General features: G+C 36.8%; 1 pseudogene; it reads right to left on the bottom strand.

The window, feature by feature from the left end:
* Positions 1–21332: 21332 nt before the first annotated feature.
* On the bottom strand, positions 21333–186972 carry LOC105943779 (annotated as a pseudogene).
* Between the last annotated feature and the right edge of the window lie 90519 nt (positions 186973–277491).

The following is a 277491-nucleotide window of genomic DNA, read 5'->3' on the forward strand; positions in this document are numbered from 1 at the left end:
TAGGCCCAAGCTGGAAGTGGGGGTTACAGGTCAGTGTCCACTAAGAAATTGAGGAAAAAGATAACTAATATACAAGAGTTAGAGAGAAGAGAGATAGAGGGGAGAGGGGAAGAGGGAGGGAGGGAAGATGTAGGAGATTTAGGTCAGTCTTGATCCTACCCTCTCCAGTGTCTTGTGGTTCAGGTGTTTCCTGTAAGGGACTAGTGAAGGTTCAGTCATTTGGTTTGTCTTTTAGGAAGTAGAATTTTATGGTACCATTGCCGTTTGGGTCCGGATTACTGTTTTCCACCCTTTGATTCCCTCCCCGCCCTCCCATCCATCTTATTGTCTAGTCCATGAGGTACTTGCTGGGTTCAGTAGAATTCCTTAAGCCTCTCTTCATTAACTGTTATATGGGCTTCAGCTGCTGCTTTAGCTGCTGTATATATAGCCTTTATTATGTTGCAATATAAACTCGCCAACATTTTGATCATGAAGTGATATCGTATTTTGTTGAAGGCCTTTTGTGCATCTATTGAAATGATCATGTTTTTTTTTGTTTTTAAACTTATTTATGTGGTGTATTACATTGACAGATTTCCATATGTTGAATCAATCCTGCATTACTGGGATAAAGCCTACTTGATCAACGTGGATAATGCTTTTGATGTATTGTCAAATTAGGTTTGTCAGGATTTTGTTCAGGATCATTGTATTTAAGTTCATCAGGGAAATAGGCCTAGAGTTTTCTTTTCTTGTGGCATTTCTGTTTGGTTTTGGTATTCGGATAATACCACGGTTCATAAAAAGAGTTGGGGAGCTTTTCCTGTTCTCTGATTATGTGTAACAGGCTTGACAAAAATTGGTTTCAGTTCTTCCATGAAGGTTCTATCAAATTTGGTTGAGTAGCCTTGTGGTCATGGGATCTTCTGTTTGTGGAGGGTTTGTTTAACTTTTCAATCTCAATGGGTGTGATAGGTTTGTTTAGGAGAGTAATCTGCCCTGAATTTAGCTTTGGTAGGTGGCATGTGTTCAGGAATTCATCCATTTCCTCCAGATTATCCAATTCTGTGAAATAGAGGTCTTGGAAATAAGTCCTTATTATTCTTCCAATTTCATTTAGATCTGTTGTGATCTCTCCTTTTTCATTTCAAATTTTGTTAATTTGAAGCATCTGTTTTATTCACTTGATCAAATTAGCCAGGGGTTTATCAATCTTGTTTATTTTTTCAAAGAACCAGCTCTTTGTTTCATCATTTTTCTTGTTTATTTTCATAGTTTCCAATTCATTAATTTCTTCTCTGATCTTGGTTATTCATTTCCACTGGAGCTTTTTGTGTAAGATTCTTTTTTTTTTTTTTTAACCAATGCCTTTAGGTATATGGTTAGGTTATTGATTTAAGATCTCTCTGTCTTTGTTATGAAGGCATTTAGTGCTATCAATTTTCCTGCAAGAACTGCCTTCATTGTGTCCTGTAAGTATTGGTATGATGTGTTCTCATTTTCATTCAATTCTAGAAGTTTTGCAATTTCACTTTTTATCTCATCTACTATCCATTTATTGTTTAAAAGTGTGTTGTTCAGTCTCCAGGAGCTGATGGGGTTCCTGGAGGATCTCTTGTTCTTAATTTCTAACTTTACAACATTGTGATCTGATATCATGCAGGAAATTGTGTTGATTTTCCTAAATATATGAAGGCAGGCTTTATTACACAGTATATGATCAATTTTAGAGAAGTTTCCATGGGCTGCTGAGAAAAATATGCATTCTGTAGATTTTGGGTAGAATGGTCTATATATGTCTGTTATATCTAGTTGATCTATGATGTTGTTGAGCTTTCTTACTTTCCTGTTGATTTTCTGTTTGGGTGATCAGCCTATTGCTGACAGTGGAGTTTGAAGTCCCCAGCTCTAATGGTGTTGGTGCTTATTTCTGTTTTGTTGTCAAGTAGGTTTTGTTTCTTTAATTTTGGTGAACCTTTGTTTGGTGCATAAAAATTGATGATTGTGCTATCCTCTTGTTGGATCATTCCCTTGATAAGTAAGAAGTGTCCTTCTTTGCCTTTTTTATTTTTGTTTCAAGTCCATTTTATCTGACATTAGTATAGCTATGCTGGCTTGTTTCTTATTTATGTTCTCTTAGAATATAATTTTCTACCTTTTCACCCTGAAGAAGTGTCTTTGTTTAGTGGAGACATGGGTTTTTTGAAGACTGTAGTTCGAGGGGTCTGCTTTTCTGATCCACCCTATTAGCTTATGCATCTTGATGGGTGAATTAAGGCCATTAATGTTTACAGTAATAACTGTGAGGTTTGATTTTTATCTCTGCCATATTGTGGTGGTTTATGTGGTTTGGTGTTTTCTTGGACTTTGTAGTTTTTTGCATGTTCTCCAAGTTTGCTTATTGTGATCTCCCTCTTGTAGGCCCTTGAGGTTGGTTGCTTGACTCTTCTGTGTGGAGAATTCCCTGAATAACTATCTGTATGTTTAGCTTTGTTTTCTTATAGTTGTAGAGCTGACTTTTATCATGAAGACTTTTCTTCCACTATCTATTATGAGGGATACTTTTGCTGGATACAGAAGTTTTGGTTGGAGGCCATAGGTTCTTTGACTTTGCAGTGTTCCATGCAAGGCCCTTCTGGCTTTCAGGGTTTCTATTGAGAAGTCTCAAGTAATTCTGATGAAGTTTTCTTTATATGTAATGTGTTGTTTCTCTCTGTGTGCTTTTAGAACTTTCTCTTTGTTATCAATGTTTACAGTCTTAATGATAATATGTCTTGGAGTATTTCTCCTTTGGTACAGTCTGTTTGGAGTTCTGTTAGCTTTTCATAACTAGATGGAACTCTCTGTGGAGAACATGGGAAAGTTTTCTTCAATAATTTTGTTGAATAAGTTCTCCATGCCTTTAGTCTGAACTTCTTCTCCTTCTGGTATACTCATGATCCCAATGTTGGGGTGCTTAAGTGTATCCCACAGTTCCCTTATGCTCTGTTCATTAAAAATTAAACTTATTCAAATTTTTGGACTCATGACCTGTTTCTTATATCTTATCTTCCAGTTCTGAGGTTCTGTCCTTCACATGACTGACTCTGTTTTTGAGAGCTTCTATAGAGGTTTAGACTTGTTCAATTTGGCTTGGCTTTCTATTGCCTTTTTCTATATAGTATCCATCACTCTGTCAAGTTCCCTTTTCACATATTTTTCTGATTTTTTAAATACTTCTTGGTATTCATCATTGCATTTATTTATGTCTTCATTGAGCTTAGCCTGCTGATTATTGATGTCCTCTTTTTTTTTTTTCTCTCTCTCTCTCTCCTTCAGATCATTTACCTGTCTTTGGAAGACTTCCTGGTTCTTTTATATTAGGTCTAGTCTAGCAAGGACAGCATTCACACAATTGTTGGACCTTTGCTGACTTTATGCAAGTTCTGCTAATTGTTTTGCCAGGGTCGCATAGCTTTTATCTTCATTTTGGGTTGCTGATCCTGTTGTCTCTTCTATGTTTTGATTAGAGACTTCCATTGTGGGACTGGGCAACTTTGTTGAATTTATTTCCATTTGATTTTTCATGTTATTTCTTTTGTATTGTGGTGTCCCCACCAGTGTGGGAATCTTAATTCAGGAGGAATCTGTAGTCTACCCTTAAAGTGTCTCCAGTGATTATTCCCTTTTATGTTTGACTATATCTGGCTTCTCATAGCAAGAGGTCCTGTCTCTCAGGCTTGAGGAGTCCTCAAGGCTCTGGTAGGAACTCAAAGACCTGGTGGAGGGGATCATTGGTTGGTGGGTTGGGGTATTGGACTGTATGGTCAGGAGGCCTGAAGGGGCAAGAAGAAGGGGAAATGGGACAACATGGTCTGTTGTTGTGGCATAGTGGGGAGGGGAGAGGCTAGGACTCTGTGGTTCTGTGACATGATAGGGCAAGGGGATGAGACTGCAGTGTCCAGTGATGCAACAAAGCAGGAGGGGGATGGGACTGTGTGGCCCTGTGATGCAGTGGGGTATATGGGACTACTGTGGTGTCCAGTGACATGGGGAAGCAGTAGAATGAAGGGACTGTGGGGTCTGATGTCTTGGCAAAGGTGCAGGGAGATGGGACTGCAGAGTTTGTTGACATACTGATGGAGGGGGTTGGATGGGATGGCATGGGCCAAGCAGAGGGATGGGTTGGCAGTCCCAGTTTCCGAAAGAGGGAGGAAAGCTACAGGAGCAAGGGAGGGAGGAATATGAGTTGGCTATCATGGATGCCTGGGGCCTGTGCATAGTACATGAGAGAACCTGGTCCTAGGCACTGTGGGGAGGGATGGGATGGTGGTCTAGGTTGTGGTGAGAGTAAGAAAAGCCATGGGAGGGAGAGAAAGACCAATGCCAGCCAGCTGGCCTTGATCTATGGGGACTGCATGTAGTGCAGGAGCAAACCTTGTCTGCAGTTCTATGGGGTGGTGGGATGGGGCAGTGGTCCTGGTGGCAGGAAAAGGGAGGAAAGCCACTATAGAGAGGGAGGGAGGAATGTGAACCTGCTTCCCTAGGGTCATGGAGCTTTCAGGTAGTGAAGGAGCAAACTTGGTCTGGTGTGGCATCTGTCACTGGCATGACTACTGGGATGGGTATTTGAGGGGTTTGGGGTACTGGTGGGCTACCAGAGAATGTGGGAATCAGTGGATTTCCTACTTTGCTCCTCTGCCCCTTCCCACTGGAGGTCTGCTAGGACTTTCAAACCCAAAAGGCCTCACCAATATTGCCTCTCCTTTCCCTCATGGTTAGGCAGATGCCATCTTGACCCTAGGTGGGTGTTTTGTTCAAGGCATATGAACATAACTGCTACACTTGCAAGCCCATGTAATATGACATATCCAGATAGAGTTATGTAGGCTCCTTCTTTTTCATCACATTATACACCATGATAGAATATTTGGCTTATACTTCAGTATTTATCAGTCCTTTATATAACTATCAGAAAATAAGTGCTTGTTAAACTATATCTTAATGATGGGAATTTCTAATTCTTGTCACACTGGAGAGTTGAGACACATGAGCAATTCTTTGTGTGAATGCTAGATACCGTCTCAGGGAATTATTGGTAGCTCCACAGCATGAGAACTGGAACAGACAGAAAAGAAATATAATTTTACTAAAACCTGCATATATGATACAAGCAGGAAAAGTAATAATTTGTCACTTGATGCTTGCAAAATATTCTTCCCACCAGGCGTGGTGGTGCATATTTTTAATTTCAGCACTCTGGAGGCAGAGGTAAGAGGATCACAGTGAGTTTGAGGCCAGCCTGAGACTACAGAGTGAATTTCAGATCAGCCTGGACTAGAGGGAGACCCTACCTCAAAAAAACAAATATGTTTTTTTTTTTTTCCAAGAAATCTAGTCCCCTTGTTAGATTTGTAAAATCCCTGTGAAACAATCCGAGTGAACAGTATATATATTTCCTAAAGTATATCACTGCCATGCCTAAGTGGGACATTCAGGAATATTTTTGGATCCCATTGCCAGAAACCAGTGACCATGACACCTAAGGTTCCTGACTTTCATATGCTGAGCATTTCTGTTTAAAGAGGCTCCAAAGAAATATCAACAGCATCTAGTCTGTCCTTTCTCTTAGCAGAAATAAACAAAAAAAAGTAGTGAGTTTAAAATGGAAGCTCAGGTTTCTCAGCTCTTCCAGATAATTTCATTGACTTTTTAAAATATCACATTGCATAAACTGCTTTCCATTATTACTTTAAAATGTTTAAGCATACATTTTAAAGCTAAAACCAAGCTCAAACAGGAAAGACAAAGATATCCATGTCAAAGCACATCACAATTAAAGTTCTGAAGATAAAGTATGATCATACATAACAAGTGAGATATTGCTACAATGTTGTGTCAATATGGGCTAGATGGGAATCTGGTGAACTGGAGAAGGCATGTTCCATGCAAATGGTAGCATCTAATCAGATAGATTAGACAGATGAGAAAGAGAGAGACAGAGAGAGATCAGATATGACTTACCTCTATGCAAATCTATTTTTTTTACTGTTTATTTTATTTATTTGAAAGTGACAGACAGAGAAAGAGGGAGAGAGAGAGAGAGAGAGAAAGAGAGAGAGAGGGGGAGAGACAGAGAGAGAATGGACATGCCTGCAGCCACTGCAAATGAACTCCAGTCGTATGTGACCCCTGTGCATCTGGCTAACGTGGGTCTTGGGGGAATCGAACCTTGAACCAGGGTCCTTAGGCTTCACAGGCAAGCGCTTAACCGCTAAGCCATCTCTCCAGCCCAAAATCTAATTTTTAAATGTAAACAAATATTTTGCATGTAAATTAAGGATGGCACATTATGAACTCTGGTTTTACTACAAGAAGCAGTGATATGCATGAAGATGGCTCAGCAGGTAAAAGTACTTTCTACCCAAGCATGAAAACCCAAGCATGAGAACCCAAGCATGAGAACCCAAGCGTGATCCACAGAATTGTGTTAAAAGTAGGTATGGCCATGCACACTTATAACCCAGTCTTGTACTTCTTCATCTTTTTTTGTTGTTGTTGTTGATTTTTTGAGGTAGGGTCTCACTCTGGTCCAGGCTGACCTGGAACTAACTCTGTCATCTCAGGGTGGCCTTGAACTCATGGCAATCCTCCTACCTCTGCCTCCTGAGTGCTGGGATTAAAGGCATGTGCCACCACACCCGGCTGTATAACCCAGTCTTGAGCACAGTGTAAACCAGAGAATTACTGGGACTCTTTGATATCCAAGACTGATCAAAATTTAGCATTTGAGGTTCAGTGAGAAACTCTGACTCAGGGAACTCAGAAGAGCTACAGAGCAGGACACCTGATATTTTACTCTAGCCTCCATAAATGTGTTCACTGTGTACACAACCGCATATACCTGTAAATATATTATTTCATACCCATGCCCCATATACACTATAGCATGCACAGGAGAAAAGAAATATATATGTAAAAACTTAATCACCCTTATCTAAAAGTCCTCATCTGTAAAATTTTGTTATACATACTGACTCTATTTAATGTTTTATTTCTAATTTCTTTTAGGCTGTACCTCTGACTCGTTGTGTAAGTCCCTGTCTGTGAGTAGCAGTGCATACACCAACCATACCCCCAACCATAGTTAAAAACCTCCTCTGGTTTACTTTTACCATTCTCTCTACGATTTTCACACTAGTTTGGCAAGTCAGCCTTGCTTTTCAGATAAATCTTTCTTATGCAAATAATATTCCCTTTTTGTATGCCCTGGGTGTGTATAGGTATGTGTGTTGGTGATTATTAATCTCTACATCTGAACAAATTTTGGATAAGGTCTACCATATTAATGTAGAATGACACAACAAACAGGAAGTATTTATTCTCATGAATAATGACCACAATTTTCTGGGCTACAGTGTGTACTTAAAAAGTAGCAAATATCATGGCAATTACATTACCCAATAGAACTTTTTCTCATGACTGCCTTTTCCTTTACAAGTATGTGGCTTTTGCTCTCTTACAAAGACAAATGCCTGTTTCAGTGAGTCCCTACACTGCTTCAGGAATGCTGCACAGAGAAGCAAAACCATCTAGTAGGGATTAGAACTGGCATGGCTTGCTTCCCATCCTTCTGATGTATTCTTAATCCATACCCCCAAAATGGGTCTGGTTTACTGACTCAGAATGCTTAAGAAAAACTTGAAACCAAACTGACCCACAGATGGTTTCTATTGGGCCCACACAATGTTTTAAAAATATTTTTATATCAGTTGCCAGTATTTTTAAATCAGCAGATCTCATATAAAATTCTGTTTCTCGTTCTCTTGAAATTTTAAAAGATTTAGCCTAACTGCTTATGTCCCTGCTTCACTGAAGAGTAACTATCACCTTTGATTGTGTGTGAGCTCATGATTTAATGGTATTTCCATCATTCACATTATAACATGTCATTAAACATTATACTGTCACTGTTGATTTTTATAATAATTAGGAAATATTTTTCTACACAAGCTTATACGAAAAATAGGCAATAGAAGACATACTACATTTGAATGCATTTTCTGTTGCTATAAAAATTATCTTAGGCTACATACCTACTTATTCAAGAGTATCTTACTTAAATCAAGTTTTGGAGGTTGAAAATTCAAGATTGATTACCCATTTGTTCAATATCTGGTACTTGGCATCACAATGATGGGAATGTGCTTGGAAGACATAACACAGTGAGACAGGAAGCCAGGGGAATTAAGGGGACAGTCTTATCCTTGATATAACAACTCCTTTAGGAACTAATCAGTGCATCACAAGGCCTACCTTAATCTAATCCAAAAATGACACAGCTAATAGGCTAACCAACTCTCACAAAGGCCCAGCTCTTAATAGTTCCTTAACATCAACACAGGAACATTGGGTAGTAACCAAGATTTCAGTACATGAACCTTTGTGTAACAAATTGAAATTATTATAAAACCATGACAGATTAGAGAATAAGAACTTTTTCAATGAAAATAGAAAGGTGGTTAAACCCAGTCTGTTGTACACTTTGCTGGGCCCTTCTATCCACCATGAAGATAGTTGTTTTTGTATTAATAGAAGAACCAGTAGGCAAACTTTTAACCAGGATTACTATGCCTGGAGTACCAGCACTTTACAGGAAAGAGATAAGATTTTCAAAAATGAGCAAAAACTGATGAAGTTTGTTACCACAGGACCTGTCTGAGATAAATACTAAAAATAGTTCTATAAGGTGAATGAAAATATACTGAATATCAATATAAAAGTATATTAAATTTTAAATCTCATTGGTAAAGATAAGTAAATAAGAAAGCAAAGAATTCTTGTTAATCTAATGATGACACATAAATCACTTTAAATCTAGCTATAAAAGTTAATAGTATAAAAATAAACTTATCCATAAATAATTATTTCATATATTTAAAAGCATGATTAAATTTTCACCAATATGATATACTATATGATACATACAATTAGTAATAATGTACATTATATAACTTAAAATTGTTGAGGAAGTAGATTATATGCTAAGTGTTCTTATGAATTAAAAATAAGTAACAATAAAGGTAATAGAAAAAAAATAAGGTAATGAGTATTATGGCCTTAATTGTGATCAGTTATCTCTTAATTTTAAAAAAATTGTTTATTATTTTTATTTATTTATTTGAGAGTGATAGACAGAGAGAGAAAGAGGCAGAGAGAGAGAGAGAATGGGTGCGCCAGGGCCTCCAGCCACTGCAGACGAACTCCAGATGTGTGCGCCCCCTTGTGCATCTGGCTAACGTGGGTCCTGGGGAATCGAGCCTCAAACCTGGGTCCTTAGGCTTCACAGGCAAGCACTTTACCACTAAACCATCTCTCCAGCCCCAGATATCTCTTAATTTTATCAATTTATATATATGTATATATAATGTATGTATATATTTATATATACATTATACATATATATGTATATATATATACATTATATATATATATATAAAATGTATGTATGTATGTATATATAATGTATAGGTTTTAGTGTATACATCTACAAGCAAATTAAAAAGATTTAAGAAGGTATTGAAGAAATGAGCCCCTTCTAAAACCTAGTGAATAAGTATAAAAATATACCCCTTAGAAGACATTTCAGACACTATAACTTAAATTCTCTTTGTTCTTATTTGGACACAATTGATCTATGACTTAATTTTGTTGTACCCCTGAAATGTCAATTCACTTCATTTTTCTGTTTTTCATTTGGTATGTAATCTTGGATTGAAATAAGTTTAATTTTATGTACAAACCACTAAATTCAAGATTACTAAGTTTCATGTCCAGGTTATATTGTGTGTGTGTTGGGGGGTGTGCGTGTGTGTATGTGTGTGCCATGTGTACCAGTTAGCTGCTCAGTACTGACCAGAAGTAACTTATGCAGAGAAAGGTTATATTTCTGGCTTACAGTTTTGATGTGAAGTTTCATCATGTTGGAGAAAATAGCTCAGAAGCAGTGTAGAAGTAGAGCAAGTCCAGTGTCTTGAACCTGAGCCCGAAGGTCTATCCCCAGAAACATACATCATACAGCAAGATTGTACCACCCAAAGGCTCCACCAACTGGGATTAAGTAAAAAGGTTAATTACAAATACATGAGTTTATGTGGGATGTCTTATAGTCAACCTACCACAGTATGTGTGGTATGGAGTGGTGAGTGGTATGTGCATGTAGTATGGTGTGAGGTATATGCACATGTTTTATGCACATGTGTGCAGAGGCCAGAGAAGAACATTGAGAGTCTTCCTCATTGCTCATCCATATGTTTCTGGAAGGTGGAACTAGACTGGCTGACCAGTAGGCCTAGGTGATTCTTCAGTTTTTGTTCCCCACAGGACTGGACTTATAGGCATACATAATTGTGCTCAGATGGTTATAATGGATCCAGGGTTATTTTAATCAGGGTTAATCAGTCCCTCATGGTTGTGTAGCCATCTTCTTAGATCAGGTGTTATCTATAAAACATAGATCTGCTAAGTTTGAGGTATAAAGTCTACTTTCCAAATCATACATCCTAAACTGGTAATAGAGCAACCAATGACATAGTACTTATTAGGTAGCCTGTCTTGATGTGAATCATGACCACAGCCAAAAAAAAAAAAAAAAAAAAGAAGGAAAAGAAAAAAGAAAAATATCTGAAATCAAAAATACCCATAGATATCATCTAAATCCAGACTCTTGACCATTATAAATTTTGGTCTTCATAATGTCACTGAGATGAGACCATCCAGATTCCAGATTCCTTTTGAGAGGCAAAAAAAAAAAAAAAAAAAAAAAAAAAAAAAAAAAAAAAATCTGCTGCTTTAAAAATTAGCCCATTCCATTGTCTTACAACTAATCTTTAGGTAGTGTAACTGTTTATTGAATAAAATACAATGTTATATTCCCTTCACTGATACTATTTAAACACTTTACAGCAAGAAACAAACCAACCTAATTTTAAAAATTAGTATTAGAATTTACTCCCTTTTCTGGTTTGAATTAGATGTCCCCCATAAATTCATGTACTTCGAGTGCTTGGTATCCAGCTGGTGGGTGGTGGATCCTTATTGGAGGAAGTATGTCTCTAGGTGTGGGCTAAAGGGTGTTATAACCAGCTTCCAGAAGTTGGTTCACTCTTCTGCTGCTGTTTTTACCTGCTATGGCAGAGGTGATGTCCAGCTTTTGAAATGCTATGATTTTCCCAGCCATCATGAATCTTTCCCTCGAGACTGTAAGCCAAAATTTAAAAAAAGAAAAGAAAAATATTTCTCTCCATCAGCTGCTTTTGTTTGGTTGTTTTGTCTCAGCAATGAAAAGTTACTACAGCATAGAATTGGTACCAGAGGATTGGGCTAATTACTGATATAAACCTGTATGTGTGGCTTTTAGCCTTTTGGAATTGATTTATGGGAAGAATGTGGAAGGATTTGGAACATTGGGCAAAGAGATACTATATGGTGCTCTAAGAAGAGCTAGGTGAACAATTCTGATCAGAAATTTAAAGATCTAAATGCAGAAAGAACTATGGACTGTGTAGGATTGGAGAGGAAGAAAGAGCTTTATCTGGATTGGGCTAGAGTCAATTTGTGTGAGAGGATAGCTACATTTTACTTCTATCATAAGAATCTGAGCAAGTTTGAGTTTAGAAGAAATGGAGTGGTGTAAACAGATGGATACAGCACAAGATAAATGAAAGTTTTGAGATAGAGACAATAGTTCAGTTCAGCTGTGACTGTTTGAAGATTACCACCAATGATACTGGGCCAAATGCTCTGCATTGAGACAGCATAAAGAATGCTGACTCCTAGAAATCGAGGAAATGAATGTGGAAGAAATGTCCTTCAGTTCAAAGTTGGCTTTATCCCCCAGTGGAAATGTGAGGCAGGGTTGTTAGAGTCCCTGTGTAGAGACCCAGTGGGCCATGAAAATGAACCATGGGTTGCAGTAGAGATCCCAGGATTATTGAGATGCCATAATGGTGGCATGGCTGCCAAGAAGACCTACTTTCCCAGGATAGATTGTTGGGCTATGGGAAGTCCAGCTAAAGGGACAGTATTAGAACTCCAGAGACTTTGCAACTGATTATAGATGTCAGACTTGGAGCAAAAAGAATTTGATGTTTGCCTTATTTGTTTTAGATCTTGTGTTGGGTATATCTTTCCCTTCTGTGCTCAATGCTATCATTTGCAGTATGAATGTTTACTCTATGCTATTATTTAGTTTTGATTTTTTAGGCTCACAGTTATTAGTCCTTGGGCTATGAAGATTTTTGAGCACAACTGGTATTATTACAAACTACACAGACTTTTAGAGTTAGATTGAATGCATTTTCCATCATGGATGGAAATCAGCTTATGTGGTCCAGGGGTGGAATGTGGTGATTTGAATCAGATAGCTACCAAAAACTCAGGTGTTTTAAATCCTTGGCCCCCAGCTGGTACCAGTTTGCAAGGTGGAGTCTTGCTAAAGAAGGTGTGTTGTTGGGCATGGGTTTAGAGCTGTTATAACCAGCTTCCCGTATTAGAACTAGGCTCACTCTTCTGTTGCTTTTTCCACTTACTATGACAGAGGTGATGCCCAGCCTTTGCTCATGCCATTTTTCCTTGCTATCATGAAGCTTCCCTTGAAACTTTAAGCCAAAATACAAAACTTTCTTCTCATCAGCTGCTTTTGGTTGGGTGTTTTTTGTCATCAATGGGAAGGTAACAACAACACTTTTGTTTCTACAGGCTTTTACCATTACATTAAAATGACTTTGAATCACAATTTTAACAGAGAAGAATGCTCTTCCAAAGTCTTAATTTTGTTTTCCTGTGATTAGACTTTAAATAAGAATACACCTTTTTCTCAATGAACTTCTGACAAAATAGAATGAGATTAAGTTCAGTATAATAGTCAGGCAATGAAAAAAGAGAAAACTTCAGTATTTTGAGATCCTGGGCTATTAGCAGTTTCTGAGTCTTGAATGAGTTACAAGTGGTGATAATTATTCCTTTATGAGCAAATATGAGGATTGAACAACACTGTTAAGATTCCAAAATGGGAATTGGCTTACAGTGATCATTATTTCATCATGATTAACCCAAAACTAATGGGTTTGGTTTTTAAGTAGCACTTGGGGTTTTTGTTGTAATTTACTACTTAATTATAAGAATTACTGTGAAAGCATACCTGTAAGTTATGGCTTCAGTCTACTGGAAATACTTACCCACACTCACATACTAAAAACTCTGAGCTTGCCATGAAGCATCGTGCCAACAGCTGCTAATAGAATTTTCCAATACTTTGCATAAATCCCATGTTCTCTGAACCTTCCAGACAATAAGAATAAAATGAAAAATGTCTTCCATAATTAAACCTATTGCCTACATATTGTATTAGGAATGCCGTATATTTTCTTTTATACTGTACAGGGTTAAAATATTAAAGGAAGTGGATTAGCATGTGAAATTGAATTTCCTCATTGAGTGATTTTTTAAATAAATCAACCTGTATATAATCCATTTTAACTTACTTCAGGATCACAAAAGTATTGACAAAAGGAGATAAGTAGAAATCACATACATACCTCAAGATAAATTCAATGATGAAGTTTTCAAAATTTATCAATCAGTAAAATGCATAATTCCTATTCCTACATATATAATAGTTGGAGAAGTCATTACTGTCAGATTTCTCTAGAAAAATTTATCAAGATTGATTTATTAACAACTAATAGTGTAGCAATTGTAATTCAACAAGAGGAAGAGATGATGCTAGTCAAACAAGATATTTACAACATTCTGTCACTTGTGAGAAAATTTCAGCATGGGTAAATTTACTCCACTTCATTTTTTTATTGACAACTTCCATAATTACAGACAATAAACCATAGTAATTCCTACCCCCTTGCTTTCCCCTGCACAACTCCACTCTCCACATCCCCCCTCTTATTCTGTGTCTTTTATGTTGATGTGTCCCCTACACCTCTCATTCAGTCTCTTTTATTTTAATGTCATGATCTTTTCCTCCTTGTATGATGGTCTTATGGAGGAAGTGTCAAGCATGGTGAAGTCATGGATAATGGATATCTAAGCCATTTTGTGTCTGGAAGAATGCACTGTAATGAGTCCCTACCTTTCCTTTGGCGTTCACTTTATTTTTTTATTTTTTTAGGTAGGGTCTCACTCTAGCCCAGGCTGACCTGAAATTCACTATGTAGTCTCAAGGTGGCCTCAAATTCATGGTGATCCACCTACCTCTGCCTCCCAAGTGCTGAGATTAAAGGTGTGCACCACCATGCCTGATGGCTTTTACATTCTTACTGCCACATCTTCCGCAATGGACCCTGAGCCTTAGAAGGTGTGATACAGATGTTTCAGTTCTGAGAACTCCTCTGTCACTTCTTAGCACTATGGTGCCTTCTAAGTGGTGTTAAGGTCACTACTATCTTAAAATTTTCCATTTCATGTTTTAATTTTGTGTATTTTCATTTATAAGTGTTTGTAGACTTTTAAAAGCTTAATTTTGCAAATGAAGCTTCCCTTTATAGCCTTTCCTTGGATGATTCCATATTCATTACATCTATATTTTAATGTTCAGTTCTGAAAAAAAGCTATGGGCTACCAATCCAGATAGCACAATACAATGACTTAGATTTAGCAAAGGTGAATGACACTGAGCAGGTCATTCAGTCCTTCTAGCGTGCAATTTTTAAAGTCCCTTCCATGTTGATATTTACTTAAAGTTTTTATCCCAGTTATCAAATATATATTGTTCACTCTCAAATGTCTACCTCCTATCTCATATAAAGTTGTAAATAGTCTTTGATTGTATTGCCTAACTTTGCATTTTAATCAGATTTCCATTACTTTAGACCGTAACACATGAAATAAGGAAATGCTGCTGTTCTGGTAGATCCAGTTCATGTACATTTGAACCTATGATAATTGGGGTCTTATCAATCCCTGAGATGTCCTTAAGGACAATTAGCATTTATTTCTGAGATAGTTTTGGAAAAAGCCCAGGCTCCCCTCAAATATGCTGTGTTGTCCAGGGTAGCTTAGAGTTCATGAGCTTCAACTTCAGCTTCACTGGTAATGAGGTTACAGAGTTACACCACCACACTTAGATTGCCCTTCACTTAAGTCACTTTTATTAATTGCTGCTAATCTCTTTAGCACCTGTATCTTCCTTGTGTATACCTTCAATTTCACTCCTGTTTTGATCAAACCAATCCATACACAAAATATATTCTTCTGTTCTCTCTTTGCTTCTCATTTGCATTAAATGTTGGCCCAAAGTAACCCATAAAACTCATACACCTACCTGAACATTATGTTGGCTTGAAATTTCCTCCCCCACATAAATTTGTGACCTCTAAGCTCAACCTTTTATAAGGTCTTAGAATCTGGATAAAGTGCTGACAAATTCTTTGTCATGTCATTAAACAAACTGCTTCTAGTTTAATTTTCAATGCAGTCCTCCATTCTCTCTAGACATTATTAACAAACATTTATTTTACCCATTCCTATCAGGATTCTAAGCCTCTGAGACTAAACTCACCATAAATGAGTTGTTGTAGTGAGGCAGACATTAGGATTGGAGGTAACTTAAGTTTGGATCCCCACCTCCTATTTCCCTGGTAATCTCAGAAAGGGAAACATATTAATCACCCTATGCATAGAGAAAAGCTACTTCCTCCTGACCAGAAGAACAAAGTTCTCCAGTCCTACAGAGAGCCTGTCAATCACTCACCTAGTCAAAAGGCCACCAATCACCTACAGTGATGCTAAGCAAGTAAGAGGAATATTTATTCCATTAATGAAATAATGTGTATACCCCCAGAAGCCCCTCCCTCAGTGCTGTTGCTTTCTGACCTTTGTGGAGCCTGCCCACTTTTCAGAGTTCTAACTCAAAGAAGGTTACTTTTCCCTTTTTTTCCCTTTCTTTTCCACCTTTGGATTCCAGCTGAAGTCTCAAGCATGTTTTCCCTGGTACTTTGGAGCTTTTCCAACATTTTTTTAAAATTTTTTTTAAATTTATTTATTTGAGAGAGACAGACACAGAGAGAAAGACAGATAGAGGGAGAGAGAGAGAATGGGCGTGCCAGGGCTTCCAGCCTCTGCAAGCGAACTCCAGATGTGTGCGCCCCCTTGTGCATCTGGCTAACGTGGGACCTGGGGAACCGAGCCTCGAACCGGGGTCCTTAGGCTTCACAGGCAAGCGCTTAACCGCTAAGCCATCTCTCCAGCCCTTTTCCAACATTTTTAAAAATAAATGTATTTGCCTTATTCATTCGTTATTGTACATGTGTCTAATTTTTCCTGGCATATTATATATATATGGTTTTTATTTATCTATTACAGACACAGAGAGGGATAGAAAAGGGGAGGATGGGCATGCCAGGGCCTCTGGCTGCTGCAAACGAACTCCAGATGCATGAACCACCCTATACATCTGCTCCATCTCTCCAGCATTTTTCATGGTTTTGAAACAAAGAGCTCAACAAAATTAAAATCTGTAACAATTTATCCTCATCATGTTATAGTAATAACCATCCTTATTCTCAGTACCAATTTTATGTGCCAGTTATGTTTCTATTACTGCAACGAATATCAAAGATAAATTATCTTACAAATAGAAAAGGTGTCTTTCAGCTAAATTTTTGAGGTACTCTTCATGATCAATCAACCCCATTGTTTTGATTCCTGGGATGAAGCAAACTATCATGGCATGGAAATATGAAGTTTACCTCATACCTAGGAAGCAAATAGAGAAAGAGAAGGCATTGTGATTCCATACCTTCCTTGATGGTGCAATTAATGAATGCGCTCACACTATGTTCTACCTCTTTACGATCCTATTGCTTTCCAACACTGCCAAGTCTGGGACTAAGTCTTTAACACAGAGACCATTGGGAACACTGTGAGTCCAAAGTATAGCATCTTTAAAATCCCTAAGTTAAGTACTACAGTTTGTTTTAGATAAGAAACTATCTTTTAAACAAAGCAATTTGTTTTGTCAACTTTAGTTTTTTAATTTCAATATTTAATATTATTATATAAATAATAAAAAATTTTATTCTATAGTTTTATCACCTTTATGGGCCTTGGAAAAGTAACATTTGGAGTTTCTTTTATAAGACAAAAGCAAACCCATGTGGATGAAAGCATGAAAAGAATGAAGACAAACTGTGAAGGTGTCGCAGTCACTAAGGCACTTGCCTCTGAAGCTAAAGACCTACGCTTGACTCCCTAGAACCCACATAAATGCTGAGAATGGTAGTGTGCACCTGCAATCTCAGTGCTAGACACAAGGGATCTTCAGGGCAATTGGTTAGCTAGACAAGCTGTATCAGTGAGCTCTGGATTCAAAAAGATACTCAGCCTCACTAAATAAAGTGGAACATGATAAAAGGGGATGCCAAAAGTTAACCTCTGGCCTCCAACACATGCACTTGCACACACACACACAAACACATGAGAGAGAGAGAGAGGGAGAATTAAGTCCTTTGAAGATGACCTGATTTTTAAAGGAAAATTAAAATTGCCTCCATGAATAATATAGTATATATATAGCACCCACAAATTCACTTAAGGTTAGGTTTCTAAATTTGCTATCCCTTTGACTAGTGGCTAGAACTGATTGATAGGTTTGGCAAATCCCACAGGGTTGTGGGGGGCTTTGAAAACATAGCTATTAACCTTGAACATATTTAATCGCTCACCAATTAAGCATAGGCACCCTTAAGCTCCCAGTGATTAACCTTTATTACCCCAACTTACTCCCACAGGCTCTCCTACTTACTTAAAGACAACATAGCAAAATGACAAACTGTAATACTGTTAACCTTCTCATACTATATTTTGGTTGTACTTATGTAAAAAATACATTATTTGCTTTGAATGTTGGATACCAGAGTGAAGAAAAATATTTAAGTTGTATAAAGTATTTGAGTCAAAGGTTCTGGGGAAAAAAGTAGCCTTAGGGAAATCAGTTTATTGGATGACATATTGGGAAAGTAATATACTGAGAATGAGAAAATCTAGATTCCATACCAACTCAGTATGAAGAGAACAACTAAAAAGTCACCCAAAATTCTCTGGTTCTGTTTTCTCAGGAATTGAAACCAATTGTTGTTTTGTCATGTTTTATTTGGATTCTTTTGTTTTCTTCCTTGCCTTTTTTTTCTTTATTTTATTTGAGATAAAATCCCAGTATATAGCTTGCCTGAAATTCACCTAGGTTAGCTTTGAACTCATAATCATCCATTCTTAGCCTCCTATTTTTAGCACTTGGGAGGCAGAGATAGAAAGATTTCTGTTTGTTCACAACCAACCTGGGACTATGGAATGAATTCCAGGCTAGCCTGAACTAGAGTGAGACCCTACCTCCAAAAAAGCATATTAAAGTATACTTAGCATCACTGATCAGATTAATGAAAGTAAAACCAACAATGAGATATAATCTCATCCATAATAGAGGAAAAGCAAGCTATCACATAGGAAAATAATTATAAACCATATATAAGTAGCTAACATTTGAATACATAAGGAATAATTACATGTTAATAGCAAAAGACATAATATTTCTATTAAAAATCTCAAAAGAGGGCTGGAGAGATGGCTTAGCGGTTAAGCACTTGCCTATCGAGCCTAAGGACCCCTGCTCATGGCTTGATTCCTCAGGACCCATGTAATCCATATATATACAAGGTGGCTCATGCATCTGGAGTTCATTTGCCCTGGCTGGAGGCTCTGGCCTGCCCATTTTCTCTCTCTCTGCCTCTTTCTCTGTCTGTCTCTTTCAAAAAAATAAATAAATAAATTACAAAAAGAAACTTTTTGTTTAATTTTTTTAAAAAATATTTTATTTAATGATTTGGGAGAGGAGAAAGAGGCAGATAGAGGGAGAGAGAGAGAGAGAGAATGAGCACACCATAGTCTCCAGCCACTGCAAACGAACTCGAGACACATGACTACCTTGTGTACCTGGCTTCCATGGACACTGGGGAATCAAACCTGGGTCTTAGGATTCACAGGCAAGTGCCTTAACAACTAAGCAATTTCCCCAGTCCGAGGTAATTTCTTTAATTTTTTTAAATTATTTATTTATTTATTTGAGAGCGACAGACACAGAGAGAAAGACAGATAGAGGGAGAGAGAGAGAGAATGGGCGCGCCAGGGCTTCCAGCCTCTGCAAATGAACTCCAGACGTGTGCGCCCCCTTGTGCATCTGGCTAACGTGGAACCTGGGGAACCGAGCCTCGAACCGGGGTCCTTAGGCTTCACAGGCAAGCGCTTAACCACTAAGCCATCTCTCCAGCCCTTCTTTAATTTTTGATTCAATATCTTGTTATACATCTATTAATATTTTATAATGTTCCTTATATTATGGTCAGTACTTTTCAGTTTTTGAACAATTTCCCACCATCAAGACGACCTAATTTGTTATCATACAATTGCTCACCATATTCACTTTTAATACTTTAATTATAAAGTCTATAATGATGCCCCTTTTTATGACTTTAGAAATTTAAGATTACTCTCCTTTCTTGAATTTTAAGAAATGACAATTTTGTTGACTGTTCAAAACCTCAACTTTCCATGCTGTTGATATTCTGTATTTTTTTTTTAAGTTTTCTGTTTCATTTATTTCTTCAGTATTGTATTACTTCCTTACTTTCACTTGTTTTACTTAAAGTTTGCTCTTTTTTATTTTGGTACATCTGTGGATGGTATATGTGTGTGTTTATGCAGTGTGTGTGTGTGTGTGTGTGTGTGTGTGTGTGTGTGTGTGTGTTGTGTGCAGGTGTGCATGCCCTATGTTGCAGTTACCTTCTCATTGCTGACACAAAGTACTCCCGATGGGAGGAAAGTTGTGTATTTTGGCTTACAGCCTCAAAGGGAAGCTTTATGATGGCAGGGAATGAGCAGAGGACATCGCCTTGACCATAATAGTTAGAAAAAGCAGGAGACGGAACTGAACAATACTAGTAAAGGGAAACTGGCAATAAAACCCATAAGCCCATCCTCAACAACACATCTCCTTCAGCAAGGCTCCAATTTCCAAACTGCCACCAGCTGATGACCTAGCATTCAGAACACATGAGTTTAGGGGGAGATGCCTAATTCAAACCACCACTCCCTGTGTTCACAGAAGATGTCAGATGTCCTCCTCTATTGTTCTTCGACATTATTTCCTTGGGAAAAAGGCTGTCATGGAACCTGAAGTTTGTGTTTTTGTATTTTTTTTTCTGTTAGATTGGCAGGTCAGAGAAGCCCAATAACTCTCCTGTCTTTGTATCTTTGTACCTTCAGCAATAGGGTTACACATGTGTGTGGCTTCTTAGGTGAGTGCTGAGGATCAAACAGGTCCTAATGCTGGCATACATCTTCTCACCAACTGAGCCATCCCCTACTCCTTTGTTCTTATTATTAGTACTTAAGTTACAAGTTTTGGTTATTGGTTTGATATATTACTTAATTTTTTAAGAAAATATTTATTTGAGAAAGAACAGGGGGAAGGCAGAGAAAGAGAGAGAGAGAGGGAGAGAGAGAGAGAATGAGTGCACCAGGGCTTTCAGTTGCTGCAAATGAACTCCAGATGCACGTGCCACCTTGTGCATCTTGCTTATGTGGGTCCTGGGGAATCAAATCTGGGTCCTTTGGCTTTGTAGGCAAGCACATAATCACTAAGTTATCTTTTCAGCCCCATCATTTATTTTTTAATATAAGCATTCACAGCTACAAATTTTCTTTAAACATCACTTTTACCATAATTCATAAGCTTCAGAATGTTATATATTTCTTTTAACTCATTTTGAAATTTTGACAAATTCTCAACATGATTTCTTCAACCATGTGGTTATTTAGATATACAACTTTCTTCAATTTACAGGCTTCTGAATTTGTTAAATATTTTTCTGTCATTGCTTTGCATTTTCATTCCATTAGAGAAAAATATACTTTATATTATTTCCATCTCTTAAAGTGTATTGAGACTTGCTTTATGGCCTAACATATAATTTATATTCAATAATGTCTCATATAATGAAAACATATGTAGTATTCTCATTGTGTAGTATATCAATGTTCTTTTAGTTGTAGTTGGTTTATTGTGTTTTTCAACTGCTCTTTTTTTGAGGTAGGGTCTTGCTGTAGTCCAGGATGACCAGGGGTTCACTCTGTAGTTTCAGGCTGGCTTCAATCTCACAGAGATTGTCCTTCCTCTACCTCATGAATGTGGTGTGCACCACCACACCAGGCTCAACTGCTCTTTTTAATTTTGAAAATTCTGTCTTTTTCTTTTTTTATAGTGAAAAAAGGTGTGTTTAGAATTAACCAGCTGTATCCACAGTTTAGATGATCCCAATTTTGTTGGCAACATCCAAAGTATCATAATCGAGAGCCAGCAGAATGTATGCCTTCTTTCCTCCATCAGGCCTGATCAGGGTATTGACTTTGGCCACATCAATGTCATAGAGTTTCTTCACAGCCAGCTTGATCTGGTGCTTGTTAGCCTTGATGTCCACAGTGAACCCCAGTGTATGGTCGTCTTCTGTCTTCTTCACGGCCAATTCGGTGGTGGGGGGAACTTGTTGAGGGTATAGTGGTTAAGCTTGCTTCTCCTGGGGGCGCTCTTCTGAGGGTATTCAGGCTGCCTCCAGAGGCACAGTGTCTTGGGTCGTCCAAAGGTAGGTGACGTGCAGATCTTTTTCTTTTTGTGGCTGTGGACACCTTTCAGCATGGCCTTCTTGGCTTTTAAAATCTTTGCCTTGGCTTCAGCTTTGGAAGGGGCAGGAGCTTCATTTTTCACTTTCCCTGTCTTGCTTTTCTATGCATTATTATTCAATAATAAAACAGCATGAGATAGTTCTTCAACTAAAACTCCCAACTTGCTTCTTTCTTATAGTAGTAGAAATAGTATCTTAAGAAGAAAATGTTTCAGGTATAAACATGGTTGAACAGATAGCTCTGCAATGAAAGGTGGAGTCTGTAAGGAAGATGCCCAGTAGAGGAATAAATGGATCAATTGGTAGGTCTATATTCATTTTTTTCAGGAGTCTCTATTTTGATATCCATAGCAGTTGTAAAAGTTTGCACTCCCACCAGCAGTCTTCTTTCCCTAAATCCTCACTAATGTTTACTGTTCTTTGATTCTTTTTTTGTTGTTGTTGTTGATGTTTGTTTGTTTTTTTGAGGTAGGGTCTCACTCTAGCTGAGGCTGACTTGGAATTCATTATGTAATCTCAGGATGGCCTCAAATTCTCACTCTAGCTGAGGCTGACTTGGAATTCACTATGTAGTCTCAGGGTGGCCTCAAACTCATGGCTATCCTCCTACATCTGCCTCCTGAGTGCTGGAATTGAAGGCATGTGCCATCACACCTGGCTGTTCTTTGATTTTTTTTAATGACTATCATCCTGACAAGAGTAAGGTAAAATCTCATAGTTGTTTTAATGTGCATTTCTCTCATGGTTAAGGATGTTGAACATTTTCTTAAGTATTAGTCATTTGTATTTCTACCTTTGAGAATTCCCTATTCAGTTCTCTTCCCAATTTTTGAGTGGATTGTTTTATTTTTTATATTTTAATTTTTGAGTTCTTTATAAATGCTAGATATTAAACATTTGTCAGTGGTGTAGCTGACATTTTCTCCTATTGTATGAGTAGTCTGTGGGCTCTGTTTATGGTATGTTTGTCTGTACAAAAGTGTGTAGCTTTATGATTTCCTACTAGTTGAGTGGTGTTTAATTTCTTGGGCTACTGGAGCATTGTTCAGGAAGTCTTTCCCCACTGCTATATTGTTTTCTTCAAGTTGTTTAAGAGTATCAGGCTGATATTGGTGTCTTCAATCCATTTGGAGTTGATTTTTGTGCATGGTGACAGGAGTGTGTCTAGTATCATATCATTGTATATGGTTATCCAATTTGTCCAGCACCATTTACTGAAGATTTTGTCTTTTCTCCAGTGTACATTGTTAGCTCCTTTGTCAAAGATCAAGTATCTGTGGTTACTTGAACTAAGGTCTTCAGTTCTGTTCCGTTGGTCTATATGTCTGTGTTTTTATGCAAGTGCCATGCTGTTTTTGTTACTATGGTTTTGTAATATAGCTTTAGATTTGGTATGATGATAATAAAGATGTGGTACACTTATGCAATGGAAATGTAAACAGCAGTAAGATAAATGATATAAAGAAAATTTATAGGAAAAGGTAGGGACTTGAAACAGATCATACTACCTGAACTCACACAAGCACAGAAAGATAAATGATACACATTCTCCCTGATCTGTGGTTCATAACCTTGGATAGCTTAAGTTGAAGGCATACCTAACAGACAGCTCAAGAGACAGATAATAGGGAAGGAAGTTTTGTGGGGAGGGGAATGGAAGGGTTAGCAGATACAAAACTAAATCCAAAATGAATTGGTAGCATAAAAATCTTACTTCTGGGTAGTAAAGTAAAAAAGTATAACCCTCAATAGGTATATTGGGGGATTATGTTGTAAAATGAGCTCTGCAGATGATGGGATGAAGTCTAATCCTAAAACATTTGGTTCTGGCTTTCAACTTCCAGTATCAGAAATCAGTTAACGACCCACATTGAGCTATTAATCAGAGAGAGCTATGAGGTCCACCAAAACATGACAGGCTTCTGTCAAAGCACTTGATTACCCAGCTGAGGTAAAAAGTAAGATATTATTGCTAAAGACAACAGCTGACACAGAACATTAAGAGATCTGGCTGGAATTTGGAAGGAAGCCAGTTCCCAGTGGGTTACCTGTATAGTGCTGGGAAGCACTACCTGAGTTGCTGGGAGTAAATGACCAACAACATTGTGAGCAAGCAAGGGACACTGCTATACAAAAGCAACCCTCCTCACAATATGTACACACCTGTGTAATGGTGGCACCCAGCTTAAGTGTTCAACCAATGGCTTTCTGATTGGCTAAGAGATTCACTTATTGGAAAGAAACCCATAGCTGGAATTGGGAACAGAGTCAGAATCCAATAGAGCCCCAGATTATTTTCTCTAATGTGAAGCTCCCACTAGATTTTGGCCAAGAGAGGCTACGTCCATCAAAATCTTTCCAAATTAACAATCCTTATATCCTTAAACATTTGATCATCTCATTCTCTGTTGGAGACCCTGTTTTTCTTTTTCAGAAGGCAACAAGAACTGAGGTAAACAAAAATCTTTCAACATAACAAGAGAAGATATCTCGTTACCTGGCAGGACTTGAACCAGCCCCCACCCCCAACACACACATCAGCCAGGGCCCAGGTTAAACCACAGAGGGATTGGCTAGATGAGCAAGAATGCTGCTGAGTCTGACAACCATGGTAATAGTGACAGATACTGAGGATACTCACAACATACCACAGCAGAAACCCCGAAGATGATGAAAGCTGAACACTAAAGTAGATTAAAACACACTCACAAAGCTCAGGGAATTTTGCAGAAGAGGGTGTGGAAAGATTGTAAGAATCACAGGGTGTGATTTCATGCTCAGGGGCACTACATCACCCCCAATAATTGACTGCTGCTTCCATAGCACATAACACATCCCCATGGGGAATACCAACAATCCCACTGAGGAAGACCTTCAGAGCAATGGAGGCAGGGAAGAGGGAAATGATGGTACCAATACATGATGTGTCCATATAACATTTCCCCTTAATAAAAATAGAATAGAAAATGTTTCAGTAATCACCTATTAAATATTTCAATATAGAGAAAGAAAAAAGTTGCCCATTCACCCCAGATGGCCTTGAGTAGTGAAGATAAATTTTCCAGTCACTTGTTTGTATAAAATAATCTTCAGTCTTCATTCATACCACTTGAAAGAATGAGTAAGCAATAATATTAAAAAATGAAAGACCTACAATTTATCAAAATGTTCTCAGTACATATCAGAGGGAATTTAACTTAATCAAAAGGAAAATATCTTCTCATTTAAAGTACAAATGGACTTTGGTTTTAATCATTTTCTCAATGAACTTTTCCTTGCTGGGAAATATTACATACTATTTAGTTTAATCATTAAACATAGTGTTTATCAATGGACTTATTTGGGGTGAAACAGGAAAAAGTGATAACAACTGAAGAAAATTGAATCAACTGTCCTAATTGACAACATGATCTCCCTGTAAGAAAACTATCAAGAATTGACTGTACTTGAAATGTCCTTATATTAAAAAAGCTACTGCTTTGAATAGGTCTATATTTTCTCTTTAAACAAGAAACAGTTCAAGAAAGGCCTTGAGACTGTAAGAAAAATGTGTGTTGACAGATGGGGGAGCCTTCCAGTGCTTGGCTGCCAGGTAAAATGAGTCCACTGGAGTTGCAATCTGTGTCTTCCACAGCTGCGAGGCGGCTGGAGGCACATTTCAGTACTTGTTAGTGCAGACCCAGTCCATTTGGAAACTGTCACGGGAAATAGCAATTTGACATTTAATAATTCATTTGTTGCTAAAGCTAATATTTTGGAATGGGATGGGAGGCATCCTACATTTAATAGCAAGAGTTTGAACTTAGCTGGCAATGTCAGAAGAACTTACTGGTTATAGAGGCTTGGAATTTAACAGTAAAGAAAAAGATGTCCCTTCATATACACATGTACCTCATGGAAATTTTTGTTCTTTTAGTTTTAAAAAGAGGTAAATCTTCATTGAAAAATTTAATAATGCATAAGTATCAACACAGATTTTATAGAGTACACCCTTCTAGTAAAGCTTATTATTATTTTTTAAAAGGTTTATAAGTAAGGAACATGGCTATTTGCAAAGAAGGTATGTCAAAGGCTTTATATATGTTATCTCAATTACCAAAACATATCTATGATATTTTTAATACCTCCCAATTTCATAAGAAAGTGACATTATAAAAATACTAATGTAGTAGCAAAATACTAGTAACTGAATCAATTATATTTAAAGGTAGACCTCTCCAATCCCAGACCTTGCATAACTTTTATTATATCTTGCTATTCCTCAAACATTGTAGGCTTATATAATTCAAGGCTAAAGTACAGTGGAAATTTTTCAATGGTTATAAAAAAATAGATCAAAAAAAAAGAAGAAAAAAGAAAATATCACTTTAAACCTTGGAGGAGTATTGAGAAACTTCCCTATGAATATATGTTTTTTCCTGCTTGATACCAGTTCAAAAGGAAAAAAAAAAGTCAAATATATCTGAAGGATATATTTTCTAGCCAGCATTCACCAAAGTTTGTTCCATAGAACATCAATTCTAAGTGATTTTTAAAGGTTGTCATATAATAAAAGGGTTAAATCAGCTTTGCAAGATGATTGGTTAAACAAAATTAAATAAACTTCACTGTTAAATTTTTCTAAGCTTTTGATGTGGTAAATATGAACAGAAAAGTTCCAAGAGACACTATGCAAACACAAGTTTCCTAAATGTATCTTTTTACAGTAGTCTGCTTTACCAAATTTGGTTCACATAACACCAGCTTATGAAATTTTTCAATGTGCTTGGTTAGTGACTAACATCTAGTAAGAAGAGAAGTGGATTTGCTGAGGCAGGAATGGTAAGGGATTCAGACTCTGAAAATCAGAAAGATGTCTCACCAACTGAAGACATGGTATCTCAAATGTACCACACCATCATCCTTTATTTATTTATTTATTTTTTTGTTATTGTTGCCTACTGTTGACTTGAAGAGATACCAGGAAAAGCAGCTATTTTAGGGCCTAAACATTCTACACACAATTTCTATGCAAACAACTCATGGCTACTTGGAAATTGAGATAATGAATTTGTTTCCATTGCTTTTCAAATATGGCCAGTAATATTTCAACAGAATTTTTTCCAATTCAGGATATAGCAACAGTATTCAATAACCAAATAAACTGAGCCAACACAAAGTGAGCCAATGGCATTGCATGAAGGTGGTCTAAATGAATGAAGCCAGCTGCAGTGCATTCACAGTGTTGGCTTTATGTGTTAGTGTAGCAGTGAATTGTTCCCTGTGCTTTCTGTCCCCTAAATATATCACCTCTCTCCTCTCTAATAAATCACATTACCTAGCTATCTTCCACTAAAGATATATTATTGGAGTTAAGTATTTCCATTTCTAGGCATCGATTTAGAAATCAAAATATTATTTACAAAAGAGTATCACAAAAATTGTTTATCAGAACTTTTCTTTTGTGGTAAAGAAATGTGAAGTCCAACATGTGGGAGTGGGATAATGGGTTTCTGTAGAACATATAATAGAAAAACCCCAATTCCTGGTTTGACTATGTGCAACAAGTCAATTAAACGGCTAAACAATTAGAAAAATGCCCCCCTGATCTCTTTTGCCCCTCATTCCCAAATAAACAGGAACCTCTATAGGTATGGATAGAAAATCATATTCAAAGCCTTAACATTCCAGTGTCACGACCAATGTAGAAAAGGGTATGAATTACAGTGCTGGAGAGAGTACTACCTTAGCTGTCATTCAGAAATGACTTTCAAACATAGGCTGAGGGAGAGATTTAAGATCCATGGGACAACTAGGAACTAAAATATGTGATAGTAGCCTTAAAGAAAATAAATAAGATATCTATGGAAGAACACATCAGTATGAACTGGAACAATAAGGAAATGTTTAAGAAAGTAGAAGAACTTCAGATCATTTTTGAGTCTTCAAACCCAGGAGAAACAGGGGTGGTAGTTGTTTCTATAGGATCATGCAGAGTGAGCAAATTAGTTTCATCTCTTGTGCCAGTTCCAAACAATATATTGCAGCTGCTGGCTGCCTAGGGCACCACGTTGAGAAGTATGCTAAAATGGCTTCTAGGTTCCACATAAAAGAATGCCATGATCATGGGCTAAAAACACCCTGAGTATGGCAGCAAGAACTAAGCCAAGGCAATATTAAGCTGATACTGATAAGATCAAACAACTGAATCCCACCTGGCCTGTGAGAAATCCATAAGATATATTCTCTCCACCACTGGGAAATTCTTTCCCCACATTCACAAAATTTGAAGCGGAGAATCTCCATAACCACATCTCAGATAAGCAAGAGCCACCTTATAACATGGAAATTTAAAATTTTGAGTTTAGTTGTGTTCAAGTCATGTCATATTTAATGGTTTAAAAAATAATTAACTTGGATACCAGCACAAAGGGGAAGGAGATCAATTCAGAGAAAAATCAACTCCTACCAAATCAGAGAGCCAGAGCCTCAGAGGCCCCCAACACCTCAGCACTGAAGCAGACCAAAAATGAACCCAACATGGCTCAGGGAAACCTTGCGGAAGAGGGGCGGAAAGAATGTCAGAGTTACATGTTGGGTCATGATTTTCAGAGACATTTATCATACTAATAACTGGGGGCTAACTCCACAATGCACGACCCATTTTCAATAATAAGGAGGGTCTAATGGGAGGGGGTAGATCACAGATGAGCCTAAATAATGGTACCAAACTGCCTGTATTTACTGAAAAGAAAACTAATAAATTAAATTAAAAAAAAATAATTAACTTGGGATCATTTCAATAAAGTATGTATACATGCGGGGGGGGGGGCGGGGAAAGGCAGCGTGAATGGTAAAACACAGCCTGCTTAAATGTCTGAGAAATAAAAGGATCTATCTCTATTTACTGCCAGTTTCTGGCTTTACACCAGATGGACCAACTAATGGCTATGCTCCTGTGTTTTAAGGGGACTTGGAGTTATGGAAAGAATCCATATCAGTGTGTCTTCTCAGTGTCCTCAGCATGACTCTTCTCATAATTTCTTCTACTCAAAAAATCTGAGGAATCTATATTCTTTTCAGTGTATGCTTGGTTTTTATGAATCTAAGACTATATTTAAATACATTATGTTTGATGAGCTTTGCTTTTATCTCCAACAAATTTTCATGTTTCCCTTTAAGAGAACACTTTGCATTCTGTTGTCATAGCAACAAAATGTGCTAGTAAGCTAAAAAAATGACATTTCCCCCTGATGTTTATTATTCATGATGCAGATAACACTTTTCCCATCAGCACTAAGGGGTCTCTCCATTTAAATGTAAATTGACCATAAAAAAGATAAAAGGTTCCACACTTAATAGCCATGATAGGCAGAATTCTGTCTTTGCAATGTTTTTTCTTTCTTCTGTGCTTCTGACTCAATATCTCCATAAAGGAGATAATCTTTAAAAGTTGAAGGGACACTTGGCATTCCATGAAAATCCTAGAATGCATATATATATATATATATATATATATATATATATATATATATGCAAAGAGATAGGAAAGTTCTATCAACAAAGATAACCCAGCTAACCTTCATACATGTGAGTTACACTTTCAAAGAATGTACAAACATCTCAACCAGCTGTCTCATTTGGACTGTAGTCTAACTCAAACTGTAATGCTTTCTCTATAGTCTTTGAAATCAAGACATATGCAATCATCCTTAGCCCATTACTTTTATATTCAAATTTTCTTAAGTTATCAGGACATGGGCAGAATGAAGATATTTTTTGTTGGGCCAGGATATCATAAGAACTGCCTGTAGCACAGTTACAAAGAGAGTAATTTTCCCTCTGGAACCTCATGAGTCAATCCTCTATGGTCTTCATTTCTCTCAGTCCTCTGATCTTCCAGACTCCCACCTGAATACCCCATTAATCTCTGCCTAAAGCATTGTAAAGCTTCTCTAGTGCAAAGTTGTTTTTTTTTTAAATTTTTTTTGTTCATTTTTTATTTATTTGAGAGCAACAGACATAGAGAGAAAGACAGATAGAGGGAGAGAGAGAGAGAATGGGCGCGCCAGGGCTTCCAGCCTCTGCAAACGAACTCCAGACGCGTGCGTCCCCTTGTGCATCTGGCTAACGTGGGACCTGGGGAACCGAGCCTCGAACCGGGGTCCTTAGGCTTCACAGGCAAGCGCTTAACCGCTAAGCCATCTCTCCAGCCCAAGTGCAAAGTTTTAAACCCACATGCCTCTCACAGACTAGCTCCAAAAATCTAAGAATCACATGGTTAGGTTACCACATCCATGTGCCCCACTTTTCAGTACCAATTTTCTGTATCACTTATTTTTTCATTGCTAAGACAAAATACCCAAGTAGAAGCAGCTTAACGAAGAAAAGGATTTATCTCTAGCTTATAGTTTCAAGGTTAAATGTCCACTATGGAAGAAAACGCATGGAAGGCCTGAGAAGAAAGCTTGTGCCACATCTTCATATCAGCATTGAGGAAGAGAGATGGAGACACTAAGCAGAGCTAGGTTATTACACCACAAGGCTCACCTCCATTGAAATTCTTTCTCCATCAAGGCTCTACCTTTTAAAAGCTCTACACTGTTCCAAAGCAGCCTCATTACCTAGGGATTACATATTCAAAGAAGAGTATATGGGGAATCCTTAATAGAGCAGGAATTTAACCACAGAATTGTAAACAACAAATCTAATAATGGTGCTGGAGAGTTGGCACTCTAAAGAAATCATTTTAAACATGCAAACATGTGCTATCCTGAGAATTTTCATGATAGTCAGAGGACTAGTGAATGGCAGATGGCCTGAAACCAAAGCCTCCTGCCTTACTATCTATTGCACCTGCAAGAAAATTATTCCATAAAATACAAGCTCTGTAGCATGCATTTCTAGTTGTCTTGGTTTCTATTCTTCTGATAGAAAACCCTGAGACAAAAATTTATGAGAAAACACCTCACATGAGAAGAAATCCTAAAAAGCTAGTGAATAAAGAGCAAATCAAGGAGAAAAGCAAATAGTGCATGCTACTGAATAAGCTACATTGTGACCAACTTCCACTCAGTACTGATAAGGAATATGAAAAGAAAACATATTTAGAAAGCACCTTAAGACTCATTAGGGCCTTTATACATTGATTACAGATTCCCCATGTGGATCATCAAGTATTTTAACACTATCATCTTCCTGGGGTGTATATTTTTATAGGTTGAATAGCAATCAATGTTTTGGAAATAATGTTGATATAACTCTGTGGAATGTGTGAGGTGACAACTGTCCATTACAGTTGTACTGAAATCAGGTAGATTGAGAGCTTATTCTACGAGACAGTATAAAAGAGTGTTAAACTAGTGTTCGCCAGTATGTAGTGTTTTTTTTTTTTTCTAATTATGAGTTTTTCTTAGCCACTATATTGTAGGGTGGGGCAAGGTGAATAAAACTGTGAGTAGTAATGTCTGTCACTTCGGATCTGAGGATAATTAAGAGCACAAAAGAAAATTTCTGATATCCCTCCTTTCCTGCAACAGCAACCATGGATGTGACCTTGGAATGGCAAGAACAAAGACAAAGTCACCATGGACCCTTGCTACCCTTTGGTATCATGATGGGACCCACAGTGAAATCTAGCTAAATAAAATATAAACTGTGGCTGGAGAGGTAGGTCAGTGGCTAAAGGTGTTTGCTTACAAAGCCTGACGGTCCTGATTCAGTTCCCCAGTACCCATGTAAAGTCATATGCACAATATGGTGTATGAGTCTGGAATACATTTGGAGTGGCAAGAGGCCCTAGGGTACCCATTCTCTCTTTCTCTCTTTCCCTCTCTCTCTCTCTCTCTCTCACTCTCTCTCTCTCTCTCTCTCTCTCTCTCTCTCTCTCTCAGAGCAAATAAATAAAATTGAAAAAATACCTTTTGTTCTGTTAATACACTGATATCTGGGTTTATAATTATTACAAAAGTATACATAACCTATTCCAACTACTAGACTTTCTGTCACATGTAATCCAGATATCTTAATATATTTCTGAATGAGGAAGGAAGTATCATAGTGAAATATCCCGTGTTATCTTAATTATTCTTTAAAATCTTCAGTAATTTATCCAGAGTGTGCTCAGGGTTCGGGCTGTAATCTCGGATTGTAGTAAAATGCAAGGTTAATTTTCTGAACTTCATCATTATCATACCCTAGCCATTGATAGCATGCCTCTTAAAGTGTAGATTAACTGATAAAGCTACTCTTTTGTGGCTTCAATGGGTGCATTTGTGCCAGCACTTCAATACAACAGTAAAGGAGATTATTCACACACTGGTTCATTACTGCATCCGTCACAAATCCCTGCTTCTTAGACACCATGATAGGCTATTCCATTTTGATGCCACTTCCCTGATAAAGACATTTAGCACATCTTTGTCAGTGAAGAGTCAAGCTGTTCAAAGATACTCCAAGTCAAGTCATAAAAATGCTTCAGCTATTATCACACTGATTTTCCCTTCATCTATTCTCTTTTATTCTTCTAGTGCTAGAAAATCCACGTTGATGCTTTCGAAACCATATTTTTAAGACTTTTCAGAGATATATCCACTCAGATAAGTCCAATACTAAAATTCTGCTCTCAGACTTATCATTTAGAATTTACCCATGAACTTTATGAAGTCATGTAATGGTTTGTTTTATCAGGGTTTAGAAGTGGCCAAACCCTAAAATTTACTTCTTCTTCAGTGACCAGGTTTTGTTTAATGGTGTCTACTCTCTGACCTACATTTTTTTTTTATTTTTCTACTTCTACTCAGCATTGACACCAGTGCAGAAAATATACTCTATTTGTAAAACAAACATTGGATATGAATTGACAATTTTTTTCTTTCAGGTTTTCATGTAGTTCCTTATTACAACTTCTCCCAGAGGTTTTAGTGAAAAACTCTAAGGTTCATTTTCAAATGTCATGCAAAATCACTTTACAGCCTCATACTGAAAAATGAATCGCTAGGAAGCATTTACTTTCTCCTACTCTCTCTTACTCTCAGAAGTAAATTGACTCACTTATTGCCATCTTTTAGATACTGAGAATGACGATTCTTACTCGGCAATGCATAGGAGTGATGCTCCGTTCACACACGTCCTTCAAAATGATTCAGTACACTTGAGCCTAATGGTGACAGTTAAGTCATGTTCTTTCTTGTGCTATAATTAAACTAACTTTAATTAGTTTCTCTCCCACTTCAACCCTGCCCCTAATGTTTCATATAACTTCTATGCATTGAATTTCTATTTTTCCTCTTAAAATCTGAGTCATGTCAGAAAAGAACTACTAAATTGGCTGTTAATGTTGAAAAAAATTTAAAAAAAAAACAACAAAATGCACTTATAAGAGGGCAGGGGTCATTAAAAGGGAGAAGAAAGCATCATGAAATCAGTTTTGCTTCATTATAATACTTTCATCCTATTCATGAAATATATATTATTTGTTACATGCAGTTCTGCTATGGACTCAGTGAAGCAGTTATGTTCTTAGCTCTCCAGGAGACTACAATCTGGTATAGGATAATATATGTAAGTAAATATAGATATAGATGTAACAAAATACATAAGGATAGGCAAATAGATGATAAATTGTTACTGAACCAACAAGAAAGAGATACTATAGCAATTTCCAAATTGCCACCTAAGCTGTGCCATTGAATCATAATTAGTATTTCACTAGGTCTTGGTGGGATGACAGCAAAGTATCTCAGTCAAAAGCAATAAATGGCACGCTAAAGTACTGATGTAGCAAAATAAAAGTGATGCTTCTGGTGGGTAGAAGTATATAGCACATGCATGTAAGCAGTGCTTGATAAAACTAGAGATAAAATTCAGCCAGGTCACAATGTGCATTGAATGACAGACTCGGGACATTTGACATAATTTAGTGGACAATGGGGCCCTGCTGCTGATTTTCATATTAGAAAAGCATGTTATTAGAATGTTCTTCAAGGTTAACCTGACATCAGTGTTGTATAAGGGATTAGAGGTGAGTAGGTATGTGAGGAGTCACCATAAATTAAGGTACCATGTACATGCACATATACACCTTCAACCTGCATGCATTTAATTATGTATATTCCTTTAAAAGGAAAATAATTTGCTAAAAATGTTTGTGATATATTTTTTTCCACTATTCCACTCAAAACCAAGAATTATACCAGAAGACAAGCCTGTGATGGAGCTTAAGAACATAGTTTCTTTGGCTGGTTTCTCATTTCCTGTTTGACTTTCCATAACACTGATGGTCTCAGTATCGTATCATGCTGAGTGTCATACAATTAAAAGAGATGCATTTATTTTGTTATACTAATTTTTGTAACTTCAAGCTAAGTACTGTATATAGTGCTTAAAAGGGTCACTTCCAAGCTTAGGGCAACTTGCTATGCCAGATCACATACAACTTGATTTCAGGGTCCAAACTTATACCTTCTGAATAGTTTTCACTGACCTTTAGAATTTAATCTCTATAAAAGTTGTGACTAACGTGTGTTGTGGCAACATGTCTGAGACATAATGGTGCCTTAAAAGAAATTGGAAGTAAAAAGGGAGAGACCAAAATGATTTGTATACCCTAACTTTAATAAATAGTAATTGTGTGGCTTATCAATGGCTTCTAACATTGAGAGGTTAGTGACAGAATGAAAATGACAAGAATACCAGAAACTCTATTGAGAAGGGCCCCCACTGGAATGGAGGCAGGAAAGAGGGAAAAGATGGTACAAACACATGATGTATCTATACTAAGTAGGTTCTTAATTAAAAATAAAGTAATGGTGTCAGGCTGGAGAGATGGCTCAGTGATTAAGACATTTTTCAACAAAGCCAAAGGACCCAGGTTCCACTGCCCAGTACCCATGCAAACCAAATGCACAAAGTGGTACATTCATCTGGAATTTGTTTGCAGTGGCTAGAGGCCCTAGTGTGCCCATTCTTTCTCGCCCCCCCCCCCTCTCTGTCTGTATTTCTCTGCTTGAAAATAAATAAATAAAATATTTTTTAAAGTGATGATGTTAGCTGGGCATGGTGGCGCACACCTTTAATCCCAGCACTCGGGAGGCAGTGGTAGGAGGATCATCATGAGTTCGAGGCCACCCTGAGACTACATAGTGAGTTCTAGGTCAGCCTGGGCCAGAGTGAGACCCTACCTTGAAAAACCAAAAAATAAAAAAAATAAAATAAAAAAGTGATGATGTCTAGTTCCTAATCCCAAACATTATTATTTAATTTTGTGTACTACCTTGGTATTAGTAGTTTTCTTAGTCCTTTAAATGATTCTAATGTCCAACAAATTCTAGGAAACCCTGATAAGTAGAGGTTAAAGATGAGAACTGATGACTGATACACAGAGAAATTATTACTAAAGCTGTGATAATGCTCACAATTGTCCAGTGGTTATAATATGGAAATTAAAGAGGACAGGCTTGAAGGACTATTTCCAGTTACTGTCTACAAGATAGTGATAGGTAACAGACAAGTGAGATAAATGATCTACTGTCTAGCCATAGACAGAATAAACTCATAAAAGTAATATCTAGCATCATATATCAATAATCACTACAAGTTCTAAGTGTAAAATACCGCACATTACCTAAACTCATTATCATTGTCACTGTCATAAACAACATCAATATCTTTATCCTCCTAAAGGTATTGACTAATTCTTTTGTATCAGTGTACAGGTACTATTATGGAAAACATATACATAATATTTTATGTAATTCTCATAATAAACATAAGGAGTTTATATTTTATAAATACTGAAAATGGTCCTTAGAGAAATTAAATAATTTGCCTATAGTCTCATACTAGCAGAATCATATTTAAATCCAGAAGTATCTGACTATGGATCCTTAAGTATACAAACTATTTTTCTGTGGGTCCAGGTAAGTACTTCAGAATTAACAGAAAAGTTAATACTAATTTTCAAAAAAAATTCATATCTTTCTTATTTGGTTCATGTAGAGACTTGGGGATTATTGACTTAGATTTTTAAAATGGCAAATTACATGAACAAAGAGGCTATATGATGATTTTAAAGTTACATCATTCTCTTTTGAAATTTTATGTATTTATTTGTTTATTTGAGAGAGTGAGAGAGGGAAAGAAACACAGAGAGAGAGACAGAACGGGCACTCCAGGACCTCCAGCCACAGCAAATGAACTCCAGATGCATGTGCTACCTTGTGCATCTGGCTTACATGGGCCTGGGGAATCAAACTGAAGTCCTTTGGCTTTGCAGGCCAAAGCCTTAACCACTAAGCAATATCTCCAGCCCAAGCTACATAGTTTTATTGGAGGAACCTGAATTAGATTGGTGAAGATGCATAGATTTTATAAACTTTAAAAACATGAATCATTTTCATGACATTTAATTTATCTGACAGGATGAGAAGCTTGTCTTTTTGTCTTTGCCCTTTCTGACACTTAACATATTACATTATGGTTGCTTTACTATTTTCTCTCTGGCTTGTAAATATAATTAAGGCAAGAATTTTTACCATTACTCTTTCTTTTGTCCTCCAAACCTTTCAACTTACCCTAACATCTAGCAGACACACAATAAAAATAAGAGTGGTGAACTGAATTTATTAAATGCCTGTGGGTAGACAGTAGGAAATACACAGTTGAAGCCAAGATTTCTTCTTCATTGAGACAACTTAAAATTGACTAGTAATTAAATATTCTATGTACTATAATAATCAATAAAGGGCTAGAGAGATGCTCAGTGCTTGCCCATAAAACTCAATGGTCTCAGTTTGATTCCCAAGTACCCACATAAGGCAGGATGCACAAAGTGGCATATGTATCTGGAAGTTGTTTTCAGTAGCTGGAGGCCCAAGCATGCCCATATATTCTCAATCTCTCTCTTTCTCTCTTTCCTTGCAAATTAATAAATAATCAATAACAATACAGCAGGAAGGATAGATATATTATGCATAACCATGGAATAGTCTAGATTTTTATCTTATGAAACTGAAAAGCTTCCTCTCTTTTAAGCTTTACTAGTGTAACTGGATGGCAAAAATGGATCAAATAAATACAAAATGTTGATGAAAGATAAAAATGAAGTAAAAAAAAAACTACTTCTGATGATCATGCATTAAAAGATATTATTATTAAATGTTCATAGTACTCAAATACAAAGACTTAATGAAATTCCTTTCAAATTCTATTGATACTCTCTATAAAATTTGGAAAAAAATCTAAAATGGATATGTAATGATAATAAACCGTGAATGCTCAAAACAATTTTGAGAAAGTAGAATGAAGCTAGATATTACATTTTCTAATTTCAAAATATATTAAAAGTATATATCATATATATTAAATTTATATTTAGTATATTAATAATTAACACTTAATTTTAATTTAATTCAATTATTTTAATTTAATAATAATATATAATTTATATATTTGCAAATATAATATATTGTTATTGGGAGACAGATCATTCAAACTACCACATCCACCATCATGTCTTCTCAAGGAGCTTTCAGAATGAAGTGATTCCAGGCCGAGAAGGAAAAAAAAAAAAAAAAAAAAAAACTATCTTAATGAGTTTGAATGAAAACTGGGTACAAAATCAGGTACAACTCCAAAAGAAGAAACTGGACCAGAACCAATCTGGGCCTGTAAGGATTTGGATAGTATTATAGAGTCAGACAGAAACATCCAACCCACAAGCCATGAGAAACATGTGGCCAGAATAGCTATGAATTATAGTCCAACACAAATCATAAACTTACTTAAAACATGAGAGTGAAGTGAATTTATTTTCTAACTCCTTTAGATGGTTCTTGATCATTCATTGTGGAGGACAATGTTGTGCTACAATGTCAAAAGGCTGAACAAGTCTGACTGAAACATGGTCTGAGATCAATCTTCCATACACATCTACACTTTGTAAATTGGGCATATTTGGAAATATTGTTTGGATTTTTATTTGAGCTAAACAAGTGAGTTTCTTTAGTAATAAATATATAAGATCTTTTGGAAAAAAATACTTCAGAAAAACTTCCAGTTCTATAACTTGTTTTGCTGGCTCAGAAATATTTCTGTGAATATCTAATGATATACTTTTTTGCCAAGACACCCACTAGTCTGCAGTGGGCTTAGTTTATGCAAAGTAAAAGAAGAAAATGAACTCCTGGAAGTTCTGCAAGAATCACTTTTAATACTAAAATTCTACAAGCTATGATAATTTTTTTTAAATAGGAATTATTACCTCCATTTCTCAGCTTTTCTAAAATAACCAATTCATGAAACAAAAGAGCAAGGAAATAGTAACAAAAGAACAGAAAGAGTTGGACCTCAAGTAAGAAGTGAGCAGAAGACACACCATTTTAAGGTTTGCATACAAAATAATAATTTCTTTAAAAAATTTTATTTTCAGTTATTTACTTGAGAGAAAGAGGGAGAGAAAGAGATATAGGTAGAGAGAGAGAGAATGGGCAAGCCAGGGCCTCCAGCCACTGCAAAGGAACTCAGGATGAATGCATCCCCTTGTGCACCTAGCTTATGTGGGTCCTGGGGAATCGAATCAAGGTCCTTTGCCTTTGCAGGCAAACATCTTAACCACTGAACCATATCTCCAGGCCTAGAAAATAATAACTTGATGCAGTCTTGTATATAAAAGTACCTAGACTAGACAACTAATCAAAGGCATTTGCTTCCATCACTTGAAGCAAATGTAAAATGAATAGCAATCAAAATGTATGAAGGGGCATATCCCTTGGTCACTTATTTACTAAAAGAACCAGAATAAAATGCCTTTCAAATTTATCTTAGCTTATAATAGCCAGTTATATGTCAGACATGCTTCATTTTCTTTCATAGTGAGTTACACACCCAGGGAAATTACTCCTTCACGTTCTTAAGGTTCACTTGCTCCCATACCTTTGTTGAAGCAGGTATTTTACTTTTCATCAAGATCTCTCCCTTTTCCTTGTTCGCCTCCCCCTTTTCTGGCTTCACTTTCTCCCTCAGATTATAGTTTCACCATCCTATCTACCCAAGTTAATATATTTGTTTTCTTTCCCTTCTTTTATATGCCAGTGAAAGAACTGTCATCCCATGATCTGCAAGTACAACTGAAAGGTTCATGTTTAATAGAGATAACTCCAGTGCCACTGAAAATTTTATAACAAATTATCTACTTGGTACTACACATTTCTGTCTTATTTTGCTTCTCAAGTAAGTTTGCTTTTTTTTTTTTGCAACAAGAATAAAACTAAGTTTTATATCTCCCTTTCTTCTAAAACACCAAGCTCACCTTTCTCCTTCTTATTATTCTGTTGTGACATATTTTGTCTCATCTCTCACACAGAAAATAACCCTCAGGTCTATAGCCACATCACCCTGAGCATGTCTAATCTTGTCTGATCTCAGAAAATAACCCTGAGACAGGCAGTATCCATCGTTAAATGAACTCCTTTCTTTGGAGAAACCTGTAAGGGCTTACTCCTCTAAGAAGAGGACCCTTCACAAAACAAAGGCCATTTATCCCCAAAGTTTATCTTGGTGTACCAATGAGTTTATTGAATTTTCTGGAAGAACAGGGACAAAGGGTTACTTACAGGAACATGGAGATCCTGAAGTAGAAGTATTGAAAGAACACATGCCAATACAGATACCAAGTTCATGACTGAATAGATAGTGCTATTCATCCCTTGATATTTCACCATCTATATACTCTTATATGTACCCTAAGCCACAGGACCTCATTCTTCATTTCATACAACTGGCACAAGGGTTAACCTACTCTCACATGTGGGGGTATGGCTCTTTTTTCTTACTCTTGTCTTTTTAGGGGAAACATGAAGAAGGCCTGTCTATAGAGTCTCTCATATGTGGTCACAGCCACTTCTAATAAAGATGGAAATAGTTGTGTTATTTTTCCTGACAGGATTGCATCATACAACACATATCTTAAATCAAATCTCAAAACCCACTTGCATCTATGTTCAACTTCTCCTTTTCCATTTATTTATAATAGGAAAATAACCTTCATGCTATCAAAGATCAAAGCTTTTACACATGATCTGCTTATCATGTCATCCGTGATCCCTACAAGATTTTTATATCCAATGCATGTAGATGCTATATTATCTCCAAAAATAAGGAAATTGTTTTATCCTACATTTGTGATGTTCATGATTTGTTTATATTCAATAAAATCAAATTTATCCAAATAATTATCTGCACACTAATTCCACATCTTCACTTCCCATAAAATTTTCCATGGCTTCAATCCTCATTGTGTTATCAAAATAACTCTTGTCTAAACAGGCTCGATTGACTTTCAGGTAGGTTAATCTGGTGGCCTTTCAGTTTGCACCTTACTTGTCCTTTTGACAGCAATAGGTGACCATGTTGACCATTCTAAATTTGAAACTCCCTAGATTTCCTATATATTTCCTTTCTTTTCCATTTCAAAGTTACCTTCTCTATTGTTGCCAGAACCTTGCTTCTTGGATTCATATGTGGACATAACATTCATGTATTATTTGGCATTTATATGTCTTCCAGGTGTCTCTAACTCAGTGTGCCCAGAACTGGATTCATTTCCCTACACCATCAAAAAGGAATATGTCATTTTCTCACTGAATCTCATCTGTCTGAATTATACCGCTATCCACTTGTTCCTCAAAAACATAAAATAAAACTCTATTAAACCTTGAACATCCATAACAAAGCTTGCTGGGGATGACAGTGACAAATGTGCAGGCCCACTACTCATCAACTCATCAAAGTGATGAGAAGAAATGAGTGCTCAGCACTGGATGAGACATCTCTATCATACCCACCATAGCTTGATGAGGAGAAAGTGGAAAGAATATTAGTGGTGTTTTCACCACTCACCAAAGAAGCCCATCTTTGTATACAGCCTTGGATACTGGGAAGACTCAAACCTCATGAAACTTCTGACAAGTTCTTGAAAGCTCAGTGCTACATGTAACATCTCTATGAAGCCCACCAAGGCTTAGGGAACATTGTAGGAGAGGGAAGAATTTAAGAGTCACAGGGTAGTAAAGGAGTACTTCAGGGTACTATTGTCTGGATATGAAGTGACCAGTAGATTCATTATCTCTTAGGCAATGTTGCTACCTCTGTAAGACCTGCACAATATTGAGCCCATAATTTTGATATAGATGATGATGGAGGTCCAAAAAGTAGAATAAGATATCAAAATAGAAAATGGACTACTTGGAAAGAGTTGGGGGTTCAGTGCAATTGGAGTTAGGGAGAGGGTCAAGAGAGGGCAATGATAAGGGGTTATAATCAAATTATAGTATGTTCATGTAATAAAATTCCCAACTAAAAACATTTAACAAGGCTATGAATTGGCAACCCCTGGCATACTAATCTCCAAGTAGCAACTTGCTATACTCTCTAAGATACAGCATCACTAGCATTCTTCCAGTTCTTGAAATATATCTCAGATCCTTGGTGCATACTATTCTTTCCATCTAGAATGCTCTCTGCCCCTAAATTTCTCCTATTTGTTAAGTTCTTAAAAATGCAACTGAAATATTTCTGCATCAGAGTCGATTTTCCTGTACTTTATTTAAACTAAATCTCCTCACAATTTTCATTATGAATTACTTTTCATCATTACTCATAGAAAATCTGTATTATAGTGAGTGTGTGCACTCTGTGAGGATGCAGACTACCTTTTTTCACCACTATATGACCATACACTACTAGTAAATGGCAGGTAAGTAAAAATAAATGATGAAGGAATAAAGTAATAAATGGTAATGAAACATTGGTAGATTTCTTGCTGTCAATAAATGAATGTACTTTTTATTTTTATTTATTTATTTATTTAAGAGAGAGAGAAAGAGTATGTGTGTGCCAGGGCCTCCAGCCACTGCAAATGAACTCCAGAGACATGTGCCACATTGTGCATCTTACATGGGTCCTGGGGAATGGAACCTGGGTCCTTTGGCTTTACAGGCAAATGTCTTGACCACTAAGCCATTTCCCAAGCTCAATGAATATTCTTTGTTACCTCAATTATTAAATATATGTCTGAAGTTTTTGATCAATTCAATAGGACGTCAGAAAAATATGAGCTTAATCATTGAAAAATAGCTGACAAAATCCTCAGTATTCACTTATTGCCTAATGCAAAAGGAATCATTTCAAGTAGTAAGGAAAAATATAGAACAATTAGATAAAAATAACTTCAAGTTAGAGATGTCAAAGCAAATGCAACACTATTGTTCTTTGAATTTGGCTATAACAATGAAAAGAATAAAAGGGAAAAAAAAGAAGAATTACATACTACATGAAACTAAATCAAGTGAAAATCTCAACCTTGAATAGCAATCTATGAATAAGGTTGTCCAGTGCAGAGATAATTTGACCTAGTTGAATGAGGAAATCATGTAGAACGTCTCAGTACATGAAAGATTATATAAATAGATGTAATATCCTCAGTATTCACCAAAAGACAGCATTATTGAGCTCTTAATTGTTATTGATTTGTTTATTAGAGTCAGAGAGAGGAAGGGAGAGAGACAGAGAAAGAGAGAGAGAGAATGGGCACACCTTATCTTCTAGTCACTGCAAACAAACTGTAGACACATGCACCACCATGTGCATCTAGCTTACATGGGACCTGGAGAATTGAAACTGGGAACTTAGGCTTCACAGGCAAGTTCCTTAATCTCTAATCCATCTCTCCAGCCCTCCTGAGCTCTTAAAACTGTGGAATGACAGAGAAATAAGAGTAGAATAAAGAAATACATAGACAGGACCTCTGTCAATGCATGCATGTGGAGAATTATGGTCATTGGAAGTAAGCTTTGACACAGAAACCATGTCACACATAGGCTTCATTGATGATGAGTTAATTTTCCAATAGTTTTCCATGGAGTGAAGTATACCCTCTAACCAACTACAGCATTTTTTAACTTCAGCATTACACTTATTATGAACTACATAATTTCTTGCTGTGGGGGCTGTCCCATGAAATATAACATCTTTCATATTATTCATATCCCTTCATTTGTGATCAACAAAAATATTTGTCAACAGTTACAAAATGTCCCTGTAGTAGACCTCATGTAGAATGCATGTAGGGAAATGATCATTGTCAGCTCTGAAATGTAATTACACTGCATACAAATAGATGGTAGATAGGTAGATAGGTAGATAGGTAGATAGATAGATAGATAGATAGATAGATAGATAGATAGATAGATTTGTTAGAGAAGTTGGTTCACTTAGCTATCACAACTGAGAAGCCCCATGATAGGCTTTTTGCAAGGTATAGAACCTAGGAAACCAGTAACCTGGTTCAACTGCAAAACTGCCAGAATCAGTAATATTAATAGTGACACAGACTAAAGCCAAAGGCTTTAGGACCAAGTGGGGGATTACTGTCAAAAGTCCATGAATCTCGGGCTGGAGAGATGGCTTAGCAGTTAAGCGCTTGCCTGTGAAGCCTAAGGACCCCGGTTCGAGGCTCGGTTCCCCAGGTCCCACGTTAGCCAGATGCACAAGGGTGCGCACGCGTCTGGAGTTCATTTGCAGAGGCTGGAAGCCCTGGCACGCCCATTCTCTCTCTCTCCCTCTATCTGTCTTTCTCTCTGTGTCTGTCACTCTCAAATAAGTAAATAAAAAAAATATTAAAAAAAAAAGTCCATGAATCTAAAGGCAAGCAAATCTGCACTTCTGATGTTTTAGGGTTGAAGAAGAATATCCCAGCTCTAGGAGAGAGAAAATGGATTCATTGTTTGCCTCTTTTTTTCTACCTGGACAGTTAGCTAATACTCACTCACACTGAAGATGAATCTTCTCCACTTAATCCACCAATATACTGACAATCTCCTATGAAAGCATTTTCATATGTTAGTTTATAAATAAAGATTTATAATCTACCTAGGTAACTTTAATCCAGTCAAGCTGCAACACAAAATTAACCATCACTGTCCTATAATAAGAAAAAAACATCTTATTCAGCCACCTCTGATAGGATATTTGCAAACATTTTGTTGATTGTTGCAGTTATGAGGAAATATTACTGTCAAATAATGATTTGAGATCTATACATTTTCATTTATTCTTTCTGCCTAATATGAATGTAGTGGAGTAACTATGAATACAAATTTCAAAGCCTGAATTGAGGAAAGACAATAATTTTTTAGATTGGATGTAAGACAAGGTTCTTATTAAAATTAAATTGATTTTGTGTAACAAAGAATGAGTTTTAGTTATATGGAATCCTACTTCTTCACTAATGCTATATGTTTAAAAGAGAGAGTTTGGGCAGAAGTATCTCATGGAAGTGGATAATGTATCCAGAAGCCACAGATTATTATTAGAAAAAAGTTTAAGTGCCAAGGGCAGAATACCTTCTGGCAAGTTGTCCAGAGTCCCTTCATGCCCTTTCCCTTGCCAAGGCTCTTAGTTGCCAACCAGAATTAGATGGTAAGGCCCTGTTGATGAAGACTCCCCATGCCTGGGCTGCAAGTCAATGAGAAATCAAGCTGTAGCTGGAAAACTCTTCCCTGTTGTCTAGCTGTTAAGGTACTAGAAGACCTATTAAGCCTACTGGGGGAGAAAAGCCATCAAGGGGCTTAACCAGCAGTGGACCATGAAAGCTGTACAAACTGGGTAGCCAAGCCAAACATAGGAATTAGTGCAATGTGGGGGGCCTGTTATGGGGGAAACCAACTGATCTCCGACAAGACTTAGGATCATTCCAAAAGAGAGAAATCCTGCCTGATATGGAAAACCTAATCAAATGCATATGGATGGGGAAGTCATAAGCTTAAGGAGGGAAAATACTACAGTAATCTGACTAAATGAATATAATATGCCCAACAAACTGCCCTCAAAATACTTATGTTTATGATCATATATTAATGCTGCTCTCCCTTTTGGTTAGAGAAGCTTCTCTTTTCAGATGACAGTAACCAGTGGATTGACTCAAAATTCATCAAAGTGTTGAGAAGAGACCGTGGACTATTCAACACTAAATAAGACACTTCTACCACACGTTTTGAGGCTCAGAGACCATTTCAGAGGAGGTGGAATAAGGAATGTAAAAGCCAAAGGAAGGATATGAATGCTTATAACACTATCTTCTAGATACAAAGTGGCCCTGGTATTGAAGACTTCATAGTTTCTGATGCTACCTACAATAAAACTGCATAATACAAGGAGAAACATAATGCCATCTAAATAGAAGAGAGACTAGTTGGAAAGAAGAAGTGGACAAGGGACATGGGAGGGGTTAAAAGGAGGGTTGGTGTGAAGGGAGTAAGATCATGGTATATTATTTATATTTATGGATGTTGTCAATAAAACATTAAAAGATAGAGTTTATTAGTGCCATAAACTGACACCAAGATGCTGTGAGATATGATTGTATTTGTATTTGTATTGCCAATAGATCAGTTTAATAAAAGTCTAAAATTCAGCCAGGCATGGTGGTACACCCCTTTGATCCTAGCACTCAGGAGGTAAAGATAGGTGGATCACTGTGAGTTCCAGGCCACGTGAAACTACGTAGTGAATTCCAGGTCAGACATAACTAGAGTGAGACCCTACCTCGAGCCCCCTCTTCCCCCCCAAAAAAGTCTAAAATTCTACATCCAAGAAAACCACCAGGACTAGGTTTGTTCAACTTTGAGAAGGTTCTAATTTTATACACACCTGAATTCTTATACAATATTGTTGAATAGCTGTTTCCTTTATTTTGAAACATTCCCTCCTTTCAGGAAGTTAGAGGCTCAGAAGTCTCCAGAATCTAAAATAACATAGAAGGCTCAGGAAACACATAAAGGTACAAGATTCACATGGTTTCTTTCTCTGGCAGTTAACAATTCCTAGGACAAGGAGACTATCCCACCAGCTGAGCTGCCTGCATGTTGTGCAAGGAGATTCAAGGATACAGATGTTGGAAGTTATTGATCTTTCTGCAATGAATGTTTCAGTGATGTAGCTGCCTTTGTGTACCCATGCTCTTATCCTGTTAATAATTTGAGAAACTCACTGGGTCCCCATGGTAGTCTTGGAAGAAATCTTTGGACTTCCTTCAGTGTTCCACCTGTGGTGAACAGATGTTCACATTTGTCCAGGAAATGTCACACAACAACAAATGTACAAGTATAAGAAATCATATCCATGAGCAAAAATACACAGATTGTAGAATAAAAATGGCCATTTTTTTTATTAGTTGCCTGATCTCTAAATTGCTATTGGCTTACTATTATTTGACTAGTGGAGTTAGCTGGGTATGGTGGCCATGCCTGTAATTCCCAATACCCAGGAACTGTAGAATAACCTGAGCACTGTAGTTAAGACCCTGCTCAAAAGTAAATAAATGTAGGCTAGGTAGATGGCTTAGCAGCTAAAGGTGCTTCATTGCATAGCCTGCTTGCCCAAGCTCAATTCTCCATACAACCAGGTGAAGCTATATGGGTATTTGTTTGCAATATCAAGAGATTAGACACAACACTACAGACAGACAGACACACACACACACACACACACACACACACACACACACATACACACACACACAAATAAATAAATAATTTAAACGACATTAAAATATATATGGCATTGGGCTGGAGAGATGGCTTAGCGGTTAAGCGCTTGCCTGTGAAGCCTAAGGACCCCGGTTTGAGGCTCGGTTCCCCAGATCCCACGTTAGCCAGATGCACAAGGGGGCTCACACGTCTGGAGTTCGTTTGCAGAGGCTGGAAGCCCTGGCGCACCCATTCTTTCTCTCTCCCTCTGTCTTTCTCTCTGTGTCTGTCACTCTCAAATAAATAAATAATTAAAAAAAAACATTTTAAAATATATATGGCATATCATATATATACATATATATATATGGCATATCATGCATATATATATATATATATATATATATATATATATATATATAAAATCTTGGGCTGGAGAGATTCCTTCATGGTTAAGGTGCTTGTGTGAAAAGCCTAAAGACCTAGATTAGATTCCACAGCACCCACATAAGCCAGATGCACAAGGTGCTGTATGCATCTGGAGTTCATTTGCAGAGGCTAGAGGCTCTAATGTGCCCATTCTCTCCCTCTCTCTCTCTCTCTCTCTCTCTCTCTCTCTCTCTCTCTCTCTTTATCTCTCCAATAAATAAATAAAAGTAAGTCTTTTACAAATAAATAAATATAAAACTATAATATAATTAAATTCAGTAATACTGATTTATATTTGCTACACTCATACATATTGTACAACATTAAAGAAAACATTAGCTTTATTAAAAAATCAATTGTAGCCGGGTGTGGTGGCGCACGTCTTTAATCCCAGCACTCGGGAGGCAGAGGTAGGAGGATTGTCATGAGTTCAAGGCCACCCTGAGACTCCATAGTGAATTCCAGGTCAGCCGGGGCTAGAGTGAGACCCTACCTCGAAAAAAAAAAAAAAAAAAAAACTTAAAAAATCAATTTTTAAAGTTTGAAAACTCTGAAGAAAAGTAAAAGCAAAAGATAAATCACTAAGGTAGAACCTGATAAATGTGAATATATAAAAATGTAAGAGCCAGGCATGATGGCACATGCCTTTAATCCCAGCACTCGGGAGGCAGGGGCAGGAGGATCACTATGAGTTCAAGGCTAGCCTGAGACTACATAGTGAATTCCAGATGAGCCTGGGCTAGAGTGAGACCCTACCTCAAAAAACAAAAAGGTAAAACTTCTAGAGCGGAAAAGATGTTGCAGCCATTAAAAGCAAACCCTGAAGCCCTCAGTTCAATTCCCCAATACCTATTTAAATCCAGATGCACAAAGCAGTGCATGTGGCTAGAGTTCATTTGCATTGGCACAGGGCCCTAGCATGCTCATTCTCACTCTCTCTCTTCCTCTGTCTCTTTACTTTCAATTAAATAAATAAAATTATAACAAATATAAAAATTCTATACAATAAAAAGAAATCAGCAGAGGGAGTTGGGAACAGGAAAGGACTGACAGTTGACTTGACTAGAGTATGGGAGAGGGAAGTGTGGGAGGAAGATTAACAATAACACAGTATGGCAGGTAATGCCATTGTGAAAACAATCACTCTACATGCTAAGTGAAAAACTAATGAAAACTCCACACAATGCAGACATTGCAATTTCATTAAAAACAGAGAGGCATTTATGTGTATATAAATAAGTATACACATAATCAGTATTAATGTGTAAGGCATTCTTAAAAGCTATTTCTTCATCAACTGTTGAATAATATTAATAAATAAGAAAACATAAGCTTAATGAACTTTCAAAGCATGCAGCACTTTTCTCCATTGCTAGTGAATTTTAAAGTGGTTAATGTTTGTGAATAACAATTGACAATAAGAACATGAAAATTGTTTGTGCTAAAAATACACATAAATCTGATAAAATCTTCTCTAAGTAGTAAGATGACAGAATCACCATCATTTCTATATTACACATTTCTCTATTTTTGTACATTGTATTATTTCATAATTCAAAACTGTAAGACACAAACATTTAAAAATATTTTATTCATTTATTTATGAGAGAGAAAGACACAGATAGAGAGAAAGAAAGAATGGTCACTCCAGGGCCTCTAGCCACTACATAAAAACTCCAGACACATGTGCCCCCTTGTGCATCTGGCTTACGTGGGTCCTGGGGAATCGAACCTGGGTCCTTAGGCTTTGCAGTCCAATGCCATAACTGCTAAGCCATTTCCCCAGTACTAGATACAAACATTTTGATTAAAAATAACAATTTGAAACCTTTGACTACAAATTCTACTTTTAAGAACATTATCATAGAGAAATAACTAGACATGTACATAAAACCTGTGATACCAGGTGACCTTTAAAAAAATAAAAGGCTCAAATATAGATCCTATCTAAATATTAAACTTTAAAGGAATAACTACATGGTGGTGCACAAGGATGATAGAATAAAATGTGGAAGTGAAAGGTAGATACAGAAGAAAATGCTGTATGATTTTAAGGGGGAAAAAGATATGCCAATGATACCATTTGGTGTCAAGTTAATGGAAAAAGGCTTTTCAATCTAATCCAAGTTGAGTAGGGCACAAATGGCTTTTATTATAATAAGGTCAGAGTTATGCTGGCAAGGGAACAATTAATCTCCAATGAAGATCCAATGAGTGGTTTTGGCAGGAAAGGAAATTTTGCCTGTATGAGATGTGCTTCTCTGTTTGTTAATTTTGTTGTTTCCAAAACAAGAAAAAAAAATATCTAATAGCAGACTGAATCCCAGAGTTGAGGATTACCCTGACATAATGCATTACCCATCCCCATGTCTAATTACAGAATACAGAGGCCCCTGCTCTCTGTAAGAGCCAAGAAAAGCAGATTTAACTAACAATTCACTGAGGTACAGGAGAGAGGAGTAGAGGAGAAAAGAGGAAAGGTGAAGGGAATGAGAAATGATGAAAAGGGAGGGAGAGAGAGAGAGGGTTGCCCTGAGATTATGTAAATACCTATGGAGAGATAGATACAGAACAAACTGGGGAAGCGAACATTTTATAAGGAAGAAAAGAAGTTGAGAAAGACTGTAAATAACAAAAAGATGTCTCAAGATAAAGAAGACTGGGAAACCTTTCTAACACAAGAGGAAAGAACTTCACTGGACTTTGTGAAAGTGAAGTTGGCACACTCAGTATAGACAGGAAAAGGGACAGCACTCAATCACTCCCAGGCCAATTTGAAGCCCATGATCCTACACTACCTCTCTGTACAGTTCAGATTCACCAGTAGAGGACTTGAGCAAAGAGCAGCTTATGCTCCTTTCTGTAATACTTATTTGTTAGGCTCACAAGTTAATAACCTGCATAAGGAGGAGTATAATCAAGTCCATTCCCATAGGAAAACAAGACTGGGGTGGATATTACAAATAATATGGATGAGTTGGGGGACATTATATTAAATAAAGTAAGTCATGCATAGAAAGATAAATACTACAGATTCTCACTTGTATGTACCAGCTTCTGAAAAACTAGAACAGTAATTACCAGAGCCTGGCAAGTGATTAGTGGAGGGGAGCAAAGAAAGAGTATGAGTAGAGGGGTATAATCACATAAATGTAATAATGCTCTGCAACACATGTAGTAGGATATTATCAGTGATAATAATTAATTAAATATTTCAAAATACCCAGTAGAAGTGATTTTGTATATTCTCACCACAAAGAAATAATACATGTTTAAGGATTCAGATATATGCCAGACAAATGATCTGATGACTACATATTGAAGACATATATTGAAATGCCACATTGTATCTCATAAATATATACAGTTACCATGTGTTTTAAAAAATGACCCTGAGATTTAAGTATATTACACCAGGACAGACAGGACAAATTACACCCTACTATATCAAAGAGTATTGTTTTTACATATATTTGATAAAAGTTTATTTCAAAAGTAAGGCAGAAATCAAGACTGTCATAAATACTGAGAAAATTAATTTTCAATATTCCTATACAAAATAAATTAAGAAAACTTATTCAGGCAAACAAATATTATATCAAGCAGAAATTTAAATTTATATTTAAAAGAAAGAGTATAAAAAATGAAGAACATAACAAATGAAATGAAGATAATAAATACAGTTTACTATTTTAGTTACTCTAAGCATAGTGTAATGAAGTTCATAGCATATTTAAATTCATGAATTTTTCATACCATGTTATATATTTATAGCATATAATAATAGCAAAAAGTTTGGGAGGGGAAAATTGGAAAGAGTATTGTTTTTTTGTAATATTTAAATTCCATAATAACTATAGCTCTAGGCTGAGAAACTGAAAAATAAAGAAGCTTTGGTATGCTAGAGTAAGGTCCTTGAGAGTTAAAAGGAGCATTTCAGAATTCCAAAAATTTGACTTTGCATATCAAGCACAAAGAGTGGTGTTCATAGGACTTACATTCAGAATCATCTAGTAGGGAAAAATTTGTAATCCAGGAGTAGGTTTCTAGTGATTAAAAAGAAAACTCTGTACTGGGGAAGAGTCTGGAGAGAACTGGGAGATAAAAGCAAGAGACTACAAAGGCTAGTGTATAGGCATGCTTATATTGAAATGAAATAGATGGATGTAAAAATTTAGATAAGCTAATAATAAATTTAAATGTATTCCTGTAGTGGATTGAAATAGGTGTTCCACCTCCCCCCGACACCAAAAAAAAAAAAAAAAAAACTCATGTATTTTGAGTGCTTGGTTCCCTGATGATTGCAGTTTCGGAGTTGGAGCCTTGGTAGAGGAGGTGTGTTTCTGGTGGTGGGCTTAGGGGTGTTATAGCCTACTCCTCTTGGCCAAAACTGGGCTAAAAAGCAGGAGTGCTTTTGTTGTCCCCCTGAAGTTGGCAAGGAGGTGATACCAACCCTCTATTACCTCTACTACCTTTCTCTGCCTCATGAAGCTTTCCCTAGAGAATGTAAGCCAAAATTTAAAATAAATAATACAACAAATTTAAAAATCTTTCTTTCCATCAGCTGCTTTTGGCCAGGTGCTTTGTTCCAACCAGGAGATGGTAACTACAACAATATCACTTCCCAGGTGTGTCTTTCAGAGGAGGCAGACTTGCAGGACCCAGAATGGTAGCCTAGTGGTTTAGGTAAAGAGCTTCCTTGGTTTCTGAGTTATATGCAGATCTTTAAAAGTCTCCCAATGATTTTATGCTCTTCTTGTTTAAAATCCAGAGTCCCCATACGGGAGAGGATGTAATAAGGGGATGACTATGGTCAATGTGCATTGTATAGCTATATGACTATGACATAATGTAACCCATTCTTTTATACAAGCAATATACTTCTTTTCAAAAAATAGAAACTTAAAAAATATGTGACTGTTATTTTTTATTAATCAGTTTTGCATCCAGAAAATACAGTCAGTTTGGTACAATTATTAGGCTCATCTGTGACCCACCCCCTCCCCATTGGCCCCTCCTTGTTGAGGTATATGGGTCGTGCATTGTGGAGTGAGCCCTCAGTTATGGGTAAGATAAATGTCTCTGCATATCATGACCCAACATGTGGCTCTGACATTCTTTCCGCCCCCTCTTCCGCAAAATTTCCCTGAGCCATGTTGGGTTCATTTTTTATATGCTTCAGTGATGAGGTGTTGGGGGCCTCTGGGTCCCTGGCTCTCTGATTTGGTAGGAGTTGATTTTTCTCTGTGTTGATCTCCTTCCCCTTATGCTTGTATCCGGTTCACCAGGAAAACAGCACCCTTGCTTGTTTTGCCAATTTTTCTTAGTTTCATCCCAGGGCCCTTTTGAGGTATGATGGGGTGGCTATCTCCTTAGGATCTACATCTGTCTGAAAAAGAGAAGCAGATTCTCCAACAGAGAGTAAGTTAGCACCTGGAAAAATGAGAAAACCCTTATGTTTTATAGCAAATTTAATATCTACACCTTCCCTCCTTCCCTCTCCCCCCCCTCTTTCTCTCTCTCTCTCTCTCTCTCTCTCTCTCTCTCTCTCTCTCTTCTCTCTAATTCTTGTATGTTAGTTTTCTTCTTCTTCCTTATCTTAGTGGGCACTGACCTGTAACTCCTAGTACTAGCATGTGGCTGTCATCCACAATGAGTAGACCTACAAGGTTTCCTAAATGAAAGACAGATTTCTGTCAGAGTACTTGATGACCCACCAAAGGTCAGTGGTAAGACTCTACTGCTGAAGGCACTGTATGCATTCCACACGTAAAATGGGAAGGCATGGCTAGAAGCCAGGAGAGAGTCAGTTCCCAGACAGTCAGTCTGTCTAGTGCCAGAAGGTGCTACATGGGCGACTGGGAGAAATGACCAATACCTGTTCAAGCATCTAACCTACTTAGCAGCAAATAACCCGTTGTGATTCCACACAAGTGCAATAGTGGCACACAGCCATGGTGGGAAACCAACTGCTCTTGATTCGGCTAACTGATCCCCTCAGTGGTATGATACCCATAGCTGGAGCTGGGAAACAAGTCAGAACCATATCCAAACATAAGACCACTCTCCATTATCAAGCTACCATCAATACATGACTCTTAAAAGTTCCTAGTTGTCTTCGTGGAGCAGGGGGAATGGATGAGAATTGAAAAATAGTGTATCTTCCAACATGTCACCATGGCACAGGAAAAGGAAATTGATAAGATACTAATCAGGCAGCAAAAGCCTGAATATGGTAAACTAGACTGGATTTCAGCTACTCTGCTAACTACATGGGCTGAAAAGGGCACTCAGTCTGAAATTACTATAAGGCTTCTCACTCATCCACTTATCCCACCTCCAAACCTTTATTTGGCATTGTCCATCCAGAGGGTCTGCACCAGAGGAATATCCTTAGAAACATCATTGGCTCTGAATTCAGACATGCTGCTTTCCACAGGGGGCAGTAAGAACGGGTACTGACACTTACATCCAAAAGATATATTAGTACCAGGTAGAAAGGAAGAAGAAAGAGCAGCATGCAGAGAACCATAAGAGAAAATCAGAAATTCTAAAGATACCTTAGATTTTAAGACTAATTTTACTGTATAAAGTTGAAACTCAGGTTAAAAGTCAAGGGAATTTTGGTTAAAAAGTACAAGGAACATTATATATGTGTGTGTGTGTGTATTTGTTCTAGCAACATCAGAATTTGAGTCTTAAAATTTTTACTTAATATATTTCTTTAAATATTACAGAATTTTCCAAGTATATATTTATACATTGCTTTGCATGTGGAAAAAAAACATTAAAATAAACCTTTAAATAATTTTTGGAAAAAAAATTAAAGTATTTCTTTACTAAGTAAACAAATACCAAAACAAGAATTTAGAAGTGGCAGTGGGGAGCAAGGAATAACTATACTTTTTTAAATACTTTTCTATACATGTATATAATGTATTTTACCTTATTCCCTCTAATTGCTCTCTTGTATTCCCCACTCCCATTAACACCCTTTTCCTTGCTTATTAATCCACATTTTACTGTCATGTTTGCATGATCATGGGTGGAAGGGTATTTATTGAGGCATGAGCAACTTACCAGTGGCTACACCACTAATGAACTTGACTCCCCTTTTCTAGCAACTATTAGGTACCATTAGCTACTATGGAAGGCCTTGGGAGAATTTTATTTATATATATTTATTGTTTTGGCTTTGGGTATTTCTTTATTTTTTTTATTTTTGTAGTCAGTGATTACAGTCAAATTGGTACCACTGTTAGCCTCCTTCCTGTCCTCCCCCCTCCTTGTTGGGGAATATGGGTTGTGCATTGTGGGGTTAGCCTTCAGTTTTGGGTAGAAGGCAATATCTCTGTATGTCATGAATCAATGTGTGACTGTGACATTCTTTCTGCCCCCTCTTCCACAAATTTCCATAAGTCATGTTGGTTTCATTTTAGGTCTGCTTCCGTGTTGAGATCTTGGGAGCCTCTGTGTCTCTGGATATCTGGTTTGTTGGAATCTGCTTCCCTTTTTCAGATAGAGGCAGATCCTAAGGAAAGAACCACCTCATCATATCTCAAAAGGGCCCCAACTGAAACTAAGTATAATTGGGGAAACATGCAAGAATGCTGTGTTCTTGGCAAACCAGGAACCAGAACAATGGTGAAGGAGATAGACACAGAGAACAATCAAGCCCTACTAAACCAGATATATGAATCTTTAAAAAAGAGAAAAATCAGAATTTCTATCTAATGAGGCACTATAAAAGAATAAGTCCTATATTAAAAGTCAAGAGCACAAGCTAGAATCTAATAGAAATTTTTGTAATGTATTTTAAATTAATACACATCAAATCCACTAGAAGTTATTAAAATATATATTTAAGCATTTAGAGGGAAAAATGTTCATCCTAAGAAATAGTGAGAACTTCATTTTAAATAACAGTTTGAACTTGGACAGTGCTCTGATAAAGGTATAAGCAATGTGTTAGGGGAACAGATGTGAGTAGCATTCTTCTGAGTGGTTTATCAATGTTTTTAAAGTTCAATTTGCAAACCTGCACTCACAAAATGATGACATCCTACAATGGCATTCCTCTCTTTTTTGACAAATATTCCTACTAGTCATGTGAGAGAAGTTCAAGGTAAAGTGACTGTAATGGAATTCTTTTTGCACCTCTGGAAAATATGTTGTGCTATTGAGAACAAAATTCAAAAATGTTTCTTGTCATTGTTAGATTCTTTCAAAGGGTTGCAAACTCTTAGGAACCTGGCTGATCTTGGAAACAGACATTTTAATTTTGGTTCACAATTTATGATTTTTGCTTGTTCAATATGGGGTGCACATGAGTGTGTGGGTGTGCATGCACATAATCATGTGCATCTGTAGAGGCTAGAGAATAACCTCAGTTGTCATTGCTCAACAAAAATGACCACCAATTTTTAAGACAAGGTCTCTCGTTGACCTAGGGCTCATCAATTAGACAATACTGGATGGCTAGTAAGCTATAATGATCCCCCATCTCTATCTCCCTAGCATTGTGATTGTAAGCACATGTCACGACATCTAACTTTTTTATTTCTACATGGAGTCTGAGAATCAAAGTATGTCCATGCTTTCAAGGCAAACGCTTTACTAACTGATCTATCTCCCCAGTCTTAAAATTTTCCTTTAAACAAAATTAAATTAACTTAGATACATGAAATTTTCTCAAGGCCAACACTGGGCATACCTTTTAAAAACCAATTATCATGCAAGGATAAAGAATAGATTCCAGCTCTTTCAACTCTCCTGCCTCCAGGTGCATACACTCCCTCTCTTCATTCCCCTTTCTCCTTCACTCCTTAATCCCCTTCTTTTTCCCTATTACAATAAAGTCTTAGATTCTGCCCATTCACAACAAAATAATATAGACTCTATATTTCAAAGTAGTTGCATGGAAATTTAATGTTTACCTCTTTTTTATTTGTGTGATCTTAAGAAGATGATCTACTATCCCTGGGCCTTAGATTTCTCATGCCTAAAATTGAGATGGTAATAATGGATTTGTGGTAAGAACTTAATGAGTTAAATTTTATAAACATTTAGAATAATGATAAATAAATATTGGATTTTCTCCAGCATACTTATGTGTTCTAGCTGGCCTTTAAAGTATTTGGGATAATGCATCCAGATTAATTTCATCCTAGGCCTTCCTGTAAATGATTTGGAAGTATGTTGCTACATGTTATGAAATGAAGGGTTACAAAGTTTGTTTTTTTTACTGACTTATTAGCATCATGACATAAGTTTCTGAGTTGTTTTGTATATAATAAGGGTCAGGACGACACAATCCCTGTTCCTAAGGGTATTATTGCCCAGTGAATAAAACAAGAGTTGTACATGACAAGCAAGGACAGTCAATTATTACATATTCTAAATGTCAGGAGACTGAATCTTTTGGAGACAGCAGTGCTCACAGAGTGATATGGTGGACCAAAGTGATCTATAGGTATTATGTGATGTGAGCTAGCTCTTGAAAGAACAGTGTCTGTATCATGATAGATCAAGGACCTCTGCAGAAAAACAGAAGCAAGAACATATCTGAAAGCTTGAACAATGATATATACTTTTTGTTTAAGGAGTTTATATTGAAAAATACAGGAGAAAGGGCTATACCTGTAGAAGTGTTATGGATTGTAAGAATGGTAAATACTAGGCTTTTATCTTAAAAGCAGTTAGGGACTCAATGAAGATTTTAGCACAGAAAGAGTGTGGTGATTTGAATGTAAACATATGCCCCCGTAGCCTTAGATATGTTTTATTAAGATTAAGCTTCCTGGGCTGGAGAGATGGCTTAGTTTAATTAATGGCTTGCCTGTGAAGCCTAAGGACCCTGGTTCGAGGCTTGATTCCCCAGGACCCACATTAACTAGATGCACAAGGAGGCACATGTATATGGAGTTTGTTTTCAGTGGCTGGAGGCCCTGGCGTGCCCATTCTCTCTCTCTCTCTGCCTCTTTCTCTGTCTGTCACTTTCAAATAAATAAATAAACATAAAACAAATTTTTTTAAAAATTAAGCTTCCCATTTAGTCTTCAGCATGTGGAGCCCTGCTCAAGGAGGTGTGTCACTGGCAGGGGCTGATATTGAGTCCCACACTGATGTGTGTGGAGAGCCAGCTTGAGCTCTCACTGTTCATGCTTGCTGGTGTTGGTTCTGCCTCTTTGCTATGGATGCATGCTGAGGTTTGTCAGCTTCTTTCACCATGATAAAGCTTCCCCTAGAATCTACAACTCTGAAATAAACCCTTTCTTCCCATGAGCTGCTTCTTGATGGGTGTTTGTCCCAAAAGTAACAAGGTAACTTCAACAGAGAGCTTAGGAAGCCTCCAGTGAAACATTTTAAAAAAACTGTTTTAGGAAGATTCATCTGCTAGTAGTATGGAAGATGGATGGAGCAAGTGAAAGGCAGTTAGAGCACTAAAGGAACCATGAACACTAGTTTAGAGTGTTGCCATCAACAAGGTGAGATTAAGTTGACCTGGGTTTGGATCAATGTGAGACCATGAAACTGGAATAAGGAAAATGCAAATTAAACACATTACTCAGGAAATGAAACCACTCCAAATATTTACCCATGATATATCTATTCATACATCATCCATCAAAATGAACAGTTTTTCCATGGTCATGTATGCATTTATCCTATTGAAGTATATCAAAATGTACTGTTGACATTTCTAGTTCCTATTCAGTGTGTGTAATATGTGTATGGTGCATTGTGTGTGATATATGATGCATGCAGGTGCATGTGTGAAAGCACATGCCCCAAGCACGTGGCTCTAGTGTCTAGTAGAGAATGTCAGGTGTCATTTTATTGTCCATCTGGATAGTACTTGAGATGGGACCTCTTTCTCAACCCAGAGAAACCGTTTATCACTAAGCATCAGCAATCATCCAGTCTCCACTTCCCCCAAGACTAGGGTTACTGACTTTCTTGCCACACCAAGTTTTTATGTGGGTGCTGGAGAGTCAACTTAGCAGTCTCTGGCCTGAGAAGCCCTCATGAATAAGCAGCAAGTGTTCTAAACACTCTCCAATATCCCTAGCTCAATTTTCTGTTCTTAACCTAGAAGTTCATCCATGTTATGAGAACTGACTTTTTAAATATTTTAAATATTTTATTTATTTTGGAGGGGAAATCACTATATATATGCCTTCACACATACATACACATACATATATATATATGTACATATATGGAGAGAGAGAGAGAGAGAGAGAGAGAGAGAGAGAGAGAGAGAGAGAGAGAATGTGCATAACAAAACCTCTAGCCACTGAAAATGAACTCCATAAACACGTGCCACCTTGTGCATCTGGCTTTACACTGGTACTGGAGAATCAAACTTGGGTCCTTTGACTTTGCAGGCAAGTGCTTTAACCACTAAACCATCTTTACAGCCCTTGTTTTTGCTTTCATTACTTAGTTTGCTTATTTGTCTCTCTAGAACTATGCACAATTCCAAATATATATTAAAGTATTAAAAACTATAAAACTAAAACAACATTTAGTGAGTGGTGCGTGGAAGTAGTTGTGATTGCTTTGTACTTGAAAGATTAAGGAAATATGATAAAAAGAAGAACTTCTGGAAGAGGAACTAACATTGGACAAAGAGGAAAAATTCCAGGACTAAGAACTGTCTGTTTCTCTCTCTCTCTCTCTCTCTCTCTCTCTCTCTCTCTCTCTCTCTCTCTCTCTCTCTCTCTCACACACACACACACACACACACACATTCCCTGTATAGTCAATAAATTTCTTATTATTTTGGAGGGATGACAAAATATATATTATAACTGAAGAATAGAGTTTCATAAATAATGGCACACAGGAACACACTGAGATTAAACTATAGAAGAAAATATTCTTTTTGAGAAATATGCTATATGAAATGAGTGAGGGAGCTTCAAGTACCTGAGATGGTAGTACTTAAAAAAAACAAAGTTTATAAAAAGTACAGCACTCCTTGTTTAGTATAATCATTGGATTAATGCTTTGGGTTTTCTGCTGTCTAGAAAAAGGTGAAATCACATATTACTAAAGGAAGTATACAATGGAGGTATAACAAATATATTACAAATATATTACCTTTGAGTTCCTGTGGTACTACTATGTCCACAACTGTATTTTAATGTCTATAGGTCCAGGGACACTGCTTATCTTAGGGACAATCTGTGGGACATTTGAAATGTATTGAAAACTCTCTTATCTCTGGAGCTGGATAGATTTTAGAATTGAAGAGCTAATGAATCTTTACAATTCCCCATTGGCAATGCATGTCCTTTACAGTTAACAGCTCAACAGGTATGTGTTTTCATTTCATCCTGAGATAAATATGAACAGGTTTGGCTCCATTCAAATGGTCTGGCAATAATACAACTTAGTAAATGGACCGACTGAGATATTGCCATCAGGATAAACCATGCTTGCTGTTCATATTGATGTGGTCAGTATAGGTTTCTTGAATAAACCTCAATTGTACTTGCATCAATGACAATAAATTTGGCATGATTTAGTCACATGTGGCCAAAACCCACATAGAAATAATATTTCTGCTTAGAGATTTCCTGTTCATAAACAGTTGCCTCACAAAGTGTTTTCAGAGATTCAGCAATCTCAGCATAGAGGAGTCACTACAGGTGAGGGCCATGGGGTTCAGATACCATCCCAACTTGACAGAAGAATATGGCAGCATTATTCATAAGGAGCTAGTTTTGTAGGCATGGAATGTAAGATTGAGTAGGTCATGAAGTATTTCATTATGGTTCCAGAAAACTTTTGAGGCTAGAAAGTATATTGCAGGGTGGAAGTTACTACAAGGAGATTTGTAGATCCCACCTCATGAAGCTGTGACTCCTAAGCTGCAATGGAGACTTCAAGATTTTGGAGATACTAGGACCATGGGGCAACTGTTAAGAAAAGCTGCACATTTGAAATGGATACGCCCCAAGTGAAAGGCTATGTATGCCATGGGTGGCAGAACTGGACGGATGATGCTACTCAAGTCTTTTGGAGCTCAGGGAATTTCTTCATGAGTTCCAGATACCAGACATGTGGCTGCAGTATTTAGTGTTTGCCTTGCTGGGTTTCAGGATTGCATTGGTCCAATATTTCATTGCTATGCCTCTATTCTTCCCTTTTGTATTATGAATAATTATTCTGTGACATCATATGTTAGAAGTATGTAACTTGTTTGATCTTATAGTGCATCCCAATTAAGAGATCATTTTGATTCTCAGAAGAGACTTTTGGTATTTGAATATGATACAGATTATTAAAAATCATTGGAACCAGGCTGGAGAGATGGCTTAGCAGTTAAGCACTTGCCTGTGAAGCCAAAGGACCCCGAAGCTCAATTCCTCAATTCCCCAGGACCCACATTAGCCAGATGCACAAGAGGCACATGCGTCTGGAGTTTGTTTGCAGTGGCTGGAGGCCCTGGTGTGCCCATTCTCCTCTCTCTCTCTCTCTCTCTCTCTCTCTCTCTCTCTCTCTCTCTCTCTCTCTCTCTCTGCCTCTTTCTCTGCCTGTCACTTTCAAATAAAAAAAAAACATTAAAAAAATTATTGGAACCAAAAATATTACTGGAACCTTTGAGGTTGGAGTGAATGCATTTTACATCATGAAATGGTTGCAACCCTAAGAATGTTGTGGGCTGAATGTAAGATGTCTCTCATAGGCTCATATGTTTGAATATTTGATTTCCACTTGGTGGCATTGTTTGGGAAAGTTGTGGAACATTTATGAATTTGAAGGGGGTCACTATGGGGTTAGACTTTGGGGATTTGTAGCCTGGAACCCCTTCCAATTAACCCTGTGCTTCCTGGCTCCTGTGTGACTAGATTTGCTTCATGATTCTGTCACTATACCTTAATCCTTTGTCCCTCCACTGTGAACCATTCCCTTGAAACTAAAGCTGAAACTAAACCCTGTCCTTTCCTAAGTTGATTGAAGTCAGGTATTTGTTCACAACAACCAGAAAGTAGATAATAAAGCTAACTTTCTATGACCAGAAATAATAGCAACTAATCACAACAAAACTAATGGGGCACAGTGAGAGCCTGGGAACATTATATCATTTAGCATAAAACATACATCAAATTGAGTACTTATTTTTAAAACTTACTAGCTCTGTGACCTATAGCTATTTTTGAAATTTATCTGACTTTCAGTGTTACATCTAGAAACTTTATGACAATAATAATTCCTCATAGTAATTCTCCCCTTCACCCAGTTTCCCCTTCACAAATCAACTCTCCATCATACCTCCCCCTTCTCTCAATAAGTCTCTATTTTATTTTGATGACATCATTTTTTCCTCCTAATATGAGGGTCTTGTGAATATAGTACTAGGCACTCCAATGTCATGGATATCAAGGGAATTTTGTGTCTGGAAGATTGCATTATAGACAGTCCTACTCTTCCTTTGGCTCTTACATTCTTTCTGTCACCTTTCCTGCAATGAGCCTTGGGAGGTGTGATAGAGATGTTTCATTGCTAAATATTCCTCTGCCAAGTCATCCCAGTGCTATGATGCCTTTTGGGTCATCCCAGTGGCCACCGCCATATGAAAAGGGAAGATTTTTTAATCAAAAGTCAGAGTAGCATTAATATATGGGTGTGAATGTTAAGAAAAGTGCTTAAAGGACAGTTTGGTGAGCATAATATATGCATTTAGCCAGACAAGAGCAGGCATTACAACCCCAGGGCTCATGACCTCCCCCTGCCATAGGCTTTTGATTAGGTTTTCAGTATCAGGCATGTATTCCTTTCCATGGAGCAGGCATCCAGTCCAATTAGAGTGTAGTTGGTTTCCCACATAACACACATACCACTATTGCACCTATTGGGTCATTTGACCTGGCTGACCAAACTTAGGGCTTGCAGTAGCCATTGTTTTCACTGCTGATGACTTCTCTCTCCCATAGGTTGCATGCAGCTTTTTCCAGCTTTCTGTTGGTTGGTTTATAGGGAGGAGGTTTCAGCTCATCTCCACTTGAATTGTCAATAATCTTGCAGCCCAATCATGTGGAGTATTCAGCACTATAGTCTTATCATCTGTGTATGGTGGGAAACCAAGAGTCTTGGAAGAGTCTTGACAATGGCCTGTAATATTTTTGGGGTATCAGATATCTTCCTGGCCAACAACTCACTGGAAAGTATCCCATCCCTGGCACTGAAACTTTTTAGTAACAGTCTATGGCTCCTGAGTTTATTTTCATCCAAAAAAGCAGGTCTCCATATGGCATACTCATAGCATTTTGAATTATTATTAAACTTCCCTCCACCCCTCTTTTATTCAATCTCTTCCCATGACCTCACTTAGGCTATTCCCCTCCCAGTAATAGGTTCATCTACTTAAATATATGGAATGCCATCTCCTTAAGCCCTCCCCTCTCCTCCTTCCTTTATAGCCCCTTTCTAGTTTACTAGCCTCTGCTGTCAATTTTTACTACAACTCACATACAAGTCAAAAATTATTAATTTTTTGTGTTCTTTGTATATCCTGGATATTAATCCTCTGTCAGATGTATAGCTGGCAAAGATTTTCTCCTATTCTGTAGGTTGCCACTTTGCTCTATTCACTATTCTGGAACTTTTTTTTTTCTCTTTCCTTTATATATATTTTTATAAGTTTTTATTGACAACTTACATAAGCATTGATAATGAACCTTGATAATTCCCTCCCACCACTCCCATTTTCTTCCCAAATCCACCTTCCATTGAATCCCTTCTTTCCAATTAGTCTCTCTTCTATTTTGATGTCATCATTTTTTTCTCCTATTATGAAGGTCTTGTGTAGGTAGTGTCAGGCTGTTTTGGTACAATCTATAATCATTATGCAGGGACTTATGAGCATCAGAAAATTAATATTGATCTTATTGTTATAGGAGTCTTAATTATGTGAGAAAACATCTTATTATTAGCACTAGACTGGTATTATACATCAAATAATATCCCCCTTTAAATATGTCCATATCCTAACTCTTATAATCAGTTTATCTTACATGGAAACAAGATCAAAGATCCTGAGAACAGTAAATTGTCATTTATTATTCAGGAGAGCCCCATGTAACTATAGGTATTCTTATAAGAGCAAAAAGGATCAAAGACATAAAAAAGATCTATGAAGACAGAAACAGACCTTGAAATGATGTGTTTTAAAATGGAGGAGGCAAACATAATACAAGCAATATCAGTGACCACTGGAAGCTTGAAAAGTAAGGAAGGAAGCAGAATCTCCCATAAAGCCTTGAAAGGGAATATTGTGTAGTGTACATCTTGACTTAAGGATAGCTTACTTATAGAAATGTAAGGTAACATATCATTGTTGGGTTAAGGCACTAAGTTTGTGGCAATTAATAATATCAGCAGTCAAAAATTAATAAACCTGAATTTGGTAAATTCAATTGCTCTTGTCATCATCATCCAAAAGCATGTGTTTTGTACTGTTATGACCCAAATCTACATCACTTGGTACTCTTTATATAGCTAGAAATCATGCAGAATTTATCTTCAAAATCATAATGCTACTCAGGAACAGAAGCACTTGATGTCTCTGGTCATCCTTGGACTGTGGTCCTAGAATAGCTGATATCAGCCAAAAGAATTTTGCATTTGTGACCTTCCTTGTGTATAATCCTCCCTCCAGGCCTTCAAAGATAACAAGAAAGATGGTTATCATTCCTTTTAACCTTTTCAGGAATAAAACGGTATATTTTATTCACTTGTGCCTAAGGGGTAGTTCCAACTGAGTGAAGAACTTGTACTGTTATGGGGAACATATGCCTTCTGGTTCCGACTCAACAGAATCCAATTGCATTTGGTGCTGACGTGACATGGGCAATAATCCAACTCTGTAAGCATACCATTTGTTCTGTTTTGGTATAAAACAGAAATTCAGGCATTCTGTGCTACCACAGAAATATGCTTCTGTAAGTTGCGTGCCATTATTCCAGGTTCTACACATAAGGCATGTTTTAATGTTCATTTTTACTAGATTAAGAATATGCTACTTTTTATTTTACAAAACCAGGGAAGGATTTTGCTCAATATTGAACTGAAACTGACTTATTTTCAAAAAAAAAAAGTCTACCTTACCATGTAATTTGTTTTAACTGTGCAAAGGATGGTTGGGAATTCTCTTTCTCCATCATTTCATCGCTCTTAAATTACAGCATTTGATGTAAAGCAAATAACTTCAGATATAGTATTTATACTTTCCTGCCAATATCAATATATTTCACTTTAGTTTTAACTATGCTTCCATCTTGAACATAAAATCTTAAACACTGAATTATTGGTGGAAAGATGACACATATACTCTGATAAGACCAAACATTGCCTTTCTTTAAAATATTCTTGTTGAAAAATGCCATATTGAGTTGTGAGAAACATATAACCTTCGACTCAACTAACATTTCCTGCCTACCAATTCATTTCTCTTAGCAAATTAACAACATGAGAATTCAAACTTATTTCCCAGAATTCAGTATACTCTTGGCATTGTGCTTAAATTTATTTCATTCATCCCTCCATCCATTAAATAAATATTTCTTGAGAACCTTGCTTTTACTAGGTTAAGGGTGATAGGAATATAGAAGTGAAGAAGGCATATCCTCAACCTCATGGAGCTTAAAGTAAACATTCATCACATATTTGATTAATGAATAAATTTATTCACTCATCATTAGTTCAAAAGTTAACTTCACTGTGTTTACATATATGAGTTGAGAGGTCATATGGTGCTTGAACTAAAAGGAAGGAGATATGATGGAAGAAGTGATAAGTGATATCCTATACTCATAACTGTACTACTGACAAGTCTCATTCTAAAATTTGATCACCAGTACTAATGACACCCTTGTAATCTTCAAAGATAGTTACCACAGTACTCTTAAGACATGAAAATGGATTCAAACACCTTCAAGCAGAAGTGGGAAAAATAGGATATCAAAGTAGTTTTAACAAAATCTCAATTTCAGGAATAAATGAAGGGTAGTGTTCAAAGGAATATCGGATATGGATTCAGATGCCCTAGACTTGAACCTCAGCTCTGTCATGTGAACTTATTTTCTCCCTAAACCTCAATTTAAGGTTTAAGATGGGAATGACAACATGGGCCCACCTGTGTTCTAAGGATTAAATTAGATACTTCATGGGCCTGGTGGTGCACTCCTTTAATCCTGGAACTGGGGAGGCGGAGGTAGGAGGATTGCCATGAGTTTGAGACCACCTTGAGACTACATAGTGAATTCCACGTCAGTCTGAGCTAGAGTGAGACCCAGTTTGAGAAACCAAAAAAAAAGGTAATTCAGATGAATTCTGAAACATCAGGCCAATGCAAAATTCTTGGGGAAAGTAGTGGCAGTGCAACTACTATTGATTGTCATTGATATTAGTGTCTTTGCATTACTATAACAAAATACCCAAGATATTCTACAAAAGGAAAGGGCTTATTTTGGCTCATGATTCCTGGGGTTCATTGTTCCTTGATCCTATCATTTGCATCTCTGTTAATAGTGTGCACCAATGGTGGGAGGATATGGCAAAGGAAGCCCATTTACTTCACGGTGTCCAACAAGTTAAAAGAAAGAATAATGGGCTGGGGTTCCACTATCTGCTTTCAATGGCTTGCCCCCAGTGATCTAACTTCCTGTCACTATGCTCTACCATTTAAAAATTCTAGTAGTACCTTCAAATCATAGGTTCCCTCTTTAAAACATGGCCTTTGAGGGACATTTCATACCCCAACTGTAGCATTATTTGTATTATTTGGTAATATGCTGATTTCTCAAATATGTCACTTAATTAAAACTTGATTTTATCCTAGCTGCCCATATGTCATAGATTTATTATGTAGCCATAAGAAAGCATGTCACAGAGGAAAAAATATGACTTTGGTCCTCTTTTCTGATCCATACATCCCATTCATGGTATCTCCTTTCCTCCATTTGTTATAAGCACCATTATAATTATACATCTATGTTCTCATGTACACATGCACACCCATATGACTTAAACTAGTGATGCTATCACAGCTGAGATGGCAGTTTCTTTTCAAAATAGGATCCTGAAAATTTCATTGGGAATCAATACATAAGATTCACATGATTGATTTTAATGTTCATTGAGAGTGTTGATTAGTAAGTGACTACATACTACATTGCAAAAGAAGCAAGCCAAAACTTCACTGATTTTAAGCCTCTATTTCTTTTTTTCATTTTTTTAATTTTTTTTATGAATTAGTTTTGTATTCAGCAAATACAGTCATTATTAGGCTCATCCATGACCTAACCCCCTCCCCATTGGCCCCTCCTTGTTGAGGTATATGGGTCGTACAATGTGGAGTTAGCCCACAGTTATGGGTAAGATAAATGTCTCTGCATATTATGACCCAACATGTGGCTCTGACATTCTTTCCACCCCCTCTTCTGCAAAATTTCCCTGAGCCATGTTGGGTTCATTTGTGGTCTGTTAAGCCTCTATTTCTCATATGCACAATACATACATGGCTTTTAGTTTGGGGGCTTATTGTGAAATTAGGGGTTTTTATTAAATAAATTCCTTGAATTGGAAGAAAGTAAGGGAGAGATTTTATTGTTGGAGACAAAATTGCATCATGTGATATAATGACTTGCTTTACTCTTGATTAAGTTGGGCCTTGATTTTGTAATTTCTCAAATTTATTTTCTACAGGAAAATATAAAGCAATAAACTTTCTTTAATAAAAGTTCCACGAAAAAGTTACACAAGCTAGGAAATAGTTATTAACAATTTAAAATGAAAGAATTACTGCTATATGCAACAACATTCCTAAATATAACAAATAGTTTGGTGTGGGGGCATAGTCAGACACAAAGAGTATATATTATATGATTTATGTATGTATATGAGTTTCTAATACATGCAAAAGCTGCTAAACTTGATTGTGCAACAGAATAACCTTGAGATCTTGTTAAGCCTGTTTTCTGAGCCTCATTCCCAGGGTTTCTAATTCAGCTGATATAGGGTAAAATTTCAGAGTTTTTAATTCTAATGAGTTCCCAGGTGTCAGTGATGCTGTTGGTTCAAGGTCCACATTTTGAGAATCACTGATTATATGGTGATAGAAGTCTGACAAGTGCTTATCTCTATTGTATGTTTGCCAGTGTGTAAGGAAGTGATATTGATGTAAGGGAGTTGCAATACAAACAAATGTATACTGGAATGATGAAAACATTCTATACATCTAGGTGATGCATAGATGTGTAAAATATTATTCAGCTACAACTTTCAAAATTGTTTTAACTAATTTGTAACTTTTTTACATAATTATAGGGAAAATATGAACCTCAGAATTAAAGAAATCATGTTTAAATTCCCAGCACTGGCACTTACCAGTTTTATAACATTTGAAAAGTTTTTTTTTTTTTTTTAAACCAAGCACATGGAAACTTGGTTTTTTTTTAATTTATATTTATTTATTTGAGAGCGACAGACACAGAGAGAAAGACAGATAGAGGGAGAGAGAGAGAATGGGCGCGCCAGGGCTTCCAGCCTCTGCAAACGAACTCCAGACGCGTGCGCCCCCTTGTGCATTCGGCTAACGTGGGACCTGGGGAACCGAGCCTCGAACGGGGTCCTTAGGCTTCACAGGCAAGCGCTTAACCGCTAAGTCATCTCTCCAGCCCACATTTGAAAAGTTTTTTTTTAATTCCCTAAGTCTTATATATCTGTGCCTAATACAGGTTTATATTCACACCACCTCACAAGATCAATAAAGTCATTATAAGATGATGAACACAATACTTGACACTAAGTAAATATTTTCTAACTGTTTGCTATTATTTCAAGATGTGAGTCTAAATTTTAAAAAAATCAAGGGGTTCCTGCTCCTCTTCATATGCATTCCTACCATTCCCCCTCTCCATTTACATGGCTATTGTTCATCTTAGAACAGCTCTCATTCTTCAATTGGTGAGCTGCAGCCTGACTAGTGGAGCTTCTGTTAAAGCAAAGCTTTTCCTCCATAATATCCCCAGTTATTTCTTGCCTGGAGATGACTGCCCCCCATGATTACAATCATATACAGTATCCATCAAGACAGGGGGTTTGGTTACTTTCTATAGGCCCAGACTGTTGTGTGAGTATTGCTGAAAGGCACTGGACTAGGTAAACTTCCTATTAGATCCAATTCAGGTTAACAAGCTGTTCATGTGACTCACTGAAGACACCTATCTGAGAAAATAATCCCAGTGTTGCTTAGCTCCAAGAACACAAACTGAACAGAAATATGATCAGCTCACACAATTTAGCCTTTTGTTCCTGTTTGTCATATTGTCACCACTTATCCCCTCTTACTTCTTACTTTTAAGCTCCACAAACAGCACCAGTCTTTAAAAATCATTCTATTAAGGACATCTATCAAATTAGCTCATTATTGCCCTTCTTATGACACTATACATAGCATGATTCAAATACTGTCCCCTGTCTTCCTTTGTGCCTAGCATTATGCTACAGGCCCCAAGGAAACTCAATCTCTGTCCTGGAACATTTGGGGAATGGAATAGGAAGGCCATGAAACTAGGTGATGATTGATAATGAAGAATAGTTTGAAGTTATACCACAGAAGAGTTTCTTGTTCTGTATCAGAAGACAAGACATAGAGATTAATACTAAAAGGTGCTTCCTGTAATAAATCATTATTTAAGATCATTAGAAACCGAGAAAGTACATGAAAGCCACTCTATTCCAGCAAAGAGAAAGAAGAGAAAAGTGTTTGGATGAAATTTAAAAGTCCAAATTCTATGTGAAGGTAGGTAGAAACTAAAGCAGAGAGACTCAAGTAAAGATGAGTCTTGTTGGGCCTAGAAAAAAGCATAGGTTGGGCCATTTCATCATGGACCAGAGCTTATTCACAATGGAGGCTCCTTTCTGCCATTCCTATTAAAGTGTTTTCACCCTCTGTGACTCAATTTCTAAACTATCCTTCCAATTATGAATGAAGAAGTAACAAGAATATGAATAGTACACTGTTTAGAGAGTTTGTAAAAAGTCCTATGATACACAGCTTAGAGAAAGGTGAACACTCTTCCCTACCACAATGGACTCAACTAAGAAAAAAGTAACCATCTATAAGAAAAGCCAACAGCGGGACTTCCGGTTAAGATGGCGGCGTAGGTACCACGCCAAAGCAGCCTAGGGGGGAAAAAGACCAAAAAAACTCAGCAAAATACACACTTTTACTAAAAAGTGAGGTGTATAGGAAATTGAGGCGGCAGCGGAGAAGTAGAAGAGTTCCAGAGCATCCAGAGCCTGCACAGGCGGGAACAGCGGCTCCGGGGCGGCTCGGCCACCCGCTGCAGCCGCGGAGCGGCAGAAAGCCGCCGGACTCTCGGCTCGAGCCGCAGGACAAGCCAGGTGCAGGATTTTCCCCTCACACCGCGCTCTCCGCAACTCGGGAAACGTGAGGGGAGAGCGGCAGCGAGCAACGGAGAGAGGAGCAGACCGCGAGGTAGAAGCACACGTGGAACAGCGATACAACCAGAGCAGCCGCGGCTCCCTCCCCTCCCCCACCGCATGAACCCAGCTCCAGCGAACACAGCAGCGGCCCGGACCCGGCCACGCCAACTTGGGCTGACAGCAGGACCCAAGCAGGAGCAGAGTTCGGCAGCAACTTCAGCGGCTCCAGCACCGGTACCAGTGACCCCAGCAGCAGCGGACCCAGGAGCGGCAGCGGCGGCAGATCCCGCAGCAGCGGCTTCGGGGTGAGCAGCGGCAGTGGACACGGCAGTGGCAGCTTCAGCAGAAGTGGTGGCTCCGGGGGTGGCAGCTAAAACAGCAGCAGAGGCAGCAGCAGCGGCTCAGTTTGCCCCGTAGAAAAAGCAAGTGCCCAGCTCCAGAAATCAGAACAGCAGCCCAACGACCCAGGCAGCAACTTGACTGAGACCACAATCACCCAAGGTAACTGGGATTGCACCAGGGAAGGGTCTCACTTGGTCAAAAACTGACTTGGATACTTCAACAGACCAGAAATCTAAACCTCTTTGTTGATAGAGGATCTGGTCATTATAATAACTACTCTTGCATACATACTCGGGGCTGTTTTTGATTGAATGTGTACAGTGTTTAGTTAAATTTTAGAATCTACCAGTATTTTATTCCACTCAGCCTGCTTGAATACTCCTATAGCAGGGAAACTCAACCCCTAAGAACATCTTTGTAGATACTCTGAGAGTCTTAAGAACCACACCTAATACCTTAAGGTCCTACCCTGAAAATATATTACATCAAATCAATTGATACAGCTAAGAATACACAGCTAGCTAGAAAATCCAAGCATTAATTTAATCCAAGATGCAAAAATATATACATTATAACACAAGAAACACTAAAAAGCAAGACGATATAAATCCACCTAAAAGTATTAATACATCAGAAATGTCCTCCAGTGAGAAAGAGTTAGAGGAAATGCCTGAGAAAGATTTCAAAAGAATGATTATAAATATGTTCAAAGAGGTCAAAGAACACATGAAAACAATCAAAGAAGAAATCAAAGAGGAAATCAAAGGAATCAAAGAAGAGGCAGGACACCAATTTAATGAAATAAAGAAGGCAATACAAGACATAAATAGGGAAATAGAAATAATAAAGAAAAACCAGTCAGAATTACTAGCAATGAAGAACACAGTTAATGAAATAAAAAACTCTGTAGAAAACCTCACCAGTAGGATGGATGAGGGAGAGGACAGAGTATCTAAGCTAGAAGATCAGGTGGCAGACCTAATGCAGTCCAACAAAGAGAAAGACAAACTTATAGAAAAGTATGAGTGGGAATTTCAAGATATTTGGGACACTATGAAAAGATCCAATATAAGAATTCAGGGCATAGTAGAAGGAGAAGAACTCCACTCCAGAGGCATAGTAGGCATCTTCAACAAAATCATAGAGGAAAATTTTCCCCAAATTGGGAAAGAGGTGCCAATACAGATACAGGAAGCCTTTAGAACCCCAGCCAGACAAAACCCAGAAAGAAACTCTCCTCGCCACATTATACTCAAACTTCCAAACACACAAACCAAAGAAAAAATATTGAAAGCAGTTAGAGAGAAAAATCAAGTTACCTACAAAAGCAAGCCCATCAGGATTACAGCAGATTATTCAACACAAACTTTTAAAGCCAGAAGGGCTTGGAGTGATATATTCCAAGTTCTGAAAGATAACAACTGTCAACCAAGGTTACTTTATCCTGCAAAGTTATCCATCCAAATAGATGGAGAAATAAAGACATTCCATGACAAAAGCAGGTTAAAGGAGTATCTGAAGACAAAACCAGCTCTACAGAAAATACTTGATAGAATCCTCCATGCTGAACAAAAGGAAAAGCACACATATAAGGAACCTAGAAAAAACCAGCTATACTCAAATACCAGTTAACAGAAGAGAGCACAGGTAGAACAAGTAACACACACACACACACACGAAATGGCAAACATAAATACACACCTTTCAATAATATCTCTTAATATCAATGGTCTCAATGCCCCAACGAAAAGACATAGATTTGCAGACTGGGTTAAAAAGCAGGATCCTACAATTTGTTGTCTCCAAGAAACTCACCTTTCTACAAAGGATAGACATTATCTTAGGGTGAAAGGTTGGAAGACGGTGTTTCAAGCAAATGGGCCCAGAAAACAAGCAGGGGTTGCTATCCTAATATCAGACAGGGTAGACTTTAGTCCGACGTTAGTCAAGAAAGATAAGGAAGGTCACTTTATATTGATTAAGGGCACACTCCAACAGGAGGACATTACAATCCTAAACATATATGCACCTAACATGGGGGCTCCCAAATTCGTCAAACAAACACTATTAGAACTAAGGTCACAGATAACACCAAACACAGTGGTGGTGGGTGACTTTAACACCCCACTCTCATCAATTGACAGGTCATCCAGGGAAAGAATAAACACAGAGGCATCTGGACTAAATGAGGTCATAGAAGGAATGGACCTAACAGATATATACAGGACATTTCATCCAAAGGCTGCAGAATATACATTCTTTTCAGCAGCACATGGAACATTCTCTAAAATAGACCATATATTAGGACACAAAGCAAATCTTAACAAATTCAGGAAAATTGAAATAATTCCTTGCATTCTATCTGACCACAATGGAATTACACTACAAATCAGTAGCAAGAAATGCTATAGAGCATACACAAAATCATGGAAACTAAACAATACACTACTAAATGATGAGTGGGTCAATGAAGAAATCAAAAAGGAAATCAAAAAATTTATAGAGTCAAATGATAATGAGAACACAACATACCAAAATCTCTGGGACACAATGAAGGCAGTTCTAAGAGGTAAATTTATAGCCTTAAGTGCCTATATTAAGAAATTAGAAAGGTCGCAAGTAAACGACCTAATGCTTCGCCTTAAAGCCTTGGAAAAAGAAGAACAAGGCAAACCAAAAAGTAGTAGACGGGAAGAAATAATAAAGATTAGGGCAGAAATTAATGAAATAGAAACAAAAAGAACAATCCAAAGAATTAATGAAACAAAGAGTTGGTTCTTTGAAAGGATAAACAAGATTGATAAACCCTTAGCAAATCTGACCAAAAGAAAGAGAGAAGAGACACAAATTAATAAAATCAGAGATGAACAAGGTAACATCACAACAGATTCCAGAGAAATTCAAAAAATTATAGGGACATACTATAAAAGCATATACTCCACAAAGTATGAAAATCTGAAAGAAATGGATGATTTCCTTGATCTATATGACCTACCTAAATTAAATCAAAATGAGATTAATCACTTAAATAGACCTATAACAAACATGGAGATCCGAGCAGTTATCAATAATCTCCCAACTAAAAAAAGCCCAGGCCCGGATGGATTCACTGCTGAATTTTACCAGACTTTTAAGGAAGAGCTAACACCATTGCTTCTTAAGCTTTTCCAGGAAATAGAAAAAGAAGGAATCCTACCAAACTCCTTCTATGAGGCCAGCATCACCCTGATACCAAAACCAGGCAAAGATAGAACAAAAAAAGAAAATTACAGACCAATCTCCCTCATGAACATAGATGCAAAAATTCTCAACAAAATATTGGCAAACAGAATACAAGAGTATATCAAAAAGATCATTCACCCTGACCAAGTAGGCTTTATCCCAGAGATGCAGGGATGGTTCAACATACGCAAATCTATAAATGTAATACATTACATAAGTGGGTTGAAGGACAAAAATCACATGATCATCTCATTAGATGCAGAGAAAGCATTTGACAAAATCCAACATCCTTTCATGATAAAAGTCCTACAGAGACTGGGAATAGAAGGAACATATCTCAATATAATAAAGGCTATTTATGACAAGCCTACAGCCAACATATTACTAAATGGGGAAAAACTGGAAGCTTTTCCACTAAAATCAGGAACAAGACAAGGGTGTCCACTGTCTCCACTTCTATTTAATATAGTTTTGGAAGTCTTAGCCATAGCAATAAGGCAAGAGACACACATAAAAGGGATACAAATTGGAAAGGAAGAAATCAAGTTATCATTATTTGCAGATGACATGATTCTATACATAAAGGACCCTAAAGACTCTACTAGCAAGCTGTTAGAGCTGATCAAAACCTACAGCAATGTAGCAGGATACAAAATAAATACACAGAAATCAGTAGCCTTCGTATATACTAACAACAAACACACAGAGGATGAAATCAGAGAATCACTCCCATTCACAATTGCATCAAAAAAAATAAAATACCTTGGAATAAACCTAACCAAGGAAGTAAAGAATCTATACAATGAGAACTTTAAAACGCTCAAGCGAGAAATTGCAGAAGACACTAGAAAGTGGAGAAACATCCCTTGTTCCTGGATTGGAAGAATCAATATCGTGAAAATGGCAATCTTACCTAAAGCAATCTACACATTTAATGCAATCCCTATCAAAATTCCAAAGGCTTTCTTCATGGAAATAGAAAAAACAATCCAAAACTTCATTTGGAATCACAAAAAACCTCGAATATCTAAAATAATACTGAGCAACAAAAAAGAGGCTGGTGGTATCACCATACCTGATTTTACCCTATACTACAGAGCCATAGTAACAAAAACAGCATGGTACTGGCACAAAAACAGACATGTAGATCAGTGGAACAGAATAGAGGACCCAGATGTAAGCCCAAGTAGCTATAGCCACCTGATATTCGATAAAAATGCCAAAAATACTCATTGGAGAAGAGACAGCCTCTTCAGCAAATGGTGTTTTGAAAACTGGATAAATATCTGCCGAAGGATGAAAATAGATTCTTCTCTCTCGCCATGCACAAGAATTAAGTCCAAATGGATTAAAGACCTTAACATCAGACCGGAAACTTTGAAACTGCTAGAGGAAAAAGTAGGGAAACCCTTCAACATATTGGTCTTGGCAAAGACTTTCTGAATACAACCCCAATTGCTCAGGCAATAAAACCACAGATTAACCACTGGGACCTAATGAAATTACAAAGATTTTGCACCGCAAAGGACACAGTGAAAAAAGCAAAGAGGCAACCTACAGAATGGGAAAAAATCTTCGCCAGCTATATATCTGATAGAGGATTAATATCTAGGATATACAAAGAACTCAAAAAGTTAACCAATAAGGAATCAAACAAGCCAATCAAAAAATGGGCTAAGGAGCTAAATAGAGAGTTCTCAAAGGAAGAAATACGAATGGCATATAAGCATCTAAAAAAATGTTCTACGTCACTAGTCATCAGGGAAATGCAGATTAAAACTACATTGAGATTCCATCTCACTCCTGTCAGATTGGCCACCATCATGAAAACAAATGATCATAAATGTTGCGGGGATGTGGAAAAAAGGAACCCTCTGCACTGCTGGTGGGAATGCAATCTGGTCCAGCCATTGTGGAAAACAGTGTGGAGGTTCCTAAAGCAGCTAGAGATTGATCTACCATATGACCCAGCTATAGCACTCCTAGGCATATATCCAAAGGACTCATCTCATTTCCTTAGAAGTACATGCTCAACCATGTTTATTGCTGCTCAATTTATAATAGCTGGGAAATGGAACCAGCCTAGATGTCCCTCAACAGATGAGTGGATAATGAAGATGTGGTACATTTATACAATGGAGTTCTACTCAGCGGTAAAGAAAAATGAAATTATGAAATTTGCAGAAAAATGGATGGACCTGGAAAGTATTATACTAAGTCAGGCAACCCAGGCCCAGAAAGCCAAGTGCCACATGTTCTCTCTCATATGGGGATCCTAGCTACAGATGACTGGGCTTCTGTGTGAGAATGAAAATACTTAGTAGCAGAGGCCAGTAAGTTGAAAAGGAGACATAAAGGGTGGAGAAAGGAAGGGAGGAGGATACTTAATAGGTTGATATTTTATATATGTAATTACAATGATTGTAATGGGGAGGTAATATGATTGAGAATGGAATTTCAAATGGGAAAGTGTGGGGGTGGGGAGGGAGGGAATTACCATGGGATATATTTTATAATCATGGAAAATGTTAATAAAAATTAAAAAAAAAAAGAAAAGCCAACAGCTACATTCAGTAAAATTTTGCATTTGATAATTGATTTTGTGCTTATTAGTAAGAAAAATAACCTCATTTTATTGTAAAGACTTGCGATTGATTAGATAGAGCAAACACTCATCATTTTTCCAAGTGTTTGTATCAAAGTGGATAAAGTATTTTGTTTTTCACAAGATTATTATGCAATTGCACAATACATTTTCTACCTCTCTGTTTTGTAAGTTGTCTTTCCCCTTAAGGCAGGCTTATTATGCAACCTTAACCCTGGCCTGTATAATCAATCATTTCTCAGCAATACTAGGTCACTGTCCTCCAAATAAGCACGTGAAATGCCATCCCTAAAAACTGGGGCCTGTTCTCTGGATTTTATTAGAAGTCTCATCATTTATCCTCTGGCCTTAGTAATGATACCCTTTGGAAAGTGGAGGCTGTGAGGATCAAAAAATCTTCCTTCATTGCCATGTTCAGGGAGGACAAAGGCTGACCCTGGTTCTATCCATAATTATACAGAGGGCAAATGATAATCAATACAGAAAACCACAAACAGAGCTGGGCCTGGTGGCACATGCCTTTAATCCCATAACTTGAGAGGCAGAGGGAGGAGGATTGCCAAGGGTTTGAGGCTACCCTGAGACTACAGAGTGAATTCCAGGTCAGCCTGAGCTAGAATGAAACCTTGCCTTGAAAAACAAAACAAAACAAAACAAAGTAAATATATCAATAAATAAATAAATGAAAATGAAAAAAACACAAACAAAAATATCAGAATATTCTTAGTGGTTCATCTGACAGGCATAATACAAATAGTCTGATATTATAAAATAAAACCAATGCTAGCATCTCATCCAAACCCCTACATATATACGTGCTGCGTATGGTATGGTCATGATGCTGGAGTAGTGCTACTTAACATTTGTGGATGCATACATATATTGTACTTAGAGAAAGAAAGAAAGAAAGAAGATTAAGCAAGCCAATCCTATATGAAAACCTTCTTAGTCTTCTGAATCACAAGGCAAAAAGAGTCTTGAATCAATGTCAAGTGTTTTATTTCAATGGAAAGTCATATCTTTCCATAGTGCAATTTATCAGCCATCAAAATAGCCATGTGACCTTGAGCACATTAAGTTTTGTAGGCTTCAGTTTCTTCATCTGTAAAAAGGGTAAGTAGAGGGCTGGAGAGATGGCTTAGCAGTTAAGGCATTTGCCTGAAAAGCCAAAGGACCTCAGTTCAGTTACCTAGGACCCATGTAAGCCAGATGCACAAGGTGGTGCATGTGTCTGGAGTTCGTTTGCAGTGGCTGGAGGCCCTGGTGTGCCTATTCTCCCCACCCCCATGTCTTTCTATCTATCAAATAAATAAATAATAAAATATTTTTTTAGAAAAGGGTAAGTAGAGGCTGAGGATATGCCTCAATGGTTGAAAGCTCTTGTTGCACAAGCCTGGAGTTCAGATCTCCAGTACCACTATAAAGCTAGATGCAATGGGTCATGCTGTAATCCCAATGCCCTATGGCAATCCCAAAGGACAATTAATTATGTTCTCAGCAGTAAATAACAAGAGAGACCATCTTAAACAAAGTGGGAGGTGGGGGACAAACAGCCCAAGGTTGTCCTTTGATGTTGCCTACAAACTTAGGTCGTAATTCCTCCACATTTAGGAGAGATGACACTGAGTCATAGGTGATTTCCTAGTACTTAAAGCCAACAGAACTGCTTCAGTTAGCATGATTGAGTTCAATACTACTGCCACACCATGACCGTACCACACACAATATGTATATATGCAGGGGTATAGATAAGATGTTAGCATTGGTTTTATTTCATAATCATACACTATTTGTAGCCTGTCAGTAGGCCCCTGTCAACTGGCCTACTGAGAATTCTCAACAAACAAATTGGGTAATAAAGATATCTCTACATCCAGCTTCAAAGATTGCTACCTGATCCCTTGAAATTACAATGATTATTCTTCCTAAATTCTTTCTGTAACATAAACTCTCCATAGAAGTCTTATATAAACACTTTTGTATTGTGATTTCTTTTCTGTGTGTTTCTTTTTCAATTTTATTTATTTTTTGAAAGGACAAAGAGATAATGGGCATTCTAGAGCCTCCAGCCACTGCAAATGAACTCCAGATGCATGTACCACTTTGTGCATCTGGCTTTACAAGGTACTGGGGAATTGAGCCCAGGCTATTAGGCTTAGCACTTTAACCACAGAACAATCTCTCCAGCCCTCTTTGTGTTTCTGAATGTGTGTATATCAAAGAAAGTGGAGCACAAAAAGACACACAAATCCAGGTATGATAGCATACACCTATAAAATGACACCTCGGAAGGCAGAGACAGGAGGTTCATGATCTTGAGGTTATGTTAGGCAACAAGGTTAGCTCTAGATCAGCCTGGGCTACATGACCCTGACATTTTCAAAAACAAAACAAAGTTACTAAAAATGTTACACAAAACCAGAGACAGAGAATCTTCCCAGTTAACATCCAAATTCCTCAAAAGTATGGACTGCATTGGCGACCACTTTCATCTCAATAAAAACCTGGAATGTTGTTTAAACAAAGACTGTGGCTTCAGGTACCAGCTCCATCCCTAAGAAGATTATGAGACATTCACTTGAAAAGGAAGGGCCCTGGACAGGGAGGGATGAAGCCTAACATTAAAATTTTTCCTTAATTTTTACTTTGGCTCCGGCCTATAACTCCCAGTACCAGGATGTGGTTACCACCCACAATGAGTTGTTGATTAGAGAGAAGTACAAGGTCCCCAAAATAAGACAGAATTCTGTCAGAGCACTTGATTACCCACCTGAGGTAAATGGTAAGATCCTACTGCTGAAGACAACATATGCTGTTGGCATGGAACACAGAGAGACCTGGCTGGAATCCGGAAGAGAGCCAGACCCTAGGTAGCCTGTGTAGTGATGGGAAAGTGGCCAAAAACTGTCTGAGTAACCCAGGGTCTAAGCAACCTAGAAGAAAACACCCTGACGAGATGTACATGCCAGTACAATAGTAGCACACAGCCTCAGTTGGTAGCCAACAGGGAGCCAGGTCAGAATCCGATATAGACAATGATTTTGCACTCCAATGTCAAGCTCCCAATAATCTTGGCCTAAAAGAGGTAATACAACCATCAAATTCTCTCTAAATTGATAACGTTTATCCCATTTAACCTGTGCTGACTTCACTCTCAGTTGGCAAATCTACTTTTCTTTTTCAGGTGGAAGTGAGACTGAAGGAGATAAACTACCTGTCACACTTCAGCCAAGCCCCAACTGAAACCACAGAGGAATTGGGGAGATGAGCAAGAGTGCTGCTCCATGGTGAGCCTGACAATCAGCACCAGGGTGAAGGAAACAGATGCTAAGGACACTCAACAGCTACCAAGGCAGAGAGCTAGAGGCTCCAAAGAGCCCATCACTGAAGTAGACTTAAAACGTACCCACCATGGCTCAGGAATTTTTTGGAAGAGGGGACAGAATGATTGTTAGAGCCACAAGCTGGGACATCATGCCCAGAAGCACTGCATTTTCCCAATAACTGACTGCTGCTCTCACAACACATAATCCACAACTCCCACAGGGAAAACCTGCAACTCCCATGAGGAGGGCCCCCTTCAGAAAGAGGCAGGGATGAGGGAAAGGATGGTACCAACACATGATGAGTCTATACAAACCATGTCCATAATTAATAAAAAAATTTAAAAGAATAAAATATTATGAGATGTAATAAATGATTTAACCCCTCTGAGACTCATTTTTCTAATCTGTAAAATGGAGATAACAGATTTTATTTTGTAAGTACCTTGTAAATATGATGAGCATAAAGTGAAAATGAATATATTCAAAGATTATATGTAAAGCAATGAAAACATTGTCTGATACACAGAAAGCAGTCTATCAAGTTAGCTACTATTATGGTCATTACTATCTGAAAATTCAGAAAATGCAAAACATATGTAAGCTAGTCTGACTGCCAATACATTACATACATACTGTCTGTATATTACATGCATTTATTTTATTGATTTTCTGAAGATATTACAACAGCAAAACAAGTTCATCTAAGGAATTTCAAATATTACAGACATCTATAAACAGGGAACAATACCCCCCATCCCATCCCATTCCTCTCTCATCCTGGAGCTATTGGCAGTTAATTGTCTGTGGGGAAACAGGAGACATTCTCCAGTGGTGTAGCCACTGGTAAGTTACCAGTGTTCTTATGAATTATTCCCTATCCATGTCCATGCAGGCAACCTTAGTGATACTCAGTGTGTCACGTAAATGCATGAGGAAAACAGACATGAAGGTAGAAGAGGAACTAGTTAGGCATAGTTTTTTCTGTGGAAAGAGAATGAAGAAAAAGCCAAGAGTAGGTAATGTTAGGAGATTATGATAAAAACACATTATATACATATATGAAATTAATAAAATTTTAAAAGATACCCCTACCAATAACATTTCCATTTCTACTTCCTACATGTCACTCATAATATATTATGATTTTTAGCTATGTAAATATAAGTATATACCATTTTGATTTTCTAATTTTACAAAATAAAATTGATATGGTGCTATAAATACTCTATTGTAGCTTACTTTTTTACCTCAATGATGATTCATAAAAATAGATCCATGCCCCTGCATCTCCCCCCCAAAAAAATCTTACCAAACAAGCAGTTACATTGGTATACAGAAATGGTTCCATAGGAGTTTGCTGAAGAGCACTTTCCTAGGTTTGACAGTAACAAGTGTGTTCATATCAATTGCATTTGACACTGCCACCATGTTTTAGCAGGTGTCTTATAGTAAGTTGCTTTTTGAGATATTGTGAAAAAAGCAGTTCTAGGGATAACATCATCATTGCATGCAGATTCCATCATGCTTATAGTCCTACTTTCACTTCCTTTTGATGTTTCATAAGCAATGGCTCCCATCACTCTCTTCACTTCAAAATTTCTTTCACCTGGAATAATGGGACCAACATTTTCTACCATCTACACTGTATAAGGATGGTATTAGGCACTGTACATATCCTACTATCCTGAACCCTCTCAATAATTGTGAAGCTGAGACAGTAATGTTATAATAGTATTACACTTATACTATACATACAGCTCATGCATATATACATACATATAGATGGATGGATAGATAAATAGATGATAGATAGATAAATAGATAGATAGATGATAGATAGATAGATAGATAGATAGATAGATAGATAGATAGATAGATAGACACACACATATAGATGAGAAAACAGACACAGGCACAGAACAGTTAAGTAATTTTCCCAGGGTTCCTGACACAGGTAACAAGTTGAACATCCAAGCTCACAACCTATAGTTGTCTCTCTCAAGCCCATACTCCTAGTAGTTTACCGCAGTGTCTGTCAATTTTCTGGAAGTGTTCCTGTTTTTATGTTGCCAAATTTCTTGTTGATGAACACTTGGATGTAATGTTTTGTAAAATGGAGCCATCAGAAGATTAATTCCCAGTGTGGTAAAAGTACTGTTTTGAGTTTTGAAGCTAGAAAGATATTATACAAGTGTTTTCTCTTTTTACTACAAAGTTTGAGAATTCTTTAGTGAACACTTTTGTTTGGTAGAGGCCTTGCTCAGTTTTCGGAGCCTTCAATTAGGGCCTGTTGCGTCACTGATTAGAATGTTAACAGAAGGCAATTCAGGGGAAAAAATAAACAATCAAAGTTAAAGAAACACCATGTCAATTGACAGATCTAAGATACTATCTTTGTGGTGATTTAGGTGCTCAGAGTCACATTGTGGTAAAGTTACTTTTGGACACGCTTGCCTGCTGCTGCTTCTCTCCTAGCAGTGGTTAAGTGTCATCTCCTTCAGCCCAGACTTGTGAAAGAAGCTTCTCACCAAGAATCACCTCTAACAGATTGGCTTTTGACCTTTACCTAATACTTCCTAAACAGAATCCCCAGAAACCAAAAATGTTTAAAAGATCTTCAGTTTTCTGGGCTGGAGAGATGGCTTACTGGTTAAGGTACTTGCCTGCAAAGTCAAAGTGCCAAAGTTTGTTTCTCTAGGACCCAGGTAAGTCAGATGCACAAGGGGGCGGAGGCATCTGGAGTTTGTTTGCACTGGCCAGAGGCCCCAGAGCACCCGTTCTCTCTCTCTCTCCCTCCTTCTCTCTCTCTGTCTCTCTCTCTCTCTCTCTCTCTCTCTCTCTCTCTCTCTCTCTCTCTCTCTCTCATAAATAAAGAAACATAAACTTTAAAAAACACTCCAGTTTTCTAAGATGAAAAGGATGCTAAGGCTGACAGCTAAGAGACTTCCCAATGGTCATTACTTTTCCCACATAACATGATAGCTGCTACTGGAGCAGGAGATATACACAGGTACTATCTTCTACGGACACCAACTGCTTTCTCTCAGAAATGGAACTACGACTCATCAAAGCTCACATGTAGATCTAAAAATGGTGATTTCATAGATGAGTGCTGAACTGTGGTAACCAGAGGATGAGGATGGTAGGAAGGAGAGAAGAAGAGAGTTTGATTAGTGGGTAGTGAGTTGTAGCCAATGCTTTGGGGTACTATTATAAAATAGAGTGACTATAGATAGCAAGAATATGTTATGTATTTTAGAAAGCTGAAAGAATTTAGAAAGTTTATATCATAATGAAACAACAGTTTGAAGTAATATATTTATTTAACCTGATTTACATAGCAGTATATAATGTTTGCATACATTAAAACATTACACAGTACCTCAGTAATGAATACAATTTTAAAATGTTCTCATATAGTGATTAAAAATAAATTCAAAACAACAACAGAGATTCACAGGCTAAGCTTGTGGGAAAATAGAGGCTTAGAGATAAAAGGTGACTTCAACCAAAGAATCTGTAGTTACCTAGAAATACTGTTTTTCAAACTTCAGGTTGCATTAGAATTCAGTGAAAAGTTTTAAAATACATAACATTGAGATTTAAATGTAGACAATTTTATTTGTGAAGTTCAGTGTGAGGATAATTAATTGTATTTTAAATAAGGATTCTCATTGAAGAAATTATGAATTAAGAGAAATAATCCTCAAAATATGAATTCACATGAGAAAATAAACTATTACTTTGGACATGTATACACACACACACACACACACAGACACACACACATAAACACATATACACACTCACATACATCAAGCAGTACTCTACCTTGAGCAGCCTCGTAAGTTTTATATGGTTCTAGTATGAGTTTTAACCAGGTATTTAATATGTATGAGGAGCTCAATGGAAGTTATTAGAAGCATTTTCTTTAATAAAATATAAAGGAATACTAGATACAATCTGAGACTGTTAGACATAATCTTTCAAAGGAAATCAGAATGTTTGTGTAGCATGTTAATCTCCTAAAAATCAATTTAAGCCTGCTTGATACCATATTTCAGTGGCAGATGCTGTTTCTGTATATAAGGAAAAATGCCTGGCAACTTCACATAAAAGAAGGAATATGTGAGATGGACCAATTCTCTTGAGGCAAAGAATTGATAGTAGGCCTCAGTTAGGGGCCATTAGGAGCCATGATCTTACCTGATATTACAAAATAGTTCACAGCCTTCCCCATCTGATCTTTTCTATTTTGTTTTGGGAGGATGGATTTATTTTGCTTCATTGCTCATGTATATTGGAGACAGCTTAGGCTTAAAACTGAGCTATTCTAGTTACTAGAAATAAAAACTTTTGTTGGAAAATTTAACCCTCTGAGCCTGTCTCTCTCAAATAGAAAAGATATAAAAAGCCTGAGTTATTACAAGATATCTTTGAAATAAAACAGGGAAAACACTGCTTGTCTATAAGGAGTTATCATTGAAGAGTAGCTGCAAATTTTAGCATCTTCATCAATCCCATTGTCACCACTGTCCTTTATAACTTGTCATTCATCACAATGATGAAATAATGTAGTTTCAACTTGTTTCCATATACTATGTCTATTTTAAAAGATTTATTTTAGTTGACAAATAATCATATATATATGTGTGTGTGTGTGTGTGTGTGTGTGTGTGTGTGTGTGTAGTACAATGTGATGTTTTGATACATATATGCATCTCAAAATTATCAAGTCAGAGTAATGAGCATACCCATCACATTAAATATTTAATATTTTCTTGTGGTGAAATACTTAAAATCATGTGTCTCAGCTATTTGGAAATCTATATTAGGACCTCTGGGTAAGATGCTAGACTAGAATCTTGTACTGTATAGCCCAAGAAAGGAAAAGAGTCTGAATAATACTAAATAAACTTGAGACATTCACAAAGGTAGTGAAAGGATACTGGGAATGTAAACAGAAAATCACAGCTATCACGAGAAGCCAAGCTAAATCCAGATGGAGCTGAATGGCTCCAGAGCAGGGAGTGGGGAGCAGAAAATTTCAAATGCTAAACCAGGTCACTTTGATGAAAAGGGACTGATAGTTCTTCATTCAAGACAAGCCCACATCCTTCACAAGCATCAAAACCAATTAAGGAGTGGTGAGACAGTGATACCATTATTAATAGTGTCAGCAAGGGACAGGGATGCCATTTTGTCAGTCTGTTTGACTTGGTGATCAGGTGTGGGGTGCCATATTGACAGAGAACATACTTTACTGTTTGAATTTGAGCTATTATAAGGTCCTGAAAATGATGAACATTGAAGGACAGGGAGCCCGAATTTAATCTGACATTGCCCCAGTATGAAAAACAGCCACTTGTTGTGGAGACAAAAAGGGCCAGATGCTGATGAGCTCAAAGTGCAGGTGGTAAGAGGTTAGGCTTAAGCAATGAATTGTATTGGGAAAGGTAACCTCAGTCTCAGTTGCCAAGAGCATAGAATAACCTTGGAGTATGATAGTTTGGAATCTAAACTCAGCTGGTGGGTCAATCTCTGAAGGAAGGCATCTACACCCTGCTGTAGATCCCAAAAATCTGATCTCCAATAGTGTACTTGACACCCACACCTGCTTCTCTCCAGCAAGGCGATTAACGCTTAGGAGATCTAGAGAGTACAAAGATGGCTAAACCTCAATCTGTACCCACCTCAGTGCTCACATTGCTTCCTGCCCTCCCAGCACAAAAGGGAGACAAACTCCAGTTAGAACACAAGCCAAGGCATCTCCCGAGAGTGAAAGAACCTTCCCATCCCACAGCCTACAAGGGGACTTGTAGAAAACAGAGGCCTCCACCGTGCAAAGAAGGGAAACTATTGAAGTGAACTCAGATACGGAAGACATTGGGCACTTCTCCTATGCTGTCTCAACACCACCTAAACCACAGGAAAGACAATAGTCCACAAGTTCAACACATCCTCCTAAGCGTACAACTGGCAGTCTTCAATTTTGAGGATGCAGAAAGAAGGTGCTCCAACATTTAATCATTGTCTAAAATTTCTTCCCTATTTATCCTGCAGGCTCCCCCATTTTATTGTCTTTTTAAGTACATTTTGAATCCAATATTTTAACTTCATTAAATTTAAAAACATATGTTTAGTTATTACTATCATTCATAAATTCCTATAAATGTGTTTATGATTTTTTTTTATTATTTGGCTGTTTTCTTTTTATTGCTTATTTTTTTGTATTTTTATTGCCCCCTATTTTTACTCTTTGGGTGTGATTGCTATTATACTTTAATAATATGTTTGTTGTTCTTATTATTTGAGACAATGCACATTATTAGGTTTTTTTTTTTTTATTATTAGGGTTTTTTTTTCCCAAATAGACATTCTTCTATTTTGTTGTCTCATTCTTTATGTCCTCCTCTATCTTCCATATCAAAATGTTGATGGTTGATTGCACATAGCAGGGTCTCCTGTTTACCAGCCAAGGCTCAGGGGATTTTGTGGAAGAGAGGGTGGAAAGAATGCAAGAGCCACCACCCCACACAATGACTGACTGCTATTGCCACAACTCATAGCCCACAACTCCATGGTGAATAGGAGCAATCCCACTAAGGGGGGGGGCCTCCATGGAGTGGGGGCAGGGAGGAGGGGAGTAATGGTACCAACATTTGATGTATCCATACAAAATTTTAACTTAATTAAAAAATGTTGATGGGGGCTGGAGAGATGGCTTAGCTGTTAAGTGCTTGCCTGTGAAGCTTAAGGACCCTGGTTGGAGGCTCGATTCTCCAGGACCCACCTTAGCCAGACGCAAAAGGGGGCACATGTGTCTGAAGTTCGTTTGCAGTGGCTGAAAGCCCTGGAGAGCCCATTCCCTCTCTCTCTCATCCTCCTTCTCTCTGTCTGTGGCTCTCAAATAAATAAATAAAAATAAACAAAAATATATTAAAAATGTTGATGGGATCAGAACATACACTATCAGTTCATGAATGTCACAATCAGTTTATGCTTCCTCAAAGTATTTCTTTCAAATTGTAGCTCTCACATCATTTCTGGTCCCTCTTCCGCAACATTTTCTGAGCTTTGGAGAGCATAATATAGATGGTCTGTTCAGTGTTGAGCTCTCCACTAGCTCTTATTTTCAGCTTTGATGAATTTTGAGTACTCTTCAGTATCTACCACCATCTCCATAGAAAAGCTTCTCTGGCTAGCAGTGACAGCAGAACTCATATTCTTTCTGCCACTTCCTCAGCAATGTTTCCTAAGCCCTGGTGGGTGTGAGAGAGATTAATCACCCAGTGCTAAAGCACTGGAGTTTCACTTGTCATAATCTTGCACTTTTCCATGATTGGGAAAACATTTGTGCACTCGCATGTGTGTGTGTGTGTGTGTGTGTGTGTATGTGTGTGATATTTTATTTAGCTTTTCTTTTTTCAAATATTTTATTTATTTTTGCAAACAGAGACAGAAAGAAAACGGAGAGAGAGAGACAGAGAAAGATAAAAAGAGAAGGAGAATGGGCATGCCAAGGCCTCCAGCCACTGCAAACAAATTCCAGATGCTTGTGCCACCTTATGCATATGGCTTTATGTTCATACTGGGAATCAAACCTGGGTTATTATATTTGCAGGCAAGCACATTAACTGCTGACCCATATCTCCAGCCCTTGTTTAACTTTTCTAATAGCTCAGTTATTTCTCTTTATATTATTTTCATTTACTTAAGCTTTTGTCTCTATTTCACCATCCCTACTTCTTTCTTTTTCTCATTTTTCTACCATTTCCACATTTAGACAAAATAATATTCAACTTCATAATAAATTGTAAGTTATTTTTCCTGATTTATAGTTCATTGTCACTGTTGATAAATTAATGAGCTTTAATCCATTTTAAGTGCATTTCTATGTCATTTAGTGATTTTTATGTTTCTTTTATAAGTTTATTTCTTCTCACTGAATGGTACTGAGATTGAGCCCTCAAATGAAGGATGCTCAACAGAAAGATTCCTAAATAAACCAGAAGAGATAACCAAACCACTAGGTGTATAAATTGTACCACAAAAACATAATATATATAAAAATATAAGGCAACATGATTCCTCAAAAGGACTATAGCTCTTCAAAAACTAAATTTGAAGATAATGAAATAAGCACAATGCCAAACGACAATGTACAAAGTTCATTAGTAAAACAATCAATGACTAGAAAGAGGATTCAAATAGATAGATGATAACAATGCATGTCTTTGGGAAAAATTCTGCAACAAAGTGGAAAAAGTCAGCAAAATAGATGAGCATATTAATAATATGGATGAAAAAGTAAGTGACCTAGAAGAAAAATTGAGTAGGAAATTGAGGTTTTAAAAAAATAGGGCTGAATGAAGAGATGGCTTAGTGGTGAAGGCACTTGCCTGTGAAGCATAAGGATTCATATTCAACTCTCCAGATCTCACATAACCCATATGTACAGTGACACAAGCATACAATGTTGCACATGGGCACAAGGGGGTGCATCTGGATTTCAATTGTAGTGGCTGGAGGCTCTTGCATGCCAATCCTCTCTGTCTCTCTCTCCCTCTCTCTCTCTCTCTCTCTCTCTCTCTCTCTCTCTCTCTCTCTCTCTCTCTCATAAAACGGCCAGTCTGTTGGAATTACATAAAAAAAATCAACAACAAATACAAATGTTCAAAGTAACTCAATGAGCCAAATAACAAAATAATGGAAAACATTATCCAGTAGGTGTACTAAGCCGAAGAAACTGTGTCAGGGATGGTGTACAAGGTTGAGGAAATACTATAGCCAAATATCAATAAGAAAAAAGAGCATGTCTTCAATGCTTCATAACACTGGATACAATCATGAAACTAATCCTAAGAACCCATGAAACACCAGGAGCTGACATTAAAATTAAAAGCATAGAGAACCTATTCAACATAAATACAGCATAAAATGCTCCAAATCTTGGGAAAGAAACAAACATCAAAACACAAGACATATTTAAAATTACCTATAAACATGGCTAGGCTAGAGAACAATTTCCTCGCTAGATATTATAGTCAAGATACCAAAAATATAATTCAGATGCTGGGCATGGTAGCACATACCTTTAATTCCAGCACTTGGGAGGCAGAGGTAGGAGGATTGCTATGAGTTCAAGGCCACCCTGAGACTACATAGTGAATTCCAGGTCAGCCTGGGCTAGAGTGAGACCCTACCTCAAAAATAATATATATGTATGTATGTATGTATGTATATACATGTATATATATATATATATATATATATATATATATATATATATATGTGTGTGTGTGTGTGTGTGTGTGTGTGTGTGTGTAGAGAGAGAGAGAGAGAGATTACATATAATATATTTATACATATACATTTATTATATATTATATAACATATAATATATATAAATTATATATATAATGCAAAGAGATGATATGAAAAGTGTAGTGAAAAATGTCAACTCACTTATAAAGGCGAACCCATCAGAACAACATTAGACTGCTTTTCAGTAAAGTCAAAGTCCAGAAAAGCCATGGAATGATATATTTTTAATCCCTGAAATTAAGTAATACCTAAAAGAGTGCTATATCCAGAATACCTTTTAATATTGATGGATACTTTAGGACATTTGAAGACAATTGCAGACTACTTAGTTCAAGACAATCAAGCCAGCATTGCAGAAGATGCTGAAAGGACTAAGAAAGACAATGTCAATCATGAGAATCCAGGGAAAGAAAAAATTACATAAGTGTGATCGATAGGAAGTAATCCAATGTCTCCTAACCCTTAACATAAATAGGGAAGAAATGCATGAATTAATATTTCATTCAACCAGAAAATAGCCAATAATTTTCCAGTAGTAAGTAAACAACTCTTAATAATGAATTTAAACATGAATGCCCTCAAGTCATCAACAAAACAACACAGATTGGCTCACTAAATTTTAAAAACTATATATCCAAGTCTAGGTTTGTACATTAAAGGTGGATGACACATTTAATCCCAGAACTGAGGGGGACTGAGGTAGGAGGTTCTCAGTGAGTTCCAGCCCAGCCTGGGCTACACAATGATTTTTAACAGTTGGGTTTAGAGTGAGACTCTGCCTTAAAAGAACCTGTTTATTGTCTCCAATAATGATAAATCATGAACTCCAAGAATTACAACCCATGGTCTGATGTTCAAGGAATAAAAATGAACCTATCAGGTGAAAGAAACTGAAAACATGTTGGTATAAATGTTCTACTGGTCCAGTAAAGTAGACTCCAATCCAAAACCAGTCAGAAGAATAAAGAAAGCCACTACATATTAATAATGGAATATGTACACCTTGAAGATATAATAACTGAAAATATATATTCGCTGTATAATGGGGCTCCCAATTTCATTCAGCAACATACATGGATGTTAAAGTCAGGTAAGTCCAAATACAAAAATACATAATGATTTTTGTACCCATTTATCATGTTTAGATGAGACACCCAACTTATAAAAAGGGAAACTTCATGGCCGGAGAGATGGCGTAGTGGTTAAGGTGCTTTCCTGCAAAGCTACAGACCCAGGTTCAATTCCCCAGGACCCATATAAGCCAGATGCACAAGGTGGTGCATTCATCTTGAGTTCGTTTGCAGTGGCTGAGGGCCCTAGTGTGCCCATTCTCTCTATCTACCTCTCTGCCTCTGTCTCTCTCTCAAATAAATAAATAAATAAATATTAAAAAATGGAAAGTTTAGGGTTGAATTATACAATAGATCAAATAGGACCACCAGATACCTACAGAATATTCCAAAATAAATAGAATACACATTCTTCTCAGCACCCCATGGAACCTTCTCTAAAATATACCACATTCTAGGGCTGGAGAGATGGCTTAGCATTTAAGCGCTTGCCTGTGAAGCCTAATGACCCCAGTTTGAGCTGGATTCCCCAGGACTCATGTTAGCCAGATGCACAAAGTGTCACACGTGTCTGGAGTTCATTTGCACTGGCTGGAATCCCTGGAGAGCCCATTCTCTCTCTCTTTCTCCATCTCTCTTATCTGCCTCTTTCTCTCTCTCTCTCTTTCTCTGTCACTCTCAAATAAATAAAAATGAAAAAAATATATACCACATTCTATATCACAAAGAAAGTTTTAGTAAATTAACAAGAATTAAAATTATTTGTTTTATTTGAGTATATGACAGTAGAATAAAACTAAAAATCTAAACCAAGAGAAAATACAAAAATATTGGTATATCCGGTCATGGTGGAACTTGCCTTTAATTGCAGCACTCAGGAGGCAAAGGTAGGAAGATTGCTGTGAGTTCAAGGCCAGCCTGAGATTACAAAGTGAATTCCAGATCAGACTGGGCCAGAGCAAGATCTTACTTCAACAAACCAAAAAAAAAAAAAAAAGATAGAATAATATAATCTATAATGAGTGTATCATTAAATAAATTATATATAGTTTTAAAATTCTAGAATGAAATAAATGGTTCACTGGAGAGATTCCTCAGTGGTTACAGGCACTTGTTTGCAAACCCTGAGAGCCTATTTTCAGTTCCTCAGAACCCAAGTAAAGCCAGATGCACAAAATGGTGCATGTGTCTGGACTTCTTTTGCAGTGGCAGGAGGCCCTGATGCACCCATGCTCACTCCATTCTTCTATCTTGTTCTATCCAAATAAATGAATCAAACAAATTGAATCACAACTTAACAGGATCTTTGGGATATTTATATATAGAAATTTTATAGTTATGAGTACTTACATTAAAAAGTCAAGGAGATCACAAACATGTAACATAATGATGCATGGCATGGTCTTGGAAAAATAAGATCACATCCAATCCAACAGCAGTAGGCAAAAATAAATAATAATGATTATGATAGAAATTAATGAACTGGAGACTAAAAGAGCCACACAAGGCCTTGATAGAACACATATTCATCATATTCATTTCTTGGAAAAGATAATTAAGATTTGCATCCTATAGCCAAGCTAATAAAAAGAAACAAGAAAACACTCAAGAAAAGGAGTATGTTACAAAAAAAAATAAGAGCAGCATCTAGAAGATCATCAGGGAATGTTTTGAAAACTTATATTCCCCCAATCGAAATGAATAGCTTCCTAGATACAAATGATTTATGGGAACTAAATCAAGGGACTATATATGACTTAAACAGCTCCATCACAAGCAGCAGTTTGATAAAATAACAAAATATCTTCCCACAAAAGAAAAGCACTCAACCAGATAATTTACTACCAAATTGTATGACATATGTAATTAAGAGCTGGCAATCATATTTCTCAAACTGTTACACAAAATAAAAAATGAAGGAACTCTACCAACATCCTACTAGGAAGCCAGAATCCCTCTAGTTTTAACAGAACTGGATAATGACACAAAAATAAAATTTTATACTAATTTCTCTTATAAATTTATTTGCTAAAATTATTGAGGATCATAGACAAGAATATGTTAAGAAGAAGAACACATGCTATGGCCAATTTAGTTTTACATCATAGATGGAGGTTGGATCATTAGATGCAAATAAATGTAATATTCACCTTTAGAATGAAACTACATGCATATCTCCTTGCACAAAAAATAAAAAAGTGGACAAAAGACCTAAAATATGATTACAAACTAAAAATTGCTTGAGGAAAATATAGGTGAATCACTTTAAGATGCAGGTATAGAAAAGGACCTTTAGGAAAGTATTCCAATAATCCAAGAAAATAATAGCAAAGTTTGCATAGAATTAAAAGCTTCTGCACAGCAAAAGAAACAGACATCAGAGTAAAGAGATAGCCTGAATAATGGAAGAGAATCTTTGCCAATTATATATCTGGCAGGGGATCAATATCTAAAATATATAAAGAACTACAAAAAATAACACCAAATCCAATCAATCACTGGGTTAATGAGCAAAACAAATAACTCTCAAATATAAAACTATAAGTGGGCAATAGGTATTTGAAAAGAATGGTTAATATCCCTAACCACCAGTAAAATGTAAATTAAATGTGTTTGAGATTCCATCTCACACCATTCAGAATGCTTATCATCAAGGAAACAAATGGTGATAATTGCTGGCAAGGATGTGAGGAAAGAGGAAACCTTACACACAGCTGGTAGGAATGCAAACTTGTGTAGCCACTATGGAAATCAGTGTTTTTTTTTTGTTTGGTTTTTTTTTCCTAAAAGAATAAAAACAGGGCTGGAGAGATGGTTTAGTTGTTAAGCGCTTGCCTGTGAAGCCTAAGGACCCCAGTTCGAGGCTCGGTTCCCCAGGTCCCACGTTAGCCAGATGCACAAGGGGGCGCACGCGTCTGGAGTTCGTTTGCAGAGGCTGGAAGCCCTGGCGCGCCCATTCTCTCTCTCTCCCTCTATCTGTCTTTCTCTCTGTGTCTGTCACTCTCAAATAAATAAATAAAAAATTTAAAAAAAAAAGAATAAAAACAGAACTGTCATATGACCCAGCATTACCAGTCCTAGGTTTATATTTAAAGGACTGTAATCAGCATGCCCCTGAGAGTCTTGTATATTCATGTTTACTGATACACTATCAAACTTCTTATGAAATTCAACCAACCTAGATGACCATCAACAGATGACAACATCAAGAATTTTGGTACATATACACAATGGAATTCTATTCAGCCATAAAGAAAAATGAAAATCATGGCATTTGCCAGACAGTTTATATAACTGGAGATCATTATGTAAAATGGAATTAGTCACACTCAGATAAACAAATACCACATATTTTCGTTCACATGTGGTCTCCAGATTTAAATCTGTATGTATATGTGTGTGTGTGTATGTCCTATAGAAAGGATAGGGGGAGAGAGAGATCTGAAGGGTAAAGAAAGTGAGGAGAAAAAGAGCAGTAGTCTACATGTACCATGAAAACCGAACATAGGGTGATTTGATGATTTGAGAATGGAAAAGGTCCAGCAAAAGAGGGTAGGGGGATTAGGTGAAGCATTCAAAACGGGCATAAATAAAAACAAAGTATAATGGCATATAAGTATGAAAATGCCATAAAACAATTGATTACTTTGTTAGCTAACTTAAAAACAAAAAGAAATAAGGTTGGCCAGATGGCTTAGCAGTTAAGGTATTTGCCTGCTAAGCCTAAGGACCAAGGTTCAATTACCCAGAAACTGCATAAGCAAGATGCATAAGGTGGCACATGTGTGTGGAGTTCATTTGCACTGGTTAGAGGCCCTGGTATGCTCACACTTTCCCTCTCCCCACCCTCTTTCTCAAATAAATAAATAAATAAATAAATAAATAAATAAATAAATAAACTAAACATTACAAACAAAAATAAGCCAGGCATCATTCTTGGTGCACGCTTTTAGTCCCAGCACTTTGAGAGGCAGAGGTAGGAGGATCATCATGAGTTTGAGGCTACTCTGAGACTACATAGTGAATTCCAGGGCAGCTTGGGCTAGAGCAAGAACCTATGTTGAAAAAACAAACAAAAAATTAAAAAAGAAACAAGGAAAAAATAAAATAAAATGAAATATGAAACATATTGTTATATATTATTTTTATTTTTATAATTAAAAACTTCCATGATTGTAAACAATATACCATGGTAATTCCCTCTCTTCCCCCACTTTCCCCTTTGAACCTCCACTCTCCATCATATCTCCTCCCCCTCTCAATCAGTCTCTTATTTTGATGTTATCATCTTTTCCTCCTATTATGATGGTCTTGTGTAGGTATATGCCCAGCACTGGGATTGTTATTCTTAGTTATTTAAGAACCCTCTTCTTGGCTTTCTGAAATGGCTATACTAACTTAAAGTCCTATTATGCTCTTTAAGGATGGCCTCAATCTCACAATGATCTTCCTACATCTGCTTCCAGTATGCTGGCATTAAAGGTGTGTGCCACCATGCCCACTAAAGTCCTACTAACAGAATATGAAGGTTCCCCTTTTCTGCATGCTTTTCAATATTCATAATCTGTTTGGCATGTCTTTTGTCATGAGTACATATGTGGATCACTGGATTGACTCATCTGCTTTGGACTTCAACTTGCTCCTCACTGCCCACTTAAACTGGTGAACTTTTATTTTGGATATTTTCCCACCATCTTCACCACACACATTAGTTGTTTTGAACTTATTGTGCTTTACAAATATCCTGATATTTGGCAGCTTGGCTTTTGTTCATATATTTCTCCTATTGAGCATGGATCTCAAACAAAACTCTGCAGTGAATTTGTAATCATTCTTCCAAATTTACCACATTGATAAAGCCTTTCTGGAGCATGTTCAGTGTAGTCTTACTCTAATTATTTATTTTTGGTTCAGTAGAAACTTTATGTCTACCTATAGAAGCTCCTCGAAGGTTATTTGTATCTCAGTTCTACTAAACAAAAGGAAAATATTTGGAGGACAGAAATATTGCCTATGTTAACATAGCTGTGTTCACCATCTTTCAAGTTCAAATCACAGCTTCCTCATTTTCAATTTTTGCTTTCCCTCCAGATGACCCATGTCGACTTAATCTCTCTATTCTTAATGTATCTATAAAACCTATCATTATCATCTCATTCCACCTAATATAATCTCTTTATTTTTATTGTAATGGCCTCTTTAGTATTGTCCCCTGTTAGTCCATTCTCCAAGCTGCTGCCAGAGTAATTTTTCTCACCAATTCAAAAACCTTAAATGACTCTTCATCAGCACTATGAGAAAGGTTAAAGCATAACCAGAGCATTCAATGGGTTTCACTCTCACCTAAAAGAGCATTTCCAGGTTGTCTTTTGATAGGATCCCATGAAATGTTCATGCTAGATAAACGCATATTCACCAATCATTGGGCCTATATACAATGTCATCCAACTGTGCTTCTGCATGTATCCATTGCTTATGCCTTCACTGATTTGCCATTTTCCCCTAACTACTACTGCCCCTTCAGCTACCCAGGCATGTTATTTCATCTTGTGAAGTTTTAAGTTCCATTTAAACATTCTGAAACTGAATCACTTAAGTGACAATTCCTTTGATTTATCAATTATGGTTTGTAAATACTCACATCATGCCACCTACCTAGGTACAAATGTATACTTCCTAATATATTGTGAGTCTATCTATTCATCTATATCATCAGCAATACCTACTACAGAGTTTATTATTCCAAAATATCAATATAACCAAAAGCCTTCTAAAGCATTGGGTTGGCAAACTCTTAATTTTACTTTGCACAGATATTACTTCAAAATTACTCATAGAAGTTCAGTAAATACTTGCTGAACAATGAATTCCTCTGATGGATTCCAAGAAATATCTATTTACAACAACTTCCCCTTAATGAAAGTAAAATCATGAAATACTTTTATAGTATTTCTTTTCCAAGAAATTGTTATTGACATTAAAAGCTGGTTTATTTTGTTTAGCAATTGAAGAAATGACTCTGTACATAAAGCAGAACTATCATGTAAGTCAAGCCAAGTAGCAAAATGAAAATAAGTCAACTATGGTATTTGAATTTGGTGTGTGAAATGATATTAAAAGGATAATACATGCAAAACAGACAAATAAGCCATAAAAAGAATCAATTATTATGGACCATTTCTGTATAGACAGTTTCTTATCTACTGACTCATTAGACTTTAATAACACTAAATATTTGGCAGAGCAGGAAGTTTCAACACATTTACCTACCCTAAGATGACAAAATTATAAGATGAACTACCAAACCAATTTTGTTAGTAATTTTCCAAGAGCAGATCCCCTGCACATAAATGTTAACTAAAGATTCTACAAGGACAAATACTTGCTTCCTCCTCAATAAAATAATACTTTTATCCTTAGATGGGTAAACCACAATAAAAAAATGAAAGTCAGAAAACTGAGAGTTGTAGAGCAGGATGTCTATTTCCACAGTGGAAGCCTCCAATGAAAACATACAGAAAACAAGTGAAATCGAATCCCAAAATGAACACACAACAAGCTATGTGACCCTGGTCAAGAGAATTGCTGAACAGGAAGATAATCATCAAAAAACCAACAATCACATAAATGAAATAGAGCAGAATCATCTCTTAAAGCATACGGCTTTTGTCACTATGCTTAACTTAATTGAAGAAAAGCAGAGAGTCTTCAAAAGAGAGATTAATAATTAAAGGTGGGTCAACAAATAGAGAATCTCAATAACCAGTTGATTAAGCTTAATGAAGACATGATCAAATGCAGGAATGAATTCTAGGAAACATCAATAAAATCAGACCTTGAACTGAAATCAAACATCAAATAATTCATGGGCATGATACAAAGAAAAAAAAAAGAAACATAAAACATTAAACAAAAATCAAATATAACTCTTACAAACCTCTCTAGACTCCATGGTTATTGCCAGCAATACTACTAAGGGGGCACCCTCAGTGTACTGGGAGCAGGGAGGAGGGGAAAGATGGTACCAGCACTTGATGTATCCACACAAAGTTTCAACATAAAGATAAATAAATTTAATTTAAAAAACAACTCTAGAACACCTTACTAACAGAGTCACTCATATGAAGGACAGAACCTCTGAAGAATTTAGATGCAAAGAACTTGAACAAAATCCTTGCAAAACCAAATTTAACAATATATTAAAAGCATTATCCAGCTAGATCAGCAGGATTCATTTCAGGGATGCAAGGATGGTTCCCCATATAGAAATCAGTCAGCATAAAACATCAGATAAATAAACTTAATGACAAGAACTACATGATCATTTCAATGTATGCAGAGAAGGCCTTTGACAAAATACAACATCACTTCATGACCTAATAACTGTAGAGAATAGACATGGATGGCTTATTCAACACATTAAAAGCTAGATATACAGCACCTAAAGCCCAAACAATCCTTATTGAGGAAAGACTTAAGGAGTTCCCATTGAGATCAGGAATAAGACAAAGAAAGGTGCCTTCTCTCACAACAGCTCTTCAACATAGTACTGGAAGTCCTAACCCAAGAAAGAAGACAAAAAGAAATAAAAGGTTTAAAAATTGGAAAGAAAGAAATCAAATTAATCTTATTTTCAGATGAAATGATGCTATACATAAGTGACCTGAAAGTCTCCACCTTAAAACTCCTATTATAATTAATTCCTTCAGCAATGTGGCAGTCTATAAAACCAACATACAAAAATCCATAGCCTTTCTATATAAAAAGGATAAATATACAGAAACAGAAATCAACAAGGCTGCCCCATTTCAATACCTACAAAATAATCAAATACCTTGAAATAATAATAAGGATATGAAAGAATTTTATAATGAAAACATAAAAACACTCAAGAAAGAAGTTGAGGAAGACTTGAGAAGATGGAAAACCCTCCCATGCTCCTGTATAGGCATTGAGAAAATGGAAATTCTACCAAAATAAATATACAGATTTAATGCAATACCAATAAATATTCTATAATCATTCTTCATAGAGATAGAAAAAGGATCTCTAAATTCATATGGAATGTCAGCAGGCTTCAATAGCCAAACATGTCCTCAGCAAAAGAAGCACCTCTTGAGGTATCACCATACCTGATCTAAAGCTATAATACAAAGCCAGAGTAACAAAAACAGACATGTAGTCAAATGAAACAGAATTGAAGACATGGACCTTAGGTCAAGTAACTACAGCTGCTTGATCTTTGCCACAGGTGCAAATAACATAGAGAAAAAAGAACAACTTGTAAATTTAAATAAATGGCTGGTTAAGGTGTTTGCCTGAAAAGCCAAAGGACCCAGGTTCAATTCCCTAGGACCCACATTAGCCAGATGAACAAGGGGGCAAATTAGTGCAATTTCAACAAGTGCTACTGGACAATTTAGGTAGCCACATGTAGATAAATGGACCTAAATTCACTCATCCCACCATACAAAAAAATAAAACCAAATGGATTTAATACATTGGTATAAGACTTTAAAAGCTTTTTATAGATAACAATACCATAAGCAGAGCCAGTATATTTTCCACAGAATGAGAGAAAATTTTCACAAACTGTATCACTGACAAAGGCTTAATATCTAGAATCTACAAAGAACTTAAAAAATTATACAATAAAAAATCAAATAATATACTCACAAAATGGACCTGAGAACTGAATAGGGATTTCTCAGAGGAAGAAACACAGTGGTGAACACACACTTAAGAAAATGTTGGACATCCCTAACCATCAGGGAAATGCAAATTAAAACAACTATGAGATTCCACTTTACTTCAGTAAGTATGGCGATCATTTAAAATATCAAAATAAAACAAATATTGGCAAAGATGTGGTGAAAGAGGAACCCTAATTTACTGTTTGTGAGAATGCAAACCTTTATATTATAACCACTATGGAAACCAAAATGGAGATTCCTGAAAAGGATGAATGTAGAACTACCAGCAGGCTAAGTTTTCTCTTACTGGGCAGTTATCCTAAATGTTCCATGCTTCACTACAGAGATATTTGCTCAACCATGTTTATAGTTGCTCAATTCATAATAGCTATGATCTAGAATCAACCCAAGTGCCCATCACTGGACAAATGAATAACAAAGTTGTGGTACATTTACACAATGGAATTATACTGAGCAGTAAGAAAAAAGTGACACAATGAAATTTGTAGGAATATAGATGAAGTTAGAATAGATCATACTCAGCAAACACACAATCACAGAAAGAAAAATACTGCATCTTCTCACTCATCTGTGGTTCCTAACCTAAATCAGATCGAGTTGCTAGCATACTGAATAGGCAACTTGAGGCCACTTATATAGAGATGGAAGGGTTTGGGTGGAGGAGGAGGGAAGGTTTGGGAAAAATAAACATAAAATAAACTCAAAATGATCTGGTACCACAGACACCTTTCTCCTTGGAAGTAGACTAAAAGATATAACACTTAATAGGAGTTTAGGGGTAGCCCCCACGAAGAAGGGCCCTGGAAACGGTGGGATGAAGCCCAAACCTTAAAAAAAAATGGCTCTGAACTGTAACTACTAGTACCAGAAACTGGTGCTACCTACATTGAGCTATTGATCAGAGAGACCTATGAGGTCCTCAAAACAAGCCAAGCTTCTGTCTAAGCACTTTATTACCCACCTTATGTAAAAGGTAAGACCCCATTGCTGAAGAAACCATATGCTACTGAAACAAAACACAGAGAGACCCAGTTGTAATCTGGAAGAGAGCTCATCCCTAAACACCCTGTCTAGTGCTGGAAAGCACTATATGAGCTACTGGGGGAAAGTGGCCAACACCGATGTGAACAAGCAGGGGTCTAAGCTATTCAGAAGCAACCAGCCTAACAACAAATACAAACAAGTGCAATGGTGGCATACAACCTTGGTGAGTAACTAATGGCTTTCTGATTAGCTAAGAGATTTGCTCAGTGGAAAGAAACCCATATGTGGAACTGGGAACCAGGTATGAATCCTATAGAGACAAAGATTACACTCTCCAAGTACAATTTCTAACTAATCTTGGGCTAGAAGAGGTGCTACATCCATCAAAATCTCCCTAAATTAATGCATATCCAATTCAATCTATGCTGATTTTACTCTCTGTTTTTCTTTTTCCAAATGTAGCAACACAAGAGGAGATAAACCACCCCTTGCATCTCATTCAAGGCCCAGCTGAAACCACAGAAGAATTAGGGAGATATACAAGAATGCTTCCATGGTGAGCCTGATAATCAGTGCCAAGGTGAAGGAGACAGATGTTGAGGATACTCAACACATACCAAAGCAGAAATCCTGAGGCTGCTGAGAGCTCATCACCTAAGTAGACTTAAAACACACCCACAAAGGCTCAGGGAATTTCATGGAAGAGGGGGTAGAACAATTTTAATAGCCACAGGTTGGGATGTCATGCCTAGAGGCATTGCCTCTCCAAAAAAACTGACTGATACTCCCACAATACATAACCCAAACCCCATTGGGAATCCCAGTAACCCCACTGAGGGTGCACTGAAGAATGGGGGCAGGGAGGAGGGAAAAGATGGTACACATGATGTATCCATATAAAATATGTTCTTAATTTTAAAAACTCACATAAAACATAGAAAAGAGAAAATTTCCAAGAAAAATAAATAACATCTTAAATGAGTTGAAACTTATTCTAACTTAAAAAATTAAATTATTTAATTTTTATTTATCTATTTAAGAGTGACAGACAGAGAGGCAGAGGTGGGGGGAGATAGAGAATGGGCACACCAGGGCCTCCAACCACTGCAAAAGAACTCCAGACGCGTGTCCCCCCTTGTGCATCTGGCTAACGTGGGTCCTAGGGAATCGAGCCTTGAACCGGGGTCTTTAGTCTTCACAGGCAAGCGTTTAACCACTAAGCCATCTCTTCAGCCCTTAAAAACTTTTAATATGAGAAAACAAGTATGCTTTCTTTGCCTTCGTTTATGTGTTTGGCTCCTCTGTAAAGGATGTAAGAAATAAGTTCCAGAAAGCTAATTCCCATAACATAGCTACTATTGTTAGAGATACAGAAATAACTTAATCCTTTGACAGGCAGAATATCTTGTCATTCTATTAGATTTTTCTAATCTCTGTTAAATAAAATAATAATCTTTTAGACATATTCATAATAGGAAGAAAGCTTATGCAATTATCTCAATTTGATACACTTGCTTAAAATGAACAGGTTTATTTGCTATAAAAGTGCTCAACATTGTAACTATGCCTATGAAGGTATATTGAGAATTTCTGAGGTGAGGTTTTACTATATGTCATTGCACTGTAATACTGTTTGGTCTTACAACCTTTTCCTCATTTATAAAAAGTGACTTGTGGGACTCTGGTCCTATAGAGCACAATTGCAAAATAGTACTACACAAAATTGAATTTTACCAGCCTCTAAAAGGTATGAACCACAATGCTTAGTTGGTTTTCTATCACTTTCGAATATTATATAAAACAAAACACCAAATGTTAGGTCTGATTATATAACCCTTGACCCAATTTAGCTTTTAGGAATGTTAAAGTTAGAAGGTCTATTTAAGGTCTAGTGACATAGGTCATCAGTTTAAGGTGCCTGCTTGCAAAGCCTACCAGCCTGGCTTTGATTACTCAGAATCCAAAAAGTCAGATTCATAATGAGGCACAGGAATCTGGAGTTTTTTGCAGTAGCAAAAGGCCCTGGCATATGTTTTCTCTCCCTCTCTGTCAGTCTCTTTTATAAAAGTAATTCTATTTAAATAAAATAGAAGAAATGTCATCAACAGTCACCAATCACCAACCAAAGTATTACTGTTTTGGCATTTGTCATATAACAGATACATCCTAGACACAATTGTGGTTCTCCAAAATAGCTTCCCACAAATAAAATTTTCTTTTTAAAATACGTGTACACTTGGAACAATAATATCCTTAAAATGCTAGCAGTTTTTTTCATATTGTTTTGCAAAGAAAGAAATGTGCACTAGTAATTAACAACTTTCACTTTCCTAAGTGATAATAACTGGTTAATACTTTTCATACACTATGTTGAACACTAGACGTACAATTGTAAACAGAATAAATCAGTCTTTACCCTCATGATGTTTATAGTCAAGACTAAGAAAAACTGATATGCAGAATGCAATCTAATAAACATTTCAGCCAAATGTAGACAACCAAAATGCCATACAGCAAGGGAAACTTACCTGCATAATTCATGGCACAAGAAGTCTGTTTAAAAGGACTGAATCAGAGTTGTCAAAGGAGAGCCAAGGACTTAACTTAATTGGATGGTTGGCTGGGCTGTTTTGCTTACATTGCCAGCAAAGAGCTGCCCTTACAGATGCTGCATGATTCTAAAGACAGACACAAGTATCTTATATCTTCCAAACTGCAATGTTATCTGCACTCACAGTAAAGAACAAATATTTTCAATGTATTTGCAGAAATCTACCTGTCCAGTCCTGATGACCAATTGTTTGCTTTAAAGATCTTAGAATTTTTGCCAAGTTTAGTCATCTAATGGGCTCACAATCAGGAAACTGTAGATACAAAATACCTGCTAGACTGCTACCAATCTGTCTCCCAGCCAGTGCCAGGAAAGCGCTAAAAGTGCTGCCTTCCTCGTAGCATTAAGGCACTAAACACTGCTATGCTGCGTAGAGATTTTTTTTTGTCTCTTTTCACTTATATGCCCCTTCAACTGCTCCTCCACTTTGATACAAAATGTCACATTAATCTGTAATGGCTTTTATTGATTGAGCATTTTATGTTGTTTTTTACCCTTAAATGACATGCTATTGGTTTTTAAGTATCTATAAAGCAAGTAAGCTCTCATTTTGATGAAGTGTTGTTTCTGCTAGCATCTTTTTTTAGTATCTATATTTTCATTTTCATTTTAACTTTAGGTTTAATTGAAAAATAATAACTGCATATGTTTGCAGGACACAAAGTGATATTCTAACACATTACACATTGTGGAATGATCAACTCAGTATAGCTAGTATATCATTCACCTGAAGCATTTATTGTATCTTTGGGTTAACAATTTTTAGTCCCACAACTGACCACGTTCTCTTTTGTGATAATTTTGTATCTCACTTACTCTATAAAGCCACAGGTTTTATGTAACAGCTTAGATGGGCTATAAGTTTTCATCTAAGCACTAATGCAGTTATATGTTGTAATCTCTGAATGTATTATACCTAAAATCATAGAGCCAGGTATGTTCATTTAGTCATTTCACTACATTGCTTTCTTCCAGCATCAAAAATATCAGTGTGAAGTGGGCGCGTCTGGAGTTCGTTTGCAGTGGCTGGAGGCCGTGGCGCGCCCATCCCCCCCCCTTTCTCCCTGTCTGTCACTCTCAAATGAATAAATAAAAATAAAACAGAATTTTAAAAAATATATCAATATCTACTTCCTGTGCATTCTCAACTAAAACCATGAGATGCACTGGTAAGTAGGAAAATATTATGGCCTCAAGGAGTTTATTTAGACAAAGTTAGGACTCATAAGGAAAACTTGCTACAGTCCCTCTACTCTCGTTTTTATTCCTTGACAGTACTCTTTCAAATATCACCTTCTGGTTTCCACAATGATTCCCTTGTAAAGAAAGTGAATTTTTCTCTGTTAGTGACAACAGGAGTAAAACTAATATACACAATTATTCATATATCTACAATATAGGTTACCTGAGATATGGAGAAATAGTTATCTTCTCAAATCATGCTTATTTTATACTGTTCTGTTTATAGATGTAGATTCCTGGGTTGTCTCTGTAACAGCTACTTTCTCGTTTCTGTGAAAAAATACCTGGCCAGAAACAACTTAGGGAATGAAAGAGTTTATTTTGTCTTATAGTTCAAGAAGGTAGTGTCCATCATGACAGCATGGCTGCCCTCAGCCAGAGCAGATGGTCACATCGTCAGGCAGGAAGCAGAGGGCAAACAGGAAATGGGGACAGGCTCTAACACCCCAAGGACTGCCCCCTTTCTCCAGCAAGGCTCCACTCCCTGAAGTTTCCACCACCTTCCCAAACAGCACCACAAGCTAGGGACCAAGTGATCAAATACATGACCTTATGAGGGACATTTTTATTTCCAAACCACAACAGACACCAGATTTATTGAATCAAGATTCCTAGGGTAACATAGGTATCTGTATTTTTAACCAACCCTCAACACTCTTCTTTATCAGTGAATAAAATAGTGTTTCATTACGATATTTTCAGACATATATCATTGAAATTTGCACATATACACACCTATTATTTTTCCTAATCCTGACTCTCCTCTCTCATTGGTTCCCATTCATGCCCCAGAAAGAGTTCCCCTTCCGCAATATATGGTATGATTAAGTCTAGATTCCACATATGAAAGAAAATATGCAAGAACTGTCTTTTTTCCCCTATCACTCTTTTGTCCCAGAATTTAAACACGTTCTTCATCTCATATAGTTCCCCTGCTAGTTTTAATTCATTCATAATTAGATAGACTACCTACACAAAACTCCCACCATTTGTTTTTCTGAATATGGCTTATGCTACTTAACATTAACAATCTCCAGTCTCTAGTTCCATTAATTTTTGTGCAAATAAAATAATCTCATTTTTGTTTATGGTGGAATGAACTGATACTATATATATATATATATATGTGTGTGTGTGTGTGTGTGTGTGTGTGTGTGTGTGTGTGTATACATATATATTACACATTTTATTTTCTTTAAATTTAATTATTTTTATTAAAAGATAAATAATTAGATTCTATTAGCATATTTCAATATTTTTTTCTTTCCCTTACTCTTTCTCCACTTATCTGTTGATAGGCATCTTGGTTGGTTCCATATCTTAGCTATTGAGAATAGTCCTTTAATAAACATGGATGTATAAGTATCTTTTTAGTATGGTGACTTATATTCTTTCAGGTGTATACCCAGTCATGGTACAACTGGATCATTTGGTAGTATCTTTTGTAGTTTTTGAGGACTATCTATTCTGATATCTGTAAATATGTGCAAGTATAAATTACCATTGCCAGTAATAAGGATAACATTTTCCTCACTGTCCTGCCAGCATTTGTTATTGTTTTCTTCTTACTGTTCTTTTTCAAATGAACATCATGCTTACTAGCATGAGAAGAAATCCCAGTGTTGTATTAATTTACATACCTCATATGGCTAAGGATACTGAACATCTCTGTATAAGTTTATTGGCCATTTCATTCCTCCTTTAAAAAAACTTTCCAATTCACTTACCCATTTATTGACATATGGTTGGGGCACTTTTTTTTTCAATTTCTTGAGTTCCATATTTAGTCAACATATCCATCTACAGTTGCATGTATAGTTAGCAAATGTTTCCTGTCATCCTTTATGCTGTCTCTGCATACCAATGACTGGTTCCTTTTCTGTGCAGAGGCTTATTAATTTCAGGCCATCCCATTGGTCAGAATGTCTTTTCATCTGACTATATCTCAAGTTTTCTCTCCTCCTGTTTCAAAGTTTCAGATTTTCATCCATATTTACTAGATTTTTGTGCTGGATGAGAATTAGGGATCCACTTTTGTTGTTCTGCTTGTGTATATCCAGTTTACTCAGCAACATTTGTTGAAGAGTCTTTATTTTCTACAGTGTATGTTCTGATTCCTATAGTTGTCTGACTTTTCTTCTGGGACTTCTATTAGAGTCCTTCAGTTTACAAGTTTATTTTTGTGTCAGTACCTTGCTGTATTTGTTAATATGGCTCTGTAGTATAATTTGGTTGTATGTTCTCATAACTCCACATTCTCCTTAGGGTGACTTTGGCTATTCCAGGTCTATTACACTTTCATATGAATTCTAAGGTTGCTTTTTACTCCAGTTCAGAAATTGGAATTTTGATTGACAGTAAATTAATTCTATGTTGCATTTAGTAATAAGCCCATTTTTACATTAATTCTGCAATGAGTATGTCTTTCCATTTTCAAGAATATTAGTTATTTGCTTTTCCCAGTGGAGTGTGGTGTGTGTGTGTGGGGGGGGCACAAATGTATAGAAGCCCGAGGACAGCATCAGGTGTCGTCCTCAGAAATGCCACCCATCTCCTCTGTGAAGGAGTTTCTTATTGGCCTGAAGCTCACCTACTATGTAGGACTTGCTATCCAGTAATCTCGAGGGATCAGCCTGATCAAACCTCCCCACTGCTGGAAATACAAGCACATACTACCATATCTGGCATTTAGATGGGTACTGAGAGTTGAACTCAGGCACCCATGCTCATGAAACTTGTACTTTTTCAAGTGAGCTATCTCCTTAGCCCAACTTTAGTGTTTTAAAGGTTTATTGTAGAGGTTTTTCATCTCCTTGATTTTGGTTTATTTCTAAGTATTTTACTTTTTGAAGCTAATGTGGGTGGCATTTTCTTATAATTTCTTTCTCAGAAAGTTTGCTGTTGGCATACAGAAAAGTTACTGACATTATATGTTTTTGTAACTTGCTATACCACTGCAAGTATCACATCTCAGAGTTGTTTTTTTTTTTTTCCCCTAGTGGAGTCTTTAGTGTCTTGTATTTATAGGATTATATCATCTGTATATGGAGATAAATTGATTCTTCCTTTTCTAATACTGTTTGTATTTCTTTCTCTTACTTATTACTCTAGCTGAGACTTAAAACATTGTATTTTATTTTTATTTCTTAAAAAAGAGGTGATACCCTTATGTCATTTCTAACGTTAGAAAAATATTTTCAGGTTTTTTTTTTCCATTGGTGGAATGCTAGCTATAGAGTTGCCACATATAGACTTTATTATGCTCCTTATAGTCCTAGACTTTTCTAAGTTTTTACCAGGATCATATGTTCAACTTTGTCAAATTCCTTTCCTGCATCTATTGAGATGATGATATGATTTCTGTCTCTAACTCTATTTATGTGTTATGGCTTCTTTTATTGAATTATCTTTGCATCCCCAGAATTTTACCATGGTGTACGATCTTATTAATATGCCGTTAAGTTTAGTTTAGACGTATTTATGGAGAGTTTTCTGTCTAAGTTCTCAAAGGAAATTAGTCTGTAGTTGCTGGTGCTCTCTTGTGTTCTTTTCTAGTGTTGGAGTCAAAGTAATTCTGGATTCATGGTCTATTTTATGGACTAGTTTGAAGTGTGCTGGTACTATCTCTTCTTTAAAAACTGTGGTACAATTAATTAGAGAATCCATCCAGTACTGCTTCAATCTGTTTCAATCTTATTGATTATTTTCATCATTATAAATCTTTTTACCTTGCTTATAATCCTCTTGATCATAATTTTTGATGGTAATATTTGTCTAAAATTGTATCCATTTCTTTAAATTTTCTAGGTTTTTCAAATATAAGTTTTCAATGTCTTCCCTAGTGATACTATGGATTTCATTGGTATCTATTACAATGTCTTCATTTTCATCTCCAATTTTGTTAACGTGGTTCTCCCACTCTTTCATTTGTTTAGTCTGGCTGAGAATTTGTTTATTTTTCTCATCTTTTCAAAGTACCAGCTATTTATTGCACTGATTCTCTTCATTGTTATTTTAGTCTCTCTTTCAGTTATTTCTACTCAGATATTTTTACTATTCCTATATGGTGTTTTCACATTTGTCTTATTCTTTTTTCCTGAGTTTTAGATGTATCCTTATGTTATTTGAGATCACTCTGGATTTTCAGTGTATACACTCAAAGATACAGACTTTCCTCATAAATAGCTTCGCTGTATCCCAAAAGATATGTTTTGCTTTCACTTTCATTTGATTCTAGGAGTTTTTAATTTTTTTCTCTGATTTATTCAGTGAACCATTGGTCATTCAACAGTCTTATTCAGTCTTCATTTATTTGTAATGTTTTAGAGTTTCTCTTGCTATTAGTTTCAAGTTTTAATTTACTGTGGTCTGATAATACACATTTTAAAAAAAAAATTTGTAGACTAAAATGTGACCTATTTTAGAAAATATTCCATGGAGTATAATATATATTCCATAGCTGTTAGTTGGAATGCTTTGTAGATGTTTATTAAATCCACTTGATATACGGTGAATATTATTTCAAAGTTTCTTTGTTGCTTTTTTGTTTTGGTAATGATGCTCTATCTAGTCATGAAAATAAGTCTTAAAATCACCCATTCTCATTGAATCGGGCATATCTGTCCCTTTATACCCAATAGTGTTTGTTTTATGTATTAGGTATCCCAATATTGTTTGTGTGTGTGTATGTATGTACTCAAAATTGTATCTTCTTGATAAATTGCTTTCTTTATTCTTACGTAGTTGACTTCTCTACTTTGACTAATTTTGTTTAGAAATTCACAATTCACTGTGTTAGTTATTGGTGTAGCAATTGAAGCTTGTTTTCAGCTTCCATTTCCAGGTTTTCTCAGTTTGTCTTTTCTGGTGACGTATGTTTCTCTGAGACAAAAATATAGTTGAATCTTGTTTTCTGTGGTGGTCAAAATCAGATGTCCCCCGTAAACTCATATATTCTGAATACTTGGTCCCCAGCTGATGGCAAGTAAGGAGGTGGAGCCTTGCTGGAGGAGGTATTTACTAGGGGTGGACTTGGGGGTGATTTCAGACAGATTTCCCTTGCTACAGCTCAGTTCAATCTCCTGCTGCTGTTGTCTGCCTGCTATAGCAGGTAGTGATGACAGCCTCTGCTCATGCCAGGTCTTCCCCAGTCATCATACAGCTTCCCCTCAGGACTGTAAGCCAAATAAAAACTTTTCTCTCATCAGCTTCTTTGGGTCAGGTATTTTGTCCCAGCGATGTGAAGGTAATGACAACACATTTTAATCTAATAAGGTAATCTGACTCTTTCAATTGAGATATTATTTACGTATGTAGGGTGATTAGCAGATGTGTGCTAAGTTCTGTCATTTTGTGGGTTATTTTCCAGTTTCAATTATTTTTTGTGCTTTTCTTCATCTCTTATCTACATTAGGAGTTTGTTCCTTTGTTTTGACATGAATGATTCTGTCTTATTTCTCCATTGGTCATATAATCCTCTCATGATTATTTTTCCTCTGTTTTCATGAGTAAAATTGTCTCTCTTCTGTTTCTGCATTTAGGATTGCTTTAAGGATTTCTTGAATGTGGTTTGGGCCATGAATTTCCTTTCTTTTCTTTTCTTTTCTTCCTTTCTTTCTTTCCTTTTTAAAATTTTTTTTAATTTTTTTTTTTTATTTTTCAAGGTAGGGTCTCACTCTAGCCCAGGCTGACCTGGAATTCACTATGTAGTCCCAGGGTGGCCTCAAATTCATGACAATCCTCCTACCTTGCCTCTCAAATGCTGGGATTAAAGGTGTGCACCCACCATGCCCACCTTCCAAGTGAAATATGTAACTGAATTACTTGCTTTTAATGGCAATATGTGTGAAAACATGACATTGAAATTACTGAAAAGCATGCCTTACAGAAAACTTATTGGAAACTTATTATTTTTAATTTAATTTATTTTTTTAAGTTAGCATATAGAAATTTAGGTGACACTCATTCTGGCATTTTCAAATATATTTTATTGTAGTTGATTCCTTTTTAAATTTATATTTATATTTATTCATTTATATATTTGACAGAGGAAGTGGGAGAGAGAGAGAAGGAGAGGAAGAGGGAGAGAGAGAGGGAGAGACAGAGAGAGAGAGAATAAGCCTGCCAGGGCCTCCAGTCTCTACAAACAACCTCCTGATATATGTGCCTCCATGTGCATCTTGCTTACATGCATCCTGGGGAATTGAACCTTGGTCCTTTGGCTTTCCACATCCATCCATTTTCCTTATAATTCCACAATTTCATTTTCGACACTGATGAATATAATTTCATTGTATATATGTGCCAGTTTTCTTTATCTGTTCATTTGTCAATGGACATCTAGGCTGATTCCAATTCTTAGCTATCTATTATAAATAGAGCAGTGATAAACCTGTATATATAAGCATCTCTATAATAGAATGTGAAGTCCTTAGGGTTTATGCCCAGGAGTTCCAAAACTGGGTCATGTGGTAGTTCTGTTTCTAATTTTTTTTGTTACCCCATACTGATCTCCATAATGGCTGTAATAGTTATACTCCCACCAGAAGAAACAGTTTCTCTTCCCATGCACCCTCACTAGCACTTGTAATTTGCAGTTTTCACATAATGCCTTTACCTCCATTTTAATTATGAGAGATGTCTTTTTGTGTCTAGAAATCATGGTTGGCAGTTATTTAATTTCAGAGCTTATAATGTATAATTTCATGTTTCATGTTTCATGACTTCTTGGGTTTCTGCTGAAATGTCTGGTGTTCTGGTAAGTTTAACTTTATTAGTGAGTTGGAATTTTTCCTTACAGCTTTTAATATTGTTTATTTGCTTTTGGCTTTTTGACTATAGTGTGAACTGGAGAAGTTCCTCTGTGATCATGTCTAGCTAGGATTATAAATGTGTTATGTACTTACATATCCATTTATTTCACCATATGTGGAATATTTCATGTCATAATTTTATTAAAAATATTTTCTATGCTTTTAACTTCTATCTTAGACATTTCTAACCCATGACTCCAAAGGTTGGGTACCTGTATCATGCCCCAGATTTCTTAAATATTGCCATCATGTGTACTTAATTTTCCTTTATTGATGACTTGATGCATTATTTCTAAACCTTTCTATGCTATCCCTGACATACTAAATTCTGTTGATCTTGCATACTGGTGATGCTTTTAACTGTCTTTAATTTGGTTAATTAAATTTGTTCATATACACTATTTCTATTTGAGCTGTTTTTGCAAAACCTGAATTTACTTCCTGAATTGGTGACCCAAATTACCCAAATTACTATCTACAGTTCATTATTGATTTTTCATGTCTATACCCTGAATTTATTTTATTACTTCATTAATCCATTTGTTTCTTCTTATTACTTCATTAATCAATTTGCTTCTTCTTTGGAGTCACTGATTATTTTTAGAATTAAACTTTTGAGTTCTTTGATATTTTCAACATTCCCATACATTTGGATTTGGTAACTGAGGAATTATAATTGCTCTAAGGAACCATTTTGACTTTTTTTTTTTTTTGGTTGTGTTTCTGTGTTGGGATTTCTATATCTGTTGGTATAAACACCTCATCTGGTTTTATTTGGAGATCTTCTTAGCCAGCAGCATATTCTTGAGAGGTCATTCCTAGTATCAGTCAGTAATTAGTAAGCAAACCACTTTTAGGTGAGGTTTATATCTTATCCTCCCCCTCTAGGAGTTAGTGCCATGTGCTGCTTTCTCCTTTGTACTGCATGGTCCTATTTTTCTGTACTTTTTAGCTGTCTGATCACCCACATTTTCCCCTTCTTATAATAATTCTATTATTTGTCATCCTGATTCTCCTTACTCATGGTGTCCCATGAAAACGACTTCTAACCCTCCATCACTCCCTAGAATCAACCTTTATCAAACTTTATATAATTGTTCTTATTTCATAAAAAATTACACCCATAGTTGCATATATATTTGTGTTTAAGAATTTAAGAGCTAGGTTGGAGAGATTGCATAGTGGTTAAGTCACTGGCCTGTGAAGCCTGAAGACCCAGGTTCCATTTTCAGATGCACATGGTGGTTCATGCATCTGGAGTTTGTTTGCCATGGCTAGAGGACATGGCACTCCCATTCTCATACAATCATTCTCTCCCTCTCTCTGTTTCCCTCAAATAAAAACAAAAAGATCATCATTTTAAAAAAAGAGTGGAAGAAGTTATGGCAAAATTAGTTGATTTCTTTGAATCAGATATTTGACAACATTCTGTAAGTTAGGAAAATGCAATGAGTGTAATGTCAGACCAAGGTTCATATCAACAGCTCCCATTTTAATTGAGCTCATAATCCATTCAAAATGTCCAATCTAATACAGAGTAATGGGAATTGCCATCCAAACCTTCCAAATAGAAAAAGCCTCATAACTATCTTTTGAATCTTTCACTATCAATCAGTAATTAATCACTAGGTTCTACCCCAATGGTAAAGGAATGTTTTCCTAATGATTTATTGTACAAATAAATAAGAAGAAAACGTCTCCAATGGCATAATATGCATAATGTGCATTTTAATTAGAAGGCAATTTAGATATTTATTTAGGCTATGCTCATGTGCAAGTTCTTTCTAATGATAGAAAGCTGCTTTAGTGGAACTAATTATGATAAATTACTAACAGTGGTCGCAAACATTAGGTATTCATCCAAATTGATCAATAGACCAAAAGCCAAGCTTAGACATAGTTGTGAATGTTTTGTGTGAACTTCTCAATGGATTTTTTAAAAGCCTTCCCAATTATCCCATTTTATTTTATTAGTATTTATCTTTTCTAGCAGAGAATATGTCCTCCAAGTACATTAAAAATTTCTTGGCACTGGAAAACAATTGCCTGAAGATAACGATATATGAGCCCATATGTTCTTAGACTTGGAACTCTGGACTTTCCTATAATGTTCTTAATACTCAGAAGAATGGGGAGGGGCTAATACAATGTCAAAATATCCCAAGTTAGCCTCATTTTTCTTAGAAGTCAACTTCATCTTGGTGCAAGTGGTGGCAAGCTTGGTGGGGATCATTGAAATATAAATTTAGTTTTACAAAATGTTTATTTAATCTCTCATTCATGATCAGAGAGTAAATAAAATAAGGCAATTTGCTTATGGCCACAAATCAAATACAATAACAATGTTCTTAGAACCATGAAAAGTTCATTGAAAACTGAGCCGGACAATTATAATCTTTACTCAACATTGAAGCTGTTTCCTTGCTTGAGGCTTCACCACAGAAACACCTTAGTTTGCAATGTTCAAGGCTTTAGGGTCAGTAGGACTTCTCGCTTTGGTCTGAAATGGAAAGCTTGTACTAAAATGAAAACAAACTATGCCTATAATGCTGGGTAACAGCCTGGCAGGATGTGTTTCAAGTATGCAGATTAAATTTCTTTCTGTTATTTAAGAACTGCACAGTTATTGCAAATAATTCAAATCCCATCATGCTCACCACTCATTTTCAGAAAGAAATCATCACAGATAAAAATTAATTCATCCTTGTATCTTTTTTCTGATCCTACTCCCTTCCTTCTACCTCAGAATAAGTATTGCTTTTATTTATTTATTTATTTATTTTGAGGTAGGGTCTAACTCTGGCCCAAGCTGACTTTGAATTCACTATGTAGTCTCAGGGTGGCCTTGAACTCACGGTGATCCTCCTACCTCTGCCTCCCGAGTGCTGGGATTAAAGGCGTGTGCCACCACACCCAGGTCAGAATAAGTATTTTTTAAAATTTAGTATGTGCTATTTTCATACAGGTTTTATTCATCCGTACATACATATATACATATACATGTGTTACATGTGCATTCATAAAAATATATTGTTTTATATTTTATGGTATCACAATGTGTACATATATACATATATTTGGTTTTTCAAGGTAGGATCTCACTCTAGCTCAGGCTGACCTGGAATTAACTCTGTATTCTCAGGGTGGCCTCAAACTCACGGCAATCCTCCTACCTCTGCCCCCCAAGTGCTGGGACTAAAGGCATGTGCGACCACACCTGGCACTTCACAACATGTATATTATTACTGAAAATTTTCCTTTTATACACTCAGTATTGTTGAGTTTTTATTAATCCATGTTACTACACTGAATCATGAATAATTTATATATATATATATATATATATTTATATATATGTATTAAATTTTGTTCATATACCACAAATTTATCTTTTTTCTTTTGACATAGGCTCTTGCTCTATAGCTCTAGACCAGCTGACCTGAAATTCACTATGTAGTCTCAGGATGGCCTCAAACTCATGACGATCTTCCTAACTCTGCCTCCCAAGTACTGGGATTAAAGGATTAAACTTGTGTGATACCATGCCTGATTTATAATCTTTTCTCTATAGATACACATTCAGGTTGTTTTTACTTTTTCACTATTATAATTAATGCCACTGTGAACATGTTTTCTGGAACTTGTGTGCAAGAACTGCTTTAGAGAGTATACCTAGGCATTGAATAAATAAATAATAGAGTAAATATACCTCATCATCTTCACCCAATAATATCAATTTATTTTTCAGATTGCTTTTACCATTTTATATATCCACCATCCATGTAATAAGGTTTCATTTTCCTTTACCTTCAGAAAGTTATTCCTTTTGATTTCAATATTACTTGTTAGTGCACTGCTTAGAATACTTATTTTTTAGGTTGCTCCAAGTCAGTCATTGAAATCATTGGGGGACCACCCTGGTAGCCTAATTAATTACTCCAGGCTCCTACTTAGAAGTTTGCCCAATATCAGGTCAAAATGATGAGAGGAAAGATAATCATCTTCTGTAAGTTCCCTGCCTCCCTGTGTACTTTTAGATCCCAGAGATCTGAAGTCTCTCCTCTGAGCATAGTCAGGCCACTACCAGACACCACTTGTATTCTAGTCAGTTTCCATTCTCTTCACAGTTTTACCATCCCATTGATTATTCATTTATTCATTCTGTCAGCCATTCAGTTACTCACCCATAAATACTGAGTATTTATAATTTTCCAGACACTATGTAACAGGGTTTAAAATGAAGGATTTTGAGCTGGAGAGATGGCTTAGCATTTAAGGCACTTACCTGAGAAGCCTAAGGACCCATGTTTGATTCTCCAGGTCCCAAACAAGCCAGATGAACAAGGTGGCACATGCATCTGGAATTTGTTTGCAGTGGCTAGAGGCCCTGGTGTACCCATTCTCGTCTCTCTCTCTCTCCCTCTCTCTGTTCCTAATAAATAAATAAATAAAACTTGAGGGTTTATTATGAGGTTAAAATGAAGAGAAGCATCAGAGTGAGCAAGACTTACAGCTCTTCTGTCTTATGTTTCAACTTTCCTCTTTGTCAGTAAATCTCATCAAATAAATTAAGTTACATAAAAAAATTAGCATTAATTAAATGCCTACTGCAAACTAGTATATCCATAGATGAAAGTGACATTTTCACTTATATATAATATGTTTATTCAGTAATATTTTCATCACTGCTCTCATGCAGTGATGAAATGAGTAGAATATAACTTTGCATTTATTGAGTATATTATTAATATGTTTCAAGTACAAAATCCTTGTCTCCTTTTTCATCCAAAATAGTATTATCAGATAAGGTTTTTAATTTTTATCCATTTAATGATAAAAAAAATGTCAAAAAACTGAATAACTTGTCCAAGATCTGCTATTGAGTGAACTAGGATTCAAATGCTGATCTAACCACACAAATCCAAGTCCTCTCATGGCTGACAGTAGAAAATTTAAACACCATGAGCCAGACAAGGAAAATACATCCTTCCATTCCAAGCCACTGTGTTCAGGGCAGACAGACAGGATGTAATTTGCTGATGTGATATTTGCCAAGAAAACAGCACAGGAATCTTTAATCACTATGAGTAGGCTGAGGTTCCAATGCCCATAATAGATGGTGACTCCTCAAGACAAGGTCATGATGCACAAGTCTTGATACACTGCCCAATCTGATTTTGTGTCACAAGAGCTAATAACTGACCTTTAGATTCAGGAGGCTTATACAGAAGTTGTCCTCAGAATCTCCTAATAAAGCAACATAGGTTGGTAGGTAGGAAGGAAGAGAGAAGAGAGAGGAAGTCAGTATATAAAACTTCTGTTTTCCAAGAAAAAGGGGGTTAAAGGAAAAAAAATGACACGGATTCAATTGTAAAGAATCATAAAGTGTCAAATAGCAAAACCCTTGTTGCTATTGGGAAGAGCCTGTAAGTCAGATTTCTGTTTAGATTGCACCTCTCCTAGGAAGACTTCCTTCACTACCCAAGCTCAGGCTAGTATCCTCCTTGTTTATTTGCACAAAACCCTGGGATTTCCATACCACAAAACAGATATCACTGCATTATAATCGTCCAGTTTCCTACCTATCTTCACTGCCAAGATTCCATGAGGGAGGAAAGACTTCACTTCTCATTTCACTTATATTGTTAGTGCCTTGCACATCACTTGGAGAAAAACATACATTCAATGAGTGTGTGGTGAATTAATAAATGGATTAATCAATAAAGTAACAAATAAAAATAGGTTTAAAAAGTCTATCTCCTTTCTTTCTTTGAGGACACTCACAAATTTCTTACTGAATCATTACAAGAAGCTGGAAAGCAGGACCAAATTAACTTTGATAATATCGCTAAGCATTTACCATGTGCCAGGCATCATTCTACATACTATTAACACAAAGAATCCTTACAAAATCTTATGAGACATATACTCTTATTCTGTACATTTAACAAATGAGAAAAGAAAAGCATAGGAAGTGTCAATGACTTGTCCATTTGGTCAGGAAGTCTGCTGGGGAAAGATTTAAACCCAAACATTCACAAATACCCAAACAGTACTCTTACCCACCTTTATAAACCATAATGTTATAGAGTATTTTTGTATTTTATGTTTTTTCGAAGATGGGTAGTGGTAAATCAGAAGCCACTGTATCCTATGTCTAGGTCACAAAGCCCTTTACACCAGACTTTGTATTATTTCAGAGACATGGTCCTTCCTATTGATCTATATTCCTAAAATTGATAAAATCTGTTTAGTTTTAAAAAGTGCTATGCGGAACTCTGTACATAAGAAGACATGTATTTGAATTATGCTAACATTTTTCCTTGGATAAATTATCTTACATTATATTGTAACATCAGACAAAAGTAAATTTGAATACCTGCTTTGCAATTTACTAATAGCACCTTAAACACAAAGCCGGGCATGGTAGCCCACGCCTTTAATCCCAACACTCAGGAGGCAGAGGTAGGAGGATTGCCATGAGTTCAAGGCCATCCTGAGAATACAGAGTTAATTCCAGGTCAATCTGAGCTAGAATGAGACCCTACCTTGAAAAACCAACCAACCAACCAACCAAACAAACAAACAAACAAACAAAAAAACCCGCCTTAAACACAATACCTTCTAAATCCATTTTGTATTTATAAAGAGATAATATTATCTATTTCAAAGAATGCTCTGATCACCAAATTTAACAGATTAATTTTGTAAAATAATTAGCCCAGTGCCTGACAAAGAAGGACTGTTCTACAGATATAAGTAAACATATCTGTGAGATTTATTTCCTTCTCTTGAAAGGTGGGCATCCACGTTTCCCATGGCTGTTGTGAGGACTGAAGGATGTGGGGACAATATACACCTAACAACAATGTTGTATTGTGCTATTGTCTTCCTTTCTTCTTTTTTTTCTCCTTCACTTGGAATCCTGCTTTAGACTTATGGCTATACTAAAGCTGCTATTTAAAAGGTCGACTATAACTTCCAATATGTCGATTCTGTGCTCTTTTCTCAAATCTCCAAATCTCCTCCACTATTCCCTATCTGCTACTTTCTCTTTTTTTCCCCATGATTACCTCTGCCTTCAATGACTCCCCTCTTGGTCATTCTAAAATTATGTTCTTTTCTTGTTGCTACTGTTATGCAAAGATATCTGTTGGACTAAACATTCCTTGCTCCCAAAATTTTCAATAGACAGTTTCCAAGGTGATATTTCTGGCACATTCTATTTCCCACTGAGCTCACTCTTATTAAGCAAACATATCCAATCCCACAGCTGTGAGAGCTTATACTTTGTAGATGATCCCAAAATTTATAACTTTGACCTTAATCTCAAAAGAGCTAAAGTCTTTATCTCTACTACCTACTTAAATGAGTGCCTTTTCCATGCTTCTTTTTTCCCCACCCTAGCAAGCCAACCAGATCTTGAAATTCTAGTAATATTTCTGAGTTGTGGCCTTTCTTATTATATATCATAAATATAAAACATGTATAATAAATATAAACATATAATAAATATTAAAACTATTGTATTAAAATTATATATAATAAATATAAGTAATTATATCCTTATAATCTTTTTCAAAATAGGGTCTCACTGTAGCCTAGGCTGCCCTGGAACTCACAGTGAAATTCATACCCCAGCCTCCTGAGAGCCAGAATTAAAGGCATATGCCACTATTCCCACCTTGCATTTGTTTATTTATTAATTAATTTATTGATTGATTAATTTATCTAAACTTGAGTACTAGTTACCACATGGTGGTGCTTTGAGTATAAAATGTTCCCATAGCCTCAAGTGTTGGTGATTAAGAGTCCTACTTTTTCCCCAGCTAGTGGAAGCTTTCAGAGGTGGAGCCTTGCTGGAGGAGGTATGTCACTCAGGACAGGCCATGAACTTACTAGTCCAACCCACTGTATATTGAGAGCTAGCTGCCTCACTCTTGGTGATACAGGCCTGCTGCTGATGTATGAAGATGTGAGCTAGGTGCTTATTTGGCAATGATTTTGCTTTCTCAGTCACTATGGAGCTTCCACTCGAAACTGTAAGCCTGAAATAAACTCTTTTCTCCCATAGGATGCTTCTGCTCTGGCATTTTTTTTTCAGCAATAAAATGGTAACGGCTATACAAGTAGAAGTTACTACACTGTTTCCAGTCTTAATCTTCTCAACCACATCATTCAGTTGGCCCCACATTCATCAACTTAATGAGCCACTCCCAAGTCTAAAATACATAGGCATTAAAGGATTAAATGTAAAATTGCAAATGCCTTACTTGAAGAATACTGACTTCAAAATTCTTTTCTCATTCTACCCTGTTCTAGACTTAAGAAATTTATTCCTTCTAGCACTTGGGCCTAGACTCTTCAAAATATTACATATAGTAAAATTATTCTCTCTTTGGATTGTTCTACACAAGACCCCCTTCCTTCCAGGACATACTATGTTTCAAATGCATACACATTCTTTAAGGTTTCCCTAAAATCCCATCTCAACCAAAACACAATCTGCAAAACCTTAGTAGAATTGCAATCTTTCTCTCTCTCTTTCTCTCTCTCTCTCTCCCTCCCTCCCTTCCAACCCTTCTACCCAGCACCCAAATTTTACTCTCCTTAAGCCTCCTAACTAGAACATAAGGTATGTAAAAACAGGAAAGATCATGTTTTTTTAATCACTGAATTACCCAAAGATTCAAACATAGGGTTTATACATGGTAAAAGTCCATAAAGCATTGTATAATTCTGTTATGTGGAGGCATATGTGCATAACTTTATGGTAACTGAGGTTCATGAATTCTCAGAACCTCCAGGATTTCTGATATACTTTTCATCAAAAAAGTTCAAGACCATCATGCACCTCCTAAATAAAAGACTTTAGAAGTTTAATTTTACCCAACTGAGATGGTTTATACTGTCTACTCAATAGTGCCTAGGAAATTAGCCTCTAAGCATGACTGTAAGGGGTTATCTACATTAAGTTGAGGTAGGTAGACCATTCTAGTTGAGCAGGATAATTCAACACTCTGATTACTCACAATGGACTGAATAAGACCAGCTGTCTAAAGCTCCAGCTTGCAAACCTTCCGTGCCATGATGAAGAGTAACCTGGAACTGGAACCAAAATAATACCTTCTTCCATTAAACTAATTTTTTTTTTCAGGTGTTCTACCATAAAATTTATTTTTTTTTCAGATGAATAGCCTAGCTAAGGCACAGAACTCATAAACCGCTATGGCACTATCATTAGCCTTTAGCCAACAAGTAAGTCAGTCACAAAAAAATGACAATTTGGAGAAACCATCAAGTTAGATAATCTTAGGATCCCACTAGCCTACTTTGCAGTAGCCTTACACAAATGTAATAACAATGATTGCTTTTAAAGCACAGTGGGCAGCCTGTCATCATGGGCTTATCATCAATAATTCACCCTTAAAACTTAAAGTGACACAATTATGGTAAGCATTAATAATTCCCCATATAATAATAGTGATAACAGCAGGAAGTTTTTGAAATCTATTACCTATGTTTCAATAATACATCCTGAGTGTTGAATTTAAAATGGTCTTCTAAATAGAGAAAGAAATAGAAATATCCCAGTAATAACAGCTTATAGTAATAATAGTTTAGAATTCTATCTTGAAGTTGGTTGTGTCTGTCTTTTTTTTAATCTCTGAGTGACATCATTTATTGAATCTCATTTTTCAAACGTGCTGGCACAAGGTGATCTCACTTGATAATGCTGCAGTCATAGAATGGCTACAGACCAAGCAACTTCTAAAAGTCACACAGCACCCCCCTCAAATTTCAGTGGCCCCAGACTACCAACATATAATACATGACAATCACTGATCTGTCCATTTGATAATGGACAATTTAGAAAAAAGAAACATTGAGGTTTATTAAATAAAAGTAATGCCTCTGATGTCCACTAACCAGAGATTGAAACCATGGCTTGAGCATTTCCCTTTGGTAAATTACTTCACACCCTTTTTCTAAGCATCTCATAAGATGGAGCTAGTAACACTTAGCTCATGTTGGAAGATTATGTGTCATAATATTCATAAAATACCTCATGCAAGACATAATGCATAGGAGCTAGTACTCTCATTCCGAACTCTCACATAGTGTAAGCCCAAAATTGTAAACTTGATGTTCATACAGGTTGGTTCATATATTCATGAGTATATTCAATAAACTTTTGAATTGAGTAGTCTCTGGGAAGCCATTAGAAATAATCCCTGGCCTTTTGGAGATCAGAGCCTAGAAGATATCATTGAACGACATCTACTGCCAGATTCCATGAATGCTGTTAATAGAAGTAAGAATAGTAGGGCTATGATTGTAATGGGGAGGTAATATGATGGAGAATGGAATTTCAAAGGGGAAAGTGTGGGGGTGGGGAGGGAGGGAATTACCATGGGATATATTTTATAATCATGGAAAATGTTAATAAAAATTAAAAAAAATAATAAAATTAAATTAAATTAAAAAAAAAAGAATAGTAGGGCTTAGAGAAGGTTTGTTGGAGAAAGCAAAGCCCTCATTCAGAACTCAGAGAGTAAGCATTGTCATGATAGAGGAAAGAAGGGAATATCTTTTTTTTTTGCCAGAGGAGATATGAGGAATATTAATGATATGAGTTTTCTGATGTAACAGACTAGACTCTGAATCCCATTCAGACCTATGGTAAGAGTCTAATATTTAGAGTGAAAAAACAAAAAAAAAAAAACACTGGATCAAGAAAACCCATCCTTGTAGAATAGTTCAGATTAGCCACCTTTCTGATAAAAAAAGGAACTGGCAGCATTATCATTTTGTAATTTATATTAGCAAATCATGCACCTGAACTTTGTAAAGGCATTTAGATACTAATAAATACATTACTTAAGGATAGAAAGACAAAGTGGCTTTAGTTGAACATGATAAATTAAAGATATTATCAATTTATTAAAGATTAGTTCTAAGAGATTTTAAGATGCTTGAAGATTCAGGCTGTCTGAAAAAAAAATCCTATCTGGGTCTAAATTAGTCTAAATCAGAAAGTTTTGTGGACCTATGTAACAGTTCCAGGTTTGCTGGCATAGTGGCACCTACTTGGCCTTCAAGAGGTACTTGGACTGGGGCAGCTAGAGTCTGACAGTGAGACATATCGAACATTTGCTTTAATATGCTTCCTGCAATGCCATGATATGAAATAATTGATAAAATTAGTATGTGTCACTAGTTAAAAGCATCATCATCATTATCACCATCATCAATGTCATCATCCTCAACAAAAATACCATCACTAGTATTTCTATTACTAATGAAACAAGATTTGATATGCCAAGAAAGTCATTTAGATTCTCACAGATGTCTTACTCTGCTCTTAGTATCAAGTGATGACCAGAATAACTGAAATTATAATTTAAAGTGTAAAGAAGACCATAAATTGTAGTGAGTCATCATTGTGACTGTGACTAATTTTTGATGTCATGAAAACAAATAAGCATGTACTGGCATGTTTAAGAAAAATGACTATGATCAAGGTCTGAGATGTGGCTCAGTTGGTAGCATACATGTTTACCATCCTCAAAACCCTAGGTTTGATCCCCAGCACTATATAAAACCTGGTGATGAATGTTTTTAATCTAATACTCAGGAGGTAGAATCAGAAAGAGCAGGAGTTCAAGGTCATTCATTATAAGCTACATAGCAAGTTTAAGGTCAGCATGAGCTGTATGAAATCCTATTTCTCTGTTCACCCTCCAGGAAAAAAAAAAATGGTTAGAGGAGGAGGAGAGAAAGAAGAAAAGGAGGGGGAAAAGGGGAGAAAGAGGAACTACTTCCATACATATCTTAAGCATGATATGTATTCACAGATCTGTACAAGAATATGTCCTAAACATCAGTGTATATAAATGGAGGCATCTATGAGACAGTGAATTTCATTAGGCAACAGTAAATAAATATTCTGGCTAGAAAATTATGATAAAAATTAAAACATAATTATTTTTCCATTTAACCAGTGGTGACTTCACTCTCTGTTGGAGATTTTGCTTCTCTTTTTCAGATGGAGGGAGACCTGAGGAGATAAACAACTCAGCACATTTCACCCCTGCCCTAGCTGAAACCATAGAGGAATTGGGGAAATGAGCAAGAGTGCTGCTTTCCCATTGAACCTGATATCAGCACAAGGGTGAAGGAGATAGACACTCAACTCCTACCAAACCAGAGATCCACAGATCCAGAGGCTCTTAAGAGCCCATCACTGAAGTAGACTTAAAAGGAACCCAACATGGCTCATGGAAATTTACAGAAGAGGGGGCAGAAGTATGGTTAGAGCCACAAGTTGGGCCATTACACACAAAGACATTATCTCTTCCCCATGACTGATGCCTACCCACACAGTGCATGACCCACAATCCCCATGGAGACAACCAGGGGCTCCATTTGTAGGGGGGAAGGATAGAGATGAGGTAAGGATGGTACCAATAAGTGCTATTTACATACTTAGTATGTCCATAACTAATAAAAAATGCACCCACCATGGCTCAAGGAATTTTGCGGAAGAGAAGGCAGAAAGATTGTTAGAGCTACAAGTTGGGACATTATGCACATTGCCTCTCCTGATAACTGACTACTGCCCCACAATGCATGACCCACAATCACCATGGGGTTGAACTGCATCCCCAATGAGGAGGGCCTCTTTGGAAAAAGGGGCAAGGAGGTGGGAAAGGATGGTACCAACATGTGTTGTTTACATAGTATGTCTGTATCTAATAAAAATATTTTTTTAAAAATTGAAACATTATCTTGAGTCCACTTTTTCGCTATCCCTTATTTTCTTTTTTTTTTGAAATGATATCTTTAGGTATTTATTAAGTCTTTAATGTTATTTATTGTTTAAAAATTATGTTATTAATTAGTTTTGCATTCACCAAATACAGTCAGCTTGGTACCATTATTAGGCTCATCCATGACCTACCCCTTCCCCATTGGCCCCTCCTTGTTTAGGTATATGGGTCGTGCACTGTGGAGTTAGCCCACAGTTATGGGTAACATAAATGTCTCTGCATATCATGACCCAATATGTGGTTCTGACATTCTTTCTGCCCCCTCTTCCACAAAATTTCCCTCAGCTATGTTGGGTTCATTTTTGGTCTGCTTCAGTGATGAGGTGTTGGGGACCTCTGAGGCTCTGGCTCTCTGATTTGGTAGGAGTTGATTTTTCTCTGTGTTGGTCTCCTTCCCCCTTGTGCTGGTATCATCAGGAAAACAGCACCCTTGCTTGTTTTTCCAATTTTTCTTAGTTTCATCCGGGGCCCTTCTGGGGTATGATAGGGTGGCTCTCTCCTTAGGATCTACATCTATCTGAAACAGAGAAGCAGATTCTTCAATGGAGAGTAAGTTAGCACCAGGACAAATGAGATAACCCTTACTTTTTTTTATAGAGCACTTAATAGGCATAGGCCCTCTTGTAGCCCATGATTGATGGTAACTTGATATTGGAGAGTGGGCTTATGTTTGGATATCATTCTGACTTGTTTCCCAGCTCCAGCTATGGGTCCCAAACTGCTGAGGGGATCAGTTAGCCAAATAAAGAGCAGTTGGTTCCTCACCATGGCTGTGTGCCGCTATTGCACTTGTGTGGGCATCACAACAGGTTATTTGCTGCTAAGTAGGTTAGACCATGAGTTGTTTGCTGTCCCTTATTTTCTATTTAAAACAAATCTAGCCTCCACAAATCACTATTTGGAATTTTGTTTTATCTCCAAAGCTCATCTCAAGGCCCATTAGGGGACTATTTCTGCCTGACCAGGTTACCTCAGATTTGCAGCTCTACTGTCAGTCCAGGGCACACTCCCAGTAGAAGTCTACTAATTGGCTGTCAGTGAGTCGCTTTTGTCCATAACCTTTTTCTTACAGCCTTTTGTACTCTGTTAACATGGTTTTCTGAATCAACCTCTGGAGCACAGCAGAGGTATAGGTGTTGGGGGTGGGAGTACGAGAAGTGGAGAGCTGCACCTACCTGGCACCTTGTTGCTTAGGAATTTTTTCAAAGTCCCGCTGCAAATGGGCCTCCATCATGTTAATATAGTCAAAACACTTTGACATGTGGCTGTTTGGTTCTGGTCTCAGCTACTGTGTTCACAACTTGATTAGTTAGTACCTAGAAGCAATTGACAAGAGTGGCAAGTCCACCATGACAGCTCTTTGTAAAGGGAATTTATGGCCATGTAATAAGGTGATTAACCCGAGGCACCCACAAGCTGTTGCCCACAGCACCATGACTTCTTCCCAGCTGAGGAAGCAGAAGGGTAAAATCAAACATTTTTCAGCATATCAATTTATTTATCCTCAAAATGCAATTTCTGGTCTTTGAATATGACTTCAGTACTACCAGTTGGAATTTGGAGCTGAATTCAATTTTTTTGCATTCCCATGCTAATAGGTTCAATAAGATATTTAACCTCTGACTCACATGCTTTCATCTGTAAAAATATTTTGGGTTTGTTTTGCTTTTATTGTAGTTTGAGACAGATGTTATTTTGTTCAAAGTGGCATCAAATTCACTATGTAGTAGATGATGACCTTGAACTCCTGATCATCTTCCCTAACCATAACCTCTCAAGTGAGGCATTACAGAGATACATCACCATGTCCAGATTATTTGTAAAAGTGGGATTGTCAATTCCTACAACCCACAAGTATTGTGAGCTTGCATATGAATTCAGTTTACATGTAAAACTACTTAACTCAGGATTATTGCCAGTTTGCATATGAAATCAATATATATTGTGTTGAATGTCTTCCTTTCCTTGACTAAAGTGTCTAATTTAGGACTTAGAACAAGTACTAGCATAAAACCCACAACACAGATAAGGAACTTTTGACCCAAATGATCTTCTCTATACAAATTATCAAAATGATATCCTAAATCTTAAATAGGTCTACTCTGATTAGCCAGTGCTGGTTTTCCTAGAGGGGTACAATCTGCCATGACATCCATTGCCCACTGGAACTTAACTCCAAGAATTAATACTTTTGGGGCTCTTCTCAAGCATTGATCCTTGGAGATGAACTATCGCTAACAGTATTTTCACATGCAGCAATAGCCTGCATAAAGGATTTTCTTGGTCTAAACTAAACTAAACTTGTAGCACACATGTGTCAAGACATCCTTTTATTCCTGAGATTTTTTTTTTATTTTTAGTCATATTTCCTGAAGAGGAGTTGCTCAGAAAGAAAATTAGACAGGATTATAACGTAAAATTGAGCTCACATCTTCTCAGAATTAGTTATTTGTGAGATTGAGATGCCACTAAGCCCTGAGACTGAGTTGAGCCCTACATGGACCTATGTATTTATTTATTAATTTTCAAACAAATAGAGATGTGTGTGTGTGTGTGTGTGTGTGTGTGTGTGTGTGTGTGTGTGAAAGAGAGAGAGAGAGAGAGAGAGAGAGAGAGAGAGAGAGAGAAAGAGAGAGAGAGAGAGAGAGAGAGAGAGAGAGAGAGAGAATGTGAATGAACATGACAGGGCCTCCAGCCACTGCAAACGACCTCCAGATGCATATGCCCTTTTGTGCATCTGACTTTATGTGGGTACTGAGGAATTTAATCCAGGTCCTTAGGCTTTTCAGGGATTTTCCTTAACCACTGAGACATTTCACCAGCCCTGCACCCTTGACTGATCATCTTATCAAAATATTACTACACTGTTATTATTTGTTGAAATTCTTTAGGTTCAGAACTGTGACTTAACTTTACAAAAAATAAAAATAAAAAAACAGATGCTTATGTGATGCTTGAACCATGATATGTACCCTCCTATTATTTGTCAAAAGGAGAGCAAACAAATGAAAGAATGAATTTATCAACAAAACAATTTAAAAATATTTTCACTCTTCATTGGACCACAGTTAGAAGGTTGCTGGTTATAATTTCCAAAATCATGATGGATATGGAAGTGGATTTGGGGATGGCTACAATGGATATGGGGGCAGACCTGGAGGAAATTATGGAAGTGGAAATTACAATGATTTTGGAAACTTTGGTGGTAGCAGGAACATGGGGGACCATATGGTGGAGGAAACTATGGCCCAGGAGGCAGTGGAGGAAGTGGGGGTTATGGTGGGAGGAGCAATACTGAGCTTCTTCCTACTTGCCATGGGCTGCACTGTATAAATAGGAGAGGATGAGAGCCCAGAGGTAACAGAACAGCTTCAGGTTATCGAAATAACAATGTTAAGGAAACTCTTATCTCAGTCATGCATAAATATGCAGTGATATGACAGAAGACAGCAGAGCAGATGCAGAGAACCATTTTGTGAATGGATTGGATTATTTAATAACATTACCTTACTGTGGAGGAAGGATTGTAAAAAAAAATGCCTTTGAGACAGTTTCTTAGCTTTTTAATTGTTGTTTTTTTCAAGTGGTCTTTGTAAGAGTGTAGAAGCATTCTTTCTTTGATAATGTTAAATTTGTAAGTTTCAGGTGACATGTGAAACCTTTTTAAAGATTTTTCTCAAAGTTTTTAAAAGCTATTAGCCAGGATCATGGTGTAATAAGACATAACGTTTTTCCTTTAAAAATTGTAAGTGAATGTGTAGAGTTAAGAAGCTGTTGTACGTTTAAGATTTAATAAAATAATTCTAATAGAAAAAATATTTTCAGCAAGGCCTCCAATGCTTCTTAGCCTCTTCACCTACCAAGGTCTTTTCATAAATGTGCAGAATCAAATATGACATAAAACATTTTTCCTTTCTCTCTGAAAACAGATAAACTAATTATTAGAAAGTCTTAAAATGCCAACTGTGTTTATTGACCTCCAGCTAAAATCACAAGCCATTATTTAACCCCAGGAAGTAGAGAAAAAGGACTAAGTGAAACTCACATATTTGTCACTACTCCCCAGTGGCAACATCTGTTGAAAGGGTGTCAATCTTCTCAGTGTGCCTGACAATACTGGGACCACTGAGAATGATTCCCCCCACATACCGAGCTGACAAGTCTGAGGATGGCATCAGCATGTACATTACCTCACATCTAACAGCAAAGGCCCCAACAGAATTCTGTTCCCATAGGACTATTAAGAACTTCAAATGAGCTAGTGTATACAAGGCAACCTGCACAATCTTCAGCACAGAGATTGTGTGTTGTCTATAGTTTATATAGCTTTCTCCTCTTCTGATTCAGTGGTCATCAAGTGGTTTTTGTACCTTTTCAAGTTCATTTAAACACTTTCAAAAAAGATACAAAACAGTCACACACTGGATTTTTCCACATGGTTTCTCATTTACCATTGCTTCTACTATAGAAAAAGTTACCATAGCACAGCAGAGCTATATAAACCCTCCATTAATTCACTTTGGTCCAACCATTCAATCTCCAGTCCTTCTGGTTCTCTATCCAAGGCTTAATTTTCATTTGAAGGTACCATTGCCTTTCCTTCCATAAGTATCATCATTTCTAATAATTTGTTATACCTTTACCTTTCTTAAATACAGCATCTTGGAGCTAGACCCAGGTTCAATTCCCCAGTACCCACATAAAGCCACATGTACATGGCAGCACATGTATCTGAAGTTCATTTGCAGGGGCTAGAAGCCCTGGTGTACCCACTCTATCTGCCCTCCCCCTCTGAAATAAATTACTAAACAAATAATTTTAAAAGCTTTTTTTTTTTTTTAAGGCAGCAGGGCTGGAGAAATGGCTTAGTGTTTAAGGGCTTGCCTGTGAAGATGAAGCACCCCGGTCCAAGGCTTGATTCCCCAGGACCCATGCTAGCCAGATGCACAAGGGGGAACACAAGTCTGGAGTTCATTTGCAGTGGCTGGAGGCCCTGACATGCCTCTTCTCTCTCTGTCTCTCTTTTCTATCTCTGTGTATGTGCATGTGCTTGCAAACAAATAATTTTTTAAAGGCAGCATGTTATACTATTACCTTTCTTGGCATGTTTAAAATTATATGAAAAGGATGTTTTAATGATGCTATATATAATACTTTTCCTCCTTTATAGAATATATTTGTTCCTATAATCCATGATCACTGCACCTTAATTAATAATAGAGTTGTCTCTGACAGCACCTATCCTTGCTTATTTTATTTGCCTTGGAACTCTGCAATACTTTGCATTCAAATCACATACCCTGACCCTTCCAAATGTCTAGGGTTTCTTCAACTTAGGTGTGCAGTTTTCTTCAACTACATTTAAATTCTCCCAACATGTTCTGCTACATAGTTCTTGGCATAAAAATGGACTTATATTGACCTGAATGAACACATAATCTTTAAATGTGGAATGATGTCTGCAATGGACAGAGTTTAGACAAGAGTACCTCCATTCTCTTTTCAGTTTATCCACTATCATAGGTATTGATTTTACAGCTGAGGGCTACAAGTCCAATAGCAATATCAGAGCTGGTTTGCCAGACCTGGACAGGCTAAAAAGATATAACTCTCTTAAGTTATATTCTTTCTAATATGGAAGTTCTTGAAGAAGGTCAATGAAACACACACTCCATCTCTCTAAGTCTTCTTGTTCTGCTGTCTGCTATAAAATATTTTATCAGATGTAGCCAACATCAGAAACACTAAAATTAAGGAATTTGCTACTTTAATTGAGAAAATGAAATTTCATTTAGCATGAAAAGAATATTTTACAGCCAATGAATACATTTGAGCCATAAAGGAAAATAAGCACATCTATACTAAATGGAGGGGAAAAAACAGTGACAATTTAGAAATTACAAAGTACCATTCCAAGTTAAGCCTATTTCGAGCATTATTTTATATTCAAACTAAACGGAAACATGCTTTGTGATAAAGCCATTTCTTTCTGTTCCTGTAATGCTACTACATCCCTTTAAAACTTTTTAATCCTATAATATGCATCCAACATTTGAATCCATTCTACCTAATATTCATGATTCTATACTTTCCTAGGGAAATTCCATTATGTTGGAGCTATAGAAATATAAGATGCATATGAGAAAGGTGCAGATGAACTCTGAAACAGCTTAGGGAAGGAGTTCAAGAAGAAAAAAAATTCTATGAAATAGATACTGTTATTACCGTCATGGTAGAGATGAAGAAACAAATAGAAAAACAAGAGACAATTACTGTGACTAGTTATTTTCTCATTGCTGTGAAGAAGCAACTTAAGTAAGGAAAGCATTCATTTTGGCTTAAATTTTGAGGGGATTTAGTCTAGCATTGCAGGAAAGCATGTCAGGATGGCTAGTCACATTTCAGCCAGAGGCCATGTAGTAGTTTGAATGAATGTCCCCCAGTAGACTTAGGAATTTATTAAAGCTTGTAATTTAGATCTTCAGCAACCTGGCTATAGAAGGTGTCACTATGGGAGGCTCTTGGGACACAGCCCTGAGGCATTACTGGGGACATATCTGAATTCCCACCAAAAGTATGCAGACTACTTGAGTTCTTTCTGGGTTCCTGGAGTGTGCATGATTTTGGTGACACTGGTGGTGGCTTCTTCTCTTCATGAGTCTATGAAAAGGGGCCCACTTCTTTTTCTGCAGTTATGGAATATCACCTGTATCTGTAAACCTGAAATAAATCCAATTCTTCTGGTAAACTGTGTCTGCTTTGTAAGTTTATCCCAGCAGCATAAATCTGACTATGACAGAAATTGGTGCCAGAGAGTGGGTTTTTGCTGCATGATTAATTTGACCACATGGATTTTGGTCTTTTAGAACTTTTGTTCTGGAGTCATGGATACAGACTCATTATTTGCAAGTAAAGATGTCTTTCAGTGTAGAAAACCTGGTTTTATCAACTATTCTTATGATAGCTTGAAAATTCTAAGTGCATAGGGAATTGTACCAGGAGGCTTTGTTTAAGAACATTCAGAGGGGTAGGAGAGACTTTAGAGAACTTTGTTGGAACTGGGCTACTGGCATAATCACCATCTGTGTTCTGCTCCCATGACCAGAGAGTTTGAACAAGGTTAAATTTGTAATGGATTAATGTGCTTGACTAAAAATATGGAACTGAGAGATATAAGATTTAAAATTGGAGAAACTCAAACAAGCTGAAAATTTACAGGCACAGAGACTGGTTTCAGGTTACTGAAGTTGCCATTGTTAAATACACTAGCAATATTAAGGAAGATGACCCAACTAATTTACACCGAAAAAAATGGAAAGGATGACTAAGGAAAGATTGAATGGTAGAAATGCAAAGTCTTTTGAAAGGTGATGACTGAAAGTAAGGAACATACTCTACAAGATCATGATTTATTTCATTCCAGAATTAAGAATATGGTTGTGTCCCTAACACCTGGTATTGGTTTTAACAGCATGAAAAATGTGTGGAGTGGTTTATAAAATGCACACTGTTCCAAAAGCTGCTGCTGGCACACAGCATGAGGAAGGGCATGATGACCCTGACAGGCCAGTGAAGCCACTGGAAGATGGCCTGTGGTTTTCAGTGGAGACCCAAGGATGTTTAAATATGCCAGGACTGGGCTGGAGAGATGGCTTAGCGGTTAAGCACTTGCCTGGTAAGTCCAAGGACCCACGTTTGAGGCTAGATTCCCTAGGACCCATGTTAGCCAGATGCACAAGGGGGCTCACGCATCTGGAGTTCGTTTGCAGTGGCTGGAAGCCCTGGCGTGCCCATTCTCTCTCTCTCTCTCTCTGCCTCTTTCTTTCTCTGTCTGTCACTCTCAAATCAAGAAACATAGACAAAAAAAATTTAAAAAAATATGCCAGGACTATGCAGTGCAAGGACTACTATGGAGCAATGTTGGCTTGGGATAAAAATTTTCCCTTGTTAAGTCTAGCTGCAGGGGCAGAATTGGAAAATATAGATATTGTGAGTCACTAGTTTTGATACCAGATTTTAACTGCATATGTTTGATGTTTTATTGATAGTTATTGAGTATGAATTGGTCCAATATCTCCTTGTTATACCTTATAGCATTTGGAAATGTTTACTCTGTTCTTTTTTATGTTGAAAGTACATAACTTGTTTTGATTTTTACAGGACTCACAAGTAAGAGGTCATCTGAAATCTCAGATGACACTTGGGACTTTGGAATATCTTAAGTTGGTAAAGACTATGGGGACCTTTGAAGTTGAACTGAGTACAATTTACAATGTGAGATCATTAGGAATCTATTGGCAGCCATGGAAGAAATGTGTAGTTTGAATGGATGTTTCCCAATAGAATCAATTTATTAAACTTGTAACATATATTTCTAGCTGCCTGGATACAGATGTCACTATGGGCAGATCCTGGGGTCCATTCCTAAGATGGACTGGGGCTGGATCTGAATTCCATCCTAAAGTTGTGCAGAGTATTTGAGCTTTGTCTAGAGTGTGCTTGGTTTTCATGGTGCTGTTAGTAGTTTTTTCTCTCTCTGCATGGGTCTATGAAAAGGGACCATCTTAATCAGTCATTGTGGAACTTCCCCTGAATCTGTAAGCCTGAAACAATTGTCATTCCTCCCATAAACTGTGTATAGTTTGGAAGTTCATCCCAGTGACATAAAGCTGACTACCACAGGCAGGGGAATAGAGAACAAACAGGAAGTCTGGCCAGGCTATAAAAACCTCAAGGTCTGCCCCCAGGGACACATTTATTCTATCAAAGCACTGCCTTCTAAAGGTGATACATCCTTCCTGAACATTTCTACTATATGGGGATCAAGTGTCCAAACACATGAGCCTATTGGGAATATTTTACATTCAGTCAACAGCTACACTTAAGAGAAAGCTTAATATTTAATTTTCCATTCATTTCATAAATTCAGAATGTACAGATCAGAGAAAGAGTATGTTCTTATTAAAGTCACATTGTTACTAAGTAGCAGTATCAAGATCTTCTTCATTCCCATTTAATGTTCTACTAACTATTCCAAATTCCTTCCCCGTTAGCCCAAATAACCCACACCCCAAATAGGTCCTTTTATTTTTTAATCCTCTATTTGTTTGAAAGATGTGGTTTAAACCTTCTAGCTTATATTTATCCATTTTTGTAAACAGTATTTTTTGCAAATCACAATATATGTAAAATATTGCACTTTAAAATGGAAATGAAATATTCAGGACAAAATTCTAATTTGGTTGGCATTTAATGTCTAATGAGAAACATAGACATTCAATGAGAGACAGATAATTATAAACTATGAATGCAATTAAGTAGCATTACAGAGTATATGAGCATATAATAGCATAAATAATTTCATTTGTATGAAATATGGTCAGGAAAAGCTTTCAGAAAGGAAATGAATTTTAAACATAGATCAGGAAGATTAGTAAGAAGTGGTCAAGTAGAGTCTCACACTACCACTTGAGGGTTATATGTGTGATGGTTTTAGTCATTAACATTTAACATTTATTCACTTTAATATTTATATTTCAGAAGTCATTTAATTTTCAATCATGTAGAATCAAGAGCAATTATATTCATAAAAAATGGTCTAATGGTTATTATGAAAAGGACCAATGTCATTCTTAATGAGTAGAGTTCATTATTTCAAACACTTATTAGTTAACTTTAACTAAAATGATTGTTGCCAAAACATTTACAAACTTTCTGTTATCATAGAGGCATGGAAAGCAAGGCATTACAGTGCTTCTTCCTAACCTTAAAAGAAATCTGACCACTAGGGTTAGCAAAAATTTTTGTTCTCCTTCCCATTTTTTATACCAATTGCATCACAGTATCAATTTCAATTTATCCTTGATAGCCACTGTTTCAGTTAGATTAAAAACATTGTAATGACACATAGATAAATAAGGAATTCAAGGAGATTCTACTCAAATGATTAGTCGGCATATAACAAGTAGAGATAAATTCTTCTCATTCAAAAAAAGGAGTTAAATGGCTCAAAACACACCAAAGTCAATTGAAATTGTGTCACAGAATAAAATGGAATGGAAAAAAATGAAGCAAGCAAGAGAGGGGGAATGTAATTTTGAGAAAGATTTACTATAGGAAACAGAACTTAATTTAAAATAGTATCTACTTTGTACAGAACAAAATTCAGAGAAATTTAAACTCTTTGAAATAAGCACAATGATTAAAAGACAAAACAATTAGATTTAAGAAGGAAATTGGTTAAGCCAAGGAATATGAGGAAGCAAATAATGGTGTAACATGTTTTTAATGGTATCATAAGCTTTTGCTGTGGAATTTAATAATGAATTTGCTCTAAATATCATTTTTTGTTACTTCTATAGACCCAACAAAGAAAATAGAAATGGTTGCAACTTGGACTGGAGAAATGGCTTAGAAGTTAAGGTGCTTGCCTGTGAAGCCTAAGGACCCAGATCCTATTCTCCAGGTCCCACATAAGCTAGATACATACACAAGGTGATGTATGCATATGAAGTTCATCTACAGTGGCTAGAGGCCCTAGCACAACCATTCTCTCCCTCTCTCTCTCTCTCTCTCTCTCTCTCTCTCTCTCTCTCTCTCTCTCTCTCATAAAAATAAATCAATTTAAAAAAGATTAAAAATGTTCTCCTGACTAACACAGAAATAAAAAAAAATGTAATACTAGTTTGAGAAAATGGGAACCATATCTTTGAAATAATCACTAGGGAGTTATAAATCACAAATTTGACAAGCTTCTTCAATTTCTTTCCTATGGCAATCACAGTCAAACAACCATTGACTTTAACATTGTCCCAAGGCTAGGGGTTATATTTCATGGGGGATAAGACCAGACTTTTAAAGGTAAGATATCACAAGAGAATTTTGTATAAACAATCTAGTCAAAGGTCCAATTTTATGATGACAAGATACAGATTAAGTATTGATTTAACTTTAGCTCAACTTTTATTCTACTCGTGATGTTCTTTTTATCATCTATACCTGATTTGTAAATATTATCTAGCTAGTCTTTATCCAGCTTTATCTTTACAATAAACATGTAGTCCAGCTTGCTCTATGAGTTTTCAGTAGGCTCTTTACTACAAAATTAGAAATATGGAAAAATAGGCAATATAAAAGATACATTTTATAGAAAAAAATACAGTGGTTAAAGGCACTTGCTTACAAACCTGTTAGCTCAGGTTCAATTCCATAGCCAATCACATGACTGAGTGTCAGGTCAGCGTGGGCTAGAAACCTTACCTACCCCACCCCCACCCCACAAAAAATATAGGCAGTGTCTTTCCATGGACTGGGGTCCTAGACTACAAAAAGGGAGAGTTATCTGAGCACCAGCATACATCACTGTCTACTTCATGACTGCAGATTGAATGTGACCATCTGAGCTCCTTCTCCTGTTGCCATGCCATGTCAGGTCAGCCTGGGTGAGAGAGTGAGACCCTACCTCAAAAAAACCAAATAAATAAATAAATAATTTTGAGGGACTGGAGAGGTTGTTTAGTGGTTAGAGGTGCTTATTTGCAAAGCCTGATGATGTCGTGGGTTCACTTCCCCAGCCACCAATATAAACAGATTCACAAAATAGAACATGCATCTGAACTTTATCTGCAGTGGCAGGAGGCAATGGCATGTTTTCTCTCTCTCTCTCTTGTCTTCTACTCACAGTTAAATAAATAAATATTATAAATAAATTTGAAAAGAATATATTGTTTTGTAAAACAATAACACTGTGTTACATTATGCTACATTTGTATAAGAAAATGAGAAAATATATGAATTATAGACATCGGTATCCATACTTGCTTATCTTTTTAAAGTACACAATGTAGGATAAATCAATGACTATTTAAATAATGGCTACCTATGAAGGAAGAAAGAGAATAGGGTAATAAGGATTAGAAGAGAAGTTGGGTATTTCATTAGGTATCATGTTTGTGTTTTAACATTGGAACAATGTAAACATTTTATTTAAATGTAAAAAAAATAATCTGAAAGGCAATTGTTGAATTCAGAAATAAATGAACTTAAAGATATAATGTTACTGCCATAAACACAAGAATAATTATCTTTAGGGACTAATGCACAGTCATTTGATTATACATTCTTAATGACATGTACCCAAAGAAGAAAAAATATTAAAAAGTTCAGAGGATTCTTAAATTACTTTTCTTAATCACTTAGTTCATAATAATATCAATTACTTTCAGTAATCAGTTTGTTAGTAATAACACACTTTTGTTAATGTTTGAATGCATACATGTGAAATGTGATTGTATTTATACAATAATGACAGAAGAGTTCCAAAATAAGGTAAATAGAGACATATAAATATCAAATTGACAAAATGACTACAAAATTATAATCTATTTTGCACACTTTGTCTCCTGATTAGGTATAAAAGACTGTGTTCTAAGAATTAAAATATAACAGCAGCCCCAAAAGGATGGGCCCCTGCAATGTCCAGATAACCCAGGAGGGAAACATCCAAGTAAATTTGCAATAATAGTTCAGTCATTAGTATCCAACAGGTTGGAGAAGTTCAATGATAATCTACAGTTTCTCTATGATGCAGAACAAAAATGAATAATTTTGAAATGAAAGATATTAGTTATGGAAATCATAGAGATAATTGATATGTCTGACAAACAGGTATAGGCTTGGCACGGTGGAGCACATCTTTAATCCCAGCACTTGGGAGGCAGAGGTGAGAGAACTGCTGTGGTGAGTTCAAAGTCACCTTGAAACTACATAGTGAATTCCAGTCAGCCTGAGCTAGAATGAGTCCCTACCTCAAAAACAAAACAAACAAACAAACAAAAAAATACAGTGGTAAAACCTTTGGAAAAGAAGCAAGAAGGAAAAATATAAGGAATGAGGAGTAGAGCTTTTCTGAGATGAATAAAGACCCAAGTACACAGACAAGACAGATAACAAGAAGCTTTCAAATAACTAATTACATATATATATATATATATATATATATATATATATATATATATATGTATATATCCAGATAAAGAACTTACTTACATGTACTTTTTGTGACACCTGTTATTCTACAGAGAAAATTATTTATGAATTGGCTTTCTCCTCTGCCACACTGAAAGACTATGAATAAAGTACATGTCTATTATACAAGAAATGCGTATAAAAATAAATGGGTTGGGAAATATTAAAAATATAATAGTAGATAAAAATGAACCTGTCAGATCCAAATAGAATTAAATCCCATTTGTCAGTGTTAGCTTTTGAAGCAGAAAGTAGGCTCCCAGCCCCAATGATGATCATGATATGGGGAGTCAGGGTTTACTGGTGACTCATATCCTCGTGGCAATATGGAATTGGAATAAGGAAATAATGCAGAAAATATGATATACCTTATTTATCCTAATAATAAAGTATAAAATATACTTAACCTAAATACATGGAAGTATCTATGAAAAAGTACAAACTTTAAATACAAATATATAATAATCATAAAAGAAATACAAAGCATTTTCCATAATGGAAAGATGTTATATTTTAAAACATGTTCATTCTTTCCAGATGGGAAAATTTAGTGAAATACAAATCTTATAAATCATTCCCTAACCTCTACAAATTGTTTCTGAAGTACAATAAGTGGAAAAACAGGTTAAATTTATATTACTAGATATTAAAACCATTACAGGCTTTGATAACAGAAGATATATAAATATTTTTTTTCCACTTTGTAGTCCCAAGCTGGCCTTAAACTCACAGTGATAATCCCTCTTCTACCTCCCGAGTGCTGGGATTTAAAGTGTGTGCCACTATGCTAGGCTGAAAAGCCATATTTTAATGAGTGAAATAATAATACCCTGAAATAGGCACTTATACAACTATTTATAAGAAAATAATTTGCACAATCTTTAAGATGCAATTGGCTATTATGCATTTTCCCTGTCCTATTCCTAAATAAATCTATAAACATATGTACTTATCATTGAATCAGTAACAAAATGTCTAAGATTTATAAAAATGAAATAAAATATTCTTTAAGGAGAGATGATGCAATAAATAAAATAATCTTTGATACTTATTGAGAATTCTGAAGTGTATGATATTCTTGATGTCCAGGATGATCTTATAAAGTTGTTAGTATTTTTAGTTCCATATTAGAGATGAATAATATGAGGGTAATAGAAGTTATGTAACTTGTCAAGATCACAAAGCTACAGACCATGAAATTCAGAATTCAAACTCAGACTCATGTAATTCTAGAGCTTAAATTCTTTATCCCTCAATTTTGTCTGTTTGTTGTTTACTTGCTAGAGATAGAGCTCATTATTAGCTTGAATTATATTGTAAATAATAAACAGTCACATGGTTGTATACAAATACACCATATAGCCACTAAAATTGTAGTGTAAACCAGATAGTGATAAGAATGTGCTGCAATTAAGTGAGAAATTATTTGATATTTACAGCATGTATCCATGTATTTTAAAACATATAAAATTCTAAAAGAAATAAAAGAATAGAAACCATCTACCTAAATGCCAACAGAAAATAATGGGTTAAAAGATAACAAGCACAGTATTGATTGAACTTGTTCATTTTCCCACCATAGCATGACAGTTCTTCTGACCCAATCCAGGCAGCATCTCAGGCCCATTGTGTGCAGGCTGCTGAGGTCATGTCCATTATGAAGTAGCAGCTGAGATGATTGGTGGTAGTATCTTGAGATCCCAATAAATCCTTGTTTTCTGGTAGTGGTGGTGTCCTGCCATTTTTCCATTCTATATATCATTTACGCCTAGTGGTTATATAATCTTTTAATGTGTGAATTGCTCAATACAAATAAAATGTTGGAGTGACTTCTGGCTTTCTTACTGGACCCTGATTGACACAGCATTTAATGTTATGCATATTTGTTCAGAATTTCAAATGTACTACCATCTCTTGACAAATATTGTATACATATTGTTACGGGACATAACAGTTAGGTTTTCTTTAAGTGTTTTATTGGCAGTGGCATAGGACATCAGAAATAGGGACCCGAAGCTTGGCGTGGTGACACACGCCTTTAATTCCAGCACTCAGGAGGCAGAGGTAGAAAGATTGCCATGAGTTAGAGGCCACCCAGAGACTACATAGTGAATTCCAGGTCAGCCGGAACCAGAGTGAGACCCTACCTCAAGAAACAAAACAAACAAACAACAACAACAAAAAAAAAGAAATTGGGATCTGCATTTATAATTGTAAATAGAAAATATACTGGTACCAATTGACCCTGTTAATGTAACACAATCAATCAGAGGTGATATACCTTGATGAAAATACTGGATTGAAGTGTCTCTGGGACCCTACTCAAGGGTCATTGGTCTTCGCCCATTGAGATTTGTACTAAATGAGTCAACTAGCATAAATTTTATAATAATTAACATTCTTATTATTTACAGATATATTAAAACAGAATTAAATTTCGAAGTAGATTAAGCAGAACTCAAACAGAGTCAAATCCAAAGCCTAGAATAAAGGGCCAAAAGGGAACCACAGTGAGAGATTGTAGTAATAATAAGACCTTGGATTTATATAGCTCTCATCCTCCCCCAAGCACAGCGTGGATGTGAGCAGCATATATAAGTGGGTGAAGAAGGAAATGCAGTTTTAGTTTCTCAAGCCTGGCTTTCAAAAACTCTCACATAAAGAGTAGCAAAGGGAGAGTCAAAATCTTAAGAATGTTGTGCAAAAGCTTCTCCTAGAAACATGTATTGCAAAAAAATGTGCTTGCCACTTTTACTAAAGGGGGACCATTCTCCAAATAAAGCCAAGATTTATATGTCAAAAAGGAGGGAATTTAAATCAATGAACAAATAAGAAATAGTATATTAGTGAAACTATCCTTCAAACATGATCATTAAAACCCCACCTTGACTGAGAATTTCCTAAATTGTGTCAGCTACATGTGATCTCTAAACTCATTCAGGCATACATTGAGCATGCTTTATTTTGTGCTGAAATAATTTATGTACATTACCATCTTTCTCATTATTCTACCAGCACAACTAAGGAATATAATCAAAACAAGATTTTTAGTTACTTGTCAGATGACTTATTCAGAAGTCTTAGGTGGCCCAACAAACCTATATTTTAAAAAGTCTGTGAGGTAATCTGGTATGGGTCTTTCATGTCTGGACTATGCCTCCTTTGAGGCCAGATCTTTATTCTATGTCATATTCACCAAAGAATTTTGTACAATTCTAAGCTCACAGTTGATTTTTCAATAAGTGTTAATAAAATGGATAAATGAATGCAATAATTAAACATGCTAGGTTATCTATGTAAATGATGAAAAAGAATTATAGCCAAGTGTTGTGGAGTTCAGAGGAAGGCAATCTTATGGACTAAAATGACAGTAGTTTTACTAAAGGTATGGATTCCTTAAGTTGTACTATGTGGGAAATAGAGTACCTAAAAGAGGAAAATAAAAATGATGGAAGCAGAAGAAAGGCAGAGCAATGACATAAAGATGGCTTATATGTGTACACATACTACATGTACAGAGAATAGTTATGAAATTCCCGAGTCTATGTATTTCTTCCTTCATAAAATTAGAAATTATAGAACCTCCTTATGGTTTGAATATGGTGTGTTCCCTAAAGCTTCATATGCTAAAGCTTAGTGCCAAATGTAGCAGTGTTGAAAGATGCTGGAACTTCTAGGAGATGAAAACTAGTGGGGGTGATTAAGTCTTGAAGAGAGGTGAATGTCTTTTTCACAGGAATTTGTTCACTTTCTCACAAACCCTGTAAGAAATTGATATAATATAGCCAGTGACTTCTCTATCTCTTTCTACCTTATATGATCTCTCCTTCCCATATATTTTACCACCATTGCAATACCATTTGCCATGATTCCGTACTCACAGCAGATGCAAGTGCAGTGCTCTTAAATGTCTAGAACTATAAGCTAAATTAACTTCTTCATAAAATATCCATCCTCAAAATTTTATCGCTGATATGCAAAGGGTATTAAAACAGATACCCATTCTGATATTTAATCTTTTTCTAAGATAGGGTCTCATAGTCACACTGACCTGGAATTCACTATACAGCCAAGGCTGGCCTCAATCTCCAGACAATCCTTCTGTCTCAGCCCCCAGAATATAAGATTATAAAAATGAGCCACCACGAAGAGCTTGTCATAATGAATCTTGATTGTCAACATAATTGGGTTAAAAAACACCTAGGAGGGCTGGAGATATGGCTTAGTGTTTAAGCACTTCACTGTGAAGCCTAAGGACCCCGGTTCGAGGCTCGATTCCCCAGGAACCACTTTAGCCAGATGCACAAGGGGGGGCGCACGCGTCTGGAGTTCGTTTGCAGTGGCTGGAGGCCCTGCGTGCCCATTCTCTCTGTGTATTTATTTTGTATCCTGCTACATGGCTGTAGGTTTTGATCAGCTCTAACAGTTTGCTAGTAGAGTCTTTAGGGTCCTTTATGTATAGGATCATGTCATCTGCAAATGATGATAACTTGATCTCTTCCTTTCCAATTTGTATCCCTTTTATGTGTGTCTCTTGCCTTATTGCTATGGCTAAGATTCCAGAACTATATTAAATAAAAGTGGGGACAGTGGACACCCTTGTCTTGTTCCTGATTTTAGTGGAAAAGCTTCAGTTTTTCCCCATTTAGTAATATGTTGGATGTAGGCTTGTCATAAATAGCCTTTATTATATTGAGATGTGTTCCTTCTATTCCCAGTCTCTGTAGGACTTTTAACATGAAGGGATGTTGGATTTTGTCAAATAATTTCTCTGCAACTAATGAGATGATCATGTGATTTTTGTCCTTCAACCCGTTTATATAATGTATTATATTTATAGATTTACATATGTTGAACCATCCCTGCATCTCTGGGATAAAGCCTACTTGATCAGGGTGAATGATCTTTTTGATAAACTCTTGTATTCTGTTTGCCAATATTTTGTTGAGAATTTTTGCATCTATGTTCATGAGGGAGATTGGTCTGTAATTGTATTTTTTTGTTCTATCTTTGCCTGGTTTTGGTATCAGGGTGATGCTGGCCTCATAGAAGGAGTTTGGTAGAATTCCTTCTTTTTCTATTTCCTGGAAAAGTTTAAGAAGCAATGGGGTTAGCTCTTCATTAAAGGTCTGGTAAAATTCAGCAGTGAATCCATCTGGGCCTGGGATTTTTTCAGTTGGGACATTATTGATAAGTGTTAGGATCTCCATATTTGTTATAGGTCTATTTAAGTGATTAATCTCATTTTGATTTCATTTAGGTAGGTCATAAAAATCAAAGAAATCATCCATTTCTTTCAGATTTTCATACTTTGTGGAGTATATGCTTTTATAGTATGTCCCTATGATTTTTTGAATTTCTCTGGAATCTGTTGTAATGTTACCTTTTTCATCTCTGATTTTATTAATTGGAGTCTCTTCTCTCTTTATTTTGGTCAGATTTGCTAAGGGTTTATCAATCTTGTTTATCCTTTCAAAGAACCAACTCTTTGTTTCATTAATTATTTGGATTTTTTTGTTGTTGTTGTTTCTATTTCATTAATTTCTGCACTAATCTTTATTATTTCTTCCTGCCTACTGATTTTTGGTTTGCCTTGTTCTTCTTTTTCCAAGGATTTAAGGTGAAGCATTAGGTCGTTTACTTGCGACTTTTCTAATTTCTTAATATAGGCACTTAAGGCTATAAATTTACCTCTTAGAACTGCCTTTATTGTGTCCCAGAGATTTTGATATGTTGTGTTCTCATTATCGTTTGACTTTATAATTTTTTTTATTTCCTTCTTGATTTCTTCATTGACACATTCATCATTTAGCAGTGTATTGTTTAGTTTCCATGATTTTGTGTATGCTCTATAGCCTTTCTTGCTACTGATTTGTAGTTTAATTCCATTGTGGTCAGATAGAATGCAAGGAATTATTTCAATTTTCCTGAATTTGTTAAGATTTGCTTTGTGTCCTAATATATGGTCTATTTTAGAGAATGTTCCATGTGCTGCTGAAAAGAATGCATATTCTGCAGCCTTTGGATGAAATGTCCTGTATATATCTGTTAGGTCCATTCCTTCTATGACCTCATTAATCCAGATGCCTCTTTGTTTATTTTTTCCTGGGATGACTTGTCAATTGATGAGAGTGGGGTGTTAAAGTCAACCACCACCACTGTGTTTGGCATCATCTGTGACCTTAGTTCTAATAGTGTTTGTTTGATGAATTTGGGAGCCCCCATGTTAGGTACATATATGATTAGGATTGTAATGTCCTCCTGTTGGAGTGTGCCCTTAACCAATATAAAGTGACCTTCCTTATATTTCTTGTCTAACATTGGACTTAAGTCTACCTTGTCAGATATTAGTATAACAACCCCTGCTTGTTTTCTAGGCCCATTTGCTTGAAACACCATCTTCCAACCTTTCACCCTAAGATAATGTCTATCCTTTGTCGAAAGGTGAGTTTCTTGGAGACAACAAATTGTAGGATCCTGCTTTTTAACCCAGTCTGCAAACCTATGTCTTTTCATTGGGGCATTGAGGCCGTTGATATTAAGAGATATTATTGAAAGGTGTGTATTTATGTTTGCCATTTTTTTAATTTTGGGGTTCCAGTACTACCTGTGCTCTCTTGTGTTAACTAGTATTTGAGTATTGCTTGTTTTTTCTAGGTTCCGTATATGTGTGCTTTTCCTTTTCTTCAGCATGGAGGATTCTATAAAATATTTTCTGTAGAGCTGGTTTTGTCTTCAAATACCCCTTTAACCTGCTCTTGTCATGGAATGTCCTTATTTCTCCATCTATTTGAATGGATAGCTTTGCAGGATAAAGTAACCTTGGTTGACAGTTGTTTTCTTTCAGAACTTGGAATATATCACTCCAAACCCTTCTGGCTTTAAAAGTTTGTGTTGAATAATCTGCTGTAATCCTGATGGGCTTGCCTTTGTAGGTAACTTGATTTTTCTCTCTAACTGCTTTCAATATTTTTTTCTTTGGTTTGTGTGTTTGGAAGTTTGATTATAATATGGCAAGGAGAGTTTCTTTCCGGGTTTTGTCTGGCTGGGGTTCTAAAGGCTTCCTGTATCTGCATAGGCACCTCTTTCCCAATTTGGGGGAAATTTTCTTCTATGATTTTGTTGAAGACGCCTACTATGCCTTTGGAGTGGAATTCTTCTCTTTCTACTATGCCCTGAATTATTTTTTTAATTTAATTTATTAGTTTTCTTTTCAGCAAATACAGGCAGTTTGGTACCATTGTTTAGGCTCATCTATGATCTACCCCCTCCCATTGGACCCTCCTTGTTGATGTAAATGGGTCGTGCATTGTGGAGTTAGCCCACAGTTATTGGTGTGATAAATGTCTCTGCAAATCTTGACCCAACATGTGACTCTCACATTCTTTCTGCCCCCTCTTCCAAAAAATTTCCCTGAGCCATGTTGGGTTCATTTTTGGTCTGCTTCTGTGCTGAGGTGTTGGGGGCCTCTGAGGCTCTGGCTCTCTGATTTGGTAGGAGTTGATTTTTTTCTGTGTTGGTCTCCTTCCCCTTTGTGCTGGTATCCAGTTCACAGAAAAACATCACCCTTGCTTGTTTCGCCAATTGTCTTTAGTTTCAGTTGGGCCCCTTTTGAGGTATGTTGGGGCAGCTCTCTCCTTAGGATCTGCATCTATCTGAGAAAGAGAAGCAGATTCTCCAACGGAGAGTAAGTTAGCACCCAGAAAATTGAGATAATACTTCCTTTTTTGATAGAGTGTTTTATAGGTGTAGGCCCTCTTGTACCCCATGATTGATGGTAGCTTGATATTGGAGAGTGGCAAGCACCTTGTGGACTAGACAATAGGATGGATGGGGAGGGCATGGAGGGCATTGAAGGGTGGAAAACAGTAATCTGGACCCAAACGGCAATGGTACCATAAAATTCTACTTCCTAAAAGACAGACCAAATGGCTGAAACTTCACTAGACCCTTACAGGAAACCCCTGAACCACAAGACACTGGAGAGGGTAGGATCAAGACTAACCTAAATCTTCTACATCTTCCCTCCCTCCCTCTCCCCCTCTCCCCTCTATCTCTCTCCTCTCTAACTCTTGTATATTAGTTATGTTTTTCCTCAATTTCTTAGTGGACACTGACCTCTAACCCCCACTTCCAGCTTGGGGCTACCATTCACAATGAGCTTTTGATCAGAGAAACCTACAAGGATTCCCAAAACAATGACAGACTTCTGTCAGAGTACTTGATGACCCACCAAAGGCCAGTGGTAAGACCCTATTGCTGAAGACTCCATATGCAGCTCACACATAAAATGGAATGGCATGGCTGGAAGGCAGGAGAGAGTCAGTCCCCAGACAGTCAGCGTGTCTAGTGCCAGAAGGTGCTACATGGGTGACTGGGGGAAATGACCAATATCTGTCCAAGCAACTCATGGTCTAACCTAATTAGCAACAAATAACCTGATGTGATGCCCACATAAGTGCAATAGTGGCACACAGCCATGGTGAGGAACCAACTGCTCTTGATTTGGCTAACTGATCCCCTCAGTGGTACGAGACCCATAGCTGGAGCTGGGAAACAAGTCAGAACCATACCCAGACACAAGCCCTGAATTCTTATATTTGATGTTTTCATAGTGTCCCAAATATTTTGAAATTCCCACTCATATTTTTCTATAAGTTTGTCTTTCTCTTTGTGGGACTGTATTAGATCTGCCTCCTGGTCTTCTAGCTTAGATATTCTGTCCTCTCCCTCATCCATCCTACTGGTGAGATTTTCTACAGAGTATTTTATTTCATTAACTGTGTTATTCATTGCTTATAATTCTGACTGGTTTTTCTTTATTATTTCTATGTCCTCATTTATGTCTTATATTGCCTTCTTTATTTCATTAAATTGGTGTCCTGTGTCTTCTTTGATTCATTTGATTTCCTCTTTGATTTCTTCTTTGATTCTTTTGATTTGTTCTTTGACCTCTTTGAACATATTTATAATCATTCTTTTGAAATCTTTTTCAGGCATTTCCTCTAACTCGTTCTCACTGGAGGACATTTCTGATGCATTAATACTTTTAGGTGGATTTATATCATCTTGCTTTTTAGTGTTTCTTGTGTTATAATGTATATATTTTTGCATCTTGGATTAAGTTAATGCTTGGATTTTCTAGCTAGCTGGGTATTCTTTGCTGTATCAATTGCTTTGATGTTATATATTTTCAGGGTAGGAGCTTAAGGTGTTAGGTGTAGCTTTTAAGACTCTCAGAGTATCTACAAAGGTGTTCCTAGGGGTTGAGTTTCCCTGTTATGGGAGTATTCAAGTAAGTTGAGTGGAATAAAATAGAGGTAGATTCTAAAATTTAACTAAACACTGTACACATTCAATCAAAAACAGCCCCAAGTATGTATGCAAGAATAGTTATTATAACAACCGGATCCTCTAACAACAAAGAGGTTAAGATTTCTGGTCTGTTGAGGGATCCAAGTCAGCTTGCGACCAAGTGAGACCCTTCCCTGGTGCAATCCCAGTTACCTTGGATGATTTTGGTCTCAGTCAAGTTGTTGCCTGGGTCGTTGTGCTGCTGTTCTGATTTCTGGAGCTGGGCACTGGCTTTTCCTGCAGAGCAAACCGAGCCTGGAATGTGTGGCCCTGCAGATCAGCACCCCTGCTGCTGGAACTGCTGCTGCTAAAGCTGCTGCTGCTGGGTCTGTAGCCGCTGCTGCTGAAGCTACTGCTGCTGGGTGTACTGCCGCTGCTGCCTCTGGTGCTGCTGCTGTAGCTGCCACTTCTGGAGCCACTGCTGCTGCTGAAGCTGCTGTTGCTGGGTCCACTGCCACTGCTGCCTCTGAAGCTGCTGCTGAGGGATCTGCCGCTGCTGCCGCTCCTGGGTCTGCTGCTGCTGGGTCTGTCACTGCTACTGGATATGCTGCTGCTGTGGCTGCTGTTACTGGTGCCGGAGCCACTGATGTTGCTGCCACACTCTGCTCCTTCTTGGGTCCTGCTGTCAGCTCAAGTTGGCGTGGCTGGGTCCCGGGAACACTGCTCTGTTAGCTGGAGTTGGGCTCAGGCGGTGGGGGATGGGAGGGAGCTGCAGCTGCTCTGGTTCTCTCGCTGTTCCATGTGTTCTTCTACCTCATGGTCTGTTCCTCCCTTGCTCACTGCCACTCTCCCTTCATGTTTCTTGAGCTGCAGAGAGTGCCGGTGTGTGTAGAAGCTCCCCGCACCTGGCTTTTTCTGCAGTTCGAACCGAGCCTGGCAGCTTTCTGTTGTGCTGCCGCTGTGGTTGGTGGAGCTGCTGGGGCCGCTTTTGCTGGCCTGTGTGGGATCTGGATGCTCTGGATCTCTTCTACTTCTACACTGCCGCTACAATTTCCTATACACCTCACTTTTTAGTAAAAGTGTGTATTTTGCTGAATTTTTTTGTCTTTTCCCCCCCTAGGCTGCTTTGGCGTGGTACTTACGTCACCATCTTAACCGGAGGTCTCCATTCTCTTTTTCTCTTTGCTTCTTTCTTTTTCTGTCTGTCTCTCTCAGATGAATAAATAAAAACTGAGTTAAAAAACTTAAAAAAAAAACACCTAGGAGATTAGTATAAAGTAGCTCTGGATATGTCCATGAGAACTCTTTCAGGGATAATTAAATTAAGGGGAAAGACCCACTGTCAATGTGGGGAGTATCATATCATAGGATGGAACCTAGACAGAATAAAATGCTCAAAAGTTGAAAGTGGAGGTATTTTCTCTCTCTGCTTCCTGGGTGCCATGATGACAGCTGCTCTGTTCCACCACACCATCCTATCCATGATTGAGTGGCATAAACCTCTGAAACTGTCTCTCTCTCTCTCTCTCTCTCTCTCAAATAAATTACAAGTGGAGGATCTGTGCATGCAGGCCCTTCAACATGATATCAGTTGTGTTGTTTTCTCTTTTTTTCTGCTTTCTAGAAGAAAAAATATTAATCTATTGTAAGACTTTGCACATGAAAGTAGTAGCAGAATATTTTCTTATTATTGAAATTTTGGCCAATTGAATGTTTGTCATTTTGTTATGAAGCTGCTCTTATTTCACACATGGATACTTGCATGAATCGAGGCTGCTGTAGGCTAGAGGAGAATGGTGGAAGTAGGGACCTGGATGAGTATTGGAAATATTTTTTCTTCATTATCTTGCAAACATCCCTGTTTTAATGTACAATGTTGTTTGTATAGTCAAAAACTATATCTGACCCTTGAAAATGGGGTTAAAAGCATAGATATAATGTGCTGGTTTAATAATTTTAAATGAAAAATTTAAAAATTAACAGCATGGAAAAAAAGTGGTAAAGAGATATTAATTTTTATTTTAATTTTCTTTCCATATTTTTTTCTGTATTTCATATCAGGATTATATATATATTATATATATATATATATATATATATATATATATATATATATATATATATATATATATATAATATATATATGTATGTATGTATGTATGTATATGTATATGTTTTTCAAGGTAGGGTCTCACTCTGGTCCAGGCTGACCTGGAATTAACTCTGTCATCTCAGGGTGGCCTTGAACTCATGGCAGTCCTCCTACCTCTGCCTCCTGAGTGCTGGGATTAAAGGTGTGCACCACCACACCCGGCTCAGGAAAATATTGACCTAACATAATAAGCTAGAAAGTATTCCCTCCACTTGAAGTTCTGGAACATTTTATGAAGCTTAGGCATTAAAAATTTTAAATACTTACTACAACTGAGCAGTGCAGTCATCTAGCCATTGCCTTTTGTTGTTACTATTGGGGACATTCTGATTCCTAATGCATTCACTTTACTTGCCTTAATATTATACAGATTTTCTACATAGTGTATCATCTGCGGTCATCATTAGGAATTTACCCATTTCATCTATATTATCTAATTTGCTGGAATACAATTGTTCCTAACATTTTCCTTTATTTGATTTTTACTTCTGTAAGATTAGTAATAATGACCAATTTTATTTCTTAACTTTAATAATTTGAATATTGTCTCTTATTTTATTGGTCAGTCTAGTTAAATGTTTTTCGATTTTGTTTTTATTTCTAAAGTAACAAGTTTTGGGTTTGTTGATTAATTTTTATTGTTTTCATTATTCACTTCATTTATAACTTATAAAATCTTTATTACTTCTTTTCCCTATACAGAAAGAAAACATATCAGTAGTTGTCTGGTGTTGCAAGGTTACACAAATGGGAATGACTGCTAGTTGGTATGATGAAAATGTTCTAAAATGAGATTGTGCTAATATAAAAGGGAAGGAAAAGAGAAAGAAAGAGGAGAAAGTTAAGGTTAGGCTTCATCTTACCATCCCCAGGGTCCGTTGACTCAGGTGTTCCCTCTAAGGTCATGATGAGATTTTATTGATGGATATACAGATATTTGAATGTACTAAAAATTATTCAGTTGTACACTTAAGATAGGTGGATGTTAGTGTGTAAATAATAACTTCAATAAATCTATTTTAAATATCCCCTTAGCAATTATGTTATCTGGAGCCAAATAGTTTCCAAGTAGTTTTTATGTGTGTTTCCAATGCCTCATCTATTAAATGGAAACCATAATTTCCATGTTAGAGACTTATTTTGACAGTTGGGTTAGGGATAAGGCATATAAAGTGTCTATTACAATTCTTTGTATGTCATAGATGACATGTTATAACAAAAATCAGCTACCTTTCTAATTCTGTTAAACAGTGATGTAATAAGGATTATGATGATGATGATGATGGCTGTGATGATGATAAACTCACATTTTGCTATGGCAAAGATTTAAAGCCTGTATTATCTATAGACAGATGAGATTCAGATTGGAGAGCACAGAAGTAGAACCAATCATGTACTTGGAAAAACACTGGTTTTAAAATTGTTTCTTTAAAAGTATTTGATTTGAAGGCTTGGAGATTACTCAGTGGTTACAGACTCTTGCTTGCAAAGCCTGATGGAGTATGGGTTCAATTCTCTAGTGCCTATCTAAAGCCAGATGCACAGGGTGGTACATGTGCCTGGAATTAGTTTGCAGTGGCCTAGGCTGTGATGTTCTCTCTCTCTCTCTCTCTCTCTCTCTCTCTCTCTCTCTCTCTCTCTCTCTCTCTCTCTCTCTCTCTCTCTCTCTCTATCTCTCTCTCTCTCTCTCCTTGCAGATAAGTAATAATAACATATGAAACAATTTTGACTTTTAAGATTAACTGAAATAAATACTGAAACAATTTAGGCTTAACAAAAATATCATAGTTTGTTGTAGTTCTGTAGAATTCATAGTTTGTCTCATTTCTCTTCCTTGGAGAAAGAAAAAAAATGTTTGCAGTTGAACCTTATTCCATAGGTTCAAAATTGTGGAAGACAATGGAACCCTAGCAAATTTGACCTTAATCAAAATTTTCAAGACTCAAATTTCTCCAAAATGAGAATTCTAGACTAAGCTTGCTTTTTTTGTTTTTACTTTTTATTCACAGATTCCATGCATATAGACAATATGCCATGATCATAATCCCCTCCCAACACCACGTTTTTGCACTCCCTGAATCCTCCCTTCTCTGAATTCCTTCTTTCCAACTAGTCTATGTCCTATTTTGATGTCATCATTTTCCCATCCTATTATGCAGATCTTGGGTAGGTAGCATCAGCCACTGTGAAGACATAGATGCCACATCCACTTTTTGTCTGGAAGACAGTATTGCGAAGTAGTGCTCCCCTTCTTTTGGCTCTTGCATCTAAAAAAAATATATTTTGTTTGGGACTGGAGAGATGGATTAGTGGTTAAGACACTTGACTGCAAAGCAAAAGAAACATGAATATGTAGAGAGCAGTTTAGTTAGGTTAATGAATCCATTTAGCCAGACAATAGTTTCCCTCCTAGGGCTTATAGCCTCTCTAGTCATAGGCTTTTGATCAAGTTTCAGTACCAAGAACGAATTCTCCACCATGGAGTAGGCCTCAAATCAAATCAGAACAGTTATTTCCTCTGATAATAGACATAGCAACATTGTGCCAGTAGGTATATTTGGCAAGCTTGACCAGCCATAAAGCTTGCAATGTCCTCTGTTGGTTAAAACCATTGATGCCTTTTATCTCCCAACAGGCTACATAGCTCTTCTAACAGCTATTCAGTAAGTAAGAGTTTTCCAGCTCAGTTCCAGCTTGATTTCTCAGTAACCTACAGCCTGAGGATGTGGAGTCTTCACCAACAGAGTTTTACCACCTATTTCTGGTGGAAAACCAAGATTCTTGGATAAAGCCAGTAGTTTTGAGTACATCATGGGCCTCCATGACCAATAACTCACTGGAAGGTATACCATCCATGCCACTGAAATTCTCTTGAAACAATATATGATTCTGGGCACAGCATTATCCACCCTCACAGAAACCATACGAAGTAAGTCTTGACAGAAAATGAATAAGTAATTCATGAAATATGGGAGAGAATACCATAGAAATTATCAGGTAGTATTCAGCAGTGAAGACTATATGAGTAAAAGATCTGAAGATTATTATTAGATGAGTTAACCAGCTATCAGTGCCTAACAAATCTTCCCTAAACTCACTGACATACAGCAGTAATAATTTATGCTATGGTAATGAACCTTTAAGTTCAGCTGGTTTTGCTTTATTTATAACAGCTAGATTTGTATCTAAACAGTCAGTTTCAAATGGCTTTTGTCTTCATTGGACTAGTTAGGTAATTGAGGGCAAATTCCACTCATAGTTAGGGCAGAAGCATAAGAATGTCTAATCTCAAGCAGAAAAATACATTTCAATGGTGCTTCTTGCAACATGGCTATCAATATTATATGGTCAATCCCTCTATAAGGCTGAAACTTTGGAATGCCACTTAAAGATTGCAAAAAAACTAGCAAATAATTCAATATATTTCAATAAGGGAATGCAAGAAAGGGCAGGAGGTGCTTAGTTTAATTGTATATGGTGAAAAGGAGTGAAGAGAAAGACAAGAATTATGGGGAAGAGTTAATATCAAAATCTACATTATAGGTATTTCTGACTTCCTGGACATGGTATTTGGAAGAAGTTATCTCTTTGTATCTATAAATATCAAAGTAAGGCAGCTTTGTTGTTTAAGTATGAGCTAACATACCCAAATAAAGTTTACAAGAAAAGAATGAGAATTTTGTGGGTTCAGCACAATTCCTGGGGCCTTACTAGCATCACCTATGAACTTAGTTTTGGCACAGAACAGATTGAGTAATTAAGCAACATGAATATTCATGTATATATTACTCTTCACATGTCCTTCTTGCCATGACTAAATAAAACCCAGTACCATGTACATGAAAATCACTCTCACTTTTGGCTGGAATAGTTTCTCTTTTTCAGATGGCAGTGACCACTGGAGTGTCTCAAAACTTACCAAAGTGCTGACAAAAAGTGACACTGGAGTGTTCAGCAATAAGTGTGACAACTCTATCACACTCTCTAAGGCTCAGACACCATTGTAAAAGAAATGACAGAAAGAATTTAAGAACCAAAGGAAGGGGAGAAGTGCTTTGCAATAGTCTTCCAGACAAAAAGTGTCCATTGTATTAATGTCTTTACAGTGGCTGACACTACACAAGGCCTACATAATAGGAGGGGAAAATGATTCAGTTCTTTCTGAATGCATCTTTTATATCCTTTAAAAAATCTCCCTAATTTGCACCACCACATGTTACCTCCATATAAGAGAAAAATATTATTCAGGAAAGTACTACATAGTATGTTCTCAGTGAATAATCAAAGGGCAAGGCAGGGCAAGATAGAGGAAGGCAGCAGGAGAGAATGTAGGAGACACGTAAAACACAGAGAGAAAAAGAAATGTCAAGTAGTATTTGTAACTCCCTGTCATAAGTATAATCTAATCCTTTGTAAGACTGTACTGGGGCCTTGAGAGGAATAGAGACCTAACCATGGATGCTCAGTACCATTGGCTAGCCAGACAGCCCTGCATTTGAAGCATCTCTGTCAGAAGCGCTTCCTTCATAAGCCATTTGTTTAGATATTAACACAACTGGCTTCTTTGGCCTTTCAAGCAAGTGAGTAAGTCATGTAAATATTAAACTGGAGAGAAGTGGCACTACGTGAATTCTGTGTTTGTTTTCCTGCTGGTCCACTGAACATTCGTGTTTGCAGAAGAAGCTGTTTACAACTGCTTACTCTGATTCTCCCTGCAAAGAGCATTAGAAAACTAGTGTTTGTATGAGGAAGCCACCATATTAAGGCACTTTAAAAAAGATCCTAAGATAGAGCTTCAGTTTTTCTAGAAAGTTGGGATGTCTTTTGAGAGCACTGGCTAAGCAGAAAAGGAAAGACCAGCCTAATACTAAAAGGTAGAATTTATGGTAATATTTTCCGTGACCCAATTTGGTGTGGACTATGGATTAGTGAATTAAAGAAATTGACTAGAAAAAAATGTGTGTGAGTGTGTGTTTTTCTGAAAACAGGCAATTACCAATTGATTTCAGGCATTTGCTCAGTGAAATATAAAATTCCATTTTTAAGATTCAATCTTTCAAATTGAAAAGCATTTTGATCTCTGTCTCAATCCATTTCCAGTGTAATACTTAGTAGTTAGTCTGTCATCAACTGAAATTTTATCTAAAATGTCAGATTCTCAGCCGGGCATGGTGGCTCACACCTTTAATTCCAGCACTCGGGAGGCAGAGGTAGGAGGATTGCCATGAATTCGAGGCCACCCTGAGACTCCATAGTGAATTCCAGGTCAGGCTGGGCTGGAGTAAGGCCCTACCTCGAAAAACCAATAAAATAAAATAAAATAAAATAAAATAATAAAATAAAATAAAATAAAATAAAATAAAATAAAATAAAATAAAATGTCAGATTCTAAATCTTCTACATCTTCCCTCCCTCTCCCCCTCTCCCCTCTATCTCTCTCCTCTCTAACTCTTGTATATTAGTTATGTTATTCCTCAATTTTTTAGTGGACACTGACCTCTAACGCCCACTTCCAGCTTGGGCCTACCATCCACAATGAGCTTTTGATCAGAGAAACCTACCAGGTTTCCCAAAACAATGACAGACTTCTGTCAGAGTACTTGATGACCCACCAAAGGCCAGTGGTAAGACCCTATTGCTGAAGCCTCCATACGCAGCTGACACGTAAAATGGAATGACATGGCTGGAAGCCAGGAGAGAGTCAGTCCCCAGACAGTCAGCGTGTCTAGTGCCAGAAGGTGCTACATAGGCGACTGGGGGAAATGACCAATATCTGTCCAAGCAACTCATTGTCTAACCTAATTAGCAACAAATAACCTGATGTGATGCCCACACAAGATTCTTTGGTGACTCTTCAACACTGTTATTGTGGCAAAAGGTGGACATAGCAATGTGTGAAATAAAGTGAGGAAGTAATCTATTAAAAACTTTATTAATCAAAATGAGGGAAAGCCAGATTCTGTTGTCCCCTGATCAAAACTGATTCTGTCTCATCAGAGAGGTTGAAAAGTTTTGTAGAAGAGGCAGGCAAAAAGGCAGGATAACAAACCATGAGTTCTATGAGCAACAGAAATTCATAAAATAGATTCTACCAAGAGAATATTCAATTATGTTGCAGATTGTACATATTTTCAGGAAAGTCATTATCTTTCATAATATTTTCACAAAGGATTAAACACACAGGAATAAACACATAGGAAGGAAGAGGGAAAAAAATAACTTTTATCTTAAAAGCTTACCTTCTTTTCACCTACCACACACCCTGGTCTTCCAGTGAAGCTCAATGACCACTGAATTTCCATGCATATGCTTTCTACTATCCTAGAGAAAACATTACTGCTTCACATTTTATTCCATCTAAGCTCCTTTTGATAGCTTTGCATTTAAATTGTAAATAAACATACATTCATCAATAATAGGTTGAGTTTCGGATTCCACTAATTCTTAACCTGATCATGGTTAATGAAAATGAAATGATGTATGTTCTGCTAATGAGCCAATTAGTGTTCCACCAGACACTGAGCCTATCATTTATCTTTTTATTATTGGAATAAATTGGCTGTAGATATAAAGAAATATGATGATCAGAATCAGCTTTACTGTAAGATAGCAAAAACAGTGGAGGGAGAGATGAACCCTTGATTCAGGACATAAAAAAGCCCTTTTGGATATCATTTTTGATCATATAAATAACTCAGATTTTTTCACTTCTGTCATTTAAAATGAACAATAGGCTAGACAAAGAAATCATTTAAAAGCACATTTCATGGGGTCATAAGAGAGATAAAGACACAAAGCAAATCCCCTTCTGCAAATTATGAGACAATCACATCCAGACAGACATAGTGTCAAATCTTTATATAAATGAACAAAAATTATTTAGATAGTATGGATATTTAAATGATTAGACACATTTCTGAAGGTGGAATACAGACTGTCCTGAGAATGAGAAATTTGTAATGTCTGAACACATGCATGGACTTTCACCCCAGAAAGTTAGTAAGGATTCAAAAAAGATTTCATCATTGTAGTTTTTAATAACTAGTTTATATTATATAATATGTTTTCAAAACAAGTATAATTGCTATGCCAAGAAAGGAAACAAAATGGATTCCTTAAAATGAATAAAACTAGAGAAAACAGCAAAAGAAATAGAAAAAAAAATGAAACAAATAGAAAAGAATTACAAAGATGGCATATAGGGGCTGGAGAGATGGCTTAGCAGTTAAGCACTTGCCTGTGAAGCCTAAGGACCCCGGTTCGAGGCTCGACTCCCCAGGACCCACGTTAGCCAGATGCACAAGGGGGCGCACTCGTCTGGAGTTCGGTTTGCAGTGGCTGGAGGCCCTGGCACGCCCATTCTCTCTCTCTATCTGCCTCTTTCCCTCTCTCTCTGTCGCTCTCAAATAAGGAAAAATAAACAAAACATTTTTTTAAGATGGTATATAGTAAGTAATACAACTATAATAGTTATTAATTAGTTTCGCATGTTTCAAAATCTATCACTTAAAATATAGTTATTGGGCTGGAGAGATGGCTTAGCGTTTAAGCGCTTGCCTGTGAAGCCTAAGGACCCAGGTTCGAGGATCACTTCCCCAGGACCCATGTTAGCCAGATGCACAAGGGGGCACACGTGTCTGGAGTTCGTTCGCAGTGGCTGCAGGCCCTGGCACACCCATTCTCTCTCTTTCTCTCCCTATCTGTCTCTTTCTATCTCTGTCACTCTCAAATAAATAAAGAAAAATGAATTTTAAAAAAGTTAAAAATAGTTATTGCCAGAGGAGATTTTTATTTATTTTTTATTACTTATGAACTTTGCAATTTGGCATATTTTTCATGCCCTCATCTGCTATATTCTTATACTCTTTCTCCCCTTTTGTCATTCTACTGAGGACCCTCTTTAGTGGAGTTGTTGGTATTAATTGTAGGGTAATGAATGCACCAGTCAGTATTTGTAGAAGGGTTAATGCCTCCAGATACTCCTTCACACCCAGTAACTCTTACAATCTTCTCACCTCCTCTTCCACAACATTCCCTAAGCATTGATGGGCATGTTATAAGTCTCCTTTAGTGTTAATATCTCTGCACTCTCTAAGTGTCTGCTTGATTACTTTTGAGTCACCTCAGTATCTACTGCCATCTACCTAGACATTCGCAGGCCAGTAGTGAGGGTAGCACTCATGTTTAAATCACTTCTTCCAGAGTAGATTTCTTTTAAAGATCCAAATATTTGCTGATATGATAATTAGAGCATTACATTTAAGAGAATATATCAAATATGTTAAAAATGAATGCAAATAAAAGGTTGCCATATTGCCAATAATGAAAATAAGACTGATGTTGTTATACTAATTAGAAAAAAAGATTTCAAAACAAGGGGAAATCAGGAGTAAGATGGACACTACAAGAACAGGTATTATTTGGAATGAAGAAGGGGACAAGAAAGAAGCCCATTCATTTTTCCATATAGTACATAATTTCAAAAGTTGAAACAAAAGACATTATATAACAAGAAAGCAGTTAAATTTCCAAAAATTTGTAACAATTCTAAATGTGCATTAAAGTCTCAAATGTAACAAAATTTATGAAATAAAAACTGATAGAATTGAAAACAAAGACAAACAGTTCTATTATTATGATTACAGACTTTAATATCCTTCTGAAAATGGTCAATAGTTAAGTCAGTCAGAAGCTCATAAAGTGATAGATGATGATCAATCAACTTGATGAAATAAATGTTACAGAATATTCTATACAATAATATAAGAAGTCACACTCTTCTTTAGTTTACAATAATATTCACCAAGAAAAACTACATTCTTGGTCATAGATCTATATCTTAAATATCTTGAAAGGATAAACATCATGAAATGTCTTCTTGTGCATCAATAAAATTGAACTGAAGACCTGTAATAGAAATATTACTGAAAAATGTTAAATTGTTTAGTAATGAAACCAAATGTTATAATCCATGGGTTAAATGCGTTAAATAATAATCTCAATAGAAATTTAAAATTTCTCTAACTTAATATAAATTAAAAGATAGATTTTCAAAGCAAAGGAATTATAGACAATTCAATATTTAGGTAATTTATAGCATTAAATATATATTTGAAAAGACATAGGATTAATACTCTAAGTTTTAAACTAAGGTAATAGGAGGTAAAATAAATTAGACGTAAAATGAAAAGAAGAAATGAAATAATATGCATTGGAGCAGAAGTAAATGAAATTGAAAATATGAAAACAGAAAAAAAGGGACAAAGACAAAAATTTAATACTTCGAAAACAAAAGGCACAGACCTCTAGCTAGCCATAAGTGTGTGTGTGAGAGAAAGAGAAAGAGAGACAGAGAGAGAGTGAGAAAGAAAGAGAAGGGGGAACAGAGAAAGAGAGAGATAAAGAAAAGACTTTATTAATATCATGAATGAAGGATGAAGGTTAGGTAATTTCTACTGACTGGGGGTACAATGAGACCTAACTGATAAGATATATGCCAAAAACTTAATAAATAAATAAATAATACACACAAATTCAATTAGAAAAGATAACATGAGTCTACAGAAGAAAATGTTTAGAGTTTGGAAGCTTCCATACAAGAATATTGTAGGCTCATAACATTGCATTGATTAACAAACACTTACCAAATACTTAAGGAAGACATAATTTTAAGTTTTATAGAGAGGGAATACTCCTCATTTTATGTAGTCAGTATTACCCTACTATGAAAATCATACGAAAACATTCTCAGAAAAATAATAATGATTATTTTCTCTTGCAACCATAATGACAAAATTGTAAAAATATACTAATAATATATCATATATATGTGAGATTCTTCTCAGGAATGCAAGGCTTGTTCAACAACAATGCATAATCCAAAGAAACCCTACCTGTTAACAGACTTAACTAGGAAACTATATATGATAATATTAATATGAAATATATATGATAATATTTGCAGAAAATAATTCAACAAAACTCTAAATCCATTTACAATAAAATACTTATAAAAAACAGAAGTAGGGGGCTGGAGAGATGGATTAGCAATTAAGGCATTTGCCTGCAAAGCCAAAGGATCCCAGTTCAATTCTCCAGGACCCATGTAAGCCAGGTGCCCAAGGGGACACATCCATCTGGAATTCATTTGTAGTGGCCAGTGGCCCTGGCACGCCCATTCTCTCTCTCTTGTTCTCCCTCTCTTCCTCTTTCCTTTCTCTCTGTCAAATAAACAAATAAAATATATTTAAAAAAAAACAGAAATAGGGCTGAGGAGATGGCTTAGTGGTTAAGGCACTTGCCTGCAAAGCCTAAGGACCCCAGTTTGATTCCCCAGGACCCACGTAAACCAGATGCACAAGGGGGCTCATACTTCTGGAGTTTGTTTGCAGTGGCTTGAGGTTCTGGCATGCCCATTCTCTCTTTCTCTCTATCTGCCTCTTCCTCTCTCTCTCTCTTTCAAATAAATAAATAAAATATTTAAAAATAAGGAATAGTGCTAAAGAGATTGCTCAGCAGTTAAGGTCCTTGCCTGCAGAGCCTACCAACCAGAGAATGAGTCCTCAGTTCCCATATAAAGTCAGATGCACTAAGTAGGGCATACATCTGGAGTTTGTTTGCATGACAGGAAGCCCTGGCTTGCCCATACTCATTCTCCCTCTCTCTTTCTCAGTGTGTGTATCTGCCTTTCTTTTGCTTAAGTAAATCAATTAAACAATTAACTAAATTTAAAAACTGGAATAGAAAGGAATTTCTTTAATCCACAAAAGCACTAAGTAAAAAAATCAAAAGTAGGGGCTGGAGAGATGGCTTAGCAGTTAAGCACTTGCCTGTGAAGCCTAAGGACCCCGGTTCGAGGCTCGGTTCCCCAGGTCCCACGTTAGCCAGATGCACAAGGGGGCACACGCGTCTGGAGTTCGTTTGCAGTGGCTGGAAACCCTGGCGTGCCCATTCTCTCTCTCTCCCTCTATCTGTCTTTCTCTCTATGTCTGTCTCTCTCAAATAAATAAAAATTTTAAAAAAAATCAAAAGTAATGTAATAGCTAATGGATAAAGTCTAAACTTTTTCTAAGATTGGGAACATATCAAATTGTGGAGGTTAATATAAAGAAAGAAAAACAAAAGATGCAAATTTGTTTAGGAAAATGTAAACTATCTTTATTTACAGGTACTATATGATTGTCTATGCACATTATGCCCAATAAATGAAATCAGGAAAGAAAAAAATATATAAATAAATAAGTACAGCACAATTGCAAGATACTAAGTCAATATATAAAATTCAATTTCCTTTCCTATATGCCATTAACAAGTAATTGGAATTCTAGTTTTTTATAAAATCATTTACATTAAAAATAAAATAAGTGATAAACTTATATATTGTTATATAATATATATGCAAGGTTTATAGCAAAATAACCTAATGATATTGGTTACAGAAATCAATATTAATCTAAATAAATGCAATAAATGTAAAAAAGCATGGAGAAGGTATAATCAACATGTCTGTGTGTCCCAGACTAATTTATAGATTCAATGCAATCCAAATAAAAAGCTCAAGCAAACTTTTTTTGACATATTGGCACACTTATTATAAAATTTATTAGGAAAGGCAAAGTAACTAGAATAGACAATATAGTTCTGAAAAAGTGGGACAAAATTGTAGGGCTTTTATCATTATTCCATTTTAACAGTTTCTATAAATCGCCAAAACTTATGACCTGAAAGTATTACTAAAACTGTAGATGTATTGATAAATCAAACACAGAAAAAGTGCCCAAAGGTGGATATATACCTATATATTCAATGAATTTCTGACAGAGGCACAAGGCAAATTTAATGGATAAGGGCAATCCTTTCAATAAACAATGCAGAACACTTGGGAACCCATATGGTTAAAAGTTCAAAAGACATTCAATAAACAAATCTGGATATAGTCTTCATACATTAAGAAGAAAATACCTCACATTGGTACATACATCTAAATGTAAATTGCACATTTATAAAACTTATATGGGAAAACAGAGAAAAGTTTGTTTTCTTGAATTTGACAATATAGTTTGTATATAGCACCAAACTATGAGCTATGAAAGGAAAAATAATAAATTGACCTTCATTCAATCAAAAAAGAAGTAATTGCTCTATGAAAATCAGTGTATATAGAATGAACAGATAAGCCACAGACTTATGTTAAAATTGTAAATCTTATACCTGTTAAAAGACTTTAACTTCGCATTAAGAAATCAATCAAAATTTAAAATGAGCAAAAGACTGAAAAAAACACTTATCAAAATGAATGGTTAGGATATACACACATCTAAGACCATCAACATAATTTGTCTCTAGAGCAATGCAAATTTAAATAACAATAAGATACAAATGCACATCTATTATAATGGCTAAAATAAGCACATGTCCCCAAATATGACAGTACCAAATGAGGCTAAGGATGCAGGGATACAAATTAGTACTGCTACTTGGGAGGATAGATGGATTACTTACAAAAATATCATTATTATATAATCCAAGGTCTGGCATGATGGCTTAGTGGTTAAGGCTCTTGCCTGGGAAGCCTAATTACCCAAGTTTGATTCCCCAATACCCACATAAGCCAGATGGAGATGGTGGCAATGCATCTGGAGTTTGTTTACAGTGGCTAGAGGCTCTGGAATACCTGTTCTCCCTCTCTCTCTCTCTCTCTCTCTCTCTCTCTCTCTCTCTCTCTCTCTCACACACACACACACACACATACAAATAAATAAAATAAAAATAAAAATACAGTCCAAGTATTATGTTCCCAAGTACTTATTCAACTGATTTGAAAATGAACAGCCAAGGGGAAAACAGCACACTACTTTCAAAGGAAACCCCATCATAATTACTTCAGACTTATCAATGGAAAACCTGAAAGCTAGAAGGGCCTAGAATGAAACACTGCAAAGTCTAATAACCTATGGCATGGTGGTTTGAGTAGATGGCCCTCAATATATTCAGTTATTTGTTTGTTTGTAGTTTGCATCTGCAGCCATTTGGCTGGAGGTAGTGTCATTGGGTGGATCTTAAGGTGTGGTGGTGGGTTTCAGATTTCAATCCAAAGATATACAAGGTATGCCTAGCTGGAGTAGCTAAAGTGTGCTGTGTGGCTTTTTTCATTTGGCTTATGCTTCTCTGTCTATGTTTGGTCCTCTGAAGGCAGGTCAGTTTCTTCTACCATTTATGGAACTTCCCCTTGATCTGTAAGCTTCAATAAATATCCATTCCTCCATAACTGTGTCTAGTCTGAAAGTTCATCTCAGTGAACCTGAAGCTGTCTGATACAGAATTTGGTACCGAGGAGTGGGCTGAGATGAACCTGACTATGTGGATGTTGATCTTTTGGAACCTTTGTTTTGGAGGAATAGGCATGGACTTGGTGCTTGCAACTGAAGATGCCTTCTGGAGTGGTAAGCCAAGTTTTATGGACTATTCAGATGAGAGTTTGAGAATGCTAAGTGCAAACAGTATTGAACTTTGAGGGTTGCCTTATGAGCTTTCTAAGGAGAAGGAAAGACTGCAGAGGACTTTATTGGAACTGGGATACTGTCATAAGGGCTGGCTGCATCTTGCTGCCTAGGCCCAGAGAGTTTGATCAAGGCTAAATTTGTAATGGACTGATGTGCTTGCCTAGAGATATTGGACTGAGAGATTTAAGATTTAAAGCTGGAAAACCTCAAGCAAGTCAAAATTACATGCACTGAGACTGGTTTTAGGTTACTGAATCTGTTATTGTCAAACACATTAGCAATCTTAAGGGAGATTGTCCAATTGCTTTACCATGGCAAGAATGCCTGAGAAAAGACTATCATAGAAATGCAACACTTTTGGAAAGAGTTGACTGGAGAAGGAACCTGCTTTTCAAGGTTATGATTTATTTTATCTGTGAATTAAGAATATGGATGTGTCCTGCACACCAGGTATTGGTTTCAAAAGCATGAAAAATGTGAGGAGTAGTCATGAATTGCACATGCTTACAGGAGCTGCCGCTAAGATGTGGCATGAGGCAGGGCATGATGCCCTGATAATCTGAAAGAGCCTTTGGAAGATGTACCGTGGTTTGTATGAAGACCTCAAGAAGTTTTGGATATACAAGGACTGTGCAAGGACTACCATGAAGTGCACTGCAGGCCTGAGATGGAAGTGTTCCCCAGCTACTCTGCCCAGCTGGAAGAGGCAGAAAATTGGAAAATATCTGGTTGTATTGAATTTGAACTGCCAAAGTTTGATGTTTGTTTGATGGTGGTTGAGTTTGCATTGTTTTAGTCTTTCCTTACTATGCCTTATACCAGTTGAAAATGTTTACTCTGTGTTTTTCTAAATTAGAAATGTTTAACTTGTTTGATTTTACAGGTCTTAATATATTAAATTGATCAAGATTATGGGAACCTTTGAAATTGAACTGAGTACAATTTACAATGTGTGATGGTTATAAATCTATTGGGGGCCAGGGGCAGAATGTGGTGGCTTAAGTAAATGGCCCCCAATATATTCAGTTATTTATTTGTTTGTAGTTTGCCTCTGCAGCCATTTGGATGGAGGTAGTGTCACTGGGTGGATCTTAAGGTGTGGTGGTGGGTTTCAGATTTCAATCCAAAGATATGCAAGGTGTGCCTAGCTGGAGTTCCTAGTGTGTGCAGTGTGGCTTTTTCTTTTTGGCTTGTGCTTCCCTCTCTCTGCTTAGTCCTATGAAGGCAGGCCAGTTTCTTCTGCCATTTGTGGAACTTCCACTGGATCTGTAAGCTTGAATAAATATCCCTTCCTCCATAACTGTGTCTGGTCTGAAAGTTCAGCTCAGTGAACCTGAAGCTATCTGATACATATGGCTTCCAATCCAAACTAAATATCCAGCAAAAATATCCATCATAACAGATGGTGAAAGAAAAAATTTCAATGACAAAACTCAGCTTTACAATTATATGAACACAAAACCAAACATATAGAGAGTATTTCAATAAATTCTCCATAGAGAAGAAAAAAATAACCAAACTTAAATGCCTACAAGAAGCAGATCACAATAACCAAATTCAGAGTAGGTACAAAAAACCTCAAAGTCCATGAAAGCACCAACCCACATATACCATCACAATATGACAGGGATCAATACAATCTCACAGTCATTTCCCTAAATATTAATGACCTTAATTCACCCATCAAGAGACACAAGCTAACAGGATGGATCAAAAAATTAGACCACTCAATCTGTTGCCACCTCAGCACTAAAGACAGACAATTCCTCAGGGTGAAAGGGTAGAAAACAATATTCCAAGCAAATGGAAATAAGAAATAAGCAGGCATAGCTATATTATTACTGTAGACTTCAAACCAAAAGTAATCAAAAAAGACAAAGAAGGCCACTTCCTACTTATAAAGGGAATGATCCCACAAGAAGATATTACAGTCATAAATCTGTATGCACTAAACACAGGGGCACCACAGTTCATAAACAAAACCTACTTGAAAATAAAACAGAAATAACCATCAACACCATAATAGCTAGGGACTTTAATACACCATTATCAGTAATAGACAGATCATCCAAACAGAAACTCAACAGGGAAGTAAGAGAGTTCAACAAAACTATAGATCATTTAGACCTAACGGACACCTACAGAACTTTTCATCCCAAATCCACAGACTACACATTCTTCTCAGCAGCCCATGGAACATTCTCTAAAATAGACCATATACTGGGTCACAAAGATGGCCTCCACATATTTAGGAAGATTGACATAATTTCCTGCATGATATCAGATCACAATGCTATATTGCTAGAAATCAACAACAAAAGACCCAACAAGAATCCCAATGGCACCTGGAAACTGAACAGCACACTTTTAAACAATAAATGGATAGTGGATGAAATAAAAAAATGATGTTGCAAAATTTGTAGAATTGAATGACAATGAGAACACAACATACGAAAATTTATGGGACACAATGAAGGCAGTCCTCAGGGGAAAATTCATAGCATTCAATGCCTTCATAAAAAAGACACAGAGATCCCAAATCAATAACCAAACCATGCATCTAAAGGCACTGGAAAAGTAAGAAAAATCCTACCCAAAGAGTTCCAGAAAGAAAGAAATAATTAAAATCTGAGCAGAAATTAATGAATTGGAAACCACGGAAACAATTAAGACAATTGACAAAACAGAGAGCTGGTTCTTTGAAAAAATAAACAAGATTGAAGAAACTCTGGCCAATGTGATCAAGCAAAAAAAGGAGAAGCTTCAAATCAACAAAATTCAAAATGAAAAGAGAGATCCCAACAGACATAAGTGAAATTGGGAGAACCATCAGGACTTATTTCAAAAACCTCTACTCCACAAAACTGGATAATGTAGAGAAGATGGATAAATTCCTTGATGCATACCATCTATCAAAGCTAAACTCATAGTAGATTAATCACCTCAATAAACCCATCACACTCATGGAGATTGAAAAAGTAATAAAAAAAAAACAACTCCAAAAAGAAGGGTACAGGACCAGATGGCTTCTCAGCTGAAATCTATCAAACCTTCATGGAAGAACTCAAACCAATCTTCCTCAAAGTGTGCTACACAATTGGAGAACAGGGAAAGCTACCCAACTCCTTTGATGAAGCTAGTATCACCCTAATTCCAAAACCAGGCAGAGATGCCACAAGAAAAGAAAACGACCGGCCTATTTCCCTGATGAACTTAGATGCAAAGATCCTGAACAAAATCCTTACAAACCGAATCCAACAACACATCAAAAGCATTATCCACCTTGACCAAGAGGGATTCATCCAAGGAACAAAGAGGTGGTTCAACATATGGAAATCTGTCAATGTAATACACCACATAAACAAGGTTAAACCTAAAAACCACACGATCATTTTGATAGATGGAGAAAAGGCCTTTGACATGATACAACATCACTTCAGGATCAAAACATTGGAGAGAATTGTCATGGTTGGTTCATATCTTAACATAATAAAGGCAATATACAAAGCTCCGAAGGCCCAAATAATACTTAATGGAGAGAGACTGGAGGAATTCCCTTTAAGATCAGGAACAATACAGGGTTGTCCAGGATCACCTCTGCTTTTCAATATAGTACTGGAAGACCTAGCTCAAGCAATAAAACAGGAGAAGGAAATAAAAGGGATACAATTTGGAAAGGAAGAAGTTAAGTTAGCTCTATTCAATGATGACATAATTGTATATGTAAGAGACCCAAGAGACTCCATCCCAAAACTCCTGAAGGTGATTACCTCCTATAGCAAAGTAGCAGGATACAAAATCAAAGCACAAAATCAGTAGCCTTGCTATATGCAAATGAAAAAGATACAGAGAGGGCTGGGGAGATGGCCTAGCGGTTGAGCGCTTGCCTGTGAAGCCTAAGGACCCCGGTTCGAGGCTCGGTTCCCCAGGTCCCACGTTAGCCAGATGCACAAGGGGGCGCATGCGTCTGGAGTTCGTTTGCAGTGGCTGGAGGCCCTGGCGCGCCCATTCTCTCTCTCTCCCTCTATCTGTCTTTCTCTCTGTGTCTGTCGCTCTCAATTAAATAAATAAAAAATGAACAAAAAAATTTAAAAAAGAAAAAGATACAGAGAAAGAAATAATGGACATAGTCCCATTTTCAATAGCAACAAAAATAAATAAATAAATAAAATACCTTTGAATAACATTAACCAAGGAAGTGAAAGATCTATACAACGAAAACATAAACACACTCAAAAAAGATATTGAGGAGGACTTGAGAAAGTGGAAAGACCTCCCACATGTTCCTAGATAGGCAAAATTAACATTATGAAGATGGCAATCCTACCAAAGGCAATATACAGATTTAATGCAATTCCAATTAAAATCCCTACAGTGTTCTTCACAGAGATAGAAAAAATGATCTCTCTCAAATTTCATATGGAAAGGCAGAAGGCCTCGCATAGCCAAACATATCCTCAGCAAAAAAAAATACATCTGGAGGCATCACCATACCTGATCTAAAGCTATATTACAAAGCCCTAGTAATAAAAACACCATGGTACTGGCATAAAAACAAGAGTATACACCAGTGCAATAGACTTGAGGACCCAGACATTGGTGTCAAGCAACTATAGCTACTTGATATTCGACAGAGCCTTTAACAATATAGACTGGAAAAAAGACAGCATCTTCAACAAATGGTGCTGGACAAACTGTATAACCACATGCAAGAAAATGAAACTTGATCCACACATCTCTCCATGCACTACACTCAAGTCCAAATGGATCAAAGTCCTGAATATAAGACCAGAAACTCGAATACCACTGGAAGAAAATTTAGGAAGTACTTTCCATGATATAGGAATGGAAAAAATACTTCCTGTACAAAACCCCAGTAGCTCACGATCTTAAACAGTCACTCAACCAATGGGATCACATGAAGCTGAAGGTTTTTTTGGTTTTTTTTTTCACAAACTAGCATACAATAAGCAAAGCCAATAGATTACCCACAGAATTGGAGGAAATAGTTGTGGGATATCCAACTGATAGAGGCCTAATCTCTAGAATCTACAAAGAACTCAAAAATCTAAACAGTAAGAACTCAAACACCCCACTCACAAAATGGGACAAAGAGCTGAACAGGCAGTTTACAGAGGAAGAAATGCAAATGGCAAACACACACTTAAGAAAATGTTCATCATCCCTAATCATCAGGGAAATGCAAATTAAAACAACTATGAGATTCCACCTTACCCCAATAAGGATAGCAAACAACAAAAAATCAAATGAAAATAAATGTTGGCGAGGACACTCATCCACTGTTGGTGGGAATGAACGATTGTACAACCACCTTGGAAAGCAATATGGAGACTTTTGAAAAAGCTGACTATAGAGATTCCAACAGACCCAGTTATTCTCTTACTGGACATCTACCCTACAACCTTCCAACCCCAGGCCACAGAGATTTGCTCAACCAGTTTTTTTTTTAATTTTTATTTATTTATTTGAGAGTGACAGACAGGGAGAAAGACAGATAGAGGGAGAGAGAGAGAATGGGCGCACCAGGGCCTCCAGCCTCTGCAAATGAACTCCAGACACGTGCGCCCCCTTGTGCATCTGGCTAACTTGGGACCTGAGGAACCGAGCCTCGAACCAGGGTCCTTAGGCTTCACAGGCAAGCGTTTAACCACTAAGCCATCTCTCAAGCCCGCTCAACCAGTTTTGTACTGGCTCAATTAGTAATCGCTAAGAGCTGGAATCAACCCAGACGTCCATCATTAGGAGAATGGATAACTAAGATGTGGTATATCTACACAATGGAATTCTATACAGCAGTAAGAAAAAAAATGACACAATGAAATTTGAGGAAAAATGGTTGAACCTGAAACAGATCATTCTCAGTGAACTTACCCAATCACAGAAAATAAAATCTCTACATAGTCTCACTCATCTACAGCACCTAACCTGAATCTACCCAAAATACCTTCCATATCCAGCAAGCATCATGTGGACTACACACTAGGATGGATGGGGAGGGAGGGGAGGGCATCAAAGGGATTGGAAACACAAATCTAGACCCAAACCGCAATGGTACCATAAAATTATATTTCCTTAAAGGCAGACCAAATGGAAGAACCTTCACCAGGCTCTTAGAGGGAACACCTGAACCACAAGACACTGGAGAGGGTAGGATCAAGGCTAACCTTAATCTTCTACATCTTCCCTCCCTCCATCTCCCTCCCCCTCTCTCTCTCTTCTCTCTAATTCTTGTATATTAGTTATCTTAGTGGGCACTAACCTGTAACTCCCAGTACCACCATGGGGCTATCATCCACAATGAGCTTTTGATCAGAGAGACCTACAAAGTTTCCTAAAAGACAGACAGGTTTCTGTCAGAGTACTTGATGACCCACCAAAGGTTAGTGGTAAGACACTACTGCTGAAGACACCATATACAGTTGACACGTAAAATGGAATGGCATGGCTGGAAGCTGGAAGAGAGTCAGTCCCCAGACAGTCAGCATGTCTAGTGCTAGAAGGTGCTACATGGGTGACAGGGGGAAAATGACCAATATCTGTCCAAGCAACTCATGGTCTAACCTACTTAGAAAATAACCTGTTGTGATGCCCATGCAAGTGCAATAGTGGCATACAGCCATGGTGGGGAACCAACTACTCTTGATTTGGCTAACTGATCCCCTCAGTGGTAGGGGACCCATAGCTGGAGCAGGGAAACAAGTCAGAACCATATACAAACATAAGCCCACTGTCCACTATCAAGCTACCATCAATCATGGGCTACAAGAGGGCCTATACCTATTAAATTATATACTAAAAAGTAAGGGTTATCTCATTTGTCCTGGTGCTAACTTACTCTCCACTGGAGAATATGCTTCTCTTTTTCAGATAGATGTAGATCCTAAGGAGAGAGCCACCCCATCATACCTCATAAGGGCCCTGGCTGAAATTACGAAAAATTGCAGAAACAAGCAAGGGTGCTGTATTCCTGGTGAACCTGATACCAGCACAAGGGGGAAGGAGATCAACACAGAGAAAAATCAACTCCTGCCAAATCAGAGAGCCAGAGACCCAGAGGCACCCAACACCTCATCACTAAAGCAGTCCAAAAATGAACCCAACATGGCTCAGGGAAATTTTGGGGAAGAGGGTGTGGAAAGAATGTCAGAGCCACATGTTGGGTCATGATATGCAGAAACATTTATCTTACCCATTACTGTTGGCTAACTCCACAATGCAAGACCCATATACCTCAATAAGGAGGGGCCAAGGGGAGGTGTGGGTCAAGGATGAGCCTAATAATGGTACCAAACTGACTGTATTTGCTGAATACAAAACTAATTAATAATTTTTTAAAAGAAAATGAACATCCAGAAACATCTGAATAAAAATGATTATAGCATGGGCTGGAGAGATGGCTTAGTGGTTAAGGCATTTGCCTGCAAAGCCAAAGGGCCCTGGTTCAATTCTCCAGACCCACATAAGCCAGATGCCCAAGGAGGGGGGTTGAATGAATCTGTAATTCATTTGCAGTGGCTGAAGGCCCTGATGTGACCATTCTCTCTCTCTCTGTTTCTCTCTCTCTCTCAAACAAATAAATAAAAGTTTAAAATTATTATGGTAGCTTTCTTGATAGTCATGAAAACTAGATACAAATAAAATGTTACTTGGTATGTGAATAAGAAATCTACAAGGCAGCCATAAAATTAAATAGTATTTAGTTATCAAAAGTAGTACATTATAAATCCAGCATAAGCATAAGCCCACTGTCCACTATCAAGCATTATAAATACAGCATTACAGTGGAGTCTCAAATTCAATTTACTAAGTGAAAAAAGCAAGCCTTAAAAGGCTGTATCTTGTGTGATTTTATTTTAATGACATTTTGGACAACACACATCACACTGTATGTATGAAAAGAATCAGAGGATTCTTTTGTGGAGGGATTTTAGACAAGCAAATCACAGAAAATTTTCAACATGATATTGTAGTGATGAATAGATGACAGTGGGTACTCGTTAGATCTCACGGAACCCTGTAGCATGATGTTAACCCCATTGTATACAAATTAATAAAACAATGAACTACCAGATCAAGGGATCAAAGATAGGAAGTAAAGTGTGGCAAAAATCTGACAGCATGAAGAATCTCTGTGAGGAGCCTGGAACTGAAAATGGTCTATAAAACTAACAGTGAATGGTACCTTTCTTAAGCACTGTACTAGAGATGTAAATGTGTTTCCTATGGAAGTGTAGGTTAACAATTCTACAACTTCTGCATATTTATATATACTGGGATTAAGCAGTAAGTAAATGGGTGGCACATGTCAGGAGCCAGGATTCTCATGATTACAGAGAGAAGAGCCACAGATAAGCAAGGAGATGAGGCTAAAATGATTCATGTGGCAATGGATAATTATCAGTTGTGTCAATAAATGTACATTATACTTAATATAGAGGAATATGAAAACTAGATAAATTAGGGCTGGAGAGATGGTTTATTGGTTAAGGCACTTGCCTCCAAAGCCTAATGAGCTGAGTTCAGGTCTCCAGGACCCACATAAAGCTGGATGCACAATGAGACTAATAATGCATCTGGAGTTCATTTGTAGTGGCTGGAGACCTTGGCATACCCCTTCTCTCTCTCTCTCTCTCTCTCTCTCTCCATCTTCTATTTCTCTCTGCTTTCAAATTTTTTTAAAGATTTTTAATGTAAACGATTAAATGTAGGTAAGTATGTATAAATGAGTTAGTATACATGTTTTATGTCTGTTAATTGAAAGGTTTTAGAAGATTATATATATATTAAAGAGAACACACACAACTCATGTTTTTTCTCCTTTTCATTCTCCAATAAAGCAGCCTAGTTTCCCTTGACAAAAGACTGATTCAAGAACTGAGACTGAAGCCAGATGTGATGACTCACACCTATAATCCCAGCATTCAGGAGGTCCAAAAGTAAGAGGATCCTTGCAAGTTTGCGGCCAATTTTGGCTACTCTGCAAGTTCTAGGCCATCCAGATCTACATAGTGAAACCTTATCTCAAAAAGAGAAATAAAGAAAGGAAGAAAAGAAAGAAGAAAGGAAGAGGGGGTGGCAAGAAGGAAGGGAAAGAAGGAAGAAAGGAGATAAAAAAAGAATAAAATAGAGTAAAATTATACAAGATATGTCTGGAACATCTTACAATCGTAGATTGTAAGGAAGTGTTCAAATGTACAAATGCACTGAAACGCATATATGTAAAAGGTATAGGAAATATGATGTCAATACTTGATTGCAAACTAAAGTATAAGATATTCACAAGACCATATAGATATGTGAGTGACTGAGCAGTTATATAAGTGTGGGAGAATAGACAAATATTTCAGGTAGAACTCCAAGAGAGTATTTAGATATAATGTTCTTAACTGGGGGAAACAAAAATGAAATCTTAAATTGGGATGCATAGTGACTTCTCTTCAAAAATAATAGCATAATAAAGGAAATGTTGATATTATAATGGAGAAACTAGATAAACCCTAACTCAACCAGACTGACACCAGCAATGACAAGTCATATGAATTCTATGTATGTTTGTTGACATGGGCTAAGAATGGCACTTCAAATAGTAATATGTCTGTTATAGGAGTAACTAACTACTCTCTGATTATATTTGAGTTCCATCCCATGAGAGATAATTCATGTTTGATACTAAAGACCTAGTCAAAAGCTCATGGCTAGGATGTCATTAGCCTTGAGGGTAAGCTACCACTGTTGTTTGACAAAATTAATAAATTATACCCACCAAATTTCTCTGTCTATATTTATGTCCATTTGTTAATATTGCTCTCATTTTTGGTTTGAGATTTTCTTTTCTTTTCAGATGGTGTTGTCTACTGGGAAAACTCAAAACCCATCAAAGTTCTGAGAAATGACAGTTGAGTGGTCTGCAATAAGCAAAATATCTCCATCACACTCTCCAATGTCTCAGAGACTATAGTCAAAAAAGTGGCAGAAAAATCTAAGAACCAAAAGATATGGAGGTGTGCTTCAGAACACCATCTTCCAGACACAAAGTGGGCATTATGCTCATGATCTCACAGTAATTGACTTTACCTGTACAAGGCCTGCATAATGTTGGGCTCATCAACAGGTTGTCATGGATTATGGAAGTAGATTTTAAAACAGACATTAAAATGGAAGAGGGACTAGTGGAACAGAAGAGAGGGTTTAGTGGAGAGAGAAAGTAGGGCAGGATAAAGGATGGTGGCTAGAGGGGATTATGTAAATTTTATTTTTAAGGAACTGAAGAGGTGGCTCAGCAGTTAAGGCATTTGCCTGCAAAGCCTAACAACCCAGTTAGGAATCCTCAGTACCCACATAAGCCAGATGCACAAAGTGGTGCATGCATCTGTAATTCATTTGCAGTGGCTAGAAGCCTTGGTGTGCCCATTTTCTATCTATCTTCTATCTCTCTCTGCTTGAAAATAAATGAATAAAAATATTTTAAGCATTTATTTTAAATATTTTTTTATATATTTGAGAGACAGAATGTGTATAGCTGTGTCAGGGCCTCCTCCCACTATAAGAAAATTTCACATGCGTTTGTAATTTTAGGTGGATACTAGGGAATCCAGTCTGTGCCAACAGGCTTAGCAAACAAGCTTCTTTAACTGCTGAGCCATTTCCCCAGCCCAGATTAAGTAATATTTCTAATCAAGCTTTTTGTTTCTTTTAAAAAAGAAATACTGGAAACAGCTGAAAGAAATGAGTGACATGGTATAACCCATAACTATCCTTCCTTTGCTCCCTCCCCAAAGAATAGACCTTTACCTCTGTCATCTTTCTTCCTCAAGGCCACAAACCCAGCCAAACTCTAAGAAAAATTTCACTCATTGAAATCATGATGGCACCACAGCCTGGAAATGGAGGATTAGGAATGGGAATATTCTGAGCAGAAGGTATGAAATTTCAGTTAAACAGCAAAGGATAGATTTTAAATGTTCTTGGCACAATAAATTTATGTGTAGTGATAGATTTATTAATTAGCTTGATTAAATCATTCTAAGTGTATGTGTATGTCAAAATTTCGAATTGTACCTCATAAGAATATATAATTATTATGTTGGTCAACTACATAACAAAGAATATTGTGTTGGTTTGAATTAGGTGTCCCACATAAACTCATGTTTTCTGAATATATTTGAGACACTGCCTTCCAGACAAAAGGAGTAATTATGTTAATGACCTCACAGTAACTGCCTTTACCAGTACAAGACCTTTATAATGTCCCTAGGTCCCTAGCTGATGGCAATTTGGGAACTGGAGCCTACTGAAAGAGTTGTATTGTTGGAGGAAGGCTTATGGGTGTTATAGCAACTTTCCCTTGCTAGTGTTTGGCATATTCTCCTGCTCCTATTTTCCACTAATGTTGGGCAGGAGGTTAGGTCCAGCTTCTGCTCATGACACATTCTCCCCTGCCATCATGTAGCTTCCCCTCAAGTCTGTAATTCAAAATAAACCCATTCCTCCCACAAGCTGCTTTTGGCAGAGTGCTTTGTGTCTGCAAGGTGAAGCTAACTGAAACAAATACTTTCTTCATGGCCAAGAAAAGCCTTAGTGAGGCAGGTTAGTTTATGCCTATAATCCTTAGAATCCTAACATTTGGGGAGATGGGTCAGTCAAGAAGGCACTTGCTGGGCAAGCCTAACAACCTGAGTCTAGATTTATAGCACTCACATAAAGCCCATGGCATAGGCCGAACAATTGTGATTGTGGCTTACCTACAGAAAGAAGCAAAGTGGTGGCAGGAAAATTCTAAAGTTCAAGGTCCAGCTGCCCTGGCGAATGCAGATGCCAACAAGAGAGAAACTGCCTTAAAACAAGGTTGAATATGAGGATGGTCATTCAAGATTGTCTTCTGATCTCCAGACATGTGCCTTGACACATGTGTGCCTAAATACACACACACACACACACACACACACACACACACACACACACACACACTTTTAATAATAAAAGTAATTATTACTTTTGAATTATTAGTTATGACAAATATTTCATAGCCTGTATTTCATTAGGCACATTTTCCTCTGAGGTTTGGAGAATCCAAACCCAGCATCTTGAGCAATCTAGGCAAGTACTATACTACTAAGCTATATCACCTTTAAAAATGTACCATAGCAAAATTAGCAAGAGAGCAGAGTATAGAGAAACTCAATTGTTTTATATTGGGAACTTTATTGTTTGAATAATTATTATACAAATTGCAAATTAATCATATTCTCATCAAGTTATATTCTCATGTTCTCTCTACCCTGTCCTCATTCTACAGAGCACCCTCCTTAGTGGTATTATCAGTGTTTACTATAGGGCCATGAATGTACCACTCTCTGTGAAAGGATACAGTGCCTCATAATGAACCTTTTCTCCCTGTGGGCTCTTTTTTATTCTTTCCATCCCCTCTTCCACAATGTTTCTTGAGCCTTGGATGGTGTTATAAGTCCCTTTTAGTGTTGAGCTCTCAACAGCCTCTGATTTTCTGCTTTGTTGAGTTTTTAGTCTCCTCAGTGTCTACCACCTTCTCCCTGCAAGAAGTTCTCAGGCTAACAGTGAGAACAGACTCATATATAGTCTGTCACTTCCTTTGGCAAAACATAAAATCAACATAGAAAAATCATAGCCTTATAAACTCAAATATTTTTGCAACATTTTAATCTGTCTAAAACTAAAAGAATTATTTTTAAAGGCACTCTGCATCTCAAAATGTGTATCCCCAGCTCACTTCTACAGAGTGAAGTGCCATATAGAAAGCTGTCATGCATAAATCTTTATTTTGTGAAGTGAAACATCCTGAATCTTCTATTAAGCATTATTATATTATTGCTTAACACTCAAGGAGGCTATCTTGCCATTGAGAACAATAGAAGGACTATTATAGGGCTAACAGTCAGGGAAGAAATAAGTTGGGTACCTCACCCAAGGGTACCAATCATTAAGGCCAGGATCTGTGTTTGTGAAAATATACAAGATAAAGACAATAAACAAAAAGGCAAGTTGGAATAGGTCCAACTTGCATGTGGAGAAAAGGATCTGTTGGGTTCTGCCAGCTTTTACCTACGGGTTCTCAGCTTCATGTCATGATACTTCTCATAGATGCTCTCAAAGCACTTCACATCTCAAGTTAAAAGCAGTCTTTCCCTAGTGATTAATTACTTTAGTACATACACAAGTGGTGAAGGAATTCTGGTAGTTCTCGACTATATTTTGTCACAAGTGGCACAAATGCTGTGTAGGAAAAGTTACAGAGTAGGTCATGATGAAAAGGAATGTGAGCTATGATTTGCTTTGTAAACATGTTCCAAGATGAACACATCTGGGTTCAGCTTAGAATATGTGAAATCTCACTTAGCCAAATCAACATGCTTGTGAAAATATCCAGGGGTAAGAGTGAGAGAATCAAATTTTATCAAGAAAATGCTGTTTTCTTCCCTGGTTTAATATCACTTCAGAGTTGTGGAATGTCCATAGCTCCTGGATCTCCAATGTGTTATGATTCCTCAGCAGGAGTTGCAATTTTCTGCTTCCTCTTCTAATTTCTCTGACAACTACTTAAATATAAACCTATAAATAAGTAATTAAAATAGGAAAGACTCCATTTTAATGTTTTGCCACTGTGCCTTTTTTAAATATAAACCTATAATTCCTCTTGCTATGCCAGTTACACCTGCCTGATGGATATAGGCCTTGTCTTTCTTCAACAGATGTATGGATGGTATCCTATGGGTTTTCCACAGAGGAGCCTTTTATAGGCAGAGCTTGACAAGAAGAGAAACAGTCTAATCAAGTAGTCACCACACCAACTTGATCATCAGAATTGCCTGGGTAGCTAATTAAAAATGTAATTTTAAAGTCATGTTGCAACACCCTGAACCTGAATCTCTTGAGACCAGGCTTAGGAACCATTATGTATAAGCAGCATTACAATTCTAAATTCCTTTTTTTTTTTTTTTGAGGGGGGATTTCAAGGAAGGGATTCACTCTAGTCCAGGCTGATTTGTAATTCACTATGTAGTTTCAGGGTGGCCTCAGAGGTAGGAGGTGATCCTCGTACCTCCTCCTCCCAAGTTCTGGAATTAAAAGCATGTGCCACCACACCTGGCTGACAAATCTAGATTCTAATAAATCAAAAAGATAACCTGTAGTTCTGATGATAAGCCAGTTTTAAAAACACTTGTCATGCCCACATACCAACTAGAAGTTGGCAATGAGGACAGCATGGCCACAATGAGTGATTCCACATGGTATTGTGTTGTCAAGGAATTCAGTAGCAGGTCCACAGAGGTAGCAAATGGATGTTAGACCCTTTTTAATTGTATTTGTATCCTTCTTGCCTGAATGACAGTGACAGAAATACTCTCTATGTGCAATCAACATAAGGAATGTATTTTCCTTTGCTCCAATTGAGGCAAGTAACATTCTAAGAATTCTAATCTTACTCCTCTCACTAGAAATTACATAAAATCGCATTTTCTCGTCTTGGACTTCCACATAGCATGGATCAAAAGCAAAATTTAAATCCCAATTTATAACCCACCTAATAGAAGTAGAATCAGTCACAGAAAAGCACTTGGGATTTTCCAGGGATAGAATGATTCTCTAAATGCTGAAAAAATCTCCAGGAAGTGATTGGGTTTTAAAATTTCTTCACTTAACAGCAAGAGGAGCTTCAAAAAAAGAAGAAAAAAGGGCTGGAGAGATGGTGTAGCAATTAAGCACTTGCCTGTGAAGCCTAAGGACCCTGGTTCGGACCCACGTTAGCCAGATATACAAGGGGGCCCACACGTCTGGAGTTCGTTTGCAGTGGCTGGAGGCCCTGGAGTGCCCATTCTCTCTCTTCCTCTTTCTCTCTCTCTCTCTCTCTATCGCTCTCAAATAAATAAACAAAAAAATTTTAAAAAGGGTTCCTCTATGTTATACAATAATCTCTAAGCATGACTTCTAAATAGACTACAGAATTTCATTTTATGAGGTATAGTGCTTTGAACACTGTACTGGAAATCAGAAAACACCTTGCTTATCTCGGTTGCCAACCATTTGGGTGATTTTAAATAAATCAATTTCCAGGCCAGAGAGATGGCTCATTCAGTAAACCGGTTGCCACACAAGCATGAGGACCTTAGTTTGAATCCCCAGCACTCAGAAGAGTGCTGAGTGGAGCAACAAAGAACTAGAATCACAGCACTGGTAGCTGGAGGCAGGATAATCTCTGGAGCTTTCTAGTCAGCTAGTTTAGCAAAATCATTGAGTTCCATATTCAGTGGGCGACACTGTCTCAAAAGATGAAGTGGGAGCCGGGCGTGGTGGCACACTTCTTTAATCCCAGCACTCGGGAGGCAGAGGTAGGAGGATCACCACGAGTTCAAGGCCACCCTGAGACTACAGAGTTAATTCCAGGTCAGCCTGGACCAGAGTGAGACCCTACCTCGAAAAACCAAAAAAAGAAAAAAAAAAAAAAGAAAAGAAAAAAAGATGAAGTGGGGATGGATAGATGGCTTCGTGGCTAAGGCACTTGCTTGCAAAGCCAAAGGATCGTCAAGTCCCTGGGACCCATGTAAACCAGATGCCCATTTGTCTGGAGTTCGTTTGCAGTGGATGGAGGCCATGGAGCACCTATTCACTGTGTATATTTCTCTCTTTCAAATAAATAAATAATATGGATAGGGACACAAGCTTATTATCTAATCTACTGAAGTAGAAAAGCCACAGTAATATGTAGAAAGGTCAGGGTTCCTCAAGTTGTCATAAAAAATCTCCTTCTCTCTCTTCCTTCCTTTCCCTCCCTCTGTCCTTCTTTCCCTTCCTTCCTCCTTCATGTTTGGGTTCTTCTCCTACTTAGTCTAAATCTAATGATTTCCAGGTTTGCTACATCTTAATTTCTTTGCCAGCCATCCTCTCACTGAGATTGTCATTGCTGACAAAACCCCTCTCTTGCTGACCATGAACACTGTCTTAAGCTATACTTGAGGATAGCCATCTTTTTCTCTTTTCTTAATTTTTAAATCTTTCTCTATTTCTCATTTGTGAATGATCCTTTTATAATATTGTTACCAGAGATCAGGACCCATTTGTAGTATGCTACACTACGGAATACCACAGCTAGTTTTGAGGAGGTACAGTTTGATGAGTGGCACTGCAAATTACAATCACAAAACACTATCTTTATCTTAAAAAAGGCACTGTCTATATTAAAATGGAGTCAATATTTGCCCACCCTCCAGCAAGTAAACCCAACCCATGCTCCTCGAGCAGCCCTACTTAAACTTAGTGGTTCACAAAGCAAAAACACACACATGAACATAAGACGAGGACTAGTTAGGAAGAATATGTGTTTTGTAGGAAAAAGAAGGGTGGGAAGGGGTAATTTAAAACATTAAAAATTAAAAAAAAAAACAATTCACTGCTAAACATTCACAAACTCAGCACAAGTTCATCACATCTGTTACCTAAAGAATGTTTGGGTGCTTAAATTGCCATTATCAAAATTACAAAAATTAGGTCTAGAGAGTTTTCAGTGGTTAAACATACTTGCTTAAAAAGATTACCATTACAGGTTCAAGCCCCATTACCCACATAAAACGAGATGCACAGAGTGCCACATGCATCTGGCATTTGGAGTAGCAAGAGTCTTTGGCATGCCCATTCTCTCTCTGTATCTTTTTCTCTCCTTGAAAATAAATTAATAAAACATATTTAAAGATGTAAAATTATGAAAATCAGCAAAATCCCCTGAAATTTAAGGTTCTACTAATACAAATTCACATCTAAAAGACAGGCAACTTCAAAAGGAATGTTATGATGCTTAAAAATGAACATTCTCTGGAAAGGATTACACTAAGTGTGGTAACACAGGCCCAGAAAGCCAAACGTGAAATGTACTCTCTCATATGTGGATCCTAACTACAAGTGATTGGACTTCTTTGTGAGTAGGAGGAAAACTCGGTAACAGAGGCAAGTAAGCTAGAAAGGAGATATAGAGGGAATGGAAAGAGAGGGAGGGGGAACTTAATAGGATAGTCTTGTACATATGTAAGAAAAGGAACAGATTAATGGGGGTGAAGAGACCTAAGTGAGGTCATGGGAAGAGAATGAGTAAAGGAAAGGTGGAGGGAGGGTTAATCGAAATCTAAAAGGATAGAAATAAATCATATGGAAACCTACTTTTTTGAACAATGGGACACACAGGAGCCATATATTGCTACTAGAAAAGTTTCAGTGCCAGGGATGAGATACCTTCCAGTGAGTTGTTGACCAGGGAGGTCCCTGATGTCCCCAAAACATTATAGGCCATTGCCTAGGCCCTTGGCTTCCCACCAAGAATAGATGGTAAGACTCTATTGCTGAAGACTCCACATACTTGGGTTGCAAGGCCACTGAGAAATCCTGCTGGAACTGAGCTGATAACCTCCTCCATGTAGACCAGTTGAAAGAAAGCTGGAAAAAGTCATTGTGCATACAGCTCAATGGGAGAGAGAGAAATCACCAGTGAAGATACCCAACAGCGGACACTGCAAGCCTTATATTTGGCCAGACAGGCCAAATGAGCCAATGGGTGCAATAGTGGGACATCTGTTATGGGGGAAACCAACACCCTCTAATTCGACTAGAGGCACGTTCCATGGGAGGGAATACATCCCTCATACTGAAAACCCACAACCGGGGTAGTCATGATCCCTAGAAGTGTAACATCTGCTGCTGTCTGGCTGAATGTATATACTATGCTCACCAAACTTCCCAGTAAGTACTTCTCTTGATCTTCATAATCATATATTAATGCTACTCTCACTTTTGGTTAGAGAACCTTCTCTTTTCAGATGGCAGTGACCTTGGGATGACTTAAGGCACCATGGTGCTGAGAAGTGACAGAGGAGTGCTCAGCACTGAAATATCTCAATCACACCTTCCATGTCTCAGGGTCCATCGAAGAAGAAGTGGTGGAAGGAATGTAAGAGCCAAAGGAAGGGTAGGACTCCTTACAATGTGCTCCTCCAGACACAAAATGGTGTAGCTATCCATTACCTCACAGTGCTTGACACTACCTACACAAGACCATCATAATAGGATGAAAAGATAATGACATCAAAATAAAAGGAGACTGATGGAGAGGGGGAGGGGATATGATGGAAAGTGGAGTTTCAAAGGGGAAGGTAGGGGGACGGAGGGAATTATTATGAGATATTGCTTACAATCATTGAAGTTGTCAATAAAAAATGAACACTCTCCAGATATATACCTCCCCATAGTCTACATCTTCAAATGATCCAAATCAAAGGACACAATCTAAAGACTAATGGATACCTTATGCAAGATATCTTAATGCTTACATCAACTGTGGAAGATGTAGATAAACCAACATAACAACTCACCTAAACCCTCATAACAAATACTTCCAGTGCTCTTCCAGGATCATATAGTCCTATGCTGAGTCTACATGTGATTCTAATCTCTCAGAGACATCAGGATATTGGCAAGAGGAAGTTAAGAAACTTATAAGGAGTATTCCTTAAAGTACAAACTTCTCTGCTCTATGAGTGGGTTTTGCTTTTGTTTTGTTTTTTATTTGTTTGCTTTTTGGTTTGTTCCTTATGATAGAAGTGTGATTATTTTCCTTATTTCAGTAACTAGGTACTTTAAGAAAAACCTGGAGGCTGTAGAGATGGCTCAGCAGTTAAGATACTTGCCTGCGAAGTCTAACAACCCATGTTTCATTCTCCAATTCCCACATAAGGCCAGATACACAGAGCTGGCACATGTATCTGAAGTTTGTTTGCAGTGGTTAGACCATGGCATATCCATTCTCTCTGTCTCTTTCTTCTGTATCTCTATATGCATAAAAATAAAAATTATAAATAAATAAATATTTTAAAATTTAAATTTATTTGACAGAGAAAGAGGCAGAAAGAGAGAGAGAGAGAGAAAGAGAGAGAATGGGTAGGCCAGAGCTTCAAGCCACTGTAAACAAACTCGACATGTTTGTGCCACCTTATGTATCTGGCTTACATGGGTCCTGGGGAATAAAACTGAGGTCCTTTGGTTTTGCAGACAAGTGCCTTAACTGCTAAGCCATCTCTCCAGCCTACATTTTCAATTTTTTAAAATATTTTTATTGGAATGGAGAGATGGCTTAGCAGTTAAGGTACTTGTCTGCAAAGCCAAAGAACTTCTGTTTGATCCCCAGGACCCATGTAAGCCAGATGTACAAGGTGGCACATGTATCTGAATTTCATTTGTGTTGGCTTGAGGCCCTTTTTTCTTTCTTTTTGTCTCTCTTTCAATTAAATAACTAAAAATAAAATATTTAGAAAATTAGAATATTCCATTGTATATATTCATTATACATGGTACTATGTTACCTAAGGACATTTTCATCCATTATACATTTTGATCTTATCCTCCTCCATATTCTTTACCCCTTCTACTTCCCATTAGTTTCCTTTGTTCTCCTAGATTGATTTGCTTTACTTTCATGTCACACATACATAAATGATTTTATGCACCTACATAAAATCTATATAAAATGACACATGAGAGAAAACATATGTTTTCTTTCAGAGACTTGTTTAATTTAAATATTATTATCTATATTTTCATTCAAATCCTTCAAATTATGCAAATTCTTATAGCTGGAAACTTTATATTATATATATATATATGTGTGTGTGTGTGTGTGTGTGTGTGTATATATATATATATATATATATATATATATATATAAAACATTTTCTTTTTTAATATTTATTTATTTATTCCAAGGAGAGATAGACAGAGAGAATGGGAATGCATGCCAGGGCTTCTTGCCTTGCCACTGCAAACGAACTCGAGATGCATGTGTCACTTTCTGTATTTTGCTTTATGTGGGTACTGGTGAATCAAACCCAGTCCATCAGGCTTTGCAAGCAAGTGCTTTTAACTTCTGAGCCATCTCTCCATATGCCACATTTTTATCTGCTCCCTTATTCTTGGACACATTGGTGAGTTCTATAACTTGGTTATTGTGAATAGTGCCACAATCAACACTAATGTGCACATATATCTGACATGTTGAATTGCAGTGTGGGAAAATACCCAGGGGTAGTGTAAACTAGGCCATATGTCAGACCTGACTTTAGTTTTTAGATGAATCTCCATTATGATTTCCTTTGACTATTTTCCATTTCTACTAGGTGGGTATAAAGCTTCAACTGGGTTCTTTATAAATATTTTCATTGCTTGTTTGATACCTGAGATTCTCAGAAGCATCTTACTAACACCTACATCTATAATCTTCCCATGATCTGGTGTCTCTTCTGCAGCCTACTCCACAGAATGTCCAAGATAAGTTACTGTTCCCCAGCAAGTCTATTATGATTCCAAGTCTCAACCATCTTTGTAAGGCCCATTACTACCCAAGGGGGAAAAAAAAAATCTAAGTGACTAGAATCTCAAATAGGGATATGCTGGACTCATAGCTATACTACTTATTGAGAGTGACTAGTAAGCTAGATTAGCTATCTGAGTGTCCTACAGTTGATTGAGAAGACAGATAAGGAGTTGATCACTACACATAACAAGGACCTTCTTCTGTGGTAAGAAGACAATAATGCTGCCTTTGGCATCCATATCAGAAATCTAATTCTTGTTTAAATGACTCTAACATATGCCCCTCAAGGCTACATCCCACTGGTAAAATAGGCTTGATCTTATACATAAGAGCTCAGCATGCTCTGGCATTCCTATCATGTTACACTATAACAGTAGTGATTCTCTAGGACCTAAACACTAAGGTAATGAAATGTCCTTATTGCCTAGTTTCTCCTTGGATCTGTTCAGCTTCCTGTCAATCTACTATCCTTCCACTACAAGATCTCATCCCCTCATTCCATTACAATTATACTCTAAGTATGATAAACATTTACTTATGAGGAAACTATTCCAATTTGCAGATGTCCAGAGAATGTGTCACTTATCTGATGGAAATCTAACACTCTCATTGACTTTCTTCTCAGATCTTGGGTACTTGATCAGAAATCTGTCATTCAAAGAATCTCTTCTTCCACCCAGAAATCTGAAATACTAGTGTAAAGACTCATAGTTCCTTCATTAAGTTTGAAACACTAATTAAAAAAAAAATCATAGCTCAGGCTAGAAGGATGGCTTAGCACTTAAGGTACTTTCCTGCAAAGCCAAAGGATCCAGGTTCAATTCCTCAGTACTCACGTAAACCAGATGCATAAGGGGCACATGAATCTGGAGTTCGTTTGCAGTAGCTAGAGGCCCTGGAGTGCCCATTCCCCTCCCCTCTCTCTCCTTGCAAATAAATAAATTAAAAAAATATCATAGCTCCTTTTTCCTTTCTCTCAACAACTATTCAAGAATTTAATATGTTCCATTAGCAAAGAATACATTGGGAAATAATACAAAAAGTTAGCTATTTTCATGAATGTCTGAGTTTACCAGAGGGAGCTAGACATTATAAAGCAAGGTTAACTAATATATTGTGATACATACAGGTGATAGACAGAAATCAGGTCATAGAAGAGGAATGTTGTTATGTATAAAAAAGGCTTCGAATTTTAGGTAATTGTCAAGATAGACCTTTATAAGATGTAGTACATCAGCAAAGAATGAAAGCAAGTTGGAGTGACCCATGTGGATATCTGAAGGGACAAGCCTACTATGGATAAGGTACAACCAGGACAAAGAACCTGCAGCAAAAATGTTCTTTTTGTGTTCAAAGAACATAGCAAAGAGGTAAATGTTATGGAAGTGGTGTGAACTAGGGGAAAATAACAAAGGGATGAAATAATGATCAAGGACGCACTACTATTGACGAGGGATAGGTAGGAGGGTGGACTTTGGGCTATATTGAGTGAGATAGCAACAAAGTATGAGGAGGTGGTTTTCATTTTCATAAGACTACTCAGGCTGCTGTGTAAGGAATGTATTAAAGGAAGAAAGAGACTAAGCTAGGAGACCAGGGAAGGAAAGATTGGCAGGGAAGGTCATAGCACTAAGAGGGGAGCTACCACCATTGTTTGGCTAAACAGATATTTAAAAGACAATCAAGTTGCTCTCTAGCTATTTATGTTTATGCCTATAGATTAGTGTGTCTCTAAACTTTTGTCAAAGAAGCTTCACTTTGTACTTGGTTGTAACTATTAGGGAGACTCAAAATTCATCAAAGTACTAAAAATAAGTGACTGTTGAGTGCTTAATGCTAAATGAGACATTTTCATCATACTTTCCAAGGCTCAAGATAGGTAGAAGGGGACAGAAAGAAAGTAAGAGCAACAGGATAGGGAGGAGTATTTTGGGACACTGTCTTCTGGATATGAAGGGGCCATTGCATTTCTGACTTTACAGTGACTGGTGTTATCTGTTCAATATCTGAATAACATTGGTCCCATTAATATTCTATCATCAATAGTGGAAGAGGACAAAATAAAAATAGAAAAATGATTACTTGGAAATAGAAGGAGTTCAATAGAAAAGGATGGGAGAGGGAAAACAAGAGAAGAAAATTGGAGGGGATTATCATCAACATCCATGCTATCCATGTATGAAAATTGTCAATAGTTTGAAAAAAGTTAACAATATAACTAATAATAATAATTATGATGGTGAAAAGGCTGACTCTAGTCCAGGTGAGATATGATGGTGGCTTATACCACGGAAGGGACTCCAGATCATTCTGAAACATTGTTGTGTCTTCTGATATGCAGACCAGAATCCTTGAGCCTCCCTTTGATGATCTTAGTGCATTCTTTTACTTCTGTTTCCAAGTTCATTTCATTACTATCCACTTGCTAAACGAGCCTCAGCTCTGTTCCACACACTTCAGGACCACTGCTTATTAGAAGCATGGATACAAAATGAGATGTTTCAGTGGTGTTCCTTTTTAATAGAAAAATAGATCCATGCTTGTCCTGACCAGCCAGAGACCTCATATACTGAGCTCACAGAAAGTCAAGAAGCTACCTCCATATTGTGGTAACAATGAGTGCCATGCTGTTCAACAGCCCTAAGTAGAAAAGTTGAAGTATAGTATCACTGTCTTGATTAAGACATGGTAAGCATTCTGTACAATTTTCTTTGTGGACTGCAAATTATTAAATAAAACTAGGAGAAAGATTCTATTATTATTTATGAGAGAGTAACTTTATATGTCAATTTGATTACAATATCAGGCCCAGTTGTTCAATAAAATATTAATATATTACATTTGTTTAACATCTCTATAATCAGGGAACTTTCAGGAGATTTTCTTCAGTGATATGTGTCAGCCTCATCTTATTGGTTTACAGGAATTAAAAGTAAAACTTGGTTATTCTAGAGAAGAAGAAATTTTGCCTCAAGACTACAATATCGACTCCTCCCTGAGTTTCCTGCATGCCAGCCTTCCCTACAGATTTCAGATGTGCTAGCACACACATTCAAGTAAACCTATTGCTGGAAATATATATATATCTCCTATTCTTTCTGTTTCTCTGAATAACACTGACTGATGCTCTCCTCTGACAGATATAGAGGGAGATTCCATGTAGTTAAGCAAGCTATTCAAGTTCACAATAGCTATTAAGGGTTAAAGATGAAAATTGCACTTCAGTACACTCAGTCCTAGCCTCACAGCTCACATTCTGCTTCCTCTTAGATATCTAAAATTAAAAAACTGCTTGATCCTAGGAATCTTAAGGTATCAATATACTTATAACATTAACAATATTTGTTACTAGGAATAAATATAGCTATCACTTATTAAACAATTCATATATATCCAAGGTATAATAATGACTTTTTGTGGTCATTATAGTTCATCACAACAACTACTTAATCTATGTAATAATACCATCATTTTATAGATAGGACATGTGAATTCTCAAAAATATTAAGTTACTGATTGAAATCAAACAGCTAGTAAGTGGCAGAGATGGGATTTGAGGTCATTGCTCTGACCTAACATCTCCTGAGTTGTATGAGTAGAACCTAGTGATTATTCTACCTAAACCCCAAGGAGTCACTGTTAACCTCCTAACAGTCACTTGACTATTTTCCCTATAAGTTCATTTCACTGATTTTTTTAGGGTCAATGGGTCCTGATCCACTTCAAAAATCAATTAAATGCTTAATACAGTACATAAAGTGTTGGATCTGTCACGTTGTCTAGATTCAGCAGCCACCATGTTTCAGGTAGGTACACTTTATGAAGTTAATTGTGTTTTTTTTTAATTAGTTTTGTACTCAGTGAATACAGTCAGATTGATACCATTGTTAGCCTCTTCCCTGTCCTCCCCCTCCACAGGGACCCTTCTTGTTGGGGTATGAGGTCATGCATTGTGGGGTTATCCATCAGTTATGGGTAGGAGGAAATGTCTGTGTGTCATGACCCAATATCCACCTCCTCTTCCACAAATTTCCTTGAGCCATGTTGGGTTTATTTTAGGTCTGCTTCAATGTTGAGGTCTTGGGAGCCTCTGTGTCTCTGGATATCTGGTTTTGTAGGGGTTAACTGTTCTCTGTGTCTATCTCCTTCACCCAGGTTCATGAAGAAAACAGCTTGTTTCCCCAATTATTCTTAGTTTCACCTGGGGCCCTTTTGAGGTATGATAGGTAGTTATCTCCTTAGGATCTGTGTATATAGAAAAGAGAATCAGATTCTCTGACAGAGAGTAAAGTTAGCACCAGATAAATGGAATAACCATCATTTTTTATAGAGAATTTAACAGGTGTAGGCCCTCTTCTAGCCCACAAATGGTAGAAGATTGATAATGGAGAGTGGGCTCATTACTGGATATGGTTCTGACTTGTTTCCCAGCTCTAGCTATAGGTTCCATTCCACTGAACAGATCAGTTAGCCAAATCAAGAGCAGTTGGTTTCCCATCCTGGCTGTGCACCACTATTGCACTCGTGTGAGCATCACATCAAGTTGTTTGCTGCTAAGTAGGTTAGACCATGAGTTGCTTGGACAGATATAGGTCATTTCCCCCCAGTTGCTTATGTAGCACCTCTGGCACTAGGCAAACTGACTATCTGGGGACTGACTCACTTCCAGCTCCCAGCCATGTCACTCCTTGTTACATGCCAACAGCATATGGTGTCTTCAGCAGTAGGGTCTTACCACTGACCTTTGGTGGGTCATCAAGTACTCTGATAGAAATCTGTCTTCTTTAGGGAAACCCTGTAGGTCTCTCTGATCAAAAGCTCATTGTGGTATCAATGCTGGTACTGGGAGCTACTGGTTAGTGCCCAAGAAGACAGGGAAGAAAAAGATAAGTATTATAAAAGAGATAGAGAGTTAAGAAAGAAGAGGGAAAAAGAGGGAGAGAGAGAGAGAGAAAGAAAACAGGAGAAGATTAAGGTCAGTCTTCATTGTATCCTCTCCAGGGCCTTGTGACTCAGATGTTCCCTCTAAGAGCCTGGTGAAGGTTTACCATTTGGTCTGTCTTTAAGGATGTAGATTTTTTTTTTGTAATATTGCTATTTGAGTTAAGCTTTGTGTTCCCACCCCTTCCCTTACCCTCCCTTCCCTCCCCAGTCACCCTATTGTCCAGTCCTCAAGATACTTGCTAGGTATGATGGCAATAAAAAATAGTAAGTGATATAGAGATCAAGTCTTCTGATTCCAAGGAATAAGCTTGGGAGATATAATGCTTATGTTCACATATTTGTTCTGGGAACTTTAGTACCTCAGATAACTTTTCCTGATCCATAATTTCTTCATTTATGCAGTAAAAATGACCAATTCTATGATTTTTTGGGGGGGAATATGTAAAATGAGAAGACTTCTAGGCCCCATTTTATACTTACCAAATTTAAGCTATATGTGATCGAGTATAAAAGCTTTATCTGTGGTTCTCTAGGCCTTAGGCTGACCTGATGTATCTCAGAACATACATTGAGTGCTTTTATTGAGCTGTCAACTGGAGATAAAGTACTCCAAGATGAATATAGTCATGTCTGTGTAGTTTCAGTATTATACAGAATTAAATAATCCCAGAAAAGAATAGGGAAAGTAGCTACTGATAATTCTGACATTCAATAATTCAAATTCATGTTAAGTTGTTAGATACCATAATATCATTAGTTCTAGCCAACTCTCATTTTCTGAGCTCCTACTCTGTGTGGGATCCTGGACTAAGTATTGAGGTTAAAGGGAAGAATATGACATCTTATTGTCCTGAATCTGCTCATAATCTACTATCTTCATAAGTGTTGGATGGTGAAAGGCATAAATAGATAGCAGAATTTTGCCTAACTTATACTTATTTTGCCTGCTTGTTATAGCCTTATACCAACCTGTGTCAATTTCTTAGTTATCTAGGGAATAAACAGCTACACTAAAACTGAGCATCTTGAAATAGAAATTTTCAGGGCTGGAGGGATGGCTTAGTGGTTAAGGAGTTTGCCTGCCAGCCACTGCAAATGAACTCCAGATGCACAAGGTGGCACATGTATCTGGAGTTCATTTGCAGTGGCTGGAGGCCCTAGTGCACCCATTCTCTCTCTCTCTTTCTCTCTCTCTCTCTCTCTCTCTCTCTCTCTCTCTCTCTCTCTCTCTCTCTCCCTCCCTCCCTCCCTCCCTCCCTCCCTCTTTCTCTGTCAAATAAATAAATTTAAAAACAATAAAAAATGAAATAACAATTTTCATACAAAAGGTGCCTTTGGATCTAGGTCATTCATGAGATTATTGTCAAAGTCTTAGCCAGGGCTACACCTGAGAGCATTACTGGCAAGGGATCTACAGCTAGGCTTACTCATATGAATGTGATCATTATGTACTTACCGTCATGTTGATAGGACAAAAAGCTGAACAAAAACTGCTGACGGAAGGAAAGGTTTTATTTTGGCTTACAATCTCAAGAGGGAGGTCCATAATGGCAGGGAAAAAAAAAAAAAACATGGCATGGGCAGAGGCTTGATATCACCTCTGCCACAATAGGTCTCAAATAGCAGCAGGAGAGTGAGCCATATTCTAGAAAGGGGAAGCTGGGTATAATATCCCTATACCTACACCTAAGAATCACAACTTCTCCAGCAAAGCTCAACTTCCCAAACTGCCACCAGCTGGGAATCAAGCCTTCAGAACTCATAGGTTTATGGGAGACACCTCAATCAAACCATCATAGATTAGAATTCATTTTTTCATAAGATATGGTTAGAAGACCTCAGTCTTCACTGGACGCCAACTTCTGTTCTTTTTAGTGCATCTCCATAGAATAGCTTACAATGTAGCATTTGCCTTCACTCAGAGTAAATCAGTTAAGAGCAGAAGAGGAAGCACCCTATAACAAAGAGTACCTTTTATAACCTAAACCAAGAAATGATATCATATCTCTTTTTTTCTGACATTTTCTGTTTGTTAGACAAGTTCAGATAATACTGAATGGACATAAATGCCAGAAATTAGGAAGTTGAGGAGAGTCATACTTGAAATTGTTTAGTTTACTTCTAATATCTCCCAAAAGAAAGAAGTTCTGGATCTACTGTCCTCATCATTTATTAAACTGACTTGTTGCTTTCAAGTACCAGAGCACCTATTCAATTGAATTCAGTATCAATAATTGGACTAAGAATCAGATGCTATGTCTAATAATAATACAAGGTACACTAAAATTTTACTTGGATTTCTATGACTTTGATTAGTTTACATAGGACCTTTATGTCTAGTCTTTATCAGTCATACTTTTAAAGCATGATAAAAATTAGACTATATCTGCCTTCTTTCTGGTGTGAGAATGTTATAACCCACAACTCCATGGTGAATACCAGTAATCCCACTAAGAAGGGACCTCAGTAGAGTGGAGTGGGGGCAGGAAGGAAGGGAATGATGGTGCCAATATATGATGTTTCCATATGAAGTTTCTACTTAATAATAATAAAAAGAATGTCTCCTAATCAGAGAACCAAGTCAGTTCCTTTAAGATACACATTTAGGGAGAGAGAGATGGCTCAGTTGTTAAAGATACTTTCTCCCAAAGTCTTCTGGTTATACTTTAAGCCCTAGCATCCACATAAAATGCTTACAGAAATGGAGTCAGAGTCAGGAGAATCCAGAAGCTCTCAGGCCTGTTAGTCTTGCCTTTCCAGTGGCAAAACCAAAGAGAATCTAACAATGTGGAAAGAGAAGACTAACACCCCAGTGCTCTTCTCTGACCACCATATGTGCTCTGTGGTACCAATATGCCCATACATTCACACCATCACCATCAACAACAACAGCAGCAATAATAATATTAAAGATATATATTTAGACAAGTAATAATAAGTTATGTGTTGAATGTTGAGCTGATACTCTTTATGACACATTCTCCTTGCTATAAGTAAGAGAATACAGACCCACAGGTCTGTAATCATACATAATATGTAACTAAGAGTTGAGAAAACAGAGCTATAGTTCCTAGAAAAAATAATGAAGTGGGGCTGAAGATATGTTATAAGTAGTTAAGGCACTTTCCTGAGAAGCCTAAGAATGCCTGTTTGAATATCCAGGTACCATATAGCCAGACGCACAGTGATGCAAGCATGCAATGTCCCACATGTGCACAAGAGAGTGCTCACATCTGGAGTTCATTCACAGTGGCTGAAAAGCCTTAACATGTCCATTCTCTCCCCCCGCCTCTCTCTCCCTGCCTCTATCTCTGTGTCTCAAAAAATAAATAATAATAAAAAGAATAAAGTGTATATTTGCTCCCCCCAGACAAATGCTTACTTCAGTATTTCATGCTGATTGCTGTGAGTGTCACCAGTTCTCTGAAGTCTGGGCCTACATGGATCTCTCCAACTCTTTTTCTATCTCGGTTGGACTAATTCTTATTGATCCCTGACCAGGTTAGACAAATAGCTGCCAAATGCTTCTTGATACTAATGGCTAACTAAGTTCTTTCTCAGCAAGGCCAGCTTGATTTTCAAGTCTTCCAAGTTATAACACTATGCTTATTCCCTCTCTTTTTCTTTTTTGTTACTTAAGGTTACTTAAAGTATAGTCTCATGAAGTTCAAGCTGTCCTCAAACTCACTATGTATACTAGATGTATACTAGGATGACCTTGAACTCATTTTCCTGTCTCTACTTCCCAAAAGCTAAGATTATAAGAATATGCTACCACATCTGGCTTGATCCCACTTTTTCTAAGCAAATCACAATTTCAGTTCCTCCTATCTACTTTTTGTCCTATTGCCATTTATTCCACATCGTGACAAATTATCCTCCTTAACTTTGAGCAAATCCATTTCCTCTATGAAGAAACTAATATATTGGGGCCCAGAATCGTTGTTACAACCATACCTAAGCATGTCATGATGAGGCTTTATATGAACTTAGACACATTACTTCCAATTCCCTACATCTACCATTATCAAATTCACTTTTTCCTGTCCACTGCCTTCAATGTACTATATTGATAGACTAACTCATGCTGAGCTGTTGATTGCTTGGAATATTTTGATAATATGCTCTGTACAAAAGTACCCCTACTTTAGTCTACTTTAGTTACTGAGGAAAAAATGCCACTGTACTAAGTACATAACAATGGTAAAAAATAAAATAAAATAAAATCCTGGCAGTCTGGCAAAATAGTGGGAATTTTACTTGGGATATAAGGATATAATAGAAGTACCCTTTCATCTACACGATAGGTGGCCTCCTGTTCCAGTTACTCAAAGAGCCAGTACTTTTAGTGCTCTAAAGAAATTGTTTGCAAAAGAATCATATAACATTGACCCACTAAAGTTGTTTTATTGAAACACTCTAAATATTGGGACATATCCTTGGAAAACTTGGAGTTTCTCTAAGAGGCTTTAAAATTTTCCTTTTGAATAAATGGACAATAACAAATTATATGGGAAGATGTCCAACTTTTCTATTATTATAACCAATATCTTCCAATTGGTTCCTCTTTTATAGCTTTGAGAACAACTGTCCATTAATAAGTTCTTATGAAATGTAAGATAAAATAATCTTAAGTATTCTAACATCTCCATGGAAAAAAAAAAGCAGAGAAAATCAAGTACCATTTTTTTTTACAGCATTGTTTCAAGCCACAGGGTGTTCCAAGTCTTTTTAAATTTGCTTGATAAATGAACTTTTGGAAACCCACCCTTTTGCCTGTCAGGATATGCCTATGTTATCAAGTGACAGTTTCTCAGGTTTTTTAAACATCATGTTAGAGAGCTAGCATTTTGTTAACTAAAATCAAATATTTCCCATAGTATTATTTACCTCCTTTTACCAACATTCAGTGAGAGACACACACATTTGGTGCATAACAAACATATTTTGGGGAGGATATGTAGTTACCTTTGCATTACTGGGACAAAATTCTTGGAGAAAGGTTTTGTTTTGATTTACAGTTATGAGAAGAAGCTTCAAGAGAACAGGGGAAAGTGTGGCATGAGCAGAGTTCACACACCACTCCTGCCATTGCAGATGGAAAACAGCAGCAAATAAAATGAGCTGACTAATACTGGCAAACTGGGGGCTAATAAACTTCAAGGTCTGCCTCCAGTGACACATCTCCTCCAGCAAGGCTCCACCTCCCGTATTGCCACCAGCTGGGGACCTATGGTTCAAAATACTTGAGTTTATAAAGGACATCAAATTCAAAGCACAATATTGGTCCAAGGCATTTTGAATGTTAAGCTGTCATTTGTCTCTCACATGCACACATTTCCTTAATAGACTCTTAAATAAAAGACACCTGGAAATTTCAAACAAATACCAAAAAAGTAGGATCACCTTTCCAAAGAAAGGGAAGAAAAATAAATCAAAGTCCAGATTAATGATTTTGTCAAAGAACACTCATATTGAATGTTAACATACCAGATTGCTCCCCCCCCCTTTGTTTCTTCCACATTTGCAGTGCAGAGGCCATTTTCTTATCATGACCTACAAAGGCTATTATATCTGTCCCCACCTTAGATTTCCATATGCTCCTCTCTTACTTCCTACATATAAAAACCTTTATAGCAGTCAACTGTTCCCCTCCATTGGTCCTTAAATATTACTGCCCATGTGCCTTTGTTTGTGTGCTTTAGACTGCCTGATTGTATTGGACCAATTATCTTCACTAGCAGAAGCCAGTCTGATATGTTGAAGGTACAGTGGATTCTTGTGACAGGCAAACCCATGGTTCACAGTCTAATTCTGCCATTAAACATTCATATGCCCTTAGGTGATGTTGCTTAGGATTTTCAAATTTAATTCCCTCACTTGACATGTGAGAATATTAATGCTGCCTACTCTGAAGGAATATAATGTGGGTTAATGATAAAACAAGCAAGGTACATAGCCTCACATCAGGTTCCTAAAACGTGGGTATTAGTATTATCATCATCATTACTATTATACCTACCATTTTTCCCTTTTATCAGTCCTAGGTCAACTCACCTCAGGTGTACTTGACAGATATATATCTACCTTTTCTGAAATATAAAATCTTATAGCATCTAAAGAATGTGTCTTGTATGTAATACTTATTTTGTTTGTAAATTTAAATATTTTAATCATCTAAGAGTGCTTAATATTCATTTAAAGCCAGTGACTAATTTATGTTCTCCCAGATAATTTGTATAGACAATAGGAGACTTGTAAAATAATAGTTGATAGTGTAGAATTATAGAGGGAGGTTTAGTAATCAGTAATTGACAAGGTGATGATATGAGTCTTAAGGGTTATAAAATTAAATAATAAATACTCTGTTTTATAACTATCATTTTATTGAAAACTTATTTCTACTAAAATAACATATAATAAGTATTTACTATGTGGCAGATACTCTTCTTGGCACTTGACATATAACATGTCATCTTGTCACCATAACATTATGCAATAGGTATTGTTAGCTTCATTTTTCAGATAAGAAAGTTGAGTCTCAATAAGATTATGTAAAATTTTCAGGGTTACATAATAAGTGGAGGAGCCAGGATTCAAAACCAGATCATTTTGCATTTACTTTACTAAAGGGAGGACACTAACCCATAAACTTTACAAATTATCAAAGGTCACTTAACCATTGCTAAGCAAACCTCACATGGCTAAATGGGGAAAAGTACATACACTATATTCAGGAGAATTTCAGCTTTCCTGGTTTAAAAAACAAAGGAGTCCTAGTTCACCAAACCATTCCACAATCATCCACTGCATGTTAATTTCCAATCATTTTGAACTGAGGATCCAATCTCTGAAAGGGGAAAGGGAAGGGTGAGCAAGGGGAGGCAGATAGATGGGCAGATGGCTGGAGGAGTGTAAGGCCATGTGGGAGAGTACAAGGACTGCTGCCTGCTGTGTCCCAGAAAGACTCAGTGTCTATCAAGGGAAGAAAACTATTGGGAAATGCTTAACAGTGCAACACACCAAATCGAATAAGAGCCTATTTATCCACTTGGAGCAAGAAAAAAGTAACAGTGCCCACTGCCTGTGTGGGTGTTCTTGGCCTTTTCCAGCAAGGTGTATGTTTAAAAAAAGATTAGTACAATAGGGCATGAACAGTCCTATTGAAAACAGCCGCCTGCATAGACTTGGCAGAATTGCACTGTGGAACAGTTCCGTCTGACATTTAAAATGTGGCAAAACTACTTAAATTCAATTTAAAAATAAGTTTTCTATAGCCCCTTATTTTCTTCTCATAAGCAGGAGTTCAATGAGGATGGCACCATGAGCTTTGCATGATGCCCTTCAGAAATGAATGCTTGCCAAAGACAAGAATAGGTGGTACTAAGTGATGACAAACTCATTAGGCTGCACCCATTCCCAGGCTTGTGATCAAGGTTTCTTCCTTAAGAAAGAAAATTTGTGGGAGGATATTGGGTTCAAGTTTGGAGCTAGGATATAGATCCAAACCATTGCAGCCAAGCTCACAAAAGAAACATGATCTAATTTTCTCTCTGGTGCAAAGTAACTCATTATAACAATCAATGGCAGAGTACAGGAAACAAAGAGAGAATTTTTCTGTGATGTCACTGAGGGACCAGTGACTTCAGCCTGCATTCTCCTTTGTGAAAGTGGTTGTATTTGATGGAAAGGTTTACACAACTCTGAGTATATAAATATCATGTATGTAGCCTTGTCCCTGACCTATTCTTGTTCTACCATATTCAGACACAAAGTGATTTTTTTTTTAAATTTTTTTTTGTCTATTTATTTATTTATTTATTTGAGAGCGACAGACACAGAGAGAAAGACAGATAGAGGGAGAGAGAGAGAATGGGCGCGCCAGGGCTTCCAGCCTCTGCAAACGAACTCCAGACGCGTGCGCCCCCTTGTGCATCTGGCTAACGTGGGACCTGGGGAACCGAGCCTCGAACCGGGGTCCTTAGGCTTCACAGGCAAGCGCTTAACCGCTAAGCCATCTCTCCAGCCCACAAAGTGATTTTTGAAGCTATCATACACAGAATTTATTTTATCTAGGTCCATGCAGGGAGCATGGGTAGTTGATAATGTACTTGCCAAGTAAGTATGAGTATTTGAGTTTTGATCCCAAGAACCCACAAAAGCTGGATGCTATAGCACTAGCATCTATGGGGAGAAGGGAGGCAGAGATAATACTCTCCCAGAAGCTTGTGGTCCAGCTAGGCTGGTGAATGGAAAGTAAACAATGAGATCATGACCCAAAGAAGGTACAGGGCAAGGAACAGCACTAGAAGTTATCTTCTGACCTTTGCATGTGAACCATGGTGCATGAGTGCCCACACTCTGCACATGAACACACACACATACATGCACACACATGAAATACTGGCTCAAAAACATCTGCTAACATCCTCTAAATACTTCTCTTGCTTGCTTCCTGATGCCTTCAGCTAGAAGCATGGCTGGGAACTAGAGAATATATTGCCACTATATAATAAGTTTCCTTGTTTTAAATGTTGCAGATGGAAATTCTACCCTTCACTCCATGTTTCTGTCTCCACAAGAACAACTGTTGTATAGTCACTGATCAATATATGTAGCATGGATCATACCACAGCTGGTATAATTGTTGTCTGTCTGTTCATGTCAGTCTGTCACCTACAGTTCCAGGTAAGGGCCTATTACATGCATGTACACTCAGTGATCTTCTTCCATACTTCCTTCTGATCTGCCCACCACAGAAACAGACCTGGCATTCTTTGTATTTTGTCTCTGTGCTACTCCATGATGTTAGTTGCGTCAATAAACTCAGAGTCATTAAGATCTTTTGCCCATTCTTCTCCCTCTCCACTTGACTCCCTACACTAAGCATGCAAAGCTAAGCACACAGATGCCAAGACTGGGATAATGGTATAAGGATAAGTACGTCTTCACTAGCTTCCTACTACATTTTATTTACAAGCTCTATAGTGTCGATTACTTACTACTGGTTAGGCTACTAGTGAAGCAGTAATTAGACACCCATCCATTTATTATTCTTGGCACACAGCTTCTTTGATAAATAAACCTGAAAGAGGGGGGTTCACTGAAAGTACATAAATGAAAGATTATAGAGTAATAGGCTATAATATCATTTTGAGACCACCAAAATACTGCCTATAACTCCTGTTTTAGAATATATATATGTTCAAGATTATTAAAGAAGATATCTTTCATTATTAAATCTTTTTCATATACCTCTTTTCCTTATAAGTACTTGTCATTTATCTTTAGCACACTGAGATTCTTGATAATCTGACACTGCTCAACTATGAGTGGTTCTTAAAATGTGTGTTAACAAATATGTAGAATACCTTTCCTACAGAAAAACTACCCCTTTCATTTCAGCCAAGACCCAGGAGAAACCACAGAGGAACTGGGGCGATGAGAAAGAATGCTGCTTCCATGGTGAGACTGACAATTAAGGCCAGGGTACTGGAAACAAATGCTGAGGATACTCAGCACATACCAAAACACAGATCTGAAGGCTGCTAAGAACTCATCACTGAAGTAGACTTAAAACACACTCACCAAGGCTCAGAGAATTTTGTGTGATAGGAGGGCAGAAATATTGTAATAGGGACAGGATGGGACTTCATACCCAAAAGCATTTCCTCCACCCAATTACTGACTGCTGCTCCCACAATGCATAACGTATAACCCCATGGTTAATACCAGAAACCCCACTGAGGAGGGTCCCCAGAGTAATGGAAGCAGGTAGTAGGTAAAAGATGGTACCAACATATGATGTATCCATACAAAGTATGTTCTAAATTTAAATAAAAAACAAACTCTACCTTCCAAATTGCTACCAGCTAAAGATCAAGCATTCAAAACACATGAGTTTATCAGGGACATCTGATTCATACCACCACAACCTTCAAAAGCATATAAATTCCTTCATAATCTATGAAGACACCCCTCCATAGATTGATTCAGAGAGAGAGACCAATAGCCTTTGCCTTTGCTCACAGCTGAATGCCTCCAAAAATTTTGAATTTCAGCTCATAAGAGATACACCTAGGGTAGCAGAAAAAGCAATGGGTTTAGTCAGAATTTAAATCCTAACTGACTATTTATTTAGATGTGTAACTCATTTGATATGAGAATAAGTAACTTCCTCTAAAGAAAGGTGATAGGGTAAAGGGCAGTATAGTATAACAGTTAAGAGTACACACTGGGGATGGAGAGATGGCTTAGTGGTTAAGCGCCTGCCTGTGAAGCCGAAGGACCCCGGTTCGAGGCTCGGTTCCCCAGGTCCCACGTTAGCCAGATGCACAAGGGGGCGCACACGTCTGGAGTTCGTTTGCAGAGGCTGGAAGCCCTGGCGTGCCCATTCTCTCTCTCTCCCTCCATCTGTCTTTCTCTCTATGTCTGTCGCTCTCAAATAAATAAATAAAAAATGAACAAAAAAAATATTTAAAAAAAAGAGTACACACTGACACCAATGCTGATGTAATCAAATCATGATTCAAACCTTGGCTGCAATCAACCATCTGGTTACTAGGTGTGATCTTGGACCCATCATTTAACCACTATGTTCCATAGGTTATCATCTATAAAGTGTACCTCATATGAGTCTCTAATTAATGTGCTGAAAACATCAATGAGCATATGTTCACAGTATTTGGTATGTGTTAGCCACTGATGATTTCTATTAAATTGGAGTGAAACATCTATTGTTACAACTTCCTTGCATTGTTACAAAAAAAAGAATTATATACAGCATGATAAAGTGTTCAATAAAATGCCATGAAAATATCAGATTCAATTGAAATGTGAAAGCTCAAAATTTAACCCAGAATGTAATTTATATCTAATATTCAGATGGTTATTCATTGAAGTCTATAGCTATTAAATTCCCAATTATTTTCATTTCATCCCATTTTTCTAGGCTATAAAAACGTTTAATATCTATGGAATTGTTAAGCTATCTACACTTCAGCCAATTCATTGAGATAAAATGATGAACACGATACTATTTGCAACTTCCCTTCTGGTCAGCATGAATTCATTGATTAGTATGATCATATTGCAGTCATTCAACCATTTATGGAACAACACAAAATATCATCATGAGGCCAACATTCTAGACACTCAAAGAAAATAGCTAATATTTACTAACAAGTATTAGATACTGCCCCTTAGTCCTCAAATACAGTGGTAAGAATATTGTATCTATAAATCTATCTAATACTCACAAGAATTCACGAAATAGGTACTGCTTGTGCTTTAATTTATAGATCAGAAAACTGAAAACTAAGAGATGAGGTCAATTGCCAGAGTTCTCACAAGTACTAAGTGGTAAAGCTATGATCTTAAAACCAACTATCTAGTGTTAGAGCCCACACTCAATCACTATTGTGTCTTTGAATATTATTGAGAAAATGAAATAGAATTGATTTGCTACATGTAATTCAGGCAGGTAAACACAGGGGATAGTTAAGCCCCCGGGGCACTGTTTTGCTTGGGTAGTAAACATGCCTTTCTCTAAACCATGCACTTAGAAACATGTTGGGAACCTGGGAACTCCACCTGTACTGAATTGCAAGTACACCCACCTCCAAACAATGAACTAGTTTTCTCCTCCTCTATGCAACCATCATTCATGATCATTTGTTATTCAAATATGTTCTTAGATAGATCTAGGATTGGGACATCAGGGGAAGCATCCAGCTGGAACTGGCTTTAGATACATGCACATTAGGGCAAACTTTGTTCTCTGAGTGAATTTATAGGGAGAAACTGCTATTCACCATCTTACGAACAACTGAAAAACATTATGTGATCCAAACCTGTCTATCAAACCAGAAGATCACCTAAACTAAGCCCCTAGCAACCTGTCCATCCTCCCCTAAAAATTCTGTAAACTGGGGCCTTTGAGTACTTTCCATTCAAGTGGCCCACTGCTCTTCTTGGCAGTTTATTTTAAACCTTTATCATCACTTTGCTCTTAATTAAGTTTCTTGATGCTTCATCACTTATGCACAACTTTCTTCAATTCCTTAAGTAATATTCCAAGAATCACAAAGCACCCAGAGAGAAAACACTGGTAACATATTCATTGATGAAATCATACTGGGGTCCCATTGAGCATCACTGGCCTTTCTTAGTGCGCACAACCTATGTAGGAATCCTCTAAGGATTCTATAACATATTTATGTTAAGATCATTGTCCTATCAATTCTAGAATCTAACCCCTCATTTCCAAAAATAATGATACCAGTATTTTTGTAAATGAATTCAGCCAGAGACCCCTCTAATTTTAATAATATGGTATTTTATGACCTATGACTAAGCAGACTGCTAGCATATAATATTTGAAAATCATCTTCCAGAATTACACTAAAAATTTAATGAATGTCAGTGGCAGAAAGGCAGAAATACTAACTAAAAGTCTCAAGAAAGGCTCTTTAAACCCATTCACTGGAAAAGAAAATGAAACAGAAGAGAAGAAAGTTTATATTCCAAGCAGACACTTGTAATTATCACATTGGACCACGCATCTGTCTAGCCACCTTCTGTTCACAAGATGAAATTAAAACTGTTGGTGTGCCGGCTGACTTGCTATTCCTGTTAGTTATAGTCTCCTGTTTCCCTACAGGTAGAGATGTTCTGTAGTGCTATTTCATTTCACTGATAATTTGAAAAGGTTGACTGACTGACCTTTCTAATCTATTTTCTATTCCCAATTTTTGTCTCTTACCATTTACATGCAGAAAAGCAACTTCTATTGTTATTAGTTGCTTTTATTGCTATAATTATTTCTTGCCAACATTCTATGGAGTAACTTTATGTGAGTAGATGATTGGGTGGGAGGTTGGAGAAGGATGAAAGAAATAAATATCTGGCTTGGATATTTAGTCAAAACTGTCCATATCTCTATTTGTATTTTATTTTCACAAGCTGAAAAGGCAAATCTTAGAAAAATATAGTCTATCATTTCCACCTTGTGTATTACAGAACATAAGTTCGTGTTTACTTTTTAAGTGTTTGGGAAAGAGGTGGTATACTCAAATAAGTTATAGGAATTTTTATAAAATATTTTATGTAAGTGAGCATTTATAATTTTAATTGATTTTAATATTTAAATTATTGATCATTTTAATGAATTCCAATTTAAGCAAATTTTTATTGAGCACCCATTGTGTTTTAGGCATTATTACAAAGTTCTGAAGAAAGATTGGTAAATAAGGCAGATAGGGTCCCTACTCTCATAAACCTAATATCCTACCTAGTTGGAGAGACAGAAAATATACAACTCAGTGAATGAAGAAAATAATCTTAGATAACACTGAATGCTATTAGATTGAGTAAGGAGGTGGAATCGTGCTCGACAGAATCAGTAAAAGGCTTTTAATGGAAGTTGTATTTAACCTGAAGCTTATAGGTTGTTTCACTGAAATAACAATAGGAAGAGTTAGATACATAAAACACAGAATGTTGTAATGCCCTGAGACAGGAAAAAATTAGTATGTTCAAGAAAAAAATAAGATTGCTAGTACAACTTGAACAGGGTTATGTAAAGGGAAAAATTATAACAGATTTTACAAATAAAGACAGAGGCTCATGTAGGGCTTTGTAAACTCTTGTAGGGACTAAATAGTTTTGAGCATGAAATGGCTTAATTCCACTTATATCAAGGCTTTGAAGGGTCTTGCTTTAAAGAAATTTGCTTAGCATTTTTAATCCAGTAGTTTCCAAATACATTTCATCACTAAAGACTTCTATTCCTGTAAAAACACATTTAATATCTTTCAGAATATCATAATATAGCATACCACTTTAGGAGATAAATATTTGGTTGTTGGGATAAATATTTGGGTGAAGTATTAGTATATTGGGCAGTAATATGGAAGATTTGAGGAGGTAATGAAAATACAGAAAAAGATAGGCAGATGAATGACAGGAATAAATGCAAGCCTTTTATCTTATTCTTTGACAAGGTACTGATTAGGTCATAGGGTTTAAGAGGGCTTGGAGATAGGAAGATAATATATTCATATTTTCTATATGCAAATATTATTACTGGTTGCTGTCAAGATTTCTAATTTATCTAGCTTCTCCACAACCTTTGATCATAGAGACCTGAGGATAAAACAATATTTATAGTTTACTTTAAGAAACCAAACAATACTACACTATTATGTCTTATAATATGTATTTTTCAGAAGAGGAAAGGAAATATAGAGAAGTGAATATAAAGAGAGAATGAAGCAATATGTGGCCAAAACAGGATTCTCAGGTTGAATCTATACAATCTAAAATATAATGGATGATAACATATTTCCATATGCTATGTTGGGATATGAGAATAATGAGGACAATATGAACTAGAGAGAAAGAATAAAGTATTGGTATGACACACTGTGGCTGAGCAGCTAAAAGCATGTTCTTTGCAGTTACACTTGCGTTACAGACCCAACTCTCCTACTTCACTCCAATTGGACTCGATGGCTCTAGGAACTCAGGATTCTGGGATTCTATAGTAAATATTTGAAATGGATTTGGAAGTAGGAAGAGGGAAGATAAGATAATTTTAAAAGTTTGTAGACACTAGGATGGATGGGGAGGGAGGGGAGGGCATAGAAGGGGTGGGAAACATTAATTTAGACCCAAACGGCAATGGTACCATAAAATTCTACTTCCTAAAAGGCAGAACAAATGGCTGAACCTTCACCAGGCCCTTACAGGAAACACCTGAACCACATGACACTGGAGAGGGTAGGATCAATCTAACCTAAACCTTCTACATCTCCCCTCCCTCCTTCTCCCTCTCCCTCGCTCTCTCCCTCTCCTCCCTAACTCTTGTATATTAGTTATATTCTTCCTCATTTTCTTAGTGGGCACTGACCTGTGACTCCCAGTACCACCATGGGGCTATCATCCACAATGAGCTTTTGATCAGAGAAATCTACAAGGTTTCCTAAAAAATGACAGATTTCTGGCAGAGTACTTGATGACCAACCAAAAGTTAGTGCTAAGACCCTATTACTGAAGACACCACATGCAGCTGACACGTAAAATGGAATGGCATGGTTGGAAGCCAGGAGAGAGTCAGTCCCCAGACAGTCAGCATGTCTAGTGCCAGAAGGTGCTACATGGGCGAATGGGGGAAATAACCAATATGTGTCCAAGCAACTCATGGTTTAACCTACTTAGCAACAAATAACCTGGTGTGATGCCCACACAAGTACAATAGTGGCACACAGCCATGGTGGGAAACCAACTGCTCTTGATTTGGCTAACTGATCCCCTCAGTGGTACAGGACCCATAGCTGGAGCTGATAAACAAGTCAGAATCATATCCAAACATAAACCCTCTCTCCAATATCAAGCTACCATCAATCATGGGCTACAATAGGGCCTACACCTATTAAATTATATATAAAAAAGTAAGGGTTATCTCATTTGTCCTGGAACTAACTTACTCTCCCTTGGAGAATCTGCTTCTCTTTTTCAGATAGATGCAGATCCAAAGAAGAGAGCCACCCCATCATACCTCAAAAGGGCCCCGACTGAAACTAAGGAAAATTAGCGAAACAAGCAAGGGTGCTGTTTTCCTGGTGAACCTGATACCAGCACAAGGGGGAAGGAGACCAACACAGAGAAAAATCAACTCCTACCAAATCAAAGAGCCAGAGCCTCAGAGGCCCCCAACACCTCATAGGTGAAGCAGACCAAAAATGAACCCAACATGGCTCAGGGAAATTTTGCGAAAGAGGGGGCAGAAAGAATGTCAGAGCCACATGTTGGGTCAGGATATGCAGAGACTTTTATCATACCAATAACTGTGGGCTAACTCCACAAGGCATGACCCATATACCTCAACAAGGAGGGGCTAATGGGGAAGGGGTAGGTCATGGATGAGCCTAATAATGGTACCAAACTACCTGTATTTGCTGAATAGAAAACTAATTTTAAAAAAAAATTAAAAAAAGAGTAAAGAAAAAGAAATAATAGGGAATCAAAAAGAAAAAAAATAAAACAAGGTAAGTGGGCTATGAGTGAATCTTAGTGGAAGAGCATTTCCTATCATTCGCAAGGCCCTAGGCTTATTCCTTAGTGTTATCACCTCCCCCCACAAAAAAATACTGAAATGAGAGCCTATAAAATGCTATTTTGGGTCTTAACAGAGCCACCCAATGAAGCCCTGTAAGATGAATAGTCATTGCCTTTGAAATCCCCTTAAGAATATAGGAGATATAGCACTAAATGAGGCATCTGTACCACCCTCTCCAAGGCTCAGAGAGCATTGAAGAATATGGATCAGAACAAATAAAAAAGCTCTAGGATGGCAAAGAGTGCTGTGGAATGTTATTTTCTGGATATACCCATTGTTCTTTCATTCATGACCTCACAGTGACTGTCATTAGACTGATACAGTATTAGTCCTATCAACATTATATTATGGATGGTGAAGGAGGGCATGAAGCCCTCATCCCTCCTTGAGGAGTTCTTAGCAGTTAAGAGTTTCCAGGGTGAGGGAGACATTTTATTCAGTGGTAGAGCCACTGTTAAGTTATATGTACTATTGGAAATAACCCTTGTAAATTCAGTGGATTATACACAAACACACAAACAAAAAAATCAAAGTGGAAGAGGAACTAGGTGTGAAGAAGAAGGGTTTCAGTGGAAGGGGGAATATAGAAAGTAGTATGAGGTGATTATTATCAAAATATTAAAAAAGTCAATAAACAAAATTTACACAAAGAGGGCTGGAGGGATGGCTTAGCAGTTAAGATGTTTGCTTGCAAAGTCAAAGGATCCAGGTTTTATTTTCCAGGACCCACATAAGCCATAAACACAATGTGGTGCATGAGTCTAGAGTTCGTTTGTAGTTGCAGGAGGCCCTGGCCCACCCATTCTATCCCTCTATGCCTCTCTGTCTCTCTGTCTCTCTCTCTCTCTCAAATAAATAAATAAACTTTTAAAAATTTACAAAAAGAAACTGAGAGCAAGTTTACAATCTACATACCATCCCCTTGGTTCTACCATTTGAGATTGTTCACTCAACCTCTCTTGACCCTTTTTCTATTTTTTAGTCCACTTCTCTTCCAAGGGTAATGGATTACATATGTTTACCATATGCTGAATAAAGTGATACTTTTATTTTATTACTTCTAAGATGCCACACTTATTCCAAGTAATACTACTTGTCTCTGATTAGCTCTAAGTGCTATAAAGATATCCCCAAATAAACCAATGACAAGAACATTCCATTTTTTCTCCTAATAAACTTGGCTAACATAACTGCATTTGGTCCTCAGATGACTCATGGTCATGCAAGACACTCTACATAGTCTCATGACTTGTTCTAAGCTGCCCCAACATTTTAAAAAAATCTAAGATTTCCTATTGGCTAAGAGTTTTGCTTTTAGAAACTCATTAAAAATGCAAGCATGTTGTATCTTAGCCAAAGCAATCACTTAACATCTTGATTTACTGCTTTTCCACATTAAATTCTGTGTACTTGGGACCATGTCAGTTACTATTTGGAAAGAATATATAAGGAAAGTCCCAGATAATGGATGATCAGCTGCCCAGAATGGCGTACCATAGAACAGTCAGTACTATAGTCTGTGCATATATCAAGGAAAAAGAATAGCATGAAGGACAGTGAACATAGTAATTTCAAAAAAAATAAATAAATGGTTACCTCTTCCACTTTTAAAAATCGTTTTGTTGTCTCATTGTCTCACAGTAGTGGTGTGTCAGATACAGGTGAAGAACCACAAAGTGAGGCTATTTCAACTCCCTTCACAAACAACTGATTGAAACAATTCACTGACGATAAATAATACAAAGCAAAATTTCATTGGGCTGGTTATTTCCCAAGAACTTTATGTGGCCTGTGAGTGTTTTTAATCTATCTTCTTTATGTAGAGGTTTTAATTGGCTCTGTGAGGCCTTAATTTTGCCTGTTTTACTCCATTCTCCCTGAATCTTTTAGTAATATAGCAAATCATCATTTTGTTCCAGACCTGCATCTTTTTTAAATAAAAGTGTTCCAATACAAACTGAGTTTCAGGATAATAAGTATTCAAGTATTGACACTGTTAATATGATGCAATGTTTCTCATTCAATTCAGCAATCTGTTCCTGAGCATCTACTACATAGACTTTCAGAAGACATAAGCACAAGTTTAAAAATGAGTGTACATTTTAACAACAATATGATGAGGAATATGATTATCTCCTGTGCATCATTGATATTTATTTATCACATTTTAATTTACTATTTTGTCTTCTGTATTGTTCTGGTGAAAGAGAGAAAGAGAGGCATATTCTCTGCCCTCACAGAGCTTTGCATACCATAGGCCTTTATGGTTTATTTTGATGCAAAGCTCAGTCCATCAGAGTTTGTCTAAAATGAAAGGTATTTGTTTGAGTATTTTTCTTGTGCCTCACTTAGAAAATAATCCAATGGAGTAGATGACATTTAACATAATATTGGAAATATTTTACCCAGCAATAAGGAAAAAGAAGGCATTTCAGTCACAAAAAAGAACAAAACAGCATGACTAGAGTGATGGTGAGTCTGAGATATATACATAGAGAATTTTGTAGACAAAGATGGAAAATAGGAGAATATCTTCAGCAGTTTGAATTTGGAACACCCCCCTCTCAAAGGACCAGGCATTAAAGGCTTAGTTGGTCATTACTGGAAGCAAGGCCTAATAAAGGGCCCTTTGGTCATTGTGGGCATGCTCTTAAAGAGGATTTTATGACTCCAATGTCTTCTTCCTCTCTTTTGCTTTCTGGTCATGTCTTTAATAAGTTTGCTCTAGCATAGGCTCTCACTATGATATACTACCTCATCACAGACCCAGTGCTTTATAGAAACAAGCAGTCATGTCCAAGAACCAACTCCAAAACTGTTACCAATACAAACATTGTCTCTTTATAAACTAATTACTTCAGATATTTTGTTTTGATAACCAAAATATATCCAACACAATATCAAAGACACACATGAATGCTAGGGTGAGAATTCTAAATTTAATTGTATACACAGGGTTCAGTAATACAGTGATATACATGTCTTATAGGGTTATAGCTTTTGAGCAAAGCAATGATATGGCCAAATATAAACTCCCAGAAGATTCGTCTAGCATCCTGTCTATTGAATGGCTAGGAGTTGAGAAAAACAGAAGGCAAACTAGATGTGTTAGAAGTTTACTGTAATAATTCAGAGAAAAACCAATAAAGATCTATACAAGGAGATTTAGTGGGAGGAGAAAGGAATGTGTAGGTCCAAAAATAAAATCTTACTTCAGAATGACGAATTTTAGGTAGGAGATATTAAAAAGAGTGCCAAAGATATGGTAGGAGAAAGAATCAATCATATTTTGTATATAAGCTTAGGATTAAAGATTTGTAGTTCGCTTCATTGTCTAGGGTTTTTGTCTAGAGCCTGTCATTTCAGCAACATTAAAAGAAAATTAAATGTCCAGACATAGACATATCAGTGGGGATGATTATGCTTATTTCAGCATATGCTGATTAAGCTGAGACCATATCATATTTATGCATCATTTCAGGTACTAGAAATAAAAAAGGAAAGGACAGTAAGCATAATTGTTGCTTTTAAAATTTATAATTCTCTGAAACATATAGCCAGAATATACTTAATGTAGCAAACTGGCAAAAGTAATTAGTTCAATATTGATTTCATGAGCATGTACACTATGTACAACAATGAGAAAAATAGATAAAACTCCATATTCTTGAAGAATTGGTAGTCTAGGAAATTGAATACCCTCAAATAAACTATTATCATTTCATACATTGATCATTGCTATGAAGCAACAGGACTAGGAAAAAGAATGATTTGTTTTACTTTAAGTAATATGGCCAGTGAAAGGTTCTTTGAGAAAGGATCCAATCACACAAGTACCTAGAGGTAGGATAGTCTAGGTAGAAGGTAAAGCAAGTACTAATATCTTAAGAATAAAAAGAATGTGGAAAGGTCAAATAATGAAAGTAAATCTAATGTGGCTTGAACACAGTAGCAAAAGGAAGAAAGTTGTGAGGTTTCTATGCCATGTGTATAACGTTTGTACATATGGCTCCCCAAAAATGGAATTGGGAGTAGTAGAAGTAGTTTCTTTAAGAAAACATGAAGGCTATACTCTCTTGAATGAATTAATGCTTTTCTTAAAAGATTGGTTATATCTCATGAGAGTAAATTGAGTCTTACAGAACAGGATTAGGACAACCTATATGCATAATTCTGTCCTCATGTAGATATTCACTTTTACAGCAGCTCAAGACTATCGCCATAAGCCAATCAGATGCTGACAGCTTGGAGACCAGAGTTTAATCAGCCTCTTTTCATTATAAATAATTTTGTCTCAGGTATTATAGCATGGACCTGAGGGTGGAGGGGGACAGCTTCCTTTGTCATTATGGAACTTTCCCTGAATATGGAAGCTTCAATAAATCCCTTCTTCCTCCCATAAACTGTGTCTGTTTTGGAGGTTGATCCAAGTAACATGAAGCTGACTATGACAGACTTGGAACTGGAAGTGGAGTTCTTGATGATAGAAAGATGACTGTGTGTTTTGGGGGCTTTTTGGAATTGATTTTAGGGAGAAATATGAAAGGATTTGACACCTTGACCTAAAAGAAACCTTGCAGTGCTGTAGGAACAACTTGATGGTCTATTCTGGTCAGAATTGAAAGACCTGCATGCATTGAATTTTATATCATGGATAGTTATCAGTTTATGAGGGCTGGGGAAAGAATGTAGTGGTTTGATTCAGGTGTCCCCTATACACGTATGTGTTCTGAATACTAGGTTACAAGCTGGTGGCAATTTGGGTATTGGGGCCTCCTGGAGGTGGTGTGTTGCTGGGGACAGGCTTATTGGTGTTATAGCCAGTTTCCCCTTGCTAGTGTTTGGCACACCCTCGTGCTGTGGCAAAGGTGATGCCCAGTCTATGCTCATTGCATTATTTTCCCTGCCATTAAGGAGTTCCCCTCAAACTGTAAGCCAAAATAAACCCTTTCCACCCAAAAGCTGCTCTTGGTTGGGTATTTTCTAAAAACATTAAGGTGGCTGCAACAGTCATCATGTACTCTGGAATACTCTCTGGACACAATTGTTAGTAAAAAGAAAAATATTTCTTCCTTCATGGAGATTTTGATGCTGTATGAAAGATAAGAATCTATGAAATATATAAATACATAATAACAAACCATGATGAGTGCTGTGAATGAAAAATAGACAGCTCTACAAGGCCTACCTATTATATAAAGATTTTTTTCCATATGCCTATGGTTTTCTATATTACTAAGGTTAGGACACACATAAATCACAAGAAACAATTATAACTTACTGCATCAAATAAAGGAATAATCCCCAAAAAGAAAAGCAATGCCATATAAAATTTTCAGTGCATGGTACAGAGCTGGATGGATCCTAGAGAATACTGATCATGCAAGAACTCTGTCTTAAAGAATTAATAATACAGTGTTGTCTCTTCTGAGAGGCCTCCCCTAAGTGTCTCCACTGTGATGGCTAATCTTCATTGTCAACATGACTAATTTCGAATAATTATTGAAACACACTAGGTGTGTCCTTTATTTTCACAAATATTTAACTGAAGAGGAAAGATGCGCTCTGAACATATGCTGTGCCACCCCATGGGCTAGGGTCCTAGACTGAATACAAACGAGAAAGCAATCTGAGCACCATAAATCATCTATAGACCCAATGTGATTAGCTGTCTCATGATCCTTCTACCAGTTTTTCTCGACCATGATTGACCATACCACTAAAACTGCAAATAAACTCTTCCTGTCTTAAGTTACTTTTGTCAGTTTGTTACATCAACAAGTAACTTATATATGCACTGTTCCCTGTCTGAGTAAGGAAAAGTGTCCCAAAGCATTTGATCCTCACACTATGCCTTTTCAACTCTAGACTCTGCATATTATGCCTGGGTTTGTTGTTGTTGTTTGTTTGTTTGTTTTTTGGTTTTGTTTGTTGTTTTTTTTTTGGTATCTGAGGTAGAGTCTCTCTCTAGCTCAGAGCTGACCTGGAATTCACTATATAGTCTCAGGTAGCCTTGAACTCATGACGATCCTCCTACCTCTGCTTCCTGAGTGCTGGGATTAAAGGTGTGTGCCACCATGTCCAGCTTTGCATATTGCTTTTTAACTTGTCTTTATTCTGTAAGTAAATAATAGTTCCCATATGGCATGACATTATTCAGCTTGTTCATTAGATCATCAATGTGCTTCTATTAGAAGGGCCATGTGAGGGGTTAGTGATTTGCCTCAGTAGATAAATGCTTGCCTAGCACTGGCTCAGTCAAAAGACCAAACTAATAAATAATAAGGGAAGTAGAGATGTCATTTGTGTAATAAAAGTTGTATGAATCAACAATATAAGGTAAAATGTTATAAATACTATGAGTGCATATAGCTAAGATGATAAGGGCACTTATTGGAGGGACAGGATACTTCCAACTGTGATCAAACAAAAAAAGGTTAGTGTGGGTATACAAAACTAGACAAGAATGTACATAGTAAGAGGGAAGGCATGGAAACTGAAATGAACAGTATAAAAGTCATAAGTCATAGCAACAGGAAATGTGTCACATGCTTGCAAAGCTAAAATGTGTACAGTTTAGTTAGACTAGGAAAATATGAGAGGAATATGTAAAAGGTGCAGTTGGAAAAGTAGGATAGGGCTAAAGTATGAAGGATCTTAGCCATTACACTCAAAAGTTTGATCATCTGGCACATCATCCTTTCACCATAACATGTAACATGAAACATAAGAAAAACTGTTTAACTCCAGTGGTCAGGTCCTATGAATCATTAATATAATATACAAAAATGGAGACTGTAGCATAGGAAAAGACAAAGATAGTGAATCCACACATAAATGTCAAATTTGAGGGCTGTATATAGAATCAACTACTAATGTCTCATAAGTATTAGAATAATTGGGGGATTTAAACTATAGAAAGGTTATACATTTAATAATTTTGATTTTCAGATGTGTTTTAGTGTGGTTAATATAGTTTATAGCTGAGTGTTATAAACTGTGTCATTGAGAGGGCAGATCATAAATGCTCTCAACACAGATGTCAAATGTTTAATGTAAAGGAGGAGTTGGTTTGATTTATGAATTCTACATTGCATTAAAAAACTATAATGTTGCTTGATATTCCATAAATATGTTAGTTACAATTTATAAATATATAATAAAAATACAAGAAGTAGAGACAAGTTAGAAATATTGATTTGAGATTCATAAATACAAGACAGATCATAGAGCTCATAATTTTTAAATAAAAAAGAATAGTACTCAGAATTAATATCAGGGAAAGGGTTTGTTTTTTTTTTAAATGCTTTTCATCAGATTAGACCAAGTTTAAGAATATATTTGAAGAACAACAACAAAAACAGTCAAGCTGTCCTTTCACTGTTAGCCTTCTGCTCCTGAATACTTCTGTAGCCATGGAGATGCCCACTTTTAAAGCCAATTCCAGACATGTAATTTTTAACCACCAAACCTCTACCACCTCTCATCACAGAAGCCAAAAGTCTCTATCTAGTAAGAGGAGTAATAAGACTGTTTTTCTCAATGTCATCTGAAGCCCATTCATATTTTTGTACTCTATTACAAACTGTTTTATTCTCAAAAAAACTTTTACTTTTTGTTAAACTGGGTAATATAAGGCTATTTCATGTAAATATACCCTGAGCCATCCCCCCATCCCCTGCTATCTGCCTCTATTTCATTCCTCCCACACTTATTAGTTCCCTCTTTGTTCCCCTTCACAGATCTGCCTCTAATTTCATATAATCTGTATATACATAATGTTATGTACCCATATAACCTAGAACTTAAGAAAAAGGAGTAATCATATTATACCCACCATTCTATTTATATTAGGGGATTCATCTGATCAGGAGTAAATGAATAAAGTTGAATCTCTCAGACTCCCACATTTACTGTTTACTCTAAACTCTTAGCAAGATTATGGCATGTAAGCTTAAAAAGAATCACTTTAAAGTCATCCCATATATCTGATTGCTTTTAAGGGCAGGTAAATGGGTTATAAATGATACTCTGCCTCACTTGACTTGGATCCTGATTCTCTGTTGAAAATTTGCCAGTTCCTTTTATTTTAGAGGCTAAATTTTGTCTCTGTGCTTTGAGATACAGCCTGACAATATATCCTAAACCTGAGTTTGTTTTGCTACTTGTGGCCCTGCATCCTGTATGATTCAGGGTATCACTAACTCACTAATGTGTATACTACTGCCAAGTACCACCCATGAGACCATGCATGGACTTTAATGCTGATCACTGTTTCCTATTTGTGATCCCTTTGGACATTGGGTGCCCTCCCACACCATGCTGTTCCAGGTGGATCCATCATCTTACGCCTTGGCCTACACATCACAATCATATCCCTTTCTGCACTTGCTGAAGGTGCTGAAGGACCAGGCATATCTAGCAGTTGAGCTATGAGAAACATAGCAACAAATGTGAGTATAACTCTGAACAAACTCTTTCCCTAGCACTGGACGCACAGTGCAAAGGAAATACCACAGTATCTTCCCCAGTGACGTGGGTAAGCCAAAATTCATTTAATTGAATACCCAGTAGTGCATCCATAATACCAACTTATAAAGCCCTACCATGAAATGAGGCCAACCAGCTTCCACATACCAGAACCAGAACTTAAAAATAAGGGCAACTACATTTCCTTCAGAAGTATTAAGAAACCGTAAACAGTAATTGAGAAAGAATATGAATAAGAAAAGGCATCTTCAAGAAAGTGAATTTTTATATACCAGCAAAATTAGACTTTGATGTGATTGGTTCTGTTAATATGTCTAAAGAAGAACTAACTGGTCCAGCTGGGCGTGGTGGTGCACGCCTTTAATCCTAGCACTTGGGAGGCAGAGGTAGGAGGATTGCCATGAGTTCAAGGCCACCCTGAGATGACAGAGTTAATTCCAGGTCAGCCTGGACCAGAGTGAGACCCTACCTAGAAAAACCAAAAAAAAAAAAAAAAAGAACTGGTCCATAAGAAGAGGAAATTGAGCAGACAGACACAGGAAGATTGATAAGCAATAAATATTGACTTTTGTAAATACATATCTAAACACTACCTAGAGCATAGAACATTTAAGCCAAAGGATGTTGCATTCTGACAAGACCATTAACAAGACCTTCCATCTCTATTGTGATAATTAATATAAGAAGTTTGGGACCCCAAAGCCCAATGTGTTGTTCTCATCAGAAACACCTCCCTTTATGTGAGATGTATCAGTCTATCTTTGTTTTATATCATTAAATATTCATTTAATCAAACTCACTTTGAGCTGATTCAAATTTCAGGTTTTATGGCTAAGTGACTTGTGTCAGGTTTTCCATTACTTTTCTTTCCCATTTGTATCCACGTAGAAGGAGAGAATTGCTGGTTATGCATTCTAGTTGCTGTAAAATTTATTTCTCATTGGGATTTAATATACTACTCTAATTAATATGTGGCTTCCCATGTAGGTTATCTTGAAGACATAGAATTTTTGGTCTTTGTGACAATTATGTGGCTCAAGATTTGTTAATACACCAACATGGTAGTTTCATACACTAGCCTTATGGCAATAATTCATATATTTGTGCTTCTTAGTAGTGTAAAGATATTCAGTGTTCTAAGAATGCCAAATGTCTAAACAGACAAGCTGAAGTTCAGATCTCAAACTAAAGTCAAGACTGAGTACACTTAACATTTTACTCTGAGATATTTTTAGAGATGGACAAATGATTGCTACTTAGACAAACTACCTGTCATCTCCAATGTAATGTGTGATTTCCAGTAAACATGTTTTAAGTGTCTATAATTGCTCATACAATTGATTTACATCGTCAAGTACATGCATTCAATACCATGCCAGTGGTCTTCCATAAGCTATTTATAATATTTGAGAACTTATGTTTCATATATATATATATATATATATATATATATATATGACTATAATTCACCAGTTTATCAATAACAAAACTGAGATTCAGAAGAATTCAATATCTTTTTGGACCCTAGGTAAGATAAATGGAAAAACCTGCATTTGATGCCTGTTCTCTAACTTTCAATATATATGTTTTCAAAAATTTATGTCATCAATGCTACATTTTTTCAGTTTTTCTTTGCTCCAAGTCAGTTAATAATCCTTACTGCAGTTGAAAAAGTACTTGATAGATGCCCTCAATCAACGAATTGATTGTCCACATAAAAATGATCAAAAAGAGAGATTTCCACTTACACCAAGGCCACAGGGAGACAAATAGAATTCTGTTTCCCAGGGTGAGACTCAAAGGTGGAACCCCATGCAAAGCAGTTGTGACAGGTGGTGTGTGTCAGACACTGGGGTCCCAGATAGGGAGGGTTGGCAGGGAGTTGACTCAGGTAATAAGATCCTAAATTAGCGCTAGCAGCATGCTGAGTGCACAGTATCACTTATGGGTTCTAGAGGGAAACTCCTACTGGCCCTTGCTGCTAAAGTTGCCCAAGCAATGGGTGAACCACAGTTGTTACTTGATAGTGACAGTGATGTCCATGTCATCTGGGATATGGATGTATCAGACTTTATAGCCTGTCACAAAGAGGTCATACAACTCTACCTGAACGCAAATGTGGGAACTACTATGATATACATTTTTACTTGGACATTTTTCAACAATAAACTGAGTTTAAACTCAAATCCTAAAGCCATGTGAAGGCAGGTCTGTGATTACAGACTGGGAAACAAATTTTTCTCTGCCAAGAACACAGACTAAGACAAATTCCTTTGCCATCTTCTATAAAGCAGAAGAGTTTCTATCACATTCATTCATTGCATGCAATACACTTTGAGAGATTCAATTTTACATAGAGGGCTTACTCTGAAAAACACACATGGGTGTTAAACCTCAAGATTCAGTTACAAATAGCCAAATTGTAAAAAATACCCAAGAACATCAAACTGTTATCTCACTATGGATTGTACTTTCTCTTTGATATTGGCCCCTGGAAATGTTCTTTCTGTTTTGAAAACTGAACTATGCCCTGAAATTATGAGTGTTTTACTGTATGCAAACTCCACAGGCCAGGCATTTGTGTCTATTTGATTATTTCTGTATCACCTAAAAATATAGTCTGTAACATAGTAGAGCTAGTAAGTAGTATTTGTTGAGTGATTACATTACATTTATCCATAATTTTAGTAGCTAGAAATAGGGTGAGGTTTCAGATTATCTAATTGATAATATGACTAGAAATGGAAATTAACTCTGAGATAACACATATGGATTCGATTCTCCTTATGTGTATTTGGCTAAGAGTTAGACAGTGTAATATAATGTTAAGAATGTTAATAATAATATATTTATTAGAAGCATATTTTATTTTTTAAGTTTTAAAAAAATAAGTTTTCTAGGGTAAGGTTTATCTGATCCTTTGATGAATGAACGGTCTAATGACCATTCTCTTATACTTGGCTGCCTTAAGCAGAAAGCTGTTATGCAAATTCCTCTTTGGCCACCAGACAGCCTTTTATGATGTCATCTTTGCTGTTTGTAATTCTCCAAGGTTACCTTGAGGAAATTAACACACAAAAGCAAGAAAAAGTGTAACCAGCATGTTTTTGAAACCACAAACTTCTGATTCAGACCTTGCTCCAGTTACAGCAATATCAGACAATTTGTTTTGTGTTTGGAAGACTCCACTCTGGGCAGAACAAGCTTTGGTGAACTATAGATGAATCTGCTCACTCTCAAACTATTCTAATTCAAAACAAGAGGAAGCATACCTCCTCATTGACTCAGCAGAAAGAAGTCTGTGATGGGTACATTGTGAAGCTTAAGTTCTTATGTAAGGTTCATGACTGATCTAACTGTAATGTGTGTTATGGTGAATAAAATTGTAGTCTTGTCATAAGCAAGCCATACCCATCTTCTGGCTACATGAGTAGACAGTTTGCCACTCTTGAACCTAGTCTTAGAAGCTTTTCTCCCATGTATTACCCTTCTTGAAATGTTTCATAAGACTGAATATTTTTTTCCAAATGTTTGGGGACTATAAAAATTATTTTGGTGGAGTGCCATCTACATATGATCTATCCTGGGTAAGACAAGCCTGACTGGCTGTACCAGTAATATGCAAGGCCCTGTATATTGTAGCTCTGGCAAGTTAAGCAACAGTGACGAGTAGCTAAAAAGTTCTAGGGATTTACCAGCATCTGAGGACTCTACTATTCAAAGCTCAGAGCTGCAAAACTAAGAGATAGCTAAAATTTCCTGAAACACATTAATAGTTAAGGACACTGGATCAAAAGAGCTGAATATTAGTTACTTTGCTCATTGTTGTGCCCAAATACCTGACAAGAATTTCTTAAGGAAGGAAGGGCTTATTTCAGTTTAGAGTTCTAGGAGATCCAGTCCATCTTGTTGGGGAAGGAGGTGGTCGTGGGAGGCAGACTGATCACATTACGTGAACAACAGGAAGCAAAGAAAGAACAGGAAGAGGAGCCATGCCATAAGACTTTCAGGTCCACTCCAAGTGATTCACTTCCTCTAGCAAAACTACACTTCTCAAACAGCATCACCAGCTGGGAACCTAGTGTTTGAAGAGTGACGAAGGGCAGAAACTTCCAGAAGTTCAAAGGACATTGGAAGGAAGCATTGAGAAGGTAACAGACAACAGAGATGGTGAAGTTTCAGCAGACAAGAGGCTGTGCAGAGCTGGACAGGAATGAAGGTTGTGAGGACCGCAGCCCTAGACACTACATGTGTTTTGGATAACTTTGAAAGGTTAAAGAACTGGGCCCAGATCTCCAAAGCTCAAATTCTGTATCAATAGCTGTGCAGTGTTGGCACTCTGAACCTAGAGGAATAATATTCTGCCTTTGACACCTAGAACAATAAGCCTCTGGCTCAGAATCCTAGTTCTCTAGGATTAGGGCTAAAAACTTTGCTTTTAGAAATCACGCATTCATCTCTGGGACCCAGGACCACCAACACTAAGCAGTCCTTCCCTTGTCTAGCCATGATTTCTACCTTAACAAGATAAGAAAAGAACCTCTAGCCAGTCATTTACAAGAAATTTATGTCCTTTCCACTATGTCATGCAATGGTTCATATTTACCATTATGAGATTTCAGAGTACCTTTTTCCAAAGTCAGTCTATAGCAAATATGCCCTGGTGAAGACAGGCAGGAAAAACATTCCCAAAAAAAGTCCTTAGGAGTCTCATTTTCACCACCACATTCTACTGAGAAACAGGACTCTGCAGTTGCATAGGTGAAGTGTAATCAGTTTAAGACCACATGCAAATTTTACCCAGTACCAGCAGAGTACTAGAGACTGTCAGAACCTCCCCTAGAAAGTTTTCGAGATATAATTTTCTCCATATATCATCCGTAAGTGATAAGCATGCCATTCCCTACATACTTTCTATATGCTAGGTACTCTTACAAATGCATTATACTTACTAACATATACAGAACTAGAAACTGTACCTGGAGAGATGGCTCAGTAGTTAAAAGTGCTTGCTTGGAAAGTCTAATGGCCTAAGTTCAATTCCCTAGTACCCATGTAAAGCCAGATGCACAGAGTGTTGTGTGTGTTTGGAGTTCATATACAAGAGCAGGAGGCCCTGGGATGCCTATACTCTCTTTCTCTATATCTCATTTAAATATACATATATTTGAAGAAGAAGAAGAGGAGGAGGAGGAAGAAGAAGAGGAACAACAACAACAAGCAGCAGCAGCAGCAGCAGCAACTGATAGGTTAAATAGTTTGCTAAAAGCCACATAGTAAAGGACATAGGTGGGGTTTCTCTAAGCATGCTCTCTCCAAAGAGCCTAGGCTTAACAGTTAAGATATGCTACCACATATTTACTTTCTCTATCTGTTCTTCTCCTGAACTCTATTCTAATAAGAATTTTAATACTCAAAACAAGGAATTGCAATTATAGGGTTAAATAGCTGTATAATTTCTTTAAGAAGCAAAAAGTTAATCTGTAAAAATCATCAACCATTGCATTGCAACAATAGCTTGTAGAGAAACTAAAGAGATGTGAATAATGATTAAAACATGTTTGTTTGTTTTTGGCCGGGCCTGGTGGCGCATGTCTTTAATTCCAGCACTTTGGAGGCAGAGGGAGGAGGACAGCTATGAGTTTGTGGTCACCCTGAGACTACATAGTGAATGCCAGGTCAGCCTGTGGTAGAGCGAGACCCTACTTCAAAAAAAGCAAGTTTTTATTTTAACTTCTCTATATCAGTAGACCAATCAAATTTCTATTGCAGATATCATACCAAGGAAAGGGAAGAGTATATTAATTGTTTTAAATTTAGAGGGAGGATATAGTGAGCACATATACAGTTTCTATCACTCAAAAGCTTCACTCAAAAAAATCAGTTTTTTTATAAGGATCCTTTTGGTGTTCTTTAGTCAGGAAAGTGACTTAGTTTGATATACATTAATGAATGTCTTAGACTAGCTTCCCCTGACAAGAGAAGATTTAGAGAATAGTTAAAGTTAGAAAAATCACTAAAATATCCAAGCAACATATCAACCTTGCTCTGAATTTACTAAACCAAATAAATGGAGCTGTTTGAAGACATTAAGGATTATGCATGAATAATACAAATCGATTCAATTTCATTACTTTTTCTGTACTGTTTTCCTAATGACCAAACTTTCAGCCGTACATTCATATTGCTGTATGATGGTGCATTTCAGTAGTTGATTCTTTAGTAATTGCTGATATTAACAATTCAGCACACTGAGGAAATATCTCAGTGAGAGACAGGCTACATGGGACACAACTAGAATATACTATATGTAAAATACTGAACACTTCTTTGTAAATTATAGATATTTGGCACAAATGTACAAGTAGAAGCCAGAGGAGTTACATGAAGAAGCAAAAAGGAAAAGCTCATAACAACAAATCCAATAATTGGATTTATTTTATTAATGCATAATATGAATTATGTTGCCAATGTGTACAAAACATTGAAATGTAGGTGCTATTACTGTTCCCATTTTAAAGAAGATGAAACAGACACACAAAATGGTAAATTTATTTTTCTAAAAAGTGTTAACACAGGTGAGTGTTACAGATGCTAACTGAACCCCGCAGCCAGGGTGTACAGTGTGGTCTCAGCCATTCTCCTATTCTACTTCTCATGGTGAAGAGTGTAAATATTACAAGGTCATTCAACATATTTTGAGTTTCTACTATGTTTTTTATTATGATGAGAACTGAGGTTGTAAAGGATAACGCACCACTCAAGAAAATTGGTGATACTAGTTTCAAGATACCTTGTAAATTATTGAAATGTTCTGATGTCTTTTCTTTATCAGAGAAATTGACATGGTAAAACCTATCATATGCTATGTCACTTGAGAGTGACATGGGACTATATGTATGAAATCATTTCAATATTATAAAGTTATGTATGGATAGTAGATACTTCTAGCTAATGTTATATGTAGAATATGACCAAACTATGGGGATGTCTTGAATCAGAAAAAAAAAAAAGTTTAATGTGATTTTTAATGTAAAATATAGGCAGCTATCTATAGTAATGAAACAGAATCACTGGGGTTTATTTGTCTAGAAATACATTTTTAGAATCTGACAAAATCCTTCCCTTATACATGTATAGACAAAAATTGTCAAAGGAAAGCACATTACTAGTAAACTGATAAGAATGTGTCATGGTCTTCAGTTATGCTACAGTAGTAAAAATGTTACAACCCAATGAATTTAGAAATATGTCTTTGTATTAAGAGTAGGAAGAGATAAATGGCAGCAGCAATGGAGAGAATGGAATAACTTGAAAAAAAACATTATGAAAGAGCTAAAGCAAAAGATAGGAAAACATTTTCAACTTTATTTTTAAATATTTATAAAATTAACATATTCAAATTTGTAGTATTTTGACTTAATACACAAATACATTTTGTAAAGGTGTTATAATCAAGTTTATTAACACATCAACATCACCCATGCTAGTCATTAAAGTCCCACTATTCATCTGATATCTAAAAGGTCATATCCTTCAGTCATCATCTCTAAGTCCTAAGTGTAAGAAAAAGGAAGCAGAGCAAAAAAAAAAACAGAGGCTGGAGAGATGACTCAGCAGTTTAGGCACTTGCCTACAAAGCCAAATGAATGAGTTCAACTCTCCAGTATCCACATAAGCCATATGTACAAAGTGATGCATGCATCTGGAGTTCATTTGTGGTAGCTCAATATCCTGCTGTACTCATTCTCTCTCTCTCTCTCTCTCTTTCTGCTTGAAAATAAATAAATAAATAAATAAATAAATAAATAAATAAATAAATAAATAAATTTAAAGCCAAGAGTGGTAGACCACACTTTTAATCCCAGCACTTGGGAGGCAAAGGTAGAAGGATTACTGTGAGTTCAAAGCCATTCTGAGACTGCATAGTGAACTCCAGGTCAGCCTGGGCTAGTAAGACCCTACCTCCAAAAAAAATTTAAAAAGTTGTGTTTGATACCAGAGTTACCCTGAGGAAGAAATAAGGGGAATACGGAATGACTACAAGTGGCTTGTTTTGGTGTTGTTTGGTTGGTTCTACACTGAAAGCCTGAACAGAGCAGAAGAAAATGCTGATAAGTTCTAAATTGTATGGCATCACAATCTTAAATCTTTGGATTTAAAAGCAGGCTATTATTAAACTTCCAGTAATATTCTCAGCAATCTCTGCCTCCAACCAAGCCCTTTACATCTCCATTAGCAGTGTTTGGGGTAGACTTCTTTTTTTGTTTTTGTTGACAATACTATTTTATTTCATATATATCTATATTAATGAAATTTTCTATACTTACAGACAACAAACCATGGTATTTCCCTCCCTTCCCCTCCCCTGCTTTCTCCTTCATAACTCTGCTCTCCATCATATTCCCTCCCTCTCTCCATTAGTCTCTCTTTTAATTTGATACCATTATCTTTTTCTCCTGTTATGAAGGTCTTCTGTACGTATTGCTAGGCACTGCAAGGTCTTGGATATTGAGGCCAATTTCTGTCCATACAGTTGCATGTAAAGAGTGGTACCCTTCCTTTGACTTTTACATTCTTTCTGCCACTTCTTCAGCAATGGACACTGAGCCTTGGAGGGTGTGAGATGTTTCAGTTCTGGACACTCCGCCATCGGTTCTTCTCATCACTATGTTGCCTGTTGGGTCATCCCAGTGGTCATCACTATCTGCAAACAGGAGCTTCTCCAACAAGAATTGAGGTTAGAACTAATATATAAATATGAAAATTAAGTGTAGTGCTTTCAGGGCAATTTGGTGAGAGTAATATATGCATTTATCCAGACAAGAGCAGGCTTTATGGCCCTTAGGCTCATGACTTCCCCTGCCATAGGCTTTTGATTAGGTTTTCAGTACCAGGCATGTATTCCCTCCCACAGAGCGGGCCTTCAGTCCACTTAGAGAGCAGCTGGTTTCCCCCAGAGAAAGCATGCCACCATTGCAACTGTTCAGTCATTTAGCCTGTCTGGCCAAACTTGAGGTTTCCAGTGTCCACTGTTTTCACCATTGATGACTTGTGTCTCCCATAATGCTGCATAAAGTGCAGCTTTTTCCAGCTTTCAGCTGGCTGAGCTACAGGAAGGTTTTCTGCTCAACACCAGCTTGATTTCTCAGTAACTTTGCCACTCAAGCATATAGTCTTCAGCTATAGGGTCTTACCATGTTTTTCTTAAGGGAAACCAAGGGTGGGGCTAACTTCTTTGTAAAGTGGTTGACTGCACTGAGTAATGCCTACCCTCCTGAAATTAGGGTGAACATTTGGGAGACAAATTAGAGCAAATGGTGCACCTTGGACCTTTGAAATTTTATTTTCTAGGCATCAAATATAATTTTCAGTTTTAAATTAGTTAATTAATTACAAAATAAGTCACTGTTATGATTTTAATGTTTGTGTCACTCCAAAATCTATATTGATGGGACTGAAGAGATGGCTCAGTGGTAAAAATCACTTGCTCACAAAGCCTGATGTCCAGGGTTCAACTCCCAAGTATCCACATAAAATTCAGATACACAAAATTGTGCATGTGTCTGGAGTTAGCTTGCAGCAGCACAAGGCCCTGGTGTGCCCATTTTTCACCCCCCCTCTCTCAAATCAATAAATATATTTAAATATCTGTCTTGAAATCCTAGCCTCCTCCCATGGTAATAGTGCTAGAAGTAGGATCTTTGAGAGGTTTATAGATTATGTCTCAGGAGCTCCCCACAGGAATAAGATGAGTGTCCTGATACAAGAGACCTCAGAGGTACTCCTAATCCTTCAGCCACATGAGTCTAGAGTAAAGACTGCAGTCAGGAAACTAGGTTCCTACTAGTTACTGACTCTGCTAGCATTTTGAAATTGAATTTACCAGACTCCAGAAGAATTGTGAGAATGCATCTGATTTTATATATATATATATATATATATATATACATATATGCATATATATGTAATTTATATATGTATATATATGTAATTGATATATGTATATATATAATTGATATACGTACATATATAATTGATATACATATATATATATATATATATATATATATATAATTTATTTATTTATTTATGAAAGAGAGTGATAGAGGGAGAGAATGGGTGAGCCAGGGTCTCCAGGTACTGCAAATAGACTCTAGATATCTTCGATACTTTGTGCACCTGGCTTTTATATGGGACCTGCAGAATCAAACCAGAGTCTTTTGGCTTCACAGGCAAGTACCTTAAGAGATAATCCATCTCTCCAGCCCTGCATCTCTGTTTTTAATAAGTCACTTGGTTTATGGTGTTATTGTTATATTATTGTTATAGAAGCCCAAGTGGACTGACACAAATCAATTGATTCATAATTCATATAATTTTTGCAGTACATCTCCTTGATTTTGTTTGGCTTAAAATAGTTGCATGAAGTTGAGATAATGATATGAGGAACATTTGATTATAGTTGTTTTAATACAGATATTTTTTGTGTCAGATGATTAGGTTTCTTTGTTGGTATTAGCATTGCATTTTCTTCCCCAGCATCACTAAAGCTAGGTAAGAAAGGTGAGACCAAATTAAGATTCAAATTATTCATTAGGATACAAATAACTGAAACTAACATAGCCAAATTAAAGAAAAATATTGTGTAATTTTTTTTTAAATGACAAAAGTCAAAATAAGAGAAACCTTCTAGAGAGTCACATAGAAATGACTAGGACTTTGTGATGAAAGTAGTACCAGATGATCCAAAATCATGTTTACACAAAAGATGAAAACAATCTTAGATATTTCTACTAAAAAAAAATAATTATAGCATACCTACTGTGCATTAGGAACTATGTTGTAGGATCAGGTAATAAAGAAGTAAATACATCTATAAGTTCATAACTTTACAATTATAACAACAGCTTCAGAAATTTCTGTTGATTATTAACAATGGCTGGCAAATTTGAAGATGGCAGAGAAATAATTCCTTGCCCTACCTAGGAGGTCCACTCCATCCATCTCTGCCATTTCCAGCCTTAAATATGATCCTTATATCCAGATCTTTGTGACTATAAATTATATACTCACTAGAACATTAATGTCATTCAAATCTTTCTGACCACAACCTTCAACAAATATACAGTTGACATTTTCACCTAATATAAACATACGTGTTGGGCTAGAGTGATGCCTCAGCAGTTAAAGGCTCTTGCATGCAAAGTCTGATGACCCTGTGTTCAATACTCCAGTATCCATGTAAAGCCAGATCCACAAAGTGGCACATGTATCTGAAATTCATGTTCAATGGCAGGAGGCCCTACCATGCCCATATTCACTCTTCCCACTTTTGCTCTCTGTGTTATAAATAAATAAACAAATAAAAATATTTAAAAATACGTGCATGTGACACATGAAAAATTATAAATAGCAAATAGATCAATAATATCTCTATTTGTGCATGCACATACGCACACAAAAATAGAGAGAGAGAGGAGAGAGACTATTATCACATAACTCACGAGTTTCATAAAGTAATACTGCCATAATAGTGAGCAATGTACCCTAATATTTTCTACTCTATTCTATTTCACTGGAAAAGAAAAGAAAAAAAATAAAATTCATCTTTTCTTGCTAAATTTATTTCGCAACTCACTTACAGCCTATGACTACAGTTTGACAAACACACCACTGTAGTATAATACACAATTGAACAAAATAAAAGAGAATAGAAAAGCGTTACCCTGGGTGTAGCCGTGAGCAATGGAAATTCTCAACATAGAAAATGGCAGGACTGAATCTGTATGTCTTGCAACTGAATTGTTTTCCCCTATATTATGCTCCAACTAGCTTTTTAACCCTACTTAACACCCTTTAAAAAAAAAGTTGGTTTGGGCTTTTGTTTTATTTTGCTTTTTTGTTTTTATAGCTTCCCTACAGTATTCAACTTGTATTCTCATACTATTCTGGACTGTAGTGACATGGTTAGCTTTTGAAAGAGAAAGCAAAAATCTTAATTTGCTTGTCTTTGAGCGAAAGGGTCTCTGAAATTTATTCAGAACAGAAGCCAGGCAATGGGAAAAGAATTTATACTGTAATCCTCAAAGGAATATAACATGAATTGAATTAATGTTGCTTCAGGAAATGGGATTCTTTTCTTATGAATAAAATCTTTTGAGATCAGGTAAGAAGTTGTAACCATTTCTCTCTTTTATTAATTTTTCTGATATGTTGCTTTGAATATTTGGTTTTATACTATCAGTAACTGATGACCAAGAAAGCAACCTGACATGTAATTCCACCTTTTTGAATACATTCTATTAAGCAGAGTCTTTTTTCCAGAATGGACAGCTGAAGGTACCAGATCACATTTGTTACAACATTTCGTTCAATCATGGAATCGCTTCTTTTGACCAATTTACAGATTCAGAGACTCCTTTATACCTGTCTATTGTCCCTGGTTAAATGGAAGTTGGAAAGTATAGCCCATTTAAATGAGTTTTGTCATGAAGCTATGAAAATGGCTGCTGGATAATCCATCCCAAATAATGAGTCAAAATTGAAAAAATAATAAAATTGAGAAGTAGAGTAAAACTACCTAGGCATTGATGAAACTTGGGCCTCCATGGTCAAAAAAAAAAAAAAAAAAAAAAACTTTGATTTGGTCATGTTGGCACAATGTTGATCTGTGTTTCCTTTAAATTTTATTATGCCACATAATATTACTAGTTCATAGAGCTCATATCATAGCTTTCATATTACAGACCATTCAAACTACTTCTTTGCTTTGGTCTGTCTTGACTGAGGAAAGTTTTATTTAGTAAGTACTAGGATGAATAGTGTTTTGATTAAAGTGACTCCGCTGCCTGAATTTCTCTGTTGGTGTATAACACAAGGTCACTATTTGACTGAATCAATTATTATTTGCAGAAATTGATCATTCAGTTTAATGAAAGTTAAGTATAGCAGGTAAACATTTTATTGAATTCTTTCATTCATTGATAAAAGAACTAATTCTGTGTATTCAAGCTTTTCTGTTCACACATAAATAATAAGAGAAATAAAGAAACAAATAGAGAGATGAAAACAGTACCAAGGCTTAGAGTTAGCCAGCTGGAGAACATGGCAGTTCCTGAAAGAAGTTGAAGGCCTGAGAATCAGAATAATCAACAGTGTAAATTCAGTCTAAAAACTGACAGTCTTAAGATGGAGAAATGAATCAATGTTTCAGTTTGAGTCCAAAAGCCAGAATGAAGCAATATTTCAGATCACAGGCAGGAGATGTAACTTCTTACCCAGCCTTTTTGTTTGATTCACATCGCCAACTGATTGGATGAGGCTGTCCTGTATTAGAGAGGGTAATCTGATTAATTCAGTCTACCCACTCAAGCGTTAATATGATCTGAAAACACCTTCTCAGACATACACACACATACTAACTTTGACTAAAGATCTGGTCACTTCATGTCCCAATCAAGTTGACATGAAAATTGAACTATCACTTATTTCCTGATTCTTTTTCTGATGACTTTTAAGGAAATCCTGTCATATTATCTCCATAGATATTATTTATAAGCTATGGCTTGATTTCTTTTATAACCATGGCCTATAGCAGCCTAAACTCTGTGGTGTAATTAGGTATCAGGATAGCCCCTCCAACTAAAGAGATTCCTGATTTCTGACTTGCCAGAGTTATTGAAATCCCACATAAGAGTTATTCTCCTGGGATAAAGCAATGAGTGACAGGTAGTAAAATGGAAATTCTATGTAAGGAAAACACTTTGTATATCAGCATTGACATAGATTAGTTTGCACAAGTTGTCAGGTGATCTGAAAGAGGTCCTTTTATAACAGAAAATGGAAAGGAAAGCTTGGAAAGGTTTTGGTTGGGAGCATAGCCGTAAGGTATGTGTGAGTGGGTAGGGAATTTCAAGGGTGACTGAAGACATTTCAGAAATTGAGAAGAGAAGAAAGGCATGAATTACAGAAATGGTGCCCAGAGAACAAATGGGAAAGAATTCAATACATGTACTATAATCTTTTCTGAACATGTTTTGATCATATAATGAAATCAACCAAAAGACCAAGAAATTGAGTCAATACCATTTCCCATGGTTCATTTCTATTGTCTATAATAAAGTAATGGCTAAAAATATTTCTTTTATATTCCAGAGAAACAATGTAACCAATAGGCCCACTTTTATGCAAATCAACCTCATTTTAAACTCAGTCTACATCTTCTATGAACTGTCATCTCATTCATTATCTCCCGGATATATATCTTCCGAAGGATCAAATATGTCTACAAACTTCATTTACATGAACATTTCAGTCTTTGTTGATGAAAACTGAAGAATCCCTCTAGTTATCACAGAATGAACCCTAGCTTTGGAAAGCTCATTTGTGATAGGAGGGGCACAAAATCAAATTATCCACTGCTCCCAAAACTATAAAACATTGAAGATGCTAGAGGAGGTTGTTCCAATGGATATATTTTCTATTCCCTTAATTAATCATTGTCCAAACACATGCACTGCACAAGACTCAACAAGTCTTATCCAGAAGTCCTACCACAAGTATAAATTAATTGTCCTTTCTGCCTCTTTACTGGCCAGCTTAGAATGTTTGGCAAGTGGCCAAATGATATTAATTATCCACAACAAAGGGGAGGGTGCTCCTAAATGAACCAAGAGGTAGAATTTTGCCTAATATATTACTCAGAATGAATTCCCAGTAAGCACTAATAGTCTTTATAACTGCAGCAGCAGAGGCTATCTAGGTAAATACAGCAATTAGTCTGATATCAGTGGGAGGCAGCCCCATGTGGAGAATGGAAATTATTTGTATCTTTTTCATTCAAAAATAATTGACAATAGCAAAAATGGGACAGAGTGGGATTACAGCAGACACATTGAGCTATTCTGTGAATTTACTTCAAAATCATCTTAGATACCATATATACACTGGACAACGATTGTGATGGTGCTTATAGATATCTATTGACCCTTTAAAGGACATAAACTAATCAAGAAGATTAATATTATCCATTAGCAAAAGACTCTACAAGATTCTCCCTGGGTTTAGTAGGGGTCATCCTAGCGAATTTTTTTTTTTTTAGGTTTATCGTTTTTAATTTATGGTTTGTCCTCTTGTAACATAGATCAAACAAGGAACTTCCTTGGGATATAGCTTGTAAATCATGCTATTTTATTGTGCTGTTACTGCCCAGACACAATTTTAAGTTTTTGAAAGACAATAATAAATATGACAAAGGAGCCTTCATGAAGTGTACTCTGTAATAGGAGAAATGGATAAGATAAAAGTAAACAAATAAGCAATTCTGGTTCCACCACTTTCTTTTTCTTGTTTTTAAATATAGTTTTTTTTTAATTTTTAATTTTTATTTATGTATTTGAGACTGACAGTCAGACATTCTTCTTCTATATATCCCAATCCAATTTGTCTTTCTTCTCAACATGTATGCTAGTGACTATGTCACACATTTTGTGCTAATTACATATTGTTTTATAAGATAACTGTAGAGGAAAGAGAGACATCCATTGCAAAATAAGATCAGAAAATTCCATAACAATTAGCTGTTATTTTTAGTGTCATTCTGAAGGAGGGAGCATACTCTTCCTTTGTGGTCTCTGTGGTTACTCCAAGAAAGCAAATTTGAGACCTACAAAAATATGTTTGGGCTTCTTAAATCAGCATTCTGAAAAATCTATTGGGAAACTGCCAGAATTTATTATTTATTGCTATGGGTATTCAAAAAGAGTTGGCAACTTCTTGATTAGCATTACTTAGGAATAGATAAGCATCAAAATGTAGGTTGAATTAAGAGTCTTTATAAGGATCTTTAAGAGTCTTAGCAAATTATTCTTGTGGATTTTTTTCTCTGTTTTACATGGATACCTTTGCCTGTTGCACTATAAGCTAATTGTAGCAAAAACTGTACCTTTCTTAGTATTTTAATCTCCCAGATCGCTCACTGTATATAACTCTTTCAGATCACCTGACAACTTGTACAAATACTGGAATACTGGCAAGCTAAATTCAACTAGCTGAAGGCGATGAGTAGAAAAGGAATAGAGATAGTTTTAATACATACCAAAAAAACCACAATAATTACTTCCTCACTTTAATACTCCCAGTATTAAAGAAGGCCAGTGATAAGTAGGCTAACACCCCCTGGGATTTCCTGTAGTAGTAGACATGACCTGAGTTGAAAATTTCATGTTGAAGGCATTTTGTCACATTTTAACATTATATTTTAGAGACCCAGGGTTTCAAGGTAACAAGCTATGTATGTTTTTTCACAAACTCGTTGTCAAGCTCACATAAATCGCCACACTCCAAGTATCCTATCTTATCTATCAACTCCAACCTTGCTCATGACAATAAGCAAATTCTGATATTATTTTCTTTAACTCTTTTCTCTCTATCCTGTGTTTTTACTTCTTACACCCCCTGTTTATTTCACTGTGGAAAAGAAAAGAGAAGCAGGCAAGCATGAATGTTAGTCTGATATTAACCTGATGTGCTATTGGGCTGCAGAAGCACTAAGCTAGGTCATTCTGTGGGCTGAGTAAGCAAGGAACGGCTACCTACCTAGCTGACTGACTAAATATCCATTAATTAGAATCTTAAGGTTAACATTTAAGGGGAAAAAGTCCCATTAACAAAGCTTGTGATTTATGATGTCCTCCTTTTAACTTCATTGATATTATCTCACAGGACACTCCTATAGTAGGATCATTAAACACTGAAACATTACTCGAATAAGTAGATTGAAGAATTAGTTATGAAGGGAGATCTAAAGCTTGCTTGAGAAACAAATTATGATGAACTAAATGCAAAAATCCAAATACAACGGAAAGAGCACAATTAAATGCAGCCATGCCCCTTTCCTTCTGCCTCAGAGCACAAGCTCCAAAAGCTCTCTTTTCTTCATATTTATTGACCTATACTAAAATCCTGTCCTAAGGACATAATGGGAATTTTCTGACTTGAGGGACTATATCTTATCTGTGTATACAGATGGTAATCATCTTTATTTATCTATGACCCTGAAGTCACACCTACTTCAAGATAACTACCAGACTATTTGGCTTCTGTTCTGTCTTAAAATCTCAATAGCAATAAAGAGTGCCTTCTGACACTTGATCAGTCCTTGAAGTGATCCTCTCACACTGTGTTTTATCTAGCCTCATATTTTAGTAGGGTTGATATTGTCTGGGAGTTCAATCCTTGACTTCAATGAACCAAGGCAAGTTTTTTTTTTTTCTATTTCCAATTTGGCAATTTGGCTTGTTGAGAGTGACTCAAGCAATTCAATTGAAGTTGAGTAGCTTGAGATATTTTGTTAAGGGGTATTTTTTTTTCAAATACCAGAGGCTATGTTTACATGCACAAATCAGCCCGTCTGAATTCAGAATACTGGCAAGCTAAATTCAACTAGCTAAAGGCAATGAGTAGAAAAGGAATAGAGATAGTTTTAATACATGCCAAAAATCCAATTTGACTGAATTGTTGATCCCTATATATCATTTGATTCAGTGGCATAGAGGCAAAATTAATGTTTGCATTATGCCTTTCTTTCAAAGGGTAAAAAATAAGGAATATATTGTGACAATTTTAGTACCATATTTTTCACAAATACTGAGAATACAAAGGCATTTGTAAATAATTGTTGACTGATTAATCTGACAAAATATTTCTTCAAAACTGTAGCCTAGCCTCTTGCATCTCCTCTAGTTCTCAACATATGACCTTTTTAGGGAAGGCTTAATCATGTTTATAGGGACAGCGTCAAGGTAAAATGGACTTTGGGAGTTTTTATTTAATTTTTCTAGAAATATTGCGTTAAATCTGCTCGTGTTTGGTCACTTAGTGTTTCTTATATCTGCATTGTATCTTGGTGTGTCTATAAGACTTCACAGAGAAGCAACTATAAAGACCAAAAATTTTCTCTGGAGGAAAAGAAAAATCACCACAGCACATAATATCAATATTTCACCTCAGTACAGCCATAATTTACTGGGTTTTTAATAATGTAACTTTTGCAGGATGAAGAAAGGTCAGGCTTCTATCCCTAAATCACCTTTATTATAATGGCAGTTTTTGCTCTTCCCCTCTATTGTGAGATCAATCCTAGCCATCCAGAGGTCAATGTTTTATTATTTAGTACTTGGTTTGATTTAGATGCCCTGTTCCCTAGTGCTATCTAGTGCATTCCCAAAGATAGTTCCCAAAACTTCAGGTGAAATTATTATTAAAGGATAGATATTTATAATGTCATTGCCTCAGTTTCTCCTTCAAAATAGCTAATATGAAAATGAGGTGTAACTGGTATGCTATCTATACTCACACAAGCTGTAATAAATAAACCTTAAATCCACTGTAAGCAGAAAACTAAAAAATAAAACCATCACCTTGACCTTTCTACTCAGAAAAAAATAAATAAATGAAAATTAAGAGTCAAAGGTATGTGAATAGTTTTAGGAAACAAAGAAATTAGAGAGTTGCCTAATAGCAGCCAGTTTATTTTCATTCACTTTGGATTAAATAAGCTGTTTTGTATTTTAGATGCTACATATGTATCTGATTCACTATATGGAACAACTGAAGCTTGTGGATAAATATATTTTGGGTGATCCAATTCCCATATCTTGCCCTCAAATAGGTTGAATCAGCTCATCTTGGAGCTTGCAAATTCACAGCAGACCACTCTTGGTAAAACATCAGGAATATAGTACGTGTGTCAGGATCCAGCAAAGGACTATCACTCTGCTAGAATTTTTTTCCATTTTACTTTAAAATGTAGCATCTCTTTGGAGTACCACAGCAACCATTATATCAAAACTGTAGGATAATTTTCATTTGATAGAGATATCAGTGGAAAGGTAGCATTTTGGTACCTGGGAAGTCAACTGTAAGTCTCCTAATATGTTGCTTAAATCCTGCCATATTTTTCCAAGGAATATTCTTGCTGAAGACATGATCACATCTAAGAAAAAGGTTTTAAAAGTAATGTTTCATAGTGCAGTCACTAGACAGACAATGACAGCATGTCTCAGAGAGGTTAACCTAAATCCTTAATCTCTGCCCCTACTTTCCATTGAGCTACTCTTGTTCAAGAATCTATTTTTCTCTATCTTTTCTCACAGTCCCAGTCTTTTATTACTACCTTGTTAATGTCCATAGCGACAGCCATCTTCCGCTGTGGCTTGCAGTAAAATACATAGTTTAGATCATATTTAAAACCTTGTTTGATCTCTCACCTATTTGAGTTTCAAGCCAATAGTCTTTTACAACTTTCCCTAGTCTTCTCTTGAAGCTATATGGTATTCTACCATGATTTTTTTTTTCCTTTCATTAACACTTTTTTGAAACTTCTTAATATTTAACATCCTTTTTCATATAAATAAGGGAAAGCAAAGACCATCACTTCTCACAGAGACTAGGATGTCACAAAACAAGGAGAGCTCATCCTCTATTCCTGATTTCTTTATCCTACCTATCTATGGTTACTGATTAATGCATTCAGAGCATCCCATTACTAGCACTTGGCCCACTGCCCCAAGAACTCTAGCTCAAGGCTATAAAGTCAACACTACCTTTAATTCATACCCCCTCTACAAAAGCCAATGACCTTTTTGAAATTTCTTCATTTTTTATTTGGAGACCTAGGAAATGCTCTATCATTTGAAATGGTTGCCCTTGCATCTTGAATCACTGTCTTCTCTTAACATCTAGCATAAAACTTATTTGATTTTCTGATAAATATGAGTTTCTCTAATTGAAAAAGAGGTAGGAGTGGAGGTATCCAAACCATGCACTTGATTTACCTTCTCTTACCCACAGGGTACTTGTAAAAAGACAATGTAATCCTCAAGGCCAGATGGTTCCTTTCACACATTACACTTTACTCAGCATACTTAATTTACTTAACCCTATCTTGTCTGGTACCTCACAAGAAATACTTTAATTCCAAAGAAGATTTTTTTCCCCTTTAAACAGTAAAGGTCTTGGATGTTCAACAGGAACCATTTTACATTTGAGTTTCATAAACATCAGGTTTATTCTTGTATTAGTCAGGGTTTTCTATAGGAACAGAACTGATAGAATGAATTACATTAAAAAGGGAATTTATTGGATTAGTTTTTGGTAGTCCAATACCAGTTGCAGGCCTGAGAATCAAGGAACTCAGTAGCTACTCAGTCCACATGGTCAGATGCCTCAGCAGTCCCAATCCAGCACTGAAAGCCTGGAGGCTTCCTGAGGAGCTGCTGGTTTTTGATCCACATGGATCTCCAGTTGATGCTGGAATTCAGTCCATGCTGGTCTTCAATCCACAGTGGAAGGCAGAAAGCAGCTCCACTATCCAAGTGGAAAGAAGAGGCTCTTTTTACCCAGAGCTTCCTTATATAAGGTTCCTATCTGACAGAGGCTGCCCCTCTGCAGGAAGGACTTCTTCCTTCAGTTAATCCTTCCTGGAAGCAACCTCAGGGACCTATCCAAAAGGGATTTCTGTGGATTACTAAACAGATCAAGTTGACAACACCTTAACTATCACAAGTCTACCCCTTGTCAACTTGACACCAACCTTATCTCCTTACATTATACTTAATTTCCAAAGGAAAACAGTAACAAGCTCATAATTCTAACATGGTACAACTATCCTACGTACAAAAGGAAATGCCAAATTTTTCCCCAACACAGCACAAGGTTCCTTGAGGAATGCTTAGCCTCTAATATAATAGGTCTAATATAAATTAATAAATTATAATATAAATTTATAAATTCAACAATAGTTAGCTAGTTATATAATCTTAATATTGGTATAGATATATGCAAATACTCTGTATCAAGATAGAACAGAAACATGGCAATTATAGTCCTCATTTCTGTAACTGGTCACATGGCCTTAGCTGATATTTGCAACTATCTTCTTCTACTACCCATTCTATATTTCCTCCACTTTCAGCAAGTACCCCAGCAGGTCTTGGTTCTTTACCTAGAGTGGTGACCCACACCTTCACTCTTGAAGGATCTGGGCCATTTTTCACACTACCTGGATTGGGTTGTTGCAGTTGTCCATTGACTTTGATAATAGGGCGTGGTAACACTAAGAGATACCCTAAAGGATCTCTTGTACTCCAAACATACTCTTTCTTATCTTAATTGTGGAGGAGCAGTCCAATTCCCTCCTAGTAGTCTGGATCAATCACACCTACTAACATTGTAACTCCTTTCTTAGCCTGTTCCAGGAAGTAATGATTTAATTTTCCATATGGGTCTGATTCCTAGCCATACCCACATTTACCTTAATCATTACAGAGTATCTGTTGCAGAATGCTTCCACTATTCCTTCCTCAAGCTTCATTCTTAACCATAAGTATTTGAACCCTATCTTAAAGACTATAGGCCCTTATAATAATATTATTTTCTTGTGGTTTTCAAACTACAAAAGGTCTCCAGAGTTCTACTGAGTTATTCTAAAGATACTGTTTAGCAAAAGGGAAAATCAGGGACCATAGGTCAGAGAGTTTCTATTCTGAGAGCTTTTCAGTAATAGCAGCTTCATCTTTTTATGTTTTCATTTCACTTTATTTATTTAACAAATATTTCATGGGCACTAAATATGTGTTCAGCACTTGTGTTGGTATCAAGGATAAGGCAATGAATTAAGAAGATGACAATTAGTATTTTTGTGGATCATATGTCGCTCATTCAAGTAAATTGTCATATTGAAATTATTACATCCTATGAACACAATAGTTGCTACTTTATTGTTTTACCACCTACGTAAGCAGCTCCATATTTATCTGTTTGTTACATTGAATCCCACAGAAAAATTCATTTGAAACAAATGCCAGAAAGATTTAAAATACACAGCTACATACTTTACTATTAGTTTATATTTAACAATTCTACCGTTAATTCATAACTCAATTTCCCCACAATCCTGATGCTGATAGATAACAACCTACATATTAATCTGTGAACAAATTATAAAATATAAGCCTAAAACAAAAATAAAATAATGTGAGCTCTATACTGTCATCAGTTGATACTTGGTTTTATGCCAAAGCAGAGGAGAGAATAAATTTGAGAATCCTAGTAATTGTTATGTCATTAGAAAGAAAATAAGCTGGGCTGGAGGGAAGGCTTAATGATTAGGGCATTTACCTGCAAAGCCAAAGGACCCAGGTTTGATTCCCCAGGACCCACGGTAGCCAGATGTACAAGGGGGCGCATGCATCTGGAGTTCATTTGCAGTGGCTAGAGACCCTGGGGTGCACATTCTCCCTCTCTCTCTCTTTCTCTGTCAAATAATAAATAAAAAATAAAAATATTAAAAAAGAAAATAAGTTTATACTAGCTCTACATGTAATAATCTGAGTGTGACAATGACATTTAGGATTTATTTTATAATGAGCTATGGTATTAAATTTTGAATTATTACAGAAAGGAACTGTTAGTGGCAATATCAACCTATCTATGTAATGATTTATATCTCCCCCCTCAAGAACTTCCTGAAGTCTGGGAAAATGGAAGATGGTGGAATGGACACTAATCAAGTCATCATGGCTACATAACACCTTTCAGAATAAAATGAAATGAGGCAAAAAGAGGTATGGCTTTAAGGAAGGTAATATCTTTGGCCTTTGGCTACATGAGTCTAAGATGACAGAATCTGACTCTGTACATATATCTGATGTCTCCCTATGAATGTTAAATAGGTACTTTAGATCTGAGTGTTGGATGTGGCTGACAACAAGAGTTTCACTTAATACACAGGTATAATGTTGTTTCAAGGGTTAGTAGCATCCAATCCTCCTCTAAGAAATATCAGTTTGGAAAAGTATGGATTCATATAGCTGCAAATAGCAATGTTGCATTCAATGTAGTTTATAGCAAATATTATACTTAATATCACATTTGCAAATAACTCTTTTATCTATATAACACATATTAGTGTATTTGCCTGTATCTTCTCTGAATTTGTTCTTATATTGAGACCATCATAAATGATATACCTAGGATTGAATATTAACCACAAACTGGAACTGAAATCTATCTCTGCCTTTTTCTGACCAGATGAAATTAAACGAGATGCTTAAGCTCTATGAACTTAACTTTCCTTGTCCACAAAATGATTATAATAATAGTAAAAGTGTGTCATTGGTTATAGGATTTAAATGATATGCTGTAGGAAAATGCTATATAAATAGCAGATAGCAGTAATATTATTGAATGTTCTCTATAGGGTAAGAAAATGTCAATGCATAGTTATTAGGCAAATTCTATGGTTAAAAGATTTATTGAAATTGATTATCTGTGTTTCTTTTTGTTAAATTGAACTGAATTGTTTACTGTGGTTGTTTGAATATAAAATGGTCCCCATAGCCTCATGTTTTAGAATACTCAATCCACATGTGGTGCTACATTTTCGCGAAGCCTGTGGAAGCTTTGGGAGGTGGAGCTTTGCTGATGAAAGTGTGTCACTGGGGTAGGCTTTGAGGTGTTACAGCACAAAGTTGCTTGTTCTATTTCTTCCCTGCTGATGTGAAGATATGACTCTAGCCATGTGCTTCTGCTATGTTTTCAAAGTCATGAATATACTTCCACTCAAAACTGTAATTCAAAATAAACTAATCCCTTCCTTAAGCTGCTTTTGGTTAAATATTTTGTTGCAGCAATGAGAAAGTAATTTACAGTTAACTTTAGACATATGAAATATCTTAAATCACTCCAACAATCAAATAGTCAAATACCTCTGTAGTGGTTAGTTTCTCATTGCTTGGACAAAGCACCTGAACAGGAGTATCTTATGAGAGGAAAGAGTTTATTTCTGACTTACACTTTCCAGGAAAGTTTTCATCATGATGGAGAAAAACAACTGGATCACACAAACACACATCTGTAGCAGAGACAGACCAGCAAGTGCAAGCTGGCTCTGAACACACAGAAAGCTATAATCATTAACTCCAAGATCTGCTTCCACTTCTCAAAAAGCTCTACCAGCTGGATACTAAGAAGGAAGACTAATCAAAAACACCTGAGGCTGTGCAAAATATATATATTCAAATTTCCACCACCTTCAAAAATTTAGTGGAGGACACTGATATGGGAATTGGCTTACAAATAATGAAATACAGATTGATGAGGCTCCTGGCAAAATGGAAAGTATATTTAGAGGGTTTGTCTTTCTTTGTGTGTATGTGTACTTCAACATATTATTTCTTCTTTCATTCATGTTCTGACTAGAGATCAAATTTTCAATTTCTGCTAAGGAAGCTGAGCTGAAATCAGTTTACCTGTGCTAGCTTTATACTTCTATTTTCACATATTACCACTCTTTCTGAGCCACAAGCAATACATGACTTGAAAAATATGCTATTGATTGTCTCAGGAATTTTCTTCTTGATTTTCCTCCTACTTCATTGTACCCCACCTCATCACAACCTAAAAATGAGTTGCCCCACAGCTCAATTCAACCTGTGTAAACTGAATCCTACCAGCAGTTATTTGAGTGAGCTAAGAAAAGAATCCTCCCTAAGTTGAATGTTGAGATGTCTGAAGCCCTGATAATAATTTTCTTGTAACCTTACCATATGTTATACTTATTAACATTAGGAGATACAGGTAGCCAAACAATACACACACACACACACACACACACACACACACACACACACACATATATATATGTTATACTATTTTATCCCCTCATCCTAGCTTCTGTTATTCTGGGGGCCCTCCTCAGTTAGGTTATAGTAATCACTGTGGGGTCATGAAGGCCTCATTCAGTATCTAGGGGGTAGCAGAGGGACTGTGTGTGCTTCAGAATATTTCTAACCATTTTGTGGCTCTTGAAATCTTTCCTCTCTTTCACAGTCATAACTAGACTGTTAACCTATAAGAACTATGAGATTTTTTTTTCTTAAGCCAATTGGTTTAGAGATCATTATACAGCAATAAATAGATACTATATTTTGGTTCAGGAATATCATGCAGAGGCCCATCTATTAATAGATTAGTCTATAGACTGATGCTACTAAGAGGCGGTGGAACCTTTAAATTGTAGGTCCTAGTGTGAGACTTTAAGTAATTGGGGATAGTAAGACTCCAAACTCATGTTGCCTCTTTTCCAGGTCCCACATGAAGTGAATAATTTCTATTGCCAACTAATCATGCCATAATGAATGGTCTTTTACTAGATGCCTAAAAGCAACAGGTCTGCCAAATTATGGATGAGAATATACAAAAGTGAGTCAAGATTCTCCTTGTTTTAAGTTGCTTTATCTCAGTAGATTATTATAATAATAAAAAGCTGTCTAACAGAATAGCTATCAGTGCCTCCTTGAACACACCAGGAGAACTCATACTTTGAGCCTTTTGTATCAATAGTTCTCTGCCTTGTGCTGTAGTTCTCTAGACTCACAATCATCATCTTCACCTCTTTCCAGCCTCACTCAAATACTTGTTCTCAATTCTCTTCTCACATTACCTTAAATGAAAATACAAAATACTCCTCAGTGATTTTTAATAGTCCATTCTTGTTTACATTTTCCTATCTCATTTACCACAATATGGAAAATTATAAACTTATTGTTGTATTGTTCCATTAAAAGCCAAGTTTCATAGGGATGTGATTCTATCCATTTTGTTCAAACTATATCTACATTGCCTAGAACTCAGTATTTCTAGCACTTGTATACCAGAACATACAAGATGTTCAATGAATGAGTTTACAGATTGTGGGGGTTTGAATGTAAAATGTTCTCCATAGCCTCAAGTGTTTCTGATTAAGCATGATACTTGATCCCTAGATGATGGAGCCTTTGGGAGGTGGAGCCTTGCTGGAGGACATATGTTGCTTGGGGAGAGTCAGGAGAAAATTAGGTGTGCTTGAGTCTTTTGGCATAAAGCACTAGTTGATTTTTGTCTTATCTTTTATACAATTAGGTAAAATTATAGGAAAAGAATTTTTGTAGCATGTGAGACAGTAAGATATGAAATATTCTAGTTCAGCTATGTTTCACTTAAAGTACTTTAGACTTTCAAATTTTGGAGTTATAAGCTATAGCATTAGTCTGGGTATCATCACTAGGAAGAAATAATTTCCCTAAGTAATATGCATTTATATATAAAAAAGATGGTGGAATGTTAAGCCCTGGAAATACTTCAATCATTAGAGTTTATAGAGGAAGAAGATTCAACCAGAAATATTAAGAAGATAAACAACTTTGTAATGTTTCAGATACAAAATAAAGTATTTCAATATAAAGAATGCATGTGGCCATTTAAATGCTCTACTCAGATCTCTCATGGAAGTTTAATAATCGACCTATAAGTCCAGTTTCCACATTTCTTTATATACCGTGCTGTTTGTGTTGATGCTACACTTCCCTAAAGCTTTTGCCAATGACTGAACACAGTAGAATTTCTGTGGTAAGATGTGGGAGTCCTAAAATGTGTACCTATAGCTCAAGGATTCCTCTGATTTACTTCACACATCATACCCCTTCCCTTCCTAATCCCTTCAACCAGATTTTGACCTTTATTGTTGGTTTAGACTTTCCCTACTTTCTCTCATGTTCTCTCCTTTAGCATTCACAAGCATTGTGCCCAATCATCCTCTAAGTTTATCTTGGCATCTGTTCCATAGAGGACATAAATTGACACCAAAAGATTAATTGTTCCAATGTGATTAAGAGTCAAATTGAATGAGGAAATTAGATTTGACCATTGGGTTAAATGAGATTATGATCTTGATGGTGTTAAGAGGAGTTGTTTTAAAAAATGGGAATGAAGATGCACAAGATAGCACACAAGTCTGGAGTTCATTTACAGTGGCTAGAGGCCCTGTCATGCCCATTCCTTCTCTATCTCTCTCTCAAATAAAGAAAGAAATAAAATATTATAAAATTTAAAAATGGGAATGATAACTTCACCTGGGGTAGAGAGGAGGTAGTTTTATCTCCTGTGGGTATAATACAGAGCAAAGTTGCTTAGGGACAGATAATGTGGAGATACAGGTGAAAGGATACAAAGTAGCAGATAAGTAAAATGAGTAACTTCAAAGAGCCAATAACCAACATGACCTTTGCAGTTAATAAAAGTATATTGTATTTAAGATTTTTACTAAACAGAGAAGAGAATAGCATCTCTTATCTTTAGAAGAGAAAAATGACTAGCTATATGAGGTGATGGATATTTTAAATGTGCTAACCATTTTATCATCTGTATATGTATATCTTATAAAATCATTTTAAATTATTAATATATAAAAACCTTTTTAAAAGAAAAACTAAAGGGTGACTGTGAGAATATGATTCAAATTTAAATTTTAAAAGGATAGTAGATAGAGACATTGAAAAATGCTTATTTTTAGGAATTTTAATAAAATAATGCAGAGAAATGGGGTAGAGAGTGGAGGCGGATGCCAAGTAAATGTTGGAAAGTTTTAACATGGAACAAATTACAGCATGTGTGAATGATGATAGTAATGATCCCTCAGTTAAATTTGGTTTTTCAAGAGAAATAATTGCTCATTTCTGGAGCAAATTAGTTGAGAATATGAGGGAGGAAGGGAGTATACATGCAGAAGATTGACCTTAGAAGAAACCATGGACAGTCCATTTATTGTAAGATGTCAGAAGTGGGTTGGTAGATTTGTTGGTGGGAAAGGAAATAGTTTCATTCTGATTGCTTCTATTTTCCTACTAAAATGAGGTAATCAGCTCAGGCTGATGAGTAACATTACTGTTGGAGGCTTCTTAGGGAAGTAAGTGAAAATAATTGTCTGGGAAACTAAGAGTACCATCTGACTTCTGAAGTAAGTTAGGACATTGCTAATAGCTCCTTTGTGATTTATAGGTTTAAATTTAATGATAATCCAGTTAGTCTAGGTTTACTTTGTCCAGAAAGGCTTTGTCATTTATGTGTAGAATCTAAGTTGGTGGGGTGCCAAACTAGAGTTAAGGATCTCAATGTGTGCATGATAGACACAGAGTAAAAGTGGTTTGGTATTTTATAAATCTCTGGTAGTAGACCATGTGATCTAAGCGTGATCAGGAGGGTTCATTAACAGGCAAACAAATCAAGGAATCAAAGGATGCGAGATCCCAAAATACTTAGTTTTTTGAGTTAGAGCTGCAAAACTGAAGAAAAAGAAACTATAAAGGCTAAAGAGAGGGCTTAAGAAGAAGATGCTTTAAATCAAGATTCTGAGGGGGATGTTGAAAGTGAAGTAGTGATACAATATAGATGATGACCTTGCCAAGTTTCAGGTAAGGTGAGACAAGCATCACAATAACTCAAGGTAGAGATCTTAACACAGAAGTCAGAGAGCTAGAGAGACACCCCAGTGGGCATTCAAGACATCAAGAATAAGTGTAGGAGAAGGATAGATTGAAATCTGTAAGTTAAAAGCTAAAGTTTATAGTAAATTACAGTGAATAGTTAAGGATTTGTCACATTACTATACAAGAGTTAGGGCTAGGCAATATAAAATAGCTATGCCAGCTATTTTTTTCCAATCACTTGATTGATTAATTTTCCATCATTGACCTACAGACTGTGGTATCTTCATCACTGACTTGAGTTACTTAGAGACAACAGATAGTTGGATCTAGTTTTATAATCTACTAAGCCAGTGTGTAGACCTTTGTTGGTGAATTGAGGCCATTTCCATTTGTGGTTATTATTGAGATATTGCACTTACTCCTTGCTGTTTGTCTTCCTACTTGATTGTATTATTTCTTTATTTTTCATTTTTCTCTCTCATATTACTATTATGAGTTTGATTGTTCATTATTGTGGGATTAATGTATTTCTTACTAACTCTCCTTTGTTTGTGTATTGTTTTCATGAAATGTGTTCATTCTTGTGTTTACATGATTGAGACTGTATTCCTCCTCTGTGCACAGTATTTAATGACCTTCTGCAGGGCTCGGTTTTTATGAACTTCTTTTTTTGTGCTTATGTTAGAATATTCTTATTTTTCTGTGAAGTTGAAAAGATAGCTTCGCCTTATGAAGCAATCATGATTGGTGGTCATTTACTTTCAGAACTTGAAATATGTAATCCCATGCTTTCTAGGTCTTGAGAGTTGCTTAGACCTCTGATTATTCTGCTGTGTTTTCCTTTGTAGGTAAGTTGGCAGTTTTCCATTACAGCTTTTAATATTATTTCTTTGTTTTTGATTTTTGACAACATGGCTATAATATACTGTGGACACGGTTATTTTATTTTCTCATATGTAATTGCAGTTCTAAATGCTTGTATTATATATGCATTTCTTTCATCGGATTTGAGACGCTTTTAGCTATAGCTTCATAGAATGATTCTCTGTATCTTTAGCTTATCTTAGTGTCTCCTTTTTCTATCCATAGATTCTTTTTTTTATTGTGAATAGTACTTTCTTTTTTTAAATTTAATTTATTAGTTTTCTTTTCAGCAAATACAGGCAGTTTGGTACCATTGCTTAGGCTCATCCATGATCTACCCCCTCCCTATGGACACTCCTTGTTGATGTAAATGGGTTGTGCATTGTGGAATTAGCCCACAGTTATTGGTATGATAAATGTCTCTGCATATCATGACCCAACATGTGACTCTGACATTCTTTCTGCTCCCTCTTCCACAAAATTTCCCTAAGCCATGTTGGGTTCATTTTTGGTCTGCTTCAGTGCTGAGGTGTTGGGGGCCTCTGAGGCTCTGGCTCTCTGATTTGGTAGGAGTTGATTTTTCTCTGTGTTGGTCTCCTTCCCCTTTGTGCTGGCATCTGATTCATCAGGAAAACATCACCCTTGCTTGTTTCGCCAATTGTCCTTAGTTTCAGTCGGGCCCCTTTTGAGGTATGTTGGGGCAGCTCTCTCCTTAGGATCTGCATCTATTTGAAAAAGAGAAGCAGATTCTCCAACTGAGAGTAAGTTAGCACCCGGAAAATTGAGATAACATTTACTTTTTTTGTTGTTGTTGTTGTTGTTTTTTTAATTTTTATTAACATTTTCCATGATTATAAAATATATCCCATGGTAATTCCCTCCCTCTCCACCCCCACACTTTCCCATTTGAAATTCCATTCTCCATCATATTACCTCCCCATTACAATCATTGTAATTACATATATACAATATCAACCTATTAAGTATCCTCCCCTCTTCCTTTCTCTACCCTTTATGTCTCCTTTTTAACTTGCTGGCCTCTGCTACTAAGTATTTTCATTCTCACGCAGAAGCCCAGTCATCTGTAGCTAGGATCCACATATGAGAGAGAACATGTGGCACTTGGCTTTCTGGGTCTGGGTTACCTCACTTAGTATAATACTTTCCAGGTCCATCCATTCTTCTGCAAATTTCATAACTTCATTTTTCTTTACCGCTGAGTAGAACTCCATTATATAAATGTGCCACATCTTCATTATCCACTCATCTGTTGATGGACATCTAGGCTGGTTCCATTTCCCAGCTATTATAAATTGAGCAGCAATAAACATGGCTGAGCACGTACTTCTAAGGAAATGTGATGAGTCCTTTGGATATATGCCTAGGAGTGCTATAGCTGGGTCATATGGGAGATCAATCTCTAGCTGTTTTAGGAACCTCCACACTGTTTTCCACAATGGCTGGACCAGATTGCATTCCCACCAGCAGTGCAGAAGGGTTCCTTTTTTTCTACATCCCCGCCAACATTTATGATCATTTGTTTTCATGATGGTGGCCAATCTGACAGGAGTGAGATGGAATCTCAATGTAGTTTTCATCTGCATTTCCCTGATGACTAGTGACGTAGAACATTTTTTTAGATGCTTATATGCCATTCGTATTTCTTCCTTTGAGAACTCTCTATTTAGCTCCATAGCCCATTTTTTGATTGGCTTGTTTGATTCCTTATTATTTAACTTTTTGAGTTCTTTGTATATCCTAGATATTAATCCTCTATCAGATATATAGCTGGCAAAGATTTTTTCCCATTCTGTAGGTTGCCTCTTTGCTTTTTTCACTGTGTCCTTTGCGGTGCAAAATCTTTGTAATTTCATTAGGTCCCAGTGGTTAATCTGTGGTTTTATTGCCTGAGCAATTGGGGTTGTATTCAGAAAGTCTTTGCCAAGACCAATATGTTGAAGGGTTTCCCCTACTTTTTTCTCTAGCAGTTTCAGTGTTTGCGGTCTGATGTTAAGGTCTTTAATCCATTTGGACTTAATTCTTGTGCATGGTGAGAGAGAAGAATCTATTTTCATCCTTCTGCAGATATACATCCAGTTTTCAAAACACCATTTGCTGAAGAGGCTGTCTCTTCTCCAATTAGTATTTTTGGCATTTTTATCGAATATCAGGTGGCTATAGCTACATGGGCTTACATCTGGGTCCTCTATTCTGTTCCACCGATCTACATGTCTGTTTTTGTGCCAGTACCATGCTGTTTTTGTTACTATGGCTCTGTAGTATAGGTTAAAATCAGGTATGGTGATACCATCAGCCTCTTTTGTTGCTCAGTATTATTTTAGTTATTCGAGGTTTTTTGTGATTCCAAATGAATTTTTGGATTGTTTTTTCTATTTCCATGAAGAAAGCCTTTGGAATTTTGATAGGGATTGCATTAAATGTGTAGATTGCTTTAGGTAAGATTGCCATTTTCACAATATTGATTCTTCCAATCCAGGAACAAGGGATGTTTCTCCACTTTCTAGTGTCTTCTGCAATTTCTCTCTTGAGTGTTTTAAAGTTCTCATTGTAGAGATGCTTTACTTCCTTGGTTAGGTTTATTCCAAGGTACTTTTTTTTTTTTTGATGCAATTGTGAATGGGAGTGATTCTCTGATTTCATCCTCTGTGTGTTTGTTGTTAGCATATATGAAGGCTACTGATTTCTGTGTATTTATTTTGTATCCTGCTACATTGCTGTAGGTTTTGATCAGCTCTAACAGATTGCTAGTATAGTCTTTAGGGTCCTTTATGTATAGAATCATGTCATCTGCAAATAATGATAACTTGATGGCTGTGTGCCACTATTGCACTTGTGTGGGCATCACATCAGGTTATTTGTTGTTAATTAGGTTAGACAATGAGTTGCTTGGACAGATATTGGTCATTTCCCCCAGTCACCCATGTAGCACCTTCTGGCACTAGACACGCTGACTATCTGGGGACTGACTCTCTCCTGGCTTCCAGCCATGCCATTCTATTTTACGTGTCAGCTGCATATGGAGTCTTCAGCAATAGGGTCTTACCACTGGCCTTTGGTGGGTCATCAAGTACCCTGACAGAAGTCTGTCATTGTTTTGGGAAACCTTGTAGGTTTCTCTGATCAAAAGCTCATTGTGGATGATAGCCCCAAGCTGGAAGTGGGGGTTACAGGTCAGTGCCCACTAAGAAATTGAGGAAAAACATAACTAATATATAAGAGTCAGAGAGGAGAGAGAGAAGGGAGAGGGGAGAGGGAGGGAGGGAAGATGTAGAAGATTTAGGTTAGTCTTGATCCTACCCTCTCCAGTGTCTTGTGGTTCAGGTGTTTCCTGTAAGGGTCTAGTGAAGGTTCAGCCATTTGGTCTGTCTTTTACGAAGTAGAATTTTATGGTACCATTGCTGTTTGGGTCTAGATTACTGTTTTCCACCCTTCAATGCCCTCCATGCCCTCCCCATCCATCCTATTATCTAGTCTATGAGGTGCTTGCTGGGTATGTAAGGTATCTTGGGTAGATTCAGGTTAGGTGTTGTAGATGAGTGAGACTATGTGTCAATTTTTTTTTTTTGTTCTGTGATTGGGTAAGTTCACTGACATGGGTAGACCACAGCACAAAAGAAATAACATGAAAAATAAAATGCAAGATAATCCAGACAGATCACACAGTCCAATAAGGATTACATCTAACCAAAACATAGAAGAGTGTTTAGGATCAGAACATCAAGTGGAAGCTAGGAGCAATGCAACCCTGACCAACCTATTGCTAGAACTTGCAGGAAATCTACAAAGGACAGATAATCGTGTGGATGCTACCATCACTAAGCTAGAGCAATATGATAAGACACTGGAAGGAATTCAAAGAGAGCTAAGAGAGTTGAGGGAGAGTGAAAAAAAAGAGGACCTTAAAAATCAGCTGGCCACACTAAATGAAAACATAAGGAAATGCAAGGATGATTTCCAAGAATCATCAAGAAAATCAGAAAATGAGGTGAAAAGGGAGCAGGACAGAGCAATGGAAGTGATACATAGGAAAGTAGTAGAAAATGCAAACTTAATTGAACAAGTCCAAAACTCACTAGAGGCTCTCAAGAATAGTCAGCAAAGTAGAAGATAGAAACTCTGATCTGGAAGACAGGATGGAAGAAGCAGTTCAAGAGTGCAAAAATTTCAGTAATTTCAAAAGTTCCTGTGAACAGAACATGAGGGAATTGTGGGATACACTTAAATGTCCTAATATCAGAATCATTGGAATACCAGAAGGAGAAGAATTTCAGACCAAAGTCATGGAGAACTTATTTGACACAATAATTGAAGAAAACTTCCCCCATCTCTTAAAAGAAAGGCCCATCAAGATACAAGAAGCAAACAGAACTCCTAACAGACTAGACCAAAGGATAAACTCCCCAAGACATATTATCATTAAGACTCTAAACATTGACACCAAAGAGAAAATCCTAAAAGCAGCTAGGGAAAAACAGCACACCACTTTCAAAGGAAACCCCATCAGAATTATTTCAGACTTCTCAATGGAAACCCTGATAGCTAGAAGGGCCTGGAATGAAACTCTCCAAACTCTAAGAAACTATGGTATCCATAGATTCTTACATTTGGCCTCATGATCATATTTCAGAGTTTGGGACATGCTGATAATAATTATTTCATTATTTTAATTTATTGATGTTTGGGTATAGTGTACCTCATCATTGATCTCCATCCCAGACATTCTTTTATTGGCTTGTTTAAATATACTGGGGAATCATTCCAATGTGACTTTTTTAGTTATCATTTAATTTCCAACATTTTGATATTTTTTCAAAAGTCTCAATTCCTTTACTGAAATTTTCTTCCATATGAGTAACTTTTTCATTCCTAGTGTTAGTTTTTTCATCCATTTTTCATTCATCTTTTCTTTTGTGGTGCTGATTTTCCTATCTGGTACTGAATTGAATTCACTGGCTTCTTTGTATTCTCTTCTCTTGGATGTGATTTACTACCCTTAATACAAAACTTCATCTCTCATCTGACCTTTTCCAGTAACCCTCAAATCAGTAGTTGAAGAGTATCAATCTTTTAGGGGAGTCATTCCCCTTGCTTTTCCATATTTCTTAAATTTCTGTGTTGTTATTTGTGCATATTTTGGTTTTTTATATCTTTTGCATTTTTATTTTGAGATCCTCTTATTAAGTGGCTACTCTTGATTGTTCAACTCCTAGTACAACTTAGTGAGGAGAAGACAAAGGTCTATAACAGCAACAAACCATATAGGTTATAGAAATACACTTAAATTCTGAATTGTTTCCCAGCTCCAGCTATGGGTCTCATACCAGTGAGGGGATTAGTTAGCCGAATCAAGAGCAGTTGGTTCCCCACCATGGCTGTGTGCCACTATTGCACTTGTGTGGGCATCACACCAGGTTATTTGCTGCTAAGTAGGTTGGACCATGAGTTGCTTAGACAGATATTGGTCATTTCCCCCAGTCTCCCATGTAACACCTTCTGGTACTAGACATGCTGACTGTCTGGGGACTGGCTCTCTCCTGGCTTCCAACCATACCATTCCATTTTACGTGTCAGCCTGAGTGTGCACACATATGTGTGTCAGAGTCACTTCAGATCTTTTTTTTATTTGTTTTCTTTTTTCTTAAGAGGCAAAGTACCACAGATGCTTATAAAGCCCTTGGGACATTTCCCAACACTTTTTCTTCTCCTTTCTTGAAAAAGACAATTATCATGCTTCATTTTGTGCTTATTAATCTAATGAATCTTTTTATATGTACAATACAAATATTTATCTGTAATAAAATGAATTTTAAAATATATTTTCAAAAACATTAAAAGTCAAAATACAAATAAAGGTATAACAAAGAAAAAGAAGAAGAAGAAATGCATTGGACTAAAAATGAAGAAAAATATCCCATTAAAATTAGATGAACATATGAAGAATAAAAAGTAAATATTTTGAAAATATAATAAAATGGAAATAGTGCTGAAGTATAATCAAAATCAAAAGAGAAAAGCACCGGGAGAAAAAAAAAAAGTCAGGGTTGGAGAGATTGCTTAGTGATTAAAGCCCTTGACTATAAAGGCAAAGGACCCAGGTTCAATTAGATTCCCCAGTACCCACATAAACTAGATTCCCAAGGTGGCATATGCATCTGGAGTTCATTTGCAGCCGCAGGAGGCCCTGGCATACCCATTCATTCATTCATTCATTCTCTCTCTCTGTCTTTCTCTCTCTCCTAAATAAATAAATAATTTTTTTCTTAAATTAAAATATCACATGATAGAACATCTTTTTTCTACATCCTGGAAAATTGAAGACGGGTGGAATATCAGTTGAACTTGTGGGCTCTTATCTTTCCTATGATTTTAGCTGGTATTGAGTCAATATTGGGCCAGTATCTGCCTAAACTGCCTTCACTTTCATAGTTTCTCTTTTTTCATGCCAGAGGCTCCTATTGGCCACACTTAGCTTTGTAGTCTGTGGGCCGGGTATGTTCTCTTTTCCTTCTCCCCTACTAGTACTTCCTGGGATAGCTACTGTTGTAGCTGGGGGTTATAGTCCTGGTACATTGTGCTTATGGGAAGCAACCACATCCCTGAGATGCCTACAGATAGGCATCTGAAGTATTAATCACTATGTTCGAATGCTATTGCAGTGTTGCACATAAGGAGTTTTAGAGGCTAACCTCAGGCTTAGGGCTGTCAATTTCCAGTGCTATTCTTTGTTGATAAGATTTGCTCCCTGGAAACAAGGGTGGGGAAGGTCACCTTTGCCTGTGCACTTTAGCCAGGACTTTTGCACCCTGCGTGTTTGGGAGTGCCAATATCTGACCCTCCTGTTCTCTATAACTGCTTCCAACAGCTCTCTCCTTCTAGAATTTGGCAGATTAAATTAAGCATCCTGGATGTACCCTTTAGGTTCCCAGGAAAGGTCAACTTCAAACAAAAGGTTCTAAGTCGGTGTGCCTCCTGAACTTCCCTCAGTTACATAGAGTGACAAAATGGGATTATTATCCACTGCTGACCTGCCCACTGTAGGGACTACTGTCTCCCCAAACCACTTTATTGGGCTGAAGGTTTGTACTGAGGGCAGTGTTACCAGTATTTCATTAGGGCAGTGTGGCTTATTGGTCTGAATATTCTTTCTCTTTCCCTGACAGAGAGCCATGTGGTGGGAGCTATGGTTTGGCTTCTTTGTCCATATTTTTCTCCACATTTATGAGGTACTACATGATTACCTGTCAACTCCAAAAGCACTTCCTCTCCTCTCTTTGTAACATTTTTCCTTATTCTGATCCTTTTCCTATATTGAGTCACACAAAAACAGCTTCTAGTCCACAATCTTATCTGGAAGTGTATGGAATCAGGTTTCTTTTTTGTTGTTTTTAATTTATTCTTTTTTTATTAATTAGTTTTGTACTCAGTGAATACAGTCAAGTTGGTACCATTGTTAGGCTCATCCATGTACTACCCCCTCCTCCTGGCACTGGCCCCTCCCTGTTGAGGTATATGGCTCATGCATTGTGGAATTAGCCCACAATTATGGGTAGGAGAAATGTCTCTGCATATCATGACCCAAAGTGTGGTTCTGACATTCTTTCTGCCCCCCCTTCCTCAAAATTTCCCTGAGCCATATTGGGTTCATTTTTGTACTGCTTCAGTGATGAGGTGTTTGGGGCCTCTGGGTCTATGGATATCTGATATGGTAGAAGTTGATTTTTCTATGTGTTGATCTTCTTCACCCTTGTGCTGGTATCCCATTCACCAAGAGAACAGCACACTTGCTCATTTCGCCAATTGTTCTTAGTTTCATCTGGGCCCCTTTTGAGGTATGATGGGATGGTTCTCTCCTTAGGATCTGCATCTCCTTAGGATTCTCCAACAGAAAGTAAAGTTAGCATCAGACAAATGGGATAATCCTTATTTTTTTATAGAGAATTTAATAGGGGTAGGCCCTCTTGTAGCCCACGATTGGTGGTAGCTTGATAATGGAAAGCGGGCTCATGTTTGGATATGGTTCTGACTTGTTTCCCAGATCCAGCTATGGGTCTTGTTCCAATGAGGGGATCAGTTAGCCAAATCAAGAACAGTTAGCTTCCCACCATGGCTGTGTGTGAGCATCACAACAGGTTATTTGCTGCTAAGTAGGTTAGACCATGAGTTGCTTGGCCAGATATTGGTCATTTTCCCCCAGTCGCCCATGTAGCACTTTTTGGCACTAGACTTGCCATGTCATTCCATTTTACGTGTCAACCACATGTGGTGTCTTCAGCAGTAGAGTCTTACAACTAACCTTTGGTAGGTCATCAAGTACTCTGACAGAAATCTATCTTTATTTTAGGAAACCTTGTAGGTCTCTCTGATCAAAAGCTCATTGTGGATGAAAGCCACATGCAGCTACTGGGAGTTACAAGTCAGTGCCCACTAAGAAAAGGAAGAAAAAGAAAACTTTATAGTAGAGTTAGAGAGAAGAGAAAGAGAGACAGAGAGAGAGAGAGAGAGAAGCTGTAGAAGATTAAGGTCAGTCTTCATCAAACTGTCTCCAGTGTCTTGTTGCTCAGGTTTTCCTTCTAAGGGCCTGGTGAAGGTTCAACCATTTGGTCTGCCTCTTAGGATGTAGAATATTATGGTACCATTGCCATTTGGGTCTATATTTGTGTCTCCAACCCTCTCCCTTTCCCTCCTCCCTCCCAACCCACCCTATTTTCTAGTCCTTGAGATGCTTGCTGGGTATGTCAGCATCTTGGATAGATCAGGTTAGGTACTGTAGATGAGTAAGACCATGCAGTGATTTTCTTTCTGTGATTGGGTAAATTCACTGAGAATGATCTGTTTCAGGTTCAACCATTTTTCCTCAAATTTCATTGTTTCATTCTTTCTTACTGTGGTGTAGAAATCCATTGTGTAGATATACCACATCTTATTCATCCATTCTTCTAGTGATGGACATCTGGGTTGATTCAAGCTCTTAGCTATTACAAATTGAGCCCCTAAAAACATGGATGAGCAAATCTCTGGCCTGTGGTTTGAAGGTTTTAGGATTGATGTCCAGTAAGGGAATAAATGGGTCTATTGGTATCTCTATAGTCAGCTTTGTCAGGATTCTCCATATTGCTTTCCAAAGTGGTTGTGCCATCTTACATTCCCACCAACAGTGGATGAGTGTTCCTACTTATTCACATTCTCGCCAGCATTTGTTTTCATTTGATTTTTTGATGTTTGCTATCCTTATTGGGGTAAAGTGGAATCTCATAGTTGTTTTAATTTGTATTTCCCTGATTATTAGGGATGATTAACATTTTCTTAAGTGTGTGTTTACCATTTTCATTTCTTCCTCTGTGAACTGTCTGTCCAGCTCTTTGCTCCATTTTGGGAGTGGGCTGTTTGACTTTTTATTCTTTTCGTTTTGAGTTCTTTGTAGATTCTAGAGATGATTAGGCCTCTGTCAGTTGGATAATCAGCAAATATTTTCTCCCATTCTGTGGGTAATCTATTGGCTTTGCTTATTGTATGTTTGTCTGTAAAGAAACTCTTAAGCTTCACGTGATCCCATTGGTTGAGTGACTGTTTAAAAAAGTGAGGTACTGAGGTTTTGTTTAGGAAGACTCTTTCCATTCCTATATCATGGAAAGTTCTTCTTATATTTTCTTCCAATAGTAGCTGAGTTTGTGATCTTATATTGAGGTCTTTGATCCATTTGGACTTGAGTGTAGTGCATGGAGAGATGTGTGGATTAAGTTTCAATTTCCTTCATATGGTTATCCAGTTTGTCTAGCACCATTTGTTGAAGATGCTCTCTTTTTTCTAGTCTGTATTGTTAGGGCCTTTGTCAAATATCAAGCAGGTATAGTTGCTTGACCAAAAGTCTGGGTTCTCAAGTCTATTCCATTGGTTTATACCCCTGTTTTATGCCAGTATCATGCTGTGTTTATTACTATGGTTTCATAATATGGCTTTAGATACAGTATAGTGATGCCTTCAGTAGTATTTCTTTTGCTGAGGATATGCGTGGATATCTGAGTCCTTCTGCCTTTCCATATGAACTTAGAGATAATTTTTCCTATCTCTGTGACGAACACTGTTGGGATTTTAATTGTAATTGCATTAAATCTGTATATTGCCTTTGGTAGGATTACAATCTTCACAATGTTAATTCTGCCTATTTAGGAGCATGGGAGGTCTGTCAATTTTCACAAGTCCTACTCACATTTCTTTTTTGAGTGTTTTTATGTTTTTGTTGTATAGATCTTTCACTTCCTTGGTTAATGTTATTCTAAGATATGTTATTTTTTGTTGCTATTGAAAATGGGACCATGTCCTTTATTTCTTTCTCTGTATCTTTGTCATTTGCACATAGAAAGGCTACTGACTACTGTGCATTGGTTTTGTATCCTGCTACTTTGCTATAGGAGTTAATCACCTTCAGGACTTTTGGGATGAAGTCTCTCGGGTCTCTTACACATAGAATAATGTCATTAGTGAATAGAGCTAACTTCTTTCTTTCCATGTTTATCCCTTTTATTACCTTCTCCTGTCTTATTGCTTGAGCTAGGACTTCCAGTACTATATTGAAGAGCAGAGGTAAGAGAGGACAACCCTGTCTTGTTCCTGATCTCAATAGAAATTCCTCCAGTCTCTCTGCATTAAGTATTACATGGGCCTTAGGAGCTCCTTATATTGCCTTTAGTATGTTAAGAAATGAACCAACCATGCCAACTCTTTCCAATGATTTGATCATGAAGTGATATATTTTGTATAAGGCCTTTTCTGCATCTATCAAAATGATCGTGTGGTTTCTGTGTTTAACCTTGTTTATGTGGTGTGTTACATTGACAGATTTCCATATATTGAAGTACCTTTGCATTCCTGGGATGAACCCCACTTGTTTAAGGTGGATAATGCTTTTGATATGTTGTTGGATTCAGTTTGCGAGGATTTTGTTTAGGAACTTTGCATCTAAGTTCATGAGGGAAATAGGCCGGTAGTTTTCTTTTCTTGTGGAAACTCTGCCCGGATTTGGAATTAGGGTGATACTAGCTCATAGAAGGAGTTGGGTAGTGTTCCCTGTTCTCTAATTGTGTGGCGCAGTTTGAGGAAGATTGGTTTGAGTTCTTTCATGAAGGTTAGATAAAATTCAGCTGAGAAGCCATCTGATTCTGGACTCTTCTTTTTGGGGAGCATTTTTATTACTTTTTCAATCTCAATGAGTGTAATTGGTTTGTTTAGGGGGTTAATCTGATCTGAGTTTAGCTTTGATAGATGGTATGTGTCCAGGAATTTATCCATCTCCTTCACATTACCCAGTTTCGTGGAGTAGAGGTTTTTGAAATAAGTCCTGATGATTCTCCCAATTTCAGTAATGTCTGTTGTGATCTCTCCTTTTTCATTTCAAATTTTGTTAATTTGAAGCATCTTTTTTTTTTTTTTTTTTTTTTTTTTTTGCTTGATCAAATTGGCCAGGGGTTTGTCAATCTTGTTTATTTTTTCAAAGAACCAGCTCTTTTTTCTGTCAAATTTGTTAATTGTTTTCTTAGTTTCCAACTCATTAATTTCTGCTCTGATCTTAATTATTTATTTCCTTCTGGAGCTTTTTGGGTTTGATTTTTCTTGCTTTCCCAGTGCCTTTAGGTGGATTGTTAGGTTATTGATTTAGGATCTCTCTGTCTTTCTTATGAAGGCATTTAGTGCTATGAATTTTCCCCTGAGTAATGCCTTCACTGTATCCCATAAGTTTTGGTGTGATGTGTTCTCATTGTCATTCATTTCTAAAAAATTTTGCAATTTCATTTTTTATTTCATCCAGTATCCATTTATTGTTTAAAAGTGTGCTGTTCATTTTCCAGGCACCAATAGGATTGTTGGTGGGTCTTTTGTTGTTAATTTCTAGCAATATAACATTGTGATCTGATATGCAGGGAATTATGTTAATCTTCCTGAATATATTCAGGTAGGCTTTGTGACCCAGTATGTGATCTATTTTAAAGAATGTTCCATGGGCTGCTGAGAAGAATGTTTAGTTTGTGGATTTGGGATGGAATGTCCTGTAGATGTCCATTAGGTCTAAGTGATCTATGGTTTTGTTGTGCTCTCTTACTTCCTTGTTGAGTTTCTGTCTGGATGATCTGTCTATTGCTGATAAGGGTGTATTGAAGTCCCCAACTATGATGGTGTTGTTTATTTCTGTTTCATTGTCAATTAGGTTTTGCTTTATGAACTGTGGTGACCCTATGTTTGTTACATACAGATTTACGATTATAATATCCTCTTGATGGATTGTTCCATTGATAAGTAGGAAGTGCCCTTCTTTGTCTTTTTTGATTATTTTTGGTTTGAAGTCTATTTTATCTGATATTAATATAGCTATGCCTGCTTGTTTCTTATTCCCATTTGCTTGGAATATTGTTTTCCACCCTTTTACCCTGAGGAGGTGTCTGTCTTTAGTGGTGAGGTGGGTTTCTTGAAGGCAACAGAATGAGGGGTCTAATTTTCTGATCCATCCTGTTAGCTTGTGTCTCTTGATGGGTGAATTAAGGCCATTAATGTTATGGTAATGACTGTGAGGTTTCATTCGATCCCTGCCATATTGTGTTGGTATATGTAGTTTGGTGTTTTCGTGAACTTTGAAGTTTTTTGTGCCTTCTCTGAGTTTGATTATTGTGATCTTCTTCTTGTAAGCATTTGAGGTTGATTACTTGATTCTTCTGTGTGGAGAATTTCCTGAAATACTCTCTGTAGTTTTGGTTTTGTGTTCATATGATTGTAAAGGTTTCTTAAGGTAAGATAGGAAACGGAATACAATTATAATTGTCTTTCTAGAATTATAGAAGTCTTTCTAGAAGTTGTCTTTGAGGCGGTTTCTATTGGTAAGGCTGACAGTATGAAGGGAAGTTATGTTAAATGAAGGAAACAACAGGTATAACCCTCCTTCTTCCAGTTGATAGTGTTGTACCTTGGGATTAGTGAGCTTCTCTGTCACTTGGAACTGAGTTTTCCTAATCACAATTACATGGCTGTGAGGAAGAGTGGCTATTATGAAAAGGACTTGGAGCTCTGAAACTCAAATTTGGAAGTCTGTTGGAACCTTTTCAAATAAATTTTATAAGCTCCATAAAGAGCTGCTTTATAAACTATAGTAGACAGTGTTGAAAAGGGCTTTAGTAAGAGTTCATAGGATCTCTCTTAAATCATTTTAGTTGCTGCTGGTTATACACAATGGGGAAGCTTGATAGTCCAGTAAGCTGGGTAGCATTCTAGGTACAGCAAGGTTTTGGAACATAGAAAATCCTTAATATAGCAATGTGAAATAGCTACAAAAGAGAATATTCAGATAAACAGGAATACAAAGTATGAGGGGATTAATACTGTATCTTCACCAAGCTGACTCAGGTTTAGAAAAGAGGAAGGAAGAGATTTGTTTTGAGCCTATGTTCATAAGAGTAGAAGAAGTCTATGCGTTCACAAGCAACATTCTAATAGAACCATAAATGAATAGGACTTTTTCAATTCAATGCTCTCTATTCTTTGTTTTATAAATGTCTTCCAAGGGCTCATATGTAAACTATGATGTCATCATGGTAATTTAAGTAGGAAGTCGAACATTTAAGAGATGGGTCCTAGTGAAAGGTGCTTAGATCACTGGGAGCCTATCATTGAAGAATATTGTACAACCCCAGTACTCTCTTCATTCCCCTTTCCTTCCTGGCCAGGACAGGAACAATTTTATTGACAAATCCCCTTGCAATGTTCTTGTCATAGGCTCACAACCATGCAGGCCACCAATCATGGACTGGAACATCCAAGTTCCGAGCAAAAATAAACTCTTCTTTATAAGTGAGCATCTAAGGTCACTTGTTACTCTAATAGGATAACTAGCACATCCTACTTCCTGCCTATCTTTCACCTGAAGGCATCTGGAAAGATGAGGGGATAGGGTATTGTTGGATGGGTCACATAATGAAGTAAATATTATTAATGTGTAAAATAAATAATTTTCCTCAGTTTACATAGTGTATATGTAAAACCTTATATCAGAATTCATGAAAATAACAGCTCTGACATAAAATTACACTGAAGAGAAATCCTAAGTCCATAACACTGCCAATTTACTCATGTACACCTGCTACTATAGATTAAAGCCATTAATAAAGGTTGATTTTCCTTAGATTGATAACAGTAAATAGGTCATTATAACAAAAACACTTAGAAGCAACCATCATTGCCAATTGGTCAGTATCATCAAACTTAATTTTATCTGAAATTTTTGCTTCTCCAAACAAAAGAAAAATGATCTTGGAAATTAATAATTAGTTTAAATAGTGTTTCAGTTACTTTTTTTTTTTTTTACTTTAAACAAATTCCCAGCCAGAATCCAATTATAGAAGGAAAGGTATTTAATTCAGCTTACAGTTACTCAAGGGTAGATTTCCATCAAGGTAGGGAAGAAATATCAGGCTGAAGAAGGAAGTCTGACTCAAAGGTTCATACACCAAAGGAGGAAGTAGGGAAAATAGCACATGGGGCTAAGCTAAAAATGTCAAGCCCCACCCCAAATGACCCATTTTATCTAGCAAGATTTCACTTCTTAAAAGTTCCACAATATTCACAAAAACTGCCACCAGCAGCAAACCAAGTGTTCATCATACAGAAGCTGCCCACCATGGCAGCACATACCCTTAATCCCAGCACTTGAGAGGCTATAAGGATCCTTGTGAGCTCAGTGATAGTCTGGGCTAGAGAGTGAGTTCAGGTAAGCTTTCACAGGAGTGATACCATGCCTCAAAAAAAAAAAAAAAAAGTCAGGCGTGGTGGCACATGCCTTTAATCCCAGCACTTGGGAGGCAGAGGTAGGAGGATCACTGAGAGTCCGAGGCCACCCTGAGACTACATAGTGAATTCCATGTCAGCCTGGGCTAGAGTGAGACCCTACCTTGAAAAACCAAAAAAAAAAAAAAAAAAAAAAAAAAAAGAAAAGAAAAGAAAAGATGATCTTATGAGCTTACAAAAGACATTCCACATTCAAACCACAACAAAGAGTAACCACAAAATAAAATTGTTTTATGGGACTGTAGAGGTTGCTTAGCAGTTAAAGCAATGCCTGCAAAGCCAAAAGACCCATGTTTGATTCTCCAGGACCCATGCAGATAGTAGCACAAGGCGGCATATGTGTCTGGAGTTTGTTTATATAGGCTGGAGGCCCCAGAGTGCACATATTCTCTCAGTCTAATAATTAAATAAAGTATTAAAAAACTGTTTTGGTAAAATTCTAAAAAAGATTCCAGATTTATCATAGGGATTCTTGTTACTGAATTTTAGGTTTTTTGAGAAATAATCAGAAGCCTGTTTTGGAGCAAGAGCTGTGTTATTGTTGAATAGCTTTCTAAAACACACCATTCACTGTCCTGGCTAGTATGTCTAGTCTTGATAATACTTGAAACCTATGAGAAGTGATCATCCTTTATAGATTCAGAGTAATTAATCAGCCAAAGTTAGGGTGAAGATTGAGAAGGCAAGATGAAGAGATCAATTGTGTTTCTTTTAATTGAATTCAGCACTTCACTTATTTTTATCTTATTTAAGTCTCAGAAAAATCCTAGGAATTAGGAGAAATTAAGTGACTTTCTATAGTAAGATCTAGTAGACTTCTTATTATTTGAATATACACTTATTCCAGAACATTTTCCATGATGTTTCCCTTTTTAAAAATCATAATACATTTCTATTTTTAAGTTATTGAGCATTTTCTCTTAAAACCAAATTAGTAGGGAAGAGGGAAAAATCTGTCTAATGAGGGTACTTGGTTACCTGAATTTAATTTTGCCAGAATCAACTGAAATTTTTCTTGTTTTAATTTTTTTTTTATTGGCAACTTCTATACTTACTGACAATAACCCATGATATTTCCCTCCTCTCCTTTATTTTCCCCTTCAGAACTCCCCACCTCATCAAATCCCCTCCCTCTTTCCATTAGTTCTCTTTTATTTTGATGTCATCATCTTTTTCTCCTATTATGAGTGTTTTGTGAAGGTATTGCTAGGCACTGCAAGGTAATGGATATTGAGGCCACTTTCTATCTGGACAGTGGCATTGAAAGAAGTGATACCCTTCTTTTGACTTTTACATTCTTTCTACTACCTCCTCTGCATTGGATCCTGAGCCTTGGAGGGTGTGATAGAGATGTTTTAGTGCTGGCCATTCCTCTGTTACTTCTCAGTGCTATGCCATCTTTTGGTTCATCCCACTGGTCACTACCATCTAAAAACAGAAGCTTCTCTAACCAGAAGTGAGAGTAGCATCAATATATGAATATTAACATTAAGTGGAGTACTTTCAGGGCATTGGTCATAATAATATAAGCATTTTACTCAGACAAGAGCAGGCTTTATAGCCCTAAGTCACATTGCCTCCCCTGCCATAGGCTTTTGATTAGGTTTGCAGTACCAGACATATATTCCCTCCCATAGAGCAGGCCTCCAGTCCAATTAGAAAGCAGTTGGTTTGCCCCAGAGCAGATATGCCACTATTGCACCCATTCGGCCATTTGGCTTGGTTGGGCAAACTGAAGGCTTCCAGGGTCCACTGTTTTCACCATTGATGACTTCTGTCTCCCAAAGGGCTACATGTAGTACATCTTTTTCCAGCTTACAGTTGGCTGGTCTACAGGGAGAAGGTCTTCAGCCCAACATCAGCTTGACTTTTCAGTGATCTTGCTGCCCAAGCATGTGAAGTCTTCAGTAATAGGGTCTTACCATCTGTTGCTCATGGGAAAACAAGGGCCTTGTCAGTAGCCTGTATTGCTTTGGAGGTAGCAGTAACCTACCTGGCTAACAACTCACTAGTAGGTATCCAATCCCTGGCACTGAAAATTTTCTAGTAGCAATCAATGGCTTCTGGATGTGATGTTATCCAAAGAAGTAGGCCTTCATATGTCTTATTTAGAATATCTTCAATTTTGATTGGCCCTCCCCCCACCCTTCTCTTACTCAATCTCTTCCCCTGGCCTTGCTCTCATTCTATTCCCTGATATCTGTTCTTCTACTTACATATATATAATATCATCTTCTAAAGTCCTTCCTTCTCCTCCCTCCTTTATAGTCTTTTTTACCAGCTTACTTGCCAATGCTACCAAATTTTGGCTCCAGCTCACAAACAAGTCTACACATTTGTAGCTAGGATCCACATATGAGACAGAACATGTGGCATATCATTTTGTGGGCCTAGGTTACCTCACTTAGTATAATCCTTTCCAGATCTATCCATTTCTCAAAAAATTTCATAATTTCATTTTTTATTACCACTTAGCAGAACTCCATTATTTAAACGTACTGCATCTTTATTATCCATTCATCTGTGGATGGACATCTAGGCTGGTTTTATTTCCTAGATATTGTGAATAGAGCAGCAATGAACATGGTTGTGTGAGTATCTCTAAGGTAGTGAGAAGAGTCCTTAGGATATATATGCCTAGGAGTGCTATAGCTAGATCTTATGGTAAATCTATTTTTAGCTGTGGCAAGAACCTCAGCACTGATTTCCACAATGGCTGTATCAGATTAGTTTCCCACCAACAGTGTAGAAGGTTTCCCTTCTTCCCACATCCTCGCCAACATTTATTGTCATTTATTTTCTTGATTGTAGCCATTGTGACAGGAGTTAGATGGAATCTCAAGGTAGTTTTAATTTGTATTTCCCGATGGCTAAGGATGTAGAACACTTTTTTAGATGTTTATATACCATTTGTATTTCTTCTGGTAAGCACTCTCTAATTATTTCCATAGCCCATTTTTAATTGGGTTGTTTGATTTCTTATTGTTTTGTTTTTTGAGTTCTTTGTATATTCTGGATTGTAATACTCTGTCAGATGTATAGCTGGCAAAGATTTTCTCCCATTCTGTAGGTTGTCTCTTTGCTCTATTCAGTGTCCTTTGCTGTACAAAAGCTTTGTAATTTCATAAAATCCCAGTGATTGATTAGTGGCTTTATTTTCTGAGCAATTGGGGTTATATTCAGAAATTCATTGCTTATGTCAGCATGCTGAAGGGTTTCCCCTACCTTTTCCTCTAGAAATTTTAGAGTTTCAGGTCTGATATTAAGGTCCCTGATCCATTTGGACTTGATTCTTGTGCATGGGGACATGCTAGGCACCCCCCACCCCACTGTGAGGTAGTGCTTGGGGAGGACCAGGCCCTCTGGTTCTTCCCAAGGGTTTGAGGAGGAGGGTGGGTGTCGACAGCCAGGAACAAAACCACCAAGCGGGAGTTTAAGCAGGAACTCACTTTATTGTTACCGGCAGGTGTTTATATAATGTTGAGAACAAAGGCGGGGGTTTTAGGATGGGGTGAGGTGTAAGGACCAATAGCATACCACGACCTCTGAGATGATTGGTTCTAATCTAACTTCCTATGTGGAAGTAGCCTGCCAGAGGCCATTTGGCTCCCTGCTGAGTCATAGCTGGCCAGAGGCAATTCACCAAACTTTAGCTAGGCTCAGGGAGTTCCACTAGGCCTCACGTCTGGGCCTCTGAAGGCCCAACAGGGAAAGACAAGGATCTAATTCCAGTTTTCCCAGCACCACTTGTTGAAGATGTTGTCTTTTCTCCAATGAATATTTTTGTCAAAATCAGAGGGCTGTAGCTGCCTAGATTAACATCTGGGTCCTCTATTCTATTCCACCAATCTATGTGTCTATCTTTGTGCCAGTTGTTACTATGGCTTTGTAATATAGCTTAAAACCAGGTATGGTGATACCACCAGCCTTATTTATATTTATGTTGCTCAAAATTGTTTTGGCAATTAGAGGATATTTGTGCTTCCAAATGAATTTTAGTATTTTTTCTCCTATTTCTGTGAAGAATGCCATTGGAATATAATGGGAATTGCAATAAATGTGTAGATTGTTTTTGGTAAGATTGACATTTTCACAATATTGTTTATTCTAATCCAAGAACATGGGATGTCTTTCCATTTCCTTGAGTCTTGTGCAATGTCTGTATTGAGTATTTTAAAGTTCTTATTATAGAAATCCTTCAATTACTTGGTTAGGTTTATTTCAAGATACTTTATTTATTTATTTATTTTGAGGCAACTGTGAATGGGAGAGATTCCTTGATTTCATCCTCTGCATGTTTGTTGTCAGTACATAGGAAAGCTTCTGATTTCTGTGTATTTATTTTGTATCCTGCTATGTTGCTAAAAGTGTTTATCAGCTATATCATTTTGCTGGTAGAGTCTTTAGGGTCCTTTCTACACAGAATCATATCGTCTCCAAATAATCATAATTTTATCTCTTCCTTTCCAATTTGTATCCCTTTTAGAGTGTCTCTTGCCTTATTGCTATAGCTAAGACTTCCAGTACTATAGTGAATAAAAGTGGGGACATTGGAAACCCTTGTCTTGTTCCTGAATTTAGTGGGAAAGCTTCATGTTTTTCCCCATTTAGTATTATGTTGGCTGTAGATTTGTCATAAATAGCCTTTATTATATTGAGATATGTTCCTTCTATTCCTAACTTCTGTAGGACTTTCACCATGAAGGCATGTCTTTTCTGCATCTATTGGGATGATCATGTGATTTTTGAGTGTCAATCCATTTATATCATGTATTAAATCTATAGATTTTCATATGTTGGACCATCCCTGCATCTCTGGGATAAAGCCTACTTGGTCAGGATGAATAATCTCTCTAATATATTCTTGCATTCTATTTGCCAATATTTTGTTGAGAATTTTTGCATCTATGTTCATTAGGGGATTGGTCTGTAATTTGTGTTTTTGGTCTGTCTTTGTCTGGTTTTGGTATCAGGGTGATACTGCCTTCATAGATGGAGTTTGGTAAAATTGCTTCATTTTCTATTTTATGGAAAAGTTTGAGAAACTGCTGTAATTTCTTCCATAAAGTTCTGCTAAAATTCACCAGTGATTCCATCTGGGCCTTTTTAAGTTGGGAGACATTTTATAACTGCCTAGATATCTGTACTTGTAACATGTATTTAATTGGCTTATCTTTTCTTGATTTAATATTGGTAGGTTATATGAATCAAGGAAATCAACCATTTCTTTCAGATTTTCTAAACTTAGGGGTATACATATTCTTAAAGTATGTTCTTATGATTTCCAGAATTTCTGTGATATCTGTGGTAATGGTGCATTTTTTGGTAGGTTTATTTGGGGGGAGAGGTAAGAGATAGGTTCTCACTGTAGCTCAGACTGACCTGGAATTCACTATGTGGCCTTGAATTATCAGTGATTATCCTGCCTCTGCCTCCCAAGTGGTGGCATTAAAGGTGTGTACCACCACGCCTGGTCCATTGGTGCCTTTTCCATCTCTAACTTTATTAAGTTTTGTCCCTTTTCTCTATCTTCTGGTCAGATTTTCTAAGGGTTCATCAATCTTGTCCCTTTCATCATTCAATAATGTACTGTTAATCTCTATGAATTAATGTATGCTCTGAAGTTTTTCATGTTGTTGATTTGTAGTTTAGTCCATTATGGTCAGGTAGAATACAAGGGATTGTTTCAATTTTTCTGTAAGTGTTAAGATTTGCTTTGTGTCCTAATATATGGCCTATTTTAGATAATGTTCCATGTGCTGCTGAGAAAAATGCATATTCTGTAGCATGTGGATGGAATGTTCTGTAAATATCTGTTAGGTCTATTTGTTCCATGACATCATTTAATCCAGATATCTCTCTGTTTTTTTGCCAGGATGACCTGTCAAGTGATGAGAGTGGGGTATTGAATTCACCCACTTCAATTGTGCTTGGTATTATCTATGACCTTAAGTGTAATAGTGTTTAATGAAATTGGAAACCCCCATGGTAGGTGCATATATGTTTAGGATTGTGATGTCCTCCTGTTGGAGTGTTCCTTTAATCATTATAAAATGACCTTCTTTATCTTTCCTCACTAATATTGGGCTGAAGTCTAACCTGTCAGATATTAGGATAGAAACACTTGCATGTTTTCTAGGCCTTTTTGTTTGAAGTAACATTTTTCATCCTTTCACCCTAAGGCAGTGTCTATCTTTTACTGAGAGATGAGTTTCCTGGAGGTGACAAATGACAGAATCCTGCCTTTTATTCCAGTCTACAAGCCTGTGTCTTTTGGTTGGCACATTGAGGCCAGTTGATGTCAAAATGTATGTTGTTGTTTTTTTTTATTCTCTCCATTCTTCTTGTTTTGTAGTGCTTCCTGTTTTCCCTTTACTCTCTTGTTTTAACTGTTATTTGAGTATGTTTTATTTTTTTCTATTTCCTCATGTGTGTGTTTTGATTTCTCTTCAGTGTGAAGGGTTCCTTCAAGTATATTCTGTAGAGCTGGCTTGGTTGTCATCAACTGCTTTAGCCTATTTTTCTTGTGGAATGTCCTTATTTCTTCATTAATTTGGATAGATAGTTTTGCAGTATAAAGTAATCTTGGTTGACAGTTGTTATCTTTCAGAACTTGGAATATATCATTCCAAGCCCTTCTAGCTTTCAAAGTTTGTGTTGAGTAATCTGCTGTTATTCTGATGGGCTTGACTTTTTGGTGCCTTGCTTTTTCTCTCCAACTGCTTTCAATATATTTTCTTTGGTTTGTGTGTTTAGTAGTTTAATTATAACATGGCAAGGAGAGGTTCTTTCCAGGTTTTGTCTGTTTGGTGTGCTTTAAGTTTCCTGTATTTGCATTGGCATTTCTTCCCCAATTTGGGAAATATTTTCTTCTATGACTTTGTTTAAAATGCTTACTAAGCCTCTGGACTGAAATTCTTCTCCTACTATACCTTGAATTTTTATGTTTGATCTTTTCACAGTATTCAGGATATCTTGTAATTTCTTTTCATACCTTCCTATTAACTTGTCTTTCTCTTTGTTGGACTGTATTAGATCTAATACCTGGTCTTCTAGTTTTGATATTCTGTTGTCTCCTTCATCCATACTACTGGCGATAACTTCCACAGAATTTTTTATTTTATTGACATGATTTTCAGAACTAGAATTTCTGCCTGGTTTTTCTTCAGTATATTTCCTTGCTCACATCTTCTAATTACCTCCTTATTTCATTAAGCTGGTTTCCTGTGTCCTCTTTCAGGAGTTTGTTTTCTTCTTTAATTACTTTGTTTTCTTCTTTGATTTCTTTGAGTACAGAGAAAACCATTTATTTTGAAATCTTTGTCAGGCATTTCATGTAACACAGTCTCATTGGGGGGTCATTTCTTATAGACTTGTAGTTTTTGGTGGGATTGTATTGTCTTGATTCTTTGTGTTTCTTGTATTATAATGTAGTAACTTTTGCATCCTGAATTTATTTGATGCCTGGGTTTTCTAATTTTCTGTGGTGCTTTTAGATTTGGAAATCCCACTTCATGTGCCTTCAGAGTAGGAGTTTAAGGTGTCAAGTGTAGCTCTTGTATGCCAATCCAACCACAGAAGCAATCCTAGGTGTTGAGTTTGCCTAATATTTGAGCATTCTAGTGGGCTAGGTGCAGCAATTTACTGGCAAATTCTAAACTTCAACTGAGCAATGTACACATTAATAAAAACCAGCACAGAGTATGCCAGTGTGGGGATTGAAACAAACAGATAACCTTATAAAGCTTAAATCCCTAAGGGTGTGTGTTGCTCTACACCCTTAATCCTGTCAGCTAGGGTGGGGGGGGGTGATACTTCTGTCCTGAATGTGTTCCAGGTGAGCCTGGGTCGGAATCAGACCCTGCCCCCAATAATGACAGAAGCAAAAGACAAAGGCCCTATAAATATGAAAGCCTCAAAGGCAACAATAGTCAATCCCCAAATATAGATTCATTGAGAATGGTAAAGCCAACAAAGAAGATATAACCCATAACCTGCCCTGACATGGAAAGAGAGATAAGCACTTCCAGTGAAGACCTATGTACCTGCTTTTTTGTCAGTCAGCCTCATTACCTTTTGGTGTGGCTTCCAATCTCACCAATGCTGAGTGCCCACCTTCATTCCTCCGTGTTGTGCTGTGGAGCTGGACTTCTGCTCAGATGTGCTGGATGCCCTGCCACTGTGGGCTGAATGTATTCTTTGGAGGTTCGTAGTACTGATGGTTGAGGGATGGGAGAGGACAGGAAGTCTGGAGTTGTTCTGGAACTGTTCAGCTGGTCCCACCTGTATCTCTTTCAGTGGCTCCTTAGCTGATCTCTGCTGTCTTTCCTACAGGTTTCTTGACTTTGCAAGGAGGCTGATGAGGTTGGAAAAGCCCCTTGTTTTGTCTCTGCTCCTGCAGCTCAGTGCTGGGCATGCAGCACCAGGTGGATGTGCAGATCGCACAGATTTCATGGATAGGGCTGCAAGTGTCTCAGTGGGATTCTGGCCAATTTTCTCGTTTTTTGAGGATCTTGGTCTCCCCTGTTTCTCTCCTGTGGCTAATACAAACCTATACACCTTTACTTTTCAGAAGAAGAGTATAATTTTCTGTGATTTTGCTTAAATCCCTTACTAGGCTGGATTGGCATGGCTCCTATGCCACCATCTTACCCAGAAGCCTCAAACTTAATTTTCTAAATAAACTCCACATGATATAATAGATTGCATAAATTTGAAGACTGCATTACAAAATACTTACCTTTAATGACAAATATTAATGTTGAATCTACTGTGTGCTGGGACATATGAAGCATCTTATCTGTACTACTTGTCAGGATAGAAGTAGGAAACAGATGGCACACCCAAATTAGATAATTGAGATTAGTTTAATGAAGAAACTATTCACAAGAAAGGTGAGCCAGATTAAAGAATTGCATCCTATATTATAGAATACAAAGCCAGGTGCTCTTTACCTTGATTGTAGAAGAAGCAAGAGTGTGAGGCATGTAGTAAGCTGAAGAAAATATTCTTGCTCTAGTTATAGAAGAAAGCCCTCTGACAGGAGCTGTGACTTTAGTTACAGGAACATAGTCACTATTAACTCATGGCAGACTAGCAGAGAAATAACTGGTAGAATAAACTGCAATATACTACTCCTATTTTTGACTTCATGATTGAATCCCAACAGAAGCTGGAAGACAAAGGAGTCTATTGGTGGGAACAATGCAACAAAATTAACAAAAGAATTTGAAGAAGCAAAAGGAGACTGTTGAGCTCTCATGCAGTTTTGAATCACCACAACATTAGCACGAAGTAGGTCTACTGGAATCCTACTGTTCAGATGAATAAACAGAGGTTTAGAGAGAATAATATATCCAAGTTCCCAATGCTGGTGGTTATCTGACCCTCAGAGTAACCTTGGCTTGCACAGTTCAGATCAAATGGCCTTTTAATATTCCAAAAGACTAAAAGCTACATAGTCAGGTTTCTGATGGTAATGACCCCACTTTTCAGTATCAATTTCTATTGCAGTTATCTTCTCATTGTTGGTGCAAAGCACACAACTAAAACCAGATGGTTGTAGGAAAGGGGAAGTTCCACTATGGTAAGGGTAAATGTAGCAAGAGCACAGGGTGAACATCACCTCCTGGCCAATATAAGGTTGACAATATCAGGAGGCTAAGGCAAGGGGAAGCTGGCTATAACACCCTTAAAACTTTGCTCAACAACAAACCTACTTCAGTAAGGACCAATTCCCAAATTGCCACCAGTTTGGGGACCTGGAATTCATGCACCACATGACTTTAAGGACATCTAATTCAGACCACAACAGTTATTTAAAAAACATAAAATGTCCTTAAAATTATATGTACAACTTTTAAGCTACTTCACCCACCTTAACAGTATAAGTCTCTCTAATAGCTATACTTAATTACTTTAATCCAAGCTACTCACACTTTTGTTTAGAGAATCTGTTTCATCTTACAGATGGTAGAGAATATTGGGGAGAACCAGGATACATCAATACATCAAGAATAGAAAGCTGAGGGACATCTAGGCTGGTTGCATTTCCCAGCTATTACAAATTGAGCAGCAATAAACATGGTTGAGCAAGTACTTCTAAGGAAATGAGATGAGTCCTTAGGATATATGCATAGGAGTGCTATAGCTGGGTCATATGGTAGATCAATCGTTAACTGTTTTAGGAACCTCCACACTGATTTCCACAATGGCTGGACCAGATTGCATTCCCACCAGCAGTGTAGAAGGGTTCCTCTTTTTCCACATCCCCGCCAATATTTATAATCATTTGTTTTCATGATGGTAGCCAATCTAACAGGATTGAGATGGAACCTCAATGTAGTTTTAATCTGCATTTCCCTGATGACTAGTGACATAGGACATTTTTTAGATGCTTATATACCATTCGTATTTCTTCCTTTGAGAATGCTCTATTTAGCTCCATAGCCCTTTAACAATTGGCTTATTTGATTCCTTATTATTTAACTTTTTGTGTTCATTATATATCCTAGATATTAATCCTCTATCAGATATATAGCTGGCAAAGATTTTTTCCCATTCTGTAGGCTGCCTCTTTGCTTTATTCACAGTGTCCTTTGCAGTGCAAAATCTTTGTAATTTCATGAGGTCCCAGTGATTAATCTGTGGTTTTATTGCCTGAGCAATTGGGGTTGTATTCAGAAAGTCTTTGCCAAGACCAATATGTTGAAGGGTTCCCCCTACTTTTTCCTCTAGCAGTTTCAGAGATTCAGGTCTGATGTTAAGGTCTTTTATCCATTTGGACTTAATTTTTGTGCATGGAGAAAGAGAAGAATCTATTTTCATCTTTCTACAGATACATATCCAGTTTTCCCAACACCATTTGCTGAAGAGGCTATCTTTTCTCCAATGAGTGTTTTTGGCATTTTTATCGAATATCAGGTGGCTATAGCTACCTGGACTTACATCTGGGTCCTCTATTCCATTCCACTGATCTACATGTCTGTTTTTGTCCCAGTACCACACTGTTTTTGTTACTATGGCTCTGTAGTATAGGTTAAAATCAGGTATGGTGATACCACCAGCCTTATTTTTGTTGCTCAGTATTATTTTAGATATTCGAGGATTTTTGTGAGTGTATAATGAAGATGTGGCACATTTATACAATGGAGTTCTACTCAACGGTAAAGAAAAATGAAGTTATGAAATTTGCAGAAAAATGGATGGATCTGGAAAGGCTTATACTAAGTGAGGTAACCCAGGCCCAGATAGCCAAGTGCCACATGTTCTCCCACATATGTGGATCCTAGCTACAGATGATTGGGCTTCTGCGTGAGAAGGAAAATACTTAGTAGCAGAGGCCAGTAAGTTAAAAAGGAGATATAAAGGGAAGAGAAAGGAAGGGAGGGTTGTACTTAATAGGTTGGTATTGTATATATGTAAGTAGAATGATTGAGATGGGGAGGTAATATGATGGAGAATGGAATTTCAAAGGGGAAAGTGTGGGGGGGGAGGGTATTACCATGGGATATTTGTTATAATCATGGAAAATGTTAATAAAAATTGTGAAAAGATAAAAAGAAAGAAAGAAAGAAGTACATTGTAATTTAAGAATAAATAAAGTTTCAAACTAAAAAAAAAAAGGAATAGAGAGCTAACTGCCTACCATGAGACGAGTCATCTCCACTACATCTGCTAGGGCCAAGCTGTCATTTCATAGGAGGCTGTGACATAAGTACTGTTCTCATAGCTAGACTCTGATCCAAATTTTATGGTAAAACCCATAGAATTATTTGGAAGACTATTTGCAATAAATGGGTTATTCCTAGATGTGAGTAAAATCATTAATTTTTATATTGTACTTTTCAAATTATTTCCAATGTGTACAAAAAGCATGTATTGTTTCACAATACCAACAAAATTACTTATATTTATTTTATTAATTGGAAATTGTTATATATAAGTATAGTGTAATTTTTTATAATACATCCTGTTCCTTCTTCTCTCTTCCAACAAAATTATTTTAAAGTACAAATTGAATACTCCTTATGAAAAGAACTTTAAAATAGCCAAATGAAATACAAAATATATCTGCCTATTATGAACGATTTTGAACAAGACAAACCCTTCATTCTTGAATAATTAGAAAAGTTAGGCTTTAAAAGAGAATATTTTTTTTCTTTTCACAATTTTTATTAACATTTTCCATGATTATAAAAATTATCCCATGGTGATACCCTTCCTTCCCCGCCCCGCACTTTCCCCTTTGAAATTCCATTCTCCAAAAAGAGAATATTTTAACTGCTTAATTTCTTCATAGTTTTTAGGTGGTAAGAAAGTTATGAAACAATATAGAGATAATGGTTGCATAACCATTAATATTCTAAATGTCACTGAATTTTAAGGTTAAAATGGTTAATTTCATGCTCTGTGTAATTGATCTCGATTAAAAAATGTGTTTGATTGAGTTGGTATTAATTAAGGGAATAATATAGAAAAGACTTTATAGAAGAGCAATGTTAGGTTTATCGTGCCATTCTATGAAGCTATGCTACTTGAAACATTTGCTAATTCATCAGACACCTGGTCTCATGGGTATGGTAAACAGAACAGCTTCTGAGATATAAATGCTAAGCATATCCCTCAGTTGACTCTTGGGACCGAGAACATTTGGAAATATTTTTTAAAGTAGGATTTCCAAGCTTTCCAAGGAGGAAAAGCTATGATAAATAAATATTCTAATACTTGGGACCTATGAAGGGTTGTAGTGAGAGCACATCACAACTATGCCAGATTTATATAAAAGTTTCAATGAAACCTAAAGTGAGCTTAATTCTGGTTCCCAGCTGGTGGTAATTGGGAAGGTGGAACCTTACTGGAGGAGTTGTGTTGCTGAGAGTGGGTTTAGGAGTATTACAGCCAGTATGCCATTTCCATAATTTAGCTCACTCTTGCTGCTTCCTGCTACCTTCTGTGGCAAGACATAATGCCAGCCTCTGCTCGACCATCCTTCCTCCAAACTGTTTAAGCTTCCTTTGGAGGCTATAAGCCAAAATAAAACCTTTCCTCCCATGAGTTGCTACTAGTCAGATGTTGTGCCTCAGTCACACGAAGTACCTATGATACGACCCCTCAGACAGGGTTATAGGTCACTGAACCATCTCTCCAACAACAAAATAAACAATGTCTTAATGGAAACATTGTTTCTGCCTTTTGAAATGTATGTACCAAGAAGAAAGGCTTCAAAACAGTCATTTGACCAGATTAAGATGTGTGAGGTGTTCAAATAAGACTCTTTTTATACTGAATTCCCTATGTACAGTAGATGCCTCAAAAGACAATTTCTGTCATTGTTAGGAAATTTAGGTAGGGGTTGATTTTATAATTGACTTGATAGTCATTAATATCCTATTAGCCTCCCTGTTTCTATGTTATCAAAAAGACACAAATGCTAATGATGACATGGAGAAAGGAGAACTCATACATTATTGGTGAAAACCAGCATGTAGATTCCTCCAATAAACTAAAAATAAAACTATCATGTTATCTAACAATCTAATTCTGGATCTATATTGAAAGAAAAAAAAAATCAGCATGTTAAAGATACCTGAAATACTGTGTTTCTTGAAACAGTATTCAAAACAGCCAAGATATAAAATCACCCAAGGTATCCATTAAGGGCTGAGTGGATAAAATGATGTATAATGAAATATTATTCAGCCTTATAAAAACATCATTTTTAATACCACAGATGACCCTGAGGACATCAAGGATTAAATGAGAAAAAGCCAGGCACAAAAAGACAAACACCATACACTCTCATTCTTATGGATACTAAATAATGTTCATCTCATAGAAGTGGAGTAAAATAGTACTGCCAGGATGCATATGGAGAAGTAAATAGAAAAGGAATGGCTTGACAATACAAGAACAAATAATATGGGAAAAATATGTCCTCATATGTTATAGCATAGTATGGTGACCTTAGTTAAAAAATAATATACCACAATGGTTTTCAGTTCTCTTTATGCCTTAAAGAATCAATCAGTTTCTTACAGAGATACCTTAATACATATGCTTATTTCAGTAACATTTATAATAGTTTACTTATGGGTTTATTGTATATGTCCATTAAAAGATGAGCAGATAAGGATAATTTGGCTTATAGACACAACAAAATTTTACTCACTCACAAAGAACACGATTGTGTTACTTTTAGGAAAATAGAACTGAAGATTATTATGTTAAGAGAAATAAGTCAAAAAGAAAAAACATCACATATATTTTTCTCATATGCAAAATCTAGAGGATAAAAAGGACATGTAAGAAAAGGGGAGACTACTATAGATATGGAAATGGAAGAGGAATGGGGAGGATAAATGAGAGTAATACAGTTGATTAATGCAAAGATCATAACATGCACACATGTAGGTATCATGATGAAACCCATTACTTTATACAATATATGCTAATAGAAAGAAAATTCAAACTTAAAAAGTGAATAATAACTATTTGATCTAGAAAATAAATATCAAAACATTTGTTAAATGTCATATGATCTTGATCACTTAACTTTTTGAGGGAATTTGACAAGACTTCTATGAATAATTTACTGAAAGTTGGGTGAAGTCTAGTTTACATATGTAGTTTTAAATCTGATTTTGAGTATTTCCCATAAAAACTGACAATACTTTAAAATGCCTACATCCTTGTGGATATTCAAATAGTTTTCTAATAACTGTCACAGCAACTATAAGCCACGATGTCTTGCTTGAGTCTGTCTAGCTCTTAGGCAGAATAAACAATATGCTCAATTTTGTGCTAAAACTCCTATATAGACTTATATGCATATACCAACCCTTGTCATCTTGACAATACTTCCTAGAGGCCTTTCTTGTTGGCAGAAATGTATATTTCTAATGCTAATATATGAGTGGCTTACTTTTAGAGTGTCATTCCCATGGTTTTCTGGAAGTCAATACTAACTACTCTTTGAAAATTGTATAGCTTCATAGCAATAATAAAAAAGCACATAAGGCCAAAGTAACCTACATAAGTCTCAGATTAAAGACTTGGGGAGATATTTATAGTAGGAACTGGTAGAATATCCTAAGTTTAAATGCTATCACCTTAGACCAAGTCTGTCCTCTACTTAGTTCACCATTGTCTTTCCTTGCAATTTGAAAGCTAACAAGTATTCATCTGTGCAGGAGGAAAATAAGATGGATGACTATTTCACAGCCAATGATAGCCCTAGATAAGAATGGCTTGTAAATGAGACTACAATTAAAATGAGAGTACTCACAAGTGAATACTTGAACAGTGAGAAAAAATCACTTCACTGAAGTCAGAAGAAGAATTATTAATTGTTTCACTTATTTGCTTGGAAGTCTCATAAGGAAATGGTGCTAGAATTTAATATTAACTAACATTACTGATAAAGTTTTCACATGATGAACAATCCAAATGAAAGTGTTTCTATTTAAAAGCTCACAAGGGAAAGGATAATTTTCTAAGCATGGGTGATTGATCATGTATTGGTTTCCTCAGCTAAGAAAACCCAACTATAATTCTAGTAAACAAGTTTTCAAAAGCAAATACACTAAAAAAGGCAGAGAACAATAGAGATAGTAGATTAGAAATTTCAATGAACTTTTGGAAGATTGAAAATAGAAGTGAAGTGACTCATTTAGCAGAGTGGAAGGTATTACAATATTCCACAGAGGGAGGTTATGTTCTTTAGAGAAAAAAAAATCAGTTTCTCCTGCAGAACAAAGGAAATGTCTAGTCTTGAATTAACTAGTACCCTAGAAGACAGGATGGTACACATAATATAAAACAATGAGATCAGTCTCAAGCCTTTCCACTGAGCAATTGCAGCTTCAGGTCCAGCCCACTATTCTGATCAGCCATGTGTGTACTCTTTCTCCTAAAGGAGAAAAACAATTTGTATTTTAAATATATTGAACCTGGGAGACTTTGAGCATGGAAACACCTGATATCATAGTGGAAGGAATTGTGTCAAATGGATGATTAAATACAAATGTCCCTGCTTACTAAATAGTAATCTCTGACCATAGAATTCAGGCTGGCATTAATTCTGTACAAGGGGAGAAGTAGATATCTAAGGAAAGAGGAAGGTAAAATAGACTCATGATATACAGCCAGCACTATCTCCTAATTTTCTAGTAAGCCCTACCATTAGTTATCATTTAATAATCTCACTATTTTGTCATTCTACAATAAAGGCAATCATTGAAGAAGGATGAAGATGCTATAAAAGTTCATGGGTTCTGTATTCAGCTTAGCTTACTACATTTTACTAAGTGTGTGACTCAACCTCTCTATGCCTCAGTTTCCACATATAAGATAGGAAATGTGAAAAAAAATCCTCATATTCATAACATTGTAACAAAGACTTAAAAATAAGATATTTGTCACAGATATAGTCAAGACTCCCTATTATTAACTGTGAGTATTTGAGGCACATTTGAACATGTTATTTGTGCTTTGTTTAAAGTTATGATACATGAGCAAACCTGAAGGTATGTTGTACTCCTTCTTAGGCTTGACCTTCAATTATAAATATAAATTGCAATGATTTTATGGCCACAGAACCATTCTAAGAATCCCCCTCTAAGTTCCCACAAATTATGTGACATTGTTCTTTTTTGACCAGACGGGCTTATGATCCAGACCAAACCAACTCTTTGGCTAATCATAGTTTTTTCCTATGTTTAGCCAAATGATAAAAGGTCTACAGTTGCTGGTATGGCAGACAAAACTGGCAATTGACCCCAAATCATTGGTTTTCTATGGAGTAATCACAGTCCTCTCCCATGTCAAAGTTTGGAACCAGAAGATACAAAGCCTACAGTTGCTAGGGTGGCAGACAAGGCCTGATAATGATATTTGGAAATACACAGGCTTGAGTGAGAAAGAGGTAGAGGAAGAGAATCAAAGATAAAATAGGAATTTGTTCTGGATTCTATTACCATTTGCCACAATATTGGTGCATAACAAACAAGCAGAAAACATTAGTATTATAAGGCAAAAATACATCTTTTTTCTTTTTTATGTTCTTCAGTCCATATGTAGGGTAGGGAATTTTGTTGATTTGAGCTGGGATATGCATTGGTGGACAAATATGTTGGATAGGCAGATTCACTGTCTCATATATTCAAAGCTTCAGTTGCACCAACCAGACTGATCTGACTCTGCTCCATGTGTCTCATCAACTTTCAGCAATCTAACCTAGACACATTCTAATGGCAAAGTTAGAGTGGGAAAGGAACTGTGAGTACACTTTTCAGGGTTCTGCCTACATCATTTGTGCTTAAAGGCCAATGGACAAAGTATGTCAAATGGACCAACCAAGAGTCAAAATAATAGGACTAAGGATGGGCATTTAGGAAAACCATTCATTAGAACCATAATGTAATCAATCTTCCACAGCCCTTAAAGAGGAGAGAATAGAATTTTCTTCTTAGCTTCACTTCTCAGATTTGTGACTGCATCAAGGTTTATAGGTTTGTGGCCTCAGATATATTCTCATTATAAAAATGCTCTTTATCTGAGATTTCATGAATAAATTTCCATTTTTCCAGTCAACAAATCTTTTATTAAAATAGTCCCAAATTACTAGTGACAAATATAGAAACAAATACAAAATGACAATTGGTTGGATTAAATTCAAATCTTTGGCACTAGGAACATACCACTGAGCAAAACATCCACTCTGCAAACCTCTAGTCTGCTGGCCACCTAACTCAAATGAATAAATGTTTTAGCACTGGTGAACGGTTTTGTTCTTTTAAAAAATAGTTCTTGCCGGGTGTGGTGGCGCACGCCTTTAATCCCAGCACTCAGGAGGCAGAGGTAGGAGGACTGCCATGAGTTCAAGGCCACCCTAAGACTACAGAGTTAATTCCAGGTCAGCCTGGACCAGAGTGAGACCCTACCTCGAAAAAACAACAACAACAACAAAAAAAGTTCTTTTAAAATTTTTGTTTGTCATTTTTCTTTCCTCATAATCTGTTGGAAATCAGAAGAACTCATTAATTTTATGGTAAATCACCAAGGCATGGTACACTTGACAATGCCTCTGTGGTTTTCTTTTTAAGTATATGCTGCCCTACACAGACAAACCCAGTCCTGCTGGTTATCTATTTCCATGCTGCCTGTTACAGCTTCAAGAAATATCTGGGAATATTTCACTCGCTTCAGAACTTCCATAAATATTCATTGAGACTGAGTGACCAGAATAGATCTGCACATTTCTTCTCTTTGCAGAACATGTAAAGAACGGAGAGATACTGTGCTGATTTCCAGCTTTGATTCAGAAAAATCTTGGCTCTCAGAGCCTTGAGCATCTGTAGCTCCACACCCACCTGAGCTAATCTTGAATCAACTGCTAAAACACGTCCAAGGCTTTGAACACTCACACAGGCTCGCTAAAAGCGCTTCATGTGGGCTTTCTCAACCATCAACTCTTACTAATGTAGCATTTAATAGGGACTGCTATAGAGCTATTGAACACTCTCAACTGCTAAGAGTTACCTAGGCATGATGAAGTATGTCTTCTATGGAGTCTAAATCCTGGGGAAATTTACATTCACTAACTTTAATGTTAGAATCCCAAATAATTAACTTGGGTTGCACCTTTCCCAAACCCATATTCCAATAAGCATAATAAGCCAATGTAAAATTATTCTAACTATGGTAAATTATTTTATGTATAGTCTGAATTCTGTCATAAAAAAATTCCAAATTTGCTGATGGCTTTAGTTCTGAGAAATGAAACTATAGCATCAGGAAATGCTACAGATTCCTACATATTCTCCTTGGCAGGCAGCTCACTGATTTAAGACTGGCTACCTAAAGCATCAGCAACATATTTCTTATGGGAAAGAGGAAGTCCAAACTACACAGTGCAGAGCAGAGTATGCATTTTTCATAAATGATCTATTGAAACTTATTTAAAGCCTATATGCAAATACAGCCCTATACTCTAATTCATAGTCTATCTGTTTCAGTTACTTTGATCAAGGAGACAATAAATGAAATCTGTTCAGCTATAGTCACAAGACTTTGAAATCATTTGAAATAGAATTAATCAAGTCTTTTGGTCATATACAAAATCTCTTGTCAAGATCAAAGAGTACAAAGAAAAAGAGGTAAAAAGAGGGAAAAATGGAAATTTTTTCAATGGAATTATTGGCTTTTTTCTTATCAATAGAGAAGATGAGAGGATTTAGTAACCAATTTGAAAAAGCCTAGGTTTCCAAAGGTCCAAGAGTCCTATGAAAACATTTCTGAGTAGTCTATTCCTAGTGCAACAATAGTGGAAGGAAAGCCCAAATGCATGAATATACTAACTGATTTATAATAAATGACTAGGTCAGATCCAATACTGAAGCTGAAATAAAATGACTTAGCTTAATATGTAGTAGATGGATCACAAGTTGTAAGCAGTGACAATACCCCTCCAAGTCGGAATTGACTGGAGCTAAAGTTTTATTTTCATGTATGCATGCCTGGTTGACGACAGCACGTTAGTACTGAAAAACCCTACCTACTCACACTTAAGAAATGTCTTCTATACTGAAGACATAGATCAATGGCAGAGCATGTATTTGAGCATTGCTAGGCCCTGGCATCAATTGCAGTGCCATAAACGAGCCTTAGTGGCTCCCAACACTAGGCTGTAGACTTTCTCACAATATATCAGGACCTTCACAATTTTTCTCTTTCTTACCTTTTAACCTTGTCAATGGCTATGCCATAAACATAAACCTTTATGAAAATGTTGTAAATGTATGTCTCAAACATGCCATGCCACACATATTCAGGCCTCTTAAAATCACTCCTGTTCCCCTTCATTAAAAGATTTGATAATCCATCCCAGCATCAGCCCTCAGTCCAGAAGATACTTCCTCCTTGATCTGTATAGTGTCCAAGGTATTCTAAAACTTCATTGTCATGCCATATACCCTAGTAAATAAATACACCTGTGATCTCAGCTATGTATATATGCATGCTTATATACATTGCCTTAAAACTGGAACCCATTTCATATTGTCAAACCCTAAGCTAATATCTAACAAGAGGAAATATTCAGAAAGATGATTTAATTTATGGTATTTATGGCTAAATGTGGACTTGCTTGCCAGGATCTTCTTGTGAATGACTAATAAATTATGTTTTCAAGATGCTGTGTTCATATTAGAATCAGAATATGGATAAAAAAGAATAAAGGTATTTAGCTGACTAATCACTTGGGAAAGCAATCCTTAGTTATAACGTTAGACTTTTATAGTAATTATGTCTGCTCATGGCAGGAAAATCTTTTTGAACATAGCAGTCTACACACTATCATTATTTCCCCATCCTTGAGCTTCCTTTTCCTTAGGGCACAGATCATGATTTCAGTTAGCTGTTATGTTTATATTTTGGTGGCATTTTCTGAGATACTTAATCTATCCCCCATTTATAAAGCTATTTATGAAAATTTAGGAGACACGAAGCTCTTTTCCATGACTCAATTGACATTTTAAATGATGTAATTTCAAAAGACTCAGCAATGACACAACTATTGTTAACTACTACACAGAAACTTGCCTATTTAGGAAATCCATTCTTGCAGATAGAACAAATTTCACTCATATGCCAAACTGAAGAGATTTAGATTGACCACATGGCACTAGTGTTTGGAAGAGTGTTCAAGTGTCTTTGCAAATTTTACTACTGTTAAAAAATAAGTCAGAGCTGGAGAGATGGCTCTGTAGTTAAGGTGCTTGCCTGCAAAGTCTAGCAACCTGAGGTTGGTTTCCCAGTACCCTCATAAAACCAGATGCACAAGGCGGCACATGCAACTGGAGTTTGTTTGCAGTGGCTGGAGGCTCTAGCATACCCATTCTTGGTCTGTCTCTCTTCTGTCTCTATTTGCAAATAAATAAATAAAATATATTTTTAAAAAACTAAGTTAGTATTTACCTCAAGAGTGGCTAAAATAAACTTATAATGGATCTACACTTGATAACTGCCATGTGTGATGATCTCTCAAAAGGTGCCCCAGAACCACTAATCAAAGCTTGAGAAACAAACAGCAGCCCCAGGCTTTGTGGGACCTTAACTTTAGATCCAGTAAAGTCAGGAGACAGAAGCTAAGCACTAAACCCTTAAAAATTTAGATGAGTATTTATAGTGATTGCAACTGAAAAAGAAACAATTTTCCATTCTTACCCTCACTCCCTGAAGGCTTAACTAATTGATGGATAGGTGTTTATAAAACACATGTAAGAACATCTTTAAAACTTATCAGGCATATATTCTTCCAAAATGCATGATACCACACACACACACACACACACACACACACACACACACACACACACGCACATGCACACACACACACGACATACACATGCAAGTATCACAAAAGTGAAGACTTCTTATCCAAAAGCCCAAGTATAGAGACCAAAATCACCATATCACAATCTAATAAAATGAGAAAAGAATGGGATGCCTCCTCATTCTGTACTTGCACATTCACTTAAATTATCGTGGGGAAAAATAATCACTAGGTGACATCATTTATGGCTCTCAAGGGTAGTGACATTATATGAGGTATTAAAGGTGGACTTTTATCTTCAATGTTATAAAAATAGATAAGATAATGGATAGATTAGTTTTTCAGCCATTCTCTATGGTATTTACAATTAACATGTATTGTATACTATTTCTATAATAAAAATGAGAAAAACATCAAAAAAGAAAAGCAATGTGACCTAAGTAATTGATTATCTATGACTCATATTTCAGAAACTGATTGAAGCAAAGTTTCCATTCTTTGTTAAATTCCAGCAAACTTTTAAGTCTAATAGGACTCACTATTTGGCACAAATACTCCCTTTATCCAGATTTCAGACATGTATGGAAAGATGTTCAAATGCCCTCTCCAAATGCAGTGTAACACACAAAGTGCATGTGCACATATCCCAAACACACCCATCTTGCACCATTGCATCCAAACATTTATCCAAAATTGTCAAAGGAGAGTGAGAAAGTCCAAATATTATAAGAAACCAAAGTCACTGTCAAATAATCAAACATCCAGAACACAGTAAGTGCTAGTTAAATTATTTGAGTTTATATTTTAAAACCTAAACATTACTGTGTCTTCTATTGTATGTTTGTGTGTATGTGTTATTCAATTTTCAAGTATTTCCATTCTTCTTTAGAGACACATTATCTTTCTATAACACATGATTCATAGATAGCTAGATAGATAAATATAATGAAAATGTCTTTTAACTTTGACATCCTACATCTCTTAAAAAGTCAGAAGCACAACTTGCATTCAAAAAGATTGGTCACAAAAGGATAAATCTTCTAAAGACATATTTTTTTATATTATAGAAGCATTAAATAGATGCACTGATGTTATACATGGCTACCATATTCAGCAATTGAGCAGCAGGACTCATATTTCAATTTTGCTTATTCTTCTTTGCAACAGTTCACATAAGAAAAATCCTCCTGGATTGGAATGACATAGTTCCTTTGTGAAACTATATTAAAGAAGAAACTTCCACTAAAAAGGGCATTTCACCATGCTCTTTGGATATTGCAACATTACTGGGGCCAATGTAAAGTGAAATAGGACATCAGGAAGCAGGTGTGGTCTCAGAGTTCAGCAAAAAGAATTGTGAGCTCTTCTAGACATAATTTTGATGAGCCCAAATTTCAACACAACACAAACATGTTCATGCATACTCATCATACTCATGTAAGTGTGTTGTAATATTCAATGATCAGCATATTCTTCAATCTAGAAAATAGAAGATACATTATTTTATAAATGAATACCCAAGAATAAATGATGGTATGTGATCATTAAGTCAACAAATGTTTACTGTGGGCTTTTGGAAACATTGACAGTGAAGGGAGAATTACAACTAACTCTTTGATGATGAACCCAACTCTCAAGGAACTTCCACTAGATCCAAAGGAAAGATTAATGCTCATGCATCATGTGGGGAAATCAATTGCCAGAACTAATTTGGTTGCTTGGATGGCTTCTGATTCCTGGACCCACCACCAACTTACCTAACTAGAATCAATGGTGGTTGAGACCAGAAACATATATTGTTAGCAAGCCTTTCCAGTAATTTTGATAATCAGCCCAGTTTGTAAACCACTAAGGAGAGACAACATGAAAGGGTGTATAAAGTAGTGTGAGATAAATTGCTATTGGAAGAAGATCCACATGCTCCTTGTAATTAGAGGATGAAAGGATTGATGAGGTAGGAGTGGGCAGGAAAGACTTCCCAGACCAGGAAGGACAAGTAAGATTTGGGAACTGGATGGCATT

The sequence above is a fragment of the Jaculus jaculus genome, chromosome X, assembly GCF_020740685.1.
Source record: "Jaculus jaculus isolate mJacJac1 chromosome X, mJacJac1.mat.Y.cur, whole genome shotgun sequence".
In the NCBI taxonomy this organism is placed as follows: Eukaryota; Metazoa; Chordata; class Mammalia; order Rodentia; family Dipodidae; genus Jaculus; species Jaculus jaculus.